General features: G+C 40.2%; 29 protein-coding genes, 1 long non-coding RNA gene, 1 other non-coding gene and 1 pseudogene across 44 annotated transcripts; 15 read left to right on the forward strand and 17 right to left on the reverse strand.

The window, feature by feature from the left end:
* Positions 1-6383: 6383 nt before the first annotated feature.
* LOC127763740 (uncharacterized) lies at positions 6384-10863 on the reverse strand. Of its 3 annotated transcripts, none has more exons than XM_052288533.1 (10): positions 10601-10863; positions 9754-9794; positions 9540-9652; positions 8934-9171; positions 8149-8275; positions 7772-8043; positions 7570-7666; positions 7401-7470; positions 6796-7038; positions 6384-6688 (listed from the first exon to the last, which is right to left on the reverse strand). In XM_052288533.1, exons 1-10 carry the CDS (start codon positions 10818-10820, stop codon positions 6664-6666), a joined length of 1446 nt encoding a protein of 481 aa, XP_052144493.1. In that variant the 5' UTR covers positions 10821-10863; the 3' UTR covers positions 6384-6663. The 3 variants fall into 3 exon arrangements, with proteins under 3 accessions (XP_052144493.1, XP_052144492.1, XP_052144494.1); XM_052288532.1 differs by having other exon boundaries at positions 7401-7473; XM_052288534.1 differs by having other exon boundaries at positions 6791-7038; positions 7401-7473.
* Positions 10864-11662: 799 nt separating this feature from the next.
* On the reverse strand, positions 11663-15266 carry LOC127761177 (probable small nuclear ribonucleoprotein F). The gene is made up of 5 exons (XM_052285425.1): positions 15114-15266; positions 13047-13134; positions 12704-12741; positions 12535-12599; positions 11663-11859 (listed from the first exon to the last, which is right to left on the reverse strand). Exons 1-5 carry the CDS (start codon positions 15117-15119, stop codon positions 11796-11798), a joined length of 261 nt encoding a protein of 86 aa, XP_052141385.1. The 5' UTR covers positions 15120-15266; the 3' UTR covers positions 11663-11795.
* Positions 15267-21445: 6179 nt separating this feature from the next.
* LOC127762258 (4-coumarate--CoA ligase 3) lies at positions 21446-26826 on the forward strand. 2 transcript variants are annotated; one of them, XM_052286701.1, is made up of 6 exons: positions 21446-22168; positions 22692-23045; positions 23170-23368; positions 25899-26112; positions 26218-26320; positions 26400-26826. In XM_052286701.1, the coding sequence occupies exons 1-6, from the start codon at positions 21533-21535 to the stop codon at positions 26556-26558; spliced, it is 1665 nt and encodes a 554-aa protein (XP_052142661.1). In that variant the 5' UTR covers positions 21446-21532; the 3' UTR covers positions 26559-26826. The 2 variants fall into 2 exon arrangements, with proteins under 2 accessions (XP_052142661.1, XP_052142662.1); XM_052286702.1 differs by lacking the exon at positions 26400-26826 and having other exon boundaries at positions 26192-26320.
* Positions 26827-27665: 839 nt separating this feature from the next.
* Positions 27666-29407, reverse strand: LOC127762259 (CASP-like protein 2C2). Its single transcript, XM_052286704.1, has 3 exons — positions 29153-29407; positions 28939-29068; positions 27666-28138 (listed from the first exon to the last, which is right to left on the reverse strand). The coding sequence occupies exons 1-3, from the start codon at positions 29329-29331 to the stop codon at positions 27860-27862; spliced, it is 588 nt and encodes a 195-aa protein (XP_052142664.1). The 5' UTR covers positions 29332-29407; the 3' UTR covers positions 27666-27859.
* Positions 29408-33618: 4211 nt separating this feature from the next.
* On the reverse strand, positions 33619-39626 carry LOC127762977 (calmodulin-binding protein 60 D-like; annotated as a pseudogene).
* A 2621-nt stretch (positions 39627-42247) lies between these two features.
* Positions 42248-47178, forward strand: LOC127762939 (uncharacterized). Its single transcript, XM_052287484.1, has 15 exons — positions 42248-42419; positions 42820-42899; positions 42998-43115; positions 43198-43376; positions 44003-44085; positions 44179-44363; positions 44457-44518; positions 44704-44812; positions 44897-45025; positions 45168-45287; positions 45389-45509; positions 46070-46226; positions 46323-46395; positions 46482-46609; positions 46755-47178. Exons 1-15 carry the CDS (start codon positions 42353-42355, stop codon positions 46875-46877), a joined length of 1734 nt encoding a protein of 577 aa, XP_052143444.1. The 5' UTR covers positions 42248-42352; the 3' UTR covers positions 46878-47178.
* Positions 47179-47247: 69 nt separating this feature from the next.
* On the reverse strand, positions 47248-50337 carry LOC127762940 (CBL-interacting serine/threonine-protein kinase 21). Its single transcript, XM_052287485.1, has 14 exons — positions 49905-50337; positions 49614-49676; positions 49453-49524; positions 49241-49348; positions 49046-49117; positions 48909-48962; positions 48714-48839; positions 48538-48627; positions 48304-48441; positions 48098-48205; positions 47896-48000; positions 47740-47802; positions 47568-47642; positions 47248-47459 (listed from the first exon to the last, which is right to left on the reverse strand). Exons 1-14 carry the CDS (start codon positions 50064-50066, stop codon positions 47385-47387), a joined length of 1311 nt encoding a protein of 436 aa, XP_052143445.1. The 5' UTR covers positions 50067-50337; the 3' UTR covers positions 47248-47384.
* Positions 50338-55431: 5094 nt separating this feature from the next.
* Positions 55432-57055, forward strand: LOC127761579 (zinc finger protein CONSTANS-LIKE 3-like). The gene is made up of 3 exons (XM_052285890.1): positions 55432-56136; positions 56240-56365; positions 56459-57055. The coding sequence occupies exons 1-3, from the start codon at positions 55516-55518 to the stop codon at positions 56756-56758; spliced, it is 1047 nt and encodes a 348-aa protein (XP_052141850.1). The 5' UTR covers positions 55432-55515; the 3' UTR covers positions 56759-57055.
* Positions 57056-58900: 1845 nt separating this feature from the next.
* On the forward strand, positions 58901-66725 carry LOC127761792 (putative F-box/FBD/LRR-repeat protein At5g22670). The gene is made up of 3 exons (XM_052286121.1): positions 58901-60011; positions 60150-60293; positions 65770-66725. The coding sequence occupies exons 1-3, from the start codon at positions 58950-58952 to the stop codon at positions 66145-66147; spliced, it is 1584 nt and encodes a 527-aa protein (XP_052142081.1). The 5' UTR covers positions 58901-58949; the 3' UTR covers positions 66148-66725.
* A 1336-nt stretch (positions 66726-68061) lies between these two features.
* Positions 68062-69659, reverse strand: LOC127763954 (protein GLUTAMINE DUMPER 5-like). Its single transcript, XM_052288761.1, has one exon. The coding sequence runs from the start codon at positions 69151-69153 to the stop codon at positions 68545-68547; it is 609 nt and encodes a 202-aa protein (XP_052144721.1). The 5' UTR covers positions 69154-69659; the 3' UTR covers positions 68062-68544.
* A 7153-nt stretch (positions 69660-76812) lies between these two features.
* Positions 76813-80459, reverse strand: LOC127762339 (protein CYPRO4-like). The gene is made up of 2 exons (XM_052286817.1): positions 78621-80459; positions 76813-77458 (listed from the first exon to the last, which is right to left on the reverse strand). Exons 1-2 carry the CDS (start codon positions 80286-80288, stop codon positions 77177-77179), a joined length of 1950 nt encoding a protein of 649 aa, XP_052142777.1. The 5' UTR covers positions 80289-80459; the 3' UTR covers positions 76813-77176.
* A 1704-nt stretch (positions 80460-82163) lies between these two features.
* LOC127762340 (RING-H2 finger protein ATL56-like) lies at positions 82164-84641 on the reverse strand. Of its 2 annotated transcripts, XM_052286819.1 has the most exons (3): positions 83969-84641; positions 83229-83300; positions 82164-82602 (listed from the first exon to the last, which is right to left on the reverse strand). In XM_052286819.1, exon 1 carries the CDS (start codon positions 84593-84595, stop codon positions 84062-84064), a length of 534 nt encoding a protein of 177 aa, XP_052142779.1. In that variant the 5' UTR covers positions 84596-84641; the 3' UTR covers positions 82164-82602; positions 83229-83300; positions 83969-84061. The 2 variants fall into 2 exon arrangements, with proteins under 2 accessions (XP_052142779.1, XP_052142778.1); XM_052286818.1 differs by having other exon boundaries at positions 82164-83300.
* Positions 84642-94462: 9821 nt separating this feature from the next.
* On the forward strand, positions 94463-95666 carry LOC127761991 (transcription factor IBH1-like 1). Its single transcript, XM_052286325.1, has 2 exons — positions 94463-95128; positions 95252-95666. The coding sequence occupies exons 1-2, from the start codon at positions 94561-94563 to the stop codon at positions 95314-95316; spliced, it is 633 nt and encodes a 210-aa protein (XP_052142285.1). The 5' UTR covers positions 94463-94560; the 3' UTR covers positions 95317-95666.
* Positions 95667-98163: 2497 nt separating this feature from the next.
* LOC127764438 (very-long-chain aldehyde decarbonylase GL1-2) lies at positions 98164-105827 on the reverse strand. Its single transcript, XM_052289319.1, has 11 exons — positions 105612-105827; positions 105264-105487; positions 104366-104619; positions 103267-103486; positions 102608-102729; positions 101930-102186; positions 101130-101237; positions 100025-100231; positions 99753-99863; positions 99092-99265; positions 98164-98918 (listed from the first exon to the last, which is right to left on the reverse strand). Exons 1-11 carry the CDS (start codon positions 105663-105665, stop codon positions 98763-98765), a joined length of 1887 nt encoding a protein of 628 aa, XP_052145279.1. The 5' UTR covers positions 105666-105827; the 3' UTR covers positions 98164-98762.
* Positions 105828-115774: 9947 nt separating this feature from the next.
* TRNAE-CUC (transfer RNA glutamic acid (anticodon CUC)) lies at positions 115775-115847 on the reverse strand. The gene has a single exon. It is a non-coding gene; the product is annotated as a tRNA-Glu (tRNA).
* A 4464-nt stretch (positions 115848-120311) lies between these two features.
* On the forward strand, positions 120312-125955 carry LOC127764276 (serine/threonine-protein kinase BLUS1-like). 2 transcript variants are annotated; one of them, XM_052289130.1, is made up of 16 exons: positions 120312-120738; positions 121882-122136; positions 122242-122369; positions 122466-122507; positions 122603-122684; positions 122763-122831; positions 122908-123078; positions 123158-123223; positions 123505-123573; positions 123656-123784; positions 123869-123927; positions 124319-124419; positions 124633-124724; positions 125269-125330; positions 125444-125487; positions 125583-125955. In XM_052289130.1, the coding sequence occupies exons 1-16, from the start codon at positions 120511-120513 to the stop codon at positions 125618-125620; spliced, it is 1635 nt and encodes a 544-aa protein (XP_052145090.1). In that variant the 5' UTR covers positions 120312-120510; the 3' UTR covers positions 125621-125955. The 2 variants fall into 2 exon arrangements, 1 of the variants encoding a protein (XP_052145090.1); XR_008015840.1 differs by lacking the exons at positions 124319-124419; positions 125444-125487; positions 125583-125955 and having other exon boundaries at positions 125269-125328.
* Positions 125956-127894: 1939 nt separating this feature from the next.
* On the forward strand, positions 127895-131651 carry LOC127761262 (uncharacterized). Its single transcript, XM_052285532.1, has 8 exons — positions 127895-128152; positions 128249-128376; positions 128459-128496; positions 128965-129075; positions 129983-130062; positions 130627-130663; positions 130947-130988; positions 131272-131651. Exons 1-8 carry the CDS (start codon positions 127964-127966, stop codon positions 131331-131333), a joined length of 687 nt encoding a protein of 228 aa, XP_052141492.1. The 5' UTR covers positions 127895-127963; the 3' UTR covers positions 131334-131651.
* Positions 131652-133836: 2185 nt separating this feature from the next.
* Positions 133837-137265, reverse strand: LOC127762879 (gamma-glutamyl peptidase 5-like). Its single transcript, XM_052287408.1, has 4 exons — positions 136829-137265; positions 136218-136382; positions 135302-135469; positions 133837-134429 (listed from the first exon to the last, which is right to left on the reverse strand). Exons 1-4 carry the CDS (start codon positions 137177-137179, stop codon positions 134220-134222), a joined length of 894 nt encoding a protein of 297 aa, XP_052143368.1. The 5' UTR covers positions 137180-137265; the 3' UTR covers positions 133837-134219.
* A 3499-nt stretch (positions 137266-140764) lies between these two features.
* LOC127762878 (ubiquitin receptor RAD23b-like) lies at positions 140765-145508 on the forward strand. 2 transcript variants are annotated; one of them, XM_052287405.1, is made up of 13 exons: positions 140765-141106; positions 141747-141908; positions 142533-142571; positions 142645-142712; positions 142799-142843; positions 143252-143429; positions 143514-143645; positions 143715-143783; positions 144275-144322; positions 144431-144540; positions 144820-144901; positions 145008-145140; positions 145242-145508. In XM_052287405.1, the coding sequence occupies exons 1-12, from the start codon at positions 141041-141043 to the stop codon at positions 145119-145121; spliced, it is 1113 nt and encodes a 370-aa protein (XP_052143365.1). In that variant the 5' UTR covers positions 140765-141040; the 3' UTR covers positions 145122-145140; positions 145242-145508. The 2 variants fall into 2 exon arrangements, with proteins under 2 accessions (XP_052143365.1, XP_052143367.1); XM_052287407.1 differs by having other exon boundaries at positions 143718-143783.
* A 74-nt stretch (positions 145509-145582) lies between these two features.
* LOC127762877 (tubby-like protein 4) lies at positions 145583-147902 on the reverse strand. Its single transcript, XM_052287404.1, has 8 exons — positions 147201-147902; positions 146944-147120; positions 146763-146818; positions 146564-146666; positions 146377-146466; positions 146164-146259; positions 145978-146045; positions 145583-145866 (listed from the first exon to the last, which is right to left on the reverse strand). Exons 1-8 carry the CDS (start codon positions 147798-147800, stop codon positions 145791-145793), a joined length of 1266 nt encoding a protein of 421 aa, XP_052143364.1. The 5' UTR covers positions 147801-147902; the 3' UTR covers positions 145583-145790.
* Positions 147903-152658: 4756 nt separating this feature from the next.
* LOC127764428 (heptahelical transmembrane protein ADIPOR2) lies at positions 152659-157069 on the forward strand. Its single transcript, XM_052289310.1, has 4 exons — positions 152659-153205; positions 153322-153411; positions 154686-154734; positions 156140-157069. Exons 1-4 carry the CDS (start codon positions 152916-152918, stop codon positions 156821-156823), a joined length of 1113 nt encoding a protein of 370 aa, XP_052145270.1. The 5' UTR covers positions 152659-152915; the 3' UTR covers positions 156824-157069.
* A 534-nt stretch (positions 157070-157603) lies between these two features.
* Positions 157604-159806, reverse strand: LOC127761703 (uncharacterized). The gene has a single exon (XM_052286027.1). It carries the CDS (start codon positions 159699-159701, stop codon positions 157704-157706), a length of 1998 nt encoding a protein of 665 aa, XP_052141987.1. The 5' UTR covers positions 159702-159806; the 3' UTR covers positions 157604-157703.
* Positions 159807-161721: 1915 nt separating this feature from the next.
* LOC127763065 (autophagy-related protein 11) lies at positions 161722-167420 on the reverse strand. Its single transcript, XM_052287647.1, has 5 exons — positions 165934-167420; positions 163716-165390; positions 163403-163620; positions 162505-162694; positions 161722-162301 (listed from the first exon to the last, which is right to left on the reverse strand). The coding sequence occupies exons 1-5, from the start codon at positions 166908-166910 to the stop codon at positions 161939-161941; spliced, it is 3423 nt and encodes a 1140-aa protein (XP_052143607.1). The 5' UTR covers positions 166911-167420; the 3' UTR covers positions 161722-161938.
* A 1573-nt stretch (positions 167421-168993) lies between these two features.
* Positions 168994-178168, forward strand: LOC127762236 (protein RRC1-like). Of its 2 annotated transcripts, XM_052286667.1 has the most exons (18): positions 168994-169155; positions 169423-169489; positions 169590-169722; positions 169871-169916; positions 171775-171826; positions 171906-172058; positions 172659-172778; positions 172870-173035; positions 173143-173255; positions 173370-173441; positions 174310-174531; positions 174957-175015; positions 175127-175205; positions 175302-175439; positions 175647-175871; positions 175963-176750; positions 176868-177043; positions 177229-178168. In XM_052286667.1, exons 2-18 carry the CDS (start codon positions 169430-169432, stop codon positions 177489-177491), a joined length of 2865 nt encoding a protein of 954 aa, XP_052142627.1. In that variant the 5' UTR covers positions 168994-169155; positions 169423-169429; the 3' UTR covers positions 177492-178168. The 2 variants fall into 2 exon arrangements, with proteins under 2 accessions (XP_052142627.1, XP_052142628.1); XM_052286668.1 differs by lacking the exons at positions 168994-169155; positions 169423-169489; positions 169871-169916 and having other exon boundaries at positions 169586-169722.
* A 1396-nt stretch (positions 178169-179564) lies between these two features.
* Positions 179565-183890, forward strand: LOC127762444 (probable protein phosphatase 2C 11). 2 transcript variants are annotated; one of them, XM_052286960.1, is made up of 13 exons: positions 179565-179804; positions 180707-180833; positions 180946-181071; positions 181524-181587; positions 181713-181821; positions 181934-182087; positions 182167-182292; positions 182382-182505; positions 182584-182660; positions 182769-182821; positions 182999-183053; positions 183159-183343; positions 183436-183890. In XM_052286960.1, the coding sequence occupies exons 3-13, from the start codon at positions 180955-180957 to the stop codon at positions 183458-183460; spliced, it is 1089 nt and encodes a 362-aa protein (XP_052142920.1). In that variant the 5' UTR covers positions 179565-179804; positions 180707-180833; positions 180946-180954; the 3' UTR covers positions 183461-183890. The 2 variants fall into 2 exon arrangements, with proteins under 2 accessions (XP_052142920.1, XP_052142919.1); XM_052286959.1 differs by having other exon boundaries at positions 179566-179804; positions 180707-180819.
* A 200-nt stretch (positions 183891-184090) lies between these two features.
* LOC127762445 (ubiquitin carboxyl-terminal hydrolase 2-like) lies at positions 184091-186950 on the reverse strand. The gene is made up of 6 exons (XM_052286961.1): positions 186740-186950; positions 186520-186585; positions 185787-185833; positions 185397-185443; positions 185220-185319; positions 184091-185136 (listed from the first exon to the last, which is right to left on the reverse strand). The coding sequence occupies exons 2-6, from the start codon at positions 186548-186550 to the stop codon at positions 184372-184374; spliced, it is 990 nt and encodes a 329-aa protein (XP_052142921.1). The 5' UTR covers positions 186551-186585; positions 186740-186950; the 3' UTR covers positions 184091-184371.
* A 2195-nt stretch (positions 186951-189145) lies between these two features.
* Positions 189146-192469, forward strand: LOC127761133 (nucleoid-associated protein At2g24020, chloroplastic-like). Its single transcript, XM_052285361.1, has 7 exons — positions 189146-189323; positions 190101-190240; positions 190819-190919; positions 191002-191041; positions 191800-191871; positions 192060-192116; positions 192199-192469. The coding sequence occupies exons 1-7, from the start codon at positions 189251-189253 to the stop codon at positions 192271-192273; spliced, it is 558 nt and encodes a 185-aa protein (XP_052141321.1). The 5' UTR covers positions 189146-189250; the 3' UTR covers positions 192274-192469.
* An 18134-nt stretch (positions 192470-210603) lies between these two features.
* Positions 210604-212570, forward strand: LOC127764452 (acetyl transferase GW6a-like). The gene is made up of 3 exons (XM_052289333.1): positions 210604-210936; positions 211138-211295; positions 211426-212570. Exons 1-3 carry the CDS (start codon positions 210697-210699, stop codon positions 212288-212290), a joined length of 1263 nt encoding a protein of 420 aa, XP_052145293.1. The 5' UTR covers positions 210604-210696; the 3' UTR covers positions 212291-212570.
* A 2928-nt stretch (positions 212571-215498) lies between these two features.
* On the reverse strand, positions 215499-218037 carry LOC127761415 (chorismate mutase 2, cytosolic). Its single transcript, XM_052285706.1, has 5 exons — positions 217749-218037; positions 216788-216874; positions 216557-216700; positions 216258-216350; positions 215499-215974 (listed from the first exon to the last, which is right to left on the reverse strand). The coding sequence occupies exons 1-5, from the start codon at positions 217938-217940 to the stop codon at positions 215723-215725; spliced, it is 768 nt and encodes a 255-aa protein (XP_052141666.1). The 5' UTR covers positions 217941-218037; the 3' UTR covers positions 215499-215722.
* Positions 218038-225978: 7941 nt separating this feature from the next.
* LOC127762802 (cinnamoyl-CoA reductase 1-like) lies at positions 225979-229322 on the forward strand. Its single transcript, XM_052287293.1, has 6 exons — positions 225979-226259; positions 226355-226509; positions 226586-226771; positions 227116-227471; positions 228354-228513; positions 228756-229322. The coding sequence occupies exons 1-6, from the start codon at positions 226142-226144 to the stop codon at positions 228819-228821; spliced, it is 1041 nt and encodes a 346-aa protein (XP_052143253.1). The 5' UTR covers positions 225979-226141; the 3' UTR covers positions 228822-229322.
* Positions 229012-258328, reverse strand: LOC127762803 (uncharacterized). Of its 6 annotated transcripts, XR_008015582.1 has the most exons (14): positions 258109-258328; positions 257524-257626; positions 255812-256013; positions 254391-254506; positions 254175-254234; positions 253980-254101; positions 251773-251806; positions 251290-251349; positions 243418-243588; positions 241469-241524; positions 241062-241378; positions 240679-240742; positions 240031-240124; positions 229012-229320 (listed from the first exon to the last, which is right to left on the reverse strand). It is a non-coding gene; the product is annotated as an uncharacterized LOC127762803 (long non-coding RNA). The 6 variants fall into 6 exon arrangements; XR_008015580.1 differs by lacking the exons at positions 243418-243588; positions 251290-251349; positions 251773-251806; ... (4 more) ...; positions 257524-257626; positions 258109-258328 and adding exons at positions 235903-235974; positions 237723-237807; positions 241626-242308; XR_008015578.1 differs by lacking the exons at positions 243418-243588; positions 251290-251349; positions 251773-251806; ... (4 more) ...; positions 257524-257626; positions 258109-258328 and adding exons at positions 235903-235974; positions 241626-242290.
* A 14995-nt stretch (positions 258329-273323) lies between these two features.
* Positions 273324-275395, forward strand: LOC127761056 (WRKY transcription factor WRKY71). Its single transcript, XM_052285263.1, has 4 exons — positions 273324-273661; positions 273771-274193; positions 274319-274435; positions 274547-275395. The coding sequence occupies exons 1-4, from the start codon at positions 273515-273517 to the stop codon at positions 274904-274906; spliced, it is 1047 nt and encodes a 348-aa protein (XP_052141223.1). The 5' UTR covers positions 273324-273514; the 3' UTR covers positions 274907-275395.
* The last annotated feature ends 5669 nt before the right edge of the window (positions 275396-281064 follow it).

The following is a 281064-nucleotide window of genomic DNA, read 5'->3' on the forward strand; positions in this document are numbered from 1 at the left end:
CAGGTGGGTCTGTCACGGACAGACTTTATGGACCTCAAGACATGGGCTGTCAAGTGGGCTAGCCCAACCATGGAGAAGCTGGTTGACAGCTTGTCAACCAGCTTCTCCATGGTTGGGCTAGCCTACTTGACAGCCCATGTCTTGAGGTCCATAAAGTCTATCCGTGACAGGGTCCCACATTTTTTTAATAAATAGAATGCTGACTGGACTGCCACGTATACGCCACGTAGACCAAAACTACCGCGGATTGGGTCGAAGGGGGTAATTCGTCCGGTTTGTATAGTTGGGGGTGAAGAATATCCGGTTTTCGGGTTCAGGGGGTAATTCGGACGACCGCGATAGTTCGAGGGGGTAATTCGTACTTTTTCCATCTAGATATGTAATGTCTGATCTGTTCTGAAAACAATGACATCCTAAAATACGTACAGACACACATCTCTCAAAAGAGGACAGCTAGGGGACGGAATACCGTTCATCTGACGGTATAGTTTATGATCTTGATCGTGCACGACATTCTGCTACCCCCGCTTCTCCGAAGGGACGCGGCGGTAGTGCTCATCTAATCAAGTCTCCTATCTGGGTTAGTTTGGTTGCATTGTGAGGAAGCGGGACTGGTTGGCCTAGGTGGGACACAGCTGGTCTGATAGTAATAAAAGAGTTTTCTTATTGGTCTATACACTCTGATGTGACTAATAATAGTCTAGTATCTCGTTAGGCCATATGCTGATGAGATTGGGACAATTGATACATAAATTCACAATAAATATTTTTTGTTGGGTCGTGTGCTAATTAGGGTGGACCAATAAAGATACACACATCTACAACTAGTTATTATAAAGTACGGAGAAATCATGTACTTATCATCCATGAAACCCCATGATACTTGGTACTACATAGTACCTTATATGTTATGAACCTCCAAGGTAACAGACCTGGTATTATATATGTATCATATGTGGTATCTAGGTATCAGACTTATACTTAGACCCAGTATCTAGGTATCAGATTTTGTAGATATCGTGGGTATCATATATGATATCTGGGTACCAGATTTGATAATTAGACTTGGTACCTAGGTACTAGATTTTGTAAATATTGTAGGTAACATATATGGTACCTGGTATGATACTTGATACCTAGGGTATCATATATGGTGCCTGGGTATCATACTTGATACTTAGACATGATACCTAGGTATAAGATTTTATAGATACTGTGGGTATCATATACCTGGGTATGATACTTGATACCTAAGGTATCATATATGGTACCCGGGTATCATACTTGATACTTAGACCTGATACCTAGGTATCAGATTTTATAGATACTGTGGGTATCATATATATACCTTGGTATCAGACATGATACCTATATATATTAGATATGGTACTTAAAACAAGATAATTAAGAAAAAGATGAACATAAAACAAGATAATTAAGAAAAAGATGAACATAAATCTAGATAATTGGCTATGGCTCTTTCCAGCAGGCCCAGCTAGTATGTGAGCACCTCTTGTGCGTGTCCTACAACTAATGGAAGAAGAAGTCACATCCACACTCAGCAGGACAGTGCGACAAAAGCCCAACAAGCTAATTCATCACGTGGGAGCCTATCCACATCTCGCATATGAGGCAGGCATCAGCGACATAACGATTCGCTCTCATTAATCGTCCCGTGACAACCGGATACCGTTTTGTAGCTTTTCTCCTCTCAAAATCGTAAATCATTAAGAACTATAAAAGTATTAGAACTTGATATGCAAAAAATATATTAGCAGATTTGATGTGGGAAAACTTTTGAATAGTTATAAATATATAGTTTGAAAAAAAAGTAATTATAAAACATGTGTATTAGAGACATGTCGGTATGCAAATAAAACTTTAAGAAGAAGAAGAAAATAGAACTTGTACGTGTTTTGCAGCACATCTTATTGATCGATCCAGCAGAGCGTAGGCCATATCAATGAGACTCCCATGAATATGCAGAAGCTGCCTACGAAGAAGCTAGGATAGTTGCTAAGCTAGGTAGCTTCCTGTTGATCCGTATTTCTCCCTCCATCCTTAAAAAAAAATAAACCCTGAGTTTTCATGTCCAATGTTAAACCGTTCGTCTTATTTGAAAAAGTTATGAAAAAAAATTAAAAAGGCAAGTCACGCATAAAGTATTAATTATATTTTATTATCTAACAACAATAAAAATACTAATTATAAAAAATTCCATTAAGACGGGCAGTCAAACGTTAAACACGGAAACCTAGAGTTTGTTTTTTTTGGACGGAGGGAGTACAATACTATATATACTGTACTTATATGGTTAGCTTTAGCAAGCTAAAATCCTGTGTATGTTACATCTGTACATGTGCTCTAGGTGCACTTTGGAAAATTCGTACATATATGCACGGTTTAATTATCCGGACAGACTTTAGCTTGGTGGTACATGTCCTGCATGCTGTTCTGTACTTCTGGTAGGGATTAACCTGCTCCGTCTATTTTAAAAAAGCAATTTTTATATATGAATTTTAACTTAGCGTATGTCTAGATTTATATATAAAAGTTACATTTTCGAGATAGAGGGATTAACCACCTAAATAAACATGATATTTTAACTCTAATACATTGGCTTCAATACAATGCAACATAACTTTTTATTCATTTGCTCTCAATATGCTACTCTACTTAATTTCGTTCTTCTCCTGTTGTGACTTAGCACATTTGGGCTAGCTAGCTATTCGCATGTAATGCCACGATCTAGTGTACTCTTTCTTTTTCTCTCTTTCTTTTCTCTAAACTCTCCTATACACATTTCTCCCCCCAACTTCATGGATCAAACAACACGTTAACTTCGAATATCTAACATTTAGATTTACCATCATCGTCAGATTTGTAACATCCAGTCAACTTAATTAATTACCCCTGCGTGCATCACAGCTTTTAATTAATTGGGAGAGAGAATTGGAGTAAATGTATATGGCTGCTTTTCCTCTGTTCGGCCATAAGAAAAGCTCTAGGAATTGTGGTAAATGGCAAAGGCTTGTGCATGCAGGGGTTGATAATTAAAGGGGCAAAAGCTGCTGTTGCAGCGATCACAATCCGAAATGTCATACTAGTATGTTGAGTCCCATAGGACGTCCTTCATAAAGAGGGGGGTGTTTACATCCACGGGAGTAAAGTTTCAATGTGTCACATCAGGTATTATATAAAGTGTCGCATGGGGTGTTCGGGCGCTAACAAAAAAATAATTACAGAATACGTCAGTAAACCGCATGATGAATTTATTAAGACTAATTAATCCATCATTAGCAAATGTTTATTGTAGCATCACATTATCAAATCATGGAGCAATTAGGCTTAAAAGATTCGTCTCGCAAATTAGTCGCAAACTGTGTAATTAGTTATTTTCTAGCCTATATTTAATACTTCATACAGATGTTCAAATGTTCGATGTCACAGGGTGAAAAATTTTAGGGTGAGATCTAAACAGGGCCAGAGACACTAACTCTCAAGTAGAGGGCCAACAACTATACCATATCAGAATATTAGAGTCTATTTTGGAGAGCTTAAGATTTTGAGAAGCAGCTAGTTGGTAGACAGCTTCTGAGAATCTCAAAAAGCTGGGTTTTCCAAACTTTTAGTTTATTTTCTGGATTTTACAACTACAGCTTTTTAAAATCTGAACCAAAAATTGGATTGTTTGCGGGAGTTTCTGATTATGAGAGAAGCTGCAGCAGCTAGAAACTCCCCAAACAGACCCTTAAGCTTGTTGCCTTATCGATCATGGTTAATATTTAAATTTAAAACTTAATTTTAGAGTTGATTTTGAGGTCAAAGTAGTTTATTTCTCAAGCTGTTAGAGCTATTATACAGCTGGAGCTATGAAACTCTGAGTTCTAAACTACAACCTAAACAGAACTTTCTCATTTTTAGTTAGTTTGGAGGAAAAACAAAAGATTTGGACTCCTAAGAATTAATTCTTATGAGGCATACTCAGTTTGTAGGAATGTAAATATAGGTAAACCGGAAATTTTCCTTCCTACAAGTTGAAAAATAATTAAAACATAAAAAAAATCATCCACTTAAACCTCTTGAAAAATTCATATGGATTAAAGTGTGTATACACTCATATTTTCTCTTTTTATATTTCTATAAATTAAAATTCCTCCAAACCGAAATATCATGGTGTGACATAGGATGTGCACTTTACCTAAATAAACACAGGATGTGCACATGTACTCCTAAAAGTATTAATAGTTGGCCATGTTTTCTTGTTTCAAGACCCTGGAAACATCCAATTAATCATGTACAATCAAATCATACGCTAGTTTCACATGGCGGCACGGGGACAAAATCTTTTTTTCAAACAGTCCCTATGTCTATATATATAATTGCCTTGTCGTGGCAGCTCCCGCGTGCGTGCATCTATTACTTGTTTTCGGACATCTCATACTTCTCATTTTCTTAAGTGATCCCCCCTACTCCTAATTACTAGGAGTACTAGTACTCGCATGGAAATGAATGCGAATAACAGGACAACACCAGTTTCCACTTCCCAGTAGATGCATGTTACTCAAGGGTCCACCCTCCATGCTTAGATGGAAGTTTAGACAGATTACAATACCATCTGTCAACTACCACAAATGGGTTTTCTTTCTCTTTTGGGACTAGTACAATTTGTTAATTACTGTTCCTTAGGCTATGAAAATATGAAAAAAAAAATGAAAATGTAACTTTAATCGCTAATTTCTATTACAGTATATATATTGCAGAACTTGAGAACATTATAGTATTATGAAAGTATTTCTCAGGACAGCCTACAACGACTTTTATCCAAACTAAACATTCAAAATGAAAATGTTCAAAAGTTTGAAAGTTCCCTTTGAGATGTGTACTCTAAACGATTGGTTTTCGTGACCAGAGTAAAATCTAGTTGTTTACATCTTTTAGCATTGTCTGAATAACAAGAGATCAGATTATTCTTAAAGTGGGGATCCGATTGTTTTCAAGGCAGCATGAAGTTATCTCAACCATTAGTCCATTACTACATAAGTGTAAAGTCATACTAATAAAGGAACTTTTAAGTCTAAAATAAATGAGTATGCAGATGGCGGGACAGGTTTTGAAGTCAAGTCCCTACGTGCCTACTAACCAACACCATGAATCCGAACCTCAGAACCTGAACTGAACTGGGACAGTTCGCGTTCGCCCTACAGTGACAACAATACCATCATTTGGGCCTGCTAAATGTAAGGGGCTCTGATGGTGATGGGGCCGGCCGGGCTGAATTTATGGACAAGTACAGAAGATGTGGGGCTCTGGACTCTGGGTAATTAGGCAAGTTTACACTAGGGCTGTTCACCCGGAATTTTCATTTTAAACCTTTTAAATTTTTAAATTTTAAAAATAAATCCTTTTAAAACTGGCCTGGGTACCCTTCCTCTCATCTCCGGCGTTCTCGTCGCCTGAGTTTGTGTCACGCACCGGGTAGATTCAGAAAATTTCCCAGATACTCCCTCCATCCTTAAAAAAAAGACAATCTAGAAGGGAATGTGACCACTCCTAGTGCAACGAATCTGGACAGAGCAGAGGTTACATCTCCTCCTAGGTTGCCTGTAGTATCTCGCACAAGAATGTCCATCTCACTGAGACATGTTTCTTTCTCCATTCTGGAAGACCAGAGGAGGTGTGATCCTACACACTACACAACGATAGGCCGGAAAGGCAAAAAAGATTGAGGCGGCCGGCTCCTTACGCGACGGCGATGCGAGGGGTGCCGCGCGCGGCCAGTGATCCGTTAATTCCAGAAAGCACTCAGGTGTCAATGTGCCATGCCACGCACATGGTGGGGAGAATGAGGGGATCATCAACCGATCAGCCCCCACCAAGTCGCCTCGTGATTCGTGCTAAGGAGCATGCACACCCCCAGGCTCCTACTACTACTAGTAGTGCTGCTGTTGTTTCCATGCTTTGAACTTGTTGCTATGCTATTGTGTAGTAATTGTGGACTAGGGTAGCCAGATGCGTCAGTGCGTGCACGTTGCCATTTCCCCAATTCACTATAGCTCCTCCAGAGTTGGAGCTCGGAGGCAGGGGCAGATCTAGCGAGGGGCGGCGAGGGCTCGAGCCTCCATTACTGGCGGCGATAGGATTATGGAAGTCCTCACTAATTCTTTTTACCATATACATTCGAGGGGGACTATAGATATGTCTAGTTTGTTCAGACCCTTCTGTTATTTCTTAATACGCCACTGCTCGGAGGTAGGACTGTGCAGTGACTACTGACTACAACACATGATTAAATTGAAAGCAGAACAGCTCACTCTGAGTTCTGATCACCTAGAGGAAAAGGGGATGAGAGTAGAAGGCACAAGGGCAAAATTTGCACACGCTCTACATGTATATATATATATGTGTATATGTAGTGTATGGTGCCGCGCTAGGCTTGCCATATATATACATCAAAGGAACTCATCAAAAGTTTTAGAATTCCGAAGTGCTAAGAAACTGAAGGTAAATTCAGAATAGTAGTAGCATTGCTTAGTTAGTCTACTGAAGATAGCAACGATCAAAGGCATTAAGCTGTTTCTCCCTGAATACTGGTAATTAGAAATTACTGGTGTTAGCTCGAACCTGGAGTGAGCCTTTTACAGTTCTGATCTTGCGCATTCTTCATCTTCTGCTGGCCTTCCAGTACCTGCAGTAAGTAAGAATGTACATCAAGCTTAATTATGGCCCTAGCTTTATCTTGATTTTTAAACTAAAGGATGGAACGGAGAATCAAGAAGCCGAGAATTACCTCACCTTCTTGACTTCCTTGGCCTCCCAACCGGTTTCTTCGCCTGGGTTGGAGCCAAGTCTGGCTCCTGGCCAACCGCTATCGGTTCGCCTTGATGTGATGGACCACTCCTTGATCGGGTTCTGCTGTCAATGTATTGGCGACGATATACATTAGCAGGTGAACTTCTCCTAGTTTGAGTGCTCCTTTGCAGGCTAGCTCCTGTGCAATTCCTAGGACTGTTTTCAAGCGGCACGCCTGTTGATGAACTGAATAGATGGAAGGACACAATTACTTACGTATTGCAATAAATTCTTTTATCATGAAAATATAAAATGTATATAGTAGTATATCATCTGTTCATTGTGGACAGTTTACATTGCTTGATAGAAGAAATGCATTTCAGATTGTTCATAACTAGTAAGGCATTATAGGCTGACCATTGGTTATGGAGCATGTATACACATTGCAGAATTTAGATATTAAGAAAAACAATTCATGCCATATTATTACAATGTTGTATTAAAGTCATAAAACAAACAAAATGAACCATAAATACCAGATATCATGAGTTTATAACAGGAAAACAACATTGGCCCATTTGAAGATACATGGCTGCCATGGACATTACCTGGGCGCAGCCTCCTTGTCCTCTTGAAACATAAGTTTTGAAACAGAACAAGGGTCATTGCAGATGGTGCCTGCTGCAGAAAAACTAAGAGTATCAGACGAGTTAATAGTAGAAACCTAAGGTTTATACTCACAGAATCAGAAACTTTAAACTAAATGCAGAAACGTACTGTTACGGTTTTTGCGTGAAAGGACTACTATTTCAGGATCAAAAGGAACAATATCATCCAAAGGTTCCACCTTAATAGGAAAGGTATTTGTCAGGTCCTGTGACAAAATTTGGAGTTACTTTCAGTAACAGGGCACCACAGCCGAATTTGACAAATTCCAAAGAGCGACACCCAGTAAACTAGTGTTGTATAGTCCAAGTACCCGATCAGAGTATGGATAGAGCATGGTAGGACAACGGTTATCCCGGTTGGCTTCACTAGTGGCTGAAGCAAAGGTCCGTGCAGTTACAGCAGGGCGCTTACCACGGAGAGCTGATATGTCATTATCAGTGTCATCATATGAAACAATGTTGGAAAATATTAGGTTGTCCGTCCCGAGAAGGGGGATATCTTTGAACAGCTTCTTTGTATCTTCTGGTATCCCCCTGAATGCATTAGGGTCCTTGGTGGTTGCCTCTTCAAATGAAGCTATATCTATCACAAAATAAAGGCACAGAAATAGTTGATGACCAACATATATCCCACTAGAATAGGCTTTACGGTTTTGAAATGTAATTGCAACATTACAACATATTTTACCTGAATGACTCTTAAGAATACCATCCTGCCTATTTGAAATGTTCAAATCATTTAGCTTTGGTCTGACACTTCGGGAGTGAGACTCATCGAGGTTATGTCCAGTGCAAGAATTACTTCTTTTCAGAGCCTGCAGTTGTTCAACAAAACTGCAAGTTAGGCTCCTATAATTTGAACTGTGTGAACCTGGTTAGGCATTCTCTTTGGTTGATTTATTCAGGCTTGCAGTTCTGCAGTTTTGATCTTCATTATTTATAGTTTTGTTTGCTCCTACTATAATGATTCAATAGCAGATGATATTCCACTTCAAGAAGAAAAGTTAGAACGTTTGCATCATTCCAGGGTCAAACAAAAAATGCAAGATTTGAACAAATAAAATGAGATACCTGCTCTGAGATAGACTAAGTATTGCCCACGAAAAACTTTTAGGCATGCTGTTAGCCAATAAAGAAACATCACTTGGTCTAGAAAATGAATGGTATTAAAATGACCCTAGAAGGTTAGTAGCTCAGAATTATCAAACCCATGGCCTATACTATGAAGAATTTTGTAGTGATGGGAGAAAAATCAGAAGAAATTAATAACATGAATAAAACCTCAGAAAATATGGTGTACTTTGGCAGTTTACATCATCAGAAGTAGTCATAAAAAACTGAGCAGTCTTATGGTATTGAAAAGGCGAATATAAGGTGCAATGTAAATACATGTCATGAAATTCTGTGATCTTGAGTACCAACATATTTAGTGTAAAGTATATTTCCACAAGGTTCAGAGAGTTGGGGACTCACATGCTGACTCTCTTCAAGCCATCCGTTCTCAACAATGTTGTTGTCAAGCTGTTGGCTACAATCATGAACATTTGAACTCGCAGAGCAAGTGTTTGGACGAAATGAAGAGTATGGAACATGATCTTGCTGTTGGCTAGTTTGCCAAGCAATTGGAAGAACAATAGAAGGTTCAACCACATCAGGGTCTGAGTCCACAACCCTCTCGTGAATTATCTTTATCAGTATATCACATTCCGATCTGGCACGTAATTGAAGAATTGAAGTCAAACTTAGCAGTCAATATGTTCAGAAATTGCCTCTGTAATAAATAGTCATAATAAGAACGAACTTCCCTATCAAACTTATGTCTTTTTTTCTATATCATCTCAAGGAGATAATAACAGAAAGGCCACGCTCTTGAAATTTGGTCTGATAGATATATTAGTAATTGCCGGCCACAGATACATTTAGCTTATGAAAGTACTAAAATTTTTCACCGGAAGGAAGTACTGAAATTCAATGAAAATAAACTCATATGATTAAGCTAATACAGATCCAATAGTGAAAAGATTGGTTGTACAACTAAAAAACTACAGCAGAAGAAAACAAAGATATAAGGTATGATACCTTGAGTACGTTTCTTGCAAAAGCATCTGCAGTATAGCATCCTTGGGATCTATCTCTGAGACAAGTGCTAAGGATCCCACACCACTGTCTTTTAGAGTAATCTCCTTTCCGCTCTATGATCATGAAAAGGACATTCTTGATCAATCTCTTCATCACTCCTAAACTAAGATTTACAGTCCACTTGAACTACAGAGATGTACAAAGATGGAAATACCTGGTTGAACTGATTGTTAGAAGCAAAGTGCGCAGTATTATCTGTTCATTTAAGAAGATATAGATCAGGCAAAAAGGGAGCAAACTTTGATGTGTTCTCATCATCGAGAAATGTGAAGCACAAAACAGAGTAATGGGGTTAATCTAATCATCTGTTGCTACAAAGTATCGCATCAAAAGGATTCAATAGTTGCATGTATGGCGTTCTTAGATAATGTAGGAGTAGAATGCATGTGCTTTTAGAAAAGCTACAGGAAAAAGAAAAACTAAGTATGTTTCAATGCTTTGTCCTACCAGAGATTAACTGAAACTTCAGGTGGCAGAGAGAGGAGCATCGACAAGGTCAAATTCCAGTCTCAATTTTCAAGCATTGTACAGTGGGATTCAGCCCAACACCCCGCACCATTTTCCCCCTACTGTTCAAACCAATGACCAGATCACTGGCAATCATACAGAAAACACAAGGCCACCTACACTTCTCTAGTTTTAAAATTAACAGGTTCAGTACAATATCCGTGAGGAAAAAATATTTCTCCAAGTTCTCTCCAAATTGGCAAATGAAACCACTACTAAAACCTAGAGAATCCGATCATATTATTATACCTCTAACTCCGTGTTCGTGTGATGCTGCACTCGGTTTGTGCAAAAATTAACTACAGGATTAGGTAGCGCCAAATTCACTCGAATATTTCGCAGGCTAACCAACCACACGGACGCGCCACCATCTCCAGCGACGGACGGCAACGGCTCACGCCGAACACCCGCGAGGGCAAACAGCATCAACCACGGCGCAAAACAACGCAGCGCACTCGGATTCTAGAACTCCGCTCGAGGGAAGGATCGCGTACCGCCACTGCCGCGGTGGCCGCGCGGAGGCGGCGGAGACTGGGACGACGACTCCTGCGAGGAGGAAGCGGAGCCGCCGGTGCCGGAGTCGGGGGAGTCCGGGCCGAGCACGGCGGCGAGGAGGCGGCCGGCGCCGCATACCAGGCCGGAGAACCACCCTCCGGGCCGCTCCGCTGGCGGCGGCGGTGACGGTGGATCATCGCCTGCGGCGGCGGTTGCCATGGATGGGGAAGTGGAGAATTGGAGGGAAGGGGATTGAGAGGAATTTTTTTTGGTTTTGGAATTTGTGGGCAGTTGCGCTCAGTTACTGCGAATATTAAAATGAAGTGATTTTTCGAAAAAAAAATCCCGGATTTTTCGCCACGGTGAATTTTCAGCTTTTTTTCTGTTTTATTTGCTCGCTTCGTGAACAGCAAATTCCAGAGGCCCGTTTGAAAAGCTTCTAATAACTACAACTTCTTAAATCAAAACTTCTCCCAAACAATTCAAATTTTTTTTAGATTCTGCAAAGTTATAGTTATCAGTTATGGAACTCAAAAGCGAACTACGAAGTACTCCCTCCTTCCAAACTACGAAGTACTCCCTCCTTCCATGAATTTGAATTTTTTTAGATTCTGCAAAGTTATAGTTATCAGTTATAGAACTCAAAAGCGAACTACGAAGTACTCCCTCCTTCCATGAACTAACTAACGTCATAATAGGAGGAGGGAGTATTAGTTGTTGAATTCAGAAAGCAAATTAAAAATTAAAAATTGGTTTCTCCAGCCGTTTCTCGGAATTTAAATCTCCTAAACACCCTGAGTCAGTCACGTTTCAAACTCGTTCAAAGCGGAAAAGTAATACAACGCTTATGTATTTCATATTTGAGCAAGTCGAGAACAGATTGTTTTGCTTTGATCCATGGAAGTTGTCGTAAGTTTGAAACGAAACGTAGAATTCAAATTGCCTTTGATGTTATCGAACCATGAAACACAAAACTGATAGCTTATCTAATTTGGCTAATCATGACAGGCAAATGGTATTTTCTTACGAAATATGATCTCACACATTCCGAGCAACGACAGTTTCAACGCATAACATTACCATATCATGGCATAGTTAAAGATCCAGGTCAATCTGCATCAGTTGTACATGACACTTAATTGTTCATGTCAGCAGCATATTACAATAATCAATCTGGACATGGCCCGGGCTATCTCATTCCGCATCCTCTATCTCGGTATCCTCTGGAACGCCTCGGAGATACAAAACGTTGTTGCACCTGTACAGTTCACAAATGAAACAAATAAGAATTATACATCAGACAATTGAATATGTTTTGTGTAAGGGCAACCACAATGTTGAACAGGTAACAAGCAATTAATATAGGCTTATAACCAGGTAAGAAGCATTGTTGGTAGAGACAATAACTACTACCGGGCCATTGTGCTACTGCCGGTAACAAGAGAATAAAGAACAATATTTTCTGTAGATATGGGAATCTTTTTGTACGAGCATGGCTATAGGAGATAGTTTTACAATGATTCTTTTTAAGGTGGACCCCACCTTAATTTGCAGAATAGGCATAGCACATTGTGAGCTTTGTAATAACTGTTACCACCTGAACCCCGGGCCCACGTTATTATCTACTTTGGTAGTATACATTGCGGTTGCTCTAATAACGATTTAGTCAGCAAAAGACTTCCCAAGTTATAAGCGCTGCTATTTGTTATACTTCTGCATTTGAGTAAATTCCATATACTCTGAACTCTATCATTCTATCTCTCCATATTTTACCATACTATCATTCTATCTCTTAATATTACCAGTCAGACTGAAAACAGGGTAATAGCATGCAAGTAACCAACAGATCACCTATGAGTACATAAGTACCAGCGGTAAGCCAATAACTACAGATGAATCTGGTCCAGGACTGAAGGGCGATATATAGAGTTACCTTATCAGTATCTCACCCAAGTTTCCAGAGAATTGCCCATCAATATACTCCTCTGTATTAGCCAGCTGAAAGCAGTAGACAATTAGGTAAATTGCAGCAAAAGAAGATGACACGTCGATCCATATTGGTAAATGAACGAATTTAACTGATACAAAATACAAAATAATACCTGCAGATTCATATAAGAGTCGACAGAAACAAGATATCCTGAAAGGGGGGTACAAAAAGAGTATCGTCAGCATAATCGATAATAAGGCACAGTCTGAAAACTAAATTACAACAAGAGGACCCATTTTAACACATGATTTCCATTGAAATTCCATTGTAAAACCAATGAAAGTGGATGTTCTTGATAAGTGCCATGAAGTAATTGTCCATGGAAGCAAGAAAGTTCATGTAAAAACTGGACAAATTTCAATGTTCCTGAAACCTCAGAGATTTCATTCTGAAATTTCAATCACTAGCCTAAGCATATCAGTGAATAAAATGTGACGGGTAAAAGTATAGATTACCTTTGTATTCCATACCCCACTTAAGTTTGACAATGACAGGCTTCCCTGTCAGGTTGTTCAAGAAAGGCTTCGGGTTAACTGGCACAGTCTGCATTTAGAAACAATCCATTAATAGTATATAAAAGAGTATAGACAAGATGTATATGGAGGCACCACTTGGAACTGAATACCATGAATAATCATCATGAAGAAAATCAGAAGAAAACAAATACTAGTCAGGTCAGTACAATGTCTGTAACAAATCAAGTTTGTTTTGCAATTATCTGCAGCAATAGAACACCAAACTGATGTGTTGAAGCCCTAATTAGCGCAAGACGCTGGGTGCTACTCCCTACTCAGCCGACAGACCAGCAGCTACATACCGTAACTGATTACGCAGGCCTAACAAGAGACAGGCAGAAGCCAATCCAGGACAGACCGGCTAGGGGCAACGCATGACATTTAGACCACTGGGTCATTGTCTTTGTTTTCCCCACTCAAAGAGGGATACAATAGTTCCTCAATGCTCTTCTGAAGCTCCAATTCAAGTAAAGCATAGTCCACATAGAGAACCTTGATGTGAACAGCTGAGTTGTCAAGTTTCAAATATTTTTTACAAGATTAAGCTGAAGATGCCCTTTCCTCTTCAGCCCATACTGATGTACCAGTCAGAATAGTGAGCAAGGAATGGGAACACTTCTTGTTCTTGCATCTTGAGCAGCATGGCAGATTCAAGTGTGTGCTTCCCATTCAAACTCTTCTTTTACTCTGAAATATTGAATTTCATTTTATCACAATCCATGGATTTTTCTGATGTTCAATTCGATTTTTGGCAGTTGTGCTAGTGATATGCGTAAAGGAATCACAGTTTCTGATCTGAACATCTCAGAAAATTAATGGAGTTGTACTCCCTCCGTACTCATAAAGGAAGTCGTTTAGGACAATGTTTAAGTCAAACTTTGGGAATATAAATCATGAATAACTCTCAAGTTGTTGAGTTTGAAAATATAAAAATTATATGTATAGATTTGTCTTGAAAAATACTTTCGTAAAAGTATACATATATCACTTTTCAATAAATATTTTTATAGAAACAAGAAGTCAAAGTTGTGTTTTGGAGACCGTGTCGCTGTCTTAAATGACTTCCTTTACGAGTATGGAGGGAGTATGTATCTTTGTTAAATTTCTGGATTGAAATTTCTATTTTCTGGTTTTAATTCAATCTGGCACGCTTTCTGTTTCTGTTCTGAATTATTCAGCTATCAATCTGTCAATTTCTATTATCAACTTGTCAGTCTGAATTTCTGTGTGATGCTTAGTGTGCACTTTGCATGCGCTGCAGCCTGAACTAGTGCACAGTCCTGCAGAACCTAATGGGGCCAGCCAGTTCCACTGCAAGAGGGACGGGCCAATTTTTCTCCCTGGTTTCCAAGTGGTTCCCATCTAAATTGGGGCAGAGGGTATAGGTGACGGGTTGGCCCATCCCGTCCCGTTTTCGGACTGATCTACCATGACTTGAGGATAACTAGGGAGGTTTGTGTGCCGCATAAAAAAAGAAAATCAGAGCACATCTTCCAACCAAACAAACAGCTCTACATCCATCGTTCTTTCAACCTGAAAGCTAAGCAAGGGTCCAAACTTACACTCCAGCGCCATAAAAGATAACCATAACTCAAACCACATCTTCGAAACAAGCAGCTCTAGGGGTTTCAAAAAGAAAAGGAAGAAGAAGAAGAAGAAGAAGAAGAAGAAGAAACAAGCAGCTCTACAACCCCAAAACGAACTTTTGGGGGATTTTCTAAATACTTCAATTTTTCCCTCACCACAATTCGACATGAAACCTATCCCAAATCACACATCCGACCTATCTATCCTGGAGGTCATAGACCTAGAACAGTTAAGCCCTCCAATCTATATCCACCTACTCCGAATCGAGCACACGAAGCTACGGCTACGAGACTACCACAACAGTTGGCACCAAATCACGCGACAAAAAAAACATTCGAAGCGTAAACAGATCCACTACACGAGGTAAACAATTTCGCGGAGTAATATCGAGGGAGAAAGAGAGAGAGATGAGGGCAATACCGCCATTGAAGGGGGGTAGCCGCCGCCGCCGCCGGTGCCGGTGCTGGTCGGGGATGCGTAGGGGGGAAGGCGACGAGGCGGCCTAGCTAGGGTTTTGGGGTGGGGAACTCCGATACCACCGCCTGAACTAAAAGTCGCTCGATGGGCCACAGCCCATTTATCGGTTTGAGCGGGTTCGAATAAATCGATTTATGTCCCTCGTCTTTCCGTCGCGTTTAACTCATATCACTAATCTCTTCGTCCATATTACTCTCTCCATATTTTAATATATAACACCGTTGATTTTTTAATAAAGTTTAACCATTCATTTTATTTAAAATTTTTGTGCAAATATAAAAATATTTATATCATGCTTAAAGAACATTTGATGATAAATCAAGTCACAATAAAATAAATAATAATTACATAATTTTTTTAATAAAACGAATGGTCAAACTTTAGAAAAAGTCAACGGTGCCATATATTAAAATATGAAGGCAGTATAATTTAAACATGTGATAGTGGTAGGTAGATAGTCAAAATACGACTATCTTTAAACGGGAGTATATCCTACGGCAGTATGTCGGAGAGCCGTTCACATTGCCATAGGACCTAATTTAACTTGGTTTTATAAGTTGAGGTCCAGATTTTTAGTATCACGGTTCAGATATATTAAACTTGACAAAAATATGAGGGACGTCAAGTGGAATTATTTCTAAGCAGTTTAAATTTGGGGTCGTGCACTCTTTCCTTTTAAGGACCATATTTAAAAATGTTATGTATATAAATAATCCAAATTTTCTCTTTTTATTAACATAGTACATATGCAGACGTTTATATAAACATGCGTGCACACTTACTTGCTTATCACTGAAATAATAATTAGCCATGAATGTGAGTCATGTGTAAAGTCTATGTCTCTAAAACAAGCGGGCATGTTCCACCACCGGAAACCTAACCAGTTGAGTTATGCTCGCTTCGTAATTCAAATTTGTTTTTATTTACCATAATTTATATAATGTGTTGTCCTGTTGCAGTTAAATATAGTGTAAACACAATGTAAAGAAGAAAAATGCAGTCCCTTGTTTATTTTTATTTGCAAAATACCGTTATCTATAACAAGAGGGGCAAATTGATTTTTACCATTTCATTCAAAGTTTGACCTTAAGCATTGACTACATGAACCTGAAAAAAATATTCCCGATACTAAATTCTCAATGCACCCACATATATCAATAGATTACAGAAGCACTTTTCAATATTTGTTTGGTTCTAACACTTCTTACGTCAAGGTTGGTTGCCCAAAAAAGAAGTCATAATGTGTAAACACACATGTTTATATAATAATCAATTAGTTTGTTGGTTCTAAGACGTCCTAACTCCTACTCCTAGCTGGTCAGGGTTGGTTGTCCTGAAGAAAAAAGAAGCGCACATATATGTAAATAATTGCATATACATGTACAATAATAACCGTTAAGTATATAGATATACATGTTCACAAAATCAGACTCACAGGCATGTGTTTGGCTAGCCGTCTGAATCAACTCCATGAAATTCGGATAGCCAACGTTTTGCATCAGTACTAACTTCTGCCGAACTCGTAAACAAAACCTAAGGCCATTAGCCAGTAATTGTTGGTGACAGAAAACATTAGCCCCAAATACTGTTAAACTTCTTTAAATAAGAATTGTTAAATTTCATAATGAGGCTTTCCACGACTTGATGTTTAGCTACATTTATCACCCAGTTCAATTAAATTAATAAAACCGCAACTGTGTAGTCACGTAGATGACGATTTGCAGACAGAGATGGCGATGCATGATTTCAGAGCTGGTCGGATGAGCAACTGAAGTGACATAGAAGTAGCAGCTAACATATATATACTCCATCTATCCAACCAATCTCGTACTAGATTATAGCACATACTATTACTATGAATTTAGATATCCAAATTCATCGTGTTACTATGTAACACATCCTACTATGAGATTAATTTATTTTAGGACGTAGGAAGTATGTATGCTAGTTCTGAAGACAATATGTAGTTAACATGCCTAATATGTTTTGGTTGCGCACTTTGTTAACTAGCCCCCATTTTTTAAAAAAAGAAAAAGAAGAAGAAAAAGCTATATATCTAGAGAATTTTGTATATACTATGTGAAATAATATTATAGAGCTTTTTGAAACAAGGGATTGTTTCATACTCATTCCTTTAAATTTTTTATGAAATAAACCAGTCTAAGCAATTTTGGGGGGAAATAAGCATGAGATTTCACCTTATGGTTTTTCCTCTTTCACATGTTTTTTCTGCGTTCTAATCGAACGATGGTTTTGTAATTTCCCTATGTTGCAAAATTCACGAAAGTTATGTTGTGAAATTCCGTAAAAATCCAATGAGTATGATAGTCTATTTATACGTTTTTCTTATTCTAACGTGTTTTCTCAGTCCTGCGTTTTAAAGGGTTCTTAGCCCGTGCAAAGATGGAAACAGGGAAAAAGGTTATGTCATATATACTCCCTTTATCCCATTGTAAGTGCAACCATAAATTTTCATGTCTAATTTTGATCATCCGTTTTATTTAATTTTTTATGATTAGTATTTTTAATGTTATTAGATTATAAAATATGAATATTATTTTATGTGTGACTTATGTTTTTTATTATTTTTTTTAAATTTTTTTAAATAAGATATACGATTAAATTTGGATACGGAAACATGTGACTGCGTTTAAAACGAGACAGATGGAGTATTTGGGTAGGGGATTGCATCGAACCTCAAAATTGACTAGCTAGTCTATTATATTTACTTGATGAACCTAGTAGGTGTGTAATTAAGAAGATCATAGGATACCGGAGGTTATTTATGGCGACATGCTTGTGATCCACCTTGATATATATCGTTGTTAAACAATAATGAACAAATGCAATTAATGGTTCAGATCGATGAAAGTGCTTAATTAGGCTTATACTAACTAAAAAGAAGGACACGAACAGCGTTATTCATCTCTGTGTTACATATCCAACCATTTTATACTTGTTAGTAGTGGAGGCTTGCGAGTACGGATGAACATGAACCGGACGGATAATCCATCAGAACATATATACACATGTGACAACGTTTTTTCTTCTCCTAGAAAAGTCAAGCATTTACTCCCCAGCTAATCCTATGATTAAGTAGTAATACAACTCCAACGTGTTAGGTGATTCATTTTTATTTTTATTTTTTTGGCGCGAGTGTTAGGTGACTTGTTCGTGCGAATGAGACATGCATTGCATATACACATGTTTTTGTTTGTTTAATTTGCTCCAGGGACTCCAGGCTAGCCGATCGAAGCCACTTCTGGTGTCTAGATTAGCTAGTGCCTAAAAGCTGGAGAACCTAATTTCAGCATCGATCGTCTCCGCCGGCTAACAAAGATTCCTTGTCTCATGTTGCAATAGCTAGCTCACGTAGGACATACAAAAACTTAATTTACAGTATGCTTTGAAAGTATAATTGCATGAAAACCTATTAGTATAAACGGCTACCGGCCTGTCATTCGGCATATTTTTTTAGCTATAGTCGTCATTTTCATGACCGTTGGATATGTGTTAAGATTCGTGCTGGTTATTGGATGCGTGATAAAATTCGTGTTAGACGGCCGGTAAAAAAGATCAGCACATGTGGTGAGTTACATTTGATATATTTTTAAGGGATTCTCAGTCAGTCCCATGATGTATAAAACATGCCTTAATCTTAAAAAAAAAACTGGACTAACATATTTTTGATATTGACGAAAACATCCGTTCAACATATGACTATCAACGGATATATCATTTATATATATAACTGAAAAAACAAAAAACAATTAACCGTAAATATAAATACATGTGTTAACTTGAATCCATATGAACTGATCATACCACATCAGTTGAGCTACGCTTATTTTGTGTCTTTCAAAACACATCGTACATTTGGGCTGTGTACATCCATTATGAATGTAGAGTCTGGATTTTAATCTATTTTCTAAAGAAAAAAACACACATCGTACACACGTTCCAATCGGACACTGCCAAACGTCTTCTTCACACACTCAAGTCATCTTATCTCCTCCCGGCTTCCATTTTTCTCTACACAGAAGGTTAGGTATATCTAGCTAATTATCAGTACTATATATACACACACCCTCGTAAGCAAATCCAAAATTCCAAGTGAGCTTAGATGCGACCGAGCGACCGACCGGGTGTAGCCGCGCCGCAACGGAGTTAACATTCCACCGGCCGCGGTGTACCGTGCACCGGTGTACGTACGTGGCCGCCGTGATCTACAGACTACGCGACGGTGGGCCCCACCCCCAACAACCGCGGCTCGCGCGCGCCCTCTCGTTCGCGCGCGCCGCCACATGGATGCCTTTTTTTTCCTCTCCTTTTTTTTCTTTTTGCTTGGACCATACCGACCGAGCGAGTGGACACTGGCCGGCCGACCCGATCCGTCCTCCGCCACTATACGTGCTACTGCTACCTTTCTGCCTTTTCTACCGTGCTACTGGCGCGGTGTGACTGACGTCACGGTGACGTCAGCCGGTAGGTTCGTTTCTCCGTCGCCGGGGCGTGGTAGGTGAGGCCGGGCCGGTTGGACGTCGGAGCGGGTCTCCGGTCCGGTCCGGTCTAGCCCGTGGAAGCAAACAATTGAAGAAGAATTCCTTTTGACTCTCTTTTAATTAAACTATTATCTCTGATTGTTGTTTTGATCATTCTTTTTTCTATTTTACCCCTTCCATAGATGCTACACTGCATAAGTCCAAGCTTAGTGAGGTGTGGTGACCATCGCTAAGCTGACCGGAACCGTATTTTTTTTTTTTTTTGGGTTGGTGGTGTTGTTAGATTATAATCCGATTTAGGCTATGTTTGCTCCAGCGTGTACCAAAAAACAGAACGATCCATTAGCACATAATTAATTAAGTATTAGCTAATTATTTTTTAAACATGATCAATATGATTTTTTTAATCAACTTTCGTACAGAAACTTCTTAAAAAAATGCACCGTTTAGCCGTTTAAAAAGCGTGCGCGCGGAAAACATGGGAGATGAGTTGAGATACCTAGGGTAAGAACACGGCCTTAGTATTGGATGTTTCCTTCCCTTATATAGTTTCTTATGTAGTGTCCGTGTTTCCTGTCCGTTTCGTAAATATTTTTTTTATATCTACCAATGGTAGTGTCCGTTTTGTAAATATTTTTTTTATAATTACCAATGGTCTTTGAGAAACTCTAATATATTTCACAAAAGATATACCTATGTACAAATTTTCTCTGAATCGTTTCTCGTTAGTTTTATACTCCCTCTAATTCATATTATAAGTCGTTTGACTATTCTCCTGATTAAATTTTATTAGATTTGATCAAGTTTACAGAAATATTTAGCAACATCTAAAATATCACATTATTATTTTTATTAAATCTCACATAATATGTTTATTTTGTCTTGAAAGTACTATTATTTTTTCTATAAACAACTTATAAAAGGAAACAGAGGGAGTAGTAACTGTTTTTTGTTGTTATCGTCAAACTTAAATTTATTTGGTATTAACACATGCAATGAGGGAAAATGTCTTATTCTAAATTGGGAAAAAAACAATTATAGCCAAAAGCTTGAGGATAAAGCCACTCCCTCATACACGATGTGTCATAGGTAAACAACAAATATATGAAACCGCCAATTCTTTAGGATAAAAAATCATACTCTTGTAAACCAATTCTAAAAATTCAGCTTGCCACATATACACACAAAATGACATACAAAACCAAAATGTCACATCACATATATAGAAAACAAATACCTAAAAACTTGGATATTCCAACCACACCAAACTTCTTCGCCAACAGCTTCCATATTTTAGACATGACATATATGCGGTGCAAACGAAAAAGATTTACTCTACAGCAGGCAAGGAGAAAAGGGGAGATACACGAGATAAAAGTCAGTGGCCTGAAAGAGTGAAAGGCTGAAACTCGAGCACAACCCAACACTGCCAGCAGAAAAAACTGAAAAAACCAGAAAAGCCAATGGTCACCAACCCCAACAAAAAAGCGAGCGACCAATGCGATGGGGGTTCCGTAAAATCCCATCCCCTTCCCACCCTACCCAAACACCCGCTGGTATAATGGGGTTGGTAAACGACGTTGACGTGGCACCCCTGCCCCAGTCAACGAACCCCCCCTCCCTCTCACCAACCCAATGCTCCTCTCGCTTACAGGTGGGTCCCACACGTCATCCTCTCCGGGCCCCACTCACCAACTCCCCCCAACTCCCTTCTCCCTCCCGCTCCCGCCAGTATTTAACCCCTCCCACCTTCCATTCCTCCCCTCTCCAGGAGACCTCGCCGCCGATCGATCAATCGCCGCCGCCGTCTCCTCGTGTAACCCTAGCTTAGTGGATTAGTTTAAGTGTTTGCCGGAGATTATGGGGTCGGTGGCGGCGGAGGAGGTGGTGGTGTTCCGGTCGAAGCTGCCGGACATCGAGATCGACAACAGCATGACGCTGCAGGAGTACTGCTTCGCGAGGATGGCGGAGGTCGGGGCGCGGCCGTGCCTGATCGACGGGCAGACCGGGGAGTCGTACACGTACGCGGAGGTGGAGTCCGCGTCGCGGCGCGCCGCGGCGGGGCTCCGGCGGATGGGGGTGGGCAAGGGCGACGTGGTGATGAGCCTCCTCCGCAACTGCCCCGAGTTCGCCTTCTCCTTCCTCGGCGCGGCCAGGCTGGGCGCCGCCACCACGACGGCGAACCCGTTCTACACGCCGCACGAGGTCCACCGCCAGGCGGAGGCCGCGGGCGCCAGGGTGATCGTCACCGAGGCGTGCGCCGTCGAGAAGGTGCGGGAGTTCGCCGCGGAGAGGGGCGTCCCCGTGGTCACCGTGGACGGCGCGTTCGACGGCTGCGTGGAGTTCCGCGAGGTGCTCGCCGCGGAGGAGCTCGACGCCGACGCCGACGTCCACCCCGACGACGTCGTCGCCCTCCCCTACTCCTCCGGCACCACCGGCCTCCCCAAGGGCGTCATGCTCACCCACCGCAGCCTCATCACCAGCGTCGCCCAGCAGGTGAGCCCTCCATGAATCCCTCTCCTCCTTCTTCTCTGCTCTACTCTGCTTCCATTTCCGTCGTTTCCGAGTCCGGGAAGCTGAGCTCGCAGTAGCTGACATGTGGGCCCCACCGCCAGCTCGGTGGGGCCCACATGTCAGACTATCTGAGGGATGTTCTGTTCCCATTTTGGATAACTCGGTGATCAAGCGAGCAGGGGCCGGCTGGGTTGGATTATTCGGATTTGTTTCGATTTGGCGTTACATATGCGCTGTGCTTGTGTCCGTAGATTTGTTCACTTGTGTGCAACTGTGAGCTACTACGACTGGTAATAGTGTTATGCTGCTCGGTGTGGGGCCCACCTCCCACAGGCATCGTCACCTAACAACGGTGTCTGGTTGTGGCCCCTGCGTCAAGATTCGTGCATGGTCATCCATGAGTTTTGGCGCCAACGGCCAAGCTATTTCAAACATGAGTTAATATAGTATTATCGTGTAGTAACTAAACGTGATCAAATTTTCATTCTTTTTTTGGTTCATGAAGGTGGATGGAGAGAACCCTAACCTGTACTTCAGCAAGGATGATGTTATACTATGCCTGCTGCCACTGTTCCACATCTACTCGCTCAACTCCGTGCTGCTGGCTGGCCTGCGTGCCGGGTCGACCATCGTGATCATGCGGAAGTTTGATCTTGGCGCGCTCGTCGACCTTGTGCGCAAGCACAACATCACTATCGCCCCCTTCGTGCCCCCCATCGTGGTGGAGATCGCCAAGAGCCCCCGCGTCACCGCGGAGGACCTCGCCTCCATCCGCATGGTCATGTCCGGTGCCGCGCCCATGGGGAAGGACCTTCAGGATGCATTCATGGCCAAGATCCCCAATGCCGTCCTCGGACAGGTAAATTGATGCCACATTACAATCATCACGCGGACGAAAACAAAATCTCCTCTCTCTCTCTCTCTCTCTCTCTCTCTCTCTTGAGTCACTGACAAGTGAGTCCGTCATATCCCTTCTTCTTTAGGGTTACGGTATGACTGAGGCTGGGCCAGTGCTGGCAATGTGCCTGGCGTTTGCCAAGGAGCCCTTCAAGGTGAAGTCCGGGTCGTGCGGTACAGTGGTGCGCAACGCGGAGCTGAAGATCGTCGACCCCGACACCGGCGCCTCCCTCGGCCGGAACCAGTCCGGCGAGATCTGCATCCGCGGAGAACAGATCATGAAAGGTACACACATCACCCACCCCCCACCCAGGCCAAACCCTCCATTGATCTCTAGATAGGATGTCAATACCCTGACGCTGACGTGGCGCAAAACGACACAAGGCCGTTGGACACTCGCCTCTCCCACTGTTGGGTGGGCCCGGGGTGGCGACTTCTCTCCCGCACACTTGGCTTTCAGGTCGTACATGGCGTCTTGCTGCGAGCTGAGTGAACAAACTTGCTGCAGCTTAATTTGGTGCATAGGTTGGAAACCAACTCGTTTGGTCCCCTGCGATTAGGCCAAAACACATGTTTTTACATGCGACGATGAGTCGTCGTCGTGATTTTGGATTGGTCTCTACCAAGCCACAAACGTGGTAGACTAGCTGCAAGTACCAGTAGGGTAGGTTCCAGTTTCCACCGACTGAATCTGAATTCTTTCGGAGAAATTCTGTGCAAAACCAGCTGAAAAATCGATATAGTCTCCGATTTCTTTGAACAGAGGAAGGTTCTGATTCTTTCTTTTTTTTTGGCTTTTGAAACGTGGTTAGTGGCTGATGTTGAGGGGTCGGAATTTCCCGTACTGGAAACAGTTGAGGTGTTGCTGATTAGGTGGTTCGTTGGGAGATCCTTTTTTATTAAAAAAGAAGTGGACAGATTAGTGGTTTGGTCCAAGCTCCATGGCGATGATTGCCTGAACAGCTGAGAGAGGAGAGAGGAATTTCCGTCCACTCCACGTCTTTTTTTCTCTGATTTGTTTGTGGTAGCAGCGACCTCGCGTGGTTGTTGGCACGCACCAGCTCGCATCCTAGCTAGCAGCCACACAACGACGCACGTTGCTACTGCAAAATTATGCTCATCATCATCATCGCAGTGGCACGATCCTGGAATCCAAGTTGCGATGCTTCTTCAAGTAGATGAAAGAATGGGGGAAAAGAGAGAGAGAGAGAGAGAGAGAGAGAGAGAGAGAGAGAGAGAGAGAGAGAGAGAGAGAGAGAGAGAGAGAGAGAGAGAGATTAGAGCAAGTGTGTCTGCCACATGGATGATTAGGAACCTGGCAGGTCAAAGGCTTTTGGGTGAGGCGAACATGGGCATTGGCAATTTAGGCAAATGCGTCTAGTATGTGTGTGTTCGGTAGTGGGCTTATAGTTGGACATGACATCAAGCAAAGGAGAAGTGGCAGCTTATCCTGACCGTATCTTATCTCAGTTCTCACCATGTGGATGTCATGTCCATTGTTCACAACTTCTTTTTTCTGAAGATTTCTTCTTTTGAGGACTTGTTCTGAACCTGTTTCTCTGAAGAACTGTTCTGAACTTGTTTCTCTGAAGAACTGTTCTGAACTTCTAATTGATTGGATATTTAGTTGGCATAGTCAAACCTGTACTACTTACATGGTACACAATAAATTATGTCTACTGGTTTTAAAATGGTTGATGTTGTCATGCGGGCCAGGAGACAGCTGGTACCGGTTAATTAGAACGAGATGTTTTCTTTTTCTAAGCCTTTCCTTTCAAGTTCCTTTCAGAAGTTTGTTAGGTTCTAGTTTACCTATCAACGGATCATTGGTTGGTATCTGCTTGGCGTGCAAAGTGGAGATCACATCAATTTCAGTCGCCAGCCATGCTTCAGTTCTCCTGCATCTTTCTGTTCATCAACCACTACTATAATGAAACCCAAACCAAACCAAACACCCAAAGCTTAGCTAGTCTTCTAGTATTAATCAATACCACACCATCATGTGAAGCAAGTGTCACCATCACATAATGCAGGATTAGCATGGACATGGCATCTCAAGTACCAAGTTGAATAAGGAGGTATCCAATTAGCACTGCTGCATCTCAGAAAGCATTGCACAATTCATAGTTAGAACAGGCCAAATGAGTGGTCCATCAACCTAATTGCTGTCACTGGCTTGGAAATGTTTGGTGGCCCATCATGTGAAATTGTGAACAAGAAAAGCCACAGTTGGGTGACTGCTCCAGTTGCTCAAAGTCCAGCCTGAAAATCAATCAAAGAAAGATGGCAATGGCGTCACAAGTCAATCCTAACCTTTGTCCCATTAAATTTGAAGAGTCTATCTGACCAAACCAAACTCTAGTTGGTACAGTAGGTACAAATCCAAGACTCTTTGGTTTGGTTGATGGATGCAGCCGCCAGCATCCTGGATATCTTTGTGAAGTTTTTACCTTTTTTTTTACTTTGAATAAAACTTAGAATTCTACCAGTGCTGCAAAAACAACAGAAAATTCAGAAAATGATTGCCACTTCAATGCTGGCACCAAACAAGAATCACCTGAAAAATAAGTTCAGTACCCTGCCAATTGCCATGTGCATGTACACATCTGAAAACCAATGACTCTCCTTGACGTGAACAGTTACAGCTTAGCTCTGCCATGTGCGTGCATGCACTGATGCAAAGCTGGATCCGATGTTTCCTTTGGATTATTTGATCTGCAGTACAGAATTTTGTCACCACTGAAACTGTCTTCTCCTTCAGAAACAGCAGGAAATGATTCTTGGCCGTACTGACGAGCTGTGGGGAATTTTGCAGGCTATCTGAATGATCCTGAGGCGACCAAGAACACCATCGACGAGGACGGGTGGCTGCACACCGGAGACATCGGCTTCGTCGACGACGACGACGAGATCTTCATCGTGGACAGGCTCAAGGAGATCATCAAGTACAAGGGGTTCCAGGTGCCACCGGCCGAGCTGGAGGCGCTGCTCATCACTCACCCGGAGATCAAGGACGCCGCCGTCGTCTCGTGAGTCCATCTCTGATGAAATTCGCCATTGATTAATCGCGAGAGAATGTAGTGAACTGTCACTGATTCAGTTGCTCAGTTGCTGGTGAAACTTGTTGTTTTCAGGATGAAGGATGATCTTGCCGGTGAAGTGCCAGTCGCCTTCATTGTCCGGACAGAAGGCTCAGAAATCACCGAGGATGAGATCAAGAAATTCGTTGCAAAAGAGGTACTAATCACATGCAAATGACAGCAACAAGGATTCTGATTTAAATCTTGCTAAATTTTTTCTGACACGTTTGCAACAGGTGGTGTTCTACAAGAGGATCAACAAGGTGTTCTTCACCGATTCCATCCCCAAGAACCCTTCCGGCAAGATCCTCAGGAAGGACTTAAGAGCCAGGCTCGCCGCCGGCATTCCCGACGCCGTCGCCGCCGCCGCCGCCGATGCGCCCAAAAGCAGCTAAGGCCAACGCCGACGTTTTCTCTATTTTCAGTCACACAACCGGTGAAAAAAAATTGCAGAGATATGATATTGCTGTCCATGAAAATGGAGGCAGAAATGGAGCAGAGGAAGTTTATAGTTTGGTTTGTTGGTTGGTTGATGCTGCTGCAGCAGCTTGTGCAATGTTCATAAAATGGCATTAATATTATTATTATTATTATACATAGATGATGTATTGTTTTTGACCATAAGAACAAGGCTGATTACAAAATAATACAGTGTATTAATTACGCCCTGTTTCTCTCTACTTTGGAGATTCCAGATGCTTCCTTTTACACTTGGCCTAGTTTCGGACCAAAAAAATGGGTGAAATTTGATTGCATTTGAGTGGCATTTCAGGGAGAAAATTATTTTCTGGAACATATGCTTTTGAAAAAGGCCCCAGTATTTGAGTATTTCAACCTCAAAATGGAGCTGGCCCACTATATTTCACGTGAAGCCCAAGAGACACCGAGGCCCATGTAAGGCACAGTAAACGGGCCATTTCGAAGGGAATGCCTCACGGTCGTGGGCCTCGTTTGGTTTCATGGCCATACTATTTGTGCTACAATTGGCTAACCATTTTCCAAACAAAATTCGGTTTTGAAGAACAAATACCTGCAAAAATTTCACCTCCCTCCATTTTTCATATAACCGAAATCTATGATAAGGCAATAGGCGGACTATTGATTTGTCTATAGTTAGGGCTACATAGTTTGTGAATGTTCTTTTTGAATTATCCAACAGATTATTTGCTTCACATTCAAAAAATATGTTTTTTTTTTCAAAAAAGAGAGAGACTTTCTTCCACTGCATGGATAAGACCAAGTAATCTGTTAAGTTTCTTTCTCAAAATATTTAATTTATCTATAAAACTAAATAGATAATCCGTGACTCTTAAATTCTTAATAATCTACAATAAACTGGGTATGGTAGATTGGTAGGTAGCTAGTCGAGGAATCAGGACTTCTTCTGTCACCTATTTATTTCTCTAGTCAAAGGTTTGCTATCTATCACCTATTTTATTTCTAATCCTTTCGATTGTATATGATCTATGTAGTGAAAGTGAGATCAAAAAACAAAATTGGAGTTCATAACTTTTTTTTTTTGCTCTTCCATTATCTGAAAACTTACATAGTCTGCAATGTCAGACGTTGCTAAAAAGCAGCCATACGTAGCTTCAAATTACATATGTACTTGCTGGCCTCCTATAGCTAGTAGCTATAATTCTGAGATGTATCTGAACATACTTATATTCAGATTCATCTCTAGAATTAGAGATTTCTAGTGCGGAGAGGTAGCTAGTACTGCCGCGCGCGGGCAGCTGCGGCGGTGGCCGGCTGGCGAGTAGAGGCGGAAGAGGCGGCGGGCGGAGAAGGCGGAGAGGACGGCCATGCCGGCGGCGGCGAGGAAGCTGCAGAGCATGCCGGCGGCGGCCTGCTCGCAGAAGCGGGTGTAGATGTTGCAGAGCTTGCTCCACTGCAAGGCCTCCACGCCGATCAGCCCCACCATGCACGCCTGCAGCGCCGCTGCCGTGCTCGCGAACACCACGTACGCGCATCCCTGCGTGCATCACCAAATCGATCACAATGGGAAGAAACAAAACAAACTCATGATCAATTACAAATCGCTATTATGCTGGTTTTTTTTTCTAGCTAGCTAGCTACCACTTGACCAACAAGTTGGATTCTTAATTAATTTTACTGCAAGAGTTTTCCACCATGGAACTTGAAGTCAAGTACTACCTCCATCGTGCTATAATATAAACTTTTCGCGTTGACACGAGTATTAATAAAATATTTAAAATTCAATAAGAAAATATTGTGAGTGGTTGATAAGTAGAAGCCTACGAGAAAATCGAATGGTGAAAAGTTATGTTTGGTTGAAAAGATAAAATTGATTGAGACGTCATTATATTTTAAGATAAATTATATTTCCTCCGTCTTAAAATATAAGAATCTAGAACTGGACGAGACATTTCCTGGACGGAGAGAGTAAGGATGGATTGAATAAAATATATTTTGAAGAAAAGATCGATGTGGACTAGAAGCTTTTTTTTTTTCTGCATTTAATTATAATGAGTACTAATTAATAAAGAAGACGAAGACGACGGCAGGTAGAGGGCGCTTTGCTATCTAATTATCTATATATCGCGATAATTCCAGATGATATGATATTGCGCATTAATGGAAACAGTTGGGAGAACCAGCCATTTGCTCAATCACCCTGTTCCTTCTTTTCTGGAGTCCTCAGCCTCACTCATGTTCGACGCATGTGTTCCACTGTTTCATCCATATCTTGACGATCTTAACTTCAAGAGGATCGCATCATATCATGCGTTACATCCGATGACAACGACTCACCTTGTCGAGCAGGAACGATGTCCACGCCACCGCCATGGCGCCGGCGTCGCCGGAGGAGGAGCAGTACATGCACCTGACGAGCTGCGCGAAGTGGTACCCCGCCGCCGCCGCCGCCGCCATGGTGAGCACCCTGCAGATGCCGCGAGTGTGTGCATGAGTCGATCGATCGGTCTCCGCCATGGAAGGCGCCATGGATGCACGGAGCTATACGTACCAGAGGGCTTGGACGTCCTTGGCGACGGCGGTCTTGCGGACGAAGAGCACCGTCTTGGTCTCGGCGCTGAACCCGAGGAGCAGCGCCGCCGTCGCCGCCATCACCACGCACCCGCCGCGCAGGAGCCTCTCCGCCCTCACCACCCCCGGCGCCGCCGCCGCCGCCGTCGTCGCCGCCATGGCTGCAGGATCGGACAGCGACTAGCTATGCTCGATCGATCGATCGATCGGAGGTTGGTGGCGTGGCGCCGTTGGCAATGGCCAATGGCAATGGCGTCGTCGCGGCTCACTAGCTATATAGGCGCGAGACGCGTGCGCCATGGGCGAACGGCGCAGGGCCGATCCGCGCGCATACGTGGCGAGATCTGGGTCGCACGTACGTTAGTAAGTCGTGCGTTGCTGAGGCTTTTGCAGCTGTTGCCTGTTGGTAAGGTGGGGCCCACTTGCCAGCGAGGCTATTCATTCATAAAAGCTTTAATTGTGGCCGGTTTTCTTTATGTAGTGCTCACTCCATGTCATCGAATTGCAAGACGCTTTGATTTTTAGACCAGTAATTTTTTTTAAGATTTTAACAAGATTATACGAAAAATATAAGTATTTTTAACATAAAAAATATATTATCAAAATATATTCAATTTTAGAATCAAACTAATTTTGTTTTAGATGTTTGCTAAACTTTTTTATGATTTGGTCAAAATTAAAAATATTTGATTAGGAAAAAAGTAAAAGCGATCTAGTCTGCGTTCGGGAGTGAGGGTTCCCTCACTCTCTGGCACGAAAAACGGAGCAGTGATTAGCACGTGATTAATTAAGTATTTGCTATTTTTTTCAAAAATGGATTAATATGATTTTTTTTAAGCAACTTTCGTATAGAATTTTTTTTTGCAAAAAATACACCGTTTGGCAGTTTGAAAAGCGTGCGCGCGGAAAAGAGGGAAGCTGGGAACCTTTAGTATCGATCACAGCCTTATAGTATGAAACAGATGGAAAGGGATGGAGTATGCAAACAGTTAGCCAGCTAGAGACCTTAATTATGGCTTCAAAAATAATACTTAAATGTATAAATATAGTATGCGAGTGATCAATCGATGTCGAAGGTCTAAATTATATGAGATGATAAGTATAGTAATTTCCTCAAAAAACACGCAATAGGTTTTAGTGGTAACTAGGGAGAAGTAGAAAGTTTTGAAAAGGAATTGGATATGGTGGTGACTTGATAATCTGAGCATGTTGGGTAAGGCAATGGAGCCATCTGGACTATAATCTGCTTTTCTCACATTGACTAGTCAGGTAGCCTTCTATGGCTGCAGACTTCAATGGTGATCACTCATAAAAGCTTCAACCGTCAGGAATGCGATGGGTTGCCAGCAAATCCAACGTCAACTACACATACGTATTCTTCGAATAAAAATGTTCAACCTCACCTAAGGTTTATTGGAAACTTTTGATGGCTGTAGCTTTTCTAAAAACTTTTTCAAACAGTATAGTATTTTATCTAAATTCTAAGATGCTGCAGTTGTAGTTGTCGAGTTGAAAAAATGTACTAGAAATTAATTATAATATGGTTTTCTCATATTCTCGCTAGCTGGATTCTAACTAACTGCTTGCTAGAATCTAAAGTTCCCAAACAGATCATAGTACGTTGTGATATGAAATTGAAAAGAAATTAGTTATTTCTCATTGATTAATTGTAGGAGAGGGGAAATTGATAATATTCGATTAATCACCACATATAGCACTCTATAGATCAGTTTATTGGTAGTACATACTACTATATAGTACCTTTTCATTTTCCAGCTGCTAAACATAACAGTGCGCACGTTTAAGTTATACTCCTGTAACATCATGTCGATTTCTTGCATTTATTGATGAGATGATCGGTCAAGTAGATATTGGAGTTCTGGCCGGATGGAAGTTGTAAGTTCATCTCACATCTTGTATGTGAAGATTCTCTTGATGAGTAATGAAATTCCCTTTGCCCCGAAAAGAAAAATAGATATTGGAGTAGATCGATCTACTACTGTACTGGCAGATGCTTGCTTTGTTTCTTCTTTCGTTTAAAGAAAAAAAAAGCAAAAGTTTCTCCTATTGTAATCCATGTCAGGATGCCATTATTTTAGTCAACATTATTATGCTTTAAACAATTTCAGTTAACATTAAATCAGGTGCTCACTTACCCCTCCGGTTTTTCAATACGTTTGACTTTATCATTCGTACTACTTTAAGCATGATTCATATTTTCATATTGACACTAAGTTTTAAATAAAACGAATATATCAAAAGCTAATAGCGTCATTTTACGTTTTTGTTGCATAGAGAAGCAAGATCTACTAGATTAAAAGAGAGAGAGAGAGAAGAAAGATCTAGGAGTAGCCTGTGTGCCAAATGTTACCTCCATTCAAAGTTTTTTTTCGGAGAACCTCAATCCAAAGTTTGAACTAGTGCTAATCAATCTACTTTCATCTACTCCTAGATCCCAAGTGTCCAATTATTGCATCGTTTCTTTAATTTAGGCCTCTCCCTTCGTGTACGTGTTTGTACTCTTCTCCATCTATTATTTGGATGACACAAAACAGCTGGGTCAAAGGATTTTCAGAAGATTTGTTTATGAATTAAATTGGTTTTTTTAATAAAAATCCTATAAAATTCACGTGTTCTAATTTCTAAATAATGGAGGGAATTTGACTTGACGACCTCCTCATTTTTCAGTGAGAGGGGTTGTGATTTGTGAAAAACAAGAGACATCAAGCAAATACTTCCATTTCGAGTTATGACTTATGAAACGATCTAGCCAGTGCAAATATATGGCCCTTCCATAAGGACCAAATTGACATTAACTTCTTTGCTGAACATTTCACATTAATGCAAGCAAAGGGAAGCAGGAGTATGAACTGAGCATAGCTTATCTGGTTAGCTACCTTATCATGAAATTTATTAATCTGAATTTAAGTCCTAGGTAAACACACTTACAACTATTGTTCTTTCAGCGATTCTCTGTAGTAACTCCGTCGAAATATGTTAGATCAATTTCTTAGAACCAGTCGCTACTGGCACTGCAGTTGATGAATGTCGCATACTCTGTAGTAACTTTATCCATCCAAAATTCCGTTCCACGACATAAGAAATTTTGGATGGATAAGACACATTCTAAACAATTCGTAGTATTCAGATGTATTATACTTATTTAAAATTGTTTATATCTTAAAACGGAGAGGGAGTACGCTTGAACAACTCACCAGCTCTTCCAGCACTTGGAAGGACCAAAAGCACTTGGAAGGACCAAAAGGGAGAGTAATTAGAGACTTTGTGCGCAGCAAAATCGTCATCAGTGATTTGTCGTGTCCGTTGATCATCCATTGTGTTCTGCACCATGAGATTCACAAAACGGTGGTGATTGCTGAAACACAAGCTGACCCCAAGCAGAGATTACACCGTCTCAATTAAGGCCCTATTTAATTCAGCTTAGAATTATTATAATTTAGATTATTAGAAGTAAGCTGAAACAAACAAGTAGATTTTTATGCTAGATTATTATAATCTATAAGCCAGATTACTATAATCCAATAATCTCCTCTAGAGGAGCTTTTTCTAGATTATTGAGTGGCTAAAGACCCACTACCCTTGGATGCCTCTAATAATCCAGAGAAACAAACAACTCGTAGCTTATTTTATATCAGCTTATTATAATCCAGCTTAGAGTAATCTGATTTAATAATCAGATTACAATAATTTTAAGCTGAAATAAACAGGGCTAAGTCAATTCGTGATGGTGCGGCGGTCGGAGAATTGAACTCCGTCGTCATCACTCGTCAGGGAGCCTCGCCCAGCTCATCCAACGGCCAACGCCGGCCTAAACTGAAACCGGCCAACGGTGATTAAAGGACATGATGGAACACCAAGCTTCTTTCCGCATAAAAGGACTAGTTAATTACTATGATGGCAACTGAAAGTGAAGGCGAGGACAGGGCGCAATCTGGCGATAATTCTGTATTTATATGATGCAGCATTGCCCCATTCTGCCGCTCGAATCTCATGCTCCCATCTTTTCAGGGCTCATGTGCGGCGTGCCATGCAGGAATTTTGTTGGATTTTATGGATCAATTCAATCCCCGCGGAATTTCTTACTTCCTCCGTCTAAGAATATAAGAATTTTTTAGTATAGTGTCAAATCAACCATTTTTAACTTTAACTATTAATAGAAAAAAAATATCAATCATGTAAAATTGATGTTACTAGATTTATTATCATTAGTCAAACTATTATAATATGCAACTATTTTATTTAAAACATTTTATTTTTATAGATATTGTTGGTCATGTCGAAGTTAAAAAATATACGACTCATAGCAAACTAACCTATGAAATATACGACTCTTTCGTATGAACCTCCAGTCACATTGTTGCCAACGTACCAGATCAAATTCTAAACATTGCAAAAATAGATGTCCTACAGGTAACACATCGGCCATGCACATACTATCCGCGTTAATTCACATTGTTTTGTTTATAATCTGCACAATCTATAACAAACGAGGAAAATAAAATGGTAAGCAAACATTTCAGGTGTTTTTACAACAAAGCAGAACTACCCGCTGTACATAATCGGTTGGTTTGTTTCAATGCCTTTCAAGGCAGCATGAGTCCCAAAACCTAGTTTAGAGCATCTGATGGTATTAACATTTCAACATTAATAGCATCTAACGGTAGCCAATACACGCTTAACATGTTAATCATCCAGCTCAACAAGCTGCGCCCTTCTTTCGGCAGCTTTCTTCCTGACGAAAATCCCCCATCTCATGGCGGCCTTTATCTTGAGCCACCCAACAACAGCTTTCCCAGATGAACGGGTGCGCTCACCTTCGAACCCAAGGTTTGGTAATGGAGATGGCATGTACGTCGGGAAGCCGAAGGCGTCTTCCTGCAAACTGGTAGACGCTCCACCCATGCTGAAGACCCTGAGCAGCTGCTGCATGTCTTCGCTCTCGAGCATTTGGTGGCTTTTCATGCGAATATCTTCGGTGAAGTCATCAGCGAACTGACCGTTTTGACTTCGAGTCCAATCATCATAGCCAACATTTGCTGGCTGAATCGACTGACTCTGTGAAATTGCTTGTTGCAATTGGCCTAGTTCCAGGCCCATGCCATCATTTCCGGTTTCTTGATTATCAGACCCCATCAACATACTAGGCGGTAAAAATGAAAAGGTGTCATCGTATGGCACAGGGACATTGGCAGATGTACTTTGAAGTTGAGATGGCTGTGTAGCTGCTTGGTTGCCATCATACCCTATGGAATCAGTTCCAGTTCCACTTCCACCTGAAATGAATGAAACTAGCATGGTGTTCAGAGACTCTTCTATAGTGACAAATCACGCGCCCTATAGTTCATCTGTTTATTCTAAATGTGTAAGCAACGTTTTAGGGTTTCAACCATATTAATTACTACCACCCCCATCCCCAAATATAAGGGATTCTAGAGTCTTTTGGAGAGATTAAGGATGAGAGAAAAAGACGATGATGCCCCTCAATAAATGAGGGGGAGTTGGGGAGCGGGAGGGTGGTTAAGGTAGGATTGGGTGAAAATTAAATGAGGGGTGATTGGATGGGACAGGTAGTACTACAAAATCCCTTATATTCGGGGACAAATTTTGAATTATTCAATGTCTTATATTTGGGGACGGAGAGAGTATATTTCTAGCTGTCAACTAAAATAACAAAGAGGTACTAACATAGAAATGGTAGATAATAACTCATGCTTCTAACCTGCTGGAGATGGTCCTGTCATGCTCGCTGATGAGATGCGTTGTTCGTATGAAGCAGGTTGACTCAGAGGAGGATGTGTCTCAGCTTGTCCAGTGGGTGCAGCCTTTTTCTTCGGTTTAGAGTTCAAGAGAGCTTTACCATCATATTCAATGGCATACATCCAATTATCATATGCCTTCTTAACCAATGCATCAGCAAAGAGCTGTAATGAACAATACCATCCCAATCAGTCAATATGGTATTAAAAACGAATAGCTTAAAGTTCTCAAAAGCTCATGCAGAGAATAAATAAAGCATAGCTCTTAATTCTTAAACATGCAAGTGTAGTGCTACAAGCTTAGATTTTACACAGAAGAATACAGTGAATATAAGGCTGAGTTTTATTTCATTAAATAGTGGTTGTTCTTAATGATTTATCAATGTCTTCTGTACTGGATGTTTGGGGAGTTGTACAGTGACACATCCTTTAAAAAATAAAAATGGCAGGACTACAGGGGCACTCTCTATTCACTAAGTGCCAAAGGAAGTTTACTGCAACAATCGATTGGCAGACAGGAGGTCAGAAGACCTTAGGAACAAAAGAACAGCTGACACATGATGAGGCACCAATGCAACTAACCCAAGTATTCTTGGGTCATCATAGCACAAAACAATTGATACACCTTATTCCAGTTCATAGCATGCGCTACAATATAAGAGAAGGGGTGTGTGCGTGACCCACATCAACGCACTAACATAATATAAAGTTCAAAGTACACATTATTATCACCCCTCCCTAACTTATTTACAAAAATAACCCTTTAGGCTGTCCGGCCATGCTAGTACGCAACCAGTCAGGTGTAGCAAATGAACATTGATACGCCAACAGTTCTCACTTTTTATTAATAAATGAAACCTTTAACCACGCCACGTAGCAAAACAACACTGCCACTATGTTGGTGGCCATGCCTAAAAGGGTTCGCTGTCCAGAATAAAATGTGACAAAAGGAAAGCTATGCAACCAAGCATTTTTTATTGCTTTTGTGTTACATGAGTGCATCTTTAAATGAATGGAAATACCATTCAAGTTTGATATTAGAAGACAACTTAAGGACCACGACATACACACACAACAAAAAGGATTACAACAATGCGTGGTTTAGCAGAAATCCCAACGAAATCCCATGACATTGCAAATGAAAATTTCAAAAGTTTTATGGTTTCCTGACTTGTTTCTGTGACCATGGCTCATTCAGTTTGCTGTCCACATGCATTCATTAGCATAGTTAAATGCTTTAATCTTTATCAGTCTAGAAGCCTTACAGAGTCAAACAGATTAACTCTAACTAATGTATCATCTTATAATTATGCATGTGAATGGAGAACGAAGAGCAAAATCACATGTCATGACCACGTAAGGGTACAATTGTCATTTTATTGGTGGCACATGTAGTTTTGGTTGCCGTGGTTTCATTCTTGGATATAGCCATGTAGACAGGCATGTTAGACAAGTTTCCATAAGAAAATTTTGGTATGAATTATGTCTTCCAAAAACAGCCAACATAATATATGCATCGTTATCAATGTGCACTACTATAACCAACCTTTTGGCTATCATCAAGACTTTCAGATGAATAGAACTGCTCGCCAGAAATCAACCCACAGAATGCATAGATGTTGTTGAAAATAGCACCAATAGATCTATTCTCGTCTGAATAATATATGTAATATTTTCCACTTAAGACACAAGTCTTTGCATGTTCGACAAGAATATCCCACATCTTATTAGACATACCACTTCCAAGGATCTGGGACAGAATAGCATATATGTTAGAACTCAAACAAAAGAAAAAAAGAAGAAAAATGCTGAATAGGAAATAATCTTACACTGCGCAACTTCTGAGGATCTCGAACCACAAGCCTAAGGAAGTCTTCAACTGTAGAAATTCCAGCTTTGTTCAGTCTCTTATGGAAAGATCCATCCTTCCCTATCTTTTCTAACCTCCAGACCTCATCTTTCAACGCAGGTGGGTAGTGCTTCTTATACACTAATCAAATGAAATTCAAACAGTTAATAGAAATATCATGAAGAATCGTATCATATCATGGTTGCTTCAGAGGACTTACATTCTCCTCTGTGGTCCTTAACCATGAAAGCTTCAGTTTTTGCCTCGCGGATGCGAATACCCTCACAAAATCCTGAGGAAATTTTCAAACCAAGTCGGAACTTCCGACTCCTTATCCAGCTAGAGTTATCTGTGAATGTAAGCTCCCCTACAGTGCCAACACCTTCTTTTAGTGTGACTTGTACATCACCAGTTAAAAGAGGGCGCTTTCCTTCACGCTCTTTCACTACATGACTTTCAAACTCTTCTCCCGACCATCCCTCCTCATCTTCATTGTTGAAATCACCTTCTAGAACAACAATGTCAAGTTTGGCACATGACTCGGGTCCAGAAGATACAACACAACCAGTTCCAGCATCAAGCAAAACAACATGAATTGCGGCTCCCTGCTCCCCTTCAACTTTTCCTCCAGTAAAAAGAGGAAGAGACAGTCTTGTCCTGAACTGGAGTTGCAGATTTCTTCCATCAGGACCTTCAATTCGCTTCGGGGAAGACCTGAATTATTCCAACAGTAGCAAAATATATATATATATATATATATATATATATATATATATATATATATATATATATCAATGTGGGTTCTACCAAAGGTTGTTGTAGGTTTACGTGCTTCATTTTAACAGTTATAATCTAGCCCAGATATCCTAAAACAAGCAATAGGTTACTTGTGAAAAGAACTAGCAACAAGCATCATGAACAAGCACAGCTAACAAAAGGTTATTTTGTATCATATGCAATTTGATGGTAGGAGTTGCAGCAATATAACTTCAACGGTTAGTTCGATGTACTGATGGATTATATTATACAAGGAAGTGTGTGAAACAATAAATTCATAGTCAACTAAGCGACCTTCCAGTTATTGTTGCAGGACCCAGTCTGCCCAACGCACGCTCCACTTCTTCACTAACCTAGTATGTATACAGAGAATATATATAAGCGAATGTAACTAAGTGCAAGAAATAATTAACAGTAGTGAAGGAACATATAAATGTAGACAGTAGCATGCTAGAATAAACCTATGCAAAAAAAAAAGAGAGTAAAGCGACATGATAATAGAATTCCGCTTAAAAGAGAATTGCTTTGTTCTTACCACTCTACGAAGAATTGGTTCCAGTGATGAGCAAAGCCTCTGCAGACTATCCACCTTTAATGCTTCAACAATAACACTGCAGAGAAAGAGGCGAAGCGGAAAAAATCATGACAGAAGAACAAAAGACGCAATTCACCTTCTCACATGTTGAGCTTTACAGTAATGAACACGCGAGGGAAACATGTTTGAAAAAAACTGTAATCAAAACTACCAGAAATAAGTAATTGACCATTATTAAATGATGTGCAGAAATAAAAGAAAAAACCTATAAAGACATTCATTAAAACCATGGTAGTCAAATTTGACAACTGACAGACCATAAATCAGCATCAAAAGATCAGTACACTTCATAGCCATCTACTGTACTAGCATTTGCGAACAGATCCATGATTAAAAACAAATGCAAATAAGTCACAGATGCTGGTTGTTACAAAAATACTAACACTATTATTGCAGAGACCATAGATGAGGATTATTTTGTTAGATAGTGGAAATGTGTTTCACACCTGCTGACTTCTGCACAAGCACATTAGCACAGAAAAGAACAGTTGGGAAAAGCTATCTCTAAAAGGTAGTACAACCCCAAATCCTGAAACAGTCATTTGGATCCATCCTATAACATACAGATAGGGGTTGGTCAACAGTATCACTATTAGTAACACTAACAGTGCCGAGTGCCGACCTAAGACCAAAATTTGTCACAGAAGGATAAAAATTCTACTGATGGGTCAGAGTACAAACTTACTAAGATTTCTGGCATTTCCCTGACAGATCACACACCACCTTTCTAAAAGAAATTTTGCAGCATCATGTCTACATATGCTCAAATTACACACCGCAACTAAGCAGTAAACTAAATCAAACCACTCCCAATTCTCGATCGAGCACTACTGCAGGAGTAACCCTAACCCTACTATGGCTAGCATCCCAAACATATCTCGAGGTTAGAAACGGAAAGAAAGATCAAAACCGCGGAAAATTTTCCCCTCACCTGGCCAGTGCGGGGGGCCGCGCGCGCTTGGCCTCGGGGCGGCCGTCGCCACCGGCCGCCGCGGCTTCCAGCCCACGCTTCTCCTTCATCGCGCGCCCCCAAATCTGCAACCGAAACGAGCACAACCCGCGTCAGATTCCGCCACCCTTTTCCGCAATTTGACACGCGTGAAGGAAAGCGAAGAGGGATCCGGTCACCTCGCCTCGGCTGGGGACGCCGGATTCGGCGGCGGCGGCGGCGGAGGGATCGCGGGGGAGGGGAGGAGGCGTCGGCGGGGGAGGCAGGATTCTTTGCCAGAAGAGAGATAGAGATACCATACCAGCCACTAAAAGGCGCTGCTCTTTTGCCAAATGGACCTCCGCATTTGTTGGTTTTACATGCAAGTCCATCAAGAGGAGTTTTTGTTACGCAAACGAACCCCCTCAGCTCCGATCTTAGGTTTTCGCCGGTGGCGGAGCCAAGAGATGTCGTGAAGCCTGGATAAGTACTAGCGTTTTCTGGTAATCGACTAATCTTTTCGGACATCGGAGACTATCTACAATGGAGACCCTAGTTGCAGAGCCTGGGCAGCCATCCAAACTGCTCGGGAGCTACCTTTGCCGCTGGTTGTCATAAAATGTACACCTAAGTTTTTAGGTTTTGTCTTTGTAAATGTGTGAAGCAAATAAAACCCTAAAATAAGCTACATTGAAGATTGTTGGACTAGAGTTAATGGTTTTTTTTGTGTTGAAGATAGTTTTTTTTCATGATAATACCGTATCATGTGACGTTAGTATGTTGTAGATTATTTGTAGTTAAATTTTTCACACATTATCCTTATTTCTGGTATGACTTGTCGTAATTAGAGAAATATTGCATGTTTTTAAATTAAAGTTGTATATGTTCAACTCTACATCACATTATTCCCCTTGTATTGTTTTTGAACACCACTTAGCTGAGGGGTTTAAAGTTGGATATAAAAAAAACACCTTATTGTTATCTCCTCAGTCGCACTAGAATACATTTTTTATGACTAAATCATATGCACAAATGCATCACAACAACACATATTAGTGAAGTCCCTTTTTTTTCCCTTTTGAACGATACTCCCTTCGTCCCATAATATAAAAGATTTTGGATGGATGTAACACATCTTAGCACAATGAATCTGGACAGATCGTCTGTTCAGATTCATTAAACTGTATATATCACATCTACTCATAATCCCTTATATTATGGGACGGAGCAAGTAAAAGTAAAGCGGACATGTTTGTTAGTTGCAAATTTTGCACCCCGTAGTTCTAAACTAAACCATCCCATCTTGCTCATGTACCATAGAAAGTTGTATCTTGTTTAGTAGCTCATACATGGATATTCCTGGACAGTTTGATCAGAAAATTATGCGCCTTTTACAGGCCATAACAACTAAAACTACACAATTTCCATACAATTTTCGCCGAAAACAAAATAAAACTGTATGGATCAGTTTCCCGAAATACCCCATCTTAGAGGTGCTAAACTGCAAACCGCTGCGAGAACTGCAGAGAAAAACGCCACCCCGACCACGCGAACTGGGCTCTGATATCCATACATCCCCACCCAGTACATCACCGACACAACGGACCCACGAAAGGTCGGGCCCACCGCACATAGACACACAGGGATGGGTGTAGCGCCCGGTGGGCCCGCGGCGACAGTGACGTCGTCTGGGTTGGGGGGTGACGTGGTTTTGGGCAGACGGCGGGTGGGTGATCTTTTTGCAGGGTTAAGTTTAAGGGGATAAGATAATGATTCACGCCATGTGATTAGTACAGCTCGAGGGAATATTTAATCAAACCCCAAGTGGATCCTGGCCCCATCTGCCCAACTTGCAAATTTAAAATGTCTTTATCGTGGAACAACTTTATATATTTTCTCTTTTTTTTGGCGAAGGGCTTTAGGCCCTTTTTTTGAATCAGAGATCCGGCAAGAAATTTCATATAAGTTGTATAGAACAATTCATGTTTACACTTTAGAGCTCGAAAAGATTGACGGAGCCGTTATATTTGCAAATGAAATGTAATTTGTGAATAAAATTTTTTATATACGTGTTCTTAATAATCTAAAAGAAAAATCAGCTCTAAATTTAACGTTAAAAATTTAAATTTTGGCTGATAAGAATAAGCATAAGTGAAGAGATGGGGCCGGAAGCTTTCAAAATTCTAGAACAAAATGGCCTAGTGCATGAATATTTTGGAAAAAAAATTAACACCTGAACCATCAGAAAAATTCCCTCAAAGTTTATATTGCTATAATTCAATTCCGGTGATTTTATATCGTGATCAATTGTGCCTGTATTTTTTATATTGTATTCCCTCATTCTAAAATACGTACCTCCATGTTACCACAAGTGAATCACATCATCCATTCTTTAATGCCTACTAAACAAATAAAAATCTCAACATGCAAGCATAGCATTTATTAGTACTCCTAGATTCTATATGCAAGCATGTCACACCAACCATTAAACACACATGTTAAACATACAAGCATATAGTAATAATATCTATGATTTATTTCATTCTAAAATTAAACATACACATGCTAATACACCATTCTCAAATTAGTTTCATAATATTTCAATCTAAATCATATCATCATTTCTCCGAAGCGCGGGCATCATCTGATTTTATTAGCGTTCAAGATCCACGCTCTACCCATATTATCCCTTAATTCCATCAACCTCTATGTATCTTTAAACATTTCACTTCAATCCTTAACTCTTCTAAACACTCACAGTTAAACTAAAATATATGTACTGTCTTATCTATTTATCTCTATTTCATCATTCTTGTGCTCTAAATTTATATATGTCTAGATTTATTAACATCAATATGAATGTGAAAAATGTTAGAATGATTACATTGTGAAACGGAGGGAGTAGTTGTTTTATCGAATTACTCTTGTCAACCCAAAAATATCTATATCTAAATATATACGTTAACTATGTCAGTAACTTATACCAGATTAATTGGGAAAAATTGAACACTTTGGCAAATCCAAAGTGAACTTTCGAACACCGAAGAATTGCGATTTCAAATGTTTTTCACACGATTTTCCTTTTCAAAGGAGCAGTAGTAGTAACAGCTACCTGACCGGTGGGCCCGGGCATCCGGATCAGATCAAACCGAAACCAAAATCCCAAAAAAAAAAAAAAAAACACGAGGCGCAGGCGAAGCCCACGTGGACGAACACCCTCCTCCCCCCGACGACCGCCGGCCGCCGCCGTTATCATGCCCCCCGGCGGCGGGGGCGCCGTCTTCCTCGGAGTCGACGTCGGCACCGGCAGCGCTCGCGCAGGCCCGTCATCCTATCCCCCCCCACTTTGAAGTTTGAACCCCCACCTCTTCTTCGCTTTGAGATAGTCGCATATGCGTTTCTGGATTTAGCTGTTCAGTGGTAGTGGAGATGCTTTTGTTTTTTTGGAGTGCGGAATTCGGAATCGGAGAAGAAATTGAATGTCCAGTGATGAGGAAAGTTGATTGTTTCGTCGTCTGAAAAATTAAAAAGAGAAAACGATAGGTTTCATGGGGAAAATGGTAGTAGGAATTATGCGAGAATTTGCTGTGGTGGAAGGGGGATATTGCAGGGATACGTGTTCAGTGAATTTATTTCCTACAGTGGACGTGTTTAAAATTCAGTTGGTGTATGCACAAGAGGCATGAACTTGCTAATATGTTCTTAATTTAAATTCATTCAGGTCTCTTTGATGAGAAGGGTAAGCTGCTGGGGTCGGCGAGCAGTCCTATACAGATATGGAAGGAGAAGGACTGCATTGAGGTTGAGGAGATTATGTTCTAATCCATCCGATGTATTGCATGATACTGAGTTGTACTGTATTGCTAATTCTGGACTGTTTTTGAACTTTTCATCACCAGCAATCATCAACAGACATATGGCATGCCGTGTGTGCTGCGGTAAAACACGCGTGCTCTCTGGCAAATGTTGCGCCTGAGAATGTTGTCGGACTTGGCTTCGCCGCTACTTGTTCTCTTGGTTTGCTCTTATCTCCGTAGTAGATGCTTGCATGACTTGTCAAGGATTTCATTGGCTTGATCAAACGGGATGCTGCTTGCAGTTGCTGTTGATGCTGATGGTTCCCCTGTTTCTGTTTCTTGGACTGGTGATGCGAGGAGGAACATCATCGTGTGGATGGACCATAGGGCTGTAGACCAAGCTGAGCGAATCAATGCTCGCAATTCGCCGGTATTGCAATACTGTGGTGGGGGTGTTTCCCCAGAAATGCAAGCCCCAAAGGTAATCGGTGTCCTTTCATTGCTCATGCATATGATACTTCAATTGTTGTACTAGTTTTTAGCTTCCTGTTCCACCCATTAGTAAAAACTGCTGAACATGCTCCTGTCGACCGTTGTATTCATTGCCTGGTTGCACTTAGTTGTCAGTTGTTGGGCTGCATATTAGAAAACTGAATGGTCCAATCAGGGAACAAGTGCTAGGACAAACACTGGTAGGGAAAAACCTAACATTAAAATGCTAAAGACCTCCATGCGTGGTGACAATTTAGCATATGCATAGTTTCTGTGTGGAACATATCAACTTTTTGAAGGTTTGATGGAAAGTGGTGTCATGCCCACTTCTCTTGCTGGCCTTAGTAAAGCTTTTCTCTTGACCACAATGCTCACTTGTTTATGTTACTGAAGTCCAATCATTTTTGCTTCTTCACCAAATTTGCTCTATGAGAATGGAGGTGGCGTTAATCATGTGATGGGCATGGATAGTGATTTAGATTCAGTCACTATTTTTTAGGATGGGATTAGTTATTAAAATTGCTATGAATACATATGCGTAGTTTGGCCTTTTCACAATTTTGTACTGAGAAATGGGGAGGCACTTATATTGATGTGCATTATCTGATTGTACAGCTCTTATGGGTAAAGGAAAATCTGCAAGAGTCGTGGTCAATGGTATGTAGGTGGATGGACCTCAGTGATTGGTTAGCATATAGGTGAGAGTTCTGGATATAATTTGTGTGGTTCTTTTTTTCTCATTACATATGTATTGACTTGTAGCATGTTCTGTTTTGGCAATCCTTTTTTAGAGCGACCGGCGATGACACACGCAGCTTATGCACAACTGTTTGCAAATGGACATATCTTGGGCATGCACACATGGAACAATGGAAGGAATCAGATTCACGTGATATGGAAGCATGTGGATGGGATGAAGTCTTTTGGGAAGAAATAGGCTTGGGAGACCTTGTTGAAGGAAATCATGCAAAAATAGGTTGAGTGCTTACACTTTCTCCATTTGGTGCTAAATCGTCATACCATTTCATGATTTTCAGATACAGACTAATTTTCTACGCAAACCAAACAGGACGCAGTGTTGCATTTCCTGGCCATCCTCTGGGTTCTGGGTTGACAGCTACTGCTGCCAAGGCAAGCAACTAGTCTGCTCATTTTCTAAAAGTGATGTTATTAAAGTTGAATTATGTGAAATGCACTATTTTTTTTTCTTATTATCTAGGTCACCAAGTTTGTTGCCTACTGTTCTTATGTTGGAAGAAATGTCTGAAGTTATTTCTCAGTATTTATTTTTTATGTTTGTTTCCTCCAATTCTCAGGAGTTAGGTTTGCGTCCTGGGATTCCTGTTGGAACTTCACTAATTGATGCTCATGCTGGTGGTGTTGGAGTCATGGAAAGTGTGCCAGATGCAGAATCTAAAGCTGACAGTCAGTGTTGGTTTATCTGTATTTTTCTAAAGAAATCAGTTCTAGAACTTTATATTCATGTGTTGTGAAACATTTCTATTTCAGCGTCTGATGAATCTGATGAACAAGCTATATGCCACCGCATGGTCTTGGTTTGTGGGACATCTACATGCCATATGGCTGTCTCAAAGAACAAACTGTTTATCCCTGGTGTCTGGGGGCCATTTTGGTCTGGTACAGTTTCCTTCTCGGATCACATATTTACTTCCACTCCATACAGTTCTTGCCAGGATCTCTGTTATTTTGTTTCCGTACTTGATTTTCTGCTATTGTTGGTGAGCATGGTCAATAATTGTTATCATGATTTCATATTCAGCAATGGTTCCTGAGTTTTGGCTCACGGAAGGTGGCCAAAGTGCAACTGGTGCTCTACTTGATTACATTGTTGAAAACCATGTTGCTGCTCCTCTTCTTGCTAATCATGCTGCTTCTCAAAGTAAGTATCATGCCTTTTCATGCTTACTGAAGCATGCAATTGTGTAATTTTAGTTGTTATGACCTGTAAAAGGCGCATAATTTTCTGTTCGAACTGTCCAGGAATATCCATATATGAGCTACTGAACAAGATACTATTTTCTATGGCACATGAGCAAAATATTTCTTTTATTTCTTCCCTGACTCAAGACATCCATGTCCTCCCAGATTTTCATGGAAATAGGTAAGAGTTCATCACACATCCAGTGAGTAAGACAGACTATCTAGGTCACTTTTTTGCAGATTTCCTGTGCAACACACAAGTAACTCAGACAAGGCCAATCACAGTTTCTCTTTTACTATTCTGAATCTCAACCGTCTGTAGTGAAAAATGAAACTTTGATTCTGGCATGTACAGCTATTATTTCTTTCAGGTGGTGAAAACTGTGGTTATACATGTTAACATTTATACGTGTAGTTACAAAAGTTGCTAGAAAGTGTTTCTCTTTTCTTTTCACCTTGAATATACGTACAAAGCAAATAATATGGCATCAGTACAGCTTTTGCTAAAAGTTAATGCTGCACCAGCATTGTGGCATGGATACTTTTTATGAGATGCACACTATTTGTTCATTCTCTCCCCTCAATTTTGACATGCGAAATGGAGATGGGATGAAAGTGATTGATAAAATTCACCATGCTCTCTCTCTCTCTCTCTCTCTCTCTCTCTCTCTCTCTCTGGCTTTACACACTGAGGCATTCTTTCAATGCAGTTTACTTGACTGCACTGTTTATAATGGTTAGGTCTCCTTTGGCTGATCCAAAATCCAAAGGAATCATATGTGGCTTCACACTTGATACAAGTGAGAAGCACTTGGCGCTTCTTTATCTAGCAACAATTCAAGGCATTGCTTATGGTACTCGTCATATTGTGGAGCATTGCAATGCTCATGGGCACAAGGTATTTATTTGCTATGAAGAGTTCCAAAATGAATTTGATCTGATGGCATATATTTAAAGGCCTAGAATATGATATCTTTTTCTTCATGTGTCATAGATCGATACTCTTCTTGCTTGTGGCGGACTTGCGAAGAATTCCTTGTATATCCAAGAGCACGCAGATATAACTGGCAAGTTTCCTTGTACAGTTGTACTACAGTTATCCATCTCAATTCCCTCATTTCTTGATCTATGAATTTGGACATATACTTGACAGGATGTCCAATAATACTTCCTAGAGAGAATGAGTCTGTGCTTTTAGGAGCTGCTGTCCTGGGTGCTGTTGCTGCAAAGAAGTTTCCAGGTGTTCGCGACGCAATGAAAGCACTGAATGCGGCCGGGAAGGTATTCCCAAGTCCCAACACATCTTGGTCTCAACCTTTGTACTAGTAACTGGGATCATCTTTTATTTATAGTATTCTTAAACAACCTGCATACATTCCGCTCTTAATTTGAATAATGCTTTCTTTGCTGGTTTTACCTTTTGTAGGTTGTATATCCATCTTCAGATCCTAGGGTAAAGAAATACCATGATGCAAAATATCAGATATTCAGATCCCTGTATGAGCAACAACTCTCCCATCGCTCAGCTATGGCACAGGCATTGCAGTAGGGGCTTATGACCAGTTGACCACTTCCAGTGACCACTGAGCTGCCCATTCATTTATCTTGTGAAAACACCGTATTATGTTGCCATGTTCTCTTGGGTCATTGACATCTCATATGCCAAATTCCATGTTACGTGATCAAACTGATGATACAATGTATAAACAGTAGAAGGCAATAAGATCCTTCAGAAATGTGATGTTGGTTAGAAAAGCACAATAATGAAAATTGTAAGTTCAGGGGGAAAAAATCCAATAAATGGAAATGGCTTGCATGTTCCCTTTGCATGCAACATGTTTTGTTTATCATACAGTTGAAGGTACAAGTTACAACACGTCAGCACCAGCATTTACGGCACAAGGGCGATGAATGACTTTAGTCCTGTTTATCATCACCTTTTTTTCAGGTCACCACTCACCAGTTGCCCGGTAGGCACTCTTGTTTGCTCCTGAACTCCTTGAGTTTGTGATAATTGAAGATTCATTGATTCATCTACTCATAGAACATAACTTGATTAATCACACTCCATATCAGATGAGCTTGCAGACAGCTGTCCACCATTAAGCAAGCTTGATAGGCTTCTACAGAACTGCAAGTTGACATCATATGCATCGCATTTCCGTTCAGTAAATTGTGCATCCTACTATCTTGAGGTGAAGCCAAATTGATCTGAAACAAAATCATAACACTAACAAACCTCTTTGTATGATCTCAGATCCCCAGTTGATTTGGACACCTCGACGACGCAGTGAGCTGGTGTTACCTTGATCACCTGCAATTTCTCACTTTTCAGGTAAGCTTCAATCCCTGAGCAACAGAAAAAGGACACACTACACATGATGGAAGTGATTTCAGAAAGGATATCTCACCTCGGCCGACAGAGTAAGATCAAGATTGCTTCTTGGTAGTAATTTGCTGTCCTGAATCTCCACCTGTGACATAATGAGAATTGGACTAAAAATTTCACCTGGAATTTGATAATTTCATTGGAGAAACTGAAACCATATGTTGGTGAGATGAATTACCAGAGAGCTGTTCATTCTCTTCACTGCCATGCTCACATCCTTGGCTGCAACCTTGATCTTGTCGAAGGTTTCCTGTACTGGGTGTGGCGAGGCGAGCTTTGTTTTCTGCAAAACATCGGTCAATCAATCAAGGATCTTAGTTTACTGCCGTGTATTGGTGTAGGTAATTTGTGAAAGTAATCTATTCTAAAGCTTAGTGCACCTGCTCCTGGAAGAGACCTGACAAGTCAAGATCACTGCATCTCGCTATCAATTGGAAGGCATTAATGAATCGGTCAGTTTCTGCCGTCATCTCTTCAGTTTCCTTTACCTAGATACAAGGGCAATCTTAGCAACTACCAACAGGAAAGACTGGTTGAGAGGTAAGAACTACTAGAATGGAGTAAGTTCCAAACTGTATCAAATTACCTCTGTGTTGTGACTGCTATCACTGTCTGTGCTGGCCTCTTCAATAACATCACAATCATCATCATTCTCAATCCTTGCTGATGGATTGCAGTGATCTTGGAGCCACTTATCATCAAAAATATCGCTTATCTTTGCTCTCTGAAGAACATTTAAGGTATGGTGTTATCAGCAAAATAAAGGTCGGCAACCATCCAATGCTTACATAGTGCTACATAAGTATTTATCATAGCTTACTGTTATAGGAGATGGATCCAGTATCCTGATTATAATCTTCTTCTGAGGGACACTGAGCCATTGTGGGAAAACAAACTGAGCTCGAGATATCTTTCAAGAGAAATATTTTCAGTTAGGACATCTGAAATCAGTAACAGACAGTAGAGTAAAAGGCGGTATCGTATTCGGATGTTTACCCTTCTGTACAAGTTTGTTAAGCTGCAGTCTTGAAATGGTAGATAACCAGCAAGAAGTTCAAACAGGATCACACCACAAGACCAGACGTCTGCAGCTGCCCCATCATAACTCTTGTGCTGAATCACCTGTCAAACAATCTGAATCATAAGTTGGCAATGCAAATGACTAAAACTTCTGCAAGAAACTTGTCCTACCTCAGGAGCTACATAGCATGGTGAGCCACAAGATGTGGATAGAAACTGTCCTGGCTGGATCAAAGAAATTTAAACACAGATTTTCAGAGTTGAATATGAATCATTCGGTGATGCTGATAATGTTTGCTAGCTTTTACCTTTTTTAGCACGCTGAGGCCAAAATCAGATACCTTGAGATTGCCTTGATTATCTACCAACAAGTTCTCAGGCTGTTTACATCATCAGAAAGTGCTATAAATCAGCAAATTATAGCTTATGATGAAGGGATCGAGATGATTAAAACAGGGATAGCAATTAATGAAATGAGAGCAGCAATATCTTGATTTCTTGACCTTGAGATCTCTGTGGTAGACACCTCTCCTATGGCAGTAGTCTACAGCATCAATCAATTGGTAGAAATACTTCTTCGCTTCCTTCTCATCCAACCTCTTGAGGTAACTCTTAAACCCAGAAGAAAAGAAAGATCAGGAATTGCAAGAAAAATTAGCTGAGTTAATCAGACTAGAATGACATGCTGGTTAATTGATTATGCATGATGTCTTACTAGCTTGTCAGATAGCTGCCCTCCTGAGACATACTCCATTACCAGGCATATCTTCGTCTTCGTCGCGATCACCTGCACAGGAAGAAAAGGTATAATATAATCCTCCATTCCTCCTGAAACCCTGATGCTGATACGGGTAATTAGTAACCAAGCTTAATCACCTCATATATCTTGACAATGTTGGGGTGGTTGAGGAGCTTCATGGCCGTGATCTCTCTTTTGACCTTCACCAAAATCCAGATCATGCAAACTAATTAACGATCGATCAAGAACAAACTTATGGTTGTATATTTTATGGTAGAAGCAAGGGATGTAAATCATCATTTCCATTACCTAAAAAAGAAGAACCTATCTATCTATTCGTGCCTGGATCGATCGATCAATGGACTAACCACGAAACAACAAATGATAAATTACACAGATGAATTGTTCATCATGATCATGATCATCACCTGGTACATGAGGTTGTTGCGGATCACCATCCTCTTGTCGATGACCTTGACGGCGACGGTGGCGCCGGTGTCGGCGTCGACGGCGAGCCTGACCTTGGCGAACGTGCCGGCGCCGATGGTCCGGCCAACCCTGTACCTCCCAATGCTCTCCACAAACCCCATCTCGCCGTCTCCCTCTCTCTCCCAACTTGTCAAATCACACAACACGAGCCCCAAGTCCTACTACTACCACCACCACCAGCAGACGTTGCCGTGTGCTTGTCTGCTCATGAAATGGCCGTGATTTTGCAGCACTTTTTTTTTTTTTGAGGTTTTGCGATGCGTGAGTTGCTGCATTGGTGAATGGTGAGAATGAGAGAGGGGAGGGAAAGGAGAAGGAGAAGGAGAAGGAGATGATGGGTGGTTGGGGTGGGTTTGGAGGCGGAAACGCCCGGGGCGCGCGTGATCCCGGGATGTAACTGCCGGTCGCATCGCACTCGCACTCGCATCGCATGCGGCGATCGACTCTCTGGCTGCTTGGTCTCGTCGTCTGCCCTCGCGTCGCCGGCGGCCGACGCTGCGACGGAAATTTTAACGGGAGTCCCACTCCCACTTCCGGCTTTGCGTAGGTGGGCTGCAAACGAGATCGGGCTAATTTTGGGCCTCGTTTTGCGTACGAAAAGCGCCGAAACGAAGGCCGGGCCTCTGTTGCGATGTTGGGAGGAGGAAGCGTCTGGAATGGCCAGCTAGCCGGCGAGAGTGGCTTGGCATCCACGGCACGCCGGGACGGACGCACGCTGCCGACCAATCCAACTGACGGGATGTTTTATTATATATTCTTTTTATTATTACACGACATATATATTTATGTATATCAGGATTTGAACTCTAGCATATGAAAGTCGCACATTCATAACTACCTCTAATAAGAGAAAATATTCTGATCCCTCGAGAGGATGTTAAGTTCCCTCGTTGTTTACATGTCACTTAAATGGCTATGAAAAAAAATTTAAGAAGATGTATTAATATGTGATATATCACTCCACAAATATGTAACCACAAATATGTAAGTTCAAATTTAACTTCTACATCTCGCAACGAAAAAAACAATGTAGAAGTTGATTTTGAACTTGCATATTTGTGGAATGATACATCACATGTTAATACATTTTCTTCTTTTTTTTAAATTATTTTGATAACTATTTGAATAACATGTAAACAACGAGAGGATATCCCCTTGAGGTATAAAATCCACTCCCCCTTAAAAAAATTGTTATATTCATCGTCTCCTGCTCTAATTATAAAGATCGGTCCCTTTTCGGAAGCTAAATCAATACATTTGTGGATAATTTATTTTTTGCGATGACTACATGTATAGATATAAATGAATGGATTTAACTAGTATAAAGTTAAAATAAAGCTGGTAGAAAAGTATTGAGATGAAAATTTTTTATAATTTTACACGAAATATACATTTCAGAGCTTAGAAGACATACAAACAAAAATAAAAATAAAAAAAAATCGAGCATCTAGCGTATGTTTCGTGCGCTTCCTTGCGCCGAAACCAATCGTAACCGTAGACTATCTCCATCTAACGGACTTGAAGTGAAGGCAATCAATTAAGTCGACCGGCCTGATCCAGATATCATCGAGAGAGTCACGCCCATAACTTGTTCCACGCAGCTCAATGTGATACAACCCCATATCCAGCCGCGGTCGGCGATCCACTTGATGGCTCATTACTCCCAAAAGATGGCTCCTCATCGCTCCGTTGCAGTCCCATCTCCACCATCAAGCAGAAGCAGTGCATCCGACCCATTTTAAACGTAGCAATAAGTTCTCGTGTTTAATTTTAATTATCTATCTCATTTAATAATATTGTTACAAATTTAAAAACATAAATTACGCATAAAGTACTATTCATTTTTATTATGTAATAACAATAAAAATAGTCGTTATAAAAATTTTAAATAAAACGGATGATTAAAGTTAGACACGAAAATTCATGGCTGCGTTTAAAATGGGACGGAAGAAGTAGAACTTAAATAATAGTACTCCCTCCGGAATAAAAATACTCGTCATTTTGAATAAGACTACAATGGAACTTTAAAAATTGATTACAAATATCATCTAAAATATTTGTTATATAAATACTAAGGCCATGTGCATATATTAACCTTAAAAAATACTTTAATAAAATCATGTATTTGTTAATATTTTAATATATATTATAATAAAATAAACAGTAATTAAAAATTGCAGATCATGTTCCTATTCAGAGCGATTAATATTATCAACAAGAAGGAGTAAAAATTGCCTATATCTCTATTAAATCTCTTATGGGAGAGATGAAGCATATTTCGTAAAGAAGCACAGCTGCCCCTTGAACAGCGCAAATCACGTGACGCAGATACTCGTGCCCGTTCAACAGCTGGGGGAGGTACGCCCAGTTGGGTCCCGCAACCGGATGGGTCGGTCGGTCGCCTCGCGACGCCGATCGATCGATCGATGGACGAAATGACGGCATCCGGTTCGTCATCACCCCGGCCCCACGCGCCCCCGTCCACATCAACTCCGTCCCTCCCTCCCACCGAGCCGGGCCGCGGAGAGCGCGCGCCGCCGAATCGCGCGAACCACCGGACGCTGCCCGCAGGACTGACGTCGCTGCTGCACCTGCACTAAAATATTTAACGCTGTCGATTTTTTTAAAAAATATTTGACCGTTTATTTTATTTAAAAACTTTTTTTAAAGTCTTATTAAAAAAATTAAATAATTATTAATTCTTTTCCTATCATTTGATTTATTGTTAAATATACTTTTGTGTATATATATAGTTTTACATATTTCATAAAAAATTTTGAATAAGACGAACGGTCTAACATGTTTAAAAAGTTCAACGGCGTTTAATATTTTAGAAAGAAGGGAGTACTACAGTAGTATCAAAAAATCCAAATAAAGATGGCTTGGTTTCTCCTCTCCTTTGGTCGTTTTCAACGGAGATTTTTCACTCACGGAACGACAGATTCTGAATAGATCGTATAGCTGGGTTGCAATTAACGTGCAGCAGGGACCGGATATATCCACTTGTGTTGGGCTCGTTCAACGGCTACGGACCGGCACGTCCTACATATGCACTCGACGTGTTCCTCCCACAAACCACACACACACGCACACAAAGCTCAACTTCCTTATTAGTATTAACAAGTTCTATGGTACAAACACAAATTAAGTGTACGTGCAACTCTCATTCAAAACCAAAAGCAAGCTGAGAAGACGAAAAATGAACGTTCCTGCCTAACTTTTAATTTCGACAAATTTTACTACGGAAAAGTGATTTCATATATCCTCGAGAGAAATTCTCTCGTATCTAGATAGTCATAAAACTAAAAGCAAGCTGACACGATGAATATGAAGGTGCCTACCCAACTTTGAATTTTCACAATTTTTACTACTACTTGCGTTAATCTTTTCCCGCATTCATTTTCCGCGTAGCACGAGTACTGAGAAAAGTCTTTGGCTATAGACGTTCGTCGACAGTGGCAGTCACGCACAGGTTAATTAACGCTGAAGATCAGCCGACGATTTATATATCGATCGAGGTGGTTAGCCGGTCATTACTGTCGTCTTAATTAACTTTCGACGGCCAGGTCAAACCGCCCCCTTTTAATTTCCTTCCTCCCGTAAAAGCTAATCTTTGTCTCTTCCAACCTCATTTTGCAAAAATCGATTTAAATGCTCCGACGTTGATTGATGCCTCCCCCGGTCGACTTGCCGCTCTCCTAATATCTCCACCCCGGATCTTCTCATCCACTAGTATTTTGTGACACATAATTTCTCACTAATCACTACTACTCCCTCCATCTACTTTTGATAGTCATATTTTCAAATCTAAAAAGTTTATTTTTGATAGGCATATTTCAATCCAACAACCTATCATCTTAATGATTTTCTCGAATTTAATACGTGACTCACCATTCTTACACACATGATTGACTACATGGGCATTGAGAAATGTAAATATTAATGAATCGCTTATTTACGAGGAATGACTAATAGCATGTTTAAATGGATGATAAGTAGAATTACTTATTCTTGGTCTGTGTGTCAAGATGAAATATGACTATCAAAAGTAGATGGAGGGAGTACTATTCACTAAGCAAGATAAACTCTTTTTTCAAACATTTTTTTTATTGTAGAACAGATCAGAACTTGATCTGTTTCGATGCAAGTAGTATTCCCTCCGTATTTTAATATAGATTAAATGTATGACGCCGTTGACTTTTTATCCTATTCGTTTTATTTATTTTTTGTGAAAATATAAAAATATTTATCTCATGCTTAAAGAACATTTGATGATGAATTAAGTCACAATAAAATAAATTATAATTACATAAATTTTTTGAATAAGACGAGTGGTCAAACGTTGAAAAAAATGTCAACAGCGTCATACATTAAACGGAGTTGCTAGAAATATGGCGCTATATGCTACAGTCGATTTTTAATATAGCGTCATATGCTACAGTCGATAGTTACACCTTATTTACACCCCACTTACATATGTAATTAGTATGTAATTTTCGAATTTACAAATTTAATTTTAGTACTTACATATGTAATTTTGAGATTTACATTGTAAATATACTAAAATTACATATGTAATTTAGGGACTTACAATGTAAATACATGCCGACTATTTTTCGATGAAAAATATGACGTCATAAATATAGCTACACCCTACATTAAAATAATATGGAGATAGTAGCTGCTTGCGTCCTCTACAGTGCAGACACATGCAAAGGCTATATTATCATAAGCGATGCTGCTTATAACCAGACCTGGATGCGATTATCCACACCTTTCGGCCTAATCATGTCTACTAATCAGATCAGGAGATTTTTAAATTAGTCCCAAATCCGTCGAGCAGTGGCGTCTTGGTTGGCGCCAGTGGGTGGGCCCCACCGTTCACATGGCCCAGAAGCGACAGGTGGGCCCCCACCACCCTCCTCCCACGAGGCCACGAGACGAAACCGTTTTATTTTTCTCCACAATTTTCGCTTGGCTCGCGGCCGTCCACGTGTCCCCCACACCCGCCACGTCACCATCCTACCCCCACCTACCAATCCCATCCTCTCCCTCCCAAACAAACCGCTTAAATAAACCCCGGGAAATTCACCCACCCAATAAACCATTCGATTCGGAAAACTTCCCTTCTTCTTGATATGTCACTTAAATAGTTATAAAAAATTAAAAAAAAATTAAAAAGTATATTAATATTTAATATAACAGTCCACAAACATATAAGTTTAAATTCAACTTCTATATCTCGTAACGAAAAAACAAATTAAATCGCAGCTAGCTAACGTATATTGAGCTAAAATTGTTTTTTCGTTGCGACTTGCGAGATATAAAAGTTACATTTTTATTTATATGTTAGTGGAGTGATATATTATATGTTAATATATTTTTTTAATTTTTGGTGCAGCGATATCGCCCTGAGAGATCAAAATCCACTTGCATTCGATTCCTCGCTTATAAAGCGGGAGACCAGTGCACGCCTCGCCGCGCCCGCGAGCTCGTCGTCGTTAGCTTTGCTTCGTGGCGACATCGTCGAGCTCGCTTGCTTGGTTGGTGATGGAGATGGAGCTAGGGTTGGGAAGGTACTGGGGGGTTGGGGGGAGGCGGTGCGGCGCGTGCGCGGTGGCGCCGGCGGCGGTGCACTGCCGGACGTGCGACGGCGGCGGCGGCGGAGGTGGGTATCTGTGCGCGGGGTGCGACGCGGAGCATGGGAGGGCGGGGCACGAGAGGGTGTGGGTGTGCGAGGTGTGCGAGCTCGCGCCGGCGGCGGTCACCTGCAAGGCCGACGCGGCGGCGCTGTGCGCCGCCTGCGACTCCGACATCCACGACGCCAACCCGCTGGCCCGCCGCCACGAGCGCGTCCCCGTGCATCCGATCGGGTCATCCGCCGCCCCGCCGCCGGACGCGCTCCTGCTCGGCGGGGAGAACGACGCCGCTGCCGCCGTCGACGGCGGCGGCGGCGGCAAGGAGGTGAAGCTGGACTTCCTGTTCGCCGACTTCATGGACCCGTACCTCGGCGGCTCCCCCGAGCTCGCGCGCTTCCCTCACGCCGACAGCGTGGTGCCCAACCACAACGGATCGGCCGGTCCCGCGATGGAGCTGGGCTTCGCCGGTGGCGGCGGCGCCGCCGTCAAACCGTCGTACAGCTCCTACACGGCGGCTTCCCTCGGCAACAGCGTAAGCTCTTGCCCTTCTCTTCCTCGATCGCGTCAAGAACACCTTGCATACTCGATCGATCGATCGCTTACATTTCCAATTTGTATTTCTTTCGATCGAGCAGGGCTCGTCGTCGGAGGTCGGGCTGGTGCCGGACGCCATCTGCGGCGGCGGCGGCGGAATCATCGAGCTCGACTTCGCGCAGTCCAAGGCGGCCTACCTGCCATACGCCTCGACCCCTAGCCATAGCGTAAGCTCTCGCAAGCACGCCATGAACACAAGAAATCACCTCAAGTTTTATCAAGATCCAACCATCTAACTAGTCTGTTTTTTCTGTAACCAGATGTCCTCGTCGATGGATATGGGCGTGGCGGCGCCGGAGATGAGCGACGGCGCGGCGGCGGCGGCCGGGAGGGCGTACGCGGCGGAGGGGAGAGCGGCGCGGCTGATGCGATACCGGGAGAAGCGCAAGAACCGGCGGTTCGAGAAGACGATCCGGTACGCGTCGCGCAAGGCCTACGCCGAGACGCGCCCCCGCGTCAAGGGCCGTTTCGCCAAGCGCGCCGACGACCACGACGCCGCCGCGCCGCCGCCGCAGATCATGCTCGACTTCGCCGGCTACGGCGTCGTGCCTACCTTCTAGTGTTCTAGCTCATCGATCTGAACGTTTTTTGAGCTGGCAAATTGATCAAGCTGGCGTTGCATACGTACAACGTAGTACTTCAATTCACCATGCATAGGATTAGCCAAAGTTCTAGTTGATCACAATTCACAAACTTGAAAGTTTTTTTTAGCTAGCCTGATTGAGTTTTAGGCTAGTTTCTGCAATCGTGTTTGCTAGAACGGCTATAACTAGTTGTAGTTAATCTGGATTTTCTGTATGTATGGTGTTTGTAGTACCGATCTGATGATGATGATGAAGAAAAATATTTGGGCAAAATCGATCGATCTCATCCAGTTTCTAATTAACATGCATGCGATCGATTACGCGCGAGATCTGGATTGAGATTAAATACTCGATTGTTTGTGTGATAAATTATTGATGGGACGGCCGGCGACTTACTACTAGTATCAAGATCGTGACATGCTTGACTTGAATAGTAGTGGCAAAATCTGCAAAAAATAGTTCAGGTTCAAAAAAAAATAATCTGCAAAAAAAATAATTTTACAAGAGACCTCGGTTTGAATTATTACAAGCACGTGTGTTGGTCTCTTGTAAAATTATTATTTTGCAGATTATTTTTTTTTCAAATTACGTTGCGATGTAATTTGAAAAAAAAAACTAGGTCCAAACTCTAATGTAGTCTTGAAAATTTTTTCTGAAAGGCCCTGCACTTTAAATGGAGCCCCAAGTCTAAAATAAAGAAAATGGGCCGTTGCGCTCGTTCGGCCCAGAAATGCCTGTGAGTTGGCTCTCAGCTTTTGCCAACTCAGAACGAACCTAATTGATAATAAAACTCATAATCCCAAAAATTAATAAAAATAATTTTAAGAATAATTAACCGTAAATACAAGCATTGTGTCAAATTTATGATTTAAACCCGGATGGACTGGTTAAACCTAACTTGTTGAGCTAAGCTCACTTCGCTTTAGGAGTAGATTTTGGAATAGAGCTGTGGACTGGCGCTAAAACTAATCTACCTTAGTTCATTTTCTAAAGATCTTTTTAGCCCATTTTATTTTTTTGAGCGAAGCTAAACATTTTGATTGAATTATAGTTTTAAAATAGGTGGATGTGAGCTCTGTCAAACAAACCCTTGGTTTTTTAGATGCTACTCCATTTGTCCCATAATATAAGGGATTTCGAATTTTTGCTTACAACGTTTGACCGCTCGTCTTATTAAAATTTTTTTAAATTATTATTTATTTTATTTGTGACTTACTTTATTATCTACGGTACTTTAAGCACAACTTTTTGTTTTTTATATTTGAAAAAAATTAAATAAGACGAGTGGTCAAACGTTGCAAGTAAAAACTCAAAATCCCTTATATTGTGGGACGGAGGGAGTACAAGCCTTTCGTACTTTTTATCTTACGGATTACGGATGATCACAATAACGTTTCTTGAGCTCCCACGTGATGCCTTCAGAAGAATTACTTGTTCTTACATATTGACATCATCAATGATTCATTACATTTTGAACATTATTTTAGAATTGACCAAAGTTTTGTAAGTTACTGCAGTACTGAAATTAACAAATTAATTAATTGTATGGGGGCAAATAATATACACATATTCACTTGTAAGCACTGTATTATTCACTGAAATATGTTAATTATTATTTTTGCATATTATTATTTTAATTAATTACTCAATCATAACTCATAACTCATAAGTAATATGATTGAGTACACTTTCACAAAATTCATTTTAGTTTCTCAACAAATGATATTCTACTATTTGAGTAAAGAAGTTGCATCGACCAGAGAAAGTTTCCTGTAGCTTTATGAAAACTTTTTGATAACTTAAATACCTGAGAGTTGGAGATGCGTGGAAACCCAACACCTAGAAGTTTTTTTTTTAAAAAAAAGAGTATTTTTTTTAAAAAAAAATACAACTTAATTAACAAAACTATCATTTTGATGCAACATTAGCTACAACGATAGTGTGAGAAATTATCATAAAAATAACTGTAGCAGTATATAACGTAAAAATTATAGTTTTGTGATAATTTCTCACGTTATTATTGTAGCAAACTGAAATATTTAGCCAATGTTGTAGCAGACGGATAGTTTTTGAGCCCGACCTTGCCTCCGCCTCGGGCGTACTGTAGTCCGGTCCGGCCTCAGACAAAACCCTCGCTGCCTCCTCCTCCTCCTCCACGGCCGTCGCCATGTCCTTGCCACGCCACGCCGCCTTCTACTGGCCGCGCCTCCGCGCCGCCGACCGGGACGATGTCAGAGCCGCCGAGATGGGCCACGGCCTGGACCCGGAGGGGATCACGATCACCCCGCTCATGGACATGGTGCTCGGCTTCCTCTACCAGTCCATCCCCAGGCCGCCCGTCTCCGCCTCCGCCTCCCTCTCCGCCGCCACCGGCGACGGCGACGGCGACCGCATCAGCCTCCTCCCCGACGACATCCTCCGCGCCGTCGTCTCCCGCCTCCCCGCCAAGGACGGTGCGCGCACCGCCGTGCTCTCCTCCCGCTGGCGCCGCCTCTGGCGCTCCACCCCGCTCGTCCTCGTCGACACCCACCTCCTCCTGCGGCGGGGGGGAGGCCGCCCCGCGCGCGCGGGCGCCGCCTCGCGCGCCGTCGCCGACGCCGTCTCCCGCGTCCTGGAGGCGCACCCGGGGCCCTTCCCCTTCGTCAGCCTCTCCTGCAGCTTCATCGGCGACGACGCGCAGAGCGGCGTGGCGGCGCGGTGGCTCGACCTCCTCGCCGCCAAGGGCGTCGAGCACCTCGTCTTCGTCAACCGCCCCTGCCCGCTCCCCGGTGTGACCCTCCCCGCCGCGCTCTTCAACTGCTCCTCACTCCGCCGCCTCTACATCGGCTCATGGGAGCTCCCCGACACCGCCTCCATCCCTCTCCCTCGCGCCGCCGCCGCCGCCGCCTTCCCCAACCTGCGGGAGCTCGTCCTCGGGTGCGTGGTCATGGTTGACGGCGACCTCCCCTATCTGCTCGCCGCGAGCCCTGCTCTGGAGACCCTCGCCGTGTTCGGGATCCTCAACACGCTGCGGGCGCGCCTCTCCAGCGGCAGCCTACGGTGCGCGCAGTTCTGCTTGTCGTTCATGGAGGAAGTGGCCGTGCTGGATGCTCCGCGCCTCGAGCGGCTATTCCTCTGGAGAAACATCAAGAACACCAGGGTCAAGATTGGCCATGCTCCTCAGCTTCGTATGCTTGGTTACCTGCAGCCAGGAGTGCACCAACTGGAGATCGGTAACACCATCATCAAGGTGAAGATCAAGCCTGATTGTTGTTTCGATGATATGCGCGTCGTATCAAAGTAGACAGACCATGTTTATTTTGGGCAATGGATGAGTTAAATGCCTGATGAAATGTGTACTCAATCTGTTCCTGGGTGCATATTGCAGGCAAGAACAATTGTGAGGCCAGGCACCACTGTCCCGAGCGTCAATATGCTGGCCTTGCACCTGCATTTCGGAGTTCGGAATGAAGTGAAAATGCTGCCCAGCTTCCTCAGATGCTTTCCCAACGTTGAGACGCTGTGTGTCGAGGTGGAGTCAAATCCTCCTTTCCCTGCACTTGTTGTTTCTTCCATCATCATTACTGCATTGCATCAGATCGTTGCTTCTGTGCTTCATAGTGCATTACTAGTATATGGTATTTATCAGTGTCTTTTACAAAGCAGTAAAAATTGATAATTACTTATCTGACTAAGTGGAACAGTGGCATAAGATCACAATTAGCTACTATATGTAATGTGAACACCTCGTGAATGATTAATTGGCCCAATAATCTGTTGTACTAGTGGTAGGCCCCATCCATTGCTCCAAGGTGCATGTAAAAGATGCTGATTGTGCAAATTGTTTGCAGTCATCTATCAAAATTTAAGTATAGCAACCATGAGGATCACTGCATGTTCCATCGACTAAATTGATTTTTAATATGTTTCTTACAACATCATGTACTAGCTTCCAGTGACAATTGATACATGAGCAATTGTGAAAAATGCACTACTTATTTTTATATGTTAACAATGGAAACCAGCTCACCAATTGGGCCAACTTTGTCAACACATATTGCCCCAAAACCTTTCTCTTATGCTTCATCAATACTAGAGAAATGTCTCGGCATTTATTTTGGAGAGCTACTATTAGGCTCAAAGCAGTAAAGCACATCTATGGTCCTTAATATTACTATCTATGTTGATATTTTACAGGGCTTATCTCATTTTAAAAAGTCTTTAAGGTTAAAGTTTGACCATTAATTGCTTGTAACTTAACAATTATAAAACCAACATTTTGTGAAAACACTTTGAAAATGAATCTATTGTGCTAATTTCTATACACTAAATGTACTTCTAAATTTGCTTCTAGTTTGACTAATTGTTGGTTAAAATATATATACAATTAGACCTTTTGAAATCAAAATACACCTCATAAAAATCAACGAGGGAGTATGCAGTTGTCTATTCTCGCATGATAATTATGCACAAACTTTTTTTTTCTCGAAAACGCAGGAGAGCTGCATTTCATTTCATTAAGGGGAAGAAAAAATAATACAAAAACACAACACAAAGAAAAAACCAAAGTAGGAGTGCCCGAGCCCTCCTACCAAGACCCACACACACTAGACAACCCCGGGAGCTTAGTTGCCTAGATTAGCCGTCCCACTAAGGAGCTTTTGAAGGCGAGAAGCTCCAGCGACACCCCAAAGATGGCCCTCATTTTCTATCACTTGCAAGACCGTCGCTACTCTAGGATTGGCTTTATTGAAAACGCAGTCGTTGCGGTGCTTCCAAATCTCCCAAGCTACTAAGGTTACCAAGGAGTTAATCCCTTTTCGCACCTCCTTCGGCCGGTTCTTTGTTGCTTGGCTCCACCACCTCAGAAAGCGGTCGGTAGAGGGTTGAGGCGCAGCCTCGGCTAACCCTAGTCTCCAAAAGATTGCCGTCCAAACTTGGCGAGAAAAAACACAAGAGATCAAAATGTGTTGGATGGATTCTTCACTTTGATCACAAAGGGGGCAGATCACTGTGTGCTGCAGCCCACGCTTAGCTAGACGATCGGCTGTCCAACACCTATTATTGATGGCCAGCCAAATGAAGAATTTGCACCGGAGGGGAGCCCAACACTTCCAAATACGTTTCCAGGGAGCAAAATGAATCGAACCCAAGAAATAGGCTTCGTAAGTTGATTTGCAAGTGTAAACGCCATCTGCAGTAAGCTTCCAAACATGCTAATCCTGGACATCTTGTAGCAGCACCACCTCTTCTACTAGATCCCAAATGGCCAGGTACTCAGCAAGAACCTAGACCGAAAGCCCCCCTTGGATGTCAGCAACCCAACTTCTATTTGTCAAAGCTTGTGCCACAGAACGTTGCTTTCTTGCTCTTTTAGGGATTAAGGTGAAAAGATTAGGGGCTAGCTCAGCAATCATCTTTCCTTGCAGCCATCTGTCACTCCAAAACTTGGTATGTTCTCCATTTCCAAGGATAGTTTTGACAGAGACAGCAAAAAGAGAGTGGACATTTTTGGGCACATTGATGGATAAACCGGCCCAAGGCCTAGATGAGTCTGTTTTTTGCAGCCAAAGCCATCTCATGCGCAAAGCCCACCCCATCTTTTGGAGATTAAGAATACCAAGTCCCCCTAAAGACAGGGGTCGACACACTCGATCCCAAGAGACCAAGCAGTTTCCTCCATTTGCATTGTCACTCCCTTTCCATAAAAAACCACGGCGCCTCTTGTCAATGGCTTTAAGCACCCATTTAGGAAGATCCAGTGCCATCATTGCGTAAATAGGGATGGCTGAAAGAACCGCCCTAACAGCTGTGAGCCGGCCAGCTTTATTCATCAAGGAAGCTTTCCAACCCGGGAGATTGTTCGCTACTTTGTCCACTAAAGGCAGCAGGTCAGCCTTGGTTGGTTTCCGAATTGTAAGAGGAAGCCCAAGATAATTGCAAGGAAAACTGGACATTTGACAAGACAACTCATTGGAAATTAACACCAAATCATTTTCCAAACAGTGAATCGGAGTGCAAGAACTCTTCATCATATTGGTCTTTAGCCCTGAGACTTCGCCAAAGAACTCCAAAATTTGCTTTATAAGAGATAGGTCCCCAATTGTAGGTTGCAAAAACATGACCACGTCATCCGCATACAAGGAAATCCGATGAGTTGTTTGCGGGACAGCGAGAGGTTCCAAAAGCACATCATGATCAGCACGAGCTACAATAGAATTCAGCACATCCATAACCAAGATAAAGAGCATTGGTGATAGTGGATCTCCTTGCCGGAGACCCCTGCAGTGGTCAATAACCTGACCGGGCTCCCCATTGACCAAAACTCTCGTTGATGAAGTTGACAGCAAGAGGCATAGCATATTACACCAAATCCTCCCAAACCCCAAATGGCAAAGGACCTCCATAAGAAAAGACCAATCAACTGAATCAAAAGCCTTAGAGATATCAAGTTTAAACATCACATGAGCCTTTTTACTGCTGTGCAGCCTTCTAACCATTTGTTGGACAAGTAGAAAATTGTCATGGATGCTTCTACCCTTTATAAAGGCACTTTGGTTTATCGAGACCATAGCCGGGAGCAAAGGAGCCAGCCGGTTTGCCATTAGTTTCGCAACCAGCTTGGCAAAACTGTGAATAAGGCTAATGGGGCGATAATCCTTCACAAAAGCCGCATCAACTTTTTTTGGCAAGAGAGAGATAAAGGCTGTGTTAAGAAGCTTAAATTTATCCACGTGACCACAGTGAATTGTCGAAAGGGCCAGCATCACATCATTTTTGATAATATCCCAACAAGATCTATAGAATCTACCCGTAAAACCATCGGGCCCAGGGGCTTTATCAAGCGGCAAATCTTTAATAGTTTTCCAGACCTCTTGTTCCGAGAAAGGATCTTCTAAAAAGGCCAGATCATGCTGAGCTAACCCAATTTTAGATAAATCAAGGGAGAACTCCCTCTGACTAGCTGTCCCAAGAAGGTCCCTGTAGAAATCAAACACTGCCTCTTGCTTATCTTCCTGAGAGGTGAGAATTTGATCATCAACTTGCAGTTTGGGAATAAAATTCTTTTTCTTTCTAAATCTGGCATGCTGATGGAAATAAGAAGTGTTGGCATCCCCCTCACGAAGATACAGGACCCTGGATTGCAATCTAGCAATGGTCCGCTCTAGAGAAGCTAAACCAAGACAATGTAATTTCAGTTTTTTCCTCAGCCAATCCTCACCGACTGACAGAGCCCGAGAATCTCTTGCAATTTCCAAACGGTGGAGCACTTCCTTTGCCATTCCAAGCTGAAGCTTGACATTGCCCACTTTTTTGCTGCTCCATTTTTGAAGTCCTTTTGTTGAGACGTATTAATTTGAGATAAAAACGCTCCACTGGGCAAGCAGCCCTCAAATGCGCCCCCCAATTTTCCTCTACCAACAACTGAAAACCATTGAGTTTGGGCCAAAAACTTTCGAAATGAAATCTTCTTTTTCCCTGTACTCTAACCTTTAGGCCAAGAATCAAAGGACAATGATCAGAAATTACAGAAGCAGAACTTTGCAAAAGTGAATCGGGGAAATATCCTCCCAGTCCGATGAGCAGAAAACCCGATCGAGACGGACCAAGGTTGGCACTGTTCGCTCATTAGACCAAGTATATTTGCGTCCCAAGAGAGGAATTTCTTTCAACTCAACATCATCTAGGAGGCGTCGAAACCTCCCCATCAAAGCCCGGTTCAGGTTGTTATTGTTCTTATCAGCAGCTTGATAAATCAAGTTAAAGTCTCCTACCACAAGCCAAGGTCCAGCACAGAGAGCACGAATATCCCTTAACTCTTGTAAAAAGAGCACTTTGTCCTCATCCTCCTGAGGGCCATAGACTCCTGTTAGCCACCAATTGTGACCATCAAGGTTACTGAAATGAACTGACAGGGAGAAAGAATCCACACGGGAGGAAATAACTTGGCAAACCGAACTTTCCACGCGACCAGAACACCCCCACAAGTGCCAACAGTCGGAAGAGTTACGAAATTATCAAATCTTGACCCAAAAACTGAGAGGAACAGACGCTGAGAGAAGGCTGCACACTTAGTTTCCTGAATGCAAACAATATCCGCATTGGAAGAAAGAACAACATCACGAACTGAATTATGCCTGTCAGGACTGTTAAGCCCCCGCACATTCCACACCAGAATATTAGAGGGAACTGACATGGAGAAAACCTTTTTTAGAAAGAGAGACCACTGGACCAGGGAAAAAATGAGCAGCTCAAGCAACACAAAGCAGGTCCGAGGGATGGACCTGATCCCCCTCATTATGCACAAACTTAAATCTAACACAGAAAATAGAGCACTACGTATTCGGAGCCTTTGGAAGAAATAGTTACATACTTGGCATCATCAATGATTCATTACATTTGGAACATCGTTCTAGAACAGACCAAAGTTTCGCAACTTCTTGCAGTGGTGAAATCAACAAATTAATTAATTTTACGGGGCAAATAATATACCTATGCACTGTTGACATTGGTCAGTGGTTATATGCTTGAGTAGGCTTTCGCAAATATTCACTCTAGTTTGTCGACAAAACGTTATTTGACTATATGAGTAAAAAAGTTTCATTGACCATACAAATTTTCCAGTATCTTTAGGCCTCTGATCACATCAGTTTTATGACCTTACGTCAATGCAGCTATTTCTTGCCATATTCTATAAACCAATTGCAAGCTTTAAATTTTGTGAAAAAATGAATGTTTAGCTTGGTTGAAAGCTTCAATTTATTGTTGTGTCATTTGAAGGAAATTACTGTATGTATTGTCTATTCGGATTAGCTTTTTAAGCAATGATTATGCCAAAATTATGAGTTAAGTATATCGAGGAGTGTCATCATCAAGGACATAAACATATTAGCCTTGCATTCTTTAATCACTCGGCGGTACCTTACCTGCTTGACGACCATATACCTCTTTTACTACTCTGCTAGATATAGGCATATAGCTGATTTTGCATTGGTATTGATTTTCAGTCTGAAGAAGCACCTGGACGCACTAGCAACATTGATGTCAACTTCTGGCAGGAGGCCGGCCCCATTGAATGTGTCCAGTCACACCTTAAGATGATGATCTTACGGGAGTTCCAAGGGGAGGAAAGCGAGCTTTCCTTCCTCAAGTTCGTCGGCGAGAATGCTCGAGTGCTGGAGAAGATGGTGATTGTGATGAAACTTGGAAGGTACTCTGCACCGGAAGAGGTGGCAGCCAAAGTGATGGATCTGCAATCTGCTAAATGGGCAAGGGAAGGCAACAAACTGGGGTTCTTGATCAGTAGACTTCGTGCAGGGGGTAGCGCTTGGAGCCTCCGAGATGGAACTGATCTGTCATGTGATGATCCTTTTATGTGCCTCTGAATTCAGAGCTCAAATGAGGCTGGCTACGTACATATTTCGACACCCAAGATTTCACCTGCAGTAGGCTAGTAGCTATGGTGACTACTCCTAGATGCAAGGCACTGATTTAGATTGTTGTGCTGTCTTTTGGGTTGGACAGGATTCAACCAATTACATTTGTGGTGACTACTCCTAATTGCTGGATTTCTATCCACTATTCCCCCAAACAAAAGAGTATCATGCCACATGTTTCTATCTGAATCTGAATGACAGAATGGTACTCTCTGAGTTCCATGCTTCGTACACCCTTTGTGAAAAGGCATGTAGCCTAGTGGATGTAGTGACCTGAATAGTACCCCAGGGTCCTAAGTTTAAATCTCCATAGGATTGAATTTCAGATTGGATTATTTGAGAGCTAAGTTTCCTATTTGATAGGCTAAGTTCCTAATTTAAAATGGCTGCATATATTGCTGAGTAAAAAAATGCCTTTCTCTTATATATATATATAAAAAAAAAAGCTGTGGCTCCGGACGAAGTGAGTCAGGTAGGTGAAATCCACCGTTGCGGGCCTACCAAAGCTGGGCCCACGAACGTAGTCGTTGAGCGCGAAAAGGTCAGCCCAGGAGGCCCATCGAGATATGGACCCCAGTTAGGCCCAGAAAGTTCATGGCCTGGTTTAAGTCGATCTATGGCCGTTGAATCAAAAAAACGAACGGTCACTATTCTGCGGCTATATATAGCCGCTTGCATGGCGCGCTCCGGTTGCCTCTCGCCGCGCCGGCGCCGGCGAGGGTCGCCGCCGGTGGCCGTGAGAAAGTTCCGGCGACTCGATTGACCGCCGCCGACGCCGGGAACAACTTCCCTCGCAAACGGACGGTGCCGACTTCGCCGGCGGCGAGTTTGGCGATCGAGCGAGCAACAAGACGATCGACCGACGATGAAATTTTCAGGTGAGCATGAATGGATGAAAGGAGCCAAATTAATTTGCTTGAGGGTGATCATGTTGATCGTCATATTAATTAGTAATTTTTTACTCATCCGTCCAAAAATATAAGTACTTTTGGACTTTGATATGGTTTTCGAGATGCTATTTTAACCAACGATATCGGTAAAAGCAAGATGTTCCAAATAAAAGGAGTTAAATATTATGATAGTTTGTTTAATGATAAATCTAGTAACATCAATTTTATTTTATATGATTGATCTTTTTTTATTTTTTTTGCTATTAATATTCAAAGTTACAAATATTTGATATGGCACTATGCTAAAAATACTTATATTTTGGGACGGATGGAATATTTATCATTCAACACAGTTTGGGGAATAATATCTTATACAAGTTGACAGGGCACGGGAGCATCTAATCCGAGCTGTCGGCTTGCTCACGAATTCTCAACGATTCAGATTCAGGTGCTCCTTCCAGTCCACTGAGAGCATGGGCAACAGTGATCAATTGACTTAAGTTTTTTTTTTCTGTAGAATTCGTGTCAGACTATGTTCTGCATTTTAACGTGTAATATCAATGATTATATGTAATCTGACAAAATATGTAGGAGGGGTCTATGCAGACAAGAAATATTATAGAGCTGACAGCTCACGGCCGAGAACCTGTCCGAGGTCAGGGTCAGGCTCACTTTCCATGCAAAATGGCCTTCAACAAGTCTGCACGGCCATGATGATGCTCCTTGCCGGCTCTGGCCCTTAATTTGGATTATTATTGTGCTTTTGCATGCCCTTTTAGTCCATCCATCCACCTGTAATCTCTGTTCAAGCTTTTGCCTACTTGTCTTGTACTTCCTCCGTTTTATAATGTAATTCATCCTAACATTTCCTATATTCATATTAATATTTAAGGATCTAGATATATATATTTATCTAGATTCATTAACATCAATATAAATGTGGAGAATGCTAGAATGACTTACATTGTAAAACGGAGGGAGTATAAATTATAAACAGTTGTTTAGTCAGCTACATCCTCAAGTCCAGACAACTAATAGTGTTTCGCAGCGATCGACCGTAACGAAGGTGGTAGAGAAGAGATCAGGGGCGTCCGACCTGCTCGGGAGCTAGTTTTTTTTTTTTGTTTACTTGTATATTTTCACAGTAGAATTAATTTTAACTATTGGTTTATGAATTTTATTACTATCAATAGTCCAATGGTTTGAAAAAGGATAAGAGCACTAAATTGATATTACTCGAATAACGATCACCGTAAAAATTGAATTTATAGATCAATAACAATTAATCCTTTAGTAGTAACCAAGTTGTATTAATTAGTTCACTCATCTAAGTGTATTTACAGTCCCTTTTACACGAGCAGTGTAAAAGAAAAACTAAAAATGTTACAAGATGGAATTAAGAAATATTCAAGCATATATCTACTTAATTGTGATCTTAATTTAATTTTGTGTTGAGTTAGCTCGTAATTACAGAGCTGTGACTACTGCTGGTTTGCTCACTTGGGCTCTGCGCCTGCGGCTCACCGTCGCCGGCTGGAAACTCCGACGCCGCCGCCGCCGCCGGCGTCTTCACCTCCGTCGACGACGACGACGACGAGCCGGAGGCGGCGCCGCAGCTGCAGCACACGGCCGCCGCCACGTCGGGCGCCGCCGGCTCGGCGCGGCTCGACGCCGGGGTGGCGAGGAACGTCGGCCGCTCGTCGCCGGCCATGATCACCACCACGTGGTCCCGCCACTCCCGCGCCAGCCCGCCGCCGCCGCCGCCCGAGCCCTTCTCCCCACCACCACCACCACCACCATCCCGGCTCTCCTCGCCGCCGTCTTGCCCGCCGCCGCCGCCGCCGGCGGCGAGCTTCCAGTACGAGCACGCCAGCGCGAGCAGCGACAGCGCTATGAGCCCCAGCATCGCCGCCAGCCCGCCGAACAGGTACGGCACCGGCGACTGCCACGGAGACCGCGCCGCCACCGACGCCGTCGACGCCACCACCGCGCTCGAGCTCGGCCCCGCCGCCGCCGCCGCCGGGCCGCCGCCGTGAACCATGGCGTACTCGGCTCCCGGCCTCATTGCAGTATTCAGCTTAAATTTTCTCTGTTGTTTCAGAGAAAGAAGTGAGGCAATGTTGTGTACTCTCCTGGCTTAATCTCCTATTTATAGAGGCCCATGCATTAATAGCTCACTAATCAAGTCACTAACATGACAAGAAAATGACAACTCCATGAGAAAACAAGATTAATTAATTAAGGTGTAAAATATGATGCAAAATTATAATTTGTTTGGGGACTGATATATTGGCATAAGTAATTTCTTCATAGGTCAATTTGTTAGGCACAATGCATGATGATGTCAAGAAAAAATAATTATCCTACATGGGTAGCTAGGATTTGGGACAAATTCAAGAGGTATGTCATGATATGACAACACTTATAAATACTACTATATCAAATGCTTGATTACCAAAATAAACCTATCATACTAAATTAGTAGTTAATTCCTTCCCTAGATTAGAAGGGCCTGAAAAAAAAAATCTGCATCTGATTTGCCACTGGTCTTACGGCAAGGATATTACAAAAGCACTTCTCTTTGCTTGATAAGCTTGCTAACCTGATATTCTCAGTGCAAGCATGGTTGTTAAGTATAACAGATGCAAAAGCAACTCTCTTTTTAGCTTTAGTTGGCACTGCAGGGTACTATGGTTTGCTTACATATCTAACACTAACTAAAAACTCGCTTTTGCACATTTTGGGATTGGATCTCACGTTGCAAGAATCATGCTAATCTGTTGATCTGATCAGGCAAATCAGGAGCAGAGGAGTAGCAATGAAGGGATATGTCTCTCCATGTTCTGTTATAACTGAAAGCCTTTTTTTTTATTTTCTTTTTGCAGCATTGGTAGCTAGATCTTGCATCACTTGAAGAGTTGAAGATGGTATGGTTGTGAGTTGTGATGAGTCTTTGAGTCATCCTGAAACCAACTTTTATTATTATTATTGAGTTAGTTCTTATCAAGTTTGGCCTAAAAGGCAATGGTGCAATCTACAGTTGCAGGATATTACAAGCTATTAGCAACTAGTATCAAAACCATGTTCTTATCTGTAACCTCTTTATGTTTATGTTCAATTAATCTGAAGTGGAGTGAGCATTAATTACATGGATTGCAGATGTTGGAGGAGGTTCTAGTGTGCCAATTTTTTTAAAAGGAAAGGCTCCATAAAATGGACCTTGGAACTGTTTCCTATGAAATTCATGCGTTTTTTATGACTTAAATTTTCTCCTCGGCACCTTTTCATTTTCAATCACATAATATAACCTTTCACCTTTTCACCGAAAAGAAAGATGCCACCTTCTGCTTATTCACTATCGATGTTGCTTGTTGCTCTTAAAAGCACTAATTTGGTGTGATATTTATAATTTTACCTTGAGAACACTATAAATTTAGAAGAAAAAATGCAAACGGTACACTTGGCTGCAATAATTGAGATTTTGGCGAGATTCGTTTTCCTACAACAACAGAGTTTCGGTTTTCTGCGTAAATCTTTTCAGCATGCACTTCAAAACATGAAAACTACACAAAAGGGTTTTGGTTGAAATTATACACGCACCAAAGCTGCAAAAGTTGTAGAATCAAATGTGACAGATAAGGCTTTAGTGTCTCTAAAAGTAGAGGATAATGTCATAATGCTCCAGTGTGTTGCTTCATCTCTCCTACTTCCATAGACTCCAATCCTTTTTTTCAAAAGGCAGTGAGCTATCATTTTTGAGAGAAAGGCAGTAGCAATCGTTTTTTATATAAAAAAAAAGTTTAAGAGCTTTTAGATGCACCGTGAGATTTTAGCCACCTATAGAAAAATCAAAGGCGATTATTTTGCAAGTCGAATGTGATTGGGAACAGTTGACGATGACAAATTGAACAGTGCACCAACGATACAAGAAGGTTGCTCTCACTCTTTAATCTCTACTTTTTCATGCACGTTGTTTGCAAGATACATGAATATACAGATGCACCCTACCTTGTGGTAAAAAACCAACCTTTACTAACAGAAAAAAAAAAGCAGGATGGAAGATTTTTATTCGATTAAACACATCACACCTTAAAATCTTGACAAAAATTATGTACAACTTGAAAACAACATCGGCGCTTTATTTATATGACCTTGATAAAATCGGGTCGCAAAAATATGCCACCACTAAGATTGTCAATTTTACGATATATGAAAGGTTCTAAACTCTGAATTTTGATATGGCATTTTCATTAAAAATAACATGGTAACTGAATTTTTTTTACTGGTTAGTGAGCTGCTTCATCCAATAAATAAAAACTTTATTCAATAGCTATAGCTTGATTCTTGGACACGGTTGAACTAATTGGAGTATCTGATTGGAGTCCACTGCCAGGTGATCCAATTGGTTGGGCGATCACCATCAAGCCGGCCCATTGATTATGTCCTTTACCGGATGGATTTATTAGAACACTGCAAAAAGTGAAAAAAATGCAGAGGACTCTCTATGCTTAATTGAGTTCACTGGAATTAATCATGTTATTCCCTTTTGATTTTTGCGTGGTTTGGGCTCACATGCATGCTGCATGCAACTTCTTGTCTGGGTGGTTGCGTGGTTTTGTCGTGTGCACGGATGAACTACTTTTGGTTTTCTGAGTTGTCCAAATAGACGTGTTCTTTTATGATTAAAATATATAATTTACCTTAGTTTCCGTCATCACTTATTTTAAACTATTAAACAGTGTATTTCGTAATAAAACATTATAAATAGGAATTTATTTAATATTAAATATTAAATAAATTCATTTTTCAGATTTAAAATAATTAAAACTCAATCAATCATGTGCTAACAGTTTTCTCGTTTTATGTTTTAGCGCTTAATTTTTATCCGCCAAATAAGGCTTTAGTCTGATTGGATTACCGTTAAAATCAAGTTTGACTTTGAAAGGAAATCCATTTGAGGTATTTGACTTTTAAGTTTAAATATATCTGGAGAAAAAAATGACAACTAAAATATTACGATCCGCATATATAACTCATAAAGTATAAAGCCAATTATTCATAAAGTACAAAGCCGGTTATTCTGCTTTATTGATTCTATCCTGAGATGTGAGTGTAGCTATTTATCCATCTGTTTATAGGCAGAAAACAAAAGGAAGGGTAGAATATTAACTCTTAATTGTGTTTGATAAAGTTTATCTGCAACAGATTACACCTATAGTGGACTAGGAGAAGAATCAATGATATGAGTGGCCACTGGCCAGGTTTAGCTGGCCGATACATATATTGATGTATAATCCTTTTGCGTGTTCGCGAAAAAAAGTCGGATACTGGAGCTGGGGACAAAGAGCTAGGGCATAGCATCTATGAGAGGCCATGACCCACCTCCATGAGTTTGCCGGCCACCCGCCGCCGCCGCCGATCGCCGGGATAAGCTCAGACCCAACCGGAAGATGCCACACACAGAGAGAAGAGACAAATGGGCAAAAAAGAAAAGGTGCCAGCGTTGCCGGAAAAATTAAAAAGAAAGAAACAAAGAAAGGAAGGAAATTTCGCTTGCGAATTCGCGACGCAACTGATGACGAGCTGGGTCAGTGCAAGTCGCCATCGGATGATCAAATCGCCGGGTTGCCCCCCAGCCATGCCTGATCTCTGAATTTTGCTTTCAGCTTCTCCGCCCACAGGAATCGAATCAAATCGGAGATGTTCTTGCCTGCAGGCTGGCAATGGCCGCAATTGCTGCATTGCATTCTGCATATATTCAGTAGGAGAATGGGCACTGCAGCCCAGGTGCTCGGGACACTGTTGCTGTAGATCGGATTGGACATTATCAGGACAGGAACATGACGTGTTCATTGTCTGATGATGCTACTGCTCTTCAGATTTTCAGACCCTTCCGCTGAGCAGTCGCGAATCTAGGATGAAAATTAAGGTGGGGCTTGTAGTAAATTATTATTAACTTCTATTGCTAATCAAAATTAGATTTATAATTTTTTTATAAAAAGAGACAACATGTTGTGCAGTAAAAATATATATGCTACAACGGTTTGTAGGTTACTTTTTCCTTAACTTCTTCTAAGTAAAATATGTGCAGAGTTTTATTCTGCATATACTCCTACCGAAACACTGAAAAATCTATATGTACTTCTAAACTAAATATCTAATCTAGTTTAAGGGAAGAAAAAAAATACTATCGATCACCAATCTTGGGAAGCATAATTGGTTAGTCCACAGCCCGATATGGGCCAGCATGGCGTTACGATCGTCTTCCTCCTCTAGCAGCAATCGTGCATCCATGTATTATCTCTCCTTGCTGCTCTTTGATGATTCTCCAAGCTAACTAACACCACAGAGAGAAGGGAGACATGGGAGTTCAGGTTATTGGAGGTTTGGGCAAGTCCTAAGGGTAGATTCGCCCCTGCCCCTGAGGACGTCAAGTCAGTGGGTTCAGGATCTGAATATGATGCTGGTGCCCTTTTTCTTTATTTCTTTTCTTCCTTAGTTAACTCGATAATTTGAACAACAAAATTTGAAATTTACCTGAAAAAATTCAAACACCAAACCATGGGTGGAAGCTGGAAATACAGGGAAGCATCCGGAGATTCAGATGGTTTTGCGCTTTGAGGCGGAATCGGATTGTGCGATGATCAACTTGGCCTCTTTTCATGCCTCTGAACCTACGAGTTCACTGAATGCAGTCGATTCCGGCAGGTGCAGATGCTACTACTGATCTGGAACAGTGATCTCCAAACGAAAAGACGCTTCTTTTTTCTTTTCATCCATATGGGCAGGTCAGGCTGTCCATTTCTTACATTCTTGGTGTCACTTTAATTCACTGCTGTTAATTACACCAGCACTTATGAACAGTGCATTGCTAAATTCCCAATTCTGAATTTCTTCCTCACTTTATTTACAAAACCAGCTCTGAATTTCTGCAGCAAGAGCAAAAGAATATGAATCACCTACTATCGATAATGTGGTAGGGATGAAAACGGTCGGAAATGATAAAAAAATATCATTTTCTTTTGTTATTTCTACTATTTTTATAGAAATGGTCGAAAATAGGCATGAATGTTTCGTATTTATGAATTAAACTATTTAGTGTCAACTTCAATACGTCATTGACATAAATTCCAAAGAAAATAAAATTTTGAAACGGTAACGATAGATAAAGACATTATTATTATATTAGTTTTGTGAAACGGTAGGGAAATTTCCGTACTGTTTTCACCCCGGTGTTGTTGCCTGCAGCTGCAGTACAACTACAAACTGGGCCGCTTGTCAGCAACCTGAGAGGAAACGGTTGAGATGGGCTTAAAACTAGGCGTACATGACGACGTCTCCCTCCCAACTGGGCCGACTATGTAGGCCCATGGGCCGGACCATCAAGTTGGCCCACGAGGCCCATAAAGGAGAAGCCGGAATCGCCCATAAGTAAGAGTAGTAGTCAAGAGTTTCGGATACGCACGCCACGCGCAAACCCGATCTCTCCAACCTTGCGAAGGCGAAGCCCCCGTGAGATCTCCGGCCGCCGCCGCCGCCGCCATGGACGCCGTCGACTCGGTGGTCGACCCGCTGCGCGAGTTCGCCAAGGACAGCGTCCGCCTCGTCAAGCGCTGCCACAAGCCCGACCGCAAGGGTGAGCGCCAGATCCCGATCCCGACCCCGATCCCGCTCGAGGCCTCCCGATGGCGCCGCGCCAGATCTGATGTTTGTTTGGCGTTTGCTTGCTTGCTTGCTTGCAGAGTTCACCAAGGTGGCGGCGAGGACGGCGATCGGGTTCGTCGTCATGGGCTTCGTCGGCTTCTTCGTCAAGCTCATCTTCATCCCCATCAACAACATCATCGTCGGATCCGGCTGATTTGAGCACTAAGGTATATATATATATATTCTCTCGTCATGATCTGCCTCGATCTGGTTGCTTCGTGTCGATCGATCTCCGTGTGCATCCGGTTGTGTTTGTGGATGCGATGTGTTGTGCAATTCGGTAGGGGTTTAGTAGCAGTTCGCTTATATGTAATTCTGCACAATCCTTGAGTATTTGTTTGGAATTTGGATATTCCACGCAGCATCATGTTTTAGTTGATACAGTAATCAACACCAATTGCTATGAGATCACCTTAATCCACACCGAATTGACTTAAATGCATTTATTTGGGTACTTTTAGCCTGGGTTGCAGGTCAATTGTAGTTAAGTGGATACCATGATGCCATTTTATCTTTTGACCTTACTCATTTTGCTGAATCCTAGTCTCTTGGAGAACATTTTCTTCTGAATTTTGCTGCAGTAGTGTATATGTACGCTCTCCTTTTGATGCCTGTAGCGATGACCGATGCAAGTTTATACTGTCCCTTGTTAGACAACTCAGAACAATGAGTTTCTTCTGTCCTACATCTCCTATTCTCTCCTGCACTTTCAAGAGCAAGTGTTGCATGCAGGTGCCATTGTGTTTATGGATGTAATTTTCACGTGTTATCGGTCTGCAAGTGCCAAACTTCCAGACTTATAAACTCCAAGAAATGTTCCAGCCTGCTTAGGCAACTTTATCATGTTCTATATCTACTTATAGAACTTAACTCAAGGCTCATATCAATTGGTAGTTTAGTAATTTCAGCTATATGTTTTTACGGGACTGTTGTACCTTTGTGTCTTAGCAAGACAGTGTGCTACCATGATTTAGCTTTATTTTGCCTAGTTTCTATGCATGTGCAAGTGTAACCACACATATATAACACAAGCATATCTTGTTAGCATATGCAGATGTACTAATTCATACTTTATCAGCTTGGTTTGAAAAGACTGTTGAGAGATACTTAGGCGTGTGTTTTTCTCTTTACTATGTCAGGTTCGATCAAGAAAAAAAAAGTAATAGCTGATTTGGCAAATATTTATGTTTGTTTAGTTTAGCTCAGAAGTTTCAGTGGTATAATGACTAAAATAAACATTACCATTTCTGTTTTAACAGCTTGAAAACCATTCTTATAAGATTTTGGAACAATAAATATAAACCTTGAATCCTAGTTTTGAACCCAGAAGCCTTGGATCCTTCTTCTTAGTCTTGCATGAAGTGTTAGCTAGCTGTAACAAGCTAAAACAAATACCACCTCTGGTGGCCTAGCGGTAGCAAACCGGATATATTAGTTTTGCATGATCAAGTGTTAATGTGTATGTAATCCACTTCACCTTGTCTCATCATGACCCTCTTGCAACCACTGACCTACTCCAGCTTCCGTTTTGCTGTCATGCTTTTTGTGTTTTGTTTTGCTTCGGATGACTATATTCTGTTTGTGATCAGTTCTAAAGGATTTTGTTGCTTATCGTGCAGGCAAGAATTCGCAGGAGTTGAGGGTGGCGTCAAACATCGCAGAGACGGCTCCACTTCTCCGTTCCTGATGATTTCGTAAAGCAATCTCTGTAGGACCTTGTTGTTGAGTACAATTCCCCATTTCTTTCATTTGAAAGAAACAAAATACATTTTGCTGCCTGGAACGTTTTGTACCTGATACCGAGTAAACTTTATGAAGTAGTAGAGAGTAACAAAGTTTACAAATATCCCTTCTCGGTTGCATTGTCGTCTGTGTAATGGTGTGTCGTGCCCATCTCACTGCAAAGGTCACAAGGTTAACTCCTTTACTAGCTGCATGCAGTACTGTTCACAGACCTGTGGTTAGACGCAATTACAAGTGCGTCCTGATTATCACAAGTAATTGCACGCATGTGCAGAGATTAGGTACCAACCATGATCTTTCAGATAAGACATAGAAAGTAGAACGAAAATGTAACAAGCGTCTCATGATCTTTCGTCAATACTACAATATATGGAGTACATAGAAACCTGGGCACAACTCATGACGATGATGATTATCATCGTACTTGAAAAACAAAAGCACAACCCATAGACGATGATGCTGAATTGATGATGATCATCATCGTACTTATATAATGTAAAAAAACAAAGGTAAAAAAGAAAAGAAAAGAAGAGAGGTTAAAGGCAAACCAAAGGGCACACGGTTCATCTGTAGTGAGTGTTACAAGACAACATATGGGACGGACGACAAACCGCCAAATGTCGTAGCAGAAAGGCGAGATGCTAGTGCTTGCTGGAGATGCTGAAGGAGGTGACCTTCATGGGGGTGGCCACCACCAGCGGCGCCTCCGGGGTGTCGCTGACGGCGTACTTCTCGTGCATGAAGCGGCTGGCGACGATGGACTCGTCCTTGGGGATCACCTTGTAGCAGTAGCAGCTCTTGAGCCCCTCCTGGCACTGGTAGCACTCGTGGTGGCTGTTCTTCACCTGGAGGAAGTTCCACACCACGCTGTACTTCCCCACCGTCGCCACCAGATGCCTCTCCTGCTTCCCGTTCTCGGTCACCTACACCGCCCACACAGCACATTCACAAACATGAATTTTTGGGTTTGCAGGATGCAACAAAACCAACGATGTAAACGCATCAGCATTTGTATTCTAGTTTCATAATGACTAATAATACTTCCAAATTCCCAAGAGAGCTGGTTTTCAACGTATCATGGTTGATCAAACATACAACACTCCGGCATTTCTTAGCTACGCATACACCACAAAATATGGGGAAAACATGCAAGTGGAAACCATTACTAAGGTGGAAACTTGGAAATTATGCACAAAACTTATCAGAGAAGTCTAAGACAAAACTCACATATAGGTAATGTTATACTATTTAGGTAACCATATAAAAGTTCAAGATCAAGCTCGTGTACATTCACAAGGTATGAGACTAACAAACAGCGAAGAGAAAGAAACTATTCCTGATTGTCTTTTTGTCCATTATTTATCAATTATCTATCAAACGTAGTCAAATTTCATCCTCAGATTTTGTATGGTGTCAAATATTATCTTAGCTACATATTCGATTGTTTTGTGATTTTTTGAGAACATTCGTGCTTTGTTCTACATAGTTTCCACCATATATTTACTCTACAGCACAAAATGTGTGCTACTGCTGAGCATCAAAATAAGATGTGAAACCCAAGTGTAAAGCTTTAGGCTTTTAGCAACTACCCCTCGTTGTCAAACTTATGCAAGTAAAAGGTTGACACGAACAGCTTAAAGTGAGTCACTAGTTTTTAACAGCATGCGTACATTGCGAAAACAAAACATTTTAGCACTTTTTCATGGTATACTCCAAGAAGCTAAAATATAAGTTGGGATTTGGTCATAAGAGAAATAATAACATATGTGTTGCCAATCAAATCCAATTCATCGATCACTATTTTGGTCAAATTGCCAATGTCATACACAATACCCGAATCACAGTAGGCATGATCAATTTTAATGAGCGAAAGCTACAAACCTACAATACGGTTTTGCACAAGCAAATGGCTGAACAACTTCAAATGATTACTATGTACACATTATGTGGGATTGTGGATATACACCTTCATAAATTCATGGTTTCAGAATGCGCGAGATAACAAAAGACAGTTTTAACCATGTGAATTGATCTTGGCTAATGCACAAAAAAGTAAATTGAAATGAAGTGGAAGGCTATACTCACCCATGAGAACCTCCCTTCACGGAATATATTATTCTGTCCAGCAAGATGTGAATCAAGCGGGGTCAGCTTGAGCAACCTTGGGGCAGCAATTCTGTTGCCCATCCTCCCTCCAAACCCTGTCTTTTCCTTCCCATCCTTGTCAATGAAGATGGTGCATATAAGAATCAAGTACGTGTCAGTAGTTCCGAGGATCCACTTTCCATCGTAGGTGACGTCGACATGAGTAATTGGTGAACCCAGCCCTGGGAAGGCTGTCTTTGCCATTCTCATAGAACTCTTCGAGTACAGACGGATTTTCCCATCAAGTGAACCAACAACAATTGACCCATCTCCTGTTGAGGCGAAACACTGGAAGTTGGTGCCCCTAGAGAACTGATGCCCCTGTGTCCATTGCAGGACCGGCGACTCTGTAGCACTGGCTATGTTCTGCACAATCCCCCGACGGTCCCTCATGTCCCAACGGCATAACCTGTTGTCATCAAGCCCCAAGAAGGTAGACTCTGATGGGTCCATTTGCGCACCCTTGGAATCATTTGTGATATCCCTCATGTTAATATCTGCTCCGTCCTTCCCAAATTTCCATTCCGAGACGACCTTTCCGGTCTCAATGTCCAGCTGATGGACACCCTTGGCATGAGGCTTCCCATCAGTTGCCGGGCTCATCAGGAGCATGTTTGTCTCCGCACGCATAAGAAGCGCCTTCTTGGGTGTCGAGAAGTTTGTGCTCCCTCCAGAGAACTTGACCGACACGCCCTTTCCGTGTATCCCATGCTCGAAATTCCTCACCACCTGGATTCCCGAATCACCAACCAAGAAACTGTTGTCCAATGCACCAAGCGCAAGGCTCTGTATCCCTCCACCTTCCTCCACTGGCTCCTCATACTCCCTCAAGTCCTCCATGAGCGGCTTCAGAATGGGGCTACGCGACGGCATCGGGCTGCGACTCGGGCTCGGCGCAAACCCGTCTGTCGCGTCCTCCCAGATGGACTCGTCCCCGTCCTCCGGGCGCGCCCACGCCGCAAAATCCTTCCCGAACACCTTGGCGCGGCCCTCATCGGTGGCGGCGACGCCGTAGCTGTTCTCGAACAGGCAGCTCTGGTACTTGGCGTAGAAATTCGGGTAGCCATCGGCGTGGAGAAACTTGAGCGCCCAGACGCCGTCGGCGACGAAGTCGACCCGGCGCTGCGCGGGGAACGTCTTGAGCTGCAGCTCGGGCCCGACCCTGGCCCGGATCTTGGACCCCACGACGAGGCACCATGGGCCGGAGGAGGGGGCGTCGTCGTCGTCGTCGTCCCCGGCGCGGACGAAGGAGGCGGCGGCGAGGCGGTCGGAGATGATCCAGCGCGCGGAGGGGGAGGAGCCGCCGATGTGGAGGTAGAGCTTGACGGCGTTGAGGGCGGCGGGGGCGGCGGCGGAGGTGGGGGAGGGGCTAGGGTTGGGGGAGATGGGCTCGGCGTACTTGAGGTGGAGGCTGCGGAGGTGGCGGTCGATCGCGTCGATGGAGGCCGGGGTGGCCGCCGCGGCCGAGGACTTGGCGGCGCTGGGCTTGGCGGAGGAGGAGGGGGGTGGGGTGGCGAAGTCGGAGGAGGCGTCGGAGGCGTGGGAGGCGGAGTCGTCGTCCTCGGAGTCGGAGAGGTCGAGGTCCTCCCGGCTGTGCGAGCCTCCCATGGCGGCGGCGGCGGCGGCGGCGGCGGTTAGGGTTTCGGCGAGGAGGGGGAGGGGGAGGGGGAAGGGGAGGGAATTTGAAATTTGGGAGCGGAAGGAAATGGAGGAGGTGTTGAGATCTGGGGGAATAATATACGTTGGATCGAGGCTCTGAATTGAACACACCCAAACGGCACACACGCTTCCTCTTCAAATTGACCAGTACGTAGTTCCGTACTAGTACCTCCAAATACCCATATTTTATCAAATTTTAATACAAGTAATATTTCTTATTTTCATAATTTCCGATGCAATGATTACTCAAAAACTAAATTCATTTTGGGATAAAAGGAAGAAGCTAAAAATGAACTTATTATTATGGGACAGAGAAATTACTAAGGCCCCGTTGGAATCCACTTAAAAGAGTGGATTAAATTTTGAATTAAAGTGGCACACTTTTTAAATTACTAAACGGTGCATATCGTGCGAAAACTTTCTATATGAAGGTTATTCTAAAATACCAGATTAATCCATTTTTTAAGTTTGTAATAATTAAAACACAATTAATCACACGTTATTATCACCTCGGTTTGCGTAAAACACTTAATATTTATCTTCATCTTTATCTTAAGGAGATTTAAACACCACCTAAGTACTGGTATATATACTTTAGGCCCGTTCTTGAATTTATTTTTCTATAAGTAATTAAGATGTAGATTTTACCTCGATTTTTGTTATGGGTTTTAAACTGTTAAACGGTCATTTCTCGTAAAAAAAACTATATAGAAGTTAATTTAAAATATCAAATAAACCCATCTTTTTTCCAAATTTATAATAATTGAAACTCAATTAATTATGTGTTAATGTTTTTCTTGTTCTGCATGTAATAACTTTATCTTCATCTTAATCTATCTAAAACACCACCTTAGTACATGGCACGCAAGTTGGTGCTGGTTTTACATCGATTTTGATACTCACTCTACTTTGATTGCTGAATTTGAATATGAACTGATTTGTTGCCATTTGATACTGTAGTACCTTATAGTACTCTATTTTGAGCTCTCTCTGTTTTTTCATGAATAGCCTAATAGGTTTTTTTTAGATAATGCATAGCCTAATAGGTGAACAGTTGAATGATTTTGTGATAACTGTTCGAAGGTTTGACCGAATGAATGAACTAGGCATGCCAATTAACTGTTATAAAACTGAATATTGGTTTAAAAAGTAATTTAAAGAAATTTATATGGAGAAAGTTTTTGCGAAAACTACTTCGTTTATGAGCCAGGGAAGCATTCCACTAAATAGAATCAGAATGATTCCATTCCTTTGAAAAGAAAACACAGATAATATCTCAGCGGACTACGATAATTCAGTCGTTTTTAGCCAATTCTGATGAAAGTTAGGTGTCTCATGTCTGACTATCTCTGGTAAAGCGTGATGCACATATGTCATATGCAAGACAAGAGTTCGGGAAAAGAAGGGTTTTATCTAACTTCTATACGATTTACCATAATGTACACTAACAATCTTCATTTCTAGGACCTTAATAGAAATCACACCGCTGCACAAACGAAAAGTCATTTTCAGCCATTTGGTCATTTAGATCTAAATTTCCAAGCAGGAGCACGCAGTTTCTTATGAAATCGCTACTAATCTCGCAAAATAACGGAGAAATTCCTGTGTCCAAAAACAAAGCACAATATGCAATATTGCAAACGCTCTGCAATGTCATCTCCGACTTGAGAGAGTTGAGAGGCTCATGGCTACATAACAGTACTCATGTCTAAAGTTTTTCTCAGGTAGTTGTTTTCATTATGCCTATTTTGAAAGTAATTGTGGCATATTAGACACTAGGATATCAGCATGATAAAATGGTCAGCAGATTTCCATACGATAATGTAAAGCAAACATGATTGCAACCAATCTGGCATTTCTCGAGTCCTCTCCCTCTGCTTTCCAACAAGAGGGAGGAGGATGCAAGAACGAGTCAACAATGATGAACAAAATCAGAGGTTCTACTAGTATCAGCATCAAGAAAAACCAAGAGATTCTGGATGCAATCATCAATCGTGGCATCGTAAAACACTGTTGGCGCACCAGTGATCAGTGTATCACTTGTACATGTAAACCGTTATATTTATCAGTCACCACTAAACAACAAACAGTATTGTGAACATCGTGTCTGAACTCTGAACTCTGAAAATGGCATTTGTGATTCGTCCCAGTCAAGTATCAGTGAGGTACATACCTAATTCATCATGATCATTTGAAATGAGGAGCGGCAGTCTTCATGGAGAACACATCACTTTAGCTGGCAATTACACCTATTTCATAACACCTGATAGTGTTTATGGTAAAAGATTATTATGAGATTAGCTATACAAAAAGACTAGGCTTGAGCATGTTCTGCCATATGAGAGTATATGACGAGATCTTTGGAATCTTCATCCCAGATAAATATTGCAGACAAAATGACCTCTTAAATACTGAAATTCTGAAACAGGCTCCTGGAAAGGGGCACTGGTGTTATGATGCTGCTCAATGCAGTTAGAAGGTCACACGACAACAATAAATTGCACCCATACCATACCAGTGGCAGGACCATATGCATAAATGGAAAGGATATTCAGATCAAACAAAACCAAACATCAAATATCAGCGGTCCTGACTCATGAAAAAGCAATTTCCATGAAGCAGAAAACGGGAACATCCCAATACCAGGCTGGGACAAAGGAAAAAATCTTGAATCTGTCGAAAAAGTTATCCTTCTTTCTCATGTTAGAACTTAGAATATGGTACATACGAAATGGAGAATTTCAGCCATCGCTGCTATCCATGGATAAGCTGAACTATGCATCCCATTAGTTTCCAAAATCAAAAGAAAACCTCAAATGTAGTTAACACCTAGAGCTAGAAGATGAGAAGAGTTAAGCAGGAGTCAAGTGACTGGATCAATCAGGCTACCTGGTTTTTGGAGTAAAAGCAGAAGTTTCCAACAGCTCATCATCTTGAAATCTTGACATCACAGTGCTAATACTGAACAAAAGCAGTACATCAAAGACCATTTCTTAATTAGCTTAGGAGAAGTTTCCTACACTCATTCACCTCAAGTTCCTGAATTTTGACATCTATGCGCTATTATTGTATGAAAAAAAATCACACAGAGATTATTTGTTTTGTAAGAAATCTTGACATCATAGTGCTAGTACTGAACAAAAGCAGTACATCAAAGACCATTTCTTAATTAGCTTAGGAGAAGTTTCCTACACTCATTCACCTCAAGTTCCTGAATTTTGACATATATGCGCTATTATTGTACGAAAAAATAATCACACAGAGATTATTTGTTTTGTAAACTACTAATAGTATTAAACTATTAATCAACCAATGATCCCGATCCCAGAATCCCCACGTTTCCAACACACCAACAATTCATGTATGAGTATGAAAATTCACAAGTTGCTGTGCAAGCAACATGATAGGCATAAACTACACAATACCTACTACTGCAAGAAAAACTACAGAATAGTACAGAGTTAACGCCGCAAGATTATGTGAAAAGGGAAACTTGTATGCATGCTTTCGTTTCTTCTTTGGTTACAACAGCAGAAAGAAGCATGCAAAATGTACAGCTAAAACTAGTACACTACACATCATGATCAAAGTAAAGGCATTTAGCCGAACACCTAACGGGGGGGCCAAACCTTACAGAGTTTACATGGGGGTTGCGTCGCCACCACGGCGGGTGCGCGATTGGTAGCGCCTTTGCTCCCTTCTCACGGAAGGATTTCTCGCCATCAGCTCGCGGAGGCGGAGACGGCGGCGCGGCAGACGGGGCAGGCGGCCGCCCTGGCGAGCCACCGGTCGACGCAGGCGGCGTGGAACGCATGGCCGCAGGCGGGCAGCGCGCGCCACCGCTCGCCCGCGCACGCGGCCTCAAGGCAAACAGCGCAGAGCTCCGGCGAGGCGGAGGCGGAGGCGGACGCGGCGAAGCAGGGAAGGAAGCGGAGGTCCGCGGGGGAGAGGCCCGCGCGGGAGGGCGTGTACGAGGTCTCCGGGACGCGGTACCGGCTCCTCCCGGCCCCGCCGTGGCGCTGGTTCCGGAACGCCCGGGCCGCGACGACGAGGTGGAGCAGCAGGATGGCGGCCGCCGCGGCGAAGAGGAGGAACAGCGCGAGCGCGGCGGCCATCACCGCCGCCTGCACGCCGAGCGACAGGAGACGCGCGCCGGCGCCGGCGCAGTCCGGCCGCCTCCGCCGGTGGCGCCTCCCCTTCCCGTCCTGGTCCGCGGCGGCCGCGGCGTCGCCGGCGGCGGGCGGGGGCGGGGCCATGTCGCGCGCGCGCGGCCGCGTCGGGGGGGTCGGGTTCGGGTCGGAATATTCGGCGCGTGGGGAGATTTTTTTTCTTTCTTTTGGGGGGGGGGGGGGGGGGGGGGGGGGGGCGTTGCGGTTTCGGACGGTTTCAGGGTGCACACAATGTTTGGCACTTCTCGTCACGTACTTAAATCCCTTCTCCATTTCATAGAAACTTATTTTTTTCCAGAAAAAACAAATAAGTTTGTTTTTTTAAGGTAGTGTCACTTTCTATCGAAGAAGAAGATAGAGCACGTAAAAAAATCATTAGCACGTAATTAATTGAGTCATAATTGTTACAAAGTTAAAAATGAATTTATTTGATATTTCACAGCAACTTTTATATAGAAAGTTTCCGTGTGAAACACCTTAACGTATGAAAATTAAGATAAAATTGATATCTTGATGAGAAAATAATACCATCTAAATAAAACTTCTACAAGTGGAGTATAGTTGATTGCCCTCGAGAAGCTCATCCGAATGCGACCGAGCAGAGGCAGATCCAGGACAAAATTATAGAGGGAACTCATCATCTTCCTCCTACATTTTCCTTCCTACCAATGATATCCAGCAAGGTATAGGTCACTCGAGTTCCCCAACATCCACGTTGGATCCGCTTCTGCGAACAAGTGAAGGCTAGTAATAAGATTGTTTTCTCCTATATTTTGTTCTCTCTAAATATGAGAATGTGTAAGCAGGAAATTTGGTAGCAAATCATTTCATGGTGTAGGACAATAGGTGGATGTTGTCGTATCAAATTTAGTTTTGTTAGCGATTTCGATAGTGACGTTGGAGAATGAATTGATGGAGAAAATGATTAAGGCTGTTCTTTTTGGATGAAATACGTACGGACAACGACTTGTTGATAATGGATTTACCTATCAGGATGGACTAAATATTGTATGTAAATAGCATGAATAAGTAACCGACTGAACGTGGACGTAGAAAGTTTTAGAAGTAATTAAAGAAATCGTACTTTTAAAAGCATGGTGTGATTAATTAATCAATTTATAAATAATTTAGGCTAATAATTTAAAATGAAGGGATTGTTTGAGGGGAGATGATTGAGGAAGATTAAGAAGATTAAGCCTCCATTTCCTCACGGAAGCCGTCAAGCATTCTAGCGTTGCTCTCTTTCCACGGTATCCAGCAACTCGTTATGATTTCCGCGTCGAAGAGCTTCTTGCTTTCCAATTGTAAGCAACGCCAAGCTTCACACCACCATTATAATCTTATTAAAACATGATGTGTAATTTGTGAAAATATTTAAGCTTCTATTAGCTTAGCCCTAAATGTGAAGATTTTTTTAAGCTCTACCACTGATCCTAGTTATGGCTATTAGCTCTAACTATCAGGTTTAAATCTTGCCATTCTTGGTGCTTGCAATTAAATATGCTCATATATAGTTGGCTAAGCTCATACTAGTTCCCTAGCAATTAAACTCATATATAGTTGGCTATTGTGTTAAAATATATATGTTCATCTTATATGGACTTTAAACGGTGTAGAGTGATCCAGATTGCAAGAAAGTAAAGATTACCTTTGATCATCTTTATGATTTCAATATATACATTCAATTCCATTTACTACTCCCTCCGTTTCGTTTTTAAAAATCTCTCCGTTTGACTAAGTTTATAGAAAAATATAGTAGCACTTTCAACACAAAACAAACATATTATCAAAATATATTCCATGCTAGATTTAATAAAATTAATTTGGTGTTTAAAATATTGCTAATTTTTCTATAAGCTTAGTTAAACTTAATAATGTTTGACTAAAAAAAGTCAAAATGACCTATAATATTAAACGGAGGGAGTAGTAGATATTATATAAAAGCGCCAAGGATGGGAGGCAAGCGTGAAACGCGTGATAGCAAAAGAAAATATTGACATACAAATCACACACACACACACACAAAATTGTGATGGCTGCATATAACATATATACTGCACAGAGAAATGGTAAACTTAAAAAATGGTACCCTCTCATTTGGATATGAAGTTTAACCATTCTTCTTATTAAAAAAAACTCGAATATGTAAAATACCATGCTTAAAATACCTTCAATTATAAGAACAAGTCTTATAACAGTCAAAATAATGCTAACCATTTTTAAATATAAACCTGTTGAATCTTTGATATATTGTTTGTCCATTCTTTTTATTAAAAATTATTTGCAAACATGAAAAATATAAGTAATACTTAAAGTACCTTTAATAGTATGAGTAAGACATAGTTTTATTAATTAAATACTACTCCATACTCATAAAAGAAGTCATTTAGGACAATATTTAAGTCAAACCTTGGGAATATAAATCATGAATAACTTTCAAGTTGTTGAGTTTGAAAATAAAAAATTTATATGTATAGATTTGTCTTGAAAAATACTTTCATAAAAGTATATATATATATATATATATATATATTACTTTTTAATAAATATTTTTATAGAAATAAGAAGTCAAAGTTGTATTTTGGAGACCGTGTCGCTGTTCTTAACGACTTCCTTTATGAGTATGAAGAGAGTACGTTTAAGATGAATGGTATTTGCAAAAGCCAAGGGAGTGATATAATTGAAAATGAAGGAGAGTACGTACACAAGAAGGTGTTTGGTTCCACTTCCTTTTCAGAACCCATGAACCATCAGCTATCAGCCTATCACCATGAGTAAACAATGGTATCCCTAACCCGTATCCATATCTAAACAGTAGAGTACAGTAGCAGCGGATAAGGCACAAAACATAAATAAAGGGACTAGGTCCCGATTGATTTGACTGAATTTTCGTAGGTAGACCTGCAACAGGATGCTATTCGGTTTTCCCGGTTTTCTCGGTTCTGAAAAAGATTGGTTTTAGATATATGACAATTACAAAAAAAAAATCAAGCCAACTAAGCTCCTATTTGTTTTAGCTTAAGATTATTGTAATCTTTATTGAACCATATTACTATAAGCTAGATTATAGGCAAAATTGGTTATATAGCATCAAAAGTTCACGTTTTTGATTTTATAGCACCGAAAGTTACCGGTTCACTTTAATCTGAATTTTTCACATTTTGGTCCTTTTAAAAAACTTATTTCGCAAATAGACCCCTGAAAAAACTTATCCTAGAAATGGTCCTTTTTGGGGCGCCAGAGTGGCTGGCGCCGTCATCCAACTGGACGGCGTCAGCCTCTCTGGCGCCGTCCCCCTGCCGACGTGGCGGGGCGATGCTGAGGTGGCTAGGGGGAGCGCGCCAGAGTGGCTGGCGCCCCCCCCCCCCCCCCGAAATTTTTTATTTTTCTTTTATTTGTCGATATTTTTTTCACGCTTAGGAACACACAAGAACCAACCATAGAAAAATTGAACTCAAATGGGCATAATATGTGACCTGTAGAATTTTTCCTATCCTCTCCTCTCTCTCCGAACTAGTGCAGAGGAGAGAGATGTGCAAATTTTTTATTTTTATTTTATTTTTTTGATATTTTTTTCACACTTAGGAACTCACAAGAACCGACCATATAAAAAATAAACTCAAACGGACAAAATATGTGGCATGTGGAATTTTCCAAAGATCTACCGAAAAACTTCTCTCCTCGAAAACACAATCTTGCAAGCGGAATTTGGAGGTTTTAATATCGCCGAACCCGGCAAAGCTGGGGAAAATCGGATGTAACTTTTTCTGTAGATGTCCGTGGATATATTATTTGCCTGATTCTGAGTCCGTATGAGAAAGTTACGCCTATTTTAATAAATAACATATTTTGTCCGTTTCGGTAGAGTTTTGGAAAATTCTACGAGTCACATATTTTGTCCGTTTGAGTTTATTTTTTATATGGTTGGTTCCTATGTTCTCCTAAGTGAGAAAAAAATATCAAAAAATGAAATAAAAATAAAAAAAATGCATCTCTCTGTACTGTAACTTATGGCTATAATTTCATGTGGTTATATTTTGAATTAGATTAAGTAATTTCATATAGTGATAAAGTGCATTATGTGCAACATGTTGTTTTACTAAAGAAGTTATGGTCCAATTTTACAAAAGGAGTTATGGTCTAATTTTAGTGAAGGTGCAAAGTAGACTAAGTGGTATGCTAGCTATTTTCAGACTTTGCTAAGTGGTAGTTCGAGTTTAAATTTTTTTATGGTTGGTTGTATCGTGATCCTAAATGTGAAAAAACATCCGAAAAAATAAAACAAAAATGACACCGGTGCAACTCCATACATAAAAACAGAAATGGAGGCAAGGGGTGGGGAGGGGGGGCGCCATCTGTGCTGGCGCCCTCCTCCTTGGGGCGGCGCCAGCCATGTTGGCGCCCTCCTCCTGCCACGTCGGTTCGCGTGTGCCACGGTGGCAGGAGGACGGCGCCAGAGAGGCTGGCGCCGTCCGACGGCGCCAGCCTCTCTGGCGCCCCAAAAAGGACCAAAATGTGAAAAATCCAGTCACTTTAATAGCACCCAAAGTCATCCTGTTCCCATTTTTAGCACTTCCGTCAATTTTTCCGTCCGTCTTGATCGTTATTGATCCAGCCACACACACGATATGACATTTCTACCCCTCATTGACATGCATTATACTTGTACTTGTGAGGGGTAGAAACGTCATATCGTGTGTGTGGCTGGATCAATAGCGATCAAGACGGACGGAAAATGATCGAGAATTGACGGAAGTGTTAAAAATAGAAACATGGTGAACTTTGGGTGTTATTAAAGTGAATCGGTAACTTTCGGTGCTATAAAACCAAAAACGTAAACTTTCGATGCTATATAACCAATCTTGCCTAGATTATAATAAGTCGATATAGAATAAATTGTTAGCGGTTAGCCACCCAATAATCTAAAAAATGCACCTTTAGATTGGATTACCAAATTACAGTAATCTGGCTTATAGTAATATATCATAATAAGCTATCTGTTTGTTTCAGCTTACTTTTAATTATCTAAATTATAATAATTCTAAGCTGAATCCCATTAACCGAATACATTCGGTTTGCTTTTTTCTTTTTTTTTTTTTGTTCTCGGGTGATCCCGAACAGGATGTGACCCTTTATTTGAAATGTACGCTAGCAAGTAGCTAGTAAGTACTTCCTCCGTTCCATAATATAAGGGATTTTGAGTTTCTATTTGCATTGTTTGACCACTCGTCTTATTAAAAAAAATTAGAATGATTATTTATTTTTTTTGACTTACTTTATTATCCAAAGTACTTTAAGCACAACTTTTCGTTTTTTATATTTGTACAATTTTTTTAATAAGACGAGTAGTTAAACAGTGCAAGAGGGAATAGCAAAACATGCTAAACCAAAAAATAAGAATTTAAAATGCACAGCCAAGTGCATAAAAAGCTTATCTAACTGGATAATAGATGGCACAATTCCACCAGATATTTAGGGTACCAGATAATATACTATACTAAAGTACTGAAGTTTCTAAAATCATACAATAATCATTTGTCTAAAAGCAATAGGAAACTCCCAACAGGTTTATCAATAGATCGATCATACTGCAATACATGTGCACAGCTGACCGGTAACGTTACAGCAAAACTGGGTTACAAGAAACTCCAACTTAAGTACTTGGCCAAAACTAGACTTGATTAGTTGATTGCAATCAGCTACCCACCAAATTCAGCATACCACAGCTCACATCCAAATTAAAAAAACCAAAGAAACTAGTAGTGGATATCCCGCACATTACAGTAGGAAATTTAAAAATACTTCAAAGAAAAACTCAAAGAATATAATATATAAACCGTGTATTCTCGTGATATCTAAATGGACTATATTTGTTCTACAATTGTTGATTTGAAACTGTAATTCAACATGACAATTGAATGAATATGTATCAAAGACGAGAGATCTAATGGGTATTAGTTTTTTTAGGTATTATGGTGGGTTGTAGATGTATATAACAAATGGATAGTTGCGATCGAAGTATGAGAGATATTCAAAGGCTACTATTTTATAGATAATGTGACTTAATATATGCCAAGTTTTTGTTTCAACTATATAGAATATATATAGATTAATCAAGATTAGAAAAACTATGTTCCAGCTCCTAGTGCTAGTAAAACGATATCTCCTGATACATACAAGTTTTTTTAGGGATTAAGCTTGGACACAGGAGCCATGGGAGACTTGGAAATATACCCACTTTTTTTGGCAAAAAGTTCTGAAGCATAATCCAAAGAAAAGCAAGCAATATTTAGTCAATGATCAGCAACAAGAAAGAAAGAACAACATAATCTCTTTATTTTGTACCTCCTTCAATCTGGGCCAACCTTTCAGGGGAGCTTTGCAGGCTGCAAACATGGGCCGCCTCCCTTCGCGGACGCAGCCCATCAGCACCCCAGTTTCCAACCTTCGGCCTTGTACGCATGAAAGAGATCGTCGAAGAGAGCCTCACTGCTCTCTCCACTGTCAGATCTTCCAATCCGACGAATCTCATCCATCCATCCATCCCCTTTGAGCCAAAAACAAAAACCACAAAGAAACAGAAGCAAACACGGTGATCGAACTGACAGTGACCGATGAGCAACGTTTGCCGGGATCATGCGTAATGCAGCAAATGCAAATCAGCAAATGCAGGCAGGAGCTACAAGACAATCGACTCAATCAGGTCTGACCATAAATCCAGTGGTTACAAGTCCCAAGATCGCCATAGCTAAGCTGAATGCTTGTGTAGAATGGAATGGAATTGGGTAGGAAGGAGTGGTAGCTAGGCAGACAAACCATCCATGTTTCAGGGGAGACAAACAAACACGCCAGATCCCTCACTGCTTCAGTGTGCTCCTACAGTTTCAGTCTTGCCGCAAGCTTGTTCACAAATCGACCAGAGATTCAGAAATCTCTCTGCTACTGCTATTGCTGCTGCTGCTGCTTCTTCCGCCTGTCATAGTTATATGTCGTTTTGTTTATTCCCTTCGTCTCACAGAGACTTGAGTTTTCGCAAATCTAAAATAGATCAGTACTGTAATTCTCAGGCGTGCTAATTTAGGCGCGGTTGTTTTGTCTGCTGGAGCCCATTAAAAAGGTAACAAGCTCCAAAAGAACTCTTAAAGTAAATTTCACAAAACTATGGATACTTTGCCAAAACTATCACAAAATTATAGAATTGACACTAAAGTTATCACAAAGCTATAAATTTAAAATCAAACATCACAAAACTATAGATTTAATTAAGAGGAATACTATTTACTCTAAACTCTTTGTCGGACAAAATACTTTGAATGCTGAAATCAGAATGACTCTTTCTTTAGAAACGTCGTTCTGGAAATTATCTCGCAATTTTAGTACAACCGCGTTTTCTGATTGAACACGAGTACCATTATGTTCAGAGTTTCCATTGATGGTGATAATGTATGATCAGTTGATCACTGCATGTATGATGTATCCAACGATCTCATTAAACTACTCGCTCCATCCCAAAATGTTTGACGCCGTTGACTTTTTTAAAAATATTTGATCGTTCGTCTTATTAAAAAAATTAAGTAATTATTAATTTTTTTCATATCATTTGATTTATTATTAAATATATTATTATGTATACATATAGTTTTACACATTTCACAAAAGTTTTTGAATAAGACGAACGGTTAAAGATGTTTAGAAAATTCAACGGCGTTAAACATTTAGGGAATGAGGGAGTATTTTGTTGCGATTTGCTTGGCTCGGTTCTCTCATGTGATCGACATCAGGACAGATATATCTCTCTCCAGTAGCCGTATTAAAACCTTAGCTCACATCACAATATATCACATCACATGGGTGCATGCTCCATAATGCCTGCAACTGCAAGACCCCATATGCTGCATGCTGCACATCATCAATTTGCAGTGGCAATTGCTGCATGACCAGCACATCAAGATTCATCAGAAGAACAAGCTGACCTTGCATGAACTGGGAGGCATTAATTCAGAGATTTCATATATATTGAGATGAGCGCACTTGTTATAAAGAAGAACATCATAGAAGATCTAAACGTACTGATGACGATATCAAAACACGATATTTGTTAACGAGAACTGCACTTGAATGTCGAAATGGTGCAAGTCCAAGGATATATAGTATGTCAACATGGTACTAGCTACTACCATGCAAGCACAGCTATTGCACGATCGATCAAGTGATCGAGGTAGGAGGTGATTGGAAAAAGGGTCATGTGCTCGCTCCGAGTTTGGAGAGGAAACCCATGTGGCCGTCATGTGAGCTAGCTAGGTAGGTCACACAGCTGATCCTCTCCTCTTTCTCAAAGCATGTACACTACTACCGGCTAAAACACACAAAAAGCTAGCTTGGCTAGGCCAAGCCAAGCTGGTCATGTACTCATGTATTGAAGAACGGTAGGCAAAAGTTGGTTTTCTGGTAGTGATCAATTTATCATGCTATATATTGCAAATTTAGGTACTTAATTATATATATATATATATATATATATATATATATATATATATATATATATATATATATATATATATATATATATATATATATATATATATATATATATATATATATATATATATATATATATATATGGGTAATTCGATCGTTATAGATATTGAATTACATCCAGGGGTTTTCCGGCTAGCTTCACAAGGTAGTGGGCTAGTCTACCTGGATTCAAAGCATCACCCCTTCTAATTATTTGATATTAGGTCCTTTCCGAATATTTGCGTTTTAATCCTGGCTCGTTGTCTGAAATTAAGTTATCACAATTTTGTTTGCCAGAAAATTAATCCTCAATGCGAAATCATCATAATTAACTAGAGTGAAACTGTTTCAAGATAGTCAGACACTCCTTGTTTGAACATTGTTAAATGCGAAATTTTAGGTACTTGGGAGGTATCAAACTTTTTAGATAAAGTATAAACATGCAACTTAAAAATCAACTTCTACATGTCGTAACAAAAAAACAAATTAAACTACAGCTAGTTAACGCATATTCACAATCAAATTTGTTTTTTTTTAAATTGCGACATGTAGAAGTTGAATTTTACGTAACATATTTGTGAAGTGATATATCACATATTAATACATCTTCTTAAAATTTTCCAAATTTTCTCATAACTATTTAAGTGACATGCAAATAACAAGAGAACATCCTCTCGGAAGTTTAGAATAGTTTCCCCGATTTCGATGCCTGCATAGCAAGTCTACAAACCGCCTGTGAAGCAAAAGACAGCACACACTCACACACACAAGATGCATGCCAACACACCTACGTTCGCTTCATAACTCCACAAGGTTGCCAACTCGGGAGGCGACGCTACATGTGCCGCCATGTGCGTCTTGCTTTGCCCCTATTCTAATTCTCTCTCTCTCAGCTTAATTGGGACCCTCTCCTATCTGGATCATTCAACCAAAATAGCTAGTGTGTCATAGAAAAAAAATCTATATATTAACAATTAATTAATTAAGTACATGCATTTGTGCACACTTGTACTTGTCATTGTACGTATTTTCGTCATGTGAGTACATAACTTGCACTAGAAAAATGGAAAAGATATATATACCTTGTATTCTCCAAGCATGATCAACTACTAGGTAGCTACTACTGCACATGTTTATCATTTAATTATCAGCTACCATGCCTAGCTTAGCTAGCTGTTGCACCGTGCACTATCTTGATTTTTGGCCATTTAACTGTTTTAATTAATTAATTGATTGATTGATTTGAAACTGATTAATTAAAATGGGGGTGTCCAAATATTCAATCGTACCACAATGTAGCATGTGTCATGAGCAGAAAAGGAGAAAGAAAAGATGTAATTTAGAGGACCACAAAAACGGTGGCAATTGCATGCTAGCTAGTTCACACCACATGGCGCCATTTCTCCATTCTCTCCATGGACGCACATATATAAGCAGCAACCATGGTGTCCATGGCTACCTCTGCCAACCTAGCTTAGCTAGAGCCTAGAGGAGTCATCTCCATTTCTTAGCTTCTCTCCTCACCAGAAGCCACCATGAGAGGCCCTAGCACCACCACCATGGCCACCTTCAAGCAAAGCTTCCTCAAGAACCTCCTCTCGAGCCTCAAAAGCTCCAGCAAAAACAAGGCCGCCATGTCGACCCTGAGTGAGAGGAAGCGTGCCATCAAGTCCTCCGCCGACATCGCCATGGCCACCGCCCGCACCGGCATCGCCGGAGCAGCACGGTGGCCACATGCCATCTTGGCATCATCATCATCGTCTTCTTCATCTTCATCTTCATCTTCATCGTCATCGTCGATGCCGAGAACTACATTTCCATGCAAGATGATGCAAGGGAAGGTGAGGAGGAGGTGCAAGAGCATCGTGAGGAGGAGGACGCCATTGATGAGTAGTAGTAGTGAGGTTGCGAGGAGACTGGTGAAGAAGAGGGACAAGGTGCTGAGGAGGATGATACCCGGAGGCGAGCTCATCGCCGACGAGATCTCGCTGCTGCACGAGGCCATGGATTACGTCGTTCATCTGCACGCCCAGGTCGACGTGCTCCGCCGCGTCTCGAGAGCCGCCGTGGCGCGGAGATCCAATGCGTCTTCTTCTTCTTCAGGTTTGTTTGATTGCTGAATTTTTTTGCAGCTAGATCTTCTTGATGTTCTTGAAATTGTTTTGACTCTTTTTGTTGGTAGTTTGTATTGGATTGTTTTTGTGACTTGTCCTGTTCATCATGCAGGTGGGCTTGCACAATTGAAGGAACGGACGGTTCAGATCTCTGGTGAAACGGAGAACCCATGCTAGCTAGTAGGATGTGATTCTGAAAAGAGGAGCAAGATGTGTTGCAGATATTGGAGAAATATCCAAGAGGGTGATCAGATTTATGTCCCTGATCACACTTGATAAGCAAGTGCAGAAGTGCCCGGAGAAATAGAAGTGGAAGAGTGGTGGAGAGTAGATCAAGATTTGTACTGTTCAAAGATAAATGAGAGGAAATTTGTAAGTTGGGTGGTACTAATTGTAGTAGCCACTTTTGTACCAGAAGTAAAAGTGAAATTGATTAATTATAATGCAGAGAGATAGTACTGAAATTACTGCCCTTGTATACCTGAAAGTCTGAAACTATGCTCTAAGCTAATCTTCAGCCCAATACTTCTGAAGAATTAACTAACTTCATGTTCTTGTACACCTGAAAGTCTGAAACTGTGTTCTAAGCTAATCTTCAGCCCAATACTTCTGAAGAATTAACTAACTTCAGATGTTAATTTCAGTCCACAAAAACTCTGAAACTGTGTTACTTTAAACCATGTTTCAGTTATGCCTGAACCACCTGCCATTTACACGCGAACCGCATTTCACAACAATTAAGGAACCGCATTTCATACCATAGTTGTTGCAAGCTTGTAGTATCAACAGCAATGTGTAGAACTTCCTCGCAAAAAAAAAAAGTGTAGAACTGAGAGATCTCAAACACTTTTGTTTTTAAGGGAACCAGCACGAGCTTGTGCTATTTCATTGAATTAGAGGGGAAACTATGATCCCTAGGGGCAAAGAAAATTGTTAAATCTATACAGATACAGAGATCTCAAACACTCAATGCAGGGGAGAATGTGTAATTCAGAATCAAGCATTATGTGGATGCTGGATCTTGGTGTCCAATCCATGCAGCCATGCCTGTATCCTGTCCCTAGCTCTCTGTCAGTGGTAGGCAGATATGGGCATTTGCCTGTGACAGAGGAAAAAGGCAAAATGATTTTGGTGCTGTCCCTGAACTGCAGCAACAGCTCTGCAGGTCTCCTTGCTACAGTGAGACTCACATGGAAACTTGTTGTACTGAACTGAATTTGGGCTGGGTGTTTGGCATCACCAGAAGCCCAACTAATTTGGAATAAGTTCACTTTAGGTCCCTCTATTTGTCGGTCAGTCTGATTTTCGTCCCTCGACCACAAAACCGGGTAGGACCCGTTCCCCAACTTACGAAACCGGGCAAACAAAGTCCCTCGGCAGTATGGAGGGCAGTTTTGGCCGACGTGGCGTCTACGTGGCTCCTTTGACTAGGTCTTCGTCCCACGTGGCATTGACGTGGCGATTACGTGGCAATTTTATCTCGAAAAAATAATAAAAATAGTGGGACCCATATGTCAGCTACACAAAATATAATTAAAAAAAGGTGGGGCCATGTGGTCCCACATGTCAGCCTCCTCTCTATCCCCCTCTCTCTCCCCCTACACTGCCAGGAGAGAAGGGCGAGCGGCGGCGCCGAGGGGGCGACGGGCGGAGCGACGACAGAGCGGAGTGGTGACGGAGCGAAGCGGCGCGGCGGTCGGCGGGAGGAAGCGGAGCGACGATGGGCGGCGCGGCGACGGAGCGAAGCGGCGCGGTGGCCAGCGGTGAATGGAGCGACGGCGGGCGGTGGGCGATGGGAGGAAGCGGAGCGGCAGTGGGGCGAAATGGAGCGGCGGCGGGCGGAGCGACGCTAACGACGCCGCTCCCGCCGCCCCCCAAGCTGAGCTCACCGGCTCCCCTCTCCTCTCCTTCTCCACTCTTGGCTCTTCCTCTTCTTTCTCTCGGCTCTCCCTCGTCCTTGCGCGGAGCGGCGGCGGCGGCAGGCCACGGGGCAGGCGGAGCGGCGACGGACAGCGCATGGCCGGCGGTGGGCGACGGCGCGCGCGAGGCGCGTGGGGTCGATGGCGACGTCGGGCCGCGCGAGGAGGCGGCGGAGCAAGTGGAGCTTCTCGTCCTCACCACCACCACCACCACCACCAGAAGCAGCGGAGCCGCCATGGCACTTGCGGAGCTCCGACGAGGGGAGGGTGTCGGTGATATGGCCGACGAGGGGAGCGCTTGCGCAAGAGAGATATGGCCGCCGCCACCCTAGGCGCCTCGCGCGCCGTCGCTCGCCGCCGGCCATGCGCTGTCCGTCGCCGCGAGGGAGGAGGCGAGCTCGTCGGGGCGGCCGGTGGGAGATGAGGCAGCGCATGCTAGCTGACGGGAGGGAGGGAGAGGAGCGGTGGTGCGCGAGCGTCGGCGGCCGGTGGGAGGGCGGGAGAGGAGCGGCGGCGCACGGGGACCAACGGGAGGGAGCGGCGTGCGGCGACCCGCAGGTGGGAGGGAGAGGAGCGGCCGCCGTTGCTTGGAGAGAGAGGAGAGGAGAGAGAGATGGAGAGAGGGGAGATGGGGAGAGAGGAGGAAGAAGAGGAGGGATGAGTTGGACTGACATGTGGGGCCCACGTGGGTCCCACCTTTGTATTATTTTTTCTGTGAGACTGACATGTGGGGCCCACGGGTTTTATTATTTTTCTGTATCGGATTGCCACGTAAGCGCCACGTCAGTGCCACATCAGATGAAGACCGAGTCAAAATAGCCACGTAGGTGCCACGTCAGCCAAAACCACCCTCAAAACCGCTAAGGGACCTCGTTTGTCCGGTTTTCGTAATTTGGGGGACGGGTCATACCCGGTTTTGCGGTTCATGGACGAAAATCAGACTGGGCGACAAATAGAGGGACCTAAAGTGAACTTATTCCAACTAATTTTGATTGTGTTGATCATGGGCCATTCTAGAGTGGGCTTTTCATTTCTTGATCATGTGATGTCTGAACTCTGAAGTGGCAAGATTAAGCTGTATGTGCCAACCAATTTAAACGCAAAGTTTAAGCGGCCGAGGAAGAACGTACAATTCACTGTATTTTAACAATGGTCAATCTACCATTGCCCAATTCTTTTCGGGTCCTGTTTGACATTTTTTTCACAGCTCCTATGGAAATTGAAATGATTATTGCGCCGCAAAGAAGACCACGAGTTATGTGTTTTACTATATTATTGGGTTTTTTTTGGGTGGAGTGGAGCTGTGGAGCGCAAAAACCTAGCTCCACCCCCGTAGTTTATTTTCTAGGAGTAGCTCTGCCAACTCCACTCAAAAAAAGGTGGATCTAGACCGTTTGGCACAACTCCGACTCTAGGTAAGTTGGAGTTGGGAGCTAGAGTTGTGCCAAACGGGGCCTATATTCCTAATTTCAAAGATGGCCAGAAGCAATAGGGGAATTTGCCACCATCCGTCTGCCACAAGAGATGACTCGACTATTTCCAAACCAAGAGATGCTATAGGGAGTTTGATTAAATTTTAATTAATTTAAATCCCACGGCAAATCGTTTTTTTCTCGTACATTTCTTCTATCTTACAGCACACCAAATCCCACAAGATCGCCGGCCGTTCTCGTTGGCTTCGCCGCTGGCCTCCGGCGGCGGCGGTCACGCCGGCGTGAGGCCGTGCTTGAGCGCCGCCTTCCAGACGACGTCGATCCGGTCGACGTCGATGGCGCCCACCTCGTGGTGCTCCCACCCTTCCAGGAAGTGCACCACGCCGCCGGCGTGGCACGCGTGCACCACCCCGCGCTCCATCGTGTACTGCACACATATGTTTCCCGGCGATCGCCGGCCGACCATGTCAGCGAACTCGGAGAAGAAGAAGAATATAATAATAATGGATAAAATTTTTCTATAAATTTAGTCGAACCTAAAAAGAGTTTTGTTATAAAAATAGATTTAAAGTGACTTGTAATATGAAACGGAGGAAGTACCTCGCAGTAGCCGAGGCCCTGGACGTCCTTGGGGAGCCTCATGGCGGCGAGCTTGCCGTAGGTGCAGTCTCGCCGGAACCCGATGATCGGCGGCACCACGAACTGGTGGAAGTGTGTCCCCGCCGGCGCCCACCTCTGCTCCCTCGGCGACAGCCACTTCCCCACCAGCCACGTCTGCAACAACGCCATCCATCCAACTTTAGCTTCTGATAAATTTTACGGTATTTGAAAAAGTAACCTGGGATACTTAAATCTTACATTAAAAAAATTTAGTATCTTGAGATACCTAGTATTCGGAAGTACTAAATTTTACATCAGAAAATACGGTAACTTTCGGGTACCTTCTTAGATGGTAAAATTATCCTCATCTTTTCCGTCGAACTAGCTAGTGCATACAACTTGGCGCCATAAATATAGCTAGACCCAAAATAAACACTAAACTAAACTTTTGGTGATCAGTCGGTGCATACAACTGAGACAAAAAATGTAACTTTTTCTGGGTTAATTGGTCAGCGGGACAATATGACTCTGACAAAAGTCTATGTTTTATAGGTTAACTGGTTGGTGCATAAAACCTGATGAAAGAAAATGTGGACAATCACATCATGGACACAGCCTTGAATTACTGAAAGTCTTATTGAAATTCCAGCGAGTGAATTACCTTGCAGTTTTGTGCAGGCTGGTACTTGGTGACCTGCACGAGGTACTGCTGGAACTCTGCCGGTGCTTCCCTCTGAATCTTCAGAAACCTCTCCGACGACAATGTCAACATCTAAAACCAAAAAAGATTAGCACACAGAACCATCAATCCCAGTCTTGCAATCATCCTCTTGTTTAACATACTCATCTAATCATGCTGTGAATTAACAGAGAGTTTTTTTTCTCCTTTTTTGGGGTTCAGTTCAGAGTTCAGACAGGCAGCAGAGCACGAACCAGGACTCTGATCTTTTTTCTGCAGAGGTAGAGGGCGATGGCTCTGCCGAGCTTGGAGGTGGCGCCGGTGAGGAAGACGTCCTTGACGTTGCTGGGGATCTCGTTGAGGATCACGGCCGCCGTCAGGGTGTTGCCGTGCACCACCCTCACCCTCAGCTCCGGGTGCTTGTTCACGAACAGCGTGCCACCTCCATTCAGTGCCTCGTTCTGACAGAAACAAGAAACCAAACCAAAACATAAGAAGATTCAAAGAGTTTCAGTTAAGATCAGATCGTTGCACTGCATTTTGATTTTTGAGTAATGCTAGATTGCTAGCCTAAAGATTCTGTTTACAGTGCTGATCAGATGAAATTCCTGAACTTTTTAACTGTCTGAACAATTAACGCAGATTTTTTAGTTATGAGCTAGCCACCGCTGCATCTACTCCGATTACACGCGTCACGGTCGCATTTCCATCTTCGCCGCCATTTCAACGTTGAATCAGTTAAGGATTTCACATGCCCATCATAAATGATGATGAATTGGTTCCGGTAGTCTGTGCTAGATAACCAATGCTGCCCAACTGTATGGGCGACACATGAACAGCAAAGAGACTGACATGAACATCACATACTCTCTCTTTTTTTTCCTTTTTTTTCTTTTGAAAATGACAGGGAGAAAGTTGAAGAAAGATGAGGAAAAACAGAACACCCCTACTGAATCATCAGCAGTGATACTGTACTAGTTAATGGACAAGTATCTTATTATACATGCTGTATATCCAATACTGCTCAACTATATGCATAACACGGCACATTATGATCAAAGAAAGAGACATGTATGTGTCTGTGTCATTGCAAGAAAGTGATAAAGGAAAAGGAAAAAAAAGTTGAGGCATGGAAGAGACAAGACATGTACAGGTAGCAAATATTAAATATACATAAATTATTGGACTATTATTATAACGGATTATCTATATGATTATATACATAAATTAAATGTTTTAATAAATAAATATTTAAAAAATGTATTCTTGGTGACATGAATAAATAAATAAATAAATAATTCGTGATAATAATCGAAAAAAATAGCTGAAACGAACCAGATCTTTTGTAAAACAACTGACCTTATTGAGAGCGGCGAGGCTGAGCACCTTGACGCCCATCCGATCTGCACGCAGAATGGCCAGCTCGATCTGCTCGTTGATGCCTTTCTTCGCCGCCGGTATGAAGTACTGTGCATTTGCATACATGGCGCCAATGTCAGAATCAATTCACAAGTTCAGATGGCCTACACAAAACCGAATCACATGCAGTTTTCTATAGGGACTGCAAAGTTAAAGCCACACATTAACCACTGTTGTCACTACTGTACTGTACAAGTACTTGCGAGAGAGGTGCCATTGAATAGTATGGTACCACAACACCTCTACCAATTAATTGATGGACAACCTATGATCCATCCATGATATCTCAGTTGTCCTCTCGATACAGTCAGTACGAGGGTGTTTAAATTCAGGGGCGTAAAGTTTTGGCGTGTCACATCGGGTATTATATAGTGTGTCGTATGGGGTGTTCGGGCACTAATAAAAAAAATAATTACAGAATCCGTCGGTGAACAGCGAGACGAATTTACTGTAGCACCACATTATCAAATCATGGAGCAATTAAGCTTAAATGATCTGTCTTGCAAATTAGTCGCAATTTATGCAATTAGTTATTTTTTAAGCATATATTTAATACTTCATGCATGTCTTTAGACGTTCGATGTGACGGGGTGAAAAATTTACGGTGGGATCACATACTAATTCTAAAATATTGTCTCATGTTATATCGACATGAGATATGATATAATTTTAAATTATTCTGGAATTAAGGTAGGCGAGAAGAGAAAGGGGGGGGGGGGGGGGGGTTATTGTGATTATACCTGAAACCCATATCGGGGGACAGTCCACATCTGGTGGAGGTTGCCGCGGAGGCGGTAGGAGCTGACGAGGAAGGTCTTGGAGCAGCACCACATGAGCAGCATGAAGCCGAAGGCGACCGGCCAAAATGGGAGGAGGACGAAGTGGTTGGCGAACGGCGTCGAGCTGCACGACCGGAGCACGAACGGCACGTGCATCGACGCCATGATGTCCACCACGTGTGCCAGGAACACGAAGTCCGGCGCCTGATCGTTCTTGCCTACATCAACAATTGCCATTTTTCGCGAAATAATATTATTATAAAACCGTCAAGCTCTCGATAGTGAAATGATAATAGATTTGTAATTTCAACCCTTGAGGTCATGTGTTCAATCCCCGCACGCTCATAATTTCTTCTTTAAAAAAGTTTTTTTATTGTAAAAATATTCAAGATTTTTGGGGCTTGGGAATTTTGCATGAATTAATTCTAAATGTTAATGTCTGGAGCAATGTCTCTCCCTCCAAATCTCTTTGTTTTAATTGTAAAAAATCTTCAAGATTTTTGGGGCTTGGGAATTTTGCAGGAATCAATTCCAAATGTTAATGTTTCTTATGGGTCTTGTAGCACACTGACTGAATATAATTCTTGTTTTTGAAGCAAAAGGCATAATAAAATGCACCTAATTAGGCGTGCACCCTACCTAAGTAGACCTCCTTTTGCAGCTCCCATGACATGTGGTTGAGGGTGCCCCCCAGGAGATCAAAAACAGGCATGAACAGGCAGAAGTTTGAGTCCTTCTCCCTGTGGTGCAGGCTCAGGTACCTGCGCAATTAAATCCATATGCATAATGCATTAGAACAATCAAATCGATTTTAATTACTTGTATCACCTCTTCATACAACACCGACTAATTAATCAACTTTTCTCTAACAACCAATTAGCAGTACAGCTAACAACACTAGGATAGTGACCAAATGACAGATGCAATTAAGCAGATAGCAGCACTGTCCATACAATGAAGTGCAGCATAATTAGAACTACTTGTATCTCAACCTTATATAGTTATTTATTTATTTAACTAACTGTCTTAGACAAAAATAATTTACTTATTTTCTCCATTTTACAATACTTGATAATTTTGACCTTGCATTGTTTTAGTCCGATCACTCCTATTTTAAAAATAAACTGGTAGCTATTAAAAAATATAAGCATATAATTCCCATTAATTGAATCAAACGATTTACAAGATATCGGTGGTCAACTAAAATAATTTTCAATCCAATTTACCAAAAGTTATGAATAGAGAAGTATTTATCAGAAAACAAATACATTATACTATTGTTTTATTTTTGCACTCACGTAGGGGTGTAGATGAGGTATCTGAGAAGAGGAACAGCCTGGAAGACCCTAGGGGATATCACCTCCACGTTACTGTAGCCCATGGACCTCAAGAAGTCAAACAAAAGGACGTGTCCATAGACCAGGCCCACGGACCCTACCCCCATCAGAAAGGCCCCTGCGAGTGGGACCCCCATCACCACCGTCAGCAGCAGGCTCTCCAGTGGCGTCCCAAATCCAGCTGCAGACCAACGTAACACACAGGAAAAGCTTATCATCAGCCAGTCAAAATTGTACTCCTACAACGCTACAACCGTATAACCGTATGAGACGTATAATTAAAAATAAATTATAGATAAAATATTTATATCTACAATGCTAAAATATATATAAAAAAATCTTGCTAAAATATGGATCACGATAAAAAAAACTTAAAATCAACTTCATAATTACGTTTTAAAATTAAAATTTCAGGCTAGTCTCGATTAATTTAATCTGCATAAATTGTACCACTCTGATGGGTTAATCAATGTAGAAATACTACCTCCATATTTTAATGTATGACGTAGTTGACTTTTTATCTAACGTTTGACCATTCGTCTTATTCAAAAAAATTTATGCAATTGTCATTTATTTTATTGTGACTAGATTCATCATCAAATGTTATTTAAGCATGATATAAATATTTTCATATTCGCACAAAAATTTTGAATAAAATGAATGGTCAAACGTTAGTCGAAAAGTCAACGGCGTCACACATTAAAATACGGAGGGAGTATGAATGAAGCAGAAAAAAGAATAATCTATGCATAAAATTTTATATTTTTATTGTTTATTGTTTAAAAGTCAATGCTAGAAAAAACAAACTACGACAAATAAAACACTTCAAAATCTATCCCAAAACCAACATTAAGTTTCAAAATATCTGCTGCAACTCATTAAGACAACAAAACATCATGCATAAACTGGTTCACAGTTCCAACGAGAATTTTCAAAACAAATTTGGTACACCAAACAGTTCATAGATAGGAATAAATACACTCCCTTTTTATACTCCTAAACTTTGTTGGGTGAGTATGGTATGGAGTACAGTACATGATGAGTATCAGGTGCAGAGTACCTGTCAAGGGTGTGGTGACCGAGGCGTGGTGGTGAGCGGCGTGGTAGCGGCTGAAGAGTGGGGCCCGGTGCAGGGCCCGGTGGGCCCAGTAAAAGAGCGGCTCAGCGACCAACACATGCAGCAGCAGCGCGATGGCCCACCCGCGTGGGTCCCACGCTTGCTTCAGGCTTGGGAGCAGCAGCTGCTGCCGCGCCACCGCCGGGCTCCCCACCAACGTTGCCCCTATCAGCGTCTGCAGCAGCAGAAAGTTATCCCTGCATATATATGCATAATAATCCCATCAGAAAAAGAAAAACACATATTGCTATCTCCGTTATAAAATAAGTGTAGTCGTGGATATTCGTTTTTAATATTTAACCGTTCGTATTATTTAAAAATTTTATAAAATAATTAGTCACATATAAAGTAATATTCATATTTATCATCTAATAAATAAAAATAATTAAAAAAATCAAATAAGACGAACGGTCAAATGTTGGGTAAGGACAATACAAAACTATATTTATTTTAGGATGGAGGGAGGGAGGACTACATAAAACAGATTCATTCTTAATTTTACTGCTGGTGCTGGTTTAAGCAGTAAAAATGGTGACATATATGAGTAATAATTACGATGATTCTAGATAAGAGAGCAGCCATGGCGTCTGTCTGTCTGAACTCTTCTGAAGGCTGAAGCTGGGATCTGATCTATCAGTGGATGACTGGATGGTACAGTACTGTCTCTGGGCTTGGTGACCACTGCTTGCCTTGGATGCAAAGCCATATTTTCTCCCTCTCAAAAAAATCAATCTAAAAATGAATAGGACACAAATGCACGCCGTCGGCGACCGGCCGGCGACTAGCTAGCTACGGCGGAGGAGAATGAGATAGATAGAGAGAGAGACGGCGAAGGGCGTACCAGTCCCATTCGGCGTCGACCTGGCGGAAGTCGACGGAGTCGGGGACGACGCGGCGGCGGCGGGTGAAGAAGAGCATGTTGCCGTAGGAGAACCAGAACTGGTAGGTGAACCCGCGGGCGGCGAACAGCAGCAGCAGGTGGAGCCACCACGACCCCACCGGCGCCGCCCCTTGCTGCCTCCACTCCTCCGCCACCTTCCACACCACCGCCCCGTACAACACATACTGCACCCATCTCCCATTAATTAACCACGCACACGTTAATTAGCTTAATAAGGTAGAAGAAGAAGAAGAAGAAACTAACAAAGAGAGATTAATTGACGACTTAAGAGAGAGACTATATGCATGCCTTGTACGAGCCGAGGCTTGCCCATGGCCACGACGAGAGAGGAGGAGCAGCCATGGCTGCTTGCTTAGTTTGCTCTCTCGATCGAGCTTGTGAAGCTCTTCCTTCTCTCTCACTTTGTGACTCTAATGTGTGGCTGCTAATTAAGCTTGCTAGCTAGTAGCTGCATGCTCTAGCTAGCTATGAGAGAGAGAGAGAGAGAGAGCTTTGGATGCCACACGCTGCGTCTCCCTCTCTACTTATAAGAAGAGATCCGAGAGAAGGAGAAGAAGGGGACGACGCGCGTGTAGGAGACGACGACGAAACTTACATGCGCCATATTGGGTTGGCCCCCACCTAGGTACAGTAATTAGGGTATTTGTTCCGGAGACGGCTAATTAACTAGATTATTAATTAAAACAATATGATGATAAAATATGTACTATATATATGGACTAATTAATTAATGACTATATCCGCCGGAAAATACGACCAGATATATACTCCTATTGCGTAATAGACCGAACGGTTGTCCAAGAAACTGATTTGGTGCATCTATTGATCTACCGCGCCGTGGTCTTAATTTCCAGCTTATTCATCGGGTTTTTTTAATGCATCATTTGTTTTACGCTTAGAAAATTACGTCCCTTTTTTTTAAAAAAATATTCTATCGTACTCCTATTGCTTTAGACCAGTCATTTTTAACTATTTGCCTAGTTTACTTTTTTCTTAAAATATTTAGTTTATCTCTGTAATCAAGTGAATAATCTGGATCAATAATCCACTTAATAATCTAAACCAAAGAGGTATTTATATTTTGACTGTGTATAATTATTATCCACTATCTTTAAAAAAGGATTGAATACATGATTCATGATGAATGTTAGTATATCTTCTACTATACTAGTCGGAGCAAGTAGGTAATGGCAGATGCAAATGGTATACCGGTCCAGCTAGAAATATTACTGTGCTATAATTGACCATGTCCATTGCGTTAAATTCTTACAATATGGAAACATGCAAATTAAAACGCGTGTTTGCATATCAGGTAGACGATAGATAGGAGTACATGTGTTACTCCCATTAATATCATTTTTCCTCTTTTTGAGGACCAACTCTGAGAACGGTATGTGCCATTTTGCAACTGCAAACTAACTGTCCATAAACACAAACATTAACTAGTAAGTGCATGCCAAACCGATGCACACACACCACCAGCTAGGGGAGATTTTGACACCTGCGCCGGGCCGGCCAGACAATGCTACTAAGAGCAAGTCTAATTGTACAGTCCACTACTGGCTCTAATTCATCTATAGCCAATCTAAAAGCCAATTTATACAATAGTTGCTTACTGTACTATTAATATATGGTCCCACCTGTTATACACACAGTGTGTCTTGGAGTCCGTGCTATAGCTGGCTAATAGCCTGCTATTGTACGTGCTCTAAATGCAGATGGAGTATACTTCTCTCCTCCTGTTCTTGACAACATAATACTAGTAGTACCAGTACACAGATCAAGAGTAACTTCGATGGTATAGATAACTGATAGCTATAACTAACATTTGTCACGTTATTTATAACCAATTTAATATATAGTACACCCAAAGTGTCCCAAAGTCCCAAAATGAATGATATAGCTATAGCAAATGTGTTTTGTGGATGATATATAATTCCTGGCGTTTGAACATTTCTGAGAAGGTTTTATGTCGAATTTGCCCCTGTGTAGTTAATTACTCTCTCCTTCCCTGTGGAGCAATTTGTTAGTAGTTTAAAAATGAACTAATGAATGTCAAATAAATAAAACCACAGGGAGTAGTACTATCTTAATGGTATTGTTGTTTTCAATATCAATGCTTTGAGTACTGTAGTGCATGGCTATTCAACTTCATTAATGGGCCGTATGGTATGATATTTTGGTTGATTTAATACGGGTAAAATAGAAATAGTTACCTCAATTAATCATGTATTGGCATGTAAGATTATATTAAAACGTAAATAATTATGAAACTAAAATAATAGCCATATACATATGGACACTATTAATGCATAGCCATGTTATTTTTCTCATAAAGCTTATTGTTGAAGTATTGGAGGAAAAAGCAAAAAGACATATTTGCAAATGAAAAATATTTTATGAATAAAAATTTTATATACATGTTCTTAACGATCTAAAAGCAAAGGCTAAAAATAAGGATAAAAATTTCAAAATTAACTTCAGATTTAAGCTTAAAAATTTAAATTTTGATCAATAATAAGTATAAGTATAGGTGAAAAAATGAGGATACTATGGGCCTGTTTGGGGGAGCTTAAGATTTTAAGAAGCAATTGGTTGGTAGTCAGCTTCTTAGAATCTGGAAAAGCCGAGTTTCCTGGTTTCTGGCTTCTAGTTCATTTTCTAAATTCTACAACTACAGCTTCTCATAATCTGGACTAAAAGCTAGACTGTTTGTGGGAGCTTCTGATTCTAGGAGAAGCTGCAATAACTAGAAACTCCCCCAAACAGACCATATAGTTGGCTAGAGATGTTGTAGCCTTTCTCTCATATAAAACTCTTGACACGAATTTGATATAGTAACAATTTATCCCCTCACACCACCATACCACCTTGAACACATGCACACCATAACCAGCCTGAATTGCCATTAATTTTGATAATTTGACTCTTTGTAAAAACTAATTTTACAAATAAACCGCCGCCAATACTTATTTCAAAAATGACTATTTTGTTCAGCACCAAATAGCGTGGCACTGAACTTACATACCTCAGCGCTAAATAGCGTGGCGCTGAATATACGTTGGCACGCTGACTCAGCCTTCCATCCACGATGGCACGACATTCAGCACTAGGTGACGTGGTACTGAAGTGTGTAAGTTCAGCGCCACACGATTTAGCGCTGAAAAAAGGGTCACTTTTGAAATAAGTTTTGACGGCGATTCATTTGTAAAATTAGTTTTTTAAAAAGGTCAAATTGTCAAAATTAATACCGGAATTGTCGTATGGACCTATCCAATCATGCAACCATGATCGATCAATCAATCCAATCCAATCCAATCCAATCCAATGCATGCATGCGGCGTCATGACTCGTGCCAGATTTTTTTCAGGGCTCAGAACAGATTTCAGGATTCAGGCAGGCAGCAGTAGGGTGCTGGCCTGTTGCATTCGTGCATGTTGCAGCAACAGCCACGCGTCAGCCTTAATTAAATGCCGCCGTTGACGAGCTGTACGGCATACTAGTAGCACGTCGAATGGACGGCCCCGATCTGTGTCTGCTTCTTTTTGGACGGATATGATGATGTGATATGCATGCGTGGTACACTGTTTATTTTCTGCCTATCATAGGGTGTGTTTAGGCCCTGTTTAGTTAATACCAAACTTCTCTAAACTTCCAACTTTCCATCATATCACATCACATCTAAAACTTTCCTATTCACATAAACTCCTAACTTTTTTTTTCCAAATTACCAACTTTCCCCAAACTTCTCTTCAATTTCATTAACTAAACACAGCCTTAGTTAACGTTAAAATTGGAAGTTTGGTTGAAATTGAAACGATGTGACGAAAAAGTTGGAAGTTTGTGTGTAGGAAAGTTTTGATGCGATAAAAAAGTTAGAAGTTTGAAAAAAAAATTTGGAACTAAACTTGGCCATAGTAGTAATTTTTATCTTGATTTTTGTACCACGTTTTTTAAACAACTAAGTGTATTCTGTGCGAAAACTTTATATAAAAAATATTTTAAATTATTCTAAATTTATAATAATTAAAACTTAATTAATTATACGTGAATGACTTCATTGTTTTTCGTGTCCTAACCTTGTTTTCATCTTCAATAGAAAGAACAGCCACCTTAGCTAAATGTTGGAGGATATGGTCAACTTATGGCAGTTGCTCTCAAATCATTCTCCCTATGTAGTTTATGTTATTGAAAAATTCTAAGAATTAATATAGTATAGAATATAAAAATGAACTAACTTAGAGATTGAAAATCCTAGCTTTTTTTTATTTCCATTGGTCGGCTAATCTATTATATTATTAAAGGAATAGAAAAAGGAGCCTCCACGTTCGCTCTCATGGCTTAGAAATTCCCACATTAGTCGGAGAAAAAGAAAAAACAGAGTCCATATAGGAATACAATTTAGAAATAGTTGAAATTCGGAATTAGAAAATAAGAAATATTAGAAGAGGAGACTAGAGTCCATATAGAAATACAATTAGGAAATAACTGAAATTCGGAATTAAAAATAAGGAATATTAGAAGTAGAGTATAGAGTCCATATCAAAATACAATTAAGAAAAAAATAGAAATTCGGAATTAAAAACAAGGAATATTAGAAGTAGAGAATAGAGTCCATATAGGAATTTAAAACTAACTAAAATTTGGAATAAACATAATAAAATTAAAAGTAGAGTGTAGACTCCGTATAAATATACAATTTACAAATAACTAAAATTCGAAATTAAGAAAAACATGGGAAGAAGAGTTTAAAGTCAATATAGGAATACAACTTAGAAGTAACTGAAATTCGAAATTAAAAATTAAAGAATATTGAAAGATGAGTTTAGAGCCCACATAGAAATACAATTAGAAATAATAAAAATTCAGAAATAAACATAAATAATATTGGAAGAAGAGCATAGAGTCTATATAGAAATACAATTTACAGAAAATTCGGAATTAAAAATAAATATTAAAAGACGAGTCTAGATTCCATATAGGAATATATATAATTTACAAATAACTAAAATTTGATATTAAAAATAATTAATAACTAACACGTATATAAAATACAATATGAATATGACACATTAGTAGTTTTGTAAAGTTATTGTAAAATTTAAAATTATGTTTAAATATAAAATTTTAATATATTTGAATAATATAATGAGAAAACATATATGCTATTATATGAGAGAAAATATAATAATACTAGCCGCGTAATCTGTACGGGCCATTGGTAGGTAATACTAAATCGTAAGCGGCTTATCAGAATCTGCAGCTCCCGAAACAGCGGCTGTAGCAACTTAGCTTTCGTTTGGTTGGTGCCTGTTTGGGCGCCGGTGGGTCGAGAATTGATTGCAAAGTTAGGAGTCGTAGCACTAGCAATCAATTAATAAACGGCACGACGGCGAGGACGACGGAGAGAAGTAGTGTAGTCCTAGTGCTGCCATTGTTGCAGGAGTACACAGGTTGCAAGTACAGGCCGGCAATGAATGAAGTGATAGATAGGTGTTGTGCATTTGTGCATGAGAGCAGTTGGCTCTTCGCTGGCCCCCTGAGTCTGCCTCTGCCTCCCTGCCTGCCGCCGGATCATTCACGGAGCTCTTTCCATGTGCCGTTTGTTATACTGCTACTAAAAGAGTAATTCTACGTTGCTCTTTATTTTTTTTATAGATAATGGAAGGTAGACTAGTAAAATTAATCTGAACTATCTATGACTATGTTCGGTTGCACTTGTTTCAATTGTAGTGTAGCCAATCCGAACAGTACTATGTGTTTGTTGCTGCAGCAATAAGGGGTACATTGTGGTGTAGCCGAACAGAGCACTTTCATACTACTACTTTATCTTCTCGTTTTCCCATGTCGTTTAAAAATTCATTAAAAAGTCTAGAAAACTTTAATAAGGCATGTCGATATATGATATGTCACTCAACAAATGATTCAAATTCAATTTGGAGAGTAGAAACGCCAAAAAGAGTAAATTAACTGCATATTGGATTAGTTTTCTTAATTTGCCAAAGGTTTCGCCTTGAACTCTCTTGCACATTTTTTTCACTTTTGACCAACCTTGTTTACTCATTTTTTTGGGTTTGGTTTGGACCAATGGCCCAGCTGTCAGATCGTCTATATATGAGAAAACAAAAAACGGCTTCCAAGGAAAGCCCTGGTTGTGGAGACAGGCGAGCTCCCTGACGAAATCCTCCAACGCCATCTACTTGGTGCAAGTTCGTCGGCAACGAGATAACCCAAAGTGAAAGTGTATATTCGGTGTAAAGTGAAAAAATGGTTCAAGATGCAACTGTGGTAATTACTCGTTCGTCGTGCAAATTCAAACAAAAATAAATAAATTTTACTGCAAATCGTTATTCGCGGTCAAATTTGTTGTTTTGTGTTTCTAGTTTAACTTACATATTTATCTGTTTTGTTAAGAGAAATTAATTTTCGTGATAGCTATTTAGACGTACGACATGTATAAAACGGCGGGAAAAAAAAATCCACAGGCCAGGCAGAAGCACATCATTGTCAAAGCACTATAAACAGTATAGTGGAGTACTACACTAATATAGGCTGTGTTTAGTTCACACCAAAATTAAAAGTTTGGTTGAAATTGGAATGATGTGACGGAAAAGTTGAAAGTTTGTGTGTAGGAAAGTTTTGATGTGATGAAAAAGTTAGAAATTTGAAGAATTATTTTGAAACTAAACACAATGATAGTAAGTGATGTATAAATATTGAGTTACCTCATAATCAACGAAAAATAATAGCTGTCGATGTATAATATCTATTGGATGATTGCGAGACGACGCATGCAAATGATTCAATGGTTCTTGTTTTGCGAACGATGTGGCACAATACATGTTTAGTTTTCTTTTGTCTTAATTAGCACAGCATAGTATAGTAGATAAATGAGGAGAATATCTATTTGCCACTAGTATACGTTTTAGGGCATGTTTAGATCCATTTGGAATGTCAAATGGTAAATGGCAAAAATTTTGGTGACAAAAGTTTTGGTATTGTAAAATTACTAGTTGGTGTTTAGATGCATGTTAAAGTTTTGCCATTTTAGCACTAAAGTGAGAGAGAGAAGGAGAGAGGGAGTGGTCCCAAAGCACTTTTTGGCATAATTTGCTACTATGGATTAGCAAATGTCAAATGCCAAATTACTAACTTTTACTACTAGTGTTTAGATCCAAAATAGTAAAAAGTGCTATAAAATAATAAAACTTTTACCATTTTAGAGGATCTAAAAAGAGCCTTAGTGGTTGGGAAGCATAATAAGCTGCAGGAGGGACGTGGGTAGAGAGAGTAATTAACGTGTCGATGTTGGTCGTCTCAACTGTCAACCCCATGTACCCATGCATATATGCGCGTACGTCAAGCCGTCAACAAAGTAGGATTCAACATGCATGCTAGCTAGTCAAAACGTGTGTGGGTGAGCACCGGGGCGTTGCGTACCGCTGTCTCGCCATGAATGATCTACCGAGTACCCATGCATACGATGTCGGCGAGCTAAGCTAGCTAGCTTGCTCACCAACGGTATATCGTCGACCAGCTCGCCGGCTGCCTGAGCCATCTGACATTGTAGTCATATTTAGTGAGATTTTGATAGCTATAGCTTTTTTTAAGCTTTCCTAAACTGTTTAACTTTTTATTTAGATGCTAAAAAGTTGTGGTTATATATTCTACAGAATAAAGTGCAAGGTAGAAGTAAGATGCAGTGTTTAATTGTTAGCTCCTTGAGATTCTCAGAAACTGTTACTCAAAATATTAAACACAAATAAACATATATATATTTTTGGAACTATATTACACTATATAGTGACTAAGGGCTTATTCACTTCGTTACAAAATCCAATCTTTTTAAATTTCCGACCTTGATCAAATGCGCTAGCTACTGCGCTGCGATAATGAAAACTTAGAGCAAGTTTAATAGTATAGTCAACTACTAGCTCCAAATCATCTATAGCCAATGTAATAGCCAATTCATACGATAGAGGCTTACTACACTATTAATATATGGTCTCATCCATCATATTCACATTACGTCTTGAAGTCCGTGATACAGCTGGCTATAAATCTGTAGCCCGCTGCTCTTCTCTCTCTTCTTTTATCTCTTTAAAATATATTTATAGCTGACTTATAGTCTGCTATTGTACATGCTCTTATAAACCAACAAACTAAACATGCATGCATATATAACATTATATTACCAACAAATACTAATTAAATTTTGGTAATTCCGAAACTAGCTTCCTACTCTCAAAATTTCTATCAAAGTTTGATAAGATATCAAACCAAATACTACTCAACCATAGTTTAATTATCTTATTAAAATTTGATAACACTAAAATATTTTTTTCTATTTGGTTACACTATTATTTATGGGTGCGTCGCATGCTTATATCCAATGCAGCTGAACACAATCTTTTTTATAATGATTTAAATAAGGCAACAAGGACGCGACTATACCGATAATGCTAGCTGGATAGTGGATAGTGTTAGAGAGAGATACCCTTGACGGGTAGGTACACTGGCGTTGATCGAGGATGAGATGGTGAACAGCTAGATTTAGCTAGAGAGATCTATCGATTCTCATGAAAGGGGACGAATAATGCTGCCCAGCTGACTCGCTGACCGTCCAGTAATGGATTTGGCTGCGCGCATGTACTGTAATTTCTGTGATTCTTCACAGGTTCAGTAACAACATTACACGATGGATGGATTTGTTTTGATCTGTCCGTTTTCATATGCATGGTGTTTGCTCGCTGACAGGCTAGCTAGCTTAGCGTTGCTCTGCCAGATCGATGCATATCCACGAGGCCTTGTCGCCAAAAAAACAACATGGACCAGACGTACACGTGTCCTTTTGATCTGCGCGCAATATATGCTGAGAAGCAGCGGATAAAATTTTGAAAAACGGAGGGTTTGTTCACTTTGCTATTATTTTCAATCTTACCAAGTTTTGGTATTGACAAATTTTAGTAAGGTTGTTAAAATTTTGATAAGGTTACTAAATTTTGGCAAGATTTTATATGTATTTGACAATAAACTAAATGTAGACACTTTTTTTTTAACTTTACTAAAACTTAGTAAAGTTGAAAATGGTAATAAACTGAACAAGTCCTGAGTTTTTATCAGGTTCTTGCTACTAATTTATTTTCTAAAATTATCTGAACTGTTTTAGAAAACTTCTGAATACATTACTATGGAAGATGTTACAGCCACCGAAACATCCTCAAACAGGGCCTACATGATGCCCGAACAAGACGAACATTAATTTACATATACAAGTGTAGTTACCTATAACGCAAGGTTTAATTTGATCCACGAGACCATGATTTCAACTTTACCAGTTTGAAAAAAAAAATACTATTATTAATCTGCGTATCACAGTTGGATGTCGTTGAAACTTTTACAAAATTAAAACCGTGCCATTGAGAAGAAAAGAAGAGAATGAAGAAAATACAAAATGTGACAATGATAACACGATTCTAGTTTTGTAAAATTTTAATAATATTTTACTGATATCGTGAACAGTAGTATCATCGACAAATTAAAACGGCATGGATAAAAAACTAACCCATATCGCAATGGTAGTTCGTTCCTCTAGCTCCGTGCGGTGCCTTTGTGTGCATATACGCGCCCAATTAGAGCAGGTACAATAGCAGGCTATAAGCCAGCTGCAAACATATTTTAAGAAGATAAATAATTAGAAGGACAGCGGGCTACAGATTTGTAGCCAGTTGTAGCACGGACTCCAAGATGCAGTGTGTGTATGATAGGTGGGACTACGTATTAATAGCGTGGTATATAATTATTGTATGAATGAGCTATTAGATTGACTATAGATAAATTAGAGCTAGTAGTTGACTATATTAAACTTGCTCTTACGGACGTGCTTACAGCCGTACAGATGGAGTAATTAATTAAGGTACCCACGGAGGAGAACACTCACGGGAGATCGAACAGTGATCGCAAGCACGTACGGCGTAGTACTTGCTAGCAGCTTGTGGCTACGGCAATTTTAACCATTTAATCACTGCAAAAAGGCGTACTTTGCTAGGGCAATTAATCACTTAATCACTGGAAAAAAAGCAAAGCTACAGTAATTGTTGGTTGCGATGATTTGCAGTGGAGTTAATTATTGGTTGCGATTGCGATGATTTGCAGTGCTGGTTTGCGTGAGGACATGCAGATGCAGAGGGATTTTGCCTCTCCGGCCCCTGTTTGGTGGGCCCGGCCTGTGTTGGAGGTAGTGGCGTGTCTTCTTGCATTGTGAGCCCAATTTGGTGGTTGGACCACTCCCATTCCCAGGCCCGTCCTGTAGAATATTCTAGAACAAGGCCGTGACAGCCAATACAAAAAAAATTGAAAAAGTATACTAGCTTATTCTAGCCCAAAGGCCGTGAGAGCCAATGGAAAAAACTAAAAAAAAAAAAAAAGTGAGACAATGGGGAGAAAAAAAATTCCGTTGCCGGGACTCGAACCCGGGTCTCTCGGGTGAGAGCCGAGTATCCTAACCAGCTAGACTACAACGGATTACAAGCTGATGCTGTACAATTATCCATTGATCTTTGTAAAGAATCACATTAACTATCCAATGTATCCTAACCAGCTAGACTACAACCGATTACATGTTAATGGAGTACAACTATCCAGTGTCAATGTTTCTTTTTTTTCCATGTCACGGATTATATGTTTTACAATTGTATTGTTTAGAATCGTATCCTACATAGGCCAAAGATTTTTTCCAAGTACAGTCACGGAGAGTATATAAGTGGCGATCTTTTTTTCCAAGTTTGCCCGTGAATAACCCCTTTTCCTTCGCCATTGGAAAGCTGGAAAAGCGTACGTCTCCTTTCCGTTGACAGCTCGAGCTCATTCATGCCATCCATCCACCGTCCACGCACTTTTCCGCACAGTGCAGCCGCAGGTACATCTTCTTTTAAATGGAGTATTTCGTTTTCATGCAAACATTTGCTGATTTCTTACCCTCCATCTGATAGATCGGCCTTCCATCATGCCATTGTGACCGTCCGATCAGAAATCAACGGTCATGATTGGTTCGACGGTGCGGGAAAGCACCAAATGTAGTGATGGAGTTGTTAATGCATGACCTCATCCATCAGAATTCAAATTATGGATTTATTACGTAAATGCAAGTGAAAGCTTTCAATGCGACTTTAGCAAAATCACGGATATGCTGGATTTCTATCTCTTTGAGCCAGTGATAAAGACAGATGTACAAACTTGAAGGGAAACATCAACATATGAAAAAGCTTAATTAAAGCTTTTCTACCAAAGAGGAGAAACTATGTAAAAGTTATAAAATAATAAGGAAATACTTATAATAAAATATAGTTGTTTGGTTTGGTTACATTTTAGAATCAACTATAGTTATTATAACTCGACAAATTAAATCATATACACACATAATATCTAACAAATCCAAATGTGTTTAAGAAATTTTTGAGAGTACAAGGTGTATCCGGCCTATGCTTTGAGCGCGTCTTAGGGAATGCAAATCAAGGATGTATGAGTGTGGTGTGTTGCGTGTGCGTAGTGATCATGTGTCATATAATAAAATGGTTCAATTGTCTGACAAGGCAGGGTGCGATTCTTTTAAAATTCTATGTAACTAAAAGTTGAATTAGATTTTTTTAATCACTATATACTAGTCGTAAATATTAGCTATTATGCGGTTAAGTTACCGTTACCAGAGCACTACGTAACGTGACTATGTATTGCACGCTAGGGTTCAAGTGACAGATCGGTTATATAAACTACTAAATGGACCGCTCCATTTTCCGTGCGCACTGTTCTTGTTGAAAAGTACTACCTCTGTTTTTTAATAGATGACGCCGTTGACTTTTTATCACACATTTGATCATTCGTCTTATTAAAAAAATTGCGTAATTATAATTTATTTTGTTATGAGTTGTTTTATCACTCAAAGTACTTTAAGCATGATATATATCTATACATTTACATAAATATTTTTGAATAAGATGAATGGTCAAACATATGTTCAAAAGTCAACGGCGCTATCTATTAAAAAACGGAGGGAGTAGCAGGAACAAACACGGAAATGCTTCCTATCAGACGTCTGACGCTACAAACAAAAATCGGACAGGCAAACTACTACTTCCCTATCCACTCCACACATCCATACATGTTATAATGATATTTAAAATAATTTTACTTCTGATCTACTTATCTAATATATGATATGATCATACCATTATATTTATTATAATTAAATCTTTATAACAAGATATCACATCATTATATTCCGATGAAAGAAAAACTTATGTTTCAATCCGTTAAGTTTAATGTTTCAGACACGGTAGCAATATGTTTCATTGTGAGTTTTCATTATGTTTCAAAGAAAAGTTAAATATTTCAGTAACTGATTTTTTTGTTTCACCACGTACAATGCTTCACGCTGAAAAAGTATGAGACGCATATGCCTCACACACACTCTCTCTCTCATACATTTTATTGTCTTTCTCCCCACACCATGCATGCATGCAACTATTTAGTGATTTTAAAAAATCTTTTTTCTTCCAAACTACTTAACCTATGAGCGATTCAATCACAACGTTGAATTCGCTATAATTAAATCTTTACAACAAGATATCACATATGATTATATTCTGATGAAAGAAAAACATATGTTTCAAACCATAAAAACTTAATGTTTCATACATGATATAAATATGTTCCACCATGTGTTTTTATTGTGTTTCACAAAATTTTTATATATTTCAGAGGCTGATTTTTCTGTTTCACCATGTATAACTTAATGTTGCACCAACGGTCAACTGAAACATTTGTCCGTCCGATCTTTTTTACAACATCGGATGATTCGGATATCCGATTTGTAGCTCTCTCCGAACAAACACAGCGTTAATCCCGTGCACCAGCGCGCGCGGATCTCACCGTCTCCGATCCGATATAAATATCTCTCGCACTTGACGCGCACGGGCGTCGGCGACGCCTCGTCTCGTTCTCCTCCTCCTTCCTTCCTTTTCCCGGCCATCTATCCTCCCCTTCCTTTCCCGATCGCCCGCGCGCACCCACGAGAAAGATTGAGAAAGGAATCCATGCGAGCACCGAGCCATGCGAAAAGGAAAATCCGGAGAGTGCTACGGCTTGGACGTCCGGCATCACACCAAAAATCGGACGTTTAAACGAGCGCATGTGAGAACGAACCATGTCACTGTAACGTATGTGCATAGAAGATGTTTCTTTTCATTCTTTCCTCCTCTCTTTAAATATTTTTTTCTCCTAAATTACTTATCTGATCTACGATCCGATCGCATCGTTGTATTCGTTGTAATTAAATCTTTACAATAAGATATCACATGATTATATTATGTCAAAAGAAAAACATGTGTTTCAAACCATTAGAACAAAATGTTTCATACGTGATAGTGATATGTTTCAATATGTGTCTTCGGTGTGTTTCAGAAAATTCCTGAATCTACCTGCTACTACTCTCTCTCCACCTTATGCATGCATACATGCATGTATTTTAGCAAGCTTCAAAGTGATTTTTCTTTTAAATTACTTATTCAATCTATGATCCGATCACACCATTGTATTCGTTGTAATTAAATCTTTACAACAAAATATCGCATGATTATATTTTGATGCAGAGTAATCCAAACCAGAGTAATCCAAGAGGTCGAATGTACTGATGCAGCCTTGAACGACGCCGACGTAAACGATACAATTGCCTGGACTGGTGGAACATTGGACTTATCCCTTCGCCGGAGATCGAAGATGATGCAGCCCCACGTCGGGTGCCAAGTTCCGACGGAACGTAAAAACAAAAGTAGAAGTAAAAAGGGTTGTGATGCGCCGAATTGTATTGATTGTGAAAATAGATTACATAGACCCCGGGTGTACATATTTATACCCATGGGTTGATACAAGTCCTTGTCGGACAAGAAAGAAACTAACCTAAAGATAAAAGGAAAACATAAAGTCCTTATTGGACACTAAACACACTTTCCTAAAGATAAAAGGAAACTAACAAACTATTCCTAATTAATAGATAAATTGCCATGCCACATCCTCTTTAAACTCGGTCACTTATTGATAAGCTTCCTTTAGTAGATTGATTTCCTTAACCGAATATAGCAGGAATCCGACTATTGGCGACTTGATAACTCCCATCGGTTGATTCCGGGATGCTGCAGCCGATAATGATTCTAAACCGATGACGTCTTTGCCGATTACCAAATTTCACTGTTAACAGTTGCCAAGGTGGCCTGAGGCACCATTACTTTCTCTCTCTCTTAATCAAACTTTAAACAAAATTTTATTCTAAAATATATATCCAATCTATAATTTATAACAAGATCTCACATGAATATATTTTGATAAAAATATATATGCGTTCTAGAAGAAAACAAACTTATGTTGAACTATTTAAAAATAATTCTTTCATCACTTGTGGAGATGTTTCAACCCACTTCACAAATTGTTCCAAAGAGGTACAACATATAAAAAGTATTGACGGCAACAATAATCATTATTACATGAAACATTAAGTCCCGACTAGTGAAACATTTTTTATATTTAGATTGAAACATCGTATTATAATTATTGTTTAAACATAATAAATGTATTTGCTGAAACATATAAAAAGAGATAGCATGAAACATTGCTAATGAATTAGTGAAACATCAACAATGCTTGTTGGAACATTTCAGTAACAATGTGTGCAACATTTGAAAAGTAAATTTAAAAGTCGTCGGAATATAGTCATGTGATATCTTGTTATAAAGATTTAATTGTAACGAATCCAATGATATAATTAGTTTGAAATTTAGATAAATAGTTTAAGAGAAAAATCATTTAAATTTTAAAACATGTTTGAATGCATGCTCCGTTGGTTTGTCGTACACCTAACCAACCGTTTCACCATGCACCTACACTATTGTTATTTTAGATTGAGATGTCCGATTTTTTATTTCTGGCCGGACGGCCGATGGTAAGCATTTTCGGGAAAATCCCCCTTCTTGGGATCGATCCATCCATCGATTTAAATCGATCTCCGCAGCTTGGCCTCTCGAGAGAGAGATCGGGATCGAGAGACTACGAGGTCTATCGTCCATGGCCGATCGAGACGCATAGCTAGGGTAATTTGTTGTGTGTCGTGGTGGGGGGCTCAATCGATCGATCGATCTCCATGGAGAAGGGGAAGAGGCGGGGAGGGTCGTCGTCGTCGGGGCCACAGGCGGTGGCGAGGAAGAGGGACCAATTCCCCTTCCCCAGCCGGGCCAAGGACTACGAGCTGCTCGAGCCAGTCGGGGATGGCGCCACCGCCGTCGTTCGCCGGGCCCGGTGCCTCCCCCTCGGCGGCGAGGTCGTCGCCGTCAAGATTATGAACATGTCGCAGCGCTCTGAAGACGATGTGGTACGTGCGTACGTCCATTTCTTCTTCTTCTTCGTCTCTGGATCATGCGTACTTGCTTATGCGAGTCAACTGTGTCGTGTCATTGGTGCATGCAGCATCCAAACTCGTGCAAACTTAAGTTCATCAGTAATTTCTAGTAATCTAGTTGCATGATGATTTCATAAATTTTAGCGGATTATAATTTTTTTCGTAGGAATTATCACGGCCCTGAAGGTTCTAAGTTTATGCATGTTTTCCAAAATGATCAGTTAAGTCTTTAGGTCAAAAACATAATTAGTATTTCCAACGGTAGAATAGAAGACATATAAAACAAAATTGTATACTATATGCATACTATAAGCATTACTGAATATCAAATGAACTTGATACACAAATTAGACAATGAATCTGAAGGTAGGCTTAAGTATAAGTTTATTTACTTAACTAATACTTAAGTCTTCGAGTCGAAAAGAATAACTATTTCTAACAATGGAATATAATATCTACGTAACAAAATTGTGTATATCATGCATACTGCGTGCATTACTGAATATCAAATAAACTTGGTACATAAACAACTAAGAAGACTTAAGTATAAGTTTTACTTATTAAGAGGTCTTGAAGTCTTCGGGTTAAAAAGAGCAACTATTTCGAAAAGTGGACTAGAACCTATACATACATAACAAAATTGCGTACGACATGCATACTGTGAGCATTAGCCCCTCTCTCCCTCTGTCCCTGGAAAAGCGATGGTGCTAGCATTCATGATAGCAAGCTAAGCAATGCACATGAGGCATTTTCCCAACACAAATATCTCTACATTGTATCTAAATAAGCAACGTAATCAACTCTTTGTTTCGCATAATGAATTTAATATATGTCTTTGGGTGACCGTCACCCTGGCCTTAACTTACTTCTTCTTACTAAGTTAAATCTGCTATGTGTTTGGGATTTAGACATAATAACTAATTAAATTTATAGTATTGCATTGGAGATGACTTCACAACGAAACAGTAGATGCGAGTGTTGATTTGTAGATAATTGTAGTCTTATTAATAACATGGTTGTGCATACCTCTAGATGCATAGTGTGCAAGAATGAAATTATGAACATATTACTCGTCAGTTGTATTGAGAGACACCTATATTTCTTTACTTTCTGCAGAATCATGCCTCTGAGGAAGTTAAAATGATGAGTACTATTGACCATGACAATCTCCTTGGTGCATATTGTTCATTTACAGAAGGTGAAACTTTATGGATTATTATGCCCTATATGGCTGGTGGGTCATGCTTTCACTTGATGAAATCTTCATATCCAAAAGGGTTTGACGAAAAATTTATAGCATTTGTCCTACGCGAAACATTAGAAGGCTTAGCTTACCTTCATCGCTATGCACTTGTACATCGGGATGTGAAGGTATGAATCTTTCTCATGCAAAGTTAATAAATATGAATTAATTCATAATTTATATGGCTAACATGTATTACGGTAATACACCATATACTTCATACGTGATCTTAGGCTGGCAACATACTCCTTGATCAACACAAAGGAGTGAAACTTGCTGATTTTGGGGCCTCGGCTAGTCTTTATGACCCAATGATTAATAGACATGGTAAAAGAAAGACTCTTGTGGGGACTCCTTGCTGGTAATTTCTAAAGAACAGAAAACAACTATTTGTGAATTTTAAACTACCCAAGTCAATTTAATGCTAATATACTATTTATTTTGTTTTTTCCTTTAGGATGGCACCTGAAGTCATGGAGCAAAAGGAATATGATGCCAAGTACTTACCAATTTTGATTATTGGCTTATCATCTTTCAGTTAAGAATGAGTGTTTTTATTTTTATATTTTTCAATAAAACAAAAGTCAACTGTAGGGCAGACATATGGTCTTTTGGGATAACAGCACTTGAATTGGCTCATGGTCATGCACCTTTTTCTACTCAACCTCCAGCGAAGGTATTTGTTTAGTCTAAATTTTTTATTTTTTTTCATAGCGTCATGATAACTTAATACCTTTTATCAAATATTGTATAGGTCTTTCTCTTGACATTACAACATGCTCCTCCATCACTTCACAATACAAAGGATAAGAAGTTTTCAAAGGTTCATAAATCTTTATATGGTGGCTCAATATGTGTATTTTTAACTATACTACCTTAATTGTACATTTGTTTTGCAGTCCTTTAAGCAAATGATTGCCACTTGTCTAATGAAAGATCCATCAAAAAGGCCGACCGCACAACATTTATTGGAACTCCCATTTTTCAAAAAGGTAAAGTTTGAAGACAATGTTTTGAAATCCGTGCTAAATAAGTTGCCATCGTTGGGTGATCGGATGCAAAGTATACAGGTATGATCCCTACATCGTCCTATCATAGTCAAATATTCATCCCTTCATAATATTAAATTCTATAAGTTATTTTCTGTAGGAGAATGAAGCAAAGCTGCAAGCTGAGAAAAAACCTCTTGATAAATGCAAAGAGAAGGCATCACAGGTTTATAGTACTAAAAATATACTTTGCAATTTTTGTTACACTAACAACATTGTTATGACAAATGCATTTTCTCTAATTTTCATTTGCTAGTGCAATTATTACTTGTTCACACCTATAAATTGTATTATTGCTATTAGAACTAATGAATGCATCTAAATTGGTGCTAACATTAACTAAGATTATGTGAGATCAGGCTGTTATATAATTTTAATTTATGGTAACCGTCATTATCTAGAAATCGATACTATTGTAACAATCTTTGAACATTTTTTTATGTACAGGATGAGTATATGAGAGGAGTTAGTGAGTGGAACTTTGATATAGAAGAACTAAAGGCACAAGCTGCACTGGTACGAGTATACTTTTTTTTGCAAAGGTTGTAACAACCTTTTAACTATTAACTATATAAAGTTTTTTTTGAACAATGTTTAGTACCCAGATGAGAATGATGGCGGCGAAGATGAGTATTTGCGTTTTCTTTTTGAACTTGATACTATTTGTGAAAGTGCTCCCATACATGACGTTCAATCACGAGATTACTCTAAAAATGAAAATGAGAAGGTAATTTTATTTTTGAGATTTTTTATTTTTATTTTAGTGACTATGTTAATATATACATATATCTAATAAAAGTCACATTTTCAGAAGGAAAGCAATGAAATCACAAGAAATGAGAAAATAGATACGACGCCCATACTTCAAAGGTTCATCATCGACTTCATTCCTTGCACAATGTTTCATTTTTTTAATACAATAATAATTTTCATTAAAATAATTATGCAAATCATTTCACAATAATAGGTGTTCCAAATATGTATTCTTTAACAATAAATGCTCAATGTTAATGCCACAATCTTTTTTTTTGAGCCAAGTATGTTATTGATGTAACAACTCTCATAAGATGTTTACAATGCATTGTGTGGTTATTTGACCATTATTGTGTTTTATTATATCATTGCCCTCTACTTATATTACATACAAGCTCTATCATTTTGGTTGGACATGATTTATTTAGGAATGATTCCATGAGATTCTGATGTAATCACAAGCATAAAAAGTTTAATACATCATATCTAACTTAGTTGTTTATGTCAGTGTGAAACAACTTGAGAATAAAGGAAGCCCTAATGGCCTCGTGCGCCATGAGTCATTTCAACATCGACCCAAATCACCTACTAAGCAAATCACAAGAGCAGGCATGTTTGTACATTTCCTTATCCCAACTAAAAAAGTGGCGGTTAAATGCATTATAATAGTTTTAAATTAAGTATTGGGTAATTAGTATTGTTCATATTTTCTTATGCTTATTATTGTTTCACACATTTTAAAACTTTGCATTTTGAATATAGTATAAATTTTGGAGTGGTTTACACACATTAGAGCAAGGTAAGAATGATTTTTTTTTGCAGTATCAAATTGCAAGGACTTTGATGAATATCTTAAATCGGCCATTCAGAAAGGCCGTTTTAAAGTGACGGTAGAAGGTGCTGAGGTTGAGAAGGTAAGTCTTTTATTATACGGAAATTTTCTATATGTGATCAAGTTTTTAAAGCATTACTTTTGACTTGTTTATTGCATGATATTTTCTCTAACTATAAGTAGGGGTAAAACAAGTTATATGTGACATGGTACTCATTTTGAATTAGTTTATATCATAATTACTAGTTTATGTGCTTATTTTTGTTCAATTCATTTGTCCTTCTCTTGCAATTTACATGTTTTGGTAGAGTATATTCGCCGAGTAAAAAAAAAAGAACTATCAGACGAACATCATATTTGATATATATCATTTCATATATAGGGTATAAAGTCATTTTGCATGCACCCTAAGTTATGTAATGCCATAATCTTCAATTTAGTTTATCTTGGTCATATGATTATCTATATTATGTATGTTTCTTAATTTGTAGCTTCAACATATCTAGTTTTAGTTGTTAACAAATTGCAATCCAATAGGCTTATGAACTAGTTAACGTATAAATGCTATTGTTAAACATTGATAGGAACATTTTAAAAGTAACCATTTGAAATCTTCTTTGTGGCAGTTGGAAGTGGCTACACCACGAGAAAAGGAATTATTAGAACGGATTGCTAGTTTGGAGCGAATGTACGCCTCTATTTGAAACAACTTTCACTATCTTAACATATAATTCTCTAGTTTAAAGTGAAAGTAATTTATTTGTTTATAACATCATATTTTGTAACCATATATCTTTGTAGGCTCCATGATAGCCAAGAGGAGGTTCAGAGGCTTAGAGAAAAGGGTAATTGTATTTTTGTCCTAAAATTATACTTCCCAGAGATTAAGAGGTTTACTTTAGATTCACAGTTTATATTTTGTTCCACATGCTCTTTGCAGAGATAAAAGGAGCAATGTCATGCCCACAGCTACAGTAGCAAAGTCCAAGTACAACCCAAGTTAGTCTGGAAAAAGTACAAGACAATTTCTATCTTATTAGGTGGTTCTTGGCATAACATTGAGCAATGTCAAATGCTCTAGCTGTCATAAGAGAGTGTATAGTTTTAGAAAACATTATGACATTATGTCTTAGTTATAATCTTAGCTCACCTTCTATTTTATTGTGTCTAAATTAGACATATTATTATCTAGAAGAAAAGGATCTAGGAGTGCAAATTTGATGTTTATGATCATTGGTCAAGCACATGGCTAAAATAGAGCACATGTTGACGTGGAAGGCTAACTTATTTGCTTGTTATTATTTATGTGCATGTTTCCCTACGATATACGATATGTCACCGAAGACACATGCATCTTACTTGTGGATAGGGTTTGAATTTTCTTGAACAACATCTCATAAGCTTGTTCCATCTTGAATATAGTTCAATTATCAAAAAATATTTGTTTTTTTAAAAAAATCTCGCTCAGTATTTTCCACGGCAATATCTTTTTTCCCTAAATATACTCCTTGTTCTCCCACCTAGTTCCTTACAAGCTAGCACTAGACAATGCATGCAATGCAAGTTGCAACATATTCCCTTCGTCCTAAAATAGACCAACTTCTAGTGTTTGAATTTTGTCGCAAAATAAACCAAGGCCTATCTTCTTGTCTACCATCGATCCATAAATTGAGATATTTTATTTCTTCAATACCCCTTACCCACCCTACAACCAATACAACTTTCTTATTACATGAATTTTATAGTCATTGAGAAAATACCTTAAGGTACCTAAATTTTACACTAAAATTTTTTGGTACCTTGAGATACTTAGTACCTAGAGGTACCAAATTTTTACATTATAAAATATGGTACCTCTAGGTACTTTATAAAGGATGGTAAAATTACCCTTCTTATTAATCAAGGATATTTTGGTCTTTTATCTCTCCTTTAATTTTTCTTGATGCTTAGGGTTTGGGTTTTATTGGGGCGCAATTCATTACAATTTAATACTATGTCCATCCCAAAATGTACGATGTTGGTTAGTTCATTTTTAACTAATCAATATCATAGGGAGTAATATAATACTTATATTTTGAACTCTAATGTTCTTTTCTTCTATGAAGTTGAAGTTAGCGTATACAAAATGGGAAAACCATTAGTGTATGTTAAATTAAGTTTTAATTACTAAAGACTGGAAGAATAATTTTATTTGATATTTTAAAGCAACTTACATAAAGAAAGGCTTTTAAAAATGTACTGTTTGTAGTTGGAAAAACGTGCTAACGAAAATCGAGGTAAAATCTACACCTTAATCTGAAAACAATGGGCCTTAAAATGATTCATAATAGCAAGTTTAGTAAAAGGCTATAAACCAATTGTAAACTCATGTGAAGGTGAGAGAACTAGAAAAATAAAGAATGTTGGCTCTCATTCGAAAGCTAACTCTTCACATACTGCGAAATAAATATGCTAAATGTATAGGTGAGAGAAAAAGAGAGGAGAAGAAAATTAGAGACAACTTTATAACTAATCTATTATATACGTCAGTTTTATATGGGTTTATAGCTGATAGCTGGTTTCTACTTTTAACTTGCTCTAAGATTTTCACCAAGATAGCACCCAACCGAGCGATTCACGTGACCGAGCCGAGGCCGCCTCAATCTCCGGGCCCATCAGCTGCACCACGTCACCGGCCCATACCTCACTATACATGGGCTCCCTGCCGTGCTCCGGCCCAACAAAAAGATGGTGTTAATCCATCTGGACCTCTCGCCGCCATCACCACCCTGCCTGGCGAGAGTCCCGTGCACGCGCCTTCTTTACCATCACGGGAAGAAGGCAAGGACAACGTTTGGGGAGGATGATAAGGAGGAAGAAGAGAGGTGTATAGAGGTAGATGTGCTAATACATGGGGCCCGCATGATTCCCACGCTATCTCAGTCGTCACGTCAGTCAACACCAAGAGCAATAATGCCTTGAGAGTCCAAAGTTGGGACCCAATACGACCCGGTTTCACAAAGATTAGGAATACGCTGTATCTGATATTCCAGTCCAGAGACAACATGAGGGACCCCAAGTGAACTTTTTCCTATACACACGGTACTAGTAACCCAACCTAGAGATTCAGGCCTGGTCAATCTCCAGGCCCATCATCAGCTTCGCCACGCCACCGGCCCATACCTCGCCGGGACATGGGCTCCCCGCCGTGGTCCGGCCCAACAAAAAATAAAAGACGGCGTGAATCCATCCGGACCTCTCGGCGCGGCCACCCCCACCACCACTCCGCCATTCCCGGACGCCTCCCACCTCACGCTCCTCCTCCTTCTAATAACCCCAGCGATGGGTGGGAGCCGAGCCCTTCCCCTCTCCTCCCTCCTCGCCGCCGCCACCAAATCCCCCCTCCTCCACCACCGCCCCCTCCCGCTCCGCCTCGCCGCCTCCATGTCGTCGTCGTCCCCTTCCCCCTCTCCCTCTGCTCCGGCCTCCGCCTCCGCCATCGACTTCCTCACGCTCTGCTACCGCCTCAAGGTGACGCCGACGCCGACGCGCGCGACCTCTGCTCTGTATGCTTCCTCTGTTTGTGCCGCCGTGGGGATTGGCCCGTGACGCCGTTGGTGTGTGCAGACGACGAAGAGGGCCGGGTGGGTGAGGCGCGGGGTGCAGGGGCCGGAGTCCGTCGCCGACCACATGTACCGGATGGGCGTCATGGCGCTCGTCGCCGCCGACCTGCCCAGCGGCGTGAACCGCGACAGGTCAAGCGTGGGGATTCCATTTCCTTCTTGGCTCCTAGCGTCATTCATGTCTTGGTAGCGAGTTTCATTGTTTTTTTTGCAGGTGTGTCAAGATGGCGATAGTGCACGACATAGCCGAAGGTATCCAACATTTTCGTTTGCTTGAATTGGATCTGTACGGTGATTGTGTTGGACATGTGCATGCCGTGGGTGGGTTGTGTTGAAGCGGGGGATTTGATTTGGTGGAGTAGGATGTTGTAGCATTCAAGTGCTTATAATTGTCAGAATTGTTATAATGTGCGTGTTTTATATGTTACACAAATTTGGTAAAGTGATGATGCATTGCTTGCATAATTAGATGGTAATCAAAGTTTATGCAAAATGCTATAGATTTGGTGTAAACTTTTCCTAGTTACATTTGTAATGGGCCATGACTTATCCCTTACAAACTTTCTTGTAGCTGCATGCACATTTTCCATGTTATAAGCAGTTTGAATGAAAGTACTTGCATTTATTTTCTTTATTCTTGCAACTTTTGATAATGATTGGCTGTGATGCGAAGATGCTGGGTTGTTTGTCTCACTTAAACCTTTTTTCCCTGTTCTCCAGCTATTGTTGGTGATATCACCCCTTCAGATGGCGTGCCGAAGGAAGAAAAGAGCCGCAGAGAGCAAGAAGCATTGGACCATATGTGCAGTTTGCTCGGTGGTGGTCCGAGAGGTAATTATCCTACATGCAAAAGCAACATATTAACATTCTTTGCCATGGGAGTTAAATCTGCTTCGATCCTGTCAAAATAATATTTGTTTATCTTTTACTACCATATACTCCCTCCGTCCCAAAATATAACAACTTTTAGCCCTCAGAATTTGTCCCAAAATTTAACAACTTACCCACCAACATTCTCTTCCCAACCAATCACAACCCTCCATCATTCACTTTTCCCACCTACCTCCGGCTCCACTACTCATCCAATCACAACCCTTCACCATCCACTTCTACCTACTTTCTTAATAACCGTATTCAACTCTAAAACTTCTTATATTATGGGATGGAGAGAGTATTTATTTAAAGTAACTGTGATGCTAGCGTAAATTGCTGAAAACTTCCTGGTGACCGTAAACAATATTCTTAGCATGCCAGCAAGATGATCCAACTGTTCAACTTAATGCCTTATTCCCCACTATGCTTGAAAGTCCAACGAGAAGACCTGAGAGAACAATTACGATATTGTTTAGATGCTAAAAATATTGGTTCCAGCTGAAATCCATTGTTAGCCTTGAACTAATACTCATCATCCTTCTAGTGATGTTCCCTTGACAACCAGATCATATCATCAAGGAATTACTTATTGCTGACATCAGGAAAATAGTTCAGGACCTAGAGATCCCCTAAACAGGTTGTGTTCTCACACTTTGGAACATAACGTAAAAGTCCTTTAGGAAGCACTTTGAAACAAAAAAAAAGACTACCATTTGGAGAAATTGTTCTTCTTGCAGGAAGCAAGATAGATAAAATACTGTTGTGTAAAGGACAGACTGAAGAATATACAAACAGTGTTGTTCTTTGTCCTACAATATTTGATATACAGTAAACATATGCCTATTCTCTGTGTCATTTTATTCAGCTGAAGAAATCCGTGAACTTTGGATGGAATATGAGCAGAATGCCACTTTGGAAGCAAAGGTTGTGAAAGATTTTGACAAGGTACAGTTTTTTTTGTCCAGCTATGTAATTATTTATCTTGCTACCCACAACGATTGGAGGGGATTGAGGTGTGGAATTAATCCCTTCCTCAACATGATTAACCGAACAACGATTGGAGGGGATTGAGGTGTGGAATTAATCCCTTCCTCAACATGATTAACCGAACAAGTCCTAAGTGTTAGAGATTTTGTCTAATAAGTAATTAGTATGGATGTGGGAGTTTGTACCCTGTCCCTAACGTGCCCCCACGGGGGTCGCCAACCCCTGTATAAGTGTATATCAGTATATCAATGCTCCTGCACTTGCACTATCAACTGCTAGTCTAATGAGGCATGATGTCTGCACTCATCATTTAGAAGATAAGAAGTTATGTAAGGAAATAAAAATACTGGCATGATTGGCATCATTTGTTCCAGGCTATTAGATGTCAGAAGTGCCATAGTTAAAAAGTATTGTTAACATTAGGTGAGCACTATAGACAATTGAGTAACCCTCAAGAGACTTGAGATTTGGATCACTGTTTTCCTTAACTTATAATTAGTTGTTTTTCTTCTTTCTATTCAGGTTGAGATGATTCTTCAAGCATTGGAGTATGAAAAGGGTAAGCTCTTATTTTGCTAGTTTAATATTTTGATGTATCCAGAATCATCCTTTTCCTTTTTGAATTAGCTATGAACTATACAGATATACATTTGTCAATTATTCTTGTCGATATGCAAGGATCAAGGAAAGTTAGATCAAATGTGGAATATCTTTTGCATTATTGTTTCACAAAGCACTGACAAACTCTAAATAGTGTACAAATTGATAGGCACTCAGAACATCTTGACTATATTAATGGAGTTTACAGTATCAGTAATGCTTATGTATCTGAAATTTTGCAGAGCAAGGGCTGGACCTAGAAGAGTTTTTCCAGTCAACAGCAGGTAAGATATTCTTGGGATTTCCCTCCATCAAATTATGTTCTGTTGTTTGCATGAGCATTCGGTATACTCAATTGAAATCTGCGCAATGGCCTTAACTGTTCAATACATCACAACATGCTTGCACCAGAGTGGTTATTGTTGACATAAGTTTTGTTTTCTCATGAATTTCTATATTATTCTGGGGTTTTTTTTCTCCTTGCACTTGTTCTTAATTTTCCAACATATCTTTATAGCAACCATTTGACTAATGACCTAACATTTATTTTGGTTAATTGCTTTGCAGGGAAATTTCAGACAGACGTTGGAAAAGCATGGGCAGCAGAGGTAGCATCAAGAAGAAAGTGAAATTAACCAATCACATGACATTTGACAGGCCCCCTTTGGTGTTTCTTTTCCAAAGATAACCTCAAGGTTTCTGTTAAACTTCACCCTTAAAGACTTTGTTAGCTCTGGGCCATTTGGACCCGATGCTTAGAGCTTGAGAATTGAGATCAGCTGGTTTCAGAGGCTAGTTGTTTTTTTTTGCTTAAGCTGGGTTCTTGTAGCTCACCTGCCTGCCTCCGGGATGCTGATTCACTAGGAAAGCCTTATTGGCCGTCCTCGTTGTTGTGATGTAAAATCAACTAATTCAGTTTTTATGCCAATCGAGTTTCCTCGTCTCAATTGTTGCTATTTGAATCGTTGTTTTAGATAAGGACGAACTGTGGTCGCTAACTAAATATATCCCCTTATACTGTTAAACCTTTCATTAGCCAGCATACTTTTGTCATGTCAATTCATGTTTTTGTCTTAGGCTCTGTTTGGAAGTGATTTTGGTAGTGGTAACTTTCTTATTTTTCATTAGCACACTTTTCAAACTGCTAAATAATGTATTCCCTATGAAAGTTTCTACCGTATGTATTACCTCATTTTACACGTCGCTAATATATCAAGCCTAACTGAGCCAGTCTCTCTCTCCAATTATTTCGGTAGTATGCACTAAGACAAGCGCATCGATGAAGATTGGGACCAAATAAGCTGGAAATGATTTCATCTCTTTTCTCTATATCAACATATGGAAATAATTTCGCCAGATTTCAAGATATATATAGCCATGTCGTTTTTTTGTTGAAATCCATAGCCGTTTCATTTTTGTTGGCAGTAGAAAAAATGGCATAAATTTCATCTTGTAAAGTGGGGAGAAAACGAAACTGATGGTACCGTACGTACATTAACAATTGAACCTATTTTTATGAATAGATTGGCCTACGTATGTTTTTCTTTAATCTTATATAGGGTGTGTTTTAGTTCGGGGAAAAGAAAATTTTTGGGTGTCACATTGGATGTTTGACCGGATATCAGAAGGGGTTTTTGGACATGAATGAAAAAAACTAATTTCATAATTCGCTTGGAAACCGTGAGATGAATTTATTAAGCCTAATTAATCTGTTATTAGCAGATGTGGGTTACTGTAACATTTATGGCTAATCATGAACTAATTATGCTCAAAAGATTTGTCTCGCGATTTTTCATACAAACTATATAATTAGTTTTTTATCTATATTTAATGTTACATGGATACATATGTTCAAATATTCGATGTGATCTTTTTAGGTAAATTTTTTTAGGAACTAAACAAAACCATACTCTATCTATCCCAACTATAAAAAATCTAAGGTCGGATGGAACATTTCTCATAGTACGAGAAAATGTCTCATTTGGTTCTATATTTTAATAATGTGGAATGGAGGGAGTATGTTTTTCTTTAAATCTCCTCGTGTATCACCCTACTAATTAATGCAAAATTAATTCTGCAATGTCTAATCATGATAGTCACAGTCATACAAAGATGGATTTGGATCGACCTGTTGGGGTTTAATTTATCGGCATAATAGTGATTCTTACGGTTACGCCACCACCTCATTCGATTTATTTCATTCTAGAGATGTCGGTATTACCCTAATTAACTCATTCTCGATCAAAGTAGTAATAGTAAGATGTTAGTTAGGATCGACCTAATTAATTAACCCACACATTAATTAATTACTTCATTTGAAGCTTGAACCAAAATCATCCAACTTTAATTGACCAACTAGCAATTTTTAACAATTTTATATGAGCATGTGTATGGGTAAAGCATACTATTATTCACTCTAATAAATAATGTCATGTCAGCTCTAATACTCCAAAAGAGTGGGTCGTAATCTGTAATGTGACACGTTTGATAGTGTTGGCCAAAAGCTATAACGAATAAAGTACAGTGTCCCCTCGCTGCAGTCGCTGTTGACAATTGTATTTCGTGTCTTTGTTTGTAGAATTGATAATTCAAAGCTAAGAAAAATATCTGCTTTTGTGCATCTAATTTGATTTAGACATGGGGAAGCATGTGATTTGATGGTGCTCGACTTCAACCCGCGGGGTTTAAATTTTAGTGTCCACGAATATTAAGCACGTACAAGTGAGTTTTCAGCAGGATTTTAATAATATCAGGGAAGTGTCATTGGTTAGTTTATCCCATAATAAGTACTTCTAGGATAGATTCCACTCCTAAGTCCTAAGTTAGCTCAGCTAGTTAGGTTTGCTGTGGTGGAACCAACCTACCCACATTCAAGTTCTAAATTTGTTCTTGTGGCCACATTTTCAAGTCCTAAATTTGATAGGGTGCTCGTATTTACTGCTAATTAGTCTTTCAATGGTAAGCGGAGTATTCGTCGACAGTGAGCCGTCCGTGGTAACTTCATTAATCTCAAGATGTACCTGACAAGTCTTATAGAGATGCTCATAGAGATAGGAGTTGCGTGCGTATGTTCATAAGGATGAGTGTGTGCGTGCTGTGAGCGTCTACCTTTGTATTGTGTTTCTAAAAAAAGTTTCCACTTGATTAAACCCACCATATACAGATTATCATATGATTATCATATTGTGTGAGATCTGAACTCCTTTAGCATCTCTTGCTAGTTGGCAAGAGACAAACATCTTACAAATGCATCATCATATATATATATATATATATATAGGGGAAGGAAAAAAAGACAATAAAAAATGGCTGCCGGTTGTCTAGCTAGCTTGTACGGGTATGCATGGCCACGAGCAACGGTGCAAACGGTAGCTGCAGTAGTACACACAACATACGGAGTAGGTGACAATTACTCCCTCCAGTTTTTTTAAATGAAGTTGGCTAGTTCAAATTTATACTAGCCAACGTCATACGTATATATAAGCCTTCCAGCGAAATTAATTAGCTGCAGCTAGCTACAAGCCGATCGGAGTAGTTGCGACAAAGTGGCCACCGGCGATGATATGGCTGCAGCTCATCATCTCCGGCGCCACCTCCCGTGGAGGCATGTCAACGGTGGTGGCGGCGGTCGGTCTCTTAAGGAAGTCCTTGCACAACCCCGTCCAGAATCGACGGTCTGGCTCACTGGCCTCTACCGTCCGCCGCGCCTCCTCGCCTATGCCACTCTGCAACCAAGAAAATCAAATTAATATAAAGAGAAGGAAATATCTATAGTATATATGGTACTCCATCCATTTCATATTATAGGCCGGTTCACTTTGATGCCATTTTCAACCTTACCAAATTTTGGTAAAGTTACTAAAAAAAAGTGGCTACATTTAGTTTGCTACCACAAATTTTGGTAATTATATAAGAAATCCTGCCAAAATTTTGGCAAGTTACCATTTTGGCAATGCCAAAATTTAGTAAGGTTTTTTGGCATCAAAGTGAACAGGCCCTATAAGTCGTTTAACATTTTCCTTTATCAAACATCTTTAAGTTTATTTTTGGTGAAACACAATACAACGCATACGCTCACCCCTCCTATAAACATACACACTTTCCCTATGAGCACTCTTTTAAGTTTGATCAAGTTTATAGCTAAATATAATAATATTTTTTTCATTACAAAACAAACATTATATCAAAATATACTCAATGTTAAATTTAATGAAACTAGTCTGGTGTCGTAGACATTACTATTTTTTTTATAAAGTTGGTCAAACTTAAAGAACTTTGATTAAGAAAAAAATTAAACGACTTATAATATAAAAGAGAGGGAGTACAATGTTATGTCAAGATTCTATATATATCCCTATAGGGATTTTGGTACATGAGTTGTACGTGTCGGTCCAAAAGCTATATGCTCGTTAGGTGTAATGTATGTGTTGTTATATGTTGCACACCAGTGCTCTATAAAGAGGCCTTAATTAAAAGTACGTTTTGGTTATATGATTCTTTTTTGGTTTAGAGCCTCGTTTAATTTCGCATATTTTTTTTCATATCAAGGTCTCAAATGTTTAGAGATGGTGATTAATTTTGTACTGATGCTGCTTACCGTGATGGTGTTGTTATTGACAAGACGGTCGATGAGGTTGAGGAGGATGTCACTGGTGTACTCCGGGTGGCCCTGGATGCCCAACACATTGTCGCCGACGGCGAACATCTCCACCGGCGTCTTGTCGGAGTAGGCCAACACCTTGCCCATTGGAGGCACCTCCAAAACCTAATTCAATTAAGTAATTAAGCACACATCAACTTACATTTTCAGGTCAATCGATTGATTAATTATATATGAAGGTACAAACATATCTTTTGTTAGGTATTGCATATCTAAATATTTCTTTTGAAAATACTAGACACTTGTTTTGTTACTTGGCCAGGAAGAGAAAGTGATCACAGGGAGAAATAATAATAGTACGCATATGATTAGTATGCAGTGCTATGCCATGCATTAACCCAGAAGTACACATTTTCAGTGTCAAGGTTTTTTTTTTTTTGAGAATATTTTCAGTGTCAAGTTGAGAGGTAGGAGTGGTGCTCAAATCAGCACTCCAAAAATTAAGTCAAACACCGCCCAATCTAGCCAAGTGTCCGCAATTAAGGTTTTAAAACATGTGCAAATGGCTATAGAATAATGCAAACACGAAATATACGATATGATATTATCAAACTGTGTAATAATTATTATATTATTAAAATATAGCGTAAAAGGGCCATCACAGTCGCTCTTACTGGTTACAAGAATTATCATATTATAATATGGGAAGAAAGTGGAGATTGTCTAGACTACAACAATTAATGTAGTTGATCTAAATCAATGTAGATGATGAGAAGTAGAATTTTGTTTTTATATAATAAATATCTAACAGCCATGTAGGAGAAAAAAAACTATTACTTTCATATCATTTTAAGATTTATTCCAATATTCGTTCTATGGAAACTTTAAAAAAATATGATAAGTGTGCTCTCACCTCATCTTGGTGAACCTCGATGATGGAGGCACTTTGGGGAATTTCCTTGAGATCCCCAAATAACTTGGACCCCTCAAAATCACGCACAAAGGTCATCTTCTTCACCCCAATGTTCCATCCACTTCGTGCCTTGCCAATTCTACCACCCAATGCTCGACACAATACCTAATTAACCACACACAAGAAAAAAAACTTAATTCTCAATATTTATTAATATTTTCATGAAGATTAACCTTCAAATGCCCAGTTCATTCCAAAATATTAGCATTTCTACATCTGCATAAGTTGTTTGCTTGCGCTGTCTTTCATATATTCTCCAAGAATATGAAAATTGGAATAATTATAACACACTAATTTGTGTACAGTTTATTGATATATATGAAAATGATACTACCTCCGTCTCAAAAAGTTTTAGAGTTGAACACGGTTATTAAAACAGCTGGTGAAAATTGGTTGGGAAGAGAAGGCGAATATAAATTTTGAATGGTGGAAAGTTTCGATTGGTTAAAGAAAACAAATGTAGGCTGATAAGTTATTATATTTTAAAACAAAATTTAAAGGCTAAAAGTTTTTTTTTTTTGAATGTGAGGAGTATATGTTGGTAGATTAACCTGGTGGCCGAAGCAGATGCCGAGGATGCGCTTGCCCATGGCGTGGAGCGCCCGGAGGAGGGAGCAGAGGCGGAGGATCCACCGCTCGTCGCCGTACGCGTCGTGCGGGCTGCCGCTCACCACGAACCCCTCGTACCGCCCCACCTCCTCCGCCGCCGGGAACTCGCCGTCGATCACCCGGAAGCAGTCCCACCTCTCCTCCTCCCCTCCGCCGCCGCCGAGCGCCGAGACGAAGACGTTGCCGTATCCGCCGTACACCTTCCTCGCGTACTCCGAGTCGTTCAGCGCCAGCAGCAGCGCGTACCTCCTCCCCCCTACGCCGCCGCTCGCCGCCGCCGCCGCCACCGTCATCGCGAGGAGATCGAGTGCGTTTGCGCCGGCGAGGTAGCAGGACTAAGCTGTGTGTAGTACGTTGCCGGCGGCGAGCTCTAGCTAGCTGTAGTGTGAAATTGCCGGCGAGAATGCATGGTATATAAGGAGCTCGGCGGCGACGCGTCGCGGTCGGGTGTGTGGAACACGTGATGGGGTTGCCGCGCATTATTAAACTCCGCCGAAATGGGGATCCATCCGTGTTACACTGTTCTGCAGCATGCGCGTGATAAAGTTTTAGTTAGAAGAACAAGCGTGTATATATAGACGCGTGCATGTATGTGTGGAATTAACTGTGGATTCGGCTTATATAATTTGTTATTCGTTGTTGAGCTGGCTGGCATTTCGATTGAACTGGGTCTTAGTTTTTTTTATTTATGTTGTTTTCTTTACGGATGACTGGACATGTTATAGGCAATTGCTAATGCTGATGGATTGAATATTGTAACACTAATTGTTTGTATAAGAAAGTCTTTTTTTTTCCGAGAAATTGTAGTAATAATAATCCATAAGTTCATATAGGCTGAAAGAATACAACATTAGGGTTCAAAGTCTAGCACACCTGAAGGCTTAAATTGAATTGAGATTTCAAGCTTTGTAAACATAGGTTGACGAGAATAGCAGGAGTCAGTGATTATTATTGATTTATATGCATATACACAGTATATGAAGAGTACGTACGTCTTGGGAGAGGTGTCCATATATAGGATAGAAGGCAACATGATAATGACATATATGTGAATAACAATTTTTGAGGAGATCATGTGAAATATGAGATAATACGGTTGTAGTTGTTGCATGAATGTTAAATATGAAAAAGAAGACACATACTCTTAGTTTTTGAGATATATGATTTATATAGCTTTTAAAATGATCTTACCCTTTTTTATAGCTTTTGGAATATACATACTGATCTTTGCTAGAAAATAAGTTCATGAGTTGAAAATAATGCATCCTTAGTGTTTAATTTAAGTCAGACACACCCAGAGGCTTAAGTTGAATTGAGATTTGAAGTTTTGTAGTGAGTGGTTTTTCTTGACATAGGTTGATGAGAACAACAGGAGTCGAGTAATTATTATACTATGGTACATGGTTAATTTAAAGTGATAGGAGGTTAAGGGACTATTATAGATCTATATGCATACAGTACAGTGTATGAAGAGGTCCGGCATGGGATATGCCCACTGGATGGAAGGCAATATGATAATGACATATATATGCAAATGATAATTTAAGGAGATCAGGTGAAATATGAGATGGATGTACGGTTGTAGTTGTTGCACGAATGTTAAATATGAAAAAGAAGTCATACTCTTAGTCTTTGGAGAGATGTGAGTTATAGCTTTTAAAACGAACTTGGAATAGACGTACTGATCTTCGCTAGAAAATAAGAACATATATAAGCTGAAAAAAACATTCTTATTTTGTGTTATTTCTCATGAGTTCCCAATTCTCGCGCGCACGCTTTTCAAACTGCTAAACGGTACGTTAATGTTTACGTAGGAAAGTTGCTTTAAAAAATCATATTAATCTATTTTTAAAATTTTTATAGCTAATACATAATTAATCATACGTTAATTTATCGCTCCGTTTTGTGTGCGGAGGGGAGGGGTTACCACAACCCAGTTGGTGGTGTCTTTACACATAGGTTGGCGATAATATCATGAGTCAAATAAATGATGATTAGATGTCTAGTCACATGTTTTATGCCATAAGAGGTTAAGGAACTGCTCCCTCTGTCAAAAAAAAGCCAACCTAGAAAGAGATGTGATCCTTCCTAGTATAACGAATCTGGATAAAAGGTTGTCCAGATTCATTATACTAGGAGGTGTTATATTTTGAATAGCACGCTCAGTACATTAAGGGGATTGGTATCGGAGGTAAATATAGGGCGGAATACAACATGATAATAACATACTCCCTCCGTCCCAAAAAAGCCAACCTAGTACTGGATGTGATATATGTTAGTACTACGAATCTGGACATATCTCTATCCAGATTTATTGTACTAGAATATGTCACATCCAGTTCTAGATTCGTTTTTTTCAGAACTGAGAGAGTATGCGAATGACAATTGAGACTACCAGGTGAAATATGGTATAGATGTACGAATGTAGCTGTTGCACGAATGTTAAATTACTAGTTGCTCCGTTTCATATTATAAGACTTTCTAGCATTGCCCGTATTCATATAGATGTTAATGAATCTAGACATATATATATGAATCTAGACACATATATATGTCTAGATTCATTAACACCTATATAAATGTGGGCAATGTTAGAAAGTCTTATAATATAAAACGGAGGAAGTACGTAGTTTTGACGGCTGCATTATATGTTTACTATATATATATATGCTTGGTAGAGGGGCTATAATTTTATAATGAAAAAGCAATGTTGTGCCCAGATCAAAAGTAACTAAAGAAGATACATTTAGAAAAAAAAACACAAAGGTAAACACGTTTGCTTTGCTTGCTTGCCTTATTATTTAATCATTGTGGCTCGATTAGGACCTTGCTGAGATCCATAACAGTGGTGTGTAACAGTCTACCTGTTGATGGACGTGTCCATGCATTATCGGGTCACAATCGCCTGCTGAATCACATGACATTGTCTGAATAATAAACAATTAAACAAATAATGAGATAATCAGTAACTAATCTGAACATGGACAATGTCGATCTTTTCTTTTTTTTCTTTTGAAACAACCCGTATAAAATAGTGAGATGTTTTTATTGATAAAGCAATAATGAAATATAAGTCTATAGTCCTATAAGTGTAAAACTATAGTCAGGAGAAAAAAAATATAACTATACCACGTGTCTACATTTGATTCTACTGATAGAAACATGACATGTATTCTAAACAACGCCTCCAAGAAAAAAAACGGGTCGCCGTCGCCTGTTCTATAGAGCCTGTTCTATAAAACCCGAGGTAAACGGGTGCCACGTTTCTCTACCTAACCGGAATTAACAATACGGTTTTACCATTTGGACCGAGCCTTTTTTAGTACTCTCTCCGTCCCAAAAAAAAAATCAAATTCTAGAGATGAATCTGGACACATATGTGTACAGATTCATCTCTAGAATTGGACTTTTTTGTGTGTTCAGATTCATCTGTAAAATTGAGGGAGTACTCCGGTAAGCGAATTTTTCTCATTTTTAATTTTAATTTTTTTAATATTTATAGAAATATTATACCATTCAAAATATTTACACAAATGGCCCCTGCCGCCCAAGTGGAGGGCGTCAAGGTGTACGCATTTTGCACTTAGGTCCCTTGCCGTCCTCTACAAGGGCTGCAAGGGGGTAAATGCAATTTTCGCCCTGCCAAAAAATACATTTTTCTATTTTTTTTCAACTTGTCCGTCCCTCACGTCACTTCTGTAAATATTTATATTTACGCCGGTACAATATTTCTATAAATATTAAAAAATAAAAATTTAAAATGAAAAAATACCGCACAGGGCCCATCCACAAACTCAGATGGGCCGGCCCGTCAACCATCCGCGTGGCCCACTTAATTGAGAGAGAGAGAGAGAGAGAGAGAGAGAGAGATCGTCTTCAATCGCGTGGCACAACACCGCCACGCGCCTCCTCCTCCCCTCCCCTCCACTCCGCGAGCCGCCACCTCCTCCGCCGCCGCCGCCGCCGACGACGACGACGACGCCGCATCCCCAACCCTAGCCGCCGCTCGGCGGTGCTGCGACGTAGGAGCGGGTCTCCTCTCTGCATGATCCGTTAGGGCTACCGAGCCGATCGACCGGCGGGCCTAAAACCCTAGCCGAGAGAGGCTGCTGGTTGGGTGGGGGTGGGGGCGTGCTCGACTCTCCGGCGGCGCCATGAAGCTGACGGTGAAGACCCTCAAGGGCACCCAGTTCGAGATCCGGGTGCAGCCCAACGACACCGTGAGAAATTTTCCCCCCTACGCCCATTTCGATTTTCTTTTCCCCTTCTCGTGTGTAGCTTTCGTTAGTGGGGAGATGGAGAGTTTTTGCTAGGGTTTCCACCAATGTAGATGCGAGGTAGCCATTGAGTCCTGCTCCGCTAGGGTTTCGTTTCAGCAAGTATGGCTCACCTCGTTGGAGGGCTCGTTGTTTGCTGTTATTTAGTTATTTATTATTATATGGTAATGTAGTGGATATGCCTGGATGATGATAGTCCCTCGGAGCTGTGTTCGTGAGGATGGATGGATTAAGCTGCAGGCTTGGAGCTATCGTCTGCTTTGGACTCATAGTTTTACAGTGTGTTCATGATGATTCAGGCGCAGCAATGTTAGCAAGTGGTTACTGTCCGAAAGGAGCTATCGTCTCCTTTGAAATATTGAATGCATAGCATTGTACTGGCTGATTATTGGATAAAAGTAAAACTTGTCGGGTTTCACTGGGGGATGATAATTCCATCCAAAACCAGTATTTGAAACCCTGGGTCCAACAGGGGTTTAGATATTTATTACTTGTCTGCTACGTCTTCTATAATTATAGCAAAAATGGCTCTGCTACATATATAACCATTCCAGGATTTTTCTGTTTGTACACTATGGAACAGATTATGGCTGTCAAGAAGATCATTGAAGAGATACAAGGAAAGGATAGCTACCCATGGGGCCAACAGTTGCTGATTCACAATGGCAAGGTTTTGAAAGATGAAAGTACATTGGAAGAGAACAAAGTCAGTGAAGTTGGGTTTTTAGTTGTCATGCTTAGTAAGGTAGGCCGCGTATGTGCTGTATATAATTTAAATGGTGATGTTATTTATTACGCTTCATTTAATTCTTTTCTGACTGGATGCTGGGTGTAACGGTGCAGCAAACTTAGTTGTTAAGGAAAACACGATGACGTTCCATATACTCCTTCCATCCCATAAAAAACAAACCTAGTACAAGATGTGACACATCCTCCATATTCATACTACTAGGATGTGTCACATCCCATAGTAGGTTTGTTTTTATGGGACGGAGGGAGTTAATAGCATAAACAGTTAAACAATAACTTGCGAGACGTAATCATTTTGTGGATATTCATAAACGATGAATATGCCTGGCTCTGGCCTCATTTAATGCATGTTGGTTTTCTGATAATCTGACATGGGCGAATAAGGAACATGGGTAGTTTCTTCTATGCCACAGTACCAAACTTAATTGACACCTGAATCGTTCTTATGCTTCTTTCTATGATTAATTTTCATGACCTGTCAACAGTCGCTTCTCTATCTACTGGCTTTACAGTTACCATTATCTATAATCACATTATCCGACATTTCCTCTCATGCTTGTGCTCTTCTTGTGTTGCTTTGGAAGACATGATTATTTACTTAATCTCTGATTCTATGCAGAGTAAAGCTTCTGGTTCCAGTGGAGCTTTAAGTTCACTGGTAATACTATTACTTTTTAGATGTATATGCAAATGTTTTTTTTTCATTTACTGACTGCATGATCCGTTATTAGACTTCAAGCACCCCTTTGACCAGGCAAGAAACTCCTGCGGATGCTTCACGAGCAGCTCCTCAACCCCTGTGAGTGCACTATTGACTTTCTTTTTTGCATCTTCCCCATTCATATAAGGTATTACTCACTAGGTGGATGTATTGTGCTCTTGCAGAGTTGCACCTACAAGAACACCCCAGCCCGAAAGGCCACCTGCGGAGTATGTTTCCAGTCTGCAATCAATATTTGTGCTATGTCCTTTTTTGCCACTAATATCCTTGTTTCGTGACGTGGTCACTCCGAAGGAAAATTCCTTTCTTTAAATTTGATAGCACACTCAAATCATTCAACATTTCATACATTACCACATCTGATAAGGGTCCATTGTGAAGACTGGCATACACGCATACGTGATAAGATGAACTAATAAATTGTGGTCTGCGAGAGAGGAGGGGAAAAAAACACACTTGCTAGCTATCAGCAGGAAGTTAGGCTTAGTCCTGTTCAATTTTGGGATTCTAATAGCTATGGAAGATAGATCTGAATTGGTCTTATGAATATGGGTTCCACTGTTTACTTTCTAATGAAATATACTTTATATGCTTGCTAAAACTTATTTTTATTTTAGAGCCCCTTCAAACGCATATGGTCAAGCAGCATCAAATCTATTGTCGGGAAGCAATCTTGACACTACGATTAACCAGCTGATGGAAATGGGTGGTGGCAGTTGGGACAGAGATAAAGTCCAAAGAGCTCTACGTGCAGCTTATAACAACCCAGAGCGTGCTGTTGAATATCTATATTCTGTATGTTCTGTTTCCTCCTGTAAATGTTTGTTATTCTTTTTTTTCTAACGTTAATGGATAATGTTTGTTTCTCCCAAACATTAGGGCATTCCAATTACAGCGGAGGTTGCTGTTCCAACAGGTGGTCAAGGGGCAAACACAACCGAGCCATCTTCTACTAGGGAAGCCAGTCTGTCTGGAATTCCAAACTCATCCCCGTTAAATCTTTTCCCACAGGTTTATATGCTATCTTGGCTATTCATTACCATCGCCTACTATTGCATGTATTTAACAATTGAAATTTAGCAGGGCGATGCAAATGATGGAGGTGGTGCTGGTGGTGGAACACTTGAGTTCCTTAGACATAACCAACAGGTTGTCATCCCCTCTGTTTTGCCATATAAGATTATTTTTGTTTTTTGTTCAGTATAATTTTCCTGAGCAAATATTTGGTTTTTTAATATAGTGTTTCTTGAATATATAAATTATGTTGCCAGTGTTTGTCTGGTACCGGATAACTACCTTTTAGCTTTTCATAGCCAGCAATGGAGCCACTGTATGCATGATAAGATGCTTTTGATGCTGCTAGCATTGTTTCTGATTTATTATTGTTATTTTGATAGCATACCCTGTCATCTTTTGTGCTTGAACAGCGCACCACCCTGTATGGTGTGAGCATCAACTTAGTGAAACTTCCATATCATGTTTTCCTTTTTTGAGACAGGACCTAATGTTCACATCATTTTGGTACCCTCATGTGTATTCGAGAAAAAAAAAAAGCATCATTTTGGTATACCTCCATTCAGTATAACGTTGCGTTGTTTGAATTGTTGAAGTATAACACCGCTATCTTCACTATTTTGCAGTTTCAGGCGCTTCGGGAAATGGTTCATACTAACCCACAAATATTGCAGGTCATTTATCTTGTTTGACATGTTTACATGCTATGGATTATCTTGTATAGCCTGCTATGGCTTATTTTGTATCACCTGCCTAATCTTTGTGCTGGTATCATGTTATAGCCTATGCTCCAGGAACTGAGCAAGAAGAATCCTCAACTTCTGAGGTTGATTCAGGAGAACCATGATGAGTTCCTTCAGTTAATAAATGAGCCCTTTGATGGTGCTGATGGGTATGAACTGTTCATCTGCTTGATTCAATTCTGGTTTCATTTGATTTGTTATAGGGTTATAGGATTCGTTAATGTGAAATGAAAAAAAATCAATTATAAACTTGAAATGCCATTGGTATGTTCTCTGTGTTGCTTCAGCACACTCCCATAACTTCTTTCAATGGATTTTCCTCGGTGCTACTTGTACAATATGGTTACACCTTTTTATGGACTTTCTGTGGTAGTACGTGTGCATTACTCCGGTATTCATTTGTACTCGCCTGCTTCCTGATGATACAGGGACTTCTTAGACCAACCTGACCAGGATGAGATGCCCCATTCTATCAATGTCACACCTGAAGAGCAAGAGGCGATTGGACGGGTATGTACAACATAGTTAACTCACTTATTACCTCTTGTTACAGAAGTATATACAGTGTACATAACATTACATAACAACAATGTTTTGAATTATTTTCATGCTTCAGCTTGAAGGCATGGGATTTGACAGAGCACGTGTCATCGAAGCATTCTTCGCCTGTGACAGGAACGAGCAACTCGCAGCAAATTACCTTCTTGAACATGCTGCTGATGAAGATTAGATGGAATTATTTAAACCCGGTGAGAACTCTTGCCATGTCCTGGCCGACTGTTTCCCTGTCTTTGGTTCAGTAGGAAACCATGCACTAACGATTATGTTTTATTTGTGGGGGCCATGACAGCTTATTCTGTACACCTGCCCTGCAATTTATCAGACTTTGGAAGTTTGCGGGTGCTTTGGATCCAAATTGAACAAGCTGAGATGGAGCTAACACCGCGTTGCATCGATTTATCTCTTGTACAATACTTGCTTTATTTAATTGCTGGCTTAGCATTCAAATACATGGCTTAACATTTATTCGAGCTGTCTGAGGGACGGATCCTTTTGTCCATCCGTTTTTAGCCAGAAATTTCAATGGATGTGAATTGTGTTGACCACATTTTCTGTCCTGTTTGTGTTATTCAATTCGTGATTTCTAGAGCAGTAAATATAGTGTGCAGAAAACATTGCGATTGTCGAGAACAGAGCTCCGTTGCATTATTAGCCCCTTCTCAAGGCGAGAATGGGACAATTGCTCTTACAAAATCGCTACTCAATTCAAAATAGGCCAGGACTCCTTTGGAATGTTGGAAATTTACAGGATTATTACGGACATTAGTTTAAATCTATAAAATTCCTGTGAATTTCCACCAATCCAAATGAGGTTCCCTCACATCTCCGATACATCATCTCATAGTGTGCAGCATAGCTTGGAGTCGATGGATGCCAGGCAAATGCACAATGCCTGGTAGCCAGTCAATGGGTACCTACAACGAACGATGCTTATGCTAATGAATCTTTGCTCTTTGACTGATAAAAAAAATTCAGAATTACACCCTGCTATGATGAAGATTATTGCTTTCTTTTTTTTAACTTACCTGAAGTCCATAATGTACTTGGACTTGCCAATCCTACCAAGCTGCAAAATTGTCTGCCTTCCATTCTCCTGCCAAACAAAGCAAAATTACTCACAGTTTGTTCCGTTGTGATAGCCATGAGATTCCAATCAGATCCAACAATTAGAGTTCAGGAGTGTGGCAACAGCATAAGGTTGCTCTGTTTACCTCCAAAGTCATCTGGAAGTTCTTCACCGATGGCTGCACCTTGTATCCCATCCTCCCTGCCCTCTCTCTGAAGTCCAGTTCATACCGTTTTGTCATCTGTGAACGATGAATGCAGCAGGACAAACATCTTGCTATCAGCTTACTCTGAATCTTGGCATAGTATCAATCAAATAACAAGAGTCATTTTAAAATCTTAAGAGAGAAATTGCATACATTGTTGTAGAAAGGAGATCTTGAGCAGAGCTGATCAGCCTTGATCTTCTTCTCTTGCCAATCCTTTGGAAGCCCACTGATGTGCTGAATCTGGAAAAAGAAAAATTGAACATTCCAAAAACCACATTCTTAGCCTAATGAATTATTCCACTGAATTTCCAACCTCCACAACAGGAAATTCACTTGCCTGAGCTGAATTGCTGTTCTTCAGATGAATGGATTGGTTCTTGGGAATCCAAGCCCTCATGCTTCTGAAGCTCCCTGTAAGCGTAGTAACAGTAGGCGCAAACCTGCACAAAACCAAAACCTGACAAATTCAACAAAAATCACTCAAAAACCTTCACAATTCCTGCATGAAATGACCCCAAACGGATATCGAATCTCACGCGACGACGCCGAGGAGCCGCTTCGACTGGCTCTTGATCTCATCCACCCTGTTCCCCTGCATTTGCAATCATGGACAGTTGAACACCCACATCAATGGCGGCTCATCTCCAATTCTCCATCAAACTATCACCATGAGGAGGAAGGAGAGAGAGAGAGAGAGGAGGTTGTGGTTTGTTGTACCTGGCCCCAGATTCGGTATCTGGATCCGACGAGGTTTGAGCTCAATGTGCCGAGGAAATTCTTGTCGGAGGTGCAGAAGATGCCGTCCAGATTCTGCGCCACCACGAACTCCGACCTCCCTCTCCTCCTCCGGTGCCGCGCCACCGCCAGCTTCCTGTCCTGCCGCCCCTGCCCCTCCTGCGCCGCCGCCGCCGATTAGACTCGCTCAAGCAAGCAAGCAACCAGAGAGGAAGATTTGGATGATGGAAGAGGCTCACGTTGGTGTAGAGGGAGTAGAGCGCGACGCCACGGGCGCCTGCGGCGGCGGCGGCGAGCGTCTCCTTGGCGATGATGCAGGTGCACCTGCCGACGTCGAGGGGGAGAGGGCGGCAGAGGAGGGCGCGGTTGGGGAGCGTCGCCCATGACGAGGCCGGCGCCGCCTCGTTGTCGGAGAGGTCCCACGCCTCGTACGACGACGACGTCGGCAGCGGCAGCGGCGGCGGCGGTGGCGGCGGTGGAAGTAGCAGCTCCCTCCCCCTCGGCCCCATCCTCACCTGCAACCCCGCCACCAACGCCACCGCCGGAGACGACCCCTCCTCCTCCTCCTCCCTCTCCTTCTCCTCCTCGGCCTTCATGCGAACCTGCAGCGACGACGGCTTCAGCGGCGGCGCCGGCGGCACCACCACCGCCACCACCACAGGCGGCTTCTTCTCCCCTCCATCCTTCCCCCGCCCAATCTCGGTGGGCACCTCGTTCTCCTTCTCCTTCTCCTTCTCCTTCGCCGCCGCAGCCGCAGCCGCGCCGCCGCGAGCCCGTCTCTCGACCGTGCCAGCGTTGGTGCTGATGGGGCGGAGGGGCTCCCGCTTCGTGGCCGCCATGGGAGGCGAGGCGCGAGAGCTCGCGAGTTCTGTGTGTGTGTGAGAGAGAGAGGTTGTGTGTTTGTCTTATTCAAATTGTGGGGGTTGGGTTTGTGATTTGTGGTGGTGATTTGGAGGGAGGATTTAAATTTGAAACGCGAGAGGGGGGTGGGTTTGGGTTTGAAATGTGGTAACGGTCGCCGTCTTGGTTGGGGGTTGGACTTTTTGGGGTGGATTGATTTGATTCCTTTTTGGAGCTTTTCTTCCTTGGATTTTGCCATTTCGGTGACACAAGTACAAACCTCATGTACTGTGTGCCCCCCTCATTTGAATGGAACACGCGGACGTCATCATCAGAATCCCAGATCATTTAAACATTATACAAAAAATGTTGGAATTCAATTTTTTTTTTCAAATGTGCTTGGTTGGATACATCCTGATGTACTCCATACTACTGTCTCCGTCCCAAAATATAGCAACTTTTGACTATAAATCTGGACACACTAGCTAAAAAATACTTATATTTTAGGACGGAAGGAGTAGATTGGATTGATTTCTATTTTATACTATCAAAAAGTTGTTTCAAAATCTAGAGGTATATTAATTCATCTATTTCAAATTTGCTCATTTAAAAGCTGACTCTGCAAAAAATTATTACTCCTACCTATTTTTTTCCCGCAAAAGAAAACCATGGCATGCTTAAATTGGACGAGCAGCAGCAGCGAACAGTAAAATAAATGAATGAACTGATAAAAAAAAAAAGGATAAGATGAACAGCGGGGCCGTAACGTTGACGCATTCCATCCATCCGTAATAAAGCTGCGGTTCCAATAAATTCCCAAACATGTGAGCCGCTTTTGTTTAATGCGCAAGTACGAAGCAAACTGCAAACGCCAGCTTTGGAAGCAGCAATCACCAGGGTGCTCGAATTTTGCGGATGCAGTGCAACTTGTTAAAAAAAACGCCACCCAAATTTAAACGCGGGGATGGATTGGGTGGGTGGTTTGGTTTGGCCTCCGCGCGCCGCCGCCGCCGGCGGCGGCGGTGGGTGGGTGCCCCTTCTCCGGCGGCGGCGATCGTCGGCGTGCGGCGGCGACGGAGCGGCGGAGGTGTGCATGGTGATCGGGGTCTGCTCCATCCAATCTCCACTCTATGGAGACGAGGGCTGGTTTTCCCAGCTCCATCCCACTCTTTTTTTCACCCGTATGCTTTCTAAATGTTCACAGTTATTTTAGAAAAGTTGTTTAGAAAATCACAGTAACCCATTTTTTAGAAATATTAGTTAATACTTAGTTAATCATGTGCTAATAAATTGTTTCGTTTTACGTGTGTAGAAGAGTTCCTAACTTGTTGTCTTGTTGAGAAGAACACAGCCACACGAAAGTACATTCTCCGTCCTAAGAGCAGATACAATAGCAGGCTATAAGCCAACTATAAACATATTTTAAGGAGATAAAGAAGGAGAGAGAAGGGCAGCGGGCTACACATTTGTAGCCAGCTGTAGCACAGACTCCAAGATACATTGTGCGTATGACATATAGGACCAGATATTAATAGTGTAGTATGTAACTATTGTATGAATGAGCTATTAGATTGGCTATAGATGAATTGTAGCTAGTAGTTGGCTATACTATTAAACTTGCTCTAAATATAAGGGATTTTGTTTGGATGTGACACATCCTAATACAACGAATCTTGACAGGCTTACATATCCTAGTACAACGAATCTGTATAGAGAAATGTGTCATATCCAACCAAAATCCCTTGACGGAGGGAGTACTAATTTGTTGGTAGGTTGGGCTCATATGTTAAAAATGTGGGCCCGGCCCACGAATAAATTGGCCATGCGTTGGCACCAGATGGGCCCACATGGCAGAAATGGACCTAGCCAATATATACTTTTTGGGCCATCCCGGAAAAAGCGAAACTGTCTCTCATATTATTACTGGCGTTTTTCCATTCATTTTTGGCCGCTTTATCAAATCGTTGCCATGGACTATTTGCTCCACGTCTTAAACATAAGCTCTCTTTTTTTTAAAATAATGGAATAATCATCTCGGCCTTTACTCAACAAAGCTAAGTATAAGCTGTCTTAGAAACAACTTTTGCACCGTATTCATTTTGTTAAACAATTAATTTATTTTTATAATTAAGTAGGTAATCTGCATTAATAATTAATTTGGTGAATGATATGTTTCAAACGGGCCATGTCTAGGGTTTTCTTTGAAAAAAAAACTCTCGAACTGTTCTGCGCAAATGAAATCACCGTGCCATTTGAGCATTTGACAAAAAAAAACAAGATTAATTAGTTTGAGATAACGAAGCTGACGAGATCAATCTTTCACGAATCCTCCTCCCCTTCCTTCCGCCAAGTAAGCATGTATAGTAGTAGCGTCTCTCACCGTCTCTTCCAAGCGTGCAAGCCACCCACCCTGACGAAACCAGAAAATTCACTTGTTATTACTCCATTTACGGGACATTTAACTGTGGGTCACTTTCAAGATGTGGCAATTAATTATTTGCCACTCGCTATCTATAACATGTGGGCCCTCATGTGTCTATGACATGTAGGTCTAGTGCAAATCATTTATCACCATCCGTAAGAGTGATAAATAATTAATTATTCCCCATTTGGTAAACTACACGGTTGGTGGTACGAGAGGAAGTAGTGTGATAAACTACACGGTTGGTGGTTGGCCCAACGGCCCTAACCTTTTGAAACGATGTACCGGTCCTGTTCGTATCAGATAATTTAACAGCAAATTGGCAGTCTAAACAATAACAAAAACAGTTAAATTTTTATCATACCAGTTTTACGAACAAGTTGCGAGGAAGGTATCCTTTGTAAAAAGGAAAAACGTAGGGCATAGTTCATACCCGGGTTGAACGTGCGTGACTAAAATCTGAAGTACACAATCACACACTTGTATTACTTGGCATTCAGTGAGCTATGTTGAAAAAAAAAACCAAAGATGTTATATTTTGAATTATCAGGAAACGAAGTGACATCGCGCAACTCCAAGCATGTACACATCCTCCGTTAAAAAAAAACAACAACACTTCTAAGTTTAAGGCATGTTTGTTTTAGTTTGAGATTATTGTAATCTAGTTTGTTGAGTCATATTACCATAAAATAAATTATAATAAGCTGACATAGTGTTAGCCGTTTGTTTCTCTGGATTATTAGCTGGTTGTTAGGTGTTAGCCATACAATAATTAAAAAAAACACCTTTAAAGTGGATTACTAGATTATAGTAATCTGGCTTTTAGATTAAAATAATCTATCATAATAAGTTTTCTGTTTGTTTCTGCTTGCTTCTAATAATTCAGATTATAATAATGCTAAGCTGAAACAAATAGGAACTAAATCTGAACATAAGTGATTTTTTATGAAGTGATCACTATGAGTAGGCATTTATCATGAGAACTATTTTAAGATGTGGTTTTCTTAATTTTCATAAAAGAACATACACGTGGACGTCTTGCACTGTACAATGTATATGGCCATCACAATTTAAGCATGCATCACTCGAAAACAAATCATGCGTAATCATGCTTATCAATAGGAACACAAGTTATTGTATCTCAAAGACGCAAGCAAGTAACCCATGTTTAATGGAATTATGTCTCGCACATATCCATCCAGATGTGTTACTTTTTTTTTTCCTTCCACTTACCAAATGTGCACCCGCATGTTAGCATGTATCACCAAACATCATATCTATCCCAGTTCACAGTTGTATCAAACACTTTAAGCCAAACAAACCCCTCTTCAACATCAATTTGATTTAACCAATCTACGCCCTGTTTTTGTTTTCTCTAACAAAAATTGGATAAGCTTTTAGATACTCGTGACACGCTTTTTAAATTGTTAAACGGTATGTTTCATACGAAAACTTTCAACGGTGTGTTTCATACGAAAACTTTCTATATGAAAGTTGTTTTAAAATATAAGATTAATCCATTTTTCAAGTTTGTAACAATTAAAACTCAATTAATCACACGTTATTATCACCTCGTTTTACGTGAAACACTTAATTTTTATCTTCATCTTTATCATCACGAGATTCAAACATCTTAGTACGTATCAGCACTCTTTCCAAGTATTGCCATTCCACACAGGAAAATATAGGTTGTATTTAGATCCAAAGTTTGGATCCAAACTTCAGTCATTTTCCATCACATCAACCTGTTATACACATAATTTTTTAGTCACATCATCTCCAATTTCAACCAAAATCCAAACTTTGCGCTGAACTAAACACAGCCATAAACTCAAAAGCACAAAGCACCGCTCACAAAGAAAAAAAATATCGTAACGATTATCCTAGACCATCCGATCCACAATCCGACGGCTGAGCTGTCAGGTGCTTCTCCGCAAGAAGAAAATAGAAAGAGAACATTTAAGAAGTGTCATTGATAAACACCCAAATTCAAGAAATATCATTGACAAGTACAGGTTTCATAAAAATACCATCATACAAGTGATTTTTTCCCAGAAATACAATCGTCGTTATGATTTTATCCATTCCGTGTCATTAAATGCACCGTTCATTCTAACGGAACCCTAACGGTGATAGTATTTTTAGAACAAAAACGCTTGTATAATGCAATTTCATAGAACTCTACTTACGCCGTATTTAGTTCCAAAATAATTCTTCAAACTTCCAACTTCTCTATCACATCAAAACTTTCCTACACACACAAATTTTCAACTTTTCCATCATATCGTTTCAATTTCAACTAAACTTCTAATTTTGGTGTGAACTAAAGACAGCCTTATCGATAATATTTCCTGTAATTGGATCGATTACATTTGTTGAATTTTCTCAGATAAAAAAATAGGCTGTGCAAGTGCAACGGAACAGGTGAAGAGTTGCCCACCCATCCCATCCCTCCCATGTGCCCTGCCGCCCGCTCGTGTTCGTCCGCGTCCTCGTCCTCGCCTCGTCGCCCGTGTCGCCCGCGCGCCCGCCCGCGCGCGCGCTCCCCGCCAAGATTTCGCCACGCCACGCCACCACCTCCGCCTCCGCCTATAACCTCGCCGCACGCGTGACGGGAGCGCATCGCCCCCTTCCCTTCCCTTCCCTTCCCTCCCCATCCAGGCACGCAGGCGCGCGCGCGAGAGAGAGAGCGATGGGAGCGGTGGTGGCCGCGGCAGCGGCGGAGATGAGGCGCACTGGCCGCTGCGGCGGCGGCGGAGGCGGGGGCGGGGAGAAGAAGGGGGCGAAGGAGGAGGGGGTGGTGGTTGCGGCGGAGGCGGCCGCCGAGAGGGGGCGGCGGCTGCGGCTGGTGGGGTACGACGAGCTCCCGGACTTCCTGCGCGACAACGAGTTCATCCGCGGCTACTACCGCGCCGAGTGGCCCCTCCGCGACGCCGCCCTCAGCGCCTTCTCCTGGCACAACGAGACCCTCAACGTCTGGACGTGCGCGCCCCCAATCCCCCTCCCAATTCCATTCAATCTCTCCTTCTCATCATCTCATCGGTGGATGATTTGCTTTTCAATTTTCATGTCGATTGTTTGTTGTGCATGCCATGCAGCCATCTCGGTGGGTTCCTGCTCTTCCTGGCGCTCGCGCTCGCCGGAGCCGCCGGCGACGCCGCCGCCGACGTCGCGCCGGGGATCATCAGGTAAATACATTGCATCCACACACATCACATCCCACCCACGTCACAGTCTTATTCAAAAATGTTTTTCCCAATTTCTATTGCTTTCTTGTTCCACAATTTAAAATGCAATCCTCTTCGCTGTTCTAATTCATTTTTAATCTTACAAATAGAAAAAAATAACCGCGTGATTTCCGGGTGCCAGTAGGTATCTTTGAAAAGGTCTATCTAGTGTGTATACTATTTGCTTTGATGCTTTCATGTTTGGGACTTTTGCTGTGGTGCCCTCCAGATTATGTGTATTTACTACTTTTTACCCCAAAAGATTCAAATATGGAGTATATTTGCTTTGGTTACTTGATTACTTCTGCGAATGAATAAGCTCCTACCACTGACTGATTTGTTGCCGCTTAGTTTCCTATATTGTTCTTGTTTTCACATGTTTTCGCAATTTTGCTATTGTATTATTTATATATTGGTTTTTTAACGATTATTCTGTAAATTAGTTCTATGCTATTAATAACCATGTCGAAATCAAAACGACAAACTTTCGCATACGGACAATCACGCAAAGTTTGCCACACCCCTTTTTTTGGGAGCAAGTTCTTGGTGGTGTCACTAGAGCTATAGAGGACCACCTAGAGTAGGGATTACCAACCACTCCCAAACAATTTCTGTTCGTGTTCGTGCACATGTTTGCTGTCGTAAATGTAATACTATTAACATTTACAGAAGGGTCAAATGCATTCTTACATGCATACCACTGCAAAATTACCATTCACACTGGAGATATGGAGTAGCATACAGCAGATTGAAAATTTGTGGTGACAAGATAGATTATGAATTGTTGGTGTGCAAGTGTATCATAGTAGTCAGGAAAAGATAGATGCTGGCATGCTGCCCATGTGATGCTAATCTGGATAAGCTGAATAATTCACTGTCCAAGATTGTGAGAATCGCACAAACAAGGTCCGAGAATAAGGTCAGGACGTGTACTCCTAGCTGGGGTACATTATCGTCTCATTCTCTATACCTTTGTTGTCGGCAATGAAGGAAATAGTACTCCACTATAATACAATATGGAATTATGGAGTATCTCTTTGGAAATGCAATGGCTTTGGTTGTGCAAATTCTAAGTTTGTTGGGGGGTTTTCAGTAAGAACATGGGATGCTCATTAGTTCTTCATGTAATTAAATCCTTTTCTTCGTCATGAGCTCTCCAGAAAATGAAGGGGTTTTTTTTTCCTGTTTACGCAAAGGCCCTTTAATTCTGTGTCATCCTTATCTTTTCTTTGCAGGTTTGTGGTAGGATCAACCAATGCTTCTTGGCAGACTAACGATCATTCGGTAAGAAACGAATCGAAGAATATATGAATATGTCCTGTTTTCGTATTACTTTCGGTGATACTAGTTATTTTCATGACTCATCATATTACTTTTCGGAGATGCTGAAACAAACATCCACTCTCTAGAAGAAATAACAATCATTAATTATTTAATTGTTTACTCCTCAGCAGATTATATCCCTTGTCACAGCTCGCAATCTTTGCTACTCTGCACATATCTGAAGAAAACTGCAGTTATTTATGCACCATTATTGTTGGAACTTTACTGCATAGAATTTTGTTTGACACTAGGTAACGAACGACATAGTTTGGCAATATGGGACGGGTTTCATTGCTCATTCAGATAGGTGCACTGTGCCGTACCGCCATTAGCAAAGCTTGATTAAGCTAACGAATTAATCTAGCCGGGTCCCACCATCCATTGCAAGTGAGAAAGGGACATGAACGGCCGTGATGAGCTGCAGCCAACCTAGGGTCTTAGCTAGGGAACACACACATATGTCATCCTTGTCCTTGCATTCTGCAAGCTGCAAGGAGAGGACATGTTCATCAGCTTTGGTGTCTTGGAGATGCCTCTGCTGCTTTCCATGTATCACTGGTACAACTGTCCAGGCATCTATCCACACTTCCACAGGGATGATGATGATTGATGATGAATCGGCATCTATCCACACTTACACTTTGGAGTAGTAGTACAGTACTTGGCAGGCCAGTTCTGAATTCGGTTTTGAGTTCTCTTTGGACCTCATTGGATTATTGGAAACACAAGAATATATCCCAGATTTCTGTAGAAGTTTAACAGAAACTCCTGCGAAAAATTTAGTAATGTTCCAAAGGAGACCTAGCAAAAGCAGCCAGATTCTAACAAAAAAACTGTACACTGCAATCACAAGCAGCAAGGTGTTTTTGGTGCCATGTGAGACAGTTCACCTTGTGATGGAGACACTCCTCTCTTCTTGGAAACAAATGTAGCGTTTGGCTTTTGCTTTGCTGATCCCTTCTTTTTATCATTGGCAAATTAAGATTTGCTAGATAGTTTGCAGCATTTTCACGAATGCTCCTGAAATGATACAATGAACGAAGTGACACCTGCCATGAGCACTAGCTTTTGTCAGCCATCTGGCCCAGATCAATGAGCAGACAAGACCAGGTGGCAAATCTTTGTATCTATCCTGCCGTTGATTTCTGTGATGACCAATGACTCAATCCGTCTATGAATCTTCAACAATTTCTTCTTCTTCTTCTTTATTTTGAGAAATTACGATGAAATTCAAAAGAAACTTGAAAATTGTGCTCACTATTTTTAAGTGGCACTATGCTTGCATATGAGTTGGTGTGTTTGCACTTAGCATCATGGTAGTATGCAGTTGTTACAGTGATGTGAATGAAGGTGGCATTGGATGCAGGGCGCGGCGAGCCATGACGCCGCGGCGGCGGCAGCGGCGGCGGCGGTGCTGGGCGGCGGGCACGGCGTGCCGCGGTGGCCGCGGATGGTGTTCCTGGTGGGCGCCATGACGTGCCTGGCGATCAGCGCGACGGCGCACCTGCTGGCGTGCCACTCCAGGCGCGCCAGCGTGGTGTTCTGGCAGCTCGACTACGCCGGCATCTCCGCCATGATCGTCGCCTCCTTCGTTCCGCCGGTGTACTACGCCTTCCTGTGCCACCGCCCGGCGCGCGTCGCCTACCTCTCCGCCATCTCGGCGCTGGGCGCGCTCGTCGTCGGCGCGCTGCTCTCGCCGCCCTGCTCGTCGCCGCGGTTCCGGCGTCTCCGCGCCGCGCTGTTCCTCGCCATGGGCCTCTCCGGCGTCGTCCCGGCGCTGCACGCGCTGTGGCTCAACTGGGGCCACGCCGCCTGCTACCTGGCGCTCTCGCTCGAGGTCGCCATGGGCCTCGCCTACGCCGCCGGCGCCTGGTTCTACGTCAGCCGCGTGCCGGAGAAGTGGCGCCCGGGCGTCTTCGACGTCGTCGGCCACAGCCACCAGATCTTCCACGTGCTCGTGCTCGTCGGCGCGGTGACGCACTACGTCGCCGTCGACGTGCTGCTCAACTGGCGGGAGACGGTGGCCGCCGCGTGCAGCGCGACGTCGTAGGCGACTCTCCTCTCCTAGGCATTTTGCTCATTGCGTTTTGATGATTCAAACAATATTCAAATTTAGAAGAATGAAGCAGTGTTAGATGAGATTCAGAATCAGGGTGTGTGACCTTGTCATTTGATCGATCGAACATCTATATGTGATGAATTGAGGACGATGAAGAAATTGATTTACAGTACAAAAAAGGTCGTGCCTCCAAAATTCCAAATCCCGATGAACTTTGGAAGTTTTGGTTTCCTTCAATTTGGAAGTTCTGGTTTCCTTTTCGTTGATTAAGACACTATTTAGATGGAACTAAAACTTATCACATTGGATGTTTGGACACTAATTATAAATATTACACGTAGACTATTAATAAAATCCATCCATAATTAATCTTGGATAATTCGCGAGACGAATCTATTGAGCCTAATTAATTCATGATTAGCCTATATGATGCTACAGTAAACATTCTATAATTATGGATTAATTAGGCTTAAAAAATTTATCTCGCGAATTAGCTTTCATTTATATAATTAGTTTTGTAAGTAGTCTATATTTATTTCTCTAAATTAGTGTCTAAATACAGGGACTAAAGTTAAGTCCCTGGATCCAACCACCACTTAACGCGAGATTTGAATTTAAGGGGTTGTCATGCATGAATTTTAAATGAATTTTGTATTAACTTGTTCAATTTTCACAAAATTCATATCAAATTCGTTCGTTCCAAAGGAGGCCAGAACGACGGCGATGACTGATATGAGGACGATTTGTGGTATGCACCGAATTTTCCGATCCTTTATTTAGAGAAGATTTGCTATTTTTTATAAAACTTCCCCAAACTTTACAAAAAGATGAAGAACACGAGACGGAAAGGCCTGCAGGGTTTGCCATCTTCTCAATCGAAGACGACGAGCTTGTCGTACTCCGGGCCGGAGATGGCCTTCTCCATGACGGCGCGCGGGGAGACGACGCCATCGCCGTCGAGGAACAGCTTGAGGAGGTTCTTGGAGAAGCCGCTGACCAGCGCCACCCCCTTCTGGCCGGAGGTGACCGGCACGGCCTTGGAGTCCCTCAGGTTCCAGAACACCACCTCCGGCACGGCGGCGCCGTACCCCGCCGCCGTGTACTTGCGCACGATCGCCTCGTAGTCCGTCTCCCACGGCTGCGCCGACGCCTGGTCGAACTCCATGTCGCTGAACACCACCACGCGGCGCACCATCTTGTCCGGCGAGAGGGCGGCGCCCGTGGCCACCTCGAGGATCTTGTCGAACACCGCCTGGAAGTTGGTGTTCATGCCCCAGTTCATTTCGCGGATGAACCGCGCCTTGTCGGAGAGGGCCTCGCCGACGATGTGGTGGAGCTGTGGGCTCTCGCTGAAGGTGATCACGCGGCCGCGCCACGGGTCGTCGCTGAGGTCGGACACGAGGAGGCCGAGCGCGACGCAGACGTCCATGGGGAGGCCGGTCATGCTGCCGGACACGTCGCACACGGCCACGCAGTTGCGGAGCTTGCCGAGGGCGCGCATGTCGTCGACCATGCGCTGCCACTGGAGGTCGGCCACGCCGCTGCCGCCGTCGTCGTCGTCGTCGAGGGAGCTGATGATCTCGTGCGGGAGCAGCGCGCCCGCGGCGATCTTCTTCTTGCCGGACTTGACGTCGGCGAGGTAGGCGTTGAAGCGGTCGGCGTCGTGCTTGAGGAAGAGGTCCTTGTAGTTCTTCATCGCCACGGAGGCGACGCGCGTGTACACCACCGATTCCCACGCGCGCGCCGAGATGTACACCTCCGGGAGCTTGAGCGCGCGGCGGAGCGGCACGAGCGCCGCCTTGCGGAGGCGCTCGCGGGCGCGGTAGGCGTAATGCGCGTCGGGGAGGTCCGCGGCGAGCTCCGGCGACGAGCCCTTGGGGAAGAGGCGCCGCGCGATCGCCTCGCAGAGGAGGGTTGAGCGGTCATACGACTTGTCCAGCGACGGGCACCACTTGGCGGCGAGCGAGAACTCGTGGACGTTCCCCTCGGCGAGCTTGCGCATGTCGTCGCGGAGGAGGTCGGCGAAGAGATCGGCCGTGCGATCGTGCAGGGATCGGTAGGTAGGGTCGCGGCTGTACCTCTCCACCGCCCTCGCCGCGGCCTCCGCCCTCCTGCACCGCCGCTCCACCGCCGCCTTCGCCGCTAGCCTCCCGTCGCGCTCCAGGCTGGCCGCGATGCGCTCCTCCGCCGAACCGACGCCGCGCGACTGCTTCCTGCTGCTGGTGTGGTAGCCGCGGGCGTAACCGCGTCCACGGCCACGGAAGCAACCGCGACCGCGGCCACGGCCACGGCCACGGCCATAGCGGGCGATGAAGCCGATGCCATCGGCGGCGGCGAGGCGCGCCTTCTTCCCGGGCTTCCTCGTGGACAACCCACCATTGACGATGCGGTGGAGGAGCTCGGGGAGGTCCTTGAGGTAGCCGAAGGCGGCGACGGAGGCGGCGTTGAGCGCGAGGGTGGCCGGGTGGTGGCTGTGGAGCCAGAGCGCGGCGGCGTAGAACCCCTCGCGGTCGGACTTGCCGGTGCCGCGTACGCCCCTCAGGTTGGCCACCAGCCGGAGCGCGGTCGCCGGGTCGGCGCCCCACGCGGCGGCGAGCAGCGACGCGACGGCGGCGGAGGGCGTCCCGGGCACGACGTGGAAGAAGAAGTCGAGGCAGGCGTCCCCCGACGACACGAACGTCGGCGAGAGGTTCTCCGTGAGCGCCTTCCTCGGCGCCGGCCTGTTGAAGTTGGCGTCCATCAGGTCGAGGAACGCGTCGCCCGTGGTCGTCGCCGTCGCCGTCGCCGGCGCGGGCGCGGCGGCCACCGCGGCGGAGGGGCGGCGTGCCTCCGGTGGGCCGACGAGGGTGGCGAAGGCGGTGGCGGCCATGGAGAGAGAGAGGGCTGGGTTTGGGCTGGGTAGTGGATGGGCTTTGGAGTTGAGCCCGCTGGGTTGATGTGGATGTGTTGGTGGAGGAGGACGCGTGGCTTATATAGGGAGGGGTTTCGTGGCAGCCAAGGCGGTCTAGGTCGGTAGTGCTCGGCAAGTTGGCATGGATGAAATGAACCGACATTAGCGTATCAAGGGAAAAAAAAGAAAAGGAGAAAATAAAAAAAAAAGAACCGGCATAGGACGGGTGTGTATGGATAGTAGGACTCGTGTACCGTGGCGGGCAAGGATCATTTCGTTTTTTTTTTTTGGTTTTGTTTTTCTCGTCGTGGAGCACATGTAGCGTGATCGAAAGACTGTGTGTTTTCTACTGTAGTTTGAAACAGCTGTCGTCTTTTTGTTTTTCTTTCTAGTGACTCAAGCGTTGCAGATCTAGAGACTGGACTTCATCATTCTTTCCGAGAAGGCGAGAACGGGATGACTTGAGAATTCGTGCGCTTAATTTCTGAGTAACATGGTGATTTTTTTAAAAAAAAAATTTACACATATAACTTTTATATAATATTTCCTCCATTTCAGAATATAAGATTTTTCTATCATTACCCATATTCATATACTCCCTCCGTTTTATAGTTTAAGTCATTCTAGTATTTTCCACATTCATATTGATGTTAATGAATCTAGACACATATATCTATTTAGATTCATTAATATCAATATGAATGTGGGAAATGCTAGAATGACTTACATTGTAAAATGGAGGAAGTATATTATGTCTAGATTCATTAACATATATATGAATATGGGCAATGCTAGAAAATCTTATAACCTGATGAAACAGAGGTAGTACGTATTAATCGATTTTTTTTTCAATTCGTTCGTTCCCTCGAATCATTCGGCTATTCAACATAGCATTTTGTTCCATTCAACATTTCGAACAATAGAGCAATGCACAATGGATTTTACTTGAAAATACCGGTATTATTGTAGGTGGAGGAGCAGTGGATACGTAACATCATCCAGTAAGTTCAATCTTGATGTCTACTACTCTGTTCCAAAAAAAGCCAATCTTGGCTATGAACCTGGACAAACATGTGTCTAAATTCGTTGGTAGGATTAGGTTTTTATGGGACGGAGGGGGTATTAATGAAGTGTGTGTTAGAGGACGCTTTCACGGCTACACGAGTGTGGTAGGTTTCTATGAGTATACGGTTGGCAGTTGTGCCATTGACATGTGGGTCATAGTAAAGTAGAGTTCACATGTTAGTGATACATGTGCAAACTGCACAAAGTCAGATGGTTTGTTTCCGAGCGTGACATACTCCCTCCAAAAAAAACAATAACTTTTGGTTATGAATCTATAGATATAATTAGATTTTTTTTATGGAACGGAGGGTGTATATGTGTCCTCCATCTAAGGAAAAAAGAAAAGGTTTATTTTGACTTATAAGAGTTAATCACATGATATTGCCTCAGCTGCCATTTTCTATCGTGCCCGAGAGGATTAGATGGCCAAAGTGGTCCCGGTCAAAATTAGATGGCCAAATTGGCGGGTATTTACATAAGTTGTTCTTGCAGAAACAATTGTTCGCACATACTAGCATTGTTAAATACACTTACCAGAGGCCTAGTAGTATATATGTTAAAATTTACTAAACTAGGGGGCTATTCACTTTGATATCTAAATCAACATTACCAAAATTTGTATAAGGTTGAAAAGTGTAAGCTTGTTTAGTTTGTTCTCTTTGTCAAGTTTTTGTGAGAGATTCTAGAATTACCAAACTTTGATAATGGAGACAAATTTTGGTAATCTTTAGATTACTTACCTTGCCAAAAAAATTTTAGTAAACCCAAAACTTGGTTTGATTTATTTTGGGAACGAAGTGAACAGCCCCTAGATTTCACAACGAAAAATGCCAGGGAGAAATCAACAGATCAATCATATGGTCCAACAGCAGCACAGCAATGGAACATATGCTCAACATCAAACCAAGCAAGTGCACTAACAAAAGCAAGACAATGATATGAAAGAATATTCAGTCTGCTTGAACGAAGATGATAACATCAGTGGTAGCTGAGAGTCTATTTACAAAGGAACCTGATCATCATCATTATGTACAAAGGATGAAGAAGCCACAAGCAACCAAGGAAGTCTATAAATTTCAGTTTCAGTATATTTACAGTTGAGAGTTTCTCCCTTCATTTCAGCAGCCATAGGCATGATCAGGAAGGCGTTTTCAACGAATATTGTCAGGTATCATCGCGACCGTCACCAGGAAGTACTCACATCCCACAGGCAGATTGTACGGGTTCAGCATGGAAGCGGGCGACCGGCGGCCACCGCTATCAAGGCGTGAAGCTTCCATCTGGTCACCGTGCGAGGGCAGCTTTGCTATGCGCCGTTCGATGTGCACAATCTGCCCGATTATGTAAGCTGGGTGCCGTGGATGCTGCTCCGTGAATAGGGCCACTGATTCCTCTGATAGGTAGTAGTTTGAGCAGTTCCGGTTGATTGCTTCGTAATGCCCAGCAGGGTTCCGAACAAAGACCGCGAGCTCATGAACTTCGAAACGGCCGAATGATATCTTCTCCTTACTAGCCTGTTGAACAGTATTGACAACCGAGGATACTGTCTTGTTATTTCAATCAACAAAATTTAACAGACTCAACCTAACCCATAGAGTAATATGTGCTTATTATTGATTAGCACGGAATTTAAACTAAAACAATTTCAAAGTATTTGGCTTCTTATGAATTCATTTATTTTAATAAAAACAGTGGCTTAAGAAGTTACGACTCGTACCTGTTTTTCCAGTTGAAGCTTACTGTACAAATTTTTAATCGACTCTTTCTTCTCCTCCAACTCTCTTACAATCCTTGAGTAGCGTTCTAGCAGCTCAGCACTCTGTCGTGATAGAAAACCAACTTTGTCTGCCAGGATCTTGATGCATTGCTGAAACTGAATGGTTGTATCACCTTCATCCTTCTTTGCACTGTTTCAATAAAAAAGTATTACTCAGCCAGTAAATCTGCTGTTTCGATAACTCTACAGCAGTAGGGGATACAAAGGAAGAAAATGCTAATACTTTTATAAAGTAACAGAACTCTATGCAAAGGAAACTACTCTGAGCAAAAAGACCAAAAACATACAATCATCTGAAGGAACACAAAATTATTTTGACGACCAATATTTCACTGTAAGCACAAAATACAGTTTACTACTCCCTCCGTCCCAAAATATAAGAACATCTCCCAAAATATAAGAACAGTTTACTACTCACTGTAGAAAGCATGCCAAGGTTAAATAACATCTAACATCTTCCTAGCTCTGTTTACTACAAATTATGCAAAAATGTCTCGCTAAAATAACATCCAGCGCCTCTCTAAATCTCAACAATGAGCCAAGATACAGAAAATCTGGACATACTTCCTGGAAGCTACCATGAATTCTATTCTGCTGTTTATTTTGTCGGTCTCACTGACTGCCAACTCACAAATCACTAATAACTTGGATATGTTGAACCAAGATACAGCAAATCTTAGAAGTTCCTTCGATCCTATTTTTCTTGTTTATTTTATCAGTTCCATAGACTTGGCATGGATCAAGCCCAACAGCACAACGAACTTGGTGGTGGGTGGTTTGTAAATGAAATGCAGAACTGACTACACATGAGTTTAAGCGAATGAGAGCAGTAAGATACCTTGCTAATGAGAGAGCTAAAGCACGCAGTGAGTCCGCAAAACCAGACATGCCTGGTGCAGTGACACAGTTATTTAGTCTCTCAAACAGACCATGTATCCTCAGAGCAGATGAACGCAGGGCATCATACTCAACAGCCCTTCTGTCAGCTGAACATTTGTTTGTGCAGGCCTCTTCTCTTGCCTCGTGTAAGCAGTTCTCCAGTTGCACACAGTTCATCTATATTAAAATTTGTAAAAGAAAGTAAGCAGCAATTTCAATTGAGCATGAAAAAAAAAACTATTGCTGAATATTCTACCTCCCACTTGACTTACCTGAGACTCATCAAGCAGACCCTGGGTGTGTTCAAGTTCTTTCTTCAGAGAGTTGACCTCATCCACCAAGGCATTAAGCTTGCTTTCAGTTTCATCTAACCTTTTTGATTTGTCTTCCAGAGTACTTTGCAACTCTGACACAAGCAGCTCTTTGTTTCTCAGCTCTGAGGTATGATGCTCGTTAGTTCTGGAGTTTAAGATGCCAAGAGGATCTTCTATAGGAACCCCAGAAGTATCAGTCGTAGTAAACTGTGTCAATATTTGCCCTTCCTTATCAGAATCAACAATTTTATGTTCACTATCAGGTGGCAATTCTGCCATGAAAGCATCCAAATTAGTGCGTGCTATTGGATCGAGCAATTGCAAGTTCAGTGCACCTGAAATGTCGGTCATATTCTCATCCCCACCTTCTGTTTGTTTAGATGGCTGCTCAGATGTTGAAGAGGCCTCATCCATGGCCACACTTGATTCATCGCGTACTTGGGTTTGCCTCCCTCCAGATATGTGCAAGTTGCAGTCATTAGCTTTAAATGCAGAAAGGAGGGAATCAGATGCATCTTTGCTTCCAGAAATCACGTGCCCTTGTATGTACTGGTTTGCTAATTGCTCCTCAAGCTCCTGGATGCGCTTCTCATAGGACATATTTTGATTCTGCTTTGCTGTAAGCATTGCCTGCAGGTGATTAGCATACTCATCCTTTGCAGAAAGTGCTGCAGCTGTTTTTTCCCTTGCATCTTTCAGTACATTATCAATTTGCCCTTCATCAATAGATTCATATCCATATTCGGCGCCAAAACTGCAGAGAACTGCAATTGCAGAAGCAAGTTCTGCTTTTAATCTGGCATTTTCAACTTCCAATTTACTAGTTCCAGCAATATCCACACTGTCAAAACCCCCCAGAAAGTCTTGGAAATCCATCTTATCATCAGCATTCGGCGGATATTGCTCGGATTTACTCAAATTTCCACTGGTACCAGAATTGCTCAAGGAGGACTTTGGCAGTTGTGATCTCTCAGATTTCAGAAAAGACCCGACCAAAGATTGGGGTGCAAGTTTTTCCACATCATCAACATCAATTGAGAGAAGATTGCAATCAAATGGAGCAACTGTTACATCGCACTGGCTTGGGGAATCAAAAAGTCCCATGGAACCCATGATATCTTCTGGAATGTACTTACTCCATGTCCTAAAGAAGGCCTCTCGCCTTCTTACCTCAGCTTCACGCTCAGTGGCTAGCTTTTCAGCAAGCTGCCCTGCCAAGCCAGTATAAAGCTTAAAAGAAGACTTTCTTCGTACGACCTCAGCAAGACAAGCCCTGTACGCATGACCCATGCCACTGGCAAGTTTTAGGCTATCGAAAATTTTATCTTGATGACCCATCACCTCTTGGAATGCATGGAGTTCGTTCATCATTTCCTTGATAACAATCTGAGCAGATTTGACCCTTTGCATGCTAACATGTACCAAGGTATTCATTTCATTCTTCTTGGCTTTGCATTTCTCCAGCAACTTTGTGAACATGCGATCGATATTATGGACACTGGGCAAGTTGTCCTTTTCATGTACTTCATAGATGCGGCCAACTGCAGAAACCGCATCATGAGGGCGGAGAGATGCAGAAAGCTGGCAGTTTGAGCAGTCATCAACAAGCTTTTTTGAAGTAGTCACATCTTTACTGCAGGACACAAGATATTCCAGCTTAGAGTGGGATATAACATATAATCATATAAGCATCAAAACACTTGGTCATACTGAGCACATTGCAATTAGTGTAGAAAACCGTAGTGCATGAAATAATTAAACAAATGAAGTAAGTACGATGACAAGCTATATTCCTTTTGCAGACATCAAGTAACCACGCTGAAAGATTTCCTATTCCTTTTGCAAAACCATCAACTAACCATGCTGAAACATTTCCTCATCCTAAGTAGTTTCATGAAGATCTACAGCACAAAACACGCCGCACTTATGATCCAGATCAATCATTAGTAAAAGTAGTTCCGAGTGGAAGGTGACACTTAACGTGTAGTGACACAATAGAAGCACAATTTTCCAAATTTCTCCTAAGTAGTTTAGTGAAGCCATAGAACAAAGGCATAGCGTAAATTATTAAATTTAGATGATTCAGGGAATTCACTAGTAATAGTAGTTCAGGGAGGGCATGTAACATAACAGCAAGATAACTAGGTAAAAAACATGTTCAAAGCCTAGGTCTAACCTTAGAGACTGCATGATGATTTTCTGGTCACCGATGAATTTCTCGTGTTCCTTTATCATCGCCTCAAGATCCTTGCACCCAGTCGAGCTCATAATATTAAACAAATTTTCAAGCCTCTTCTTCAATTCCATGAATTTGGCCTTGTGCTGTGAGACCTTAACATCAAACTGTTTATGTGAGCTGAAGCACCCATCTGCCAGCTTCCTCAGGTCATTCTCCTTAACGAGGTCAATCAAGGAGCGCCTCCCCTCGCATTGCAGCGCCGGGTGAAGCCTCACGGCGCGCAGCCTCTCCACATCCCTCTCGAAATTCGCCAGCATCTCGGCATGGCCACGATGCTGCTGCGAGAAGCACTTGACGAAATCCGAATACCGCTGCGTGAGCTTCCGGGCCGTGTGCTCCAGGTTGCTCCGGGCGGTGTCGAGCGCCCGCTCCTGCACCTGCCCCTCCCGCAGCAGCCGGCAGCACACCTCGTGCTTCGCCACGCTAGACTGATACACGGCATTCCCCACCTGGAAGTGGTATCTGAACGTGGTCTCGTAGGACACCAGGGCCTTCAGCGCCGGGTCGGCGGACACCTCCAGCGGCGGGGAATCCTGCGGCCGGGGCGGCGGCGGGATCGACGGCTGGGGGATTTCGATCGACTCCGGCGCGGGGCGCGGCGCGCCGTCGTGGAGCCGGGCCTTGTTGTACAGGAACACCTCCCGGTCGTCGCGGGGCAGCTGGTAGTAGGCGAGATGGTGGGCGCCGTCGAGCGAGGTGTTCCCGCAGAGGAGGAGCTGGTCGGCCGGCGGGATGCCGCAGAGGCCCTCGATGGTGCGCTGGATTGCCTCCACGGGGGTCTCGCCGCCGCACTTGAACTCGAAGGTGTGGCCGTTCTCCGCCACGTGCACCGGCAGCTTCTGCCCCAGCGCCACCGCCGCCGCGTCCTCCGCCCCGCCGCCGCCGCCGCCCGTCACCGCCGACCCGGAACTCATCTCCCCCCCCCCCCCCCCCCCGCCTCGAAACCCGATCTTTCTTCCTCCTCTTCCACTCCCCCCAACGCAGTTCAGATTAAATCTGCAGTTTTTCTACCATACCACCACAATCAAAACCAACCACCCAATCTCGCAAGAACGCGCGGCGCGCCCACCCAAGAACACACAGCTCCTCCTCCTCCTCCCCCCTTCCCTTCCCCCAATTCCTCCCCGTCTCCGGTTCACCAACCCGCCACGGATTTCTTCTCGATCACCAAGACCATCCACAAGACGGAACCGGTCTCCAAGACGCAATCCGACTCCTCCGCCGAGAGGGTCACCTCACCGAGCGGGTCACGCGCGAACAACCGCCTAGCCGGGATCCCTCCTCCTCCTCCTTCTTCGCCGGGAAGACGGATTCAGCAGCGAGCGAGCGTGGCGTTAGCAAGAACCAGCGAGACCGAGGGGTGAGAGAGAGAGGAGGATGAGGAAGAGGAGGACGAGAAGGGGAAGGAGGCAAAGTAAATAAAGGGAAATGTCGAGGGGTTGAATAGAAAAGTGGACTAGGCTTAGCTTACCGTGCGGGAGTAGTATACAGAATTGCTGCGGGGATGTTTTTGCGGATGGGTCCTTGTAGATTACAGAATTTACGTTGGCGTGAATTATTGGAGGAGAGGAGAGTGTTGCTTCCGGTGGAAGGGTAAGCGGCGTAGGGAATAGAATACCGTGGATTTCTTCCCCTCCGGTTTTTTCACATGAGTGTCCAATTTTCTCTAAACTATAATTATTTTCGATGTGACTTTATGAATTTTGTTGTTATATTATTTATTTACTATACAAAAATTATAAATATCATATCATTAGCAATGAGTTTGATTCTAATATATGAACATGTTTGATTGGTCGTATTGCGCATGCACTATATTGCCGCCGCCACACACAACATGTAACACAACTGTAGCAATAACTAGCGAACGCGTCCAATATATTCAAGTAAAAAAATAGAGTGACCAATTCAAAATAAAATTATCAATTTACTTCCATCATCAAGTAACAAGATAGTAGTTAGTTTGTGCACGCAGAAGAAGTCATCATGTTGTCGCCTAAAGCCTTAAACTCCGCATTTTTTACTAGTAGGCTAGGAGTAAGAGAAAAAAAAGGCAAAAAAGCCACATGTATATTCCATATAAATCAGGCTAGTCCAATGTCAACACTATCGTGAAAACCGAAGAGACTTTCACCAGTAATTTATAGATGCATGTGTTTCTAACCATGTTTTTATTACTCTATGTTAAACTGCGAGGCATATGAATAGGCTATGTGAGGTAGGGCAATTCAACGAGCGTGTAAAACCACAAGTTAGTCACCATGAAGCTAAGATACTCATCTGGCTGATTAAGGCTACGTTCTGCTGTGTTGCTGGGATAAGCTACTGCCTATCCACTAGAAAACGAAGAAAGTCTAATACTTAATATGAAACAGTTTATTGAGCAGATTGAGTATCTACTTGGCATTAGAACAAATTTAAAATAAACTTAACATATATCAACATAACAAGTGACATATAAAAATATTTATACAAAATATTTTTTCAAAGCATAGAGTAAATAAAATATAGTATAACATTATTATAGCCATAAGGTCCGAGGCCTGATGGCCCGGCCCAAGGCACGACCATTTGGCCCAGTCCAAGCATGGCACGACCCGATAGTTGGGTCATGCCTAGGTCGATGCCTTGGCACGGTGGGCCGATCCAGCACGGCACGGTCAAAGAAAATATAGTAGAGAGATCAAATTAGACTTAATCAACCATATAAGGCAAGGCAAAAAAAATGAGGAATACAAAATAGATTTTTTCCAGCCAGGCAGCCATGTAAGACACAGCCCAAAGAGTTGAGGGAGTAAAAATAGACTTATTCTATGGAGAAGCTCGATGGGCTGCCGTGCCCTCGGGCCGGCCCGTTTTTACTGGGCCGTGACTGGGCCGTGGGTGCAGCCTGTGGGTTGGCAAGGCACGGTCGGGCCGTGCCGGCCCGACTGACCTCGTGCCTGGCCGGGAGACACCTCTATAATTCACCGGTTGGAACACAGGTCGGTCGGGTTTAGAGAGGCAACAAAAATCAGTAGGTCGTCCCAGGGCAGGGCCTTGCTCCGATCCCCAATCCGTCCCTCTAGCGAGCAGAGGCGCCGCCGCCGCTCGTCCTGCTGCTTCCGCCGCCGCCGCCGCCTGCGCCGATTCCCATCCATCCCGCGAGCGAGCATCCTGGTTAGCACATCCTCTTTCCCATCTCTCTCGACCCACGCACTTTTTTTTTATCGAATTTGCGTTAACCCTAGCTCCTGTTCTAGAAATTTGCCTTAACCTTAATACTACTAATAACAGTTTGTTTGTTCCCAAAAAGTTTGGGGGTTGAACTGAATGAACCCCCATGTCCCATGTTAGATCCGCCCATGGCATGCAGGGTGGTAGAGTAATAAGATTTCAAGTGCTTGCTACTCATATTCTGATGATCTGTTGATAATTTTATGTTAGGATTAGGATGAGTTCGAAGAAGGTTCCATTCCACCGACATAAGGAGAACGAAGAGGCGAGGAAGAAGGTAAGGGTTTTCAAATCTCTTTCTGGAGACACCTCTACTTATACTTTTTTGCACGCACATTCTATCCATATCTGATTTTAACTGCTTCTGATCTGTGAAGAGAGAGCAAGATGAAGCGGCACGTGTTTACGAGGAATTTGTGGAGTCATTCAAGGGTGATAGCACATCTGGGTCGAAGTTTGTCCGAGGAGGTGTGATTGATCCCAATGCCAAGCTGAGGATTGATTCCGAAGGTTAGTGATATGGTTTACATTTTCATATACCTTGTTGTAGTTGGCTTTACTCTTTGTAGATTGAAAATCATGATGGATATATACATTGTTTCTTCTATTGCTCCAATTAATCAAGAGACCGGCCTTTTTATTCATTCGGCAATGGCAGGTGGAAAGTCCAAAGATGGGGGGTCTGTTCCAAAGAAGGGCAGTAGGTAAACGAAAAAAATACTCGATTTCTAGAAGAGGGTATCTTGTGGTACCGCTGCTTCATCTTAGATGGCCATATGGCCAATATAATCGGAATCCAGAGGCCAACCACGAGCATTAAATGATTCATGCTATATTTTTTTCACCATTTTACTTTTCGCTAGCATCATGGTTTTGTGAATTGTCTGCTTATGTATCTACAAAGTTGATACCAACTATTGAATGCGTTTGATAGACACGAGGGTTGTCTTAAAGGGACACATAGCTGTTCGTCTGGTTTCATGTTTTTTACTGCAATTTGCAGTCGCATTTATGCTGTACTGCTGACTTACTGACTATAGTTGCCACATCATCACCATAGATTAAGTCATTGTTGCTGATTTGCTGATTGAGCTCTTGGCAGTATTAAAGTTGCCAGTCAAGTTCTGCCTGTAAAAAGAACATTTTCTAGATCCTTATAGCATTCCAGATCCCATCTCATTCTTATATTGCTGATTGTAGTATTAATTTCCAGATCTGATCTCATCCTTAGAGGCCATTGCTGATAGTAGTAAATCTCCACATGACTGTATAACTGTTTGCTTAGCACATACTTCCTCCGTTTCATATTATAAGACTTTCTAGCATTACCCACATTCATATATATGTTAATGAATCTAGATATATGTGTGTGCCTAGATTCATTAACATCTATATGAATGTGGGCAATGCTAGAAAGTCTTATAACCTGAAACGGAGGTAGTATATTATATTGACTTGGGATGTGATCAGTTGCATCTGAGCATTCCATTTTTCATAGATTTTCTTCTTGTTTCTATGATAATTACTTGCCAGCTATAGTGTATATGCAATACAGATTATTGCTTGTGGACTGTAACAAAGCACACAGATAGCCATATTTCCATCTAGTGAAGTGTAAATAATTTTGGGATGACTTTTACTTGTCTGACATATAAGGATAATGATGGCTCATGTTATATGTTTTCTTAAAAGCATTTCCAAATTCATCATACTTAGTTCCTTCGGGAAGAAGTTTCAGTTATCAGTGAAGCTGACTATAACTTTTAGAATCTTAAAAGAGGTCTTAGAATATTATGATTTACATGTGCTGAGCAACTGGTATATTTAGTACTACATCCGTCCTGAAATGTAGCTATTTCTACCACGCCCTCTCAACCAATCACAACCATTCTCCATTTAATTTCTTCACCTACTTTCTCTTCTCAACCAATCACAAACTTCCTTCAATCATTTCTACCTACTTCCTTAATACCCGTGCCCACCTAAAAAAATGCTACATAACATTTTGGGGTTAGTAATCCTCTTTCTCTCTCTCCTCTGAAACCATTATCTAACTAACTAACTAACTAACTTTATTTAGTTAGATTTATGGAGTTTTTACTAATTCCATATTTTCATCAACGTTTCTGCTGTTATTTCTCCAAAACAAGATGATCTGAACTATTTTCGTCCAGAAGTTGAAAAATGTGCATGCTTGTGAAAACCTATGGCATGGCATGGATGAAAGGAGCCTTAGTTTTGTAATACTCCGTATTTGGATTCCTCTTGTGCAATCATGCTAGTATAAGTCAGAATTTCCATTGCAGGCAGTCGAGTGTAAGCTTTATGATTAACTGAACGTTCTATATAGTTTCTTGGTTAACATGATTTTAGAAAGAGAATTTGTGAAAGTATAGCAAAGGTGAAAAGTACAGCTATTTGTTAAGAAAGCTGTAGGGTTATTAGCAACTCACCATGCTGGCCATTTGGGCACACTGCTTGATTCTGTTTTCTTTTTCATATACCCGTGTCATCTAGGTGTATACATGATAGATACCTTATACGTAGCGTACTTTTATCCAGGTATGTTCCATCTTTTTTGCCGCCGTCATTTGGGAAAGAGCCGGACAAAAAGGTTAGTACAATTGCAATATTCTTATGGCTGTCTCAGTAGTCACTATGGTTTTCTGGTTAAGCATTATCTTGCTGTGCAGAAAGAAGAGGAGCGTCCAAAGGAAAAGGAAAGACGAAAGCCACGGGTAATAGACGAGTTCATGGAGGAGCTCAAGTTTGAGAAAGAGCTTCGACAAAAGCGTAATCAGGAACGTGAGCAATGGCGTGAGGGTCGACACACTGACACATCTGCTGTACGCACTTCAGTATTTGACAGAATAGGCCTTTATTTACTTGCACTAGACAGCACTCCAAAAGAACTTTGGAGTGCTTTAGATCATGTTTAGTTTGTTGGCTAGCATTAATGCCCATTAGTTGTGATGGACCCAAAACGAATAAAATATATGTACTATAGGACCCAAAACGAATAAGCAAAAATACAACTTTCCTCAAATATGAAAAAATTATACCTGATCACATGATATCAGTTAGTAACCTATATATGGACACCTGCAAAAAAACACCCCTTGTTTTTAAAACAAAGATTGCAGTGCTTTCACATATATGGCCACAGAAGATCCTCTGGGGTAGGGGGAATGAGGTGTAGAACACACCATCATCCCCAACTCCTCTTTTTAGAAGAGTAAAGATGATGAAATATTCTTTTTTTTTAATTGCCTAGGTTGTAGAACGCTGTTTTTTTCCTGTCAGCACTCTATAACTGTTTTTTTAATATAATACGAGTAGTTAATAAAGAAAAATAATGATTTCTTGCAGTTTTTTCTGTAGAAATCTTTGTGGCATTATTAATAGTTTGCTATTTATTAATTGATGCCTGTTACTGTGTCCTGCAGTCCTCTAGCCGTTTTGATGAACTACCAGATGAATTAGATCCCATTGGGAAACTTCCAGGATCATTTGATGATGGGGATCCACAAACCACGAACTTATATGTTGGGAATCTTTCTCCTAAGGTTGGCATTCTCCAATGCGCTTGTTTTGTTTATACGTAAGGTTAACTTTACATCATGATTAACTTGATGGTTGCATTATATTATATGACAGGTGGACGAGAATTTTCTTATGAGGACATTTGGTCGTTTTGGACCTATTGCTAGTGTCAAGATTATGTGGCCTCGAACAGAAGAGGAACGCAGAAGGCAAAGAAATTGTGGTTTTGTTGCCTTCATGAATAGGGCTGATGGACAAGCAGCCAAGGATGAAATGGAAGGTAATACATTTTCATGTAGTGCAGGGATCATTTTTGTCCATTTGTACAGGAGCTAGCACTCTTGCTTTCAGTGGTCTTGTTTTTTATAATCTTATGGTTCATCTCAGGTGTTGTTGTGTACGACTATGAACTGAAACTAGGGTGGGGCAAATCTGTTGCTCTTCCTTCACAAGCACTGCCTGCTCCTCCACCAGGGCACATGGCAATCCGGAATAAGGAGGTGCTTTGTTTGTTCTTTTGCGTTGTGTCAAAGTTTCTATGTTGAGATAACCTTTTATTATTGGTGCTGCCTGCATGAGTTGGCATTGATTACCTTACTCTTATATTTATATAGGGTGGTACTGTCATCTTATCTGGTCCTGGTGGTCCACCTCTTGCATCTGTTAAACCACAGACCTCAGAGCTGGTAGGGGATCTTTTCTTACTGCAGCTGTTTATTGTCACGAAATGCCTTTCTTTTGTGCTTTACTGATTTGTAATATTGGCAAAGTGCATCTATCCTTGACTCCTTGTTGTCTTTGTATTTTTTCTTTGATGAATCTTTAATGGATGAACTTTTAACAAATCAAGATGCACTGCTTTCCATTTGATTTCTTTTTCTGAATGTTTTAAGTGCTTGAGTCTAGTATAGACCAATAAAAGCATTTACCACTTCCCTTGTGGTGTACAGATTACTATATGGAATATCCTTCCATCTTTCCCCACTCATCATTTATGTAGGCCTTTCCATTGTGATAGCGATCCTTGTATTCTATTCAACTTTGTTGGTTATGTTCTTTATTTACATGCCAGCCACCAACAGAAGGCACCATTCATATTTGCACTGGTTGTTCTAACCAATTACAAAAATGAGTGCTAAGTATGGTTTTTTTGCAGGTTATCGAACTAATATTTGCTATAACCAAAAAAAGAAAAAAAGCTTAACTGATCATAAGATGGAGAATACAATCAGTTTTTATCAAATATATTTAATGATGTTATCATGATTAGATTTTAATATCTGTGAATAAATCCCTCCACAGAGACAAAAGTGGATGCTAAGGGACAGAACAATTGTAGTCAAAGGAATGATAAAAAAAGAGGTGTTAGGGCCTGCCTTATCACTTAAAAAAATGCTAAGATACTTTGCTTCAAGCCTTAAATTTAACTCAAGTAGGCATTGCAAGTGGTTCTGTCTTGGATGAGGATATCTGCAGTTAGCTTGAAATTGAATGATATCTAATAAGTTTTAACCAACATTTTGGTTATTATTCTAATTTCATTTGGTTTAACAGGTCCTCACACCAAATGTTCCCGATATAGTGGTTGCTCCGCCAGATGATGCACATGTTCGGCATGTGATTGACACAATGGCTCTGCATGTACTCGACGGGGGATGTGCTTTTGAACAAGCTGTTATGGAGAGAGGCCGAGGAAATTCTTTATTTAGTTTCTTGTTTGATCTTAAATCAAAGGAGCACACATACTATGTTTGGAGGCTATACTCATTTGCTCAGGTAAAATACATTGATGTTGTTAAATTTTCAATCTCTATATCTATGATCTACTAAAGGGAAGTGGTGATAGTATTTTGTTGGAAGTGAACTGTGATAGTAAAGAGGTTTGTCTTAATTGCTGTCTTCTGATATCTTTTATGCAATGCAGATTTATCATTGAGTTTCCACTATATATGTTTTGGAATACAAAAATCTAATAGCAAAAATGAAAATTCTTTTAGTTCGAATAAATTTATTTATCTTTATCACTTACCGGAGTTCTTGTTAGAATTTTTTTTTGTTCTCCTAGAGTTGGACTTGAAATGATCTTCTTTTGCACCTAGCCACTTATCACTTGTGTTTTGCATCTATGCTTTATTCTGAATGTCAATTGTTGAAGTGATAGGATGGTAGCATTAACTGCATATGGTGATATTGGAATGCAGGGTGATACTTTGCAGCGGTGGAGAACAGAACCATTTATCATGATCACAGGAAGTGGAAGGTAAGAGAGATCACACAATTATATTTTTATTCCAATATGTATTGGTCATGCGTCCGCCCATTGAATACGTAATGCCATGATATTGTATTAAATATGATATTCATATTCCAGATGGGTTCCACCTGCTTTGCCATCCAGCAGAAGTCCTGAGCGTGAAAAAGAATCTACTTTTGCGGCTGGTAGAAGCAGGGTAAGAGATTGCTGCATTTTGTTGAAGGCCTTTTGCTTTGTTACGGTGAATGTTTTTGTCCTACTACAAATACGAATTCACATTTTCTTTCTTCAGCGTGTCGAAGTGGAGCGCACATTGACTGATTCACAGCGTGATGAATTTGAGGACATGCTACGTGCATTGACATTGGAGAGAAGTCAGATAAAGGAGGCTATGGGATTTGCATTGGATAATGCTGATGCAGCTGGAGAGGTAAATCCTTCCTTGCGCTAGATTTGACTTGATCAGTCAATTTCTCCCTTTCTTTCTTTATTTTTAAATAAGGATGTATTATTTCATTCTTGTTTAGGTTGCCTTCTTCTTGTTCTTTTTTTGTTTTAGATTTTTTATAAAACACCCTTTTTTTGGTAAATCACATAACATGAGAGTACTCATTAGTGCTTTGCCTTGTATGTTCAGATTGTTGAAGTTCTTACAGAATCTTTGACACTCAAGGAGACACCCATCCCAACCAAGGTTGCTCGGCTTATGCTAGTGTCTGATATTCTTCATAACAGCAGCGCTCCAGTGAAGAATGCTTCTGCATTCCGGACAAAGTTTGAGGCTGCTCTACCTGATGTTATAGAAAGCTTCAATGATTTATACCGCAGTATCACTGGAAGGATTACTGCTGAAGCTCTGAAGGTAAGTTGTATTGTTCTGTTTTTTGAGTCCTTTATTTTATTCCTTTCTTGATGTTACCTTACGATAGCATTATTTTGTTGTTTCTCTGCAGGAGAGAGTTTTGAAAGTTCTACAAGTATGGGCGGACTGGTTCTTATTTTCCGATGCATATCTGAATGGACTAAGAGCTACCTTTCTTAGATCAAGCCACTCAGGGGTCATCCCTTTTCACTCTCTATGTGGTGATACACCAGAAATTGAAAAGAAAGCTAGCTCTGAGGACGGCAGTGATGGATTTAGGCTCAACGAAGATGGTGCCTTGGCCACAGGAAAGGCAGCGGCAACAAGGGAGCTGTTAGGGCTTCCGCTAGCTGAACTTGAACGCCGTTGCAGACATAATGGCCTCTCGCTATGTGGTGGTAAAGAGATGATGGTTGCCAGGTTGCTTAGCTTGGAAGAGGCTGAGAAGGAACGAGTATATGAGAAGGACGCGGGCATTAAATATGGACAAGGAGAATCGCATAGAACTGGAAGAGATGACATTGCTGTGAATGCTCGTAATGCTTCTAGACCTGGAGAAGGTACTGATAGTGGTGAATCAGACATGTTGGGTCTCTCTCATTATGCTATGGAAGCAGGGCACAAACGCTCTAATGAATCCACACCCGCTGAACCTGTTCCAAGCAAGAAGCCAAAAGTTGACCCTGTTTTGCCCGCTTCAAAATGGAGTCGAGAGGATGATGTCAGCGATGATGAAGATAGAAAAGGTGGCAGAGGCTTAGGATTAAGCTATTCATCTGGTAGCGATATTGCTGGTGATTCTGGGAAAGCTGATGCAACAGAAGTTAGTACTGATCACTCGAATCATCACCAGGATACGATTCTTGATGAAGAGCATAGGTACCTTTTGTCATGATTTAGCATGCAATCCAATTACATTTTTTAATCATGTACTCCGTATTAGCCAATTACTTCATACAGTTTATAATGTAATTGCACATGCCTTGTGATCTGCAGAAAGAAGTTAAGGCAGATTGAAATTGCTGTTATGCAGTATCGTGAATCTCTTGAGGAGAAGGGTTTGCGAAACACAGAAGAGATTGAGAAGAAGGTTGCCAGCCACCGTAGGCGTCTTCAGTCTGAATATGGTTTATCATTTTCAAATGATGGTGCAAACAACAGGCGCTCTTCTGGTATGTAAGAAGGCAGCAATGACATATCCTCTGCTTGTTGGATAATTGCTTTTTTGTTGTTTTTGAACATACATCCTTCACTTCTGAATTCTGATACTAGTGAAGAATATTTTTTTTTGATATTTGGCTACCTTTGTTATCTGCGTGATATATCCTCATGAAAAGCATCACTTCCTTTTTTTCAGAGAGGACATCGTCGGAGCGGAGAGATAGGCATGATGATTCTTCAAGAAAGCGTCGTCGAAGCCTGAGCAGGAGCCGTAGTCCTCCAAGGAGATCACTGGAAAGAGATCGAGAGCACAATCGCAACAGAGACACAGACAGATCTCATGGTAATGATGCTGGAAGAGAGAGAGACAGGGTACGTGAAAAAAGCGCAAGCCGAGGGAGGGATGATCACTATGATAGAAGCAGAGACAGGGAGAAGGACAGGAGAAAGGGAAGGTGATTGATGCCTGCAAAATCTCTTGCATTCATCCCCTTGCCTGAATAAGGTGCAGTGTGATATCCTGTGCCAGGTTGCATCAGTTAAAATCTGTTGCATATATGAAGAGTATCTGGCCTGCCACCTGCCGCATGGCTTGAAGAACAACCTGTGTATTGAGTGCCCTACTCATGTAGCTTGAAAAACAGGGACAGTGTGAAAAATAGAATATTATCAAGTGGAACTGCGGAAGTAGTGCATTGAAACTCTCCGCCTTGTGGTGGACGACCGCAGCTAGGAACTTTGCTTTGGTGACAAATGAAGTCAAGAGAGTTGCTTTGGCGACATTGTCCATTTTTATTCATTGATGAAATCAACGAGTGTAGTTGACGAAGTAATCCTTTTTTTTTTTTTACAATTTCTGCTATGCTCTAGTTTAGTTGCTATGGTAGAGGTAGTATAGTGATAGTAGGGGTCAAACTGGGTATGTTTTGTCAGATTGAAGGTGCATTATTCTCATCCTTTGCGTTTGTATAATTGTATTTTACCAGTCTGGTCAGGTTAGCTATGCTGCTATTTTTACCTCCCTTCGAATCCAGCATACACAAACTGAACAAATCGTTCTCTAGTACAGTTGCTATGTTGGTATGCATGTAAATGTATGGATGTCTGCACATGAATGCTTGGTGAATCACTGATGAGCATCTGAAATCTACCAGAAGAAAACAAGAAGAGCCCAGGAATGGGAAGTAAAGAGCATGCAACTGCAGGAGATAACAACCAAAACATGGGGGTGATGCCCCATGCTAAACTAGTTAGGTCCCGGATCGAATGAGACGTCGCAACAAACAAACCCAAAGGCTTCTGGCAGCGAATTCAGAGGTGACACCTTTTTAAAGCCGCAGCAGCCCACTGGTTTGATCGTGTTAGTTAAGGGGAATCTTCACTTAATCTAGCTATATTTTCGGTGATACATAAATCAAGAGGCAAAGCAGGTTTTCATATGTCAAGAATTAAACAACTAATGTCAAAGAATTAAACAATTATACATAACAAATAGCAACAAATTAATTAGCATATGAACCTTGAACTGATCCGACACCACCTTTCGCCATCGCAAACTTCTTTCTAGACTGAAGACTCGGGCTAGAGATGGATATGAGTTAGATTAAGATGAATGTTACACGCTGCCCGTCAGCTTCAGTTTTCGTTGCTTATTGTCTTTGCATGGTGGCGAGATTACTACTTACAAATGTTGTCATTCGAAGAGAAAAAAAGCGATTCCTCAACGTTCAGGTCCCACAAGGCAATGCGAGCTATCTCAGCATAAATGGATCACAAGATGATAAGATATGCACGAGAAAAGTCATCAGATCATGAATCAGCGGCACATAGATTCAGGCTTGCATTCATATTGCACTACTATAGTACTATAAATTTTCATCCTGGCCAAAATGCTTCTCTCACACCGGTTTGTACACGAGCTAAAATGAGGAAATCTAAGGCATTAGATATTTTGAATGGCTTTCCCTATCTGCTCGCCAACCCAAATAGCATGTTATTGGGTGATTGTGCCATTGTATTTTTTTTAATTACACGGCAAATGCACACATATACACACCACTACATATGCAAAGGCACACTTACATCCCACGAATGTCTCAATACATGTTTTAACTTGATCTCACAAAAATCCAGCTGAAATCCTATCTACATGCCCTTCTGAAAGTTGACATCTAAAACTAAGATCAAGAATCTTCCATATATTAAATGTTGCGTTTATGACTGACAATATCACACTCTCTTCATCCCACAAAAAACAAACCTGTTGCACTTGTCACACTAAAAAAACATCCCATAAAATAAGTAAATATTCATGAAAATTGGACTTACAAATTCTCTAAAATTATGAAAAAAATAATAGAGGTTGGTATAAGCATGGAATACATTTACACCACGGCCAGTGTCTCCAAGTACACTGGCATGGCATGGCATGCAGTGCACCTAGCAAATACACTAAAAAAGCCAAAAGAAAAATAATATAATAATAATAAACCAGCTGCCTTTGTGACAACAGCCCAACCCAACCCACAAAAATATCCCATCCCCTCACGAAATCCATTTCATCCATTTTTCCGCTCTCTCTCTCTCTCTCCGAATGCGCGTGATCTCGCACTCGCAGCCTCAGCATCAGCTGCATCACTCCCCGCCTCTCCGCGATCGCAAGGGCCGCGCCGATCCCCCCCGCACCAGAAGCCCTCGAGATTCCGATCTCCCAGAAAACCTCCGCCTCGCAGCGCGACGGATCCATCCATCTCGCCACCTTTCTCCCACAAGGTATAAATTCTTGTTTCTTTGCTCGCTCTGCTTGGTTTTGCGGTTCTTGTTGCTGTAATTCTGGTGGCGGCTGTGTCCTTTTGTTCGGTCTGGGAATTCGGTTTTGCTGGGTTGGTTAATTTCTTGTGTTGTCATTTCGCGCGTCATTTTCCATTGTGTACAGTACAGAGCAGTAGATTTTGCACGGATCTCGTACAGGTGAGTGGTTTGGGGGTTAGTTAGAGGAAGTTATCTTTTATATCGAGTTGGATGGTGAAAGTGAAACCTCACCCAACTCAGGTGGTGGTCTAAGGGGAAGAAAAAAAGATATCTTTGTTGGTATAGGTATAGCCCCTTGATTCGTTTTGAATCGTGTGTTTTGAATTCCGAGTTAGTCTCATTTTATTCTCCTGTTACATTTTTGATTTAGGACAAATACCGATGTTCAATTATGGATGTTGGTTGGCCAAACTTGTCCTAGTTTATTCCTGATTCTGTGCAATTATAACCTTTTTTTATTTTTTTTGGGGGTTGTGTCCTGTGATTGCTGAAGTATGATGCAATAATTGAGTTTTTTTTTTTTTTTTGTTATCACAAAGGCTTGAAATGTGCCAACGAGAAGTGGATGTTGAGACTTGAGACTGTATCCTTCTGTGTCCTACATGGTAGTAGTACAGACACTTGTGTGATGTCTGTTAGGTTTTTGTTTCTGTTTTTCTCCATCCTGTTACATCAGCATTGGTGCTTTGCATACCTGGTACATAGCAATTTGGGCGATTGCGCTCTTGATTGTTTGGTTTATATTGTTGGTTTTGCCATTATTGATGTCTTGTTGGCTCATCGCTGTTTTGGACTCATTGTACATTTGTTCTTCTTTTGGTTCTCAATTCTATAATGGTTTGCCATCTTGATTTTTTTTTTAGGAATTTACTAGCTCTCGGAGAAACTACGGTTGAGGCTTGCGGTTTGGATGCACCTTCATGTTTATAAGAAGGCTCAGAGCTACCTGATATAACTCCTGTTCTGTCATAAACAGGTGTGCTTACTTGTGTATGTGCCATTTGAGTACTCAACTGTTTTCTGGTTTCTGATTGCTCTGTTAATTCAATTTCGCAGTGATATGCCTGTTTCTTTCCTCATGTGTTCATCTTCTTATGTGCAGCTTATCAACATGGGAATCTACCTCAGTACCCCCAAAACCGATAAGTTCTCTGAAGACGGGGAAAATGATAAGCTTAAATTTGGTCTTTCGTCTATGCAAGGATGGCGTGCAAGCATGGAAGATGCTGTGAGTTTACCACTAGAACGCTAACATCATTGTCAGTTTGGGCAATACCTCATTTGCTTAACGAAACCTTTATAACATTTTGAAAATATGGATATCCAACTTTGTATCATGATTATAGTTTGTTGCTAAAAAATAATCATAGTTCTAGGTTTGCTGCAGTCTAATTTTCTTATCATAGTTTCAGTCATTATGCATAAGCTCTCTTTTACCAACCTGTCCATATTTTTCAAATTTAGTTTGCAAATTAATTATTTTCGCAATAATAGTAGAGTTGATTTTTACGGCGCTGGTCCATTAGCCCAGTGGTACAGAGCTGGTTATACATAGCTACAACAGTAAAGCATGAATTCTTCATAATAATTTAAAATACTGCAATATTGTTCATTTCAAATAATCATAGTTTGCTGAAATCCCCTCTCATGGAGTGCTTGATGTTTTGCAAATTTCTGCAGCATTCAGCATTGCTAAATCTTGACAATGAGACATCGTTCTTTGGTGTTTTTGATGGCCATGGAGGTACGCAGTAGTTGCAAATATCATCTGCATGTTTGCTCATAGTACTCGTGTGAGCTATCCTATGTTTTATAGATCCATACTTTCAATGTTGCACATATTATCCTTATATTCCTTGTTTCCCTCAGGAAGAGTGGTTGCCAAATTCTGTGCAAAATATTTACACTCTCAAGTTCTCAGAAGTGAAGCCTATTCAGCTGGTGACCTAGGCACTGCTGTTCATAGAGCTTTCTTCAGGTATATGGGTCATTAGATTACCATAATAGATAATATGAGGATTAGAATCTTACTTTTAATTATTGCCAACATGAAGATAATAATGATTAATTCTGTTGATGTACTACTTCAGGATGGACGAAATGATGCGAGGACAGAGAGGCTGGAGAGAACTATCTGCACTTGGAGATAAGATAAACAAGATTGGTGGTATGATTGAAGGGTTGATTTGGTCTCCGAGAGGCAGTGATTCGAATAATGGACAAGATGATTGGTCTTTCGAAGAGGTATTTATGCAACACAAGTGCATCAACAAACTTATCTCCCCAAAACAAGCTACTATCTCACATCATATTCCATTATCAGGGACCCCACTCCGATTTTGCTGGGCCAACATGCGGATGCACAGCATGTGTAGCTCTAATAAGAAATAACCAACTTGTTGTGGCGAACGCTGGTGATTCCCGTTGTGTTATTTCTAGGGCTGGCCAGGTCTGTTAAAAGTTTTCATCATTTTAGTTATGTTTACTTGTGAACGTATGTATGGCAGTCTGAGTGACTTTTCTTTAAGTGTGTAATAGGCATACAATTTGTCAAGAGACCACAAGCCAGAGCTTGAAGCTGAGAGAGAAAGAATAGTAAAAGCAGGGGGTTTCATTCATATGGGACGAATAAATGGAAGTTTAAACTTGACAAGAGCAATTGGTATATATTTTTACTTGCTCATCTGTTAATAAGCCACATATCACTCGGTGTCTTAAGCGTGTGCATACCTCCTTGTAGGAGATATGGAATTTAAACAGAACAAATTCTTGCCTCCTGAGAAGCAAATCGTGACTGCAAATCCTGACATCAACGTTGTAAGCACTCTGGTTCTGAATGATGTACCTACCTTCAATTTCTGCACTTAATCATGATTGGCTTTGATCAATCAATCCTTCCATAATATCATAAATTATTATTCTTAGGTTGAGCTTTGCGACGACGACGACTTTCTTGTTTTAGCATGTGACGGCATTTGGTGAGAATCTCTACCTGCAATTTTTATATACACTTGTTATATCATTCATTACTGTTTTGTACTGTTTTGCATGCAGCTGAAGTGCATAATTCGTATTCTCTAGCCACAGTTAAAAGTACTTTTCTTCTGACTTACCTAGTGTTCCTGACATAAATAACAAGATTGTATGATGAACAGGGACTGCATGTCAAGCCAACAGCTGGTGGATTTCATCCACGAGCATATACAGAAGGTAAGTTAATTTTCCTTTTCTAATTCCAAATACCAACAGTGAACTTTGGAGGAGGCTGTAGTACTTACCAATTCAGTACTTGCCGTGTGAAAAAACAAAATGCAGGAGAGCAGTCTTTCTGCAGTGTGCGAAAGAGTGCTCGACAGATGCCTAGCTCCATCAACAATTGGTGGAGAGGGATGTGACAACATGACCATGGTTCTGGTGCAGTTCAAAAAGCCTATTACTCAGAACAAAAAAGCCGACGTAGGGGAGCAATCTGCGAAAGGTGTGGAAGAGGCTGAGATCAAGTGAGTAGACCTTCATGCCACCATATCTTTCTTTCATCAATCATTTTATGTAACCCCTTGTCAGTGCACTAACTCGAAAGCTTTGTGACCAGTGCTGCTGAGGAGAATGGTTCTTGACGCCGATGATTATGCAGACATTAGCTTTCATAAGCAGGCCGAGTGGAGCAGCAGTCACTGTATATATATATATATATATATCAATTGTTTGTCAAATGATGTATCTGCACACATTCTGCTCAAGAACTCGGAGATAAATGGCACTGAATGGAGCAACTGTGAAAACCTAATGCGCAGTTTTTGTGCGCCATCCACCATTCGTTGTCATGCCAAAAAGTTGACCGTCCTGATTGTGGATATGATCACAATTGTCGACAATTAGAACTGATCGAGTTGCTGTTTTCTGTTCTTTGCATACGCTGTAAACGTGGGCGAGTTTTTTGTTCTGCTCTTTTTTTTTGGGTGTGTGTGTGATAGATATGTCAATTGCAATTCATGCCCCATTTGGGTTATTGCTTCAGATCATGTCCAATCTGAATCCAGTTTATCATGTGATATCTGTTGGTTAGTTCAGTGCCGTGCTGCTGCGGTGCTGCCCTGGTGTGGTGAAAATGTATGCCTGTTATGCATATGGAAGTATGGAACAATTTGGGGATTTTGCAAAAAGGAGGCAATGCAATTACATTTCATATTGTAAAATTTGTCTCAAACCCAGTATGTGAAAGCATAATATCTGACAAAAAAAAAAGATTATGGCATGATGTGAGGCTTTAGGCCGTCAATTAGATTATTTATAATGTGACAAAGGAAGGACAAGATCTACACGGATGCAATAGGGAATGACCCTCCAGTGTACACATGTAGTCTATTTCAAGGGACATTCGCCTGAATTTCATCTAAATTCGACCGAATATCTATAACTAAAGATAATAATCATCACATGGTTCAAACACTACCGCGAAAACAAAAGGCTAGTCAGCCATCTCTACATTGACAAAAACCACGGCAATCGAGACAAATAACAGTTGATTTCACCTAGGATTAGCAGAGCTGTGAGACTTCTGTTTCGCCTTCTCTATCAGGGGCTTCAACTGCTGCCTCTCCTCAAGAATCTTGAGGAAATTGAACAAGAATGGCACATAGTTGTGCTTCCTCCTGATGTTCTCTGTCTTCCACTTCTTCCACTTCTCTTCCTCCATTATGATCTTCTCTGTTACAGCCTCAATATGAGCAGCAACCTCCGCAAGAGAGTGCTCAACAGATGGCGCGTGCCTATTGGCGGAAGGATCACCCATCTGTGCCAGGAGGTTCTCCCTCTTCCTCTGAAGCTCCTTGAGTTCTAAAGTGAACTTCTCCCTCCGGTTCTTTAGGATAGCCATGACGCTGAACCTTATCTCATTCTGAGAGAACCGATCGATGCGTTCCTGAATGACAGGCTGCACCATCCTCAGCCAACCTATGTCGCCAACGCCACCTGGGCATTTCCCCAGGCTTATTGGCCCTTCCTTTAGCCCATCAAGCTCATACAGGACACCGTCCACAGGAACATAGCTAATGAAATGGTAGACATCATCATCCTTGACAGATGATTTCTGCTCCTCGGGGACTTCCGGCCTTGCAAATGAATTACTGGCCAAACGGATGCTCTCAGAATTGACTATAGCCAATCCTTTGAGATCTGGTGGCAAGTCCTTTGCAAACTCCTTTAGCTTTTTGAGCTCCTCACTAAGGGTGATACCCGGAGAGTTTAATAGAACAGAAACGATAGCTTGGGTGGCACATGCATTGTTAATTATCTGTAAGTGAAGCATTGAGTTGATCATAAAAGGATGCAGAGGAGTGAAGGCTACACAAAAATAAACATATAAACAGCTCTGACCTGCTTAGCAAAGAAAAGGTTTGGGATTGGGTCCTTGATAGGACGCTCATCTTTTTCTGGAGGTTGCCATTTGTACAGCACAATGAGCCCATAAACTGGCCTGGAAAGCACCAAGTTAAGTTGGTTTAGAAAAGAATGAAATTTATGATACTGCTAGCAGGTATTAGGATTACATACTGAAGATCATTGAGGGCATCCAGATCGAGTGAATAGAGTTCATCAACCTGTTAAGGAGGAATAACATAGAATGTCATATATTACCATTCAAGGTCATAAAAAAAATTCTAATGTCACAGATATAAGCAAAAGTAGAACAAGATCTCCAAAAAGATATGCCAGTACATTGCATGCATGTTTTGCCATATGTTTTACCAACAAAATTTGGCAACAAGGTTGTATTTGAAAAGCATAGTTTTTATTATTCGTGAGCTAAGCTAAAAATAGAGTTTCAAGAAACAACATCACACACAAAGTGTTCAATACCTGAAGGCAAAAACATATATTTTCAGCAAACTTTAGAGCATAACAAAGAATGGACTTAAGTAAATGGGTTACATGATTACTTACTTGAAGACCCTTCAGTTGCATCTGTTGCAACAGTTCAGTAAAAACGCCTACAGAAGATATACAAAAGAAGGGTTATTGCCTACTTCATTGGGGAAAAAAAAAGCCAAGTGGCCAACATTTACAGGGGAAGCAAGGAATTTAACACTGAGTAAGAAGGTGTAACATGGCAGATAGACCTAGCCTTTTCCAATTCCAATGAAATTTGAGTTATCTTCCATAACAGCTAATTGACTGCGCCTCCTGTTCAATATGTCCCTTAGGACTACTGGACTAGAAATTACCAGAGAAAAGCTGTGAAACAGGCGTATCTGCCCACATCTCAATCCGCTATTACCATCGAACACTAAACAGTTAAACCGGCAGCTCAGAACACCAAGGTCCAACAGCAAGCTTGGTAATCTCATATGCTACTTAAACCATAGATGATGTTTCTTTAGGGTAGTCAGAAAAATGGCCCATAACTTCAGGAGGAGTGCTCTCCAATCTTGTGATGAGTAAAGTGGTACTACTTACTACTGGTAGTAGTTGTTTATTAAAACACAAAACAAATTCTAAACAACAAAACAATGTATAGAGTCGAGTCGCCGAAAATTCAGAATTTGAATGAAAGTCACAAATGGAAGGTAGCGAAACTCCTCCACGGATGCGCAGAGAAAGCCTAGTTGAATTGTTCATATACTACAATCCATCTCTTCTTTTGTATTTCTACTCCATAAAGGTAATTGAATTTTACCAGGATCATTCTCGATTGCAGCCCAAGACATGTCGAAGAAGAAACCCTGCGCACCCTCCTGCAGGTCTGCAGATACAATTTCGCGTATCAAATTAAATTGAAGCATCAAAGAAGTTATGGAGAAACAAGAGCTGCCTGCTGCTGCAAGAAACCAAATCTTGAGCTAAACCAAATTAGACGAAAGAAGAAACAAATCCAACCAAAGGGCTTCTTCCCCTACCAACGAGAGAAACCGACGGTCCGACCCGGCAGAAGCTCCTCCTCCTCCTCCTCCTTCACGAACCGCGCGCGTCGGGCCAGCGTCGACGGAGGCGGCGCGCGGCGCGGCGGAGGGAGCGAAGCGGATTCGGCGGCGGCGGCGCGTTGGTGGACTGCGTGCGTGGGTCGTCGGCGATGGGTGAGATTGGACTGGAGAGAGAAGAGAGAGAGAGAGAGAGAGAGAGAGACGGAGATGGTTGGGCCTCACGGGAGGGAGTAGGGCACGGGCCCATGAAAGAAAAAAGTCCGTTTGCAATCCCTCAACTTCACGTCAAGTTTAATTGACGTCCCAAGTCGTAATCCTAGATATCTTCACCCTTTATCTTTGCAAAACCATTCAAGTTATGAAGTACTAAGTCTAAGCCAATATGAATGTGTGGTTTTGACTGACGTGGCATTAGAAAAAAAAAACATATGGGGCTCAAGTGTAGTAGACTTCCACCTCTCGCCGCCTATCCCCTTTCTTCCCCATCTCTCCCCTCTCTTATCCAACAGTAGAGAGAAGGCCACAAGGGGACTCGACTTACTCACCATAAAAATTTAAACACTAAAAGTAGCTATATTTTAGGAATTGGGATGTAACGGATGAAGTAGCAATGAGAACTTTGGCACCCCTTTAGTAAAAATTGAGTTTAATCCAAGCAATTTTGTTCGAGTATGGATGAATTTATAGTAGAATTTCAGTTTGAAAGGCAGCCTCAATTTTCCTTATGTGAAGTTGATGCCATGTGCTCATGCGTGATTGATTTGTGAGGGTTTGCATTTTTGAAATGAAGGAATAAAGCGAAAAACAGTAGTACTTTCTATATCTTTGTCGACGTTTGATGTCGCGATTCCTGTATTTGCATAGTATGGGGATCGTTGGTACTAGGATATATGCGAGATTGTAGTAAAAGAAGATGGAGACAAAATTTTTATACAGGTTCGGGCCCCTGAATTGTCAGGTAATAGCCCTACATCCTGTTGGCCGAAGCCGGTCGTTGCTCTTATTCACCATAATCACACCAGTACAATATTTAGGGTAGCCTATCTATCTGTTATCGACATAGCAGACTGAAGTATCATCGCGTAGTCGACAACAGAGTAATCTTCCTCCTCGAATCCGTGCCCTGCGAGATCAGAGACAGCGGTAGATTCCTCTCTTTGGTTCCCGTAGGTACCATATGGGGCTTTGCTAGGCTTATCTCTGATGTCGATATCTAGCAGCTTGTCTTGGCGTATGTAGGTTTGTATTGGCTTGTGGCTTTGTGGCGTCTATGTTGTCCGTGTCCCCTCTCCTCTTAGGGGGCCTTATATTTATACCCATAGGTGTCTCCTTGTCCAAGTAGAATTAGGAAAACCAATATAGATACAATCCGAGTAGTCCTTGTCGTTTCTACGTAGAACTTTAGTCATCCTTCCTTATGCGGAACTCCTTCTATATCTCAAGGTTGTTTCCGTATAAGATATGGTATGTGGTGGGTCCTGCCAAGATTTAGTCAACTACTATTTGTATCTATAACCCTGACAATCTTATATAGTTACGATTAACGTAAAGATAAAAAGAAATATTATTGGATCAATTCAATAAATATAATGTGATTAAAGATATCAAGGGTGAAGGATTAAAAAAACTCCCTTAAAAAGGATTTTAAAAAACAAATTTAAAGGAGAGAGGTGCTGGTTATTACATTCACGTATATGTAAAATTATAAGCTTTTTTGTTATAACAAATTTGGCCATGTTATTTTCGTTACACAAATCTAAACAATAGATATGGTCAAAGCTAACATATAAATCTTGGCTGCCCAGATTCTGAAATGATACTACCTCTATTTTATATTTTAACTTATTTTGATTTTTTTGTTAATTTTTTTTAAAGTTTGACTAAATGTATAGAAAAATTTAGCAGCATCTACAATATCAAATTAGTTTGATTAGATATAACATTGAATATATTTTTGATAATATATTTGTTATGTGTAAATATATTGCTACATTTTTACTCCATAAACTTAGTCAAACTTAAAAAATATAGTAAATTTCACAAAACTATAGGTATTTTGCACAATTTATCACGAAACTACAGATTTAAGAGCTTGTTTCACAAAACTACAGGTACCTTGTACAATCTATCACAAAACTACAGATTTAAGAACTTGTTTCACAAAAATATAGATTTAGTGTATTCTTAAAAAAATATTAACTATGAAAAGAAATAAAACTAGGATTGAGTACTACTCATGTGTACTTTGCATTATGAAACATAAAAAAATTACTATCATGTCTCATATTTTGAGATGAGAAGAATGCCAAAAAAAAAAATGTATCCTCAGATTATTCAATTTGTCATTTACCCATCTCTCTCTCTCTCTCTACCTTTTCTCTTCAACGATATCCTCTATCCCAAAAATCGAGCCTTTTCCTCCCCCCTTCCTCCTCCACCGCCGCGGCTCCACCACCGCCGCCCATCTCGCCGCCGCCGCCGCCGCCGATGGCTCCCTCCACCGCCCTCTCTCCGGTGGCCTTCAAGTCCTCCTTCTCGCCGCTCCTCTTCAACCCGACCCGTAAGCCATCCTCTCCCTCCATCCTTCTCTCTCCGCGCGGCGGAGTCAGCCGTAGCCGGGCGCTTTCCGTCGTCGGGCGCCGCTGCCAGCGCGCGCGCGCGCGCGGAGGAATCCTCCACGGCGGTATTCTTCGGAGCCCAATTCGATCGGGGTGGCCTCGTCTCCGATGCCGCCGCGGCCCACCGCTTTGCCTGGCGTTCGTATTATCGGGTGGCCTCTTAACTCTAATTAGTGCGGATGCGAGTTGGGTTGCTGTGCTTGCGGTTAGGGTTTCACTGGGCGTTAAAAGAGAGAAAAAGAAATTCATTAAGTCTCAATTTAGTTGAATGTTTTTGCGGCGATGTGTGGGGGGAGATTGTTGCGTTTGTGCTGTTCTAGGTGACGGCCGGAAATATTTGGTTTGTTTTTAGGTTTGACAATAATCTTTTCGTCGGTTTTCGGGGTCCTTGTACAATTCTATCATTTCAACCATGTACAAAGATGTTCCTTTTTTATGTTAGGAATTGGTTTCATTTAGTTCTAGTGGACATACGATTCTGGCATGTAGGTAATTTATTTCATTATGGTAAGTTTTCTGTTGTAGCAGTATCTGTTTATTCAGGGAATTGTATAAAATGGAGCATTACACATTAGCTTAGTCCTTGGGCTTCCGTTCTCCCCTTTTCTTTTGATCGGTGGAGCTTTGATCTTTGTTGACCAGTGCGTCCTTGTTGATTATTTTTCTTATGTTATAGCAACACCTGAACATTTTGCACCTGTTGTTTCTTTGTTGTTCAGGTTCTAAGATAAATGTCGAAGGTGCATTCTGTTTGCCATGTTACAATAGGAAAAAGGCTAGCAATAGATCCTTTCGCGTGTACAGTTTATTTGGGGGAAAAAAGGACAAAGACGAGAATGGTGAAGAAGCACCATCAAAGGTAAGAAAATTAGATGCCTTCTTTCAATTTGAACTTCTGTTGTACTCCCAATAACTAAAAGAGTATCTTCATGGATGCCTGAAATGAAAACAATTGCAAATTCACAGGTGGATGTCTACCTTAATCAGTTCAATACTATGTGCTATTCATATCTTTATACTTTTATCTGAATAGTAATATGCTCAAGATAATGCCTTGCTCATTGCAAATTCTGTTGAAGTCTTAAACTCCTGTAGAAAATAGTTAAGAGTGTAACTCATCATGTTGATATTTCAGTTCGTGCTGAAATTAAATTCTGCATATAATTTTAAGGGAATATAAAATATTTTAACTAATATGTACTTTTGTTATCACCTCTACTTTATAGCTTCTATGTTCAGTTTTCTTCTCTTTCCAATGAATGATGCCACTTCTAAAATGATAAACTTTTACTTTATTTGGGTATTTGTATAGTTGACTAAGATGCATGAGCTGTATTCACTATGTTCCCTTGTTTGTGCACAAATACCTAGTATAGTAGGCATTTTTATTTTTGTTTGTAAACATCTTGTAGTTCTCATTTTTGTACTTACTTTTAGGCAGGAATTTTCGGAAATATGCAAAATCTTTATGAAACTGTGAAGAAGGCCCAGATGGTTGTCCAAGTTGAGGCTGTCCGGGTGCAAAAGGAGCTTGCAGCGTATGCATTTGGATATCTGAGTAATATTTGATATGTTATCGCTAAATAGCACAGCAGTGTGACTTTTTTCCTCTTGTTTTAGGACTGAGATCGATGGTTACTGTGAAGGGGAACTAATCAAGGTATGCTTTGGATTAGTTGATTAATGTTGTTGTTAACTGAATTCTTGCTAGCTGTATGTTTCATTGTGCCTTGAACATTGAAGGGTTTCTTTGTTAAATGACTGACATTTTAGCATTGTTGAAAAAGCCTGTTGAACTTGAGCCAGGCTATAAAGATCACATATTATCACTGACAAACATTGATCTTTGTTTCACTGAGAAAGGGCGGTCATTTCCTACAGTAAAACCAAATATATTCCCTTATATGTTCTTATACTGAAGAATGGCATGTATTTTTTATGATCTTAATTAGGTTGATCGCTATATGAAGTAATTAAAATCATTTGGTATCTCTTTTAGCTTTGGCTTAGATAAAGTTATGCTGAAAAGGTACTATTTTGGCACAAGAACACTGTCAAATCTGTGGGCAGGGAGGTGGTTATAAGTCATCAAATGATTTATGGTGGCATAGGTTGTTACCGTTTGAAAAGGTCACTGTCTTAACTCTTAAAGCCATTTGAAAATGTGCATGTTAATAATGTCTTAGCTTTTCAAATGACAAAAATAACGTTGCAATACCTTGACATTTTCTCCCATGAGCTATGTGCTATGCTGGTATATTTTGTAGAGCCATATGCTGTCAAAGTTTGCTAAATCTTATTTGTTTCTTATAAGTTTAGCAGGACTATCCGATTATTACATTCCTTTGCTTTTCTCGAAAGTAGAAATTCACATGCATATACTTCCGGTGCAAGTATTTGACCTGATTCATTAACCAGGTAACACTTTCTGGGAACCAGCAGCCCGTAAGAGTTGAAATCACCGAAGCTGCAATGGAAGTGGGTGCTGAAGTATGTATTTTATCTACCATTTTAATCATTTTCTTTAACGATTTCTTGCATGTTCGCATGATTTTTGGCATGACTCAACCATTTCAATGTTCACACATGAATTTGATAAATACCTTATGTATGTACCCGTTAGCAGACCAAAACAAAACCAAATTGTTCAAAGTGTGATATATATAGTATCCTTTCAGAAACTTTCTGAGCTGGTGAACGACGCCTACAAGGATGCACATCAGAGGAGTGTCCAGGTGCGAATCCTGCTATTACTTTTTGCGTAGAAATTGAAACTTGCGTTCTATACTAACACGGTACTGTACTTAAAACCTGCAGGCAATGAAGGAGAGGATGGCTGATCTGGCACAGAGCTTAGGAATGCCAGCAGGCCTTGGTGATGGACTCAAGTGATAGTGTGGTACATGAATGCTTTTCAATAAAAAAAAAGTGTATCTCAATTTTGTATACTAGCTGTATTGAGTCATCAGTTTAAAATTCGTGGCGAGTACTGTTAGCTGTGTAAGAACTGTAATCGAGAACATCTGATCCTGTTTTCCTTAATCATTGGCACACCATAATGCATTGACGCAAGTGTGCTGTTTTACAACTGCTGTTGATGTGCAGAATGAAATCTGTTCCAAACAGAGAAATGGGTGGATGTGGGGAGGCTAATTCATGGGGCACTTGGCACTTGGCTGAGCTTTATATAGTTTCAGAGGCCTTAATAGTATATAATGGCTTTGTTTGGCCCAATTAAGGCCATTGTTGGGGTCAATAGTATATAATGGCTTTGGTTGGAGATGTGCCAAACAAGGTCATGTTAGGCCCAACTTAGCAGTTGTTATTTCTGTGAGTGTTAGCATGAGATGAAACTGTCTACTGTCTTAGGCTGTGTTTGGCACCCTTTTCCCAACCTCTCTTCCTCGTTTTTCATGCGCACACTTTTCAAACTGCTAAACGGCGCGTTTATTGGCAAAATGTTTCTATATGAAAATTGCTAAAAAAAAATCAAATTAATCTTTTTTTAAAAGCTAATACTTAATTTATCACACGTTAATGGACCGCTCCGTTTTTCGTACGTACTGTTCCTGGAACAAGAAATGGCGAACACAGCCTAAAGTACTAGCTCGCTCTTTCATGAACTTCCATGGAAGATGGAACCTTCTAGTTCGAGTCTACACTCTACACATATAGTTACCAGTTGTTAATGTTGCAATCTACTAGCCGCCAATGGTAAGCAAAAAAATAGAAGAAAAGAAAAGAAGATGTATCACTCACCTTTTTATCAGATCTCAAAAGGGTGAAATTAACCACACTTCCACTGAAAGCTCACACAAACCTTTTAATCAAATCTACTTTCCCAAAATTTAATTAACCACATTCTTTTCCACCGCCTGCTAGATTTTGTAGCTGTGGTAATAGGGCACGTAAGCCTAATCTTAGTGGCAGTTAAATATAAACACAACAAACAAAAGAAACCCACAGTGATTAAACTCACTTTAATCATGGTAAAAGTGGAGAAGATCTTGCACATCCACCTTTCTGATCAAATCAAAACCACTTTGTTTGAGAAGCTTAGCATCTTTTGCCACCTACATCTGATTTGCTAATTGCAACTCTTCTAGTTCTAGCTTATCATCACCCAAATTAATTAACCCTTGATTAAAAGCCAAAGCTATTAATTATATTCCAACTCCAAGTAAATTCAATTCCTCCCCATCTAGCTAGGCGGCTAGCCTTTAAAACCATGCACACCTTCAAGATACCCAAGCAAGGAGATACCCTTGTCATCCAATGGAATGGATGATTCCCTTTTGGCTCCTTTTGTTTTGAGATAACAGTACGGCTTATAATATATTCTCCTGTGCTAATTAAATTAGGGTTCATGCTGAGCTAGTACTACTCACTAGTACTGATGTGAGAGGAGAATGTTGGGTGACATGTGTAAAGTCTTCTCTGTTTTGAACTGGACACGTTTCCAGTTTTAAGAGGCTGCTTAGATGGCTAGGAAATAAACAAGAGATGGACACATGGCAAACAGCTAGCTTAATTAGATGCCTTTCTGTTTTTAATCTGTATTTTCTTCAGATAGTACATGTACGAGTAGCTAGCAGAAAAAGGTGTTAAGCTTTATTTCATCATTATTTGGGAGTTAAACCTAATGAAAGATGTACTATGAATAAAATTAATATTAATTAGCAATATATTAAGATATATACAGATGAGTTGAGACTTTTGATGAGTAGCCTAAATAAATATCTTGGGGGCACACCGCATGCTTTCCCAAATAACTCAACTTGATTCTTAATGGGCTAATGATTTGCCTTATATAAGCATATGAGAGCTAAGCTACCATATATATATATAATTAATTATTGCTGATAGTTTGACGAAAAGCCGTGATCTTGTTAAAGCGATATATTCTCATATCTATATCACCCGTTCTTCTTGGTCTAATACAATGTTCTAGAAGTGGGTAATATGTGAAAAAAAGGGAAAAGTTCTCTTTCCAAGAATTACATATATACTATGCAAATTAAAACATTTGTTACATGAAAAAAAAGCATTTCCTATACAACAAAATATCAAATCATGCTGTGTTTTTTGCCAGAAGAATTTTCTATACAACAAAATATCAAATGCAACAAAATATCAAATGCTCTATCAAGAACACCTAAGAGTTTAGGGAATCAAGCGAGGCACATCGCCTACTGCAACAGCGGAATGAGCATCCGCATAGGCTGGGCACCGCAGGGTACATCGGCAAGGAGGCAATATGGGCCCAAGAAGATGCAGCCGCTGCAGCAGCGAATGTCCATGCCCCGTTTTCAGACATCCCTGAACAAAGAGCTCGCAACTGGGCGCGGGCAAGGGGTAAGGTCAACCCGGACGGCTCTGTCACATTTGAGAACAAAAGTGATGCCGTCGTCTATCAGGAACTGGTGAGTTCACTACTTAACCTAACTAATTTCCGTTCGTATAAAGTAGAAATTCGTATAAACGACTCTTTTTTTTTCTAGTTGGGCTTGGTTGCTGAACAAGCTTCACAAAGCAAGGTTGAGTCCGCGCCGAAGAGGCGCGAAGATGACATCCTCACAAAGGCGCTCAGAACCAAAGAACATCCTGGCCGGACTAGGGGAATTGGTAGCGATGTGCCCTGGAAGCATGGACTCCTGCAGTACAGTTCCCAATACAGGAAACGGAAAGTCTCCAAGGAAGAGAGGGACGCTCGTTTAAAGGCCGAACTTAAGGTTGAGGTCATTCAAGAACTAGAAGCTAGCATGAACGCTAGGGTGGAAGAAAGGGTTAACAAGGTCCTCGCCGACATGAATATACCCCGAGGCACAACACCTGCTGTGCATCCAGTGCACAACACGACGCGAGTCCGTCACAGCATAGGAGTAGTTGTGCATCCACAGAGGTGCTGGCCCCTAGTCTCCCGGTCGCACCACTAGCTGCAGTGGACCACATAGAGGTAATTGATGTTATCCGATCCATATCTAATAAAAAACCTTTACACGTTCCAATATTAAATTCAAACTTTCACATATGCAGGGCGTAGCACAGTGTGTCCTACTGGCGAGGGTCCACCCAACTTTCGCTCCCAAAGTCGCTGAGGGCATGGCTTTCAAGCCCTCGGTTACAGACAAGGTCCACGGTGCATACCTACCAGCTGGGTATGCCAAGGTGTCTATCGATACAGTAAAGGACACTTGGTCAGGCAATCCGCTGCTCGTGCCCCCCAATGATGAAATCATGACTTTGGGCGATGCGCGCAAGACGTTCATACAATGGCCCAAAGAAGACATAGTTGTGAAGATGACTCCTCGTCCAAGTCGACCGACGGAGCTTACACCTCCCAAGTCTAAGCTATCAATTGAGGCTCCCCGTGGACCGGCATTGTCAGTACCTCATTCTCCTGGTGGAGTTGATATGGACTTGGCAGATATAGCTCAAAGCTTGGCTCCAATAAAGACCACAAGAAAGGCCGATAGCTCCCCACCACTTGTCAAGGGCCAGAAGCGTGAACGCGGCAAGGGGAAGGTCGGGGAGTTGGCGCCGGAGCCAAAAAAGGGCAAGGCAGCGACGTCGATGCCGGTGAGCAAAGCGGGGAAGGTCGTGAGGGCGCCAGCCCAATTTGAGCTAGGCATGCCATTGGTGGAGGACAATGTGTTAGCCGTGATGGGTATTGCTTACCGAGAGCTACATAAGCAATACATGGAGCTAAGCAATGCCAAGCGGAAAATGAGGGAGTCATCTATAGTTGGACATCACGACCACCAGCCGTTCCTATCGTCGCCTGCCTATATAACTATAGGCTTTGATGACCTCTTCGACCTTTTCAAGATTCGGAAGTTGGACACTGGTCTTCTAAAATGCTACTCCTTGTAAGTGCATACCTTCTATACTTGTGATATGATTGGACTATATCTCCTAATTAAATTAGTTCTAATACGTAAATGTTTTAAGGTTGTGTTGGATCGAGAGTCGTCGCCTTGGTAATCAGGTTGGGTTCCTTGATCCATCCATGGTGAACGAGGTTAATTTACGATAGAGCTTCACTGAGGTGGTTGACTATGTCAACCGGTGTTTATGGGCCCATCAAGACAAGGAGTACATCATGTGCGCACACAACCAAGAGTAAGAAGACAATACCCTTCGTGTATATTGTTTTTGAAGTTAAGGTTCTTAGTACTAACGCTACATAACCACTACGCAGGTGACATTGGATTCTCCTAGTCATCGTACCTAAGTGGAGTAGGGTTACCTACCTTAACTCCAATAAGTCCAAAGATTATGATTTCAGTGAAATCACCAAGGCCTTAAATATGGCTTGGAGCCCATATGTGCAAAAGGGTGGTAGGCACAAGGAGGGCAAGGACGAACTTTATCATGACACCAAGTTCGCATGCGCACAACAGATCGGAGACCAATGTGGTTTCCACGTGTGCCATAACATGTCAACACTTCTAAGAGAGGTGAAAGATTTTGATCCTGAGGTTGTTGCTAATGGCGAATAAGCTCATTTCAATACCAACATTGCTATTCAAAACGTGCTAACCTCTTATTTATTAAACAGAAAGGTAGAGCTGGCTTCAAGATCTCACCCATCAACCCTCCCTCCGCGCTATCAGAGGCGAAGTGTGCGCCTTCATTCTTGCAGAAATAATGAACAAGAAAGGACGTTTTCACGTCAAATAGACTCATGAACTTGGCTAGATAATTTATTGTGATGTAAAAAAGATGTTTTTATAATTTCTTGTGATGTAAAAAAATATGTTTTTATGGAGTGCAATGTAATTTACTTTCATATGTGCAATATTTATGGTAGTTTACTAAATTGTCATCAAATTTGATCAACTACGATTTACGTTGTACTATTCATCTGTTTTCTCCTTTTTTTCCTTATTGACAGGTTGTGGAGGTTGAGGACATTATGGCTTTAATCCATTTGGTAAATATATATGCGGTTCTATGAGCAACGACTGAAATTATGGCTTTCAAGGGGTGTGAATTTGCTGTGCAAAATTGTGGCATTTGAACTGCATATGTGAATGATGTCAATTTTTGATATGGATCTGTGTTGTTGGGGATCTGTGATGTTTGAGATGGATCTGTGATGTTATATTGGGGGGTGACTGGAATATATCTGTGATGTATCTGTGTTTCAGAGGGCATGGCTAGCAAATCCTGAGGCTAGCCAATATTTAGCATTTATTTTTTTTCCTGGAATTAACTCATCAGTGACGGGTTGGAACTCAAAGGTAACCTCACCTGTGACGGACTAGCAAATAAAGGCCCGTCAGAGGTGACCTACCTGTGATGGGCCTTTACTTTTGGGGTCGTCACAGGTAGATCACCTGTGACAGCTTCTAACTACGGAGACCATAACCTCTGACGGCCTTTATTTAAAGGGCCGTCAGAGATGAGCTACCTGTGACAGGTCCCAACTCGCTCTAGGCTAGCGGAGACCTACACCTCTGACGGCTTCTAGTAACTTGCCCGTCAGAGGTGGGTGTCACCTGTGACGGCCGGCCACCCGTTAAAGGTGATTGGATTCACCAGTGACCATTTATCATTGACCATGCGCGAAGCCGTCAAAGATGAGGGTTTGGGCCCGTCACAGGTGACCTTGGCCAGTGTAGTGTTAGTTAGTACTACTCATGCATGTAATTGGCATAATGCTGGATTTGGTGCTGAAATTTCGTGCCTTGTTCATCAGGATGGACAGTGTCATATCTGAAGTTGATGTTTCTCTTATCCTGATTAGCCCTGAGCTTTCCCAGAGAAGACTCAATGTGAAGTGTGAACTGCTGGTATAAATGCATTCTTTTCAGGAGTTTGTTAGCCTCACTTGATTAAGCTAATGCTTCAAGTAGATTCTAGGAGTGTTCTGCTGCTCCAATATATTAATACCCCATGATTTGGATCTGATGAGTCAGCTAGTTTCAGCAGTAGTGGCTGCATATATATAATAAGCACGCTTGTTGATTACTCATGCATATTGTCATTTCAGGTGCTATAGAACTTTGTACTACTTAACAATGGAGGGCACACTCCTAGTAGATCAAAATTTGATGACCTAATGCATGATATATGGATTTAGACATGGGAATAATTTGGGGACAAGTGTAGTTGACAGTCATGCTCTTTAGGATTCTAGTGTGTTGATTACTACTCTGAACATGTAGTAGTGAGCCTATCCCAACACACATCCATAAAAATATTCAGATTGACATTGACTCAAAATGCATGCATGTATATACATACAAAATGATACATAATTTGGAAAGCACTAATGATGGATCTAGGGGTTATGTCGGGCTCCAATAATTCTTTTCTTTTTGTGCAGATTCAACTCGTCTTCAGAGGAAACCAGCTACCTTGCAGCTGTTTCTGATGACAAGCTTAGCTACTACTACTGTCCTCTACTGTACTAGTGTACTACTAGTAATTGCAAAATAATCGACAATAATGTCCAGGGGAGACTGTATGGATCGATTCTCCATCAGCCAATCTGAGAACAAGAAGCATAACAACAATTTTTTTTTTTTAGAAACACACATTCTGACGTACAGCGTTGATTTCTGATCAAATAGTTGGAATCAGGGTTTTCACTTTTGATTTCGCCAAAAAAATTTGGCCATTTTGGTAGAACTGAACTTCCCGAAATTTCGGAACTTTTTCAACTGAAATTTTAACACAATTTAACTGAATTTGACTAAATTTTGACCCAATTAAAAAAATTTTAAGAAAAACCAAAAATTTCGATCGAGATAGTGACTTGCCAAAGAGGTCTGAAATTACCATTTTGAACCGAAATTGCAATCACTGGATGGAACAGATAGGACAAAGTCTGCATCTTTTGAATAGAAAAACTGAGCGGTTCTTCTCTACTACTTTCATCGGATTATAGTCGCAGATTATTTGATCAATGGCTCTAAAAATACGTTTTCTAAAAAAATCTTCTGCTTACACTAATTATTCTAAGCTATTTCTATATGTTAATTTTATTTTTAAAAACAAATTATCTCTATAATCAAGTACTCCTAGATAATCTGATCAATAATTTGTTTTAAAGCGGGGAAGAAGAGATGAGATGATCCATGAATAGCATAAGTTGCCTTCAGATTAGGGCGCAGTAGGCGTCTGGCTGGGACAGGGTAGTACAGCAAAGCTCAATGTCCATATGCAGATGGATCGATCATCGATCGATCACACTCTGAGAAATGCTAATGCTGGTTTCTGACATAATTAATTAAGGACCCAATGCTGTGCCAGCTCTTGTCCCTCGACAATAGGCCCTACCTTTCATCTTGCTGCATGAAAACTTTCACCTGGAAATGTTCAGAAATCAGAATAGCAAAGATGAGATTGTTGGTTAGAAATAGCTAGAAATGCTTATATTTTGGGATGAAGGGAGTAAAACAGATTTAGGTTAATTAGGCTGGTTATTGTGTTTATATATACCCAATCAGCAAACCTATTGATTTGCAGTCTGCGTGCACATCAGCAGGGGACAGGAAAATAATTTTCTTAAGAGAAAAATGACATTCAGTAAGTGCATCTGAGTCAGCCTTTGGATTAGGAAACTCAACTGGGCAAAACTTGAAAAGTCATCACACTGATCAGGATACAATCATACAATGGGCAACATGTACCAGCTGTCAGCACTGATGCTTTTCTTCTTGCCTCTGCATCTCAAAAACAAAACAATTAATACCATATATCTGATGATGTATCTATGGTGTGTGCACAGTTGCCTCTGGGTGCTTGAATTTAGTTGGGTCATTTTCTGAAGGCTACAGGTGAGCTGTCGGGAAAATTTTCATCTTCCTCATGTAGATAGTGGACATTAATTTCATTAAGTAAATAAAAAACATTTAGCTTCTGTGCAAAGTGCACTCGGACAAAACAACAAAGAAAACACAAGAATGGTATAGGAACTTTACCTATTACATCTTGACTAAAATTTCATCTTCCTGCAGAAATTGAGTTGCTTTTCTGAAAAATTCCTCCGAAAACCATGTGAAATTGGCGCTGAATCTAGCATTTTATCTCAATTGGCGCATATGCCATTAGCTAGGTTATTTGCTTGTGATAACCTTGGAACAAGGTGTTGTCACTTGTCATCATGAGGTAGCCAGCTAGATGTCAATTTTTTTTTCATGTTTCATAGTACATGAAGTCATCTTCCAACTTCCAGTGTTGCTGCCAGTTGACAACCTAGCTAGCATCCAAGAGGAACAACAAGCTTTGGCTTAGCTAGCAAATGAGGTTAGGGGACTATTAAGTCTAAAACCATTTGTTTTTAACCTTGGCAAGTTTTCACCATTCAAAAGACTAATTAGTGCTTAATTTTCAACAACCCAACTATAAGTTGTCTGAACAATAATAAACAGTAATACTTATGTAAGCCTGTCGGGGGAATGCTGATCTCAATGACATTATTAATTATTAGCCCTTTTAGTTTCCATGAAACATATATTGCGTAACTAGTAATTCTTTGTGGAATTGTGTCCCCCTGTACATCTTCCCAAGTGTGTATAAGGATATTTATATATTTGTGAATGCTAGAAATTAAAGAGCAATTTGTCTCTATATAAGTGCTTAATTACTTACATTCATCTTATCCATCATACATTGCAATTTGGCAAGCAAATGTCGTATTATAGGCGCTAAAGTTAATCATGTCGATCGTCACCAAATTTTTTCGTTAATGGAATTGAATCCAGCCTGTCGTCACCTTATTAGAAATCCAACATCTTATTTGATTATTTCCAAGGAAAAAAAAATTGTTACCCATGACGTTGCACTTGGTTAGCACTTGCTTTACTACACCACGAAAGCATTATTAGCAAATAGAGAATTAATAAATACTCTTTTCCAGCCAAACACACTACAATATATCTGCACCATCTCCGACAAAACCACATCATTTAGGTCTACGGTTTGTTAAAGTGAATAATGTTTCGTATTTAAAAGTTTAAATCCAGTCTGAGACAAGAGAAGAGGGCCAAAACATGTACTTATTTTTGTAGAATATTGTTTTGCTATCTCTATTGCATTGCTAAGAAAAAAAATGCACGCGGTACAATTAATATTTTGCGCTCCGATCGACACAGAGAAAAAGCTGATCCCAAGATTTCAATTGAGTTGTAGAGCACCCATGGATATCTGAGGCTTATCTCCTACGGAGTACGATCAAGACGCTCTATGTATAACTATTAATTTATATATTACTCTATCTGTTTTTTAATGTATAGCGATGTTGACTTTGTAAGATACATCTGACGACCATTCGTCTTATAAACAAATATGTAATTATAATGACTTTATTTATCATCAAATGTTTTTTAAGAATAATTTTTATTTGCATAAAAAATTTGAATAAAACGAATGTCAAATATAGATAAAATGTCAATGGCGTCATATATTAAAAAAAAGTATTATCACTTATACATAATACTTTATGTCCTGTGTAAAATACCATATCCCAAGTGATCCTTTTGCAAATCTCCTTTTGAGCCACCACCTTTATTAACTTCTCTTCTTCCACGTATAGCTTGGAGTTTGGCAGAAAGATGGAGACAAACGTGAGGCCTTCCATGAAAGCTCGCATCCTTTCTTAGATAAATAACTAGCAAATTAAAGGTAAAAGCAAGCTCAACTGAATTAAGCCGTACCAACTAGCTTTCTAGATAGCTAGGACGAATCCAGACGAGGTACAAGTAGCCATGCATATCAAAATTTATAAATCCAAATTAAAGCAACACTTACATTCGCCAAGAATGGCATATCTGTTTTTTCTTTTCAGATAATGAAGATTTCATTAAGCAAATAAAAATAGCTTTTATACACACTAAATATTCTCATGTTTCTTCTGTTGATTGTTTGGCCTAGCTACAGGCTACTGCTGATAAGCCGTAAATGGCATATAAGCAGAACACTAATTATCTGCGGCTAAAACTTTTATATCTATGTTATCGCGGTTTAAAATGTAATACTGAAAAATAAACTATGATAATATCTCACAAAATCAATTCCAAAATTAAAATTAAAAATTCAAATTTTAGGAACAGCTTATTTGGCTCCTAAATAGTACTATGTATACTACTAGCTACTTGATTTTCTTTATATTTTCCTATACACATGATGCTACTACCATAGCCCTTAGTTGGTATATATAAATTAAATCATCTTTATTTTTTTCTTTGGATTTTTGCAGGAAGTTGCAGGTGAAACACATATACCTTAAGCAAGATATGAGACATGGCTGCTGATATATTTATGTATCGATCAGGCATGTAGTTATAAAGTGTGTTTTGATTGGTCACTTTGCTTTGGTCTTTGACACTGCAAAAGTGTGGGGACACCCTTAATTAGCTGCTTCTCCAATTCTAAAATATAACAACCTAGAATGATTAGAATGAAATTTGACCCATTCTAAAACAATGAAATTGGACAAACGCTTTGTTTAGTTCCCAACTTTTTCTTCAAATTTTCAACTTTTCCATCACATCAAAACTTTCCTACACACAAACTTCCAACTTTTCCGTCACATCGTTCTAATTTCAAACAAACTTTCAATTTTAGCATGAACTAAACATACCCAACATACCTAAAGTTCTATTCAGATCGGTCAAATCTCGTCCTAGGTTATAGCATTTTATGACGGCGGTACTTAGCTGCCAGACCATATGCATATGTATATATACACGCTTCTCTCCCTACCACACAGGCCCCACGTTGTTGCAAGGGACATATTGATTATAACGATCGTCACTTCGTCCGTTACAAGCTAGGCAGTTTCTCTTAAGCACACAAGATTAGCAATTTTTATAAATCTAATATCCAATGTTAGGCCAATTTTATTAAGTATTATTCGAGACGAATTCAAATACCATAATACATTTATTTAAGCATTCCTGTAGTTCCTTGAGAGCGCTTGTAAAGTTAACTTAATTGTTATACTAGTATATACACATACTAATATAAAATTAAAAGACTAGGATGTCTTTTCTTTACCAATTCCTGATGTATTAGTCCCCCAAATTTATAAAGTTAGGTTGACACTTATCTATAAAGCGTTTACAGGTCTGATACGAAGGAGCGTAAAAACCCCGATTCATTCTTCAAAATAACTCAGTTAAAAGGTAGATGGTCATGACAAGCCTAGTTTTATGAGCATAGTCATCGAACATCACTATACTATTAGGTTTGTCATGACATCTATACCCTCTAACTGAGTTATTTTGAAGAATGTATTGTCCCTAATTTTATCAAATCCTAATAATAATATGTCAGGGTTATAAATACCACATACCTAATAGTAGTTGACTAAATCTCGGCGGGACCCACCACATACTATGTCTTATACGGAAACAACCTTCGGATATAGAAGGAGTTCCGCATAAGGAAGAATGAATAGAGTTCTACATGGAAACGACAAGGACTACTCGGATTGTATCCATATTAGTTTCCCTAGTTCTACTTGAACATGGAGACACCTATGGGTATAAATACAAGGCCCCCTAGGAGGAGACGGGACATGGAACAATAGATCAAGACATAAGATCAACATACAAGCCAACATGCGCCAAGACAAGATGCCGGATATCGACTTCAGAGATAAGCATGGCTAGTCCCCTACGGTGTCTACGGATACTGTCAGGAGAGACATAGCGCATTAGCGCTGTCTTTGATCTCGCCGGATGCGGATTCGAGGAGGAAGGCTACCCTGCTGTCGACTACGAGTCAGCACTTCAGACCGCCAAGTCGACAACAGTTAGATAGGCTACCCCAAATATTGTACTGGTATGATTATGGTGAATAAAAGCAACGACCGGCTTCGGCCAACAGGATGTAGGGCTATTATCTGTAAGATAAGAGGCCCGAACCTGTATAAAAATCCATGTCTCTATCTCTTTTACCTCAATCTCGCATATACCCTGGTACCAACGATCCCCATACCATCCAAATACCCTATTCGTGACTATCAAACGTTGACATAATGTGTTAACTATTTAAAAAAAATCTTTGTGGAACAAATGGGAGAGAAATATAAAGTTATTTTGGGACAAGGGAGTAAATTTAAATAAGGACAAATTTAATACTGAAACTAACACACAGCGAGGAGGACGTTGGGGGATAATCTGAGGGCAATCTAAAATTTTAAGGCTTTGTTTGGCATTACCATTTTTCAACTTCGACTCCCCCATTTTTTGTGCACGCATCCTAAATTACTAAACAATGTGTGTTTTTTTTTAAAAAAAATCTATAGAATTGCTTTAAAAAATCGTATTAATCTATTAATTAAAGTCATTTCGTCAATCGTGAGGGGATGAGTATATCCCAACCTGCTCATCTGAACACACCCTAAATATCTCATGAAATATTTGGTTGTTAACACTAGTCTTTCGACAGATATTTAGGAATTGATTGTAGCTGCATGACATATCATATCGATATATCCATGCATTATCAATATGATGTAATGATTTGCATGGAGGATTTTTTTTCTCTTAAAAGAAACATATCGTGCAAATAATTACACTATATATGTTTTCTGTACACATATATATGGCCCCTTAATTAAGCAGAGAATACCTCAAAAATTGTTTCTCAATAGTACCAGAACGAGATATGCCTTGATATTTATATATAGCTAGTACTCTGTACGTTTTTTTTTCTTGAGATAGAGGTGGTGTATATACTACGTTTCAGAAACCAACTAAGATCGATGAGCTGATCACTAGCAGATTAATTATACATAAGTGCATGCCATGATCGTAATTAAGTGTCCTAATTGACTCAAATATGTATATAAGTTAAGTATATTCGATGATAATTAAGGAATGCAAATATAATACACGCTTTGCATGCATGATTAATTACACACAACCAAACCTTGAGTAAGTGGGAGCAATTTACTTAAAGTCGGTGTGTACCTGCCTACCATGATTAGCTACGTGAAGACAAAATTTTTAAAACTATATATTAAAGAAGTATATACATAGATACTTCTCTAACTGGTGGGCAAGCCATATATTCAAGTCAAAATGCAACAACCGGATCAAACTGTATGAAATGAATTAATTTTCATGATTTGCCTGAAATTTTGAAGGCGACATGCATGTACACGTTTTCAGAATTAAATCGCGGTTGATCACAGCATATCTGGGATCAGATTCCAAACAAACAATCTAAATGTATGAATGATATTGATGAACACACATACTCCACCTGTCTTAAAATAAACCAACATCGTACAGGATGTGACATATCGATGTATGTCCAGATTTATCATACTCGGAGATTTATTTTGGTACGGAGGGAGTAATTAATATAACCATGCGTATGCGCGCATATATGCATGGTCCTCTTCTCTATCAATATATACGAGGCAAAGCTTTTGCCCTCTTTTTTTTAAAAAAAATATATGCATGGTCCCTAGCTAGTTACAAGAAAATAATTAGCTGCAGAAGACTGTATGTGGTCTTCTGCAGGCATCGCGGCTTTTGGGAGTCTAGTGGGACTAAGCCCCCCCCCCCTCCCCTTCTTTGTAGGAGCAGTTTTTTCAAGTTTAGCTTCCCGTAGCAATATAATGGCCACCTGGCCGGTTGTGTCGTATAACTAAAACTCTGTTTTCTTGTCCTGTAGCAATGGCCACCTAGTCGGTTATGTCGTATAGCTAAAACTCTATTTTCTTCTAATATATTGGCGTGCATTCTTTTAAACGGAATTACTTGGATCATGGACAATGTGAATCTTTAATTAGCTAGCTATGGAACATGAACCATAGTTTTTTTTTTAGATGGACCTGTGGACCGACAAGAACCTGAGTAGGAGAGAGCCTATGTGCAGGCAGCTGGCTAACCGCTAATGCATGGTCCAGGCTTTATCTCAGAAAAAAAAATAGTTTGGTTAGATACGCATCGTTGCATGCAGTAGCTCAATCTATCTATGAACCAAAATGTATATTTTCTGATCATGATGCTATGTCGAAATGTGCCCTACCTTTTCGTGACATGATCTTTAGTAGGTACTAATTGGTTTTGTTGATTCCATGTACACTCCAAGTGGAGAGATAGGAGAATCTATATTAGTTGCTACAAATAATCCTCAATGTGAACCATGAGCACATGTCTGTATGTACAACATATAGCTAGCTAAGCAGCTCATAATTACTCCCTCCGGTTCCATATTAATTAACGTTTTGAATAAGATTAAGATCAAACTTTTATAATTTTGACCATCAATAACTTTAAAAAATATTTAGCGTAAAGGAACTAGAACAACATATATAGATTTATCTTTCAAAACGCTATAATAAAAGTAAACATATATTTATTTATTATATATATTATAATAGAAAAATAAGGTTAAAGATATATTTTATAAACCGTGTCATTATCTAAAACGTCAATTAAGATGGAACCGAAGGGAGTAATCACTAAGTTTGACCTTTATTTTTTTCATACATAAGGTTAATGAAACAACATGCTCCGTTAATTTGTGTGCAATTTATTACTACAGTTAATCTTTGTGTTAATTAACAATTAATTAATCTCATTTTATTGTTTTGGTTAACAAAGCTTATGATTAGTTCTAAGCAAGGCACCTATCAAATAATACCAGTATCGATGTAGACACGTCTTGCAAGGTCTTTACCTTTTTAAAAAATGGTCTTTTACTTGGTCATTGACTTCATCAAGTGTATATGGAGTACTTGACGATCGAAGTCAATAGCTAGAGTCCCTGATCGACTTGGAATGCAACAGAAACGAACAAATCTTATTTTCAGTGCATATATATAATATAATATATATGGATGATTAGATAACCTAATTAGTTTGAATGGATTCTTATATGCTCAAGAAAAAAACAGTGACATCCGCATGAATGTTCTTAAGTTGACTTGCATATTTGACTGGAATATTCTCTCACATACATCTCGATCATTTATTCATTAATACATCATGCTTCACCAAATATTAAAATTAAACTAGTTGCATTGCTAGTTATATATGTGTACCAAGTTTAGCCACTCGAATGATTCTAAATAATAAGCTATCTAGCACAAGTTGGACCCAAGATAATGAGACACATGACACTGCACAAAGTCTTTACTGGAAAGAAAACTGCAACCTCTAAATTATGTGGCAAGTTTGGTAGCATACAAACAGACAGTGAGCTAAATTAAATAGCACTCCTGGAGGCAATAAAATTCAGAATGCATTGTACACAGGCTAACTAATTCTGTATATAGACTTCACTCAATGTGAACACAACTATTTTTGACCTCCTCTAATGTATAGATTATACAAGTTTTTTTTCCTCGAGGGGAGATTGTATATATGTTAATGGTACTACACTTGTAGACATGTCACACTAATTAATTGGAAATGAACCCGGTATGCTCGCCGGGTCAAGACGATGTCAACCTTAATTATTAACACGCCACTAGCTTAGTCAATATGTGCTTTCATATATGCTCAATATCTAATTAGCATTATTGGTAGTTCATTAGCTAATAAGCTTAGTTCATTAGCTAATAAGCTACACAAGTTGTACAAATATACTCCTCTCCAATATTTTCTTTTTCATTGTCTTTTCACTATATCTTGATCAAGATTTCATTGGCTAATCGACCATTAATTTTTCTAACTTACGCTACCATATTACTAAAACAGAGGCGATAATTGCACCCTCGCCCACTGGATCTCTGATCTACTGTACTGTAAATACGTCCCTAGCTCAAAGTAGTATAAATATGCTCCATCAACTGTAAATATTTCAACGCGACTGTAAATACATATCTTGAAATACACTCTCTGATCGATTTAACTTAATTTGATCTCAAATTTATGCTTACGTTGATTACACCATGATCCAGATTTCGCGTCAGATGTCTGTCGAAAGAGAAAGCATTTTAACGTCAAGTTGTTAAATCTTTTTGTTAAATGGTAATTTGTCGTTAATTCTAGAAAAATTAATAGGCAGACCACATCTTTCGACAAATAAGTATAACGCGCATATTTACTACATCTACAACCATATATGGTCTTTCCCGAACACATCTTTTTTCGTGAACGCCATATATGGTCTTCTCTACACAAGCTCGAAAATTCCAAATACATCAAATATTCCGATCATATCCTATAGATTGTGGGAAGGCACATAAATTTACGCTAAATGTGCACGAATGTGTAATGATTGTATATATTAGTTTGTATGATATCACCTAAACAAGATTTTACGAAAGGTACATTGTCCCCTGTTTAATTCAGAATTCACTTGACTGCGTGTATAGAATAAATTAACCTTTCGTCATAGATAAGCTTAATTACTCTGTAACCCAAGCATGTAGTATTATATAGGGCAGAAACTTTCCTAGGATTGGACAAGAAAACACTCAGCAAGTCATTAGCAAGTTCCCGGTAATTAATTATATCTTAACACTAGTACAATTTAAGCTATATATGATTGAAGAAGACATGTGCAATTTACTAGAGGATCAAGGAAGCATCGATCGACCAAAAGTTGTTGAACACGCACAGCGACAAGTCCACAAGTGAAGTACTAGTAATTATTCTTAACTAATTGGGGTTAATAGAGACCTGCAGCTACATACTAATTATTTAACTGACCAGTACGAAATAGCTTGAGCATATACTGATCAGATTATTTTTTAATTAGTATTATATTGTCTAAAAAAACACATCAGAATATACAAGACTTATGTAACAATCACCACATCACCACTGCATTTGGAAAGACGCAAGAACAGGGAATTTTTCAGGAAAACAGCGTGTTTTCTCCTTGAGATTTCCTGTGGAGATTCTGTCCCAAATAGTGCCTATATATATGACAGAATGACACATCAACCGATTGAGACTTCTTCTCTCTTATAATTGAAATGAAATTAGGAGAAAAAAAATTAAGTTTGATTGTGACAACTGACAAATCCACTAATTAATTTGAATCTTTAATTTCATCTATATGCATGTATCCCTCACGAAAAAGAAACCATCCAACATATATCATCATCCTCCAGAGCACATTGGTTTTATGAGGAAAGAGAAAAACACATCCAAAGTTAATCTCTTATGTTTCCCCTTAAAGATATAATGAAAGTACAACTTCTTGTCTCTGCATTAACGAGAGAATGCACACAATCATTACGCTGCCATGATCTAATAAAGATGCCAATTGCCAAAATAAATTAGATCACATCTAAAGTTTCTCTAGTCAGCAAAGTGTTTTTTTTCCCTGGATTGATTATTATTTTTGTTCTTCCATGTATATATATATCTCACTTGTGTAGGAGAGACATATATTATATGCCCTAAGATTATATCCTGAGTACATAATCACAAATGCTTGCTTTGTCCAGAATATTTGTTGGATTGATGCCCTAGAATTGATAGGTTTTGGCCTATGTTCTATCTAATTAATTTATGCCACTTTTCTCACCCTAAAAAAATGTTCTAATTAATTTGATTTGATATACAGGATCGAAGCTAGGTGATCTTAGCTAGTCTATATAGAAAACGCAAAGTTACACATTTAGAATCTCATTTATTTAAAGAGTAGTGTTCCTATATCATGGTATATGTCATTGTAGCTTGGTAGCTAAATTAATTGCAATGGTGTCATGAACTTGACACAACATAATCCATAATTCAAGGATGCATGCATGCCTCTACCATGCATGCATCTAGCTAAAAGCTAACATGGATCACTAACTAGTTGTAAACTTGTAATTAATTAGGCCCCATTAATCTCCATCTAGGTTAACACATTTGCTAGGAGAGATGCAAGCTAATGATAGGACATGGATGACTGCAGAGAGAGGTGAGAGATAGCATTAGCTAGGTCCTACATTATTAGATAAGCACAAAGATATATATTTTATGCCAGGGCTAGCTTTGCATGCCATCATACACAAGCGCACACACACACACACTTGTTAATCCTCCTAATGATCAAATCAAGCTCTCACACAAGCTATTATACAAAAGGCCACCATTGTTTCCTTCTGATGCTTACTTTGCATATCACCCATTAACCAATTACTTAATTACTTAATTGTTTCTCCTCCCATGGCCCCCACATGTAATACACACAACCTGCCACTCTCATCCCTAACCTGCCTGCCAACCTATGTGTATAAATTCCCAGCTCCTTCCCTCCCATCTGAGAAGAAAGCAGCAGCAGCAGAGAATTCATCACCCAGCAAGATCAGTCAGGATCAGCTAGCTAATAAGCTAGCTACAAGCTTGATTAGTCACAAAACCACAAGACAATTAGCTAGAAGTATATACTGAGATGGGTGAGGAGGAGAAGATCATGGCAGCTGGGAAGAAGATGGTGAGAGTGAGGGAGTTCATCATGGAGGACTTACCGGCGGTGGAGGAGCTCGAGCGCCTCTGCCAGGCCGGCCTCTCCGGCGACAACGCCGCCGGCGGCGGCGGCGGCAAGAAGAAGAAGAGAGGCATGTCGCTCTACGCCGAGCAGATCGGCGACCCGTTCGCCCGGGTTCGCCATGCGCCGGACCACGTCATCCTGGTAATTAGCTACTCCCTCCGTTCCAAAATATAAAAATTTAGGACCAGATGAAATATGTCCTATTACAACGAATCTGGACAGGCAGCCTGACTGTGTTGTTGCATGCACTGTGTTAATCTGACAGTGATGTTCTTGATGTGATTAGTTGCTTGGGCGTGCGTAATTAATGCGCTGTCATTGGCTGCTTTGATCTGTGTATAGGTCGCTGAGTGTGGAGACGAGGTCGTGGGAGTGATCAAGGCGTGTGTCAGGATGGTGACCAGAGGCAGCAGCAGCAGCTTGAGGAAGACGAAGACGAAGACGAACAAGTTTGTCAAGGCGGCGTGTCTTCTTGGCCTCAGGGTGTCGCCGTCTCACAGGTGATCGATCATCCACGCCGCCATGGACGACCATTCATGCGTGTCCAAGCTAAGCTTTGTAGTACGTGCCATGGCGATGGCGATCGAGCTAGCTGGTGCTGACGACGACGAGGTGTTCGGTCTTTTGCAGGCGGCTCGGGATCGCGACGGAGCTGGTGCGGAGAGCGGAGGAGTGGTGCGCGGCGAGGGGCGCGGCGTACGCGACCATGGCGACGACGGCGTCGAACGCGGCGTCGCTCGCGCTGTTCCAGGGCCGGTTCAAGTACGCACTGTTCCGGAAGCCGCGGTTCCTCGGCCACCCCGTGCACCGGCACCGGGCGCGCGTCCCGCGCGCGCACCGCGTGCTGCAGCTGCCGCCGCCGCTCGCCGCGGCGGCCTACGCCGCGCTGCTCCCCGCGGCGGCGGCGGCGCCCGAGTTCGTCCCCGCCGACCTCCCGGCGCTCCTCGCGCACAAGCTCACCCGCGGCACGTACCTCGCCGTCGAGCGGAGCCCCGGCGCCGGCGCGCCGTCGTCGTTCGCGGTGCTCAGCGTGTACGACGCCACGCGCTCCCTCAGCTTCCGCGTCGGCGGCGCGCCGCCGCTGCTCCGCGCGTCGCTCGCCGCGGCGCGCGCGCTCGACCGCCGCGCGCCGTGGCTGCGCGTCCCTTCCGTCCCCGACGTCTTCCGCCCCTTCGGCGCCTACCTCCTCTACGGCCTCCACATGTCCGGCCCGGCGGGCGCCGCGCTCCTCCGCACGCTCTGCCGCCACGCCCACAACGTGGCGCGCAACAACCCGGCGTGCGCCGTCGTCGCCGCCGACGTCGCGCCCGACGACCCGGCCGCCGCCGCCGTGCCGCACTGGCGACGCTTCTCATGCGACGAGGACGTCTGGTGCATCAAGAAGCTCACGTCCGTCACCGCCAACGGCAATGCCGCCCCCGCCGCCGGCGACGACGACGACTGGACGACGGCGCCGCCGTCGTCCGTCCTGTTCGTGGACCCTCGGGAATTCTGAAACTCCATTCAGTTTTGGTATTCTGACGACGTTGTAAATACATCACCATACATGACATGTGTGTGAGCTGCAAGCTTTGCAAATGGATGCAAAAAAAAAAAAAGAAATTCATTGCAAATTTGCAGCTTGGAATATAGATAAAAAAAAAATTACACCCCAATAGTGTAGTAAGTTCAATTAGCACTTGCCTCCTACTAAGTCTAAACCCTGAAGATTCCATCATCAAAATGGACCAGATTAACTGTGTAACAAGAGAAAAATAACACATGTGCAAATCACAGATTCAGACAGCCTGTGCTTGGGTCCTCTCTTGCTGTCATCAATCAGAAAATTCAAAGGGAACAATTACATCTGAAGAATTCTCTGGTCTGAAAAAAAAAAGAACTATCATTGACTGAATGAGTAAAGTATCAGAAAGCAAAGGATAATAAAAAATGGGTGTGATTACTTATATTGTAGCAATTTTTTCATCTTGCACAAGATCACATATTATATATTAAATTCATACATCCCAGGATTTTTTTTTAAAAAAAAGAAACTTTCAGACATCAATTTGATGGGGCCAGTTAAACTAAGTCCATAGAAGAAAATATCCATTTTAGGATCACATCGTACCAACCCCATATGGCATGAAAAGGAACTCAAATACTAATCAGTAGGCCCTGGACAAGGCCCTCATAAACCTAATCATAACTTGGATTTTCTTCAGACAATAATACCAGATACAAACAACATACAAACAAAAGAACAAATAATTATGTTCATAACCTAGTGTCCTCCTATTGTTCCTCTAAAACCTGGATAAGATCATAAGAAGCAAAGTCATGACCACTGGCAGATTGATTCCTCTAGCATCGTCCACAAAGAGTGTAGCCAAGAATAGCAAAGAAAAACAAGAGATAGTTTGGAGGAAATGAAATAACCTGTATGAAAGATACTAGATAACAATATGATGTTTAAATGGTTAGGAATACGATATCAAACAAGCGAGGAAATGCGATGGTCTAAGGGGAACTACATGACATTTTTTTTTCACCGGGAGTAAGGGAGTATTAGTAGCGACAAAAGGACATAAGGGAGTATTAGTAGAGACAAAAGGACAAGTTTAAAAGTCAACATTGAGGTGCATATAAATCATTTTCTTAGTGACATCAGAACAGAATAAAAGATATTCTGTTTGTATCAAGACAAAAGTGCAATTGTTTATGTCAGATGTCATGTAAAATTTATTCAAACTATTCAAAGAACATTCTTTGATATTTTTTGGTCTAAAGAACTAACATAAATAGGAGGCTACAAATTAAAGACACAAAAGCATATTTGTTGTTGGCTCTCATATGCAGACTGAGAATAACTTATGACTAGGTCCTGACACCATACCTAAGCCTAATGAAGACCGCAATGTGGACATGGAATACGCATAATCAGTCCAATCTGCCTGCATGAAACTATGCGCTGAATTCTAGATTTCTAAAAACTACAATTTGCCAGAGATAAAAAAAACGTCCAATCAGCTAGTGATCCACTTGAGCAAAGAAGAAAAGATCTTATTAGAAAAGTTAGACAAAAAAGAAGATGTAACAACAATACCCTTTAATTGGCCTTGCTGGTGCATGAGGAATGTACTGAAGTTAAGAAAGCAAATGACTAGGAAAAATAGTAGATTTGCTGGAAAGAATCAGGAAAATGAGAAGGTGCCAAGGTGGCACCAAGTCATCACTAAAGAAATATTATACAGTGGATGATAATGTTTAGTCCCAAGACATTGTAAATTATGCCCAAACAGATAAATAAACTATTTTCTGAAACAGTAATTTACTAGAGAAGACTACTCACAATAATGCAAAAATATATACCACTGGTACTCAAACTCACCACCAAAACAACTCCCCTCCTGTCACATCCCACTTCATCTGTCTTGACACAACGTGGAGCGATGAAATTAGATCAGTGGCAGTCAACATTAAGAAAAGAATGAAAATAGTTCAGTGGCAGTCAACATTAGGAAAAGGATAAATTATTTCATAAACCACCTACGCTGTCAAAAGCAATGCCTGTCAACTAAGTTTGGAATGCCTCATATCTAGTCCTGTCCAGTCAGCATTCAACATGTTTAAACCAAGTTGAACAGTAAACAAGAAGCACATTTGATGCTGATATTCATATCGCAGGGCATTTAACGACAATATAAGTCTCCATCAGGAGGCAGGACGATAGTCCACATGAGCTAACCTCTAATCAACTGTGTGCTTTAGCTATGAGATATGGAACGAAAGTAACTGGAGGACTTTCCAGCACAAGGAGTTGCCGGCGCTAACTCTGCTAGCCAAGATAAAGGAGGAAGAAAAACATGGGGGTTGGCGGGCGGAAAAAATCTCGCCGCCTGGTTGACAATATAACTGCCTATAGTTAGGGCCACAGCCCTGGTTTTTTTTTTTGTTTCCTGTACCTTATCCTTTTTGTACAGTTTTCGTCTCCTCTATTCAATGAAATTGGCAGCCTCGTCGATTCGTTCAAAAAAAAATAAATAATCAACTGTGTGCAATTTTCATTTGCATTTATATTCATCAGTTAGACCAGGGCAGGAAGGCCACCCATGGAATCACATGAGAAAACCACATGAGAGAAGTCACCTCTACGAGAGGTGAAATCTTGGAGCAGAGAGGAGGGGAAACGGACCTGGATGCTGGGCTTGGCATTGCCGGTGGCGTCGCTGCTCTCCTCTCCACCCTCCGGGCTCCTCTCCGGCGGCGGCGTCTTCCGCAGCGAAGACCTGCATCCCCGGTGCGATCCAAGCTTCGACCGCCGCCGCTGCCATGGCCGTTGCTGGTCGGAGAAGAAGGGGGGAGACGTGGAGGCCCAGGCCCAACAAGAGTACGGCCCAATTTAAGGAGGAAGAAAAAACTTTTTGGCATTTCATTTTGCTGTCCACATCATGCAGGAGGATGGAATGGATAATTGGATATGCATCTCAAATCAGAAGCAAATTCAATTGCCTTGTACACAACTCAGATGAACAAGTTGAAATATTTATTCAAGAAAAACTTAGTTGATGTTAAGGGAAGCTTGAACAGAAATGCTACTACCAAGAAGTAGCTCAAAACTATGGTGATATAATAACAGGAGTTACAGATTGTTACAGAAACTGGAGTTGCAGCATCTTTGCTGGGAATTCACCAGGCCCTCAGTATCAGCCACCACAGTTAGGTAGGATGAACCTTTTGGGTTGCAGATCATTGCCATCAATCTATATGTCTCAGCTCCGAAAACGGAGATGAAGAAAGATCCAAGATACAGTACCGGAAATTCTACAGCAAGTCACCGCTGTTAGCTGTTCTTGATGGATTTCCTCATGCCACATTCAATAAGTCTATTTATATGTGCTTACATAATTGTGTTCATCATATTTGCAGCTGAAAATATTTTGGCGAATCAGTCAAGACGGCGGAGAAGATACTCAACTTCAACATCCTTCGTCAAAGGCATTACCCACAGATCATATAGCTTAGATAGCACTTCAGGATTAACTTTGCACTCACTGTCACCTGCATTGCCTTCTTGCTTGTCAGCATTGTCCTCCAAAGTGACATTCTGACCAAATATCCTGGCCTTCTTCTCTACTCTCCTTTTCACCTTCTCTTCAACCGCCTTGAATGTTAGCAGATTCATCAGAGCCTTGGTATCCTGTTGAAAAGAGAGGGATATAATAAATTAAAGATCAGCTTCAAAAAATAAATTAAAGATTTAAAGGCCCAATGCTAGCAGCCTAGCAGGCAGTTCCTACCAAGAAATGGAGTGTATGCAGGAGTTAAACATCTAACACATGAAACTAAGTAGAAGCTAGATAAGAATGAAGCTAATCAGAATAAGACCAAGGAGTATTCACAATTTCTATAAATCAACCGTTTATTGCAAGATGTTTAAGAAAATTTGGTGTAGTGAGTATGAGATGTTAACTAAAAACAACCTTTGCACGGATTAGTGGACTATAATCTTGGGAAGCATCTTTGAACTTCACCTCAGCAACATATTTACCAATATGAATTCTTCTTGACAGGGCCTACAAAGAAATGATCAATACATTTCACAGATATACACTGATTGGAAACAATTTACCATTAATTTGCAATAATTTGTGCAAATTTTGCTTTCGCGTGCTGAAAGATTGAAAGAACATATCCTAGTAGCAACTAGATATATGTTTTTTTTAAAGAACGACCAAATTGATGGAATATCTAAAAGAAACAATAAACACAGAACATGTACCTTCAGACATGCAAAATCTAATGCAACTGTTTCTGCATAGTTACCATCATCTCCATCCACAGTGAATAGTGGAAGCAACTCGTTGAAATACATCTTCCATATTGCATCATTCACACTGACTGATGATGCAAAACAGTGCAAAACCTAACAACAAAGCAATAAAAACTCAGAACCTCAACAATCATTAGTCATCAGTTCATTGTAACTAATATTGTAAAGCTTAGTATTTACCTTTGGGTAATCTTTGGTAGGAAATAGAGGTGAAGGGAGATCTTGGGGAAAGAATGGAACATCTTCTGGCTTTTGGTATTGTCCGGCCTATCAGATTTCACAGATGTAATTAGATTCTGTAGAGGGATGCTTGGAAATGGTAATATGCTAATATCTGACTGTCAACATAGCTATACCAATGCTGTATTTTATGTTGATTGATTTTGACAGTTTTAATAGGATGCTGGATAAGATATACAAGTTGAAAAATAGCATAACAAAATTTCCCATTTAGTAAAGTACAAGAAAAATAATAGTAAATCATTTATGTTTTCTATTATTAATAGGGGATGGTACGGTTCAAACTTTTTTTCTCCATCGTCACTATTTTTCCCTTCTGATCACTTTCACTTGTTGAATGATCCGTAAATGGAAGTGCCTTTAAAACACATGATTTACCTACACATGTAGCATAGCCATTCTTTTGTTAATATAAATCTCATCCGATACTGTGTGTCCGTTCGAGGTACTCAAAATGAATTCGTCAAGCCAACATAAGCCGCAATGCCGCATGATTACCAGAATGGACATATCAGCATCTTACCCTCCGATGCTATCTTTCAATTCATCATGGTACAGTGGAGACCAAGGTAGATAAACTACTGCCAAAAAAACAATGTGGTAACGAAATACAAGCCTAGCCTGTAAGATCTGTGTGACTGAATTTCACATACGAATTCCTCAGCCATGAGTTTACTAATCACTAAGGTGACTGAATAGAAAGATTGGCCTCAGAAATTTCACCAGGCAAAAAAAAAAAATCTTCCTGTACAAGTTCATCATGGCTATGCTACACTACAACATGGTATAAAAAGGATCGATTTTGGTAAAGAAAACGTAAGGGGATCTAGTTGGGCAGGATACTGAATCATGAATCAATGGGGAGTCAAGACTCAAGAACAACGAGAGGTGGCGGGCTTACCTTGGCGTGCAGAACCTCGGCTTCCCGGACGAAGAACTCGGCGAGGGATCGGCCGCCGGCGGCGGCGGCGGCCGCGTATGCCGGCGCGTTGCGCGGGCGCCTGGCGCGCTCGATGAGGGCGAAGACGATGGAGTCCTCCTCCCGCACCAGCGCGTCGCGCACAGCCGCCAGGCTCAGCTCCGCCTCGCCCATCGATGATCTCTCGATCCGCCCTGTGATGACTGATGAGCTCGCGAGCTAAGGGAAAGCTGCTGCTGCTGCTCCTCCACAGCTCCACTCTGCTTTGCCAGTGGTGCCACTCTCCTAGGGGCCTCTTGGCTTTTTACCTATTAAGACAAAACGACTTATTAAAGAATAAAAATAAATTTATAGGTAAAACTTTTATATATGTGTTCTCGGTGATTTAAAAGCCAATACTGAAAAAGAAACTATGTTAAAAATATCTCAAAATTAATGTCAAAATTAAGTTTAAAAATTTAAATTTTGGCTTTTTCTTTGTCTGAATAGGTCATCCGATGGGAGCCCTAATGTGTTGTTCACATGGCAGCGATTTTTTTTATTTATTTGTTCAAACTTTCTAATAATTATTTATCATCTCTTATTATAAAGTTGTAACCCACTAACTACTAAATATTAATATGCAAAGATGTCATATCACCATCCACTAACAATCATTAAATTTAAACATCATGCAAACATGCTATATTATCTATAATTTTATAATTTATTAAATTTTTAGAGCTTTCAAAATGCAAGCGTGTTAAATCATCATCCCACATAATTCATATTATATTTCAATATATATCTTCATTATTTTTATAATATGCTATGTACCTATATAGTTCATCCTCTCTTAGTTAATGTTATTTCTTTTTTCTCTGATTAAGTCATATATCATATCAATTGTTTTTAGTGCTTAAAAGATTAATCTATGGTCCAACTTATCTCTCATTTTCTTCTCTCATTAATCTATATCACCTTAATTAATTTTAGCCTTTAGATGATTAATATACTGTCCAAACTATCTCAACATTTTTCTACTTTTATAAAATCATAGCATCTTACTTTCACATTTGAATTATCATTCTATATATTATTTAAACTTAAATTATCATAAACCATGTTAACTTACATAATCTTATGTTGTTTAGCTATTTGACACATTATTTTTACTTATTATTATCCCCGCAGCAACGCGCGGGGTTTCAACTAGTTTAAAAAACAAATTCCCCCAAAATACTTATTTTTAAATCTGACTTTTTTTTTCACACTGAAGTAGTCAGCATAAAACTGACACGTGTTATTTTGCCATGTCAGGATAGTGTGGCAAAATGTTCATATTTTTAAAAATAAAATTTGATATGTTTATTTTTAATATTTAAAAGGTAAAATAAATTCGGGAAAGAAAAAAAGAAGGCACTTTTCTGGTCTTTGCCACTAGTACTCACCAAAGTGGCCAAAGTATATATAGTAAACCAAAAAAGCCAACCAACAAACATCTGGATGATGTTTCCTTCACTGTCAGCGCCAAGCACTGAGAATTTGAGTCTGAGACAGCACTCCAACCAACCAAATCATTCTCCGCCAAATCAAATGTGCACTTGCGGGGACCTGGGATTAGGGGGGCTTGTGGATTGCATCCATTCTCAACCTTAACAACAAAAAGGAAAAATTGGTAATGGCAAAGTAGTAATGGGTCCATTTGGTTTGATGTCAAAAATATTGGCAAGGAACCAAACTTTGCCATTGTACTTCTTGGGGTCTTCCCATCCTATAGGATTTATTTGGCAAAGCTTCTCCTTTAGCTTCATCTCTCCTCTAGCTAAAACTGAACCAAACAATTTTAATTTCATCTAAAAGCGAAGTGGAACAAGCTAGAGTAATCTTAAAATAAACTAGAGAAATAGAGTAGAGTTTGGACCACTCCACTGCTCCATTTTAGACTCCACCCCTAAAGTTATTTTTAAAATTTTAGGACTGCCAACACTCATAATGTGAATGGAAGCAGTTCTTTTTACGTAAAGTTAAAGGGACATCCATCCCTGTTTAGGTGGGACCCACTCTCATGGGTGCACGTGTCAGAGACACGTATCCCTCTAACTTGCATCGATGAGTGTGTATATATTTACTATAATCATAGTACTTGCTCAGGAATAGATGAAAATGCCTTGAAAAGATGAACTGAGTAACTGTCTATTGGTCCCGTTAATAATTGGAATCAGGGTGCACGCATGTAGAAAGCAATGTTTCACTTGGGGCCAATAAGGAGCTAGGCCAATTTGTTAAGCAAATAACGAATTGTCGTTAAAAGATTTGGTAATTAGTTTCTCTCCGTTCCAAAACACATATATGTTATTCTAGTACTTTGCACATGTCAAAAGGTTTAGTTTGGTTTAACTCGATCGCGTTGCTATCAAATCTTTGAAGTGTCCATACTTGAATAGTTTTTTTGCATTACCAGAACTTGGTAGAGTGTGTTAGTTGGATGTATCACCAAATTGAGTTGATTCGACATTATTCCATTTGCTAAGCGCAAAAGTTTGGTATGATTGCTATCTGCTCTACTCAAATAATCCTTACCTACCTACTAATATTTCCTACTTCCCCGTCAAGAGAAAAAGCCTAACTTCTAACCATAAATCTGGACATAACCTATATTCATATTTGTAGGCAGAACTTTTTTTTTTTGGGAATAGGGTATATGTAGCAAACCAAATCAATCTTTTTTATTATTGAGTCACTTATCACTCTCTGATGATCAATTGCGGGCAAAAGAAAAAAAATGTTAGGGAGATAACTAGGAATAAAGGTCAAAATCTAAAAGAAATATCTGCTCCGCTCCCCCTTCAAATATGTCTGAAACACGGATATAGTATAGTTGTATAGAAATCCGATGGATATGAATGCGGATGCAAATAGAATGGTATGAATAGGAATGCGAATATAGTATCTCTAAAATCCAGTGATCCAGATTATTAGATATTTCTACCGGGTTATCCGATAGGCCATATGCCGAATAATTTAAAATTGTCAACCCACGTAACCGCTAGATCTGGTTACATACAACACGAGACATCACATCATTTATCAATTAACCTAGACTCCTTAGTCTGAGGCTCTTATCGTCTCATCTCACACTTGTGTAGCTACGTTTTTATATTATGGAGACTATGTATTCATGTTATTTAACATTTAAGTATATAGTTATTACGATATATTATCCATTAATTAATATAGTGTTGCCTATTGTATTGCTAAATTAATGTTATATTGATTATATATACACGTAACATCCAACAATTATAATCTGTTTTTGAACTGGGTCTTCACCGACTCCGACATCTGAAACAAACCGCTCCACGTTTGTAGCTTGAAGTATGATAGTCTAACCATAGTGTTATGTGAAGATCATGCACTGCCTAACCATGTTGTGCTCCTCGAGTAGAAGGGACTACGCGCCGTTAAAAAAAATCATAATGCTGTAGTTATATTTTGCTATTTGACTGGTATGATGTACTTCCTCCGTAAAAAAAGAGAGAATCTATTTTGTACCACTGAGTTTTTTCGAGTTCAACGATTTGCCATCAATATTGTCGTTTTCTACAATATACCGTTAACTTTATCAATTGTTTTACAATACACTATTGGGCTAGGCCTTCTTCTCAAAAATACCAAAAATACCCTTGTGGACATACAGTGTTAACAATTGATTTACCTAATTTGTTATTTCAAAAAATATGAAAACTTTTATGTGGCCTCCTTACACAACATGGAAATTTGTATAGAAGTTTCAACTTTTTTATTCTATTTTTTATAAAAGATATAACTTATTTGTTATATGCTATATAAAATACCTTTTTATTGTTGTTTTTAATATAAATCATCTTTCATAACACTACATAAGATATTTTTGTGCTATTATGTCTTGTATAAGCAAATTCTCTCTCATATACCCCATAATAATATTTTTTTTCTAAAAAATAAATATAAAAAAAACTTAAAACTTGTATACAAATTTCCATATTGTGTAAGGAGGCCACATAAAATTTTCATATTTTTTTGAAACTTTTTATGAGATAAATCAATTCTTAATCTTATATCTCTCTATGGGTATTTCGGGTATTTTTGAAAAGAAGGTCTAGCCCAACAATGTATTGTGGACCAATTGATAAAGTCGTCAGTATATTATAGAAAGAGACAATGCCGATGACAAATTGTTGAACTCGAACAAACTCAGTGGTATAGAATAGATTCTCTCTTAAAAAACCTACATTAAAATCAGATGTGGCAGTACAACATTCTGAAATGTTACATTTCAATATAGGTTAGGTCTTTTTGAATGAGAAGATTATAAGCGTGTTTTAAGGATGGAGAGTATGCTAATCTAGACATAGTTTATATCTAAGTTCGTAGTTAAAAGTTTTTTTTTTTGAGAGTGTAGCTAGTAAGTACTAGTAGCATGCAATTAATTAATTTGTTGGGCATGGCCCAACACACACAAAAAAAAGGGCTTGCTTGGTTCGGAGCCAATTTTTGTCCTACCAAAATTTTGGTAGTACCAAAACGTTGGCAAATTTCGATACTACCAAATTGAGTAGGAGTAGTATTCAATTTGAACTATTGTGGGTAAAATTTGATAGCAAACCAAACATGCACTTGCTATTATTGAAGTTAACAAAATTTTAGTAGGGTAATAAATTGGTATCAAACCCTAGAAGTCAAACTTTTACTTGTCTTATCATGTAGAAAAGGACGAGAGGTTAAAAACAATTGCTTACGGGCATGCAAATAGTGTACTACTCCCTCCAGTTTTATTTTAATTGACGCTTTGAACAATGACACGCTCTACAAGATATACCTTTGACCCTATTTTTCTATTATAATATATACAATAAATAAATGCTTGTTTATTTTTATTATAGTGTTTTGAAAGACAAATCTATATATGGGTCAACGTTATAAAAGTTTAACCTCAACATTGTCCAAAACGTCAATTATTATAGAACCAGAGGGAGTAAATCAGTACTAACATGCAATTAATTAGTGCATTGAAATTTGGCAAACACAAAAGTCAGCCACCTAGCACCAGCAATCGGATGTCATTAGAAAAAGTTAATTGGATCCATGCCATTATAATAAGAGGTTGAAACAATGGTGCCCACGTGTTGAATGTTGATAGTCTTACTAAAATTTGGTACTGCATAGTGTGGTTGAAATGTGTAGGTTGTACTTCCTTAGTTGTCCGACTTTTTTTTAGTCAAACTTCTTACGTTTGACCAAATTGTTAAAAAATATACTAGCATTTGCAATACAAAACAAACATATTATCAACACATATTTAATATTAAATTTAGTGAAAATAATTTATTGTTGTAAATATTGCTATTTTTTTATAAACTTAGTAAAACCTAAAAAACTTTGACTATTTAGGTTACCATCTTTGTCAAGTTTTTATAAGAGAGATTTTAGAATTACTGAACTTTGATAATGAAGACAGTTCTTATAACGTTTAAATTGTCACCTTGTTAATATTTCATAAAGCCAAAATAGGGTTGAGTTTGGCAACAAATTGATCAGCTCCTAATTACCATTCCGTATAACCTTACATTTGATGTGCAGCGTCAGATATGCAAATGGTAAGTATTACTACCTCCTTTTCATAATATAAATATACTTTTGTGGTTTTTAAATATATTTGGACATTTCATTAAAAATGCATAGAAATATTTGTACTATTTTTTTCTTTTCAGATTGGTAGTATGGGATAGCTATATTTTAAAATTATTAGGGGAATATTTGGGGACGAAGTTTCAGAACTAGTAGCATGCAATTAATAAACTTTTTGAAATTGTGCAAATGCAGAAGTCACATGTACCTGCTGCATTCGTCTGTCAAGTAGAGAAGGATGAGAGGCTGAAACAACAGCGCCGACGTGTCGTCTCTAATTACCACTCGTATATTTTACCGATCTGATAATGCGGAAGTGCTAATCAGGGATCGATCGCTTGGGCACAGGGTTAGCGATCAATCCCCCTTCCCTCTCGCCCCCTCCCTCCCTCCACCTGATTTTCTTTTTTTGGCACCACATTACTTTTCTATTTTAGTAAATTTATGCACCTAAAATTTATACACCTCAAGTTTATACACCTCAAGATTACACATCTAAAGTTTAGAGACCAAAAGTTTATATATCCGATTCAAATTTGAATTTGAATTTAAATATTTTTTATATATATAGTATTTCTATACATCTAAAGTTTATAGACCCAAAGTTTATAAGTCAAAAGTTTACATACCCGACTCAAATTTGAATTTGAATTATATCGGGATTCAAATTTGAATTTAAATTCAAATATTTTCTATATATAGTATTTCTATGCATCTAAAGTTTATACACCTAAAGTTTATAGATACAAAGTTTATAAGTCAAAAGTTTACATACCCGATTCAAATTTGAATTTTAATTATATCCGTTCAAATTTGAATTTGAATTCAAATATTTTCTATATATAGTATTTCTATACATCTAAAGTTTATAAACTTTAGTTTATAGACCCAAAGTTTAAGTCAAAAGTTTACATGCCCGATTCAAATTTGAATTTAAATTCAAATATTAGTTTATAGACCCAAAGTTTATAGGTCAAAAGTTTACATACCTGTTTCAAATTTAAATTTGAATTTAAATTCAAATATTAGTTTATAGACCCAAAGTTTATAAGTAAAAAGTTTACATACCCATTTCAAATTTAAATTTTAATTCAAATTTGTATGGTGTAGTAGTAAAAGAAGAAGGGGATGTAAAGTAGTAAGGGGGAGGGACGGGTGATCGCTTGGGAGGGGAGGGAGCGATCACCCGCCCATTAGGAGTACCCGATCTGATGCGTATATTAGAGTTCTGTGACGCTAATGCATACTCCTCGGTCCTAAAATAAACCAATTTTTAAAATTTAAAATTTATTTTAAAATAAATCAATTTATACCTTTTTGCCTACCATTGGTTGGCAAATCAAGAATTGTCTTTTCAATGCCCCTCACCTACCCCCTCATCAATATAAGTTTACTATTAATTAAGGGCATTTTGGTCATTTGTCTCTTTTTTTTTTCTTGTATCTATCTTGGGAAGTTTGTGGGAGTATGCAAGGATATTATTTTAACTTAATCAAATGACCACGTGCTCTAGTATTTTAAACAATTACTCGTAGTAATATCTGCGGCCATTATTAATTTGTTGGAGCTGTGGAAAGGGACGAAATTGCAACATCTAGCGTGAAGCAAACGAGTAGCAAAGCATAATAGTTGTTGGCATTATATTGAGCACATGACCCTTGGCTGCCAAATTCAATTTATAATTCTACTATAGCAATCGATTAACACGCTAAATAAGCAAGTACTACTACTACAACAATCCTAAAATATAACCTCTCTTTATGTTTTCTATCTAGCCATATAAAAACATTGATTCTTCTAATTTCTTTTAATATATAATTATTGTTGATACTGAATAATTGAATTAGCCATTTCCAAACAGATGCTACTCTTTCATAAAATACACTCCCTTCCTTCAAAACTATTACAATTTAGAATGAGATCAGATCAATTCCAATATAAATAATCTAAACAGATTACGATGGATCCTAGTGATAATTTTGATCGGAGAAATAGATTAGATACAAATTAGTACTACGAATCTAGATATATCCCTTATACACATCGATCTACCTTCCTTCCAAAATATTACTCCCTCCGTTTCACAATGTAAGACATCTAGATTCATTAATCTAGATTCATTAACATCAATATGAATAGATTATGGTACCGAATAGATTATTGTTGATACTGAATAATTGAATTAGCCATTTCCAAACAGATGCTACTCTTTCATAAAATACACTCCCTTCCTTCTAAACAAATTATGATGGATCCTTGTGATAATTTTGAACGGAGAAATAGATAAGATACAAATTAGTACTACGAATGTAGACATACCCCTTATATATATCGGTTTATCCAGATTCATGTAGATAGGTGATGCCTAATCCAATATTGATTGCTATAATAATATTGATTGCTATAATATTATGATACTACCGAGGAACTACTGTTTTGGCCCGTTTCCTTCCGTTTTCATGCTGGTCTCGAGTGAGAGTCGGTCGGTCAGAATTCACACACTGAAACACACGCCGGTCGCCGTCGTCAACGTTGGTCTTGGGCACCTCGCGTTTCACACTTTTCTTCTGTACCATTTCGCCGAGCTTTACCCCGCGGCTCGTATATAAATCCTCTCGATCTGACGCGGATTCTGCTCATTCCAAATCGAATCCACCAACATCTCCCCCCGCATTGATCTCGCCTTCATCCTCGCGCGATTCTTGCGAGGAATTCGATTCCCGGCGATGGCCGCCGCCGCCGCCGTCGTCTGCGTCACCGGCGCCGGCGGGTTCATCGGGTCGTGGATCGTCAAGCTCCTCCTCGCCCGCGGCTACGCCGTCCGCGGCACATCCCGCCGCGCCGGTATGGTTTTTTTTTTCTTTTTGATTCTCCGCCGCCTCGCCGTCGCCGGCGGCGGCGTGGATTGGGAGGTGACGAGCTCTTGGATTCTTGCGCAGATGACCCGAAGAACGCGCACCTGTGGGCGCTCGACGGCGCGGCGGAGCGGCTGACGATGGTGAGCGTCGACCTGCTCGACCGTGGCAGCCTCCGCGCCGCCTTCGCCGGCTGCCACGGCGTCATCCACACCGCCTCGCCGATGCACGACGACCCGGTAAACCACCAATCCCCCCCCCCCCCCCTCTCTCTCTCTCCCCCAAAGAAATGGTGACGTCATGGTGGTGGCGCAGGAGGAGATCATCGAGCCGGTGATCACCGGGACGCTGAACGTGGTGGAGGTGGCCGCCGACGCCGGCGTGCGGCGGGTGGTGCTCTCCTCCACCATCGGCACCATGTACATGGACCCTCGCCGCGACCCCGACTCCCCCCTCGACGACTCCTGCTGGAGCGACCTCGACTACTGCAAGAACACCAAGGTCTGCACCCCCAACACTGCATTTTTATCCCCTTTCTCTCGCAATGAATAGATTTATTTTTTTCAATCCCCATTTCTTGCAAAGATTGATTTATTTTTTGTTAATCCCCATACTTCCATTGATTGTATTTTTTTTTCAATCCCCATTTTTTCTCTCATTCAAATTGTGCAATGGAATGAAATAGCAGAAGACCTGGATTTTTACTTTCAATCCCCATTACTCGCAAGGATTGGGGTTTTCTAATCCCCATTTCTTGCATTGCAAAGATTTGGATACTTAAAATCCCCATTTCTCGATCAACTGCAAATCAACAATTGTGCAATGTAATTGCGATGGAATGGCAGAATTGGTATTGCTACGCGAAGACGATAGCGGAGAGGAAGGCGTGGGAGGTGGCGAGGGGTCGGGGGGTGGACATGGCGGTGGTGATCCCGGTGGTGGTGCTCGGCGAGCTGCTGCAGCCAGGGATGAACACCAGCACCAAGCACATTCTCAAGTACCTCACCGGCGAGGCCAAGACGTACGTCAACGAGTCCCACGCCTACGTGCACGTCGTGGACGCCGCCGAGGCCCACGTCAGGGTGCTGGAGGCGCCGGGGGCCGGCGGCCGCCGGTACGTCTGCGCCGAGCGCACCCTGCACCGCAGCGAGCTCTGCCGGATCCTCGCCGGCCTCTTCCCGGAGTATCCGATTCCTACAAGGTACTTTTGTTTTTTCTTAGATAATGGATTAAACCGGCCTCTACATCCAAATGGATGTACACATCCAATCCCTACAAGGTACTAGCAGCAATTCTGATGGATCTTTCTGTTTCTAGCAGCAATTTTTAGCAATTGCAGAATGTCAACTTGTCAAGTAGCCAAATATGCACTCATGCTGACAGCTATGTACTACCAAAGGCAGTAGGGACTAGAGAGTTTGAGAACTATTTCCCATTGTTTGCAATTTGCTTTGTCAGAAAGCCACTAGTCAACTAATCTGGATTGCACAATTAGGATGTGTTTGGTTGGGTGTATGCTAGTTTTCCTCCTATCTAGAAAAAAGAAAAGGGAAGACATGGGTCTTTCTCCAAAAGTCTACCTCTGCATTGTATGATAGTATTCTGAAATTCTCGATATCATAACTGAAGAACTACTGCACTAGTGACTTGCCATGAGGTACTTGAATCTCAGGTTAGTCAGTAGCTTGAAAGATCATTTTAGAATGCCATGGTTAGTACTTTAGATAACTCAAACTATTCCATCGCAGTAGTACTTACATTTCTTGCGTCTCAACATTACGTTGTGGAAATTATTCTTTCCTTTTACTGTGCGCCTGTGCATAATAAAGCCCTCCTATATTTCCTTGTGATGGCAATTTATTTTTGTGGACAAAATAGAAAGTGGTATATGAATTCTTGAAGACACAACAATAGCTTTCCTTTGCTTGAAAGACAATAACACCGATTGTTTTCAAGATATAACGTGTCTGAACTATGCAATTCCTTGTAGACTACTAAACAATTTTTTTTATACTTAGTGGAATACATTCTGGTTGGTGCTGGTGCCCAATCTAACCTGTTTTATAACATATTACTTCTACAGGTGCAGGGATGAGATAAATCCACCAAAGAAGGGCTACAAGTTCACAAACCAACCTCTGAAGGATCTTGGCATCAAGTTCACACCTGTGCATGAATACCTGTATGAAGCAGTGAAGTCCCTGGAAGACAAGGGATTCATCAAGAAGACCTCCAATACCAAGGTAAAAATCCAACCGCATATCGATAATTTCTTCTACATCTTAAGCAAAAGGAAAAGGTGAAATTGGAAAAAACAACCATATGATAGCATAGATACTCATATTTATGATCATTAGCAGAATGAGGAAGGAACATTCTGAAAAATCCATATCAAATCTAAATAGCTGGATGAAACAACTTTTTTTTTCCGATTCTGACAAAAATGATCACATACATATCCCTGATGGTATCTTGATTATTGCAGGAGCTTCACAGGCAAAGTTCTCCCCCTCAAAATTCACCCGCGAGCATGCTGATGTCGAAGCTTTGATAGGTTTCTGAAGAAAGCCCTTTTGACCGACGGCTTATCTCAGAGTTTACATAGCTCACTAATTTGATTCAGTTCGATATCTCTGGCAAATTGCCAATTTCAGTGGGAGTTCATCCTAAAAGCAGATAATAAGAAAAACAATGTGTATATCATCAGGGATATGAGTTGAATTATTAAAGGATGCTTCAGATAAGGTTATGTGGAAAAACTTGGTATACATTGTTGATAGATATATACAACATATACACTATTGTGATCATGAGGCAATCCTTATACATACAGAAATCAAAACAAATTAAATAAAAAAGCATAACTGTACATTGGAGGATACAGAGAAAAGATTTTGTAGAGACAGGAAGAACATAAACACGATATCTGGAGGCTAACAACATGCATCCATCTAGAACTCGTGTATACTAGTATAATCTGTGCTTCGAGCCTTCGATCAGTTCCAATTTATTCAACAGTGTCGGTCTCCAGCCGCGCCAAGATTGAGGCCCTGTTAAGATCATAGAACTTTCACATTACTCAAGTATCGTAGTAAAATTTATGTCTTGAATTTTGCAGCTGCGTATAATCTGAAAGAGAGAACGATGTAATGTGATGTACTAATGTCGATGAAGACCGTTGTCACACATATATATACCGTTATATCCCAACACTTTGACAACACAGTTTTTTTTTATGTCACATGGAAAATGATAGTTCTAAATCCTGCTAGATTAATTGGTCAACAAAATACTCACCACTGAATTTTTAACATATTTTACTTAATTAAAACGACAATGATCAGAAGTGACAGTGGTGACCGTAGCAATGCCTACAATAATATGACAGCTAAAAAGTAACAAAATACCATCCTAAGGCATTTCAAGGGGGTTTTTTTTTTTAACACAAATTAAGGTTGAGTTGAAATTAGGGACATACTGATGAAGTTTACTTGATTCGGAAAAATAACGTCTGATGGTGTAAACCAAATTATGAATGAAATTTAAACGCTAAAAATATTTATATTTGTGAATGGAGGGAGGGAGTATCCGGCCCATTATCATCCACCCAAAAAAAACCACCCCTTACATTTTAAGGCACTTTTAAAAGGAGAAAAAGTTATTACAAAATGAAAAGAAAAATTACTATTGGTGAATCGATAGATAAGGGTATTAAAGTAATAAAACTTCTTAGTTTGTGAATTCGCACGAGCAGAAAGGGCACGGAAAAATAAAGGCCCTGTTTGGAGAGCTTAAGATTATAAGAAGCAGCTGGTTGGTAGCCAGTTTCTCAGAATCTGAAAAAACTGGGTTTCCCAACTACAGCTTCTCAGAATCTAAACCAAAAGCTGAACTGTTTATGGGAGCTTCTGATTCTGGAAGAAGCTGCAGCAGCTAGAAGCTACCTCAAACAGACCCAAAGAAGCGTGGAGGAGCAGAAGCCAAGCTCATTCCCTTCGCTTCTTGGACCCAGAGCAGCTCTTTGTTTCAAGTGAGCAGCCAGCCCCCCTATTAATACGGTTGCTTTTTTCACCGGGTTGCTTAGCTTCTAAAATCCAAAAGGTTGATCGTGAAGGGAAATAGAAAAAAGTATTACTTTTGACTCACGCTGGACAAAATTTTTTTCTAGAGGGAAAATGAATTTGCAGTACTTTTTAAGAAATGGGTATTGCGGGTTTCAAGAATGGTTCCTCCGCACAAAGCCAATCCCATTCCTTTTCACTTGTGACCATCTTTTGCCTACCTATTTAACCCCTTAGACCTTAGACCTTAGTAATCCCAAGTCCAAGTACAAAGCTAAAGAGCAAAAATCAATTTACTGTGGAATAGGGTATGAACCGTAGAAATTATTCTCCGTCCTAAAATATAATAATTTTTAGCACTTAGGATTTGTCTCAAAATCTAACAATTTCTCCACCAATATTCCCTTCCTAACCAATCACAATCCTCCATTCACTTTTTCCACATACCTCCACATTTCTCAACCAATCAGAACATCTCCTTATTTAATTTTACCTACTTTCTTAATAATCGTTTCTTATATTCTGGGACGGTTGTTGTAAGTTATTCTTATTTTAGGACAAAGGGACTAGCTGTGTATAGCAACTTAATATTGGATTAGACACATCTTACTTCAATAAATTTAGACAGATGATATAAAATGTATCTAATCCAGTCATATATTGCTATATTTTAGGACAAAGGATAAAAATGAAAATGTATGCTGGTATCGTACTATTACCTCTATTCTGAACTATAGGATGAAGTAGATATGAATTACCTGTGTGCTAAAATATATAGTTTTTTTTTAGAATTTAGGATGTTATTCCATACTACTCGTACGAATCTAGATGTAAATTGCAATTTAAGAAATGCCTAATTATAAAGTGATCTACCCGTGCACCTACAGCTGGATATCCATCATGCATTGAAGGATCCATTGATGCAGCATGGCTCACTTTCTTAGGTGATTCAGTCCGTATACTCTTTGACTGTGTCAACTACCAAATACCAAATTGTATTTTGATATTAAATTTAATGTTAACAGGAACATATATACTCCATAGTAAGTATCTTTGAGCCTAAAAGAGATTCAACAATCTAGGTATATATATGCCCAATATGTGAAAAATCTGAATTCTAGTAAAATGATAGACCTAGAGGCATCTTCATCTAGATAGATTTCTGCCAATATGTGAAAAATCTGAATTCTAGTAAAATGATAGACCTAGAGGCATCTTCATCTAGATAGATTTCAGAAAGATCTGAATTCCGGTCCACCCAACCAACATTTTGCATCCTTGCAGTAAGAAACAAGGGTAAAACTGAAATGTTGCTAAGGTAGTATTTTAATAAAGTTGTTTGATTTAGGGTCTGTTTGGAGAGCTTAAGATTCTAAGAAGCGGCTGGTTGGTAGCTAGCTTCTGAGATTATGTAAAAGATGGGTTTCCCAGCTTCTAGTTTATACTTTCTAGTTCATTTTCTGGATTTTACAACTACAACTTCTAACTTCTAATTCTAGAGAAGCTGCAGTAACTAGAAGCTCTCCCCAACAGACCCTTAATTACTACCAACGAAGCTCACACATAGTAACTACTCTTTCATCTCAGCTCATCACATCTCTTATTATTTTGTAACTTTACTTACTTCTTATTTTTAACTAATCATATCCTCATTTAATTTTAATTTATTTCTAAATCTCTATTAAGAAAAAATAAGATTGGTTATATTTTAAGAAAAAATAAGAAAATAATCTCTCACACAGGAAGGCGTTCATGTTGGACAGGTTTGTGAGAACTGGTAGAGTGATGTGTACGTACTGTCGCGTCACTTCATTGCGACCAATTCGCGGAACAGGTGATGAGCCAAGCAAAATGCTTCAACTATACAGACTAGAGTCTGAACTTTTGTTTTATTACTTTTTGGAAAAGGCTATATGAGTGGCTTGCTTTTTCTCGTGAAGAAAAAATACTATCTATAACTATTCTTTTTCTAATTACTAAGAAATATGATCAAAACTAGTCGTGATATATAACCAGAAAGTTCTTCGTTTGTCCCAGCTTCTCCTATTGTTTATCCAGATTCAGCGGCGAGTTTATACAATTATACCTAAACTAGAGAAAATGTTCGTGCGTTGCAACAGGTGAAAGTTATTTTGATCTTATTATTATTATTATTATTATATTGTTTACTTAAGATAAATTTCGTTGTGTTAAATTCGCTTGGATATATATTTTATTAGAAAATCATGAGCTGTAATTAGGTGTCCGATCGTCTCAAGTTAGTATGTGAGTTTTTAAAGAGATTTCTTATACGATTTCTTCTGTATTTCTAAAACCGAACGAACTTAAAAACCGACTCATATACGGATGATGTACCAAAATACCAGCAAAAACATCTTTAATTTTTATAATAGCAGAGATTAAGAAACCATATGCAACTAGTACTCTTGGACTGTGTGTCATTCTTTAATTTCATCAGAACTAATAGAAACGGTTTGCATGTCTACACTTGAGCTCTTTCTCTACAAAATTATTTTGATATAAAATTAATGGCTAAAGTTCCAAAAGTTTGATCGAATATTGTCTCAAAAGTTAAAAATTTGTGACCAGAGGTAGTAATTGTTCTAGATCACATGCAAATCTATCCAATCCTACACAAAATTCCTTTATCTAAGCTAGGTTACTCATCAACAGATACGGTAGCTAGCTAGCGACTGTTTGCCGTGAACCAGGAAACAGTAAGTTTCAGTTCTGATCGTGCAAAGCTGCCATCGATAGGTACCAACATTCAACAGGTAGGTACAAGAATTGAGGGGGAGTTTTATGAGCAAGTACGGACGTGCTCTTGCAAGAGCAGTGTACCATTAGAGCAGGTACAATAGCAGCAGGGTATAAGCTAGCTATAAATATATTTTAAGAAAATAAAAAAGAAGAGAAAGAAGGGCAGCGGGGCTACAGATTTGTAGCCAGCTACAGTATGGACTCTAAGATGCATGTGTGTATGACATGTGGACTAGATATAAATTACATAGTATATGTTTATAGTTAACTATTGTAAGAATTAGCTATTAAATTAACTATACATGATTTGTAGCCAGCACTTAACTATACTATTAATCATAAGAGATTTCTTAACAAATTATCTATCTGATTGATTCAGCCAATCCAAAGTCCAGTGCAATTAAATGCATGCTATTCAATAGAGTTGGTTTTACAGTTGTCTGATACGTAGTACTTGATCCCTACTATGTCACTAAAAAATGAATCTAGGCTGTGTTTAGTTCCACGCTAAAATTGAAAGTTTGACTAAAAATGAAAGTTTGAAGAAAAATGTTGGAAGTGTACGTGTGTAGAAAAGTTTTGATGTGATAGAAAAGTTGAAAATTCGAAGAAAAAGTTGGGAACTAAACAAGGTGTAGGATTGGATGTGACGCATCCTATTGTTACGAATTTGGATAGATGTATATCCAGATTTGTAGTAATAGTATGTGTCACATCCAGTATTATATTGATTTTTTATGATTTTTTATGGGACAGGGGAGTATGTTCCACGTTACATTGTTGTATTGCAATTGATGGCGCTGATGGCCATTTTGTCTGATATATCGAGGAGAAACACTCAGGATCTTCCGGCTTCACAAGATGTTGGGTTAGAGGTTCGAGGTCACATCTCTTCTATTTATTTGATATCAGGTCTTTCTCTAATATTCACATTTTCTGATATCACGAGGCTTTTACGGGATAGAAAATGCTGATAATTTTGACGTGAACGAGGGGAAATAACTCTGGGGAGTTTTGAACTTCAATCTCCTTTCTTTTCTTTTTTTTTTTCATATTCCAACCATTGCCCTTAAAATGGGAAGGAAACTTTAAAAGTAGTTCATCTAGGAATGAAAGACGCTCCTCTCGCTCCAAAACAATAATAATACCGCCTGTTTATTAACTTATCGGATAAGTGAGACACGATAGAAAATAAATTAACAGGTTGTTTATGTTTTCTCTAAATAATTAATCTCACTCATGACTCACGTATACAATCTTCTTATAAAAACTGTAGTGAACTAGTTGATTAGATTCCTTACGGTAAAACTTATAGACCCGAGTTTACGTCTCTAATTTCTTACAGATTCTCTATAGCTAATTACTCTTTCAGTTAGTGATGACGTGTCCATTGACAGTGAAGCTCTATGATCAATCTTAAGATATGTTAGCATACTTTTTTGGAGGTGTTTATATAAGTAGGATGTGAGTTTGATGTCTATTGGCACAAGTGTTTACGTCTACGTTTATACTGTATTTTGGAAAAATTATAGTTTAAATGTGGATACCGTTCTGGATATATATATATGGACCTATTTGACCACTACTTTATATTGCAATATATTTAAAACCTTATAAAATATAAAACTATAGTACTATTGTGTTGAAGTATTTTTTTAAGACGGATTTGCATGTATTATATCCTTATATCCAAACTAAATATTATAGTGCTTAAAGATTTTTTCAACCATACAAAAAATGATATCTTTTCAATAAAAAGGAGATAAGAACTCCATCCACAATAAATATTCAATGTTAAGGACGATATTTGGTCCAATTTTAAAACTTTGACTCTTAATTTCTTCAATGCTTAGTTCAAAAATAAGAAAAATGGCGAAATGAATGTAGCTCAAGTCGTTAGGTTTCTTGTAGTGGAACCAGCCCACCCAATTCAAATTCTAGATTTAATACAGGTGCTCACATTCACAGCTAATTATTCTTTCAGTGATAGACGACGTCAACGTCGACAGCAGCGTCTTTGGTGACTTCGTCAATATCAAATATACTGGCCTAATCTTCCGGATGTGCTCACCGGTGGTGACTTCGTCAATCTTAGATATGTGGACTCGGTCTTCTGGAGATGCTTATAGGGGTAGGATGTGCGTTTGTGCATCCATAGGAGTAAGTGTGCACGCGTTATGAGCGCTTGCTTTTGTACCGTGTTTCTTAAAAAAAATGATATGTATAGATTTGTCTTGAAATTATATTTAGAAATTTATTCTAATATAAAATTATTAGTTGGAGGTTTATCTGGTTCTAAACATCAAATATTTTTTAATTTATGATAGACTAGAAGAAGTAATTACCAATTTATAAGACATCAGGCCATTCAGTTTCAATGTCTAGTACGTATTTGGTTCATTTGCCGCTTCACCACGAGCGAGCATGCAGCTGAGTGGCAGTGGGTTTATAAGGGTTTAACAAAAGAATCGCACCGACAACTCTTGTTTATTTGTGTGCACCACAGACAACAGTACAGCATGCAAACAGAATGTAGTATATATACACTATAAATGTTTTTTTTTTTTGAGATAGCGGTAGGTTAATGGCCAAAGTACGTTCTGGTTTGCATGCATTTGAAATTGTCATCTTTCTGAAAATAAATTGAGCAACATCATGTCGTAAAAGAATTTTCCAAGGCAGATCATAGTGAAGCTACCATTTCAATTCATAGCTAGGTACAAAATGGTAAGAGCGATCCCATTAACACATCATGAGTAAAAATTATAACCAAAGCCAATATTAATTATTCTCTGATAAAGGCATTATTACCTTAAAAAAAGGTCATTTGAATCTTAAAAACTAGGTTACCCCCTCTCCGCCGCGCGCTACTGCAAGAGTTTACTATAATAACAGTAAGTAGACAAAATATGTAAGATAGCTAGACCACATAAGCTTACATAAGATTTATAATAATTCAAATAGTATATAGAATTATGATTTAAATGTAAAAGTAAGATGATATGGCTTTACGAGATAAAAAAAAGGATGGAGGTAATTTGGACCATAGATTAATCATCTAAGGGCTAAAAACAACTGAGGTGATATTATGACTTAATGAGAGTAAACCATGAGGAAGATAATTTGGACCATAGAATATCATCTAAGTGCTAAAAACAATTAAAGCGATATAGCTTAATAAGAGAAAAGAGAAATAGCATTAACTAAGCGAGGATGAATTGTATAGGCATATAGGATATTATAGAAAATGATGGAGATATATATATATATATATACATTTAAATATTATGTGAATTATGTGGGATGGTGATTTAACATGCTTGCATTTTAAAGCTTTAAAATTTAATAAATTATAGATAATGTAGCATGATTGCATAATGTTCAAGATATAATAATTGTTAGTGGTTGATAATGTGGTATCTTTTCATGTTAAACATTAGGAATTAGTTTATTGTAACTTTATAGTAAGGTAGGATACATAATTGTGATGGAATCATGGAAATATTATAGCTAGTACCCATGCATGGAAATACGTACGGTATAGTCGTTGATTTTTACAGATTAAAGTTTAACCACAATAATTTCTTATAAACTATATTCTTCATTGCTATAAAATCAATATTACTTGAAAACACTTTAAAATAGTATGAATCTATCAGTGTAAAGTTTATAAATCAAATATACTTGTAATTTTAGTTTGGTTAAAAACTAAGGAAACTAAGGAAATACTTCCGGATCAACAAATAAATGACATTTTGGAAATGTGTGATCAATGCGCTTAAACTTTGACAGTCAATTTCTCTTTAAATATTTCAATTCACCTTTTAAAAGTGGTATATGGTTAAATTTGCCTTCAAAACATGTTTTAAAATATTATAATTTTGCTATATTTTTATAGGGTTTATACTAGTAACCAAAAACAAGTGGCTTGGTGAACCATCACTTGTTGAACCATGTTGCTTTCCAAAACGTCACTTATTTGTGCTCATAGGAAGTAGTGATAAGAAAATTTTAATCAAAAGAGATGATATAGTTTCTCAAATGCAGTGCTATATTTTTCAAAGTTATTTTAGGAAGAGGTAAACTAAAGAACATACCTAGCGCATGTTCACACACACACACACTATATATATATATATACATATATATGTATATGTATATATATATATATGTACGTATATATGTATATGTATATATATATATATGTATGTATATATGTATATGTACGTATATATGTATGTATGTATATATATATATACATATATATATATATATATATATATATATATATATATATATGCACACGTGAAAACAACCCTCTTTTAACACGCTGAAAAAAAAATGAAAACCAGTGAAAATTCATGTTCTTACTAAATTCCTACTCCTACTAACTACTCCCTTTATCCACAAATATAACTTTTTTTATTTTTATGTGACATATCCTAGTACAGCGAACTGGACAAACTCTCTAGATGTGTCGCATCCGGACAAAAGACCTTATATTTGTGCACATAGGGAGTAGTCACTACCACCAGATATCTGTTTCAGCTTTGGTTTTCAAACTGCTAATAAAACTAGTACTATCCCATAATATAAAGATTTACTGCTTAGAAAAGTGCTGCGGAGTATACCATTTTTTCCCGTAGATGACTGCTGATTAAAAATCTCAAATAAGTGTGTTCTAAGATCATATATAAAAGGCCATGTTTAGATCCCCTGGCAAAATTTTTCACCATGTCACATCAAATGTTTAGAAACATGTATGGAGTATTAAATATAAACGAAAAAAATAACTAATTACATAAATTTCGTGTAAATTACGAGACGAAAATATTTTAAGCCTAATTGCTCCATGATCTAACAAAGTGGTACTCTACATACTACAGTAATTATTTGCTAATGGTGGATTAATTAGGCTTGGCGGATTCTGTAGTTTGTTTTGTTATTAGTCTATGTTTAATACTTGAGTAAATTTCATGAAACTACACAGTTTTGTGATCCAAGTTGCAGAAAACCAAACACACATTTTGACACTTGGCGCTTAAGTACATATATTTTGAGAGTGTAGTTTCACAAAACCACACTATCAATGAATGGATTCACCTGTGATATGACGTGGCTGTTCCACTTAGGACGAGGACATAGCATCCAATTATCAGCCATTGCACGAAATTAATATGATGCCACGTTCTCATCCTAGGTGGAACAACCACGTCATCTAATAGGTGAATCCATTCATTGATAGTGTGGTATGTGCCAAGTGTCAAAGTGTGTGTGGTTTTCTGCAACTTGGACCACAAAACGTGTAGTTTTGTGAAATTTACTCTTAATACTTTAAATGTGTATCCGTATATCCGATGTGACATGCCAAAACTTTACATCCCTAGATCTAAACACAACCAAAATGTTTATTCTTTTATGATCATAAAATTTCAAGTTTCAATGCAAGAGCTTGGCTTGTCTAGTCTAGTAAAGTGATCAGGTGTCAGATTCAGGCCACATTAATCACATTTCTTTTCTTTTCTAGTTTCTGTTGCTCATAGATGTGACTTAATTACCATATAGTATAGCTGGTTGGCGCGCTGTTCCAATAATTTGCAGGTGTGATTTTTTTATTAGCTTATCATTGGATAAAATTATAATTATAAAACTTATTTTTAGTTATCTTAGAAGTTAGTTTAACATAATTTATTTTTAATTTTACTTCTAAATCGTTAATAACATAAATATAAAAGATATCTATAATAAATTATTTTTAGTTGCTTATTCTTATATTTCTGCGGCTTATCGATCCTAGCTCAAAGGATCCTTTACTCCCTATTGGTAGTAATAGTTGTTATATATATGCTTTAGTCCACCTAGTAGCGGCTACTAGTATTATGTAAAGAAAATTCTCACAAAACGCAACTGTACAGGAAAAAGATATGTACTCGCGCAGCCCATCTTAAAATATTTTATGTCTTACTTTTTATTAATTAGTTTTAATGTGTTCACTTTTTATGTGCCTACTTATATATGCTTTCAATCCCATACATGTAAACTAATTATATATAAAGTCATCTATAGTTCGATCGCCGTTGTGTTAAGAAAAGTAGACACCAAATAATAAAATAGAATTAATAGAATATTTATAAAAATATTTTATCCATGATTAATAAGTTAGTAAGTTATAAAAAATAAGGGGCTATATATATCCAGTGAACTTGAGTTTCCTCATCGTAGTGGTGTAAATATATATGTAGTTAACCAGTGCATACAGCAAAATGCATGTCCAAATTATTTTCATTTCAACACGTACATTATTTTACTTCTCACACTTCTTTCATCCACCGTAGAACAGTACAAGCACATCGTCGAATCAACAAAACTATTAAGTCGGCAAAGGGTAAAACTATTGCACAACTACTTTCGAGCTGTTCTTAAGACTATATACTTCTGTGTTGTTTTAACAGATAAAAGTGAATTTTACCCTAGTTAATATTGTCCACATAAAATTAGATTTTGTTTAGATCATTAGGAATGTCTGCTCTCATGTATCTAATGCTATCATATGCAACTCCTAATTATACAAGTCCCCTATGATGAGGGCAATTAAATGCATATCCGTATATGGATGATCTCTTTATATGAACTCGTAGAAAGTAACATAATAATTCGACATATATAATTAGTTCATTTTCCAAAATCTACAGGGCCAATTCTAAAAATTATTCAGAGAGTTTTTTTTGGCATTTACCATAGTTATCAAACCTTGACAGATACCATGTTTGTGATGGATCCATCACAAAAGGAATGGATCACATTAACTAATTTGACTAATTATCACATGAAAAGAGGGCATGATGCATGCACCAAAATAAATTAGCAGAATTTCAGTTAACCACACCCAATAAAACAAAGTAAATAATGTTGACAAAATCAACGCGCTAAAATAATTACCTCTCAGAATGGGACTGCACGCGCATGCATGTCAAGCACATGAAGTGACTTTTGTAAAGCATCCATCAGCTTGAATCATATCTCATCCCAATCCCTGCAAGAGATCGGTCAATTGACAAGGCAGCTTAGCTTTTTTACTTCTATGTGTCACATTTCTATCCACACAGGTGAATCTATAGCAATAAATCTCCTTCTAGCAAGCTTATTAGGTAGTTAATTTACTAGTTGACACAAATCGGCAACGGGGTGGATACAATAGCTATCGTCTGTCTCTTAATGTAAAGAAATCAGCTGATATATGGACCTTGGATATATAGGTTCAGTTAGATCAACAGTGCACACAATCAAATGATGAATAAAGATAAATGATCTTCCTTTGTATAATCCTAATAATTATCTATTAACGCCCAGTGAAAAATAATTATCTATTAACACCTTAGCTAAAATACCATACAGTGCTATAACAAGGAAAAATAAAGTTATCCACTGAAACCAATAACACATCGGATTGACAACAGAAGTGGAATCAATTCACAAATAGTAAGAAGTAAACACCAACTAGCTAGTAATTAGCTTGTACAAAGGCAGATAAACCCTTTCAACAAGACGTATGCACCGATATAATTGGTTAGAGCACAGGAGTAGTACCTTGTGGAAATTAATGGTGTAGTTGCTGCCTTGCTGGCCATTAAACATGAATGATGACCTTTATCTGAAAAGAGAAGGATGAATGGTAAATGGGTTGCTCATGTCATGAGTAGCAGCAGTGAAGGACCACAAAGCCAAGATGCAAAACTTCAATAAACAAGCCAAATTATCACCTTCCATCGCCACATGGTAAAGAAAACTGAAGAAATATGACCAAACCCACAGGTGAAAAAACAGACATGAAGGAAACACACTCATGCAAGCTCAGCTCAGTAACACAGTAACAGATCCCCGTTTTACAGTGGTTGGGGAAGACAGCAAGAGACCCAACAAAGGGCAAAGAGTGTGTGTGTATGTGAGGGAGGGAGAGGGGCCGGGCTAACCTAAGATGCGAGCCAGATCTGGCAAACGCATAGCGAAACAACCTTGCATGCCAAATATGGGTCATCTTTTAGCCTCTTCCATGCTCCATTTTTGACCAAGCAATAACTTGATGAACCCCACCACCATGGCCAACAACCTGCACAAGGAGCTTTAGCTGAAAAACAAGAGAGCAAAGAGAGAAGTGAAGAGAAGAGATGGGGTAGAAGAAGAAAGAGAGAGAAGATCCGGTTAATCCTGTTGATGAATCACCACAGTGCTCCAGTGTACTGGCAGCATCTCCATGCTTCAGCTCCCAACGCAAGGAGTAGTACTACCACTGCAAGAGTAGGAGAAATAAGTTTGGGGATAAGGAAAACACGTAGCAAAACCAATCATTTATCCCCAGTACCACATAGCCGGGACTAACCATTATCACCAGCATCCGTATCACTCTCCTCGGTAGTAGTTCCGGCGACAGCACGGCTGAAAAAGATTGAGAAAAACAGGGGTAAACATATGCATTTTACGCACATCTAAGAGATAAGGAGGTGACAGGGTAAAGTGTGGGAGAAAAGACAGAGTACTTCAAGCATGCGTTCTCTGTCTTCTTGTGGCTGAATTTCTCTGTACCAAGCATGAGGTTTCTCTCTACCAAGCATAAGGGGTGGTTTTTAGTGCTTCTTTGGAGGAAAAGGCTAGATCACAACAATCAAATTGAGTAACACCAAATCAAAGTAATTTAGTGATTTTGTAAGCCTGCTAATAGATCTGGATAGGAGTTGAGCCCTGAGAGAAAGAGGGTGACAGAAAGAGGAGTGAGCACGCGGCGAGGACAGGATAGATTTTATGCCGGCCATCACGCCATGTGCTCACTCTCTTCTGTCAATCTCATGAGAGCTTCTCCGTGCTAGAAATTTCTTGCTCTTACTTGTCATTAGAGAACCTATTTAGTTCCGAATCATCGAAATCGAGAAATCGAGAAAAACGAGTAAAAACTCAAAGAAAAACCAAATAAAACCTCAAGAACTCAAGAGAAAGAATCATAAACGGAAGAGAGGTTTTCTTCTTGGATCCGGTGAGCGGCCACCGTACTGAGCTTGAAAGGAGAGGTGGTGAGAGAAAAGGACCCTCTCCCTCTATCTCTCTCTCTCCCTCCCTCTTTGTTTCTTGGTGTTTGCTTCTTGGAGCAGAGGAGATGGATGGGACGGGTGATGGTCGTACCTCCCAGGGCTGAAGGTTTATGCGTAGTAGTACTAGTTATAGACCCTGCTCCTGCCTTGCAGTAGTGAAGTTCCAATTAGCAAGAGCTAACAATGTGTGTACAGTGAGAACTCCTACTTGCATTTTGATTAATTACATGTCAGATTTTGGAGGAGGACAAGGTACCAATATCCCACCCAAAAATTAAAGAAAGTTTACTTTGCCACTGTTCATAGTACGACAATGGTACCTCCGATGAACTTCCATTAATTCGATGAAGTTAGTTGATCTTAGTTTATCATGACCATTGTTTACTCTCTAGTCTCTTCCTTGGACAGATCTGAGAGGAGGTACATGGCAAACTTTGAAGAGAGGTATTAGGATTTTAAAATAGCCATGCTGATTTCCATATCTGAAGCTTTGTAAGGTAGTTTAGCCCTTGCGTTAAATTCGACGAAACAGGGCCTCTAGTTTAGCAGTAAGTGGTAGAGTGGTCAAGCTGATTGCTTGAATTGGCCGTTGAAAGCTTTGCTCCAAGCCGCACATATTTGTCTGGTCATGGAAAGCTCGGTTGGTGAAAATATTTTATCCATGTGCATGATCTATTTGTATTGCGACATATGAATATATATAGACCAATTAAGAACAGAAAGTCAAATACTAGTTTGATTTCACTGGAGCATTTCTTCTCCCTCCAGTCACGCAAACATATCGGTTTAGACATGTTTATCTCAAACTTTAAAAACATTGGACATCAATACAATTGTAATTATTTAGATTGAATGTATGAAAAATCATATAGTATTACATATATATAATTATAGATTTTCCTTGAAAAGTACTTTTATAGTATTATAACTTATTGAGTTTTCAAATGTTTCACAATAAATATTAGCTACCAAAGTTATTTTTAGGACAGCGCTGAGATGTCCAGAACATGTTTTTGTAGTAGTTGATTAGTAGAGCTAGCATAAGACGGTGGTGGTTATGTTGATTCAATTCAAGCATCTATTCTCCTTAAAATCAGATATGCTGTGTACACCTCATGCACGTTTCATTTTTGAACTTTGGAAAGGTACTTTTGATCAACATTTCTTCTGCCAATAAATTACTACTGTAGTAAATTAGTTTGACCGTTTACGCTGCAGCAATACCGTAGAAGCAAAGAATGCGTACCTGATCGAGTTGTCCTACAGGCAGCAAGCATTAATGATGGCCTCTGACTTGTATATATGGCTTTTGGCCGTCTTTATATGCGCAGAATCTGTCCTGTGTGTTTGATTTTCGTCTCCAGGCTCTCTATGACCCTTTGCAAAACAGATGACACATTCCCTGGCCTCCTTTCCCCTGACAAATATATAGAACTTCTGATAAAATGTCAAATTCTAAGGACTATTGGACATGCCATAATCAACTACTAATACTATCAACCAATTCTCTTCTGTTTGGGATGTCACCAAAATAAATCAAACATGTAATAACACAACATGTTGGCCAAATAGCTAGGCCGCTAGCTGGAATGCTGCAGCTGAGCAGGAGATGTTAAAGTTCAGTGACATCCCCAAGGATTAAACAAACTACCCGTGGATTCTCTCTTTTGCATGGTTTGACGTACTTGCAGCGCTACCAAGGGTATGAAAACGTTGACCTGATTGCAATCGCAAGAAATAGAAGTGAATTACCGACACAAAAACAATATGATGACGGGAGGCATTACGTTCCTCGGTTATCAACAATGACATGGGCCCTATTTGGTTACATGGACTAATTATTAGCCCCATCTTTTAGCCCTAAATTAGCCCCAAAAAATCCAAATATATGGGCTAATTTAAGGCTTAAGTGAATTAGCCACCCTCAAAACATTAGCTCCTCCAAGGGGTGATAATGGGGCTAATTTTCTGTGGGGACCATAAAAAAGTAGCCCTATCTCCCTTCCTCTCTCCTCTCTCTCTACTCTCTCTCCACCTTTTAGCCCTATATTAGCCCATAGATCCAAACATATCATCCTAAGCTAATGTTTAGCCTACTAATTCAAGACTAAACATTAGCTCTTAAAATTAACTCTGGGCTAATCTTCCAAACAGGGCCATGGAGATGAACACAGCAACTAAATTAAATTAGCGAGATGCACTTGATAATGTAGTGACAAGGGATGTGTGGTTTCAACCCTGAGGTCTCATGTTCAATTCACAACGCGCTCATAATTTCTTCTTAAGAAAATGTTGGAGGGATATCTTTCTCCGAATCTCTTTTTGCGTTCACGTCGACTACTCCACTTGTCCCCCAAACTTGGGGTGTGTTTAGTTCACGTAAAAATTGAAAGTTTGGTTGAAATTGGAACGTTGTGACGGAAAAGTTGAAAGTTTGTATGTGTAGAAAAGTTTTGATATGATGAAAAAGTTGAAAGTTTGTAAAAAAATTTTGGAGCTAAACTCACTCGGCCTTGATATACTCGCATTGACTAGATAGGCACCGCCTTCTTTGGGACGATAGCTGAGTTGGACAGACTCGTACAGATCGAAATATTGAAGAAATGCATGCATGACGATCAGTGAGCACCCGACATGCACCCTCACATCATTTGACAACTCGATCTACTGCAACCCTTATCTCATAGCTATAGCTAGTATTTGTCCATTTAATTAATATATAGTAATACATAAATTATGATAGTATTAATTAATAATTCCGCTACCAGACCATAATATAAACTCTTATTTGCAATGCATTAATTTTGCATAAAAACAATCTAAATCCCAAAGGAATTAGAAAATTCAAATTCCAAACGTGGTCAAAATGTTCTAAAATTAGTAGTGGTCAACTGACACAAGCTATTCTTGCATTCATATATATTAACAACGTATGATTTCTAGGTCAATAAAAAGGTGCCTCCTCAAGGTCATATCTGTGATAGCAATCTTAACAGGCAAATTTGATGATGAAGAGTCCCTACCAATCTGACTCAGAGTAGCAATCATATGTTTTCTAACGCAGGCTGGCTCCCAATGGCAAGATAATCCAAAATTTCTCCCCTTACACCACAAGGCCATGAGACATAACTTTCGTTGTTTTTTTCCTTACAACCGAATTTCCCAATGCAGCCCCGCTCTATTATATATTAATTGTTCACATTCGATGTTTGCAATGTAACATTGGGGTGTTCTTTTAATCATCGATGATTAGTACAATCCAGCTTTATAACACACATATAGAAAGCCCAGAAGAAGTCACATAGGAGGGCTTTCCATTCCTAAGAAATTGAAGTGCTTCAAACAGAATCAGCGGGATGCAAATACTAGTAGGACCCTTGTAATCCCATGGCCTGAGTGACAGAGGAAACTACTACCAGCAGGACCAGTACTGCAGGGACCCCAGACATGCATGCCCCAATCAATGTGATTGACGCGCACCTTATCTTGTACTCCCTCCGTGCTTTTTACTCCTACTCCCTCTCTCCCAATATAAATGCAATTTAGTATAAATTTGGGCAGTATCCTAAAACTATTCATGCATGCAACGACATTGATCACTTCTATTCTTTTTTTTCCTCCCAAAAGTTTTATAATTAATTAAAGTATTTTGAATGCTAAATAGTAGTATAACTTTACTATTTGTGTTTACTATAAACATTACTATAATTTAAAAGTGGTTATCCAAATACATAGTCAAAATCTCTTTAAGACAGAGGTAGTAAAAGGGGAAAAAAAGAGTACTTAAGGGTGGTGAAGGGTCTAACATTTTTCTTTGAGGGTTGGGATTAAAATGAGATGGGCTAAATTTTTATACATTTTTAACCTAAAAATATATAAGAGCTAATAGGATTGTGAAATGACATACTACTTTGTCCTATAAAAAACTTAATCCTAGCTACTAACCTACTCCCTCCATAAAAAAGTCTAATTCTAAGGATGAATTTGAACCCTTGTGTGTCCAGATTCATCCCTAAAAATAGATTTTTTTTTGAACGGAGGGAGTAGGCATATTTTTTTAGGCTCATGGCTAGGATTTTTTTTTTCTTTTACAGGGGTATTTATAACTCAACACATTACCATTCCTACTCGTAATATACTGGTACTACCACAGTACTACTACAATAACTCTCATCCATTCTACAGGTTGTTATTACTAGCAGAGCTGACCACTGCTGAGCTATCCGCCTATCCCTTCCATGATTCCATCCCCCAACCCTCCAGTGGCTGGCAGCAGCAGCAGCGTTTGGTTGCAGCACCACACCGTCACACGCGGTGGCTACCGTCGAAGGTGCGTGCATTGCATGCCTAGTACGAGTAGTAATTTAACAAAAAGGAATTGTTTGCCTGTTCTTTTTCTCTATTCTATTTTATTCATTTTGGCTGCGTTTCGCTCTCGGGGCCCGGAGCGGCGGGTCCTTGTCGGACATTCGGCACCGGCGCTGTCGACCCGTGATTGGCTCACCGCGGTAGTGGGCCAGCCGTCGACGCCTGGGAATGGCCGTTGGTGGGCCCATCCCGGCCGCTGCCCCTGAGGCTTGGAGAAAGCCATGGCGGGTAGAGTGGGCGCAGTACAGCAATGTCGACTCTAGACCTAGTTAGTACTTGTTGCTGCCAAAATTACGTCCGTACCCCTTGACAAATCATACTATGGCCTTGTTTATATTCCAACTTTTTCATCACATCGAACTTTTCTACATGCACAAACTTCCAACTTTTCTGTCACATCGTTACAATTTCTTTAAACTTCTAATTTTAGCGTGTAACTAAACACAGCCTATAACGTCCCACTAATCCAACTTGAAAAGCATAGCTGATGGCAAATTTGCTTAGGCCATGTTTAAATTTCAACTTTTTTTCTTCAAACTTTCAACTTTTTCGTCACATCAAATATTTGGATACATGTATAGAGCATCAAATATGGACGAAAGAAAAACCAATTGCACAGTCCGACTGTAAATTGCGAGACGAATCTTTTGAGCCTAATTACGCCATGATTTGACAATGTGATGCTACGGTAAACATTTGCTAATGATGGATTAATTAGACTTAATAAATTCGTCTCGCAGTTTACACGCGAAATATGTAATTTGTTTTGTTATTAGTCTACGTTTAATACTTCAAATGTATGTCCGTATACTTAAAAAAAATTTGGCACACGAACTAAACACAGCCTTAGATTCCAACTTTTTTCTTCAAATTTCCAACTTTTTCGTCATATCAAATGTTTGGACACATGTATGGAGCATCAAATGTGGACAAAAAGAAAAACTTATTGCACAGTCCGACTGTAAATCGCGAGACGAATCTTTTGAGCCTAATTACATCATGATTAACCATAAGTGCTACAGTAACCCACATGTGCTAATGACGGATTAAATTAGGCTCAAAAGATTCGTCTCGCAGTTTATAGTCAGAATCTGTAATTTGTTTTGTTATTAGTCAACGTTTAATACTTCAAATGTGTGTCCGTATACGTCAAAAAAAAATTGGCCAAATTTTTACAGCATCTAAACACGGCCTTAATGACTCGTAAAATTTCTTTGAAATTGACGCACATTTTTTTGTAAAAAAAAATAATATCTCAAGACACATAAGCATTAGGTAATAATGTGTCTCTAGTACTAAATCACGCGTACCAGCATGTACAGATATATGCTCAATTGGTTGTTATAAGTACCTTCAAAACAAAAGATGATCGAAATGCCAAATTGATCATAGTAGCAATTTTTTTTCTAGCATCATGGTGCAAATGGTTTTAAAAAACCTTACATGACTTGGGAGATATTGTTCTTCAAAGCTTGACTTTTTTTGCAATTTATCTCTCCACAAGTAGTAATACTATACTATTACTTGCTACTACTAGTCTGTTGTACTTTACTACAATCACATCACGATGTTACTACACTGCGTTTTACTGTATTTTTTGGGTAGTGTTACTGCATAAACACGTGGTAACGTGTACCTTCCGTGCAGTAACACTTTTACTTTTGTGCAATAACAAGTATATGGTTAGCATCTGAGACTTTTAACCTATATATTTTTGCTTCAATTCCTGATTTACTGTAATTCACCACAATATTACTGTCACATCTTACACATGTAGTAACACTATATTGGTGGGAGGAGACCGGTTTTCTTGAGAAGAGGGAGGAAGAACGGTTTCTTGAAGAGGGGAGTACGTAGATGCATTTTGAAGTTTAACCCTCTACATGCAGTAACACTATAGCATCATGGTGGGAACGATTTTAAAAAATAATATATATCTTGTGAGATATTGCTTTTCAAAGATTGGCACTTTGAACTTTAACCCTCCACATGCAGTAACAGAATGTGTAACTTGCAGTAACAAGGGCATATACATGCAGTAACATGGTTTTACCAAATGTATAAAATTGTTCAAAATACTCCTACATCAATCAGACCTCGCTCAAAGTTACCTACAGACATTACCTATAGCCTACCTATTTAATCTTCATCTCGTAAAAATGACATAGTAAAACTACAATTATCGTGCAGTAACATAGCTACTTTGAAGTGGTAACATGCACCTACCATGTAGTAACACTTCTACTTTTGTGCAGTAACAAGTATATGGTTAGCATGTGAGGCTTTAACCTAGTAATACTAGTCACTTGAATGTAATAAACCTATATATTTTTTGTAGTAACCGGACGTGTTACTATATTTCGTGATGGCGTTACTATGAAAAGGGTGGGAGTACATAGATGGAGGAAGGAGACCGGTTTTCTTGAAAAGAGAGAGGAAGGCCAAGTTTTTGGGTAGAGAGAGAGAGATAGGGAGAGGAGAAAGCGAAGGGATCATGAGAGGAAGAGAGAGACCAAGATTATATCTATTTTGTTACTACACACTAGTTACATTATTACTATATTTATTTCACAATGTTACTACGGGGTTGCAGTAACATATAGTACAAAGCAGTAATGAGCGGGAGGAAATACTAAAGTTTAGGAATCGTTAGATCTACAAACAATAATCAATAGTGTGGTGGTGACCCCTACTCATGTAAATTAAATGATGGCATATCATGTTACAATAGTAATCTATAATTCTGATGGTAATATTACTATAGCTGTGTAGTAAAAGATTTGGGATAGTGCAGTAAGATGGTTTGAAGTGTATACTAACAACCATCCTAGTACCATTACTACATGTTTTGTGCCAAATACTACAGGATTTAGCACGTATGAGAAGATAAAATTTTACTAAGAAAACTCTATCACAACTGAGAAATAACCTATTGGTTAGTGCCATGTGGTAATTTGAGTTGAAGGTCTTGAGTTCTATTCCCACTGAAAGCAAAATTTTCCTTTATTTTTTTCTCTCTCTCAAAAAAAGAGAGAGGTGGTTTTTTTCTCTCTCAAAAAAAGAGAGAGGTGGAGGGTAAGAGAGAGGTGGAGGGGGATGGGGAGAAAAAAAGAGGAGAGGGGGAGCGATCAGGAGGGGAGCGATCGGGAGGAAAAAAAAGGAGAGGGGGAGGGTCGCGTGCTCGGGTGGGGGAGGGGGGATCGCGAGGCGGGGAGCGATCGGGAGGAAAAAAAAAGGAGAGGGGGAGGGTCGCGCGCTCGGGTGGGGGAGGGGGGATCGCGAGGCGCGCGAGAAGGTGGGGTGGGGGGATCGGGAGGAAGATGGGAGGGGGGTACAGAATAGTTATTCTATACCCCGGGTGTAGAATAGTCTTACCCTATATATATATGTATATATCAAATATGTTAGTGTTACTTGTTTGCTTACTTAAATATATATATGATATACACTTGTTTGAAACCAGATATTGGACTATTCTATAAAATCAGTAAATATTAGGGGCTAATTGTAAAAACTATAAAAGAAATGATGGGGAGGCTGCCACCACCATCACTATTGTCTTTTAAATGAGTATAGATGTTTATTGGAAGGCTAAAATCCTCTACGCCATACTTCCTCCGTCCGAAAATAAGTCCAACTCTAGATATGAAAGTTGGACTTATTTCGGTACAGTGGGAGTATTTAGCAGCTTGTGAGCTTGCCTTACAAACTCCAATTAGCTGCATATATATATGTGCGCATGGTGCCATTTGCAAGGAGCTAGATTGTTAACGACAGCACTACAGGGTGTATAAGTTGACCCATTCAAATTTAAATAACTTGTTTTTCAGTATACATCTTTTAGCTGGCCGGAATCAGGTACAAGATAAGCTATATCCTAGGAGTACTATAAACATTCCATCATATCCAAACTATAGATATTCTCATATATTTTTAATCGTTAATTTTAAGGAGTCGGTGCATATCGCAGTATATATACTGGACCAAACTTTTGAAGACCAGATTAGATTCAGCAGTGTTTAAGATTTGATGTCACAGAGAACATCGTGATGTAGACCGGATAAAATGTTGTTTATTTATAGAGCTAGCTGGACCATCGTTTAGACGGTGTTTAGATTAAGGGTAAAAATTTTTGCCGTGTCACATCGGATATATGGACAAACATTTAATGTATTAAACATAGTCTAATAAAAAACAAATTACATATTCTGCCTGTAAACTGCGAGACAAATTTATTAAGCTTAATTAATACATCATTAGCGAATGTTTACTGTAGCACCACATTGTCAAATCATGGAGCAAGTAGGCTTAAAATATTCGTCTCGCAAATTAGTCACAATCTGCGTAATTAGTTTTTTTTAAGCCTATATTTAATATTTCATACAGGTGTTCAAACGTTCGATCAGACGCTGGCAAAGCCCAGACGCCACCATTGATCCCAGGTGCTATACCATTATAATGATCACAGGTTTCAGGGCCAGTTTAATTCGTCTCGCGATTTCCCCCTAACCGTGCAATTAATTTTTCTAATCTATATTTAATGCTACATGCATGAGTTTAAAGATTCGATATGATGTTTTTAGAAAAAAAAAATTTGGGAACTAAACCAAGCCTCAAAAGAAAAATGGATCACATTATCACAATATAGAGTACTCCTATTCCTATATCTCAAATAAACTGAAGTATCAATTGAATAGATGGATAGCCAGTCCTCGAAAGAAGCAGCACTAGAAAGTACAGGAAAACTTACAGTTAGAGTATCATCCAGCATAGCATCCTGGTCGTCGAACCTGAGCTGGATGGTTATAACCTACGTAAGTACAGGAAAACTTACAGATTGTCATATCCAGCAGAACTATCTGGTCTTGGGTTGTCACTAGCTTCCTTCCCACAAAGTTTTAATTTTCAGTTTTTTTTAAGAAAGTTTTCTCTTATATGCTTAATTTGCTTGCAGTTGAATTTACACTGCAGCTTTTCATTTCCAGATTAAGAGAAGGTGTTGCTATGTACTATGTCCATCACATTCTTCAACTAGTACTTAATTTCAGTAACCCTGTTTTGCAGCTAAACATCTAGAGATACGTAATATTATGTAAACAACATTTTAGAAAATCTATTGTTAGTTTGAATTGCCAGTAATAACTTCCAAAGATTTTTCCAAATGAAGGTAAAGTAACTAAGCATGGCTATTATATGAACTGAAGGACAAAATGAAGTAAATTTGAGTTCATACCGAAGAGACTGAGGAAATAACCCGGTATCTTAACCTGCCAGCCATTGAAATATTAGATTTAACTTGAGCCAAATTAGGAGGGAACTAACAAACAATTGATGATAAATTCAACAAGGAAAAATCAAAAGAAAAAATGGTAGTTAAAAATAATATAATTACTAATTTGGGAGTTCCTAAACTTTGGATGAATTGAGTTTGGATTGATCATTACATGATTCTTCACTCTACATTAATCCTGCCCTTTTAAAAGCTCAACATCGTTCCATTAAGAAGCAAAACAAATATTGCGATGTAGGCATTGTGCAATATTCTAAAAAAATCCTAGAACACCTAGAGACTTCGAAATTCTCATATGAAAACTACTTTCTCATGGAAATACATCAGCAAACCAGCCAGAAGTTAGAATAACATGTATTCTTGTTTTTCGAAACAATACTTTCCTGAGTAGAGAGACAAACTACAATAATAACCATTCAGAAAACATATTCTAAAATTATATATAGTATGTCAATCGTCCTCACAGATTACAATTGCAGAGTGATCAATCTGAGCATAAAACTCAACAAATTAATAATAGTGGGCACCCAAACTATATAGCAAGCCATTATAAAATCTGCTACTTTTAGCAAAAAAACCTGTCTGATCGACCAGTTAAATTTTTTTTCACCATATGGACATTTAAATATATACTACTTCATTCGTAAAATATAGGGGATTAAGTCAATGCATCTTCCATCCCAAATGGAAAAGTATCGTTTCATCCGTAACTCCGTATCAATTAACTCACTTTCAAAAGATAAAATAGTGCCCATATTTGGAAACCAGATCAATTGAAGGTACCCAGCTACAATTCCAAACAGAGATACATGAATGCACCAGTGAGCTACGGTACAACTAAATTAGATGACCTACGTCTTGAAGCTGACATCGTAGCAGGAAAAAAAACTAACATCGTTTTCATTTTAATTAGTTTATCTGGAGCTAGCACTGTTCTGGAACAGTGATACATGCATCTCGATGGATCATGTTCAGCTCCAGAAACATCTTTAATCACATGTGAAAGCTAGCCAGCTGCTAAGGTCAAATGGAAAAGCATGTTCAGCATCTACTAACAGATTTATGATTTTATCCCCACTAATTTCTTGTGTACTTTTTTAATATAATGACTACTACCTCTGTTCCAATATAAGTGTAATCTAGATAGACAGCTGTCCAGATTCATAGTTCTATGATAAGTCACATCTATACTAGGTTGTATTTATATTTATAGTGTAATCTAGATAATTTCTAGTGTACATGCATCTGATCTCTTGGAAAAGCTTTGCAAAATATTCCAGATAACCTCAGCGCTTGAGAGTTTGTGCATCGATTGTCAAATGCCCTGAAATAGATTGGTGCATAGATCTGTAGCTTCCTCACATGTACATCCGGATGCACAAATATACTCCAAGTAAAGGTGGTGAAGATGTGACTGGTGTGAGATGGGCACTCCTAGAGTAGACTAGCTACAAGTCCATGGAAGGCGATATAGGAGCGGGACCAATTTGCCAGCATCAAGATCAAATTTAAAGAAGAGAATTGTGTCTGTATGATTTCTAAGCAATTAGGTGAGACATCTGGGGACTGATCGATGAAGGACCACTTACGCTGCGACACATACCACAGTTCCTTTTTGAGAAGAGAATAGATGCAATATGCAAGGCATTGTGTGCCCCTCGACAAGTCTCTCCCTGTCGTGACCCTAGCTTAGAAAGCAAACAGATAAGGGAACAAATAAATGTGTCGCACCAATGGCTAGTAAGATCAGTTTGAGCGAAATGACCACTCAGGTATGGTAAAGAAAGTAGTAGGATCGATCAATGGTGTCACATGTTGAAATCCGAATCACCATTAACCAATGGAAACAAGCGCACTGCCGTACTGTCCTACCAACGCCACTCCTTGTTGATCCCTTTTCCCCACTGAGACGCAATTTAACATTTCCTTTCACACATTACCTTTCACTTCCCCAACAAGCCAACTTTTTACTAGTGTTGAGCTATATGGTATAATGTGCACATGGCAATAGCACTGGCTCGAATTGGATCGGAAAATATAATTCAGGAAAAAAAATTAGCATATAAAATTCTGGAGATTTTACCACGTTCTGAACTAGAACCGAGAGGTAAGGACCACAAGCAATATATAAGCATGGGAGGGACACTCACCAGCTAAGCAATTCATAGCATGATAGCAAGATGCCGAGCAAAATGTGGCAGTACGATTGCATCTCGATCGCTGGGCTCTAGCTCGCCCCACGGGACCTAGCCAATTGGACCAGTTGCTACAGCTGCACAGACAAGTGGTCAAAGTCAAGTTAGTGTGTCAAGCAATAATTCCTCTAAAAGGGCCTGCTTACTTACTGAGAGTCCATCCATCGACCTCCTCCATGATTCTATGACCTGTGGCCCAGCTTCTGCCCTCTGAAGCAGCAGACAGGATCGATAGCAGTTATACAACAGCTATCTAGCAGCAGTCTGCTGCTGGGTTAACTGGAAAGTGACCAAACTGAACGGAACATGCATCCACTGTGCTAGAGCCCAGAACCAGAGAAGCAAAGAAACTAATTTGAGTGATACCTCTCAATGTACTGTGATGGGCATGTAAATCTGACCGGTGACTCCATCAGATGGCACTAACTTCACATGCTGCTGCTGAAAAGCGAGCGTCAATCTCCCTACCACAGTGCAAAAACCTGCAGAGCAATCTACAGTCATGTTGACTTGCACAGGGCGACATTATTCGCGGTGTCAGCTTTCAAGCAAATCATTTTCAGAAAGCAGCTGCCCATTGTGCACAAACTGCGCATCAGCTCATCAAATCGGGTTGCCAGAAAAAAAGTCTAGTATACACCCAAGGAGTGCATGCCATTGGTTGAAAAAGAAATGTATTGCAGCAAAAAATGCATTCCCTGATACGGTGTGTACAAGAGTTGCACGATCATCTAGTAGCTAGGACTACTAGCTAGGAGAGGTCACGAGTCACATGTGGAAGCTACTGTTTCATATTTCAGCTACATCATGTACTCCCATTTGGTGTAGATAGATCATAGATACAAGCCGCACTAAGGTATTACTACAAAAGAAGAGAAAATTTCACAATCTTACAGACATGTGGCTTTTCCAGACGATTTTTTTCTTCTGAAAATCACTGTCACAGCTTACCATTAATCTTAGGTGGATTGTTCGCGGGTTTCACCCTAAGGCCTGGTTTAGTTCGCAAAATTTTTTTCCCAAAAACATCACATCGAATCTTTCGACACCCAAATAAAGCATTAAATATAGATGAAAAAACTAATTGCACAGTTCGCATGGAAATAGCGAGACGAATCTTTTGAGCCTAATTAGTCTATGATTAGCCATAAGTACTACAGTAACCCACATGTGCTAATGACAGATTAATTAAGCTTAATAAATTCGTCTCGCGGTTTCCAGGTGAACTATGAAATTAGTTTTTTCATTCGTGTCCGAAAACCCCTTCCGATATCCAGTCAAACGTCACAGGAAATATGGAACTGACAGGAACACGGGAACAATATTGTCCCTCCCATGTTAAACCTAAAATAAGTAGCATCCCGTGTTCCTCAATCCTATTTCTCGACCCATGGATCTGGGAACTTGTGGGATAGGTTTCACCCACTTCACCTAACCCTACCATGGCACCACGCCACTATCCCGCATGCTCCTTGCTTCTTTACAGTGGGCTAGGACTAAATTCACCACAAGGTGACCATATTTCACCAAGCCTGGTCTTATAAAATAGGCAGCTAATACTATTGACCATCTGTGAAGCCTTGGATAAGCTTAGAAGAAATTTTCTGATACTCACATTCACATGTGCAACTATTTTCCTATGCTGCCACAGCATCGGACATGCAACCTAACGTGTGCTTTAGGCTCATAAAAAAGAACAGTACAGGCACAAATAATTCTAGACAGTATATTGATCAGTGTCACATACATAATGTTAGTGAGAGGGAGCTAAAACAAGATGGGCTCACCTTGGCATCTTTCTTCAGTCAACCAGAAATGTCCCTTGATTTTCTGGCCCAACTGCAGCAATACAAGCCGGAATAAAAGCCTCTTTGTCTCCTTCCGAGGCTCCAGTCAAGCTTGTTTTAGAAATCCGAGACAAGTTGGTGAGTAGAACAAAATAAGTTTGGGCTAATAGATTGGCCGCAGCTCTCAAGATCCTGGATTGTACTGAAGAAGAACATTCATGTATCAAATGAGAATATAACCTGATAGATAAGTGGGCATGTCGGATACAGATGGATTGATCAATTCAGGTAAAGAAATAGAAGTTCGCCTGCTAATCTTTATTTGCATGTGAACCATCCATTTCTTTGCATGTATAGAATCTACAGCTGTGGCCACAATACTCGTGATGAAATTAAAAGCTAGCTAGACGGATACATGCACGCACAAATCTTGTGATGATACAAAGAGACAAGGAAAAACAAAAGATAGTCCGAAATCAGATAGTGCGGACATGAAACATGGCGTCACATACTCATAAAAAAGTTGGATACACACAATACACAGTAGGTCGATGTGCAAACTAGCCAAATTCATGCGCGAAGAACAGTCCAGGTTCTGTCCAAAAAAACAAAACAATTTAATTTTACAATCTAACAAGATCTTGCTAATTAATTTATATTCGAAACAGATATACCGCCACATGTTACTCTGAGACAAACATACCATGGCAGACATGAATACAAGAGAAGTCCAATCCAGTTTTAGGTTTATTGTATGCAGCTATCTGTACTAGGCTGGAAATTAACAAAATGCACACTGACAATCTGGTTGTGTTTGTATACAAAGCTTACACATTGCGAAGTCATGCATCAGCAATAAGAACAAAAATACTTGAAAGGATATTTCACTTGTTAAGGGGATGCTTTAGCAGCATATAAACAAAAATACACAGGGTCTATAATACAAAAAAGGTGTTTCTACCTGACATACACTAAAATCATATAGAAGTGACAAAAAAAATTTCAAGGTCATTATCCTGTGCAATGTTCTAATGTGTGCATAAAATGGCAAACTGCTATATACTACATACCTAAAGGGATGTATAAATACAAAGAGCTTCAAGATTTGGCACTTTTAATGGAAAAATACAAATGAATTATATAAACTATAAGTTGAATTTGAAAGCACGAAACCTCCAATTTAAACTTCGTATATTTGTTGCATAGTGTTACCTGAAGTTGGCATGCAAGCTAAGTCGTGCATGCAGTTCAAAACTAACAATCCATATGGATGAACAAGTCCAATAGAAAGGACATCATAGACACAAACATATTATTATTGCTGTGCACATTCTTCTTCTAAGACGACTGTTACATAGAAGAAATTGACTGGCAGTTCCAGTACCAATGATAACCAAAACCGTAGTGATTGATTATGGGAATGCAGTAGAGATCCATGTAAACACGTTTTAGGCTGTGTTTAACAGTTGCATGCATATTCAAATTCAGTTTGCTGTACCAAATGCTAACTTCAAGATCAATCTTCAGAGCAGCACATGCATGATCAGATGAAAACAGCATACAACATAACAATTCAGGGAGAAGGACAAATGTATATGGATAAAATTCAGGTTGGTGTCCTAGCTAGTTATACACACCCAGAAGTTTCGGACCACATTGCAAGCAAACTACAAGCACAGAGTCATCTCACCCAGAAGTTGTGAGATAACAACCTTGTAATTTATATCCCTTCCTGGGATTGAGCAGCCGCTACGGCGTACTGATGGTATTTTACTCCTGATTAATACAAAGGTGTGCAATCCTTCTGCGCATTCCCTAAAAAAATCGACCATCCGTTAAATGCGAATTTCTGTCCAGTTAACCATCAGACTTGATTTTGCTCGAAAACACAATTCGAAAATCGTAGAATCTAGTAGCCAATAGAACATAATGCTGAGGATTATAGCCAGGAAATTGATCCCACAGATCGGTTCCCTCCACAAATTTCCCAACTCGCGTAAAACAATCTGCGCGCCTTGCAAGAGAAATTGTCGAAACAAATGATCACAGCGAAGGTGGCCACGTTTCGTGAGCCCAGATCAACCCCTATTCGGGGCCTAAAGCAGCAGGCGCTATATTAGCAGAGGCCGCACCGAATGACCGAATTCGCAGCCCCAAACCCGCACAAATCCCCCCATCGAAAACACCAAACTCGCCGCTGCGCAGTGGGCAACCGAAACGAAATCGAGGAGAGAGCGAGGTAGGGAACTGGGAATCTGATAATAAAAACAACGGAAGCGGAAGGGGATGCCTCGAACCTCCCTCCATGCGGGAGCAGAGCGCGCGCGCGCGCCACATCGGGGACAGCGGCGGAGGCGGCTGATCCGCGCCATCGCGACGGTGAGAGGTGCTCCACCTCCATTGCCGCGGCGCGCCACCCCGGAGGCGCTAGGGTTTCGGTTCGCGGCCTTCGGATCAGCGGCGCGCGGCCGCTCGCCGTGGTGGCGGTGGTGCGGGGCGCGCGTTGGCGGCAGAAGAGACGGGATGAGGTGTGTCGGGGAAGAAAGGAAGGGGGAGGTGTGGAGGCGAGGCGACGGGGCGTGGGCTTCTTCGGCTTCGCTTTCTAATGGGCCTCGATGAAGCCCATGTCGGCATGACGGTGTGGCTGCGTGATGGGCATCGCGAGTCTGATCAGGCCCATGTTGCGCCAGGTGATGGGCCGGGCCCCAAGGTTCTGGTCCATAAAAGAGATATGGGCCTCAAGTCCACTCGTAACGGAGCAGTCAGTTAACAAATTAGGATAACAAAGAAATTAGGACTATATATCCTACTAATTTGTTGTGTCTCATTAGTATTAGTTTTAAGTTGTATATTTTAAGATGGAGGAATTAGATTTTATTTTTTTTTGGAGGATAGATATTTTTGCTAAGGCCCTGTTCGTTCTCTCCGGTTGGAGGGATATTTTCAGTGCACGCAAAATGAGAAAATTTATTAGCACATGATTAATTAAGTATTAACTATATTATAAAAATTAAAAAATAGATTATTTATTTTAAAAAAAACAACTTCCACATAGAAACTTTTTGCTAAAGAGTACCATTTAACAATTTTAAAAATATGCTAATGGAAAATGAGAAAGTTGAAGTTTGGAGTTGAAAAAAACAACTGGGCCTAAGAGCAATTGTTTTGTTAATTGTGTTTGTGATCATCGAGACGAAACCATTGTGTTTGCTCCGTTGTTCATAATGGTCCATACATTTTTACATTGTTAGTTTTTTTCTATGAAATTGCCTGATCGAACCAAATCTAAACTAGATTATCAATTACTCCTTATGTCCCATAATATAAGAAATTTTCAAGGAATGTCACACATTCTGTTATTACGAATCTAGATAGTAAGATAGTAATATGATATGTCACATACATTTAAAATCACTTATATTTTGAAATAGATGGAGTATTTGAAAACGGAGCATGTTAATTTGCTGAAAAAAAACGATGAAAGGGTGGAGTTGCTCTACAACTCAATCCATGTTTGATTTGAAGCTCTAACCAAACCATCCCTATGTTTCAACATACCTTTACGTATGATGTCGAACTACACTGTTTGTATTTTCCCACAGCAAAGAAGCACTAATGTGAAGACAATAAGCTGCATCTCGACCAGACTACTCCCTAGCCACAAAAACAGTCGGAACTGTTTCAAAATCAAAGCAATCCAACAACCACGTGGAGCCTCTGTGAGTCACTGAATCGGATCAAATGCTGATGTGATGTATCGTATCACTAGTACAAGAAGCTGCATCTGATCCACGTGCTCCAAAAGAAGGCACCTACATACTCCACGTTTTACACGAGCTAGCCAGTAGCCACCAGCACGTGCATGCCCTTCCCCTTGATTAACAAGTACTACTCCACTACTTAATTTGTTTATTAATTCGGACAAGTATTGTTACTACTTCTTAATAATTCGGAAAAGTACAGTAGTAGTTGTTTCATGTTTGCTAAGGCAATGTAGTACACTAATAATCTATTAGTATAGTAATAATTAACTTAAGAGTGACATTATTTGGTCCCCTGCAAGGTACTGGTTGTTGGTTAAACATAACTAATTGTGCCGGCCACTAAATGTGTCCATATTGCTTGAGCACCAAGATAGTACGGAAGATTAATCAACGGAGTTGTTAGTTGGAATAGTATAAATATGATCTTCCAATGATCTCATGTTCGGGACTATTTCGTCCACCTGGTCTTCGATCTATATATGCAAATTTAAAAATATGCATCAATTTAACAAACCAAAGCAAATCATTTTGTCATGGCCGACGTGCGAAAAGTCTCATGCGAGGAGGAATTAAGGATCAACGAGACGACGACGGTGGGGCATGGGCAACATGTTACCATATACTCCAGCTTGACAGCTAGTGTGAACGCACGTGTCGCGAAATGGAGACATCACTTCCTCCATTCTCCTCCTTTCTTTTTGCAAGTAGAACAGTGACAGCGCCTATGATCTGATATATTCCAGATACTTGAAATTGATAGATTGACTGATAATTTGAAATGTAAATAAATAATATAAATAGAATGTAAATTAAGAAACGCGTAAATAAAAGTTCAAAATCCAAATCACATACACAACACTACGGCATACAAAAACATTGATTAGTACTACGTATATATACTGGGTGTATTGGCCACTTGGCTTCGCCCTAAAATAACAGATTGTATATGATCGGCATCATATAAGTTTGCAAATTAAATCACGACGATGTAGATCGATCCAAGTTAAAGTGAAAAAAAAAGAAGAAGAAAATCACCAATGTTATCCGGAAGCAAATGAAGAAAAACTGAACGATCGATGAACTTGACCGGCAGATCGAACAAGACGGCCGAGTTTGACCCGGGAATCAAAGTTGACAATCGAGATGAAGTCAAAGTTGGTGGAGCAGTAACGGATCAGCAGCAAGCAGGTACTACTAGTAGTAGTAGCAACCTAATTATCCAGTCAAACCTCTGGTTAATTAGCAGAGTAGTAAAACGAAGACGACGACGACGACGACCAAGACACAAGAACAAGAAGATTAGTTACTTTTATCTTCGTTGGCACGTGCGGTAACAGCTATAGCTAGCTGATCGACCGATCGGACGTACGGGTCAGTTGACATTATCCACGCTTGAATCGAAACGGATGGAGAATGGTTGTCTAAATCAATCTCGGATGATTAGTCAGGGTTTACAGCTAAGCTCAGAACGGAAAACGGTCCTGGACCACTGGAGCCATGCGTGCAGGATGGATATGTTTAGGTCAACGGCGACCGAGACTTTAATTTGCTTCTGATTGTTGGTCAAAGTCAACGCTGTTGTCAACTAGGATCGATGTCCAATAACTCCTCTCCTTAATTGGGCGAGCCCGTTATAGAGGTGGAAATCCTATCTTACTATACAGTTATAATCCACTAGTTCTAAAGCTTACCATATAAACATGCCAACTCATCATCCACTAGCAATAAATATATAAAAAACTTATGCAAGCATGTACCATCATCTATAATTCATTAAATTCTACGAATCAACATCCAATTATATTCCTTCACATTATTTTTCACAATATTTTTAACACACACACACGTACATACATACATACATACATACATACATACATACATACATACATACATACATATATATATATATATATATATATATATATATATCCATCATTTTTATAATACTTAACATATATTCATCCATATAATCAAAGTACGGGATATCATATTTCATCTACAAGTTCATACATTGTCTACTAAATTTATTTCTCTCTTAACATATTTTGATAAACCAGTTTTATTTGTTGTTTTACTTTTAGCTCAATTATTAAAAAAAAGTTACTTACTAATTTCTGCAGCAAAATGCGGGGAATCACCTAGTTAAATTAATGAGTAAAACACATGGTCGTTCTAAATTCAAGAGAAGTGTCACTTTTAGATCTATAAATTTGAAAATTGCACATCTAAATCCATCATTTTGTTATAATAAACCAAGCTAATCCAAACCTTGTTTCACGGGGGATGACCGCCAACGTGGCACTCCATATAGACATCACTTTTGCACTTAGTCCCCTCCGCATCTCAGCGTAGTGGTAATTTTGCAATTAGCCCCTTCCTACAATAACAGCCTGAAATCCAAAAAATAAAAAACCCCAAAACACTTTGTACCTCCCATTCCACATATAGTATTATCAACACATATGTGTGCGTGTGGTTATGTTTAGGGGTGGACAGAAAAAGACCGAACAAAAAAACCGAAACGAAATGACCGAGACCGAAAAATTTGGTCAGCACTTTCTACTCACCAAATTTTGTTCGGTCAATTCAGTTTTAGGGCTCGGTTAACCGAATTGACCGAAAACCGAAATACAGCATTAGCCCATTAGGCCCAATACCTCCTCAGCAAAAGCAAAACCTTATCCAACCCACCACCACCAGCATCCTCCTCTCCATCCACTAACTACCGGGCCCTTTCCATCCCCATCCCCTCCTCCCTCGTGCTGGTTACGCCGACGGTGACGGTGGAGCTCCCGTAGCCGCTCCTCCGCCTCCCGCAGCCGCTCCTCTGCCTCTTGCAGGCCGCCGCCTCCACCTCCAGCACTGGCGCCACCTCCACCTCGGCGTCGCCCCATCTCCACTCTCCAGCGGATGTGGAAAAAATTGGTCAGACCGAGACCGAGACCGAATTTATCGGTTCTGAGATTTTTTAGATGGAATTCGGTCCTTTCCAAAGACCGAACTAACCGAAAAACCGAAGACCAAGACTGGATTTTTCGGTCTGCCTAAACGTCCACCCCTAGTTATGTTCATCGGATCGATGAAACATATGTGGTCACCTTGGCACTAAGTATACGTGAATATTTCACGAGCCAAGAAACATAATCACCAAGAAAATACTATGATTTTGAAAATAACTTAACAGAATTTCTAATTTTCAAAATGATCTAGTTGTTATAGAAATTAAAATGGTGGCCGTTTAAGACAAAGAAGTAATAAGTGTGCCGAAAGAAACAATCGAGATAGGCTATCATCAAAGATAGTAAGAAGCTTGAAACCATCTGATACGCCGGAATCTAAGAAGCGAAGATGTCTTTGTGTTGACAAGATATCTATGTCTTAAAATAAAATAACATCGGATAGAATGTTACACTATCAAATACAAAAAATTTAGACATACGTCTGTCCAGATTCGTGGTATAAGCTAATGTCACGAGATATATATATGTCAATCGGTGCAAGCTGTTTTTTTTCCATAAAGCTATATTGATCATATGATCGATATTTGATATAAGAAAGTTGACTTTTCTTGTTTTTCATTTGTACTTGACGGCGAATAATGAATTTGAAGCATGCTTATAGCTTTGTAAATTTCACGCCCCATAATGCTTAGCTAGCGCTAGCTCTTTTCGTTTTGTCAACTGATTATTAATTCGATGGCCACTTGTCTTCGTTTGATAATTAAGTCGGCGATCGATCGATCGATCGATCGATCTTGACGACCTAGAAAGACGACCAGCCTTTTAATTTGCGGTCGTCTACGCATATTGATATGATGATTGACTTAACAAGTTTTTTCGTTTTCCTTTTTTTGAAAAATTGACTTAACATGCTAGCTCCATCTATATCGATCACACATGCAATGTGTATTAATTTATGTATATGCGCACCTAAAAAGTTTTTTTTTTAAGATCAAATATAAGAAGTTTTAGTTGGATAGAACACATCTTAGTACTATGAATATGTACAGATAATATATATAATGTGTCACATCTAACTAAAACTTATATTTTTTAGATAGAGAGAGTAATAAAGTTCTCAAATGAAGTATAGTTGATAGTACAATAGATCATCTGTGTGCAATGCAGATGCATCATATGCATATGCATCCGCGTCGTCGCAGTCGCCGCAGCTGGATAAGGATGGAGGCCAGCCGGACGGAGCAACACGTGACGCGATCGAACCCGACGGCGACCGACCGACCGAACCAACGAACGTTGACCGGCGCCGTCCGTCCGGTCCGCGGTCAAGGTCCAGCGCCGACCCACTTGCCGTCTCGCCCACGACTTTTTTATTCCCCCCCACCTCAATCCTCCTCCGACGAACACGCCAGTGGTCCACGTGTCCCGACGACGTCGGCGTCAGGACGTGGGCCCCACCTGGAAGAGGGTGACCGGACTTGGGGGCCCACTTCTCTTTTGGTACCAACGCGTGGACATCGTCGGCAGGGTGAGGGTGAGTACGCGTGGGGGCATTGGGCTTGGCGGCGGGGCGGTGCACCACGCGCGTCACGTGGGGGAGAAGGAGTTTGTGGGTGTGGCTGGTACACACGCGGCGCGAATGCATGCCGGAGGAATCCGGGAGTCCCCATATTTGGGTGGATATCCCGCTGCGCTGCTGGGCACCGCGCGCGACACGACACGACACAGCGACAGACGGGGTACTCTCTACGATCTCCGCCTGCGTCGTCGTCGTCGCCTTCTTCTTCTTCTTCGTTTTTTTTTCCCTGAGAGTGCACGCGTGGGTTCAACCATGCAACTGCATCCAGGTTTCAGGTACTCCTCCGTAAAAAAAAATAAAACGCCTACTCCCTCCGTTCTAAAATAAACATAGTTATAAGTTTTCGTGTCCAACTTTTATCGTTCGTTTTATTTTAAATTTTATGATTAGTATTTTTATTGTTATTAGATTATAAAACATAAATAATATTTTATACTTGACTTATGTTTTTAGTTTTTTTCAAAAAAAATTAAACAATATGAATGATTAAAGTTGAAAACGAAAATTTATGACTGCACTTATTTTGAAACGGAAGAGGAAGTAAGAATGTGTCATTCCAAGGTGAGGTTGTCTTTTTGAGACGGAGGAAGTAAGAATGAAATGATCGAAAATGGTAGTATATTATTTCATTGTCAAGGAAAATGATCGGAAAATTTTTCATATTTATGGATTTATGTAGTATCACGTTTACAGAAATTGAAAAAAATTAAAATTTGAATATAGTCACAGTAGGTAAAGATGTTATTATTATATTAATTTTATGAAAATAATATCGGTAATGTCAGAAAATTTATATACCATTTTCACCTTCTAGGTATCCTATCTACTACGAGTATGTACGACGAGAGAAAATACAAATACCACAATACCTCCATTTTCAAAATAATTATCGTTCTAGGTTTTTAAAAAAATTTAAGGTCTAATAAAAAAATAGTTTCAGCTATTAAATGATGTAAAGTTGATAGTGAGAGTATAGTTGAGTATATGATGGAGAAAGTTTTAAATTATTGATAGTTGATGTGACAAAAGTACCTAAAATGATTTTTTTTAGACAAAATCAAAATTGTAAATTAACAATTATTTCAAGATGAAGAGAGTATATACTCCTCCGTTTCAAAATGTTTGACACCGTTGAATTTTTAGCACATGTTTGACCGTTTGTCTTATTAAAAAAATTATGAAATATGTAAAACTATATTTGTACATGAAAGTATATTTAACAATGAATCAAATGATATAAAAAAAATAAATAATTACTTAAATTTTTTGAATAAAATGAATGGTCAAACACGTACTAAAAAGTTAACGGTGTCAACATTTTGAAACGAATGAAGTATATCGTTGAGAGTTGGTCAAGTAGAGAGCGTATCCTATGCACACAGGCCCTCACATGTACACACCGTGTACACCAACTAAAAATTATCACAAAAAATTCTAGGAAAATTCATACATATACTTTCAATAGTATTACATCTACGTGCAAAGTCGCATCTTCAAATTCATTCTACATAGAGAATAACAAAAAAGATAAAATTCTGACAAAATTGCAACCTTAAAACTGTCAGATTTTTTGTTTTTTTTGTTACGGCTAAAATATAATGAATTTGACGTTAAGATTTTAACCCTAGGTGTAATACAATTGAAAGTATGTGTATGATTTTTTTTAGATTTTTTTGTGATATTTTTTAGTTGGTGTGCACGTGTGTACACGTGAGGGCCTGTGTGAATAGGATATGTTGCCGGTCAAGTAGGTCTGGTTTGGATTGCTTCCAGCTTCCGTAGCGTCAAAGTTTCGATAGGTAGCGCTCATTACTGACTCCTCCTCTCTCCACTAATTCCCAAATATAATACTACTAACTCTTTCCGGGATTTAAACATTTTTTCACAATATAGTAGTTTCTCAAAATCCAAGTATTTTTAACCAATCAAATGTTTAGGAGGAGAATCCAAACTACAATTTTTGAACAATAAGGTGAATGAAGGGAAATCTTAATTTCCTCTTAACTGAATCTTTACTAAACAATTTCAATTTTTTTATGGCATCAAGCCAAAACGTCCGTGGTCCTAAAAATGACCTAACTCTTACCACAACGGTAATTAATTAATGCAAGGGAGTATTAAAAAACTATCGCAAGTTTCTTAGGAAAACTTTTAAATCTAACTATATTATAATTGTAATATAATTTTACTATAACTATAATATAACTTTTTTTAGAATATAACTATAATATAACTTGTATATAAGTACTAAAATAATATGTGCAACTTTATATCTAACTTATATATAGAGATTACAATATAGTTACAGTTTAATTACATTGTAGTTACAATATAATTATATTATAGTTAAACTATAATTATACTATAGTTACATATGAAAGTTTTTTTTTCCTGGATAAACTTACGATAGTTTTTTAGCAATTCCATATTGCTATCACAGTTATTGGAGAAATTAACTAATGCCACAAAGGAATTATATAATTATATTGGATCAAGTGGCCGTTTGACAATTCCAGGGAATATAATGGTGAATAAATGTGCATGCTTCCTGAGCCATAAACAGTGTGATTTTCGTAAAATGGAATACTATATAAATTTATAGTTAAAAATAAAATTATTATAAAAACTGTTTTAAATTCATTTCTTAATTTTATAATATGTAATTAATTCGTTTATACTCTCCATAATTATCACAAATCAGCTAAACATTCAAACATTGAGCTATTCCATACAACAACAAACACAACCTCTTGGTAGAATGCATGGTAGTCTACATAATTCCTCTGTTGGAGAATAACCTCAATATATTGAGATTCTTCTTTAACATGGGTCACTAATATATGAGCTCTCTATCAAATAAACCCACGTATCAATGACTGAAAGTCAAAGGGAAATAAATCTGAAGATCCTCTTTCGACCTGGATCTATCGTAGCCTTATAAGACAAAGTAACAAGCTCCATAAAAGCGTCCATGTTCTTCCTCTCTTAATTTGTCCAAACGCTATTGAACTATGAAGATCCCATATTGCAAGTTGTTCCCTGCTGCTGCTCCGATTTTCCAACCGTCCCTTTGACGAGCTGGATTATCATTCCCAGGCCTGTTTAGCTCACAACTTTTTCTTAGAACTTTTAATTTTTTTATCACATCAAAACTTTTCTACATATATAATTTTTTAACTTTTCCGTCACATTGTTTCAATTTCAATTAAATTTCTAATTTTAGCGTGAGCTAAGCACACCCCAAATATTTTCCTCGCTTATAATAAAATTTTCGTGGCCTCCTGTGCTAGATCTTCTCGCTATCATACAGGAGTATAAAGGATGTTAACAAGCTATTCAATTTACTTACACCATGATTTACCTTTTAAGACAAATCTGGTTAAATTTACTATATTGTGTAATTAACCTATAACGTTTTGCCTATGCAAACGTGAAAACTAGCGAAAATGTAAATGTAAATTACACATGGACCGGTGAATTAAGAATATACTACGTATAACTTACAACCTCTCTGAGATGGACAGATACCGGCTCGTGAGTATAATCACGAAGGGATGCTTTTGTGTACAGGGGAATTAATTAGTAGTTGGAATCAATTCAGTCAAAGTAGCAAAAGTTTGATTGTTTTGGAATCAACTCAACTCATGCGGCCATGCCTTTGTACACGAGGCGACAATCTTATCTGTACACCTTCTAGCTTCTAGAACAACTCGATGATCAACGACATCATAGTCTGCGATTAACTCCACTGATCGATTTTATACGGTCAATCCACAGTCCAGATGTTGAAAGCCAATTAAGACCTTAATTTGGCTTTCTACCTGGCAAACCCTAAACCACGTAGTACAAGACTACAAGTTAATCCTCTTCTCTCCAAATAATGAGAACTTCGTCAACCTTTTTAGAATACTTCTTTTCAAGGTAGAGGAGCATGAATATAACCAATAACCCTTTTATACAAATATCCACGTCAATACTCTTTAACACACATGTCTAAACAAAATTGGAAACCTGGCCTCATATAAGGGCACATGTTTTAACAAATGAACACACATACACACACATATAGCATTTCCACATAATTAAAAATGCAAGCAACAGTGTTAAATTTGGGGTTTAAACCTTGACGAGCAAGAAAAAGAACTAATTGAATGAGCTATGCTCCATTTGATGTGTTTAATTTGGTTTCTCCAAACATCTCTTCCAATTTACACAACATAAGCCTTGTCTTCACGATTTTCCACTTTTTTATTTTATTTTAATTATTTCATATTTAAAATTACAATTAAATAGAAATTCTTTCTTCATCGATAAGGCCTATTTCTTTTCATTTAGAGGTTTATTATGGGCGTGCTTTCTAAACTGCTAATGACGTGTTTCATGAAAAACTTTATATATATGTATAAGTTTTTTTAAAAAAAGTTAAATAAATTTATTTTAAAAATTTATAATAGTTAATTAATCATAAACTAATAATCCATCTTATTTCGTAGGCAGTTGTTAAGGCTGGACAAAACATTGTTATGAACATGGCCTAAGTATAAGAATATCTGGCTAGCTATCTACAGGGGAAAAGGATTTATATTTAAGAAGTACTCTCTCCATTTATATTATAAGGCATTTAATTCTTTTTTCTAGTCAAACTTTGTTAAGTTTAATCAAGTTTAAAAAAAATTTAACAACATCTAAAATATGAAATTAGTATCATTAAATATAACATTGAATATAATTTTATAATATGTTTGTTTTGTGTTGAAAATACTACTATGTCTTTTTTATAAATTTAATCAAATTCAAATAAGTTTAACTAGAAAAATGTTAAATCTCAACTATTACAAAAATTGAAGATGTTTTTACGGGTACTTTGGTACATCATCTGTGTATGAGTCGGTTTTTAAGTTCGTTCGCTTTTGAAAATACAGATCCATATTTGAGTCGGGTTTTAAGTTTGTTCTTTTTGGAAATATAGGAGGAGTCATATAAGAAATCTAAATAAAAAATTCACATGCTAACTTGAGATGATCGGGCTTCTAATTGCAGCTCATGATTTTTTAGAAAAATATATGTAAGCAAATTTCTACAGTGAATTTTACCTTAACTAAACCGTGTAACGATAATAACATAACCTTCACCCGTTGTAACGCATGGGTATTTTTTCTAGTGACTTATAAAATAAAATTAATAGATGGAATACTGTAGAATGGAAGAAGCAAATAATGTCAAATATTACCGGATACCTTTCTCGCCGCCGGGAGGCAGTGGCATATATGGTCACGGATTCGCAGCGTGCAGAGTCGGTAAGTCGCAACGTTTTTTTCGTCGCGATGAACCTTGGGGTTTTCTCGATCGGAGACAAAGTGCCGCATGGTGGGGGTCCAACCGCGGTGACGGAGCAGCGTCCGGTCGGTGTCACGAGCCGGAATTGCAGTTTCGGCGCACCGAGTTCACATGTGGGCGAATACTGTGCTCCGACAAAGACACCTGCCTGCCTGCCTCGATCTCCATCGGTTTCACTCTCTGTGGATAACTCCGTAGTATATTAGTTTGGTTGAATATTGTTGCTGACTAAGGTGCCGTTTGAGTTCACTACTACCTCCGTCCAGATTCATAACTAAAAATACTTACAATTTAAAATAGAGGTAGTAAATTAAAATAAAAAACGTAAAAAGATCATTAATACATAGTTAATTAAGGTTTTAAAGTTATTTTAAACTTAAAAAGTATGTATATGATGTTTTAAAACCACTTTTATGTAAAAGTTTTTTTACGGAAAACGTACCATTTACTAACAAAAATTAAGATAAATCTGTATCTTAACGTCTAATCCAACCATAAAAAGAAAAGCTAATTTTTATAAATAAATTTGGACAAACAATTCATACTTAAAAGTTGGCTCTTTTTAGAATGGAGAGTGTAGCCGTTGCCTATTTAGAACCGTGTACACTGATTAATATTGCACACCAGGAGCGGACACACTCGTTTTTTATAAGCATATCTTATTTTTCTAAGCAGCTCTTAGAACTGAATTAGTATATCTTATTATTGATAAAGATGTACCCTTGTTCATGTATATATCATCTGCCTAAAGCATAACTGCATAATACACTGAAAATGCGAGATTCGTGGTGAGTCGGATCGAATCGAACCTCGGTGAAGAGGTTCCACCACAGCCTGGCCAATTTGAGCTGATTCTGATACGAGCAGAAATAGAAATATGGTGTACAGCAAGGAAGATTTAAACGAACCTAGCTGAAAGACCAGATGTCCCGTTTTGGTTTCAGCCAGACGACATTCAAATAATCCGTATTAACACAATAGTAAAAATACTAGCTGGTACACGATATAGAATTTCAGTTGCGTGTTACAGTGTTACTACTTGTTTGAACTCCGGCGTAGTTAATTTTTAATTTTATAATTATTTTTGTTACCCGGTCTACGGTCTTGGATTTTGGATTTTAGACCGCTAATAATACAAGTGCAAATCTCTTGCTTTAAAAATAATTGTTTTTAATGATAATTTGTCATGTGTCTTCATCCGCTTATAAGTTATAAGCCACAAGTAAAAAAAAAAAAATCTTTAAAGCAAACCCAATAAGTGTTACTGTTATCTGCCCAACAGTGAGGTTATTTTGTTTTTTTTTTCACACATACCTTTGTCAAGTTGTCAACCAAACTATTCTCAGAAAAAGAAATTAACACCATCAATTCGTCCAGCAAACAGGAGAGGACAAATTGCAAAATTGCAAGTCGAGAGTAGCTAGTTGCAGCACAATGACCTCAAGTCATGTGGTTGCTTGAATTTCCCGTTGCTGTGTGTGTGCCAGAGAACATAGCCAACTCGTTCTTGGCAACCAACCAAACCACTTGGTCCAAGTCTTGTGTTGTGCGTGGCTCAAGCCAAGTACACTTTATAACCCGTTCTTTCTCTGTTCCTGTCAATGACAAGTCTCTTCTGCAACTTCTGCAGTAATCTTGCATATCTTTCAGTAACAATTACAGAGTCATTTCCGTTTTTCTTCATCACGAAAAGAAAAGTTTCTGATACATCTGAATTGTAGATTTGTCAACGCCAGACGTTCCAATCCTAATAACCCTACATTGGAGTAGTACAAGAACTGGAAAATTTGGGATCATTTGCATAATTAAGCTTAGTAAACGACCCAACGGCGCCCGCCGGTCAATAACAGTGGATTAATCATGCTATTAGTTGTCATAAACAAACTTTTTATTTTGGATGCAGTATTGACTCGTGCGGCGAGAGTAGTCTTCCCCAAAAGTATTTCTAGTCAAAATTTGGCAAAAACCTAAGCTATTGTATAGTACAAAAAGCTCTTTCCGGATGTTTGATTTGATTTAATTTAAGAGGTTAATCTAGGGCCCCTCAAGTTTGGAGCTCACCAAACCAGGAAAGACACCAAGAAAACATAGTACTGTACTAACTATGTGCATCACACCTACCCTGCTCTACAAGATACTCTAGTACTATTGCTACTTTGCCAGTTGCCCTAGGAATTAAGCATAGGGGGGAAATGAAATCGGAATGGGAGTCCCAAAAAAAAAAAAAGCAACCTAGGAGCGAATCTGGACAAACCTCTGTCCAGATTCGTGGTAGTAGGAGGGTCACATCCCTCCTACATTGCTTATTTTGGGACAGAGGGAGTACACCATCCACAAATATGTGAGATTTTAGGTTATTTTAGCAAAATTTAAGGTTAAGTGGAAATTAATTGATGCCTCAGATAATTTACTTGATTAGAAAAATCACGCCTAATGATTTAACTACCAGTGAATAATAAATGTAGTTATTGTATTTGCAAACAAAATTTAAAACCTGAAAATGTTTATATTCGTGTATGGAGAGAGTGTTTTTCTAATAAAACACATAAAGCCAAGAAAATGAGTTTCTAGTAGAGTTGAAAAGGGGAAGAATTAAGAGGTTAGACACTGATCCAGCTAAGTTATTATTGGCAAGTGCATGCTCACTGACAAGCAAGGGTCCAAAAGGTGGTACTCCTTGCGTTTCGAAATAGTTGACGCCGTTGACTTTTTTAGCACATGTTTGACCGTTAGTCTTATTCAAAAAATTTAAATAATTATTATTTTTTTTCCTATCATTTGATTCATTGTTAAATATATTTTTATATAGGCATATAACTTTACATATTTTACAAAAGTTTTTAAATAAGACGAACGGTCAAATATGTGCTAAAAAGTTAATGGTGTCAAACATTTCGAAATGGAGAGAGTATTTAGTAGTAGGGGGTCAAGAAGTCTTGCATGTCCCCTTCTTCCTCCAACTTCTTTTTGCCAATTGCAAGGCATGCAGATAGGGATCTTTATTAATAGCAGGCATGTGTGGTGTATTTTCTTGACTTTGGACCCTGCCCCACTATCCAGCCCAAAGACCATGCATCATGCTGCTGGCCGACATCCTGACTAGTCTCCCACCCACTCGTTATTACATCCCCTAATTAATTAATCATTTCTATTTTGACAAGATAAACCATACCTTTCTCTAAAATACAGTAATTTCTAATATTTATACTTTGGACTATTTGGTAAAGTTTCAACTTCTAAATTTAGCTTCAGAAGTAATTAAGTCTAAATTAGAATTGTGAAGCAACCTAAACCTAGTTCCAACTCTTAATTTCATTTTGTGAGAGAGCTTCACCCAGCTCCATTCCTATTTTAGGTGGAGCTGAAATTGTTTGGTTGAGCTGGAGCTGTGCCAAACAGGCTCTTTATCTAAAATATAGCTATTTCTTCTTGTGCTATGTCATATCAAACAATTATAACAATGTTTTATTTAATTTATCTCTATATATTTTATTTCAAATAATCATAACCATCTTTTGTTAAATTATAAAACGTCTTATCCACTCAAAAACCCTAGTAATATTTTTAAACGAGTATTATGAAATGACGAGATGACAAACACAAGAACTAGAGGGATGTGGTTTTTATTTTTGTTTTAAAAAATAATAATTCAGTTGGCGCCGCTAGCTGTTCCGGTCACCCTCCAGTCTCCTTCCGATTCTTCCACCACATCCGCATGCTCGAATTCCCCCTCCCTCCATTTCTTTACTCATTTCCCTTCCCCTCCGCTTCCTAATCCTGCGTGACCCCAGACGAAGACGACGACGAGTACACATGCGTGTGAGCGCGACATCCCCGCGCGCGCCTTCTTCTTCCTCTTCCTCCCTCCTCCCATGACTAGACCATCCTCGCCATATTCCCGCCTCTCTATATATATTAGGGCTCAGCTCCTCCTCTCACCTCGTCTCCTCCTCTCCTCTCTTCTCTCCTTGGCTCAGCTTGACATCGTCGGAGCAGCAGAAAAGTTTGCTCGATCGAGCTAGCTAACTAGGTCGTCGGATCAGTGATTAGTCGTTCGCCGATGGATCCGTGGATTAGCACCCAGCCTTCGCTGAGCCTGGACCTCCGCGTCGGGCTGCCGGCGACGGCGGCCGTCGCCATGGTTAAACCCAAGGTGCTCGTCGAGGAGGACTTCTTTCACCAGCAGCCTCTCAAGAAAGACCCAGAGGTAGGTCATGTGATTAAGCATACGTGCACGGACGATCGACGGCCGCCATGGCTGGGAGCGTGATGAGCTTAATTTCTTGAGCTGATTTGGGTTTTTTTTTGTTGTGAAGGTTGCGGCGCTGGAGGCGGAGCTGAAGCGGATGGGCGCGGAGAACCGGCAGCTGAGCGAGATGCTGGCGGCGGTGGCGGCCAAGTACGAGGCGCTGCAGAGCCAGTTCAGCGACATGGTCACCGCCAGCGCCAACAACGGCGGCGGCGGCGGCAACAACCCGTCGTCCACCTCCGAGGGCGGCTCCGTCTCGCCGTCGAGGAAGCGCAAGAGCGAAAGCCTCGACGACTCTCCCCCGCCGCCGCCGCCGCCGCACTCACACGCGGCGCCGCACCACATGCACGTCATGCCCGGCGCCGCCGCCGCCGGCTACGCCGACCAGACCGAGTGCACCTCCGGCGAGCCCTGCAAGCGCATCCGCGAGGAGTGCAAGCCCAAGATCTCCAAGCTCTACGTCCACGCCGACCCATCCGACCTCAGCCTGGTACGAATCCCCAACCCCAATTAACATCCGATCATCTCATTTCATGTGCCTAATTAACTTCTTTTTGTTCTGAATTCTAGCCTTGATTAATTAATTAATCCTGTTCTTGCAATGAATCCATGCAGGTGGTGAAAGATGGGTACCAATGGAGGAAGTATGGTCAGAAGGTCACCAAGGACAACCCCTGCCCAAGAGCCTACTTCAGATGCTCATTTGCTCCCGCCTGCCCTGTCAAGAAGAAGGTAACTTAAATTCCTCTAACTAATTCCAAAGTGATTTCGTAAGTTTTGCTAAATTTAGTGCAAATTCGAGCCTGCTTCTGAACTTTGTTCGTGGTTCAAATGTTGTTTCAGGTTCAGAGAAGCGCGGAGGACAACACGATCCTCGTGGCGACGTACGAGGGGGAGCACAACCACGGCCAGCCGCCGCCGCCGCTGCAGTCGGCGGCGCAGAACAGCGACGGCTCCGGCAAGAGCGCCGGGAAGCCACCCCATGCGCCGGCGGCGGCGCCGCCGGCGCCGGTGGTGCCGCACCGTCAGCACGAACCGGTCGTCGTCAACGGCGAGCAGCAGGCCGCGGCGGCGTCGGAGATGATCAGGCGGAACCTGGCCGAGCAGATGGCGATGACGCTGACGCGTGACCCAAGCTTCAAGGCGGCGCTCGTCACCGCCCTCTCCGGCCGCATCCTCGAGCTCTCGCCGACCAAGGATTGACGATTGCTACTGATCGACGCGGCGGATTCGATCGCTTCTTCTTGCAACTGCGGGCATGGCCATTGCCATCCTCTCCTGTCTCTGCCTCTCTGTTCTTGGTGGCGCCAGCAAGAACACGATCGACGTGGTGTCCATCCATGGCGGAGTTCGATCGATCGATTGATCGGCTAGGGAGGAATTGATGATTCGCTGTATATAACCTAGAATTTTTACACGATTACTCGAGGGATAGATCGACGAGCAACATTTTCGGCCGGCGCCCATGGCTGATCAACCAACGATCATCGGCGGCGGCCGGACGTGAGCAAGACGATTCAGAAAAAAATTCAGATATTTGCGTCGGCAAAAGACGCTTGTAACATGTAGAGTAGGGAGGAAAATTATTTGAAGTGTACGTAGTGCAGTCCTTTTGAGCAAAATTAATCCCAAATTTGCTTCGGTCCCGAACAATTCAACGAAATCAGACAAACTCCCCAAACTTTCTGTACACTTCACTGTCTCACTTGAGGTGAAGTATCAAGAGTGAACTGAAATTCAACGAGGAGAGACGCTGACATGTGGGCCCATTCGTATACATTTTTTACTGAAGACAAGTCTGCGAAAGTAGGCTACTGACACTGTATATACCAAGCTGGTTGACGCGCTCCGCTCTGCGACAAAACGAGGCGAGAAGAGACGAGGACTCGATCGGGACACGTGGCAGGCGGTGGCGGGTGCCGCGGGAGGTGGGGGAATCGAGGAAGGCGAGTGGAAACGTGCTGCGCGGCGGCGGCCCGGGTGGGCCCACCTCGGTGGGCGGTCAACCACGTGCAGGGCGGCGGGGGCCCGGTCCACGCTCGCCGCTTCCTCCTCTCTTCTTCCGCGACTTTTAATGTTTTTCCTTGGAGACTATTTTTCGCTAAGAAAATCAGTGAGAAACATTCTGCTCCTGCATTTCTAAAAGCTTGGGATTATCTTGTGATTTTCCAATTAAACGTATTATTTTACATCCAATTTCAAAAATATATTGATAACTGGTCGAGAAGAATAAGTGTAAATTTTATAAAACTACATGTACTTTAGTCAAACTATCACAGAACTATAGATTCAATATAATATATTATAAAATTACATATTTAAAGTAATTTATCACATAACTGTCACAAATTACAAGTTTTAGATCAATTTAATCATAAAATTTCAACAATTATAACTCAAAGCATAATATTAGAGAAACCCAAAATATATAGTTTTGTGATAATTTTTTTATTAAATTTGTAGTTTTGTGATATTTAGCCTTGAATCTGTAGTTTTGTGATAAATTTATCGTTAAATGTATAGTTTTGTAATATATCATCTTAAGAATGTAGTTTTCCAATAGTTTAGCTCAATTATTTGTAATGTGTGAATTTTACTTAAAAAATAAATTAGTTTTGCATATAGCGCCTATTTAGATCCCGTGGCAAAATTTTTCACTCTATTACATCAAATGTTTGGACATATGCATGGAGTATTAAATATAAATGAAAAAAAACCTAATTACACATATTGCGTGTAATTTGTGAGACGAATCTTTTAAGCCTAATTGCTTCATGATTTGATAATATGGTGCTATTGTAAACATTTGCTAATGACGAATTAATTAGACTTGATAAATTCATCTAGCAGTTTAGAGGTGAAATCTGTAATTTGTTTTGTTATTAGTCTACATTTAATACTTTAAATATAAGTCCGTATATTTAACGTGACACACCAAAATTTTTCACCATAATCTAAACAGCCATAGATATATACTCCCTCCTTCCCTAAATATTGACGCCGTTAACTTTTTTAAATATGTTTGACCGTTCGTCTTATTAAAAAACTTTTATGAAATATGTAAAACTATACGTTTGCATAAAAGTATATATAATAATGAAACAAATGATAGAAAAAGAATTAATAATTGCTTAAATTTTCTGAATAAGACGAATGGTCAAACATGTTTGAAAAAGTCAACGGTGTTAAACATTTTAGGATGGAGGGAGTATGTAGTACTATCTCTGTTCCAAAATAAGTGTAGTTGCGGAAATCCGTGTACGTTGACCGTCCGTTTTATTTGAAAAATTCATGAGAAAATTAAAAAAAGTTAGTCGCACATAAAGTACTATTCATGTTTTATTATCTAATAATAACAAAAATATTAACCATAAAAAGTTTTTAAATAAGACGAATGGTCAAATTTTATATATGAATAGTGTAAAACTATATTTATTTTGGGATGGAGGGAGTAACTGAGAATACGTTAGGTCTCATCGACGCGAAGGTTCCGCGAGTCGTGGCGCGTCGCAATCAGAGGCGCGTACGTGCGGTGGTGCGTACGACTGGCCGGCTGCGTCAACCAGTCGCTCACCTCAGTCACCTGTTCGTTCGTTCGTTCGCTGGGCTGGATCCAGCTCGATCGGTCCGACCTGACCGACCGACCGACCGACCGGCCGACCGAGATGCACGCGAGCTCGGTCGCAAGGTCAATGGGACGGGACCCACCGTAACAAAATTATGCTGAATGCTGATCCCATCCAATGCATCGTGTACGGAGTATATGGATACACGAGGATATTCCAATCCAATGCATCGTGTCGTGTGTGGAGTATCGATTGTTTGCTCCACAGTTGATTATTAGATAATGAAATGAAACATTCTATTCTTTACTCAAAAGAGTTATAACTAATTATTATAATCTAGCACTTTAAAAAAGTATAGTCCAAAATAAAACGAAACACACCAAACCAAAATAGAAGAAAACCAAACAGGACAAGGAAAATATTATTCTAGTCTATTGGTGAATCTCTATCCATAATTGGCAAAAAGTTTGCATAATCATCGTTTCAAGCTTACGACGTGCAACAATTAGGAACTTCCCATCATCATCACACTTTTGTAATTGTGCCCACTGTCGGAGCTAATATGATGCCCTGAAAATTGCATGCATATAGGAAACAGATGGTGATTTATCAAAAACCCTATCATTCCTACTCAACCATAAACCCCAACATAAGACAGAGGCTCCAACAAGTATTAGTTTACTCTTTTTCTTGTCAACCCCTATAAGCCAACCATAAAAAATATCAGATATGCTACTAGAAAGGTGTAATCCAAAAGAGAACTGAAGTGTTCTCCAAATAAACTTTGCATAATGACACTTCATAAATAAATGTTGAATAGTCTCATTTTTCATACAGAAACAACATTTTAGACTACCATTCCAATTCCGTCTTGCTGAATTATCCTTGTTAACACCACCTCTTTAAACAAGTAACACATAAAGATTTTTTATCTTGATCTTGATCTTGCTCCACAGTTGATAAGGCATGCAAAATTAAATATAATAGCAAACTTGCTAATCTCCATCTACCTACTCCTATTAACCAATCATTTCTTGGATTATCTATTTCTTCAATCATTTCCACTTACTTTTATAATACCTGTACTCACCTAACAAATATTTCATTTCGAGATGAAATGCATGTGTTCTCTTTAAAAAACCAAGGATAATGTAAATGCTCACAACACGTACACTCATCCTATAAATACATACATGTATGCCCTAATTCTTAGCACCTTCGAGAGACTGAGCGGTATATCATCAAATTAACAAAGTCGCCATGGGTACCTCACTACCGATTGGGTACGTATGTCGCCATTAAAACAATAATTAGCCGTAAATGTGAGCATCGTGTTAAATCTACGATTTGAACCCATATAGATAATTAATAAGTCATAAATACGAGCATCATGTTAAATTTATGATAAGATTCGTAACCAGTTAAGCTATACGTTCACCTCGTTATGTATGTTTTTTAAAGGCAAATGCTAAAAATAAGATAAGAAATTAACTTCGTAATTATGGTTTATGTTTTAATATTTAAATTACCTAGCCTTTGACAAATTTTTTGTCTTGTCATTTTAAAAACAATGAAAGAAGTGTTGGGTAATACTTCCACCGCCCTAAAAAATCAATTTAAAATTGTATTTAACACAATTTATTACAACGAATTAGGATATGAGCTTGTTCATATTCATTATACTATATTACGTTAAATCTAATTTTAGATTGGTTTTTTTGAGACGGAAGGAGTATAACACAAGTCAAATTAATATTCTCAGTAACAAGCTAGAAAACATCATAAATGAATCTCAAAATCAAAAGCTTAAACTTAAAATTAGCTTTAGATAATAATTAGCTTATCTTGTGAGACTTAGAGCAGAGAGCAGCTGGTTCCGTGGTCGTGCACGGCACTAGCTGCGTACTCCTACATCGTCTAGTCAAGCGCACGACGGCAGGCGGCAACTTTGGTTCGTTCTACTAGCCTAGCTACTCTCCGACGTCTCTACCTTTGTTTGACTAAGGGTGTGTTTAGATCACGCTAAAATTAAAAGTTTGCTTGAAATTAGAACGATGTGATAGAAAAGTTGAAAGTTTATGTGTAGAAAAGTTTTGATATGATGGAAAAGTTGGAAGTTTGAAAAAAACTTTGGAACTAAATAATTAGTTTGAAAAAGAAAATTTTCGTGTGTCACATTGGATGTTTACCAGATGTCGGAAAGGGTTTTAGACACGAATAAAAAAACTAATTTCATAACCTAGTGAGACAAATCTTTTAAGCCTAATTAAGCCGTTGTTAGCATATGTGGGTTATTATAGCACTTATGGCTAATCATGAGGACTAATTAGGTTCTAAAGATTTGTCTCGCGATTTTCATGCAAATTGTGCAATTAGTTTTTGTTTATATTTATATTTAATGATCCACATATGTGTCCAAAGATTAAATGTGACGTTTTTAGGAAAAAAATTGGAAACTAAATAAGCCTAAGTGATCGAAAGAAAATAAATGAATAAATAGACAACAGGCAATATTCTTGTTACTTGCCTATCGGCCGCGACGGCCGGGTCGTTCCTAACTCACAGATAGCCATGAATCTTCGTCGAGTGTAGTAATCCTGTAGGCACGTGAACACATCATAGTAGTATTTTAAGACAGCAACTATTGTACTTATTAATCAGACAAGAATCAAATTAAACTTAACTTTTGACATTCAGAAGGGTCCGTGGGTGTTGCAGGCACACTTGGGAACTTTTCATCGTCCTGTCGAAGTAACAAATGGGCCTCAATCGTGAAGCAGCGCAAGACCAAGGCCAGACGACGAGAAGCTAACCGAAATAATAACTTAAGGTGTGTTTAGTTGAGCTGTGGTTTTTGGAAAAGCTGCCGTGAGTTGTGGGCTGTGGAAAAACAGCTGTTGAAAATTAGCTGTGGAAAAAGCAGAAGCCTGTTTGGTTAGAGCACCTGTAAAACTGTAGGTTGTAGAAGAAATACCTGTAATACCCCTAATGGCATGTGGGACTGTTTATATGCAAATTACTCGTACAAACCTAATCTGTTCAATATTTTGTATTTGAATGGCCAATTTTTAAAGAAAAAATGTATAATTTTTTCATCAATCAAAGTTTTTCATCAACATATATTAGTTTTTTATCCATCAAAGTGATATGGTCCACATAAACAGAGCAAAAGATAAATGGTTCATACAATGATGCCATATCTAAATAGCTAGCACATTCTGAGATGTATATCCATGACGACATGTGTGGCTAATTGTTTCATCCAATGGCACTACCACTGAAATATGTGAACCATCTATTGCTCCAATCGCATCTTTAAAGTATGGCCAAAATCGATCCTCTCTCAACCTTCCATGCTCCGTAGAAAAAGTAGGATCTCTAGGAGTAATATTGTCTTTAGCTAACTTGCGCAAACACTTCAACACTTCATGAAACTTGGTGTGAACCGTCCAAAGTGACCGTGTGAAACGACTTTCAACTTGTGAAAATGATTGTGGCCCTCCGACGATCCACAAAAACATCGCCAATGACTCAATGGATGAAACATTGTTGCTCGAGCTCAATCTGTAGGTAGAGACTAGCAAGTCATGAAGTGCATGAAAAATCTCAGGGCTCATCCGAAACATCTTATAAAAATACCTTGGACGATCCATCAACCTCATCACCCATTGAATTCCAGTTTCTGGCGTTTGTCTGTATGCACCTTTTTGCAAATACCGCTCAGTGTACAAATTGGCCATTTCTCCCATAATAGAAGCATGTTGGGCAAGGTCAGCTAGCATCAATAATCCCTTT

Source organism: Oryza glaberrima, chromosome 2 (genome assembly GCF_000147395.1).
Source record: "Oryza glaberrima chromosome 2, OglaRS2, whole genome shotgun sequence".
Lineage (NCBI taxonomy): Eukaryota > Viridiplantae > Streptophyta > Magnoliopsida > Poales > Poaceae > Oryza > Oryza glaberrima.

Bases quoted from the DNA above. Each gene is read 5' to 3' on its own strand.
- LOC127761703 (XM_052286027.1), bottom strand. From the start codon at position 159,701: ATGGCCGCCACCGCCTTCGCCACCCTCGTCGGCCCACCGGAGGCACGC.
- LOC127761792 (XM_052286121.1), top strand. From the start codon at position 58,950: ATGTCCTTGCCACGCCACGCCGCCTTCTACTGGCCGCGCCTCCGCGCC. The intron at 60,012-60,149 runs GTGAAGATCAAG...TGCATATTGCAG, and splicing joins TCGGTAACACCATCATCAAG to GCAAGAACAATTGTGAGGCC. The intron at 60,294-65,769 runs GTGGAGTCAAAT...ATTGATTTTCAG, and splicing joins TTGAGACGCTGTGTGTCGAG to TCTGAAGAAGCACCTGGACG.
- LOC127762878 (XM_052287405.1), top strand. From the start codon at position 141,041: ATGAAGCTGACGGTGAAGACCCTCAAGGGCACCCAGTTCGAGATCCGG. The intron at 143,430-143,513 runs GTATGTTCTGTT...CCCAAACATTAG, and splicing joins CTGTTGAATATCTATATTCT to GGCATTCCAATTACAGCGGA. The intron at 144,323-144,430 runs GTCATTTATCTT...ATCATGTTATAG, and splicing joins CTAACCCACAAATATTGCAG to CCTATGCTCCAGGAACTGAG.
- LOC127761579 (XM_052285890.1), top strand. From the start codon at position 55,516: ATGGAGATGGAGCTAGGGTTGGGAAGGTACTGGGGGGTTGGGGGGAGG. The intron at 56,137-56,239 runs GTAAGCTCTTGC...TCGATCGAGCAG, and splicing joins CGGCTTCCCTCGGCAACAGC to GGCTCGTCGTCGGAGGTCGG. The intron at 56,366-56,458 runs GTAAGCTCTCGC...TTCTGTAACCAG, and splicing joins CCTCGACCCCTAGCCATAGC to ATGTCCTCGTCGATGGATAT.
- LOC127764452 (XM_052289333.1), top strand. From the start codon at position 210,697: ATGGGTGAGGAGGAGAAGATCATGGCAGCTGGGAAGAAGATGGTGAGA. The intron at 210,937-211,137 runs GTAATTAGCTAC...ATCTGTGTATAG, and splicing joins CGCCGGACCACGTCATCCTG to GTCGCTGAGTGTGGAGACGA. The intron at 211,296-211,425 runs GTGATCGATCAT...GGTCTTTTGCAG, and splicing joins AGGGTGTCGCCGTCTCACAG to GCGGCTCGGGATCGCGACGG.
- LOC127762445 (XM_052286961.1), bottom strand. From the start codon at position 186,550: ATGTCTTGGGCTGCAATCGAGAATGATCCTG. The intron at 185,834-186,519 runs GTAAAATTCAAT...TATCTTCTGTAG, and splicing joins TGCAATCGAGAATGATCCTG to GCGTTTTTACTGAACTGTTG. The intron at 185,137-185,219 runs GTCAGAGCTGTT...CTTCACTTACAG, and splicing joins ACCTTTTCTTTGCTAAGCAG to ATAATTAACAATGCATGTGC.
- LOC127762879 (XM_052287408.1), bottom strand. From the start codon at position 137,179: ATGACGGTGGCGGCGGCGGCGGCGAGCGGCGGCGTAGGGGGGAGGAGG. The intron at 135,470-136,217 runs GTGAGAGCACAC...TAATTGAATTAG, and splicing joins TCGAGGTTCACCAAGATGAG to GTTTTGGAGGTGCCTCCAAT. The intron at 134,430-135,301 runs GTAAGCAGCATC...TCTTGGTTGCAG, and splicing joins TCAATAACAACACCATCACG to AGTGGCATAGGCGAGGAGGC.
- LOC127761177 (XM_052285425.1), bottom strand. The intron at 12,742-13,046 runs GTAATCTATACT...CCCCCCTTTCAG, and splicing joins GTGGGGTATGGAATACAAAG to GATATCTTGTTTCTGTCGAC. The intron at 11,860-12,534 runs GTAACTCTATAT...TGAACTGTACAG, and splicing joins TTGGGTGAGATACTGATAAG to GTGCAACAACGTTTTGTATC.
- LOC127763065 (XM_052287647.1), bottom strand. From the start codon at position 166,910: ATGAGTTCCGGGTCGGCGGTGACGGGCGGCGGCGGCGGCGGGGCGGAG. The intron at 163,621-163,715 runs GTAAGTCAAGTG...ATTTTAATATAG, and splicing joins GTCTGCTTGATGAGTCTCAG to ATGAACTGTGTGCAACTGGA. The intron at 162,695-163,402 runs GTATCTTACTGC...TTATTGAAACAG, and splicing joins TTAGCTCTCTCATTAGCAAG to TGCAAAGAAGGATGAAGGTG.
- LOC127762939 (XM_052287484.1), top strand. From the start codon at position 42,353: ATGCCCCCCGGCGGCGGGGGCGCCGTCTTCCTCGGAGTCGACGTCGGC. The intron at 42,900-42,997 runs GTTGAGGAGATT...TTTCATCACCAG, and splicing joins AGGAGAAGGACTGCATTGAG to CAATCATCAACAGACATATG. The intron at 44,364-44,456 runs GTTGAGTGCTTA...CAAACCAAACAG, and splicing joins AGGAAATCATGCAAAAATAG to GACGCAGTGTTGCATTTCCT.
- LOC127762444 (XM_052286960.1), top strand. From the start codon at position 180,955: ATGGGAATCTACCTCAGTACCCCCAAAACCGATAAGTTCTCTGAAGAC. The intron at 181,072-181,523 runs GTGAGTTTACCA...AAATTTCTGCAG, and splicing joins GTGCAAGCATGGAAGATGCT to CATTCAGCATTGCTAAATCT. The intron at 183,054-183,158 runs GTAAGTTAATTT...AACAAAATGCAG, and splicing joins TCCACGAGCATATACAGAAG to GAGAGCAGTCTTTCTGCAGT.
- LOC127764276 (XM_052289130.1), top strand. From the start codon at position 120,511: ATGGAGAAGGGGAAGAGGCGGGGAGGGTCGTCGTCGTCGGGGCCACAG. The intron at 122,832-122,907 runs GTTCATAAATCT...TTTGTTTTGCAG, and splicing joins AGGATAAGAAGTTTTCAAAG to TCCTTTAAGCAAATGATTGC. The intron at 123,079-123,157 runs GTATGATCCCTA...TATTTTCTGTAG, and splicing joins ATCGGATGCAAAGTATACAG to GAGAATGAAGCAAAGCTGCA.
- LOC127763954 (XM_052288761.1), bottom strand. From the start codon at position 69,153: ATGAGGCCGGGAGCCGAGTACGCCATGGTTCACGGCGGCGGCCCGGCG.
- LOC127761056 (XM_052285263.1), top strand. From the start codon at position 273,515: ATGGATCCGTGGATTAGCACCCAGCCTTCGCTGAGCCTGGACCTCCGC. The intron at 273,662-273,770 runs GTAGGTCATGTG...TTTGTTGTGAAG, and splicing joins CTCTCAAGAAAGACCCAGAG to GTTGCGGCGCTGGAGGCGGA. The intron at 274,194-274,318 runs GTACGAATCCCC...GAATCCATGCAG, and splicing joins ACCCATCCGACCTCAGCCTG to GTGGTGAAAGATGGGTACCA.
- LOC127762259 (XM_052286704.1), bottom strand. From the start codon at position 29,331: ATGGCGGCGACGACGGCGGCGGCGGCGGCGCCGGGGGTGGTGAGGGCG. The intron at 29,069-29,152 runs GTACGTATAGCT...CGGCATCTGCAG, and splicing joins AAGGACGTCCAAGCCCTCTG to GGTGCTCACCATGGCGGCGG. The intron at 28,139-28,938 runs GTGAGTCGTTGT...TGATGCACGCAG, and splicing joins CATCGTTCCTGCTCGACAAG to GGATGCGCGTACGTGGTGTT.
- LOC127762877 (XM_052287404.1), bottom strand. From the start codon at position 147,800: ATGGCGGCCACGAAGCGGGAGCCCCTCCGCCCCATCAGCACCAACGCT. The intron at 146,467-146,563 runs GCAAGTGAATTT...TTCTTTTTCCAG, and splicing joins AGAACAGCAATTCAGCTCAG to ATTCAGCACATCAGTGGGCT. The intron at 146,046-146,163 runs GTAAACAGAGCA...TTTGTTTGGCAG, and splicing joins ACTTCCAGATGACTTTGGAG to GAGAATGGAAGGCAGACAAT.
- LOC127762236 (XM_052286667.1), top strand. From the start codon at position 169,430: ATGAGTTCGAAGAAGGTTCCATTCCACCGACATAAGGAGAACGAAGAG. The intron at 174,532-174,956 runs GTAAAATACATT...ATTGGAATGCAG, and splicing joins GGCTATACTCATTTGCTCAG to GGTGATACTTTGCAGCGGTG. The intron at 175,206-175,301 runs GTAAGAGATTGC...TTCTTTCTTCAG, and splicing joins TTGCGGCTGGTAGAAGCAGG to CGTGTCGAAGTGGAGCGCAC.
- LOC127761262 (XM_052285532.1), top strand. From the start codon at position 127,964: ATGGGTGGGAGCCGAGCCCTTCCCCTCTCCTCCCTCCTCGCCGCCGCC. The intron at 128,497-128,964 runs GTATCCAACATT...CCTGTTCTCCAG, and splicing joins AGTGCACGACATAGCCGAAG to CTATTGTTGGTGATATCACC. The intron at 130,989-131,271 runs GTAAGATATTCT...ATTGCTTTGCAG, and splicing joins GTTTTTCCAGTCAACAGCAG to GGAAATTTCAGACAGACGTT.
- LOC127762940 (XM_052287485.1), bottom strand. From the start codon at position 50,066: ATGGGGTTTGTGGAGAGCATTGGGAGGTACAGGGTTGGCCGGACCATC. The intron at 49,349-49,452 runs GTAAGACATCAT...TCTGGGTTTAAG, and splicing joins GGCAGCTATCTGACAAGCTA to AGTTACCTCAAGAGGTTGGA. The intron at 47,803-47,895 runs GTAATTCATCTC...ATTATGTCACAG, and splicing joins AGAGAATGAACAGCTCTCTG to GTGGAGATTCAGGACAGCAA.
- LOC127762340 (XM_052286819.1), bottom strand. From the start codon at position 84,595: ATGGCCCCGCCCCCGCCCGCCGCCGGCGACGCCGCGGCCGCCGCGGAC.
- LOC127761991 (XM_052286325.1), top strand. From the start codon at position 94,561: ATGAGAGGCCCTAGCACCACCACCATGGCCACCTTCAAGCAAAGCTTC. The intron at 95,129-95,251 runs GTTTGTTTGATT...TTCATCATGCAG, and splicing joins TGCGTCTTCTTCTTCTTCAG to GTGGGCTTGCACAATTGAAG.
- LOC127764438 (XM_052289319.1), bottom strand. From the start codon at position 105,665: ATGGCTGCTCCTCCTCTCTCGTCGTGGCCATGGGCAAGCCTCGGCTCG. The intron at 102,187-102,607 runs GTAGGGTGCACG...TTGTTGATGTAG, and splicing joins GCAAAAGGAGGTCTACTTAG to GCAAGAACGATCAGGCGCCG. The intron at 100,232-101,129 runs GTCAGTTGTTTT...TGTTTCTGTCAG, and splicing joins GCCTCGCCGCTCTCAATAAG to AACGAGGCACTGAATGGAGG.
- LOC127764428 (XM_052289310.1), top strand. From the start codon at position 152,916: ATGGGAGCGGTGGTGGCCGCGGCAGCGGCGGAGATGAGGCGCACTGGC. The intron at 153,206-153,321 runs GTGCGCGCCCCC...CATGCCATGCAG, and splicing joins GAGACCCTCAACGTCTGGAC to CCATCTCGGTGGGTTCCTGC. The intron at 154,735-156,139 runs GTAAGAAACGAA...CATTGGATGCAG, and splicing joins GGCAGACTAACGATCATTCG to GGCGCGGCGAGCCATGACGC.
- LOC127762339 (XM_052286817.1), bottom strand. From the start codon at position 80,288: ATGGGAGGCTCGCACAGCCGGGAGGACCTCGACCTCTCCGACTCCGAG. The intron at 77,459-78,620 runs GTGAGTATAGCC...TGGGCGGTGTAG, and splicing joins GTGAAGGGAGGTTCTCATGG to GTGACCGAGAACGGGAAGCA.
- LOC127762258 (XM_052286701.1), top strand. From the start codon at position 21,533: ATGGGGTCGGTGGCGGCGGAGGAGGTGGTGGTGTTCCGGTCGAAGCTG. The intron at 26,113-26,217 runs GTGAGTCCATCT...TGTTGTTTTCAG, and splicing joins AAGGACGCCGCCGTCGTCTC to GATGAAGGATGATCTTGCCG. The intron at 26,321-26,399 runs GTACTAATCACA...CGTTTGCAACAG, and splicing joins AGAAATTCGTTGCAAAAGAG to GTGGTGTTCTACAAGAGGAT.
- LOC127763740 (XM_052288532.1), bottom strand. From the start codon at position 10,820: ATGGCAACCGCCGCCGCAGGCGATGATCCACCGTCACCGCCGCCGCCA. The intron at 7,667-7,771 runs GTACTTGGACTA...ATTTTGTCACAG, and splicing joins TCTATCCATACTCTGATCGG to GACCTGACAAATACCTTTCC. The intron at 7,039-7,400 runs GTAATGTCCATG...CCATCTATTCAG, and splicing joins GACAAGGAGGCTGCGCCCAG to TTCATCAACAGGCGTGCCGC.
- LOC127761415 (XM_052285706.1), bottom strand. From the start codon at position 217,940: ATGGGCGAGGCGGAGCTGAGCCTGGCGGCTGTGCGCGACGCGCTGGTG. The intron at 216,351-216,556 runs GTACATGTTCTG...ATTTCTTTGTAG, and splicing joins TAGATTTTGCATGTCTGAAG to GCCCTGTCAAGAAGAATTCA. The intron at 215,975-216,257 runs GTTGTTTTTAGT...TCTTTTCAACAG, and splicing joins GTCCACTAATCCGTGCAAAG to GATACCAAGGCTCTGATGAA.
- LOC127761133 (XM_052285361.1), top strand. From the start codon at position 189,251: ATGGCTCCCTCCACCGCCCTCTCTCCGGTGGCCTTCAAGTCCTCCTTC. The intron at 190,920-191,001 runs GTATGCATTTGG...CTCTTGTTTTAG, and splicing joins GTGCAAAAGGAGCTTGCAGC to GACTGAGATCGATGGTTACT. The intron at 191,042-191,799 runs GTATGCTTTGGA...TTCATTAACCAG, and splicing joins GTGAAGGGGAACTAATCAAG to GTAACACTTTCTGGGAACCA.
- LOC127762802 (XM_052287293.1), top strand. From the start codon at position 226,142: ATGGCCGCCGCCGCCGCCGTCGTCTGCGTCACCGGCGCCGGCGGGTTC. The intron at 226,510-226,585 runs GTAAACCACCAA...GTGGTGGCGCAG, and splicing joins CGCCGATGCACGACGACCCG to GAGGAGATCATCGAGCCGGT. The intron at 228,514-228,755 runs GTAAAAATCCAA...TGATTATTGCAG, and splicing joins AGAAGACCTCCAATACCAAG to GAGCTTCACAGGCAAAGTTC.